General features: G+C 41.7%; 1 protein-coding gene across 1 annotated transcript; it reads left to right on the top strand.

Annotated features, from left to right (window-relative positions):
* Window positions 1-65,779: 65,779 nt before the first annotated feature.
* Window positions 65,780-238,288, top strand: ADAMTS2 (ADAM metallopeptidase with thrombospondin type 1 motif 2; the record flags this gene model as incomplete). Its single annotated transcript, XM_080627080.1, is given in 24 exon segments — window positions 65,780-65,807; window positions 65,810-65,866; window positions 65,869-65,997; window positions 66,927-67,288; window positions 130,801-130,960; window positions 183,761-183,963; window positions 194,752-194,835; window positions 205,126-205,282; window positions 206,143-206,248; window positions 207,873-208,016; window positions 209,937-210,069; window positions 211,480-211,593; window positions 218,438-218,583; window positions 219,963-220,138; window positions 223,347-223,480; window positions 224,293-224,416; window positions 225,049-225,129; window positions 226,560-226,723; window positions 227,888-228,047; window positions 229,473-229,605; window positions 231,921-232,128; window positions 232,492-232,621; window positions 233,421-233,510; window positions 237,825-238,288. Coding segments are annotated over 24 exon segments (3,687 nt in total).
* Between the last annotated feature and the right edge of the window lie 21,683 nt (window positions 238,289-259,971).

Below are 259,971 nucleotides of genomic sequence, written 5' to 3'. Positions count from 1 at the left end.
CGGAAGACCAAGAAAGTTTACTTTTAAACAAGTTATGAAAGTAACAAAATTAAACTTCACATCATTTTCTTGCTGTGTTCTCAAACATAATTTCCAGTTAGAAAACTTGTAGTATATCTTTTGACATCACAGATTTATGCAGTTTAATTGTGACAAATTAAAGAAATCTCTATTACTTTGCCTGCATTTCAAGTCTCTGTGTCTTGATTAGAATAGTGAGTTGGTGTGACAGGTTCACTGTTGTGAAAAGCGTTTGCTTGCATCACTGACATTACAAAATGGCTGTAGGCAGTAAGGACACATCATGAATGTATTTGGGCTGCATTTGGTAGAAAAGATCTGTCATGAAGGGGAACTGAAATTATCCTGGTATGAAAATTTGATCTTGCTGCATGTCTTAAATATTGATGGAGTCTACTGATGCATGACTTATTATCCATTTTTCCATCCAGCAACACTATGTGCTTGAGATACGTCTCTCCTTAGCTGTATTAGCTTTTTTGCTACATAAAGGAAAGGATTTTGTTTGTTTGGTTGTGTTTCTTTGCTTGTTTGTTTTATTAAGAAATGTGAAAAAGAGAGTTAAAGATCAGTTTCAGTAGTCTTGCAATTAAATCTTCAGGTCTGTATCTTATTTGTTCTCCAGCTGTAAGCTATTTTAAGAGTGATTCTGTGCTCCTGGCTTCTCAGACACTGAAAATTTAACAACTTTTGTTCCTCAAAGCACAGGGAAGTTCTTATATTTTTGTTGAGAATTCAGAGATCAGCAGCCTCTTACTCACCCATGATTCATAGGAGCTAACTATAGGCTTTAAGCTCCTTTTGTTCAAAGGTGATAAAGGTAAGTTTTACTCCATCTTGTGGACTCCAGCAGTATTTGGCTGTGTTTATAAGGAAGTAGAATCTTAACAGCTTTGTTAGATTGCAGCTATCTTGCAGCTGACTATGAATATACCTCTGTTTGACCTGGGTAAAACTTGACATTGATTTTCTGACTTTTGCTATCCACCATTAGAGTCAGGGCAATATTGACTAGAGAAGCAAAGCAGAATTCTAAGCATTGAAGTAACTTTTCTTTTTCAATACATCTGCAGAATAGGACATAAAAGTTTTGTGACTGAGAAAGTAAGAGCAAACCAAATCTCCTATTGACCTCTTAGTGTTGCTTCCATAAGGGAATGATGTGTCAGATGCCCCTTTACAGCCTTACAATTAGCTACTTTGTAAAAATATTAAGTGAAACCACCACATAGTGGACGATCATTGTTTCTTATGTTACTATGGAAGAAACACTTGATCATTTTATTTCAGGGGCCTGCAGAAATCAAATAGGAAACTTTATACTGTGCATAAGAAATTTCCTGTGTTTTTTTTGCTACACAGCCGTATGATTTGATTGTACTTCCTCATTACTTTGGTCAAAATGACTTGAATGTTATGAAATCAGCCACTGAATGTGTTAAATGCCCTCTTTCCACACTCTTCTTATTTTAAAGCAGGCAGAAAGTCTTGTAACCTTGTAAGTGAGCCCTAAGTTAAAGGTTTGTTTTGTTTACCAAGTGTCTTCTTAAACAGGGAAGAATCACATTTAAAATATTTAAATAACAATGAATTTGAAGTATATAGAAAGATTATTCTTGAAGGAGTCTCTTTTAATCAGGAAACTGTTTATTTAAGACAGAAGTCTGGCTTGCCGAAATGGAAGATAGTTCATTTTAGAGTAGGAGAAGCTCTACCATTTGCATTCAGTGGCATTGAAAGGAATATTAATTTTCATGCAATGATACTTAGCAATACAATTTATTTGATTAATTCTGCTTTATCTTTGATTTTTTTTTTTTTGGGGGGGGTTAATGTTTTAAGAAACTTTTTTGCCATTTACCATTTCAAGTGAATCACACACATTAAATATTTAAAATCAGAAAAATGCCACTGTGCGCTAAAGGGAGAACTTTCATGCTTAGCTGTCAGTTATACCTTGCATTCCTATAGCATTTTCAATCAGCAAAACATAGATTACATTACAAATAAGCTAGTCAAGTTTTTGACCTTTGAAAGGGTAGTAGCAGTAAATACCAAATGTAGCTGTAGCTAGAATAACATTTAAAAAACTCCCCAAAACCAAGTGTGTTGTGTGGTTAACAGCATATTATAGAACATTCACATGGTAATACAAGTCACAGTATTCAGTGAGAAGAATTCAATGGCTGGTGAGTAGAGCTGGATCCTCCAAGTTCTGAGCAGCCACTTTGTGCTAGGATGAGGGCAATGTGCTATATATTAGTATAGCTGATAGTGGTGCAACTGTCAAAGGTCATCTTCCAGTGATTACAATGGCATCAAATACCAATAAAAGTGTATGTATTGCTCTACTCTGAACTATTTCTGCTTTTATAGGATAAAACAAACAAAAAGAAAAGCTTTTAGTAGGAGTATATTGGAGTGAAATGTGGAATATCAGAAAGCAAGTGAAAGCCACACCGATTTTCCTTTTTGTTTAATGTTTGTTGGCGCTGTAGAAGAGAGGCAGTAAGCAGAACTACCCAGTAGGTGGCAGCACGGCACTGCTTTATTCACAGAGCAGCATCTGACATACAGCAAGGCCACAGTGAGAGCAAATGCCACGTTGTGAAGCTACCTGGGAAAAAACAAATAGCTCACAAGGTGTCACCTTCCCAGCTGCAGCTGTAAACATCAGGTCTTTATGCTAGCCTTAAGAGACCACGTGGGTTTAGACGTGGTCTTTAAGTGGTCCTCTGTTGAGAACAGAACTGGTGACAGTGCAACAACGTCTCTTTGAAAGCTTTACTTTCTTGGAACAGTTTGTAAAATAGGACAAGAAACGTTGTGGTGCTCTGTTATACAAGCTGTGCTAGCAGGGACCACCTGGGGAAAAGGAAGTAGTCACCCCGCCAGCTTTTATAGGAAGTTCAACTTGTGACTGTTGAATATGTGTCCAGGAATATTCTCTAATGTAATCCTTGCTGTTAATGAATTCAGGGTCATTTCCCGGTTCTAGAGTTTCAGGTGGGATTATGAAATGATCAGTGTTTTACAAAAGATTTTGATCTGTTAAGTTGTTATAGAATGTTCCAAGCACTTCACAAGAGTCCAAAAGTTTGGATAAATGGTATAATTTGGTTTAGTCTACACACCAAATCAGAAATCAGAGCACATCTGCTTGCATAGTATAATTTAGAGACGATGACTTGTGTGATTTTGGGTTACATTTTTCATGGCTTATGTGTTTTGGGTTTTTTTCTTGGCACTCACTAGCTTGGCTTTATTCTGCTATTGCATGCAGACAGTTGTGGATCAAGTATAAATTTGAAGGTTTTATAGAAGTGCTGTAAATTGACTCGATTGAGGGGCATAGGGTCAAAGGAATTATAAATGTTATTACAGGCTGAATCCTAATACGAGATGAATGCAGCATCTTTGAAATGTTTTGCTAAGTAGTTTGCTAATGCAGTTTTCAACTAGCACACATGAGAATACTTATACAGGACTTAATTGGATGAAGAAATGGGCTCATATCACTCAATTAATGTAACAGAAATGTTGCAAATTACAGAAGAAAATGTTGTTAGATATACATATATGTATGATAAGCCACTGAAATACATTATATAGTCCCTAGACGAGTCTAGAAAAAAAACGTTGTTAGTTTAGTCATATAGTAAAAAAAAAAAAATAATTGGAAGTTCATTAAAAATATATTATCAATGAAGGTCGAAAAAAATTCAGACTTCAACTTAAAAGACAATTTCTACTTTCTCCAGTAACATGACTTGATTTGCTTTATCATCCTGATAAAAATCCTGAGGCAATCACTTTATCTGTGGTAAGTGGTTCCCAGTATTTTCTTCCTGCCAAGTACCCTTTTGGCATCCAGCTACACTTCCAGGTTTTTGTTCTTCCGTTCCTGCCCAATCAGACACGAACTTGGTTCTAGGCTCCACAGTCACTTTCTGAAAAGCTTTGGAAAGTTGCAAGCTCACTGGATACAATAGAGATGTATGAAAAATGATTTGGAAGTTACTAAATAATGGTATTATAAGAATAGCAGAGTTCAAGAGGAGTTTAATTTTTTGCACATATCAGATAAAAGAGTGTTTTGCTGCTCCGGTAAAAAGGAGAAAAGAGGAATTAGGCAAAAGGATATTTAGTTTCCTACAATATATTGAAGTAGTAAGTTTGTTCTCCAACAGGAATACTGAAAGACTCTTTTCCATTTAAGATTCTAAAGAATATTTAGTTGCTTGCACACAATTCTGGTGGGAATGCACTTGTGCATCTGAGAGCAGAGTGTGGCACAAACTGGCTAACTCTCCTCCACAAGTAGTTGAGGTCTTACAGCTGAGTCACATCTGTAAGATGCAGTGAACAGGCACTTGGAAAAGATTGCAACAGGTAGTGTGAGAAGTGCAACTCCTGGCTTTCTTTTTACCTTCTCAGTGAATGAAACTGCATGCGAATTAGTAAGATATCTGAAGAACCTAAACTGAACTCAGTACATCTTTATCTAGATTTTTTCATTGTTTTAAATAGAAACAGTATCTTCTCTCCCTCATTTCTTTTCTCAGAGCTTTTGTCTTTGCAGAGCTGTAACTAATAGTTGATTTGCCACACTTCAGGGTAGACCCTTAGATTCAATAGGAATTTTTATGGAGGGAAAAAAGGGAAAAAATGAATGAGGTGTTTTACAGATGTGAAAAAGCACCTTAGTTATTGACAGAATGAAAGGGAAACCTAAGCTTTTGAATAATGCAAATGTGTAGCTCAGTTAGCTTTACTGTTTCTGTGTTACCAGTTCCCCTTACATTACAAGTTAAGCTAATTTCTCTTAAGGCCTTTCCATACATCAAGAGTAAGATGGAAACTTAAGTAGGCAGGTTAGATGTTAACAGTTGGATTGCTTAACAATCTCTCACCAAGAATCCTTTAGGAATATCTTCACTACTCCATTTGAGGGAATTAATCATATGTAAGCATCTCACCTTTGGAAACAGAACTGAAAAACGTAGGGCACTAGTGACTCAAGTGGTTTAAACTAATCTAAGCCAGGCCACTGGAGTGTTGCTGTTCTCCTTTTCCTCCAGCTGTGTGTTCCCATTTCTTTACAACAGTGCTGCTCCTCATCTGATCTCTTGATAAGCCAATCAAAGGTAAAAAATGTCAGGAAATAAAGGCTAGAGCTCTCTAGCAGCCTAAGACAATCTAACTGCTGGCTGCCTTCTTGCTGTCTCTTGCCTCTGGCCAAACCCTTTTGCCGACTCCCTTGGTCACTGGGTTGCTGAGCCATTTCAGTGCACTGACTTGGCAGAAAACTAATACAACAAAAGTGAATAGTTTTTGTGCTGATTTAATGTACTGAAATGGCTCATATTTTCCAAATTGAGTGTTGGAAGAATTGCTTGATATATGAATGTCCTGTACAACCCCCAGTTTTCTGCCTGCCCTGAGTTCTTCACAGAGACTCCACGTGGCAGATTAGCAAAACAGATGACAGACTTACTGCGGGAGTGTTTTTTCTTAAACGTCCTTCTTTCCATCTTTTGTCAATCATAGAAGCATCACACCAGCAGTAAATCTATAGGGAAAAAAGACCAGAAATAGAAAGCGAAATCATTACCTTGCAAAATCCCCAAAGCTTCTAGTAACCAATGGATTAGGGACTTTGTGATTAGGAATTGCGTCTGGAGTAGCTATCTTTCAATAAAGAGAAGAGGAAACATGATCTGAGTGTAGAGAGAAAATTTTTATGCCCAGAACCAAGCCCTCCTCAGAAGCCTTCAGATGATTATTCTTTCAAATCTGTTCTATTTCAATCCTCAATATGTACTCTTCCTGACTTATACTTTTAACCTTGAACACTGACATACGTAAGTTTTTTCCTTAAATCCTGGGAAATGGAGCAACCAAGGAAGCACTACAGACTTTTCAGCTAGAAAAAAAAGAAATAAAAAATAGAAGGGTCTAATAATGCCAGATAGTGTGCTACAGGTGTCATTAACTACAATTGCACACCATGGCCGATTTCTGTTGACATTTCACCTCCTGTAATACAGATCTCTCTGAACTATCTCATATGATCAGGAGAGTTCCTTTCTATACAGAAAGCCCTCTTCTTCGGGGTGAACTTTAAAAGCACACAAAGATGAAAGTTACAGAATTTGTCAAATGGTGAAAGAGCCATAATTTATAATAACAAGGGTGGCAATAAAGAAGCTTAATAATGGCTTGAATGAAATGGAGTGGAGAACATTAATCTTTTTGGGTGAAAGTTGTTTGAAATTTCTAGCTGTGTGAAAGGAAGAGACCTCTAATTGAATTGCCACTTTGTACAGGTGGGGAGACACAAACACCTCCGGTAGATGGCTGTGTGCTGTTAACAGAGAGCAGTAATTGGCACCCAGCTGTTCAGATACAGTGTGTTGCCATCTTTCCTTTTCCTCTTTGTTCTATTAATTCTAGAAGATACTGCACATTGCCCTGACTTCTGCTTGTAAATACGATGTTACTAACTGTAGCAACATTTTGTACTCATGTATTTAAATAACCTCTTTTAAACCAATCCCCCAAACCCTCATCTGAAAATGGCCTTATTGACTGGAGCAGGGAAGAAATATATGAGGCCATAAAAGAGTAACAAAGGCCGAAGTTAAGCGGGTTTGTTTTTTCAATGAACATAAACCAAACATATTTATTTTAAAAAAGTATGACAAAAGCAATAAAAAATCCTGTTGTTCTCTGCCGATTACCATTTCAGGCTGTGATCTTGTCAGATTGCATAAGCTCCAAACTCCAGTACTGCCAGGATATGCTGGTATAAATCTCCCTTGATTCAATGCTTTCTAATGGTTTAGGGCATAAGACCACCCAAGGCTCTAACTATCACATAATGCTGAGGCCCTACATTGGTCTTTAAGTGTTTCAGGGTTGCTATATGCAGCCTGTAAATAACGAAGGAAAAGATCTCTTTTGTTTCACAGTATTGTATTGGTGTGTTACCTCTGCTGTCTTGGACCTCTTAATAAAGAATGGTATTTCAGGTGCTTCTCCAATTGCTCTAAATATGATGGTTCTTGCCAGTCAGGAATCCACTTCCAGGATGAGGAAATCTCGGTTTTACTATTAGTGTTTTCTTTCTTTATGAAAAATACACAAGTAGTTTTAGGTAAAGGAGAAAATCTGGACATGCTGTTGGGGAACATGAGTAAGTGGGATATAAATGCAGTCACGGTTGGTTGCATTTTAGCTGTAAATTGAAAAGTCATTAAAGAGTTTCATGGAGTCAGAAAAGTAGTTGGGTTTGGTTTGGGGGAAAATATTCTGTTTATACGTAAGACAAATACTACTTGATTAATAAACTTCATGGTTCAATACTAACTTGTGCTGCATTTTACTCATTTGTTGAAGCCTTATGGCTAAGACATGGGAGAGGGACTTACAAGATCTTTGTTCTATTCCCAGATCTGTGGGAGTTTATTTATATCCTAATGCTCATATTGTTTATGATTCAGAACTTTGCCTTAGCTTGCTTTCTACAGAATAGTCACTATCTTCCTTCATTTTGTCTGCTCAAGACTGCAGGCTGTTTGGAATGGGGATTTCTTATTGTATTACTAAATGCGTATATCATGCCTGGCACAATCAGGGGTAATGTGGTTTGGGTAAGTAGATATATATTTAATGCTACTGTTTAAAAAAAAATGATTGTAGAGTGCTGCTGCTGAATTAGAGTGCTTCCAGTTAAGGTTACTCTTATGTCTGGTCATAGAGAAAATGTTTCACAGTGAAAGCTATAAATTTTCATTAATAAAACCAACTAAATTTGCCAGAGGCTTCTAACTTCAGCTCATGACACGTATTTGAAAGTAAAGCATCTTAGTTATTTGTTATTTGTAGAGGCTGAGCTGCATGACCCATGTGTGCTTGAGAAATGATGTAGGTATGCTGGATCCCAAAATAAGTAGGAGGAACGAAAGGAAAGACAGCAGCATTTTGTCCTGAACAGACTGGATGTGAAAGAGTAATTTGAGCATACTTCAACTTTTTGATAGTGCAGCTGTAGAGTTACTAGGGTTGTATGATAACAGAGGAAAGTTTTTCCTTATATGACTGATTTACTGTTCTCTCACCATTGTGCATGTATTTTATAAAACCCAGTTAAAGAAAATCCAGTTTGATTGCTAATACAGGCATTGCCACAATTTTAGCATAAAAGCTTTAGCTTTCTTTCAGGCTAGTCTTTGTTTGGTGCAGATGCAAAAAGTAATGGAACTGTGGATCTAGGTGGCAAGTTAACTATTTTAAAAGCTAATTTCTGATACAGATCTCTCTTCATTTGACTACACTCTGTAGCACTTTCTAATTTCCAACTTCTTTTTAAATGCTATTTTAGATCAGAATCAGAACAGTGAGCTGTTTGAATTCTGCTTTTGCTCATAACATAAATTTTAACTTCTAGAGCAGCTCTGAGATGCACTGAGCAGAGAGTCCAAAGGAAAATATCTGCTTTGTGGCTAAAACATCTCTGACACTTATTAAATCCAGTCTTGTGATAGACTGGAGGTAGATCTGAACTTTGGGCCTCAGAATACTGATCACAATTCTGCTTTTTGTGTTTATCTTACTCCTTTCTGTTCTCTAAGTGAGCAGTTGATGGTGTTATGGTCACATTGTTTTCTTAGCTAAAATTTATATTGCTTCCTGAAGATATGGCATTAACATTTGCTGGCATTAACTTTAGATATGATGCCTGCTATTAGAGGAGGAAACAAATAAACATAATGTGACCAAGGGATTTTAGATCTTGCTAGTCAAAATTTCAATCTCTTGCAGTGAATAATGGATAGGAGATCTCAATCTGTTTAAGTAACATTAGTTTATACTCATGAACAGGACAGAAGCTACAGAAGGCTGGTAAGAACTTGCTTTGGGAAGGTTCCTCAGGATAGGAACCTTCTTCATGATCATAACTGTGAGGCTTACTGTTACTTTTATTCAACATTCCAGAAAACCTTTATTGTCCAGGCTGGATGTGGAGCACTTCAGGTACTAGTAGCGGAAAAGTGGAACGTGATCGACTACAACATGCACTGCTATTAGGGACCATAGGAAGCAGAGATGAAATTAGGGCTGATAACGAATTGTAAGAAATGAAAAATCCTCAGATATTTTCCTGCATAGGTTTCTGTGGTTCATGTCTTGTATTAAATCCTATATTAAGCCTGAGCCAGTGTGCTCCTCCCTTCATTTTCCCTCTGTTGTCTGAGCTGCTCATCTGACACTACCATAAACTGATTCATCTGACTAAATGAGGAGAAAAGTAACCCCCTAAAAAAACCCTCAGTATTTTTCTTCTGGTTTTGAGAGCTGAATCAACTCACTGAGGGTCAAACGAGTGGCAAAGTCAGTGCAAGGCTGAGAACGTGTAATTGGAAGAACAGTGTTTTCTCTCCATGGGAAATTACAAAGCACTTAGTTACGGGGCAGGATTTTTTGTTATGAAATCAAAAATCTAAGTGCAATCCTTTTGATTTTTAAGTAAGTCTCTCCCTCTCACAAATTAGAAACCTTTCAAATTTTCCTATATGCATTATTTTTAAAACGTGTCAAATATTAATTAGTTGGGATTTTACATTTTTCTTCTCTGTTGTTAGGAGACCATCAATACATAAATCTAATCTTCATGAATCATGCAAGCTGGCAAGCACAGCTTCTGTATTTGCTTCAGTCTGAGCAAGCAGCGTTCCATAGGTGGCACTTAACAATATTCTGAACTGTAGCATATGCTTCGTTTTGTTGATTTGAGTGGTTTTGCTTAGGAATGAAATGGACAGAATTTGACCCTTGATAACACAAAAAATGAGGCATCTGCAGAAATGCCATGTTCTCATTTTTGTGATTACTTCTCATTCAGCTTAGCTGGTTAGGCCTGTTAATGAAGTGTCTGATTTTCATGTCACTGTCTACACAGACACACTTGTCTTTCTGCTTCAGTTGTGGTAGTTTCCTGCTATACTGCAGAGTTTGATGAGAATTCAGCTGCTGTGAGGAACATGTGGCACCAACACTGTGCTGTGACTCAGCAGCTGAAGGTAGCCTGACACATTTGCTGAGTAAGCTGTTATTCCTGAGTTTGCAGTTGAATGGCTTATATTTTGTTGGGAAAACTAATACAGCAATGTGATTGTGGCTTTTTGACACATTTCTCCTACCTCTCATTTACCCGCTGTTTTAGTGCCAGCCTAGTGTAAGGATTTAAAAAAAATGGTCTCCTTTTCACTACCTGAGAATCTCGCATAAACCTGTTTCCCTGAGGTATTTCTGACCGATATGCTGAATTATAAATGACAAAGAAATAACCTGATGTTATGGGGTTTGTTCTATTATGATAATAGGAAACAGGAACTATGCCTTTATAGAAGTAGCAGGTTTTGCTGGACTGAATTTTTGTCTCTCACTATTCCCAGACCTTTCAGTAGTAAATAGAGCGAAACTTATTTTGTACTACTTGCAGAAACACTATGTTATAATATAGGAAATAAAATACAGATGTTACAAGGTTCTATGTTTTCTGTTTACCCTGATGCATTCAATTTTAATTTGAATTTTGACATGTTTTAACAAGGCATGGGAATATCTTAAAGAAAGCTCAGTCTGCTGTGACCTCCACATTGGCAAAGAAACTTAGGAAATGCAACCTAGGAAACTTCATTTTAATATAGATCTGAGTATACAGTTCATTACTGTCACCAAGACACTCAGTTTTAGCTTGACTTAAATGTCAGGAAATATTATTCAGGTGTGGAATACACCAAAGATCACAGCTAACGGGTCTATTGAATCTTAATTAACAAGGAGACCATGTAAAACTCAGAACTAAGAAAACAAGCCTGACATTCTCTGCTCGGCTCTGGGCATTTGTTGCTGACTTTGATCTCCAGTGGTAATCTCCAAAGGGCTCTGATTCTGGCTTCCTTAAAACTTGGCTTTACTTTCAAACACTGCCTGGTCAGTCATTATTACCAAATAACTGGAGGGACTACAACCTTATAAAAGGCACTTTATTTCCCATTATGAGAGTTAGAGATTAGGTAACAACGTTACATAAACCAAAGCTCGTTTCTCCTCTGCAGCTCCGTTTACTCAGTGTTAAATATATTGTGTGCATTGAAACTGTAGCCTGTATTTTTAACAATCAGCAGGTTTATGTTTAGGAAATAGCACAATATTTTTAAAAGATACGATCAACAAATAGTTGTGAAATGGACTAATGCAGCATCCTTTGCTTGAGGTAAGACCACAGTCCACATCATAGTTAATGGACTCATCTGGCAGCTTTTTCTTCTAGCTCTTCTTCTTTGATATTCGTTCTTGGCAGGATTATTTCTAATTAGATTGTTCCTGTGCCTAATCTTAGAAGGGACACACACCGGGAGTGAACAGGCAGACTTTGTAGCTCATGCACCTGAACTGCAGCTAATAAAGTGCAGGCTCTTGCTGAAACCAGAGCTAATATTACCTTTTGAAGAAGTCCATTGTCACCACCAATTACACAATTTCCCTTTATTAAATGAGGACTCTATGGGAGAGATCTGTGAAAGACTCTGCCTCAAACTTCACATTATTGGGACATTCATTATGGTAAAGTTTACGAATTTATGGTATGACCTTGAAAAATATTTGAGGCACTCAGAACTCTGTGGTGAGTTCAGCTTTGAAATAGACACGTTCAGTGTTATCACATACTTACGTGAAGTTTTATGGGCACATATCACCTGTGTAATAAAAAATTATTGGGATACCAGAATCTGTTTCTTTCTTTTGACGCTTCCAGAATAAAGTATTATGAAAACCAAGGCTGAAATCTTATATCAGACAAGATGGAAAATACACTCATGTTGGTATTTAAACACAAAGCATCTCTAAGCCTATATTTTCATTTCTATCTTGAATAAGTAAAACCATTACTGGTGTCTTCTAGGCAGGTATCTACCTAAATCAATGAACTAGAATACAAGTTTGAATGAATTGCTGCAGAAAAACTGCCCCAGGGAATCTTCCTGAATATGTACATGATGACCTTGTTGATATGCATTCTGTTGAAGTGCTATGTTCTGCTAAGACAAACATGATAAACATTCGTGGGATGATGAAAGTGATGCTTGGGGAGGATGAGACCAAGTTATAAAGTTGGTTTGTTAACATTTTGGTTGGCTGTTGCATACAAACCTCGTTTTTGTTACTGAAGCTTATGTAGGAATAGGGGTGAGAGATTTGAGTCAGTACTGAATTGGTGTTTTTATGCAGAATGGAGCTGATACAAAGTTGTAATTTTCAGTCTGTAGGAAGTTCTGAATGCCGTGGTTTGTTTTCAGCTCAGGATAGGAAGCAATGCGCCTTCAGAAGCGAGTCCTGAATGCAATTTTGTGTAAACTGACACACTGCTGGCAAAAATTGCCTATGATAGCACAACATAATTTTTCCAGTGACTGCTTTGCTATGTAAGACTTCATTATGGTGTGTTCTGGACACCTTCAGGTATGTAACTATATGTCCTGTGTCCTTTGGGAAACAAAGTAATACCATTGTCACAAAATACACAGAACATTATGAATACTGTTAATCTTACTTCTAAGGGTTGGTAACATGGTTGCAAATAGTCCTTTTACCTTGGACTCACTTTCTGCATTTTGGAGTGTCAACTCCATTTCATGGTCAAATTGATTTATTTTCATTACAATTTTTTCAGTGTTTGCAGGAATAATATGTAGGAGTGTAACACCTGCATCATGATCCCACTCTGATAGGTCTGCTCTAAAGGGGAAAGAAAATAGATCTTGTCCCAGAACTCATCATCTCTTTGGGAAGTTGTGCTGGGGCATCACTGACAGAGAACAGTCAGTCACACTGTTCCTGTTACAGCTTCACTGGATTTATAGGTTATCAGTTTGTTTGGGCCCAGCTTTGTGCCTGCAAAACCTGCTGAAAACTGCTGTCCGGTGGTATTTCTCTGATCCATTGTCCTGTGCAGTTCTTCAGTAAAGTGGATGTCCTGAAGCCCTTGTGGTTTGAGTAACTGTGGAGGAGCAAGCACAAACAAGTACTAATGATTTGCATTTCATTCAGCTCAGAGCAAACACAGACTGGGTACTCTAAAGGCCTCTAGAGAAGTGTTAACATAGCTGTTAATGACTTACAGAAAGCTTTGTTAATTGTTTTCCCGTTAACTGATTCAGGAGATTCTGAAAGAAGATAAGAAATCACACTCCTTGTTTGTAAGCACAAATAGACATGGCAGGAGCAGACGACTTAAGAGGATGAGGGAAGGGTGAGCAACAGGAGGATACCATGTGTGTTTTCCAACTCTTTAGAGTTTGAATACATTTTCAGCCAAATAAACAGAGTCTGAAACTTATTTATACTAATCAGTGCGTGGATTCTTGTGATCAGATTCCAGCTAATGCCAGTCTATGTCACTGCACTGAAACTGATAGCATCTGCCTTAGGACAGATCTTCAGATCAACTTAACCAGTCCAATTGCACCAACTTTCCTAGAACCAGCAGTTGCATCAGCTGCAGAGTGGCCCATTTGCGTGGCTCTATGAACCAGCTGTTGTCTGTGCGCTTCCTTTTCACAATAACAACAAATTGGCTTAGTGCTTTGAAAAGAGCCACATGAGTCTGCAAGACTGCATCTCAGGAACCACAAGCAGTGAGTTGGCCAGCAGATCAGATACAATTATGTATGTAATATTGAGTTGGCTGTGCTATATATTAAAGAAATGTTTAGCATGGACTTTAATAGGTTTCATTTTGTTGGGTTTTTTTTCTTTTTGAGGCTTATATGGTTTGAATAACAGTTTTGACAGAAGAAATTTGATTATAAACCAGAGAGATGTAGTTATAGGCCAAAAATAGATGGTAAAAGACAACTCCTTGCTTAGATTATGGGCTCTACCAGTTAAAAAAAGATTTTTGATCTTGTAGTCTTTAAGTTCTGTTCATCTGGATCAGACTTCTTGTGCTTACGTAGAGTAAAATGATTGTATATGGTTTTGTTTTTAAAGAAAATAATTCCTTTCTTGACTGCTTCCCATATGATGGGATAATGTGAGTTATTATAATGGTTGGAAATAGAAACAATAAGAAAAAAGAAGATAGATGTGCTGATTTGTATAAAATTTTTGTTGCTAAGGCAATGATTCACATTATTTTCTATGACATTTTTATCAGTAAACATTATTTAAGATTCTTTAACAGCTCATTCTGTGGCACTATACAGTAACTACTGTATTTCCTCTGGCAGGCACTGTTAATTCAGCTGTGCATTAACCTACCTGTACTCAATAGGTTTGAATGAGAGCACAGTACTGCATGGATAGTCATTTTCCCCAACATGTTGGCACATTCATTCACTGATGAATATCTCAGCCTCTCACAGAGTGCTGTAAGAATAAATGTCTATGGAAAGTCGATGGACATTCACCAGTTGTCATGATGATCATAGAAATATAAAATTATCTACCTTGTGAACTTAAGGAAGAATTGATGCTCAGCACATGCACGTTAGGATGGAAGAGTCAGAGTATCTCTACCATCTGCTTGTGCTAGAACTCAAGCTTTGGAAATAAGATTAGTGAGAAGTTTCTCAATGACTATTTTTAATGGTAGGATGGGTTTTCAATCAATTTTTTTTTTTGGTGACTATTGGTTATCTTCTAATTCTCATTGATAAATTTCAGGAGAATGGAAATAGCGTTTGTTCAACTGGTGTGCAGGAAGTGTGATCTGGCATATCCAAGTGGCTCTTAGGTGGTAGATGCTTATAAATAATTACACAAGAGTTACCTTAACTTAATTTTACTTTATTTAAGCAACAGTGTAAGATGTAAATACTTTGTCAACTAGCTTCCAAGGAAGAGTAGATGTAGGGCATGTAATATGTTACATTTATAAACTTGTAGAAACATGGCTTTTCATTACAGACTTTGTTTTCCTGTTATTGCATATCTTAATCTTTTATCTTTTAATTTATTTTGTGTATTCTGTCTGTATTTATAGAAGAGGTCATTCACTTTAGTCTGTGACTGTCAACTCTTCCCTTTAAGAATAGATTATTGACCATTGTCTAGTGCCTTCACTATTGTAAAACATTTCTTTAAGTTTGCGCTTGTGGAATAAAAGAATTAAAAAATCATTTTAGTAGGGCTGGCTAAAGCCTGTAAGTCACATATTATTTTAGCTTTTTATCTTATTGAATTCAGGAGGTGAAAGTGACAGTAATGAAAAGTCAGAAAGTGGAGAAATGGATCAATATATTGCTAAATTCTTATTGAAATTCTCATGCTTAGACTGTTCTGGGTGGTTTTATTTCTGCATAACATTTGCTGAGTAAAAGTCATTGCCCCAGAGATGCAAGATTTATTGACACACAGAGATGAAAATGATTAGCTAAAAGGTTTCTGCACGAAGAGAATCAAAATCAGCTGAAACACTACAGGGTGGCTCATGTACAGGAGTCTGAGCTGTTTGGAATAAGTTATTAATGTTCAAAGCTATAAGCTGAGCTTGTCAGTATTATACCAGTTGTTCATTCTTCGCTTTCTTTGCTGGAGACCTAACATTCTGAAAAAAGCTTTCATTTATATATCTTTATATTTCTATATTCTATACACAAACAGTTGGCTTGTTAGAGTTCCTAAGGGCATTACTGTATTTTCAACAATTTCTTTTCTAGTTTAGTATGTGCTTGTTTATTTGCAGATTGCAGCTTTCCAAGGACTGACGTTATGGAATGTTACTTCAGTGCTGACACAGTTAAAGTGCTCTGGCTGTATATTCTGATTTGTTAGGAATCATCCTCATTCATTTTCCATTTTAGTTCATAATCCACAAACTAGGAGTATTGGTAAACCCTGTTTAGCTTTTCAAACATCTGGAAGGTGTTAGCATGATTTGGCTTACAGTGCTTCTGAGCCTGCAGGAAGTACTAGGCAGAACTTCGGCTTTTTGGGCTATTGAAGAGCAGGTTGCGTCTTCAGACTTGACTTTCTCTTGATTTTGGACAGGCAGAGCATAGCAATGCCTGCAAAGTTTAATTGACAGCTCAAGTGGAAATACCTGCAGATCAGTGCTCCCAGAAGTCAAATATAGGGAAAAATTTGTTTTCTAACTGGGTGGCATTCAAAAGAACTTTCTGATCTCACTAATGCTGCTTACAGTTCATGTCACCGCACTTTTAGTAGTAAACTCCAGTAGGCAACACCTTTGATTCCTTCATCCAGTGGCTGAATGGACAGTCATCCTTACGCGTGGTCCTGAAGAGAACCTGTGGTAGTCTGTAAGAATGCACTGTTCCCACCCTTAAGTGGCACAAAGGCTGCAAAGGGGCTTCTTGTTGCAGAGGCTGGGATAAGAACAGAAGGTGCTCAAACTGTGTTAGGGTTCTGGTGGTCCTCAGAATCTGAACTGGGTTTTGGGAAGGAGACAGTTTGCTGTTCAGCTTGTTGTGATCAAAGGATGGGGCTTTATGTGTCTCACTGTTTCTACTTATTGAATCTGGAATGTTCTAAGCAAAACTTGCTAAATGAAGATTGAATACAACTCACAATTCAGAGAAAATGAGAGAAGAGATTACTGAACACCAGACAAACATGGAAGTATTGAATAATTATGTAGATTGTTGCAGGAAATATTGTATGAAATGTAATTGCAGGTTTCATGCATGTTTTAAAGCTCTGAGCAGGTTTTATTTTCAAACAGAAATGATTAAATATAATTTTTCAATACTTTCAGGTGATTAATGTAACAGGCTGATTTTTCTTTGAGTACGCCATAAATGCCATCCACATTGGCGTGCTAATATATGGAGAATTTTATTGCTGCAGCGCTTTATGAAATTATTCTTTGGGAAATTATAGATAGTCAATGAATAATTCAAGGGAAAGAATAACCCAAAATCTAATAAATTCTGCGTATGACCGAACTTTGACATTATTCCGGTAACGTGTATATACAAACCCTGCTGTTATTCTGGAAACATAATTCAAGTAGAGCTTGATTTTTATGGGAAGAGATGTTTTCACACTTGTCTGAGAAGAAAAGTGACAATTATTAACTAATAGATAACCTGAACACCTGTCATGCTTTCTTGTTTCCAGAGAAGTAAAGAGCGAAAGATCTAAAAGATAAATTGTTGAGGAAATATTGTGGTTTTGCCAGGGATTCGAATTATTACAACAATTTCTGGGAGTTTGGAAACACCGCTGTAAATCAGAAAATGAAAACCCTTAAGGAGACCCGTGTCTTACAGGATTGTAACAGCATTGCTGTGCTAGGCACAAAGAAATCATAGAAACAGACACGGCAGCAAGTACGGAATGGCCCAGCTGGAATGGGAAAAAGGAGTAGTATGAATCCTAAAAACAGCCGTATGCTTTCCTCCCTTTGCTGCTGTGGAGAAAGTAAAGGGGTGAGACAGAGGTGGTTACCTCTGGCAATGGGAAGAATGGTGTGGTTTAGACTGAGCTGGGAAAGAACTGGGCCAAGTAATGAGAGAGACTGGGGAGGCCTCATACTTGTGTTTCTTTTGTGTACAGCTGCAACAGTTAGTTTCTTGTTTATACTTAATCACAGGGCTATGTAAAATAGTTCATAAACTCTAATGCATGGTGTAGATTGGTGTGAGAGTCCCTGTCACTAACATCTTGTACAACTCCTTACAGGAGAGTTGGGTAGCTAGAAGGGGCACAGAAGTGTACAGCCAAAATCTTAGGAGTAGCTTTCACACCTTTTTACAATCTTACAGTCATAAAGGAAAAGGGAGCAGGGCAAGACAGGGACACTTCCTCCTCCTGAGGGTTAAAGCCTGGTTAGCACCAGACTCCTGCTCTGAGCTGCCCTCAGGATTTTGTGCTTCCTTCCTCCCTCCTATCTGCACAGGTGCCCTCCTAGTTTAGTATGGAGGTGATATGAGTGCCTGTAGTATCTTCATGTTATGCAAGCTTTGACGACAGATATAGGGAAAAAGCCTCATCATTTCAATGGTCCTTCAGCCTGGAAAAAGGACAGTCAAAATCAAGCCCACCTTGTATCTCAAACAGCTACAACAGCTTCAGGCTCTCCATGTTAAAAAATAAAGTCCCAAGGCTCCCTTCCCAACAATTTCCTACAAACATATCCTGTTTTTCTGTTTTATTTGATATATAACATGGCACCACTTCTTCAGTGGTTGTAAATTGAGTAACATCATTGATTTTAGTAGGAGTAAATGAATTGATTCCAAGTGGTGGGCTCTTGATTAACTTCAGTGGTTCCAGGGAGGTTTATGTCAGCTGGAGCTCACTCCCACTGATTTCGGTGGAGCTGCTCAGCTTCCTCAATGTGAGAGCTGCCTTAGCTCCTGTTCTGATTTCTTTCTAATTTGTTTTTAAAAAAAAAAAAAATGGATCACAGGGCACAGAATTAAGAAAAACCAATTAATTATGAGTTTGATATGTTGATGACTGTCATGGAATTCCCTCAATATGAATGGATCTTTAGGTCTAAACCTGAGTGTCTTTCTGCTTCCTGTAGATTCCAACTCTTCAGTTTGTCTCTAGCTTTAAGTAAATGGACAACTTGACTGAAGCTGCCATAGTACTGCGATGCTGTTAGACAGTGACAGTACTGTAGAACTAATGTAACTGCGAATTGGATCAAGCCTTTTTCTGTTTGTGTTTCCTTTCATTAGAAAAGGAGAAAATAAGGGAATGGTGAAAAATCAGGTAAGTGTTCTCATTTGTCTGGAAAAGTCGTGAGCACTTTTTGGAATTGCCTGCTGGTTGGTTAGGAAACTGTAACATTTTTGTTCATAGTTTAAGCTCCTGATTGATCACAGTTTCACAGTATGGGAATTTGTAAGTCTGTGGGGATTGATGGGCACTGATTTCTGTTCTTCCCTCTGCTCAGTTTGGGAATCTGCACGTTGATGTATTTCTTTTGAATTAATGTTTATTTCAATATGCTGAGGGAATTGGTATGGTTATTATGAAAGGGCCTGGTATATATGTAAATGAAACGCAGTGGAGTAGAAGAAAGGAACTAATTTGCTGTTGGAATTCAAGGATAAGTTATCTTGGCTAAAGCTATTAGGTAAATATTATTTCATATATCAGGCCTGCTTCCTCTTGCTTTAATGAGTTCTTGTATTGTAAATTTGCGTAAGGGAAATTGATTTGGAACACCAACATCAGTTCAATCACGGTCACTTTATATGTTACTGGAATATTTTAGTTACAAGAAGTGTAACATGAATCCACCTTATTTTTAGGGAATCCAGGGAAACAGTTGTTCTCATTGTCAGAGTGTGATGGAGGGATGTTTTAAGACTCCTCTCTGCAACAAAATGTCCAGTGGCATTTGTCAGAGTAAAAGTGAATACTGAGAAAAAGACTTCAATATTTATTAGGTGTCTCTCTTAAAGTGTTTAAATGGGCTCTTGAAATGATGTTGGGCTGTGAGAAGTGTCTGATTACTGTTAACTCTAGTGAGCCCTGATGGGTCAGATAAAACAGAGTTACTGTTATCTGCTGAAGATCCAGGTTTTAAAGTGTAACTATTTTTTATTTCACTTTATTTTGCTTGCAAGGATTTTACTTTGATAAATTGCTTAGAAATGTGGTATTAGGAGACTTGGCTCTTCAGTTATTATATAGGGAATGTGCATCTTTTCCATTTGAGGAAGACTTGTTTTTATGTGAATTCCTTTGGTACTTGCAGTATATACAACACACAGTGGGATCAGTTATCAAAAAGGTGACTTTGTAATGCAAGTTAAAGACTGAAATGATGAATTCCACATCTGCTAAATAGACTTAATTTCTGGTGACATTATAAACTGAAAAGGGCAACAGGCTCCTTTTTCATCACATGCAGATCTCTCCAAAACAGATGACAATTTAGAATGTGTTTAGAATTGAAGGTAAAACATTCCTCAGTCACTGCTGAATGCTCTGAAGAATGCAAGTTACCCTATCAGGGGAATACTTGCTGACTTTTTAGGATACATTTTGGCTCTTGAAAGAGTTAGAAAGATGGGCTCTTGGAGCAGGTAACTGGTATCAGTAACTTTCTGTGGGAACATGAATTGTATTACCTGCCAGAAGTTAGTTTCATATTCTGATATGTTAACCCACTGCATGGTTGAAGGGTGCGAAGATGAAAACCAACTATTAATCATACTTTGGCATTGAAGGACGCGGTCAAATTCTGGTCTCATGGTGAGCTGTGGAATTATTGCTGGTGTAGAATTTGAAGGAAGCATTGACAAGGCATAACTGACTCCAATACTTTATATACATCTGGGTCCAAGGTGTAAGGAAAAAATTGCAGAATCAAGTTTGCAGTGCAGCCTTCTTTCAAGGATGCTGCACAATGGAATATGTGCAGGTTTGATACCTTCTGTAGTAATGATTTTGAAACAGGCTTTCCTAGTGCCGTATGATTTCTTTTCATGGAAATGTGCCCATCTGCTTCACAGATACTTGTTTTAGTCCATTTCCCTCCCAAACCCTTTTCTCTCTTCGGGGAAGGGATCTTAAAAGTTACTATTTCTACTTTTATGATGAGTCCGTTATAGAACACACCTAATATTTTCCTTCATTGCTTATATGAGATATAAAAGATATATCCTTTATATGAGATACATTCCATTAAATATGGCAGTTAAAATGAATTTGGAAGATAGTTTTTATAGCTGATGATTATTACATGAATTTCTAAACTATAATCCACATGCTACTAGTTAGAATACTTTGTCATGCACAGACTTCCAAGTCTTTGGCTTAGTGATATTTTCGAAGAGATTACGATTGTTCAAAAGCTTTCTAGCAAAAAATACAGTTTGGAATAGGCTTAGGCCATTTGTTTATCTTGTGGTTTAAATAATCTGCACCAACTCCATTCTATGTCTTCAGAGAAGGTTTTTCTCTTCCAAAAAGAAACTGTCTGTTTGACATAACAGCCAGCTCAGAATCTAAAACAATGAAAATGAACAAGGTGGCGTCTGTGAAACAAGCACACGTCCTCTTCAGTGCGTGCATCTCAAGTGTTACTGTTGCTCTGAACTTGGGGATGCACAGGTCAGGAAAACATGGTCATAAAGGCAGTAGGCAATTACCTTTCCAGAGCTGCGTAGCTGAGAAGCATAACAAGAATTTGCAGAATAAATGTGCTTTTTAATACATTCCTACTAAATAAAAGTACTCTACAAAGTCAGGGCTAAGAAAAGGATAGAAAGAAGAGCTCTGCTTAGGGTAGCTGATTTATTTCCAAACATGGTTATTTTGTTGTTCTCCCTCTTCATCTCAGCAATTTTCTTCTGAGTTATAACATAACCCCACATCCTCACAATTCCTTTGTAAATAGCATTCCTGGTTAGCATTCAATAAAGGGCAATTGTTCTTGACGTATGTAGGTAAGGGCTCAGTCATGGGCCTGGCATTGCTCTGATAGAAAAATGACTTCAAGTTGTTCTGTAGATTGCAGCAAAACCATCCCAACAGTTTAAAAACAAAGATTCAGCAAAACTCTAATATAACTTAGAGGAATGTGCTGAGATCTTTGTGCCTTTTGAGAGCGAGGATGTCATCGATGGGGGAAGCTGAGGGCTGTGGTATTACTGTGATCCTGGATTTTCCCTAGGAAATGATTTCTTCCTTCTATTTTTTATTCTCCTGAGGATATTAGTTCTGCCTTTCACCCTGTACTTGTGCCTTGTAGCTTTTAATTAAAACCCCTTTCCCAGAATGGAAGGGAAATTATAAAATTTTAATGAAATGCTTATTTTTATGAAATATTTATCCTACATTTTTCACTGTCATTTTGGGACAGCAGGTGCTTGAAGGGCTCCTGTTTGCTTTGTGTTTTCAGTGAAAGTTTGATGTTATTTGATGTAAATAGCTCTTGACAAGCTGAGGGTATGGCTGGGTCATGCCAAAGGTAGTCACCCAGAGGACAGTTTCTCTGAGAAGTGCTGTCAGGCTTGTTTCCCATGCACACAATCATTTAATGGACAAGATGGTATCACTCGTTTAATACAATGGATTTTGCCTTAAAGAAGCAACAAAGAATCTTGCGGTATTTGACATTTACTTTGAAAACTGAGAGAAGAGTAATGCAGTTGCCTCATGTCTGCATTATTACCACCAGGTGTCTAAGACCCAAACATTATAGCAACAGGTTTTTTGCTCAGTTCTAATAATTCTGTTTCAACAGCACAGTGCTGAGCAGAAGGTGATGTCCTTCTGTTCTGCTGCACTTTTTAGTGCTGAAGAGTTTATTTCTGAGAAAGTCTCTTTTCTGTTTCCTGAGCAGGCTGGTAGCATTGCAGGCAGTCAGGACTTTATGGCCTGGTTTAAGTGCACACTAAATTATGTGTCTAGGAGGAGCAAGAAGGGTTTATATGCACAACACAATGAGGCAGATGATTAAAGAGAGTCTCTTTCAGGCCAGCTGATGGGAAAACTCTTCTCTTGTAGCCAGTCCCACATCTTGACTCTGTCCTACGGGTTTGTGAGTAGAAGTACCTTTACGCTGTCCTGGATGTTGCCATAAAAGAAACCCCAAAACGTCAAACAGTAGTAGAGGAGATGGCTCAATAAAGAATGGAATGTTTTTATGATCAGTGAGAAGGAATCCTGTGGAACATTTAGCCAAAGTGACTTCAAAATGAGAAATTACAGTACTCATCTTTTAACCAGAAAAGGGCTTGGTGCTCTGATCGGGTGTGAATGAATGGGAGAGATGCTTGTGAGACCAAAGCAAAGGTGAGGCATGTGTTGTCTAAGACATTTTCTCCTTTGAGACCATCGGCTTTCCTATAATTCAGGACAAAGTAGAGCTCTGGGTTCTTATTTAGTTCTCACTTTGGAAAACACTCATCCAAGCCTGTGCCAGAACAGAAGTCTTCAGCCATGGGATTGCTCTTGAATCTCATACAATGCACTGCTTCTTTTTCTCATCAGATGAAGGCAGTGCAAACATCAATGCCATTTAATGAGCTGTGATGCCAGCTCATTGGTTCCAGGCAATAACATTTTACTTAGCTCTACTATACAAAGGTTAATATTAGCATGGTCACTTTGATTATTATTTTTAAACAACCTGATTATTATTTTTTAAGCTGTCCCAATTTTATGGACGTTGTATGAATAAATTGTATTTGTTCTTCTTCTTCCCCTTGTAAGCGCAGTTCCCTAATATTAAATCTTCCAACATCCTGCATCCTTTCTATCAGGGTGTGCTGTTGCTGAGCAACACCAGATTTGCTCTTTAAAATTATCCAGGTTTCTTTAGCCAGCTTTGTGAGTTGGTGCAGCAGGGAAGCAGTAATATACGTCTTAATGCTTTAAAAATATATGTATTTTTTTGTTTACATTATTTATTAACATTTCTTGTATTTGGGCCATCATACATGGGCATGTGGCTATACATTTTAAAATAATACAGTTTCACATCAGTTTTTAGTTCTGCTATGGGGATTTTTTGTCATTATATAACTGTACTTGTAGAACATACATTAAGTCCTTATACATAGGTGCAAGAAGAGAGAAAAATTAGAACATACATCTCCTTGGGAAAGTTCTTACTAGAAGGACTTTTAATTGAGGTTTTTTTTTCCCCTAAAGCATATGTATTTCTGCTTTCTGAACATGTGAGTTCTCCCTAGTTGGAATTTAAAGATGGTTCACCCTTCTCCTGAGCCCTGCTGACCTTCCACTGTCCAGGTATCATAAAAGTTGTCAAAATGTTTCTTTAGACCTCATAACTGAGTGCTGGAGGAATTATTGTAGATCAAGTGCTATTTCAACATAGAATCATAGAATAGTTAGGGTTGGAAAGGACCTTAAGATCATCCAGTTCCAACCCCCCTGCCATGGGCAGGGACACCCCACACTAAACCATGCCACCCAAGGCCTCATCCAACCTGGCCTTGAACACCGCCAAGGATGGAGCATTCACAGCCTCCCTGGGCAACCCATTCCAGTGCCTCACCACCTGCAATTTTAAACCTTGACCACAGAATTGTGTAATTCCCAAATGTTTTATTCATCAGTGTTCATTTTTAATGACAAGAGCAAAAATCTTCACTTGTAACACTCAATTTATTGAACTGATCCCATGAATGATGCAGCCATTACTAGCAGGTGATAAATGGTATGTGTGAGGTTTGCACATATGGTCAAGAGGACCCCTCTGAGCCTTCAATTCAGTAAAGATAGATCTGACCTTGGAGACTGAGCTCACAGTGTGGAGGCATTTGCAACTTCCCCAGACTTACCCATCTCTATAGAATGAAGCATATGCAAAAGGAAAGTCTAAATTGGACCAAAGCTGTTGTAGGATTTAGCCTTGCAGATCTGATGTTGCAGCACTGTGGCAGATATAGTCAGAGGAAGCATTTTCTTTGGTTGGAACTGGAGCAAGATCAGAGTAATTTTAATGGTGATAGTTGCTTATTTTGATAGAACCAATGACTGCTGACAATTTGAAAACAACTTTTAATATCTATGAGGTCATGGATTATGCTCTGTTATTGAATCCTTTGCTTTGATTCAGGATCCTGTTGATTTTTATGGGAGCAAACAAGGGCTCTTTCTGGCTGTTAAAAGGACTTTTCTGTTGTTCATCACTGTTTGCAGTAGATGAGATTTTGATGATGGGCTAAATCCAGCTGACCACTTGCATTTTCTCACTTACTTAATTGGGAAAGAGGTATAAGTGTGGCAAACAAAGTTAGTGGTTTCTGTGCTGCTCATTTCCTAAGACATGAAGATGACAAGGTTATGTCTTACAATGTCATTAGAATCAAATAACATCGTCAGTGTATTTTCTTAGGGATCAGCTTTTTGTCACTTGCTTCAGTCATGTGGTTTGCAATGTACTCCATTTTGTTGGGAAAGCAGCTGGGAATCCTGACACTGAAGAAAATGGGAAGTTAATTTAATGCAAACATCTCAACAAGCCATCTGCTGAGACTATGCCAAACCTGCCAAGCCTCCTGCACCAGGAGGCACATGGCTTGGCTCTCTCCTTGTGCCATGTTTCTTCTGGTTTTGTATCTCAACCAATACTGATGCCTCTTCATGGCTCTGTGAGACAGATAGGATCTGCTTGACCTGACTCAGGACTTGCTTCTGGCTGTGGAGATGCAAAGCAGGAGAGAGGCTGAAGTCTTGCTTACATGGTGGAAGCTCAGGCTCCCAAGAACCCTAGTGAAAATGACAAACCTCAGCTATAGCACAGGGCTCTGAGTGCCTTCCTTCTCCCATTGCATGCCTGAACACGGGGGAACACTTTGAAAAAGATGAGTCTTGAGCAGTCTGCAATGTTTGCACGTTGCTTGAGAGCTGTTTACCAGGAGCTGAGTCTGTTTGAAGCATGTTCTTCCCTGTGTTCAGCAGAAAATGGTGTTAGCATGAGTTCAGACTGTGAGTACAAGGAGGTGAGAGCACAAACCAGTGCCAATAAGCTTGGAAATGGAGCTGCACTTTTAGGCACAGAAAGGAAGCTTCATACTTGCTTTTAGTTGATTTTCAGCTCACTGCTGCTAAACAGAGCAATATCTGCAGCCTCAACACTTCACCCTCAGCAGCATATGTCCCCTGTTCTCCACTGCTGGTGCTTGTAGACCTACACAGTGAGTTGGATCAGGGAGCTAATTTGACCAGAAACGAATATATGGGGGGCTGTTGCTGGGTTAGTTTGCAGTTGCATCAGTTCCCTTGTCAGACTCAGTGTGCAACCTTGGGAGAGCTAAAGCCATCATTAGAAAGCCAATGAGAAGGACTAGTTTCATAGAGAGGGAATTGAGGAGTACCCCATTTCACTGGCAGACTGGGTTTATGCTGGATTAAAGCAGCTGTGTAACCATGGCCACAGATCTCATAGGATAGCTAAAGGGTTTTACAGGTGCTCTCTTTGCTTTTCTGCAAAGCTTGTAAATAGCTGCTTTACAGAGGAATAGTGCTGCAAGAACCTTGTGTGTGAACTTCTGGAGTTTTATGGGACTTTTTCATTCTGTGTATGATAAAAGAAGAGGGAGTTCTGGGAAGATATCTTTGCACAAACCAACCGTATAGCCACCGTGGAATGTGGAAGTGGGAGAATCTTGCCTGTTCTCCATCTCAGCTTCCTTCTTACCTTCTTGTGTGCTCAAGTCAATATACCGATTAGAGATCAGTTTTGAATTAAAAGGAGAAAATATTCAACCCCCAGAAGGTAGAATGAAGGAAGTGCTTGAATGCACATGCAGGACACAAAGAGCTAGAAGAAATGCTTTATCAGTCATTGCAGGGAGGGTGAAGAAGATGAGCACTGCCAATAATGATCCAAAAATGTTGAACACCACGTTTTTAAGGCTGTGAAGTCTTGTAAATGTTGACTACGATTCTGTGATTCTATGACCCAAACAATGATTCCGCCTAAGAGAAACAAAAGGCAATTACTTAGGAGCTAATAAATCCAAGAAGTAAGACAAAAACAGTATCAGGGGAAAGTGTTAAAATGATGTGCAAAGGATGAAAGAGTATTCTAAGTCCAGATGTTTCTTGATGAATTTGTGGGAAATGAACCTGCTTTTGAATAACACTTTGACAGCTCTCCAAGGAGCAAAACTGCATTCTTAAATTCTGTAATTCTAATATAGCTGGGAGAAGCCTTTTCACTAATCAGGTCTCAGAAGGATGTCCTCAAATGAAACTTTGTATTTCTCTTTAAGAAACTATTTCCAGCAATGCTTGTAAGAAGAGTTGACTGCACTTAGTTTGCTGCTGTACTGACACCACAGCTTATGGCACTGACAGGTAGTTATGTACTTGTTTCACTGTGGTCTGCTTGTGGTTACTTCCATTCACGTCTCCTCTCTCTTTGTGTGTATAAGATTAAGGTCTCTCTGTTTTGTTCCTGTTTTGTTTAAGAAGCATTGTTTCCATTCTGTGTTGCTACCCACATTGTGTGGCTGGGTTCTAACCCTTGGCTAAGAATCCTCTGTAGTGTCACAGCAAGGATAATGTCATTCAAATACCACTAAACTTTGCCGTACTTCAGAGCCATCTCACCTCTAACCTGTGCCCGTTACAGCGAATCTCTGTTGCCATTTCAAGGCTAAGTTGGGCTGCTTTGGGCTCCTGACCTTCACTGTCCCAATTTATCAAATGGAGTGACAGTAATTCCAGTAAGTGGAGCAGCTAGTTGGAGAAGTAGACTGAAAAGTGAAAAATAAAGACTCAAAAAGCATTAAAGGAAATGAAAATGCCTCAATGCTTATTACTGTAAAAATAATCTAAGATGTTTTTGAATTGATACCTTTGTAAGATATAAACCATAAGCAAATGCTTTGCTGAACCATAGCAGGAAAGGGAAAAAAAATAAAAGTATATATCCATGTGATGTATCCAAGAAGTGACACTGATCATGTTCCCCAGGGTGAAAGACAAAGTTTAGTATACTCTCTAGGTTCTAAAACAGTGTTTACAAGCCAACTTGTATTTACTTTCCTTCTTACTAGCATACAGAGTCCTCAAGAAAGACCATGGCCAGTTAATGACAATGTAGTAACTGGAAGGGTTAACTGGGCATGGAGGAAAAGGTGTTTTGTTAAACAAGGCTGCTGTTATTCACTCATTTGTTAGAGGGATTATGAAGCTTATTATTATTGTGATGATTATTTGTACGTATTGATGCACAGCCTTCAGCAGGTCAGACGAGTAGGTCACTAGTTTTGCCTGGTGTACTTCAAGTCTTATGAAATCAAATTGCATGCACTCACCTGGGTGATCTTATGCTTAACTTAGACTACAAAACATTCAAGAAAACATTTTTTTTCCCAATTACATGAAAATGAAGCTACCAGAAGTCATGAGCAATGAAGGATTTTTTAATGATGTGCTTGATATTTCAGAATCTCTAATTTCAGTTTCTGAAAGTCACAAGTAGCTGCGAATGCTGCACATCATTATCTAAAACAAACACTTCATGATTTCCCTGAACACGTCCTGGAAATAACGAGCAGTTGTTGCCTACAGAAGATAACAAACAACAAATACTGTACTGTAGAAAGAATGACATTTTGCACAGAACCACTTACCCTGTGCCTCTTCTAATCTGCACGTTACTCAGGTCCTATCTAAAAGAATATTTATTTATACACCAAAAGTTAAACTCATTATAAAGTGCCACCACACAGACAACTCAATGTATATTTACTTTCCAAAATCTCATTAAGCTCAGATACTTGTTGTACATTTCCTTTCTTAATAATGAAGCACATGCAGACTCTCTGCCAACACTGAACAAGGAAGTTCTTAAAGCAAGGTGTACTGTTCTTACAAGGGAAAACTGCTAGGACAATGTATTCTGCTTCCCCTTCTTTTTTTCCTCCAGTGATATGCAAGGGACTGCAACATCTTGCCTGGCCCCTTCTTCAGATATAAGTACAACTTGAACACGGTGTAAAAAGTATACATTGTTAGAAGTTGGAAGATTCCATGATTCTATGAGAAACAATAACAAAGGTTTCAAAGTATAGGGCTGCTCCTTCCATTAGTTTCATCTTAATGTGGAGTGTTTTGGGGGTTTCTATAGTTCAACATGGCACTGGATCACAGAAAGGCAGGCTGGAATTTGTCAGTCACATTCCTTCCTTAGCAACATCATCACTTCATGGCCCTGCCTGGGAGATGTGTGTATTTGTCCGCATGTGTCAGTAACTGCTTAGAAGTAAACCTGCGCTAACAGCTCCACACTGCGAGTTCGTGCAAGTGAGTCAGCTCGTAATGACTTTGTATTGCATTGAACGGTCAAATGCTCAGGGTTAAATTTCAGGGCTCCAGATGCTAACGCTCTGATTTAGGAAAAGAGTCCTCACTGATAGAGCAATTCAGCTGCAACTGGCAAAGAAAATGTCCTGGGGAAGGCTTCGAGATTATGTCCCTTATTTTCTGCTGCTTATCTTTAGAAACACTGAGTCCTTGGTTAGTTTTAGACCTTCTATTTGTCATTTAAAGTGTGCCTGTTAATCACACTCCCCTCATAAAATAAGAGGGAGTTTAAACTATATGAGAAGTGTAAAATTGTTTGGTTACTTCACATCCGTGGAGTTAAGTGGAAAATAAAGTTCCTAGCACACGAATGTGCACAACTTTTAACATGTGGAGATGAAAATCACATGGAAGAGATACTTTTCCTGGGCCTTACTTTTCACCCACTACTATCAAGGTGAAATTCCCTTAGCAGAACTGGGCTGCGGATTTCCTAGTCACTTTTTATCCTCAAATACTTTTAAAAATCATCCTATAAATCCATTAGTGATTGAAAAGATGTCTGATCTTTACGGACTTGACTTATCTAAATGCTCTGGCCTAGCCCCAGAAAGCTCTTATTTTTCAAAGTTGTTTTAAATTGGAATGACATTTTGAATTCCTCCTTGTATGAGTAACGTGCCTAAAGATGGCAAATATTTATTACATTGCAAAAGAGATAAATAAAGGGTGCAACTTCCAAAAGGTTTTTTCCTTTTTCTCTCTCTCCTGAAAGATTCTGTATTTTAATACAAAGAACAACATCAAAGAAGAAACAAGTTAAATCTATCCTTCCTCTCTTCTTACTTTCAGGGACTTGTTAATGTGATGGTAATATTGGGTTTTGGCCTCTTGAATTCTCTGTAGAATCACCTTAGTGTCTGTTTATGACAGTCTTTTGAGCAGCTGTTCAGAATAGAGATGTCTAATGGAAATGTGTGATTAATACAAGGTCCACCCAGAATGTCCTGGAAACAAAAAAACCTACTCTCTGTGACTGATTAAAGTATCTCTGTAAGGTCTGCACCAAGTTTGCCAACCTCTTTATAACTCGGTCTCCATCACAGGGGGAGAGCAGTGGATTAAGTAGTGGGAGTTACACTTTTTTATTTTCATTAGTGTAATAAAATATAAGTATTATCTAATAAGTATGTGAGGATGAATTCAGAAGTAGGGTTTGAAGACTAATGAAAACGTTAACTTTATAATCTCCCTCGCATTGCCGTTTCCCTGTTCCAAGAACACTTAATCAGGACCATTATGGCAGTTCCCAATTCTCTTTTCCCAAGGGAGGTACCACTAGCTGACATTAGTTTCTGGAATGTTATGGAAAAAGTTGTGTTGTTATGTACCAGAAATGTCTTTTACCATGACCAGCCCAGCACCTCTGCAGGATCGAAGTGTGCTTCAAGTAGTGAAGTATACAGAGCATGATGAGGCACTGGAATATTAACAGAGGAGTTGTTACATGCACAGGAGATGGCTCTTTCTCCTCTAGATTTTATTCCTTCTAGAATGAGAGTGACCTAGTTTTACCAAGATCATCATCCTGTAATAAGGATGTAGCGTGCAGGGCTCATGACCTTTGCTTTAAAAGATGTTATTGAGTTTCTTTTTAGTGATGAAGTATTTGATGCTGAGAAACAATGCTGAGCATGATGATAAAATACTGCAAATGCTGTGTTGGGGATGTACATCTGTAAAGGTGGTATTTTTTTATAGCTGAAATATGTTATGTTGAAATACTCCCAGTTGGCCTAATTAAAACTGAGAAGAAAATGAATGCTGTATTTGCCATCTTTATGTTCGTACTCTCTTAACTTCTATGACGTGCATTTATGCTTCTATAAAGTTCATAAAGGACCACATAAAGATAAATGGCAGAAGTGGCAATCATTGGATTATAAACTCATGACAGTGTTTTACAGGAGGTATAATGAATTTCAGAAAACTCTTTTCCATAACTTTGGGTTTAATCCAAAGAGCATCATAAAGCATTAAATGGTTCTTTATACTAACAAATCTGAGTTTTCTCCGTGTTATACATGTAAGTACTGCATACAAACTGCAGTCTTTTTGTCAGGCCATTAGAATGAACTAAAGAGAATTGGTGATCAGGCATCTGTGTGTTTTTCCTAATCCAATTGCACTCTGTTCCTAAAAGAAGTCACTTTAGAGATGTGAAAGTTACCATGTCCTGTGGTGCGTTTCCAATTTCTTATGACGTGACAGCCACATGATTTAGGTTTTTTTCTGTGACATTGCAAGAGCAGCATGGTGACACATATTCACCACGTAAAAGATGTAAAAGAAAGCAGTGGTTGGTAGTCATTCAAGAATTAAAACTGAAGGTTAAAAAGAGAAGTATTTTAAAGACAGTATCTCTTTGGCTAAGTAGTTTTCTTGATCATAATTGTAAAACCATACACTTAATACCTTATTGGACCTTTAAGAACAAAAAATTGTCATCGTCTAATAGATATTCTTTATTTTTCTTGACTATTTTTCAATTTTCTACAGGATTTGTATATCAACGAGATTTTTTTAAAATGTGGAATTAAAGAATGGCTTGTACCCTTCCTGTTTATTAGGCTCTAGAATGCTCACCTGTTTGTGTACCACATCTTCCTAAAGTGCAATGTAGCTAATGGTTATGTCACCAGCAGGACAGTGACCTCTAATGGTAAATAACCAGCTCACATGATGAATTGCTAAGGCTTTTCTCAATAGAATTGGAATTAAACTGCATTTTCTGTACCTCTCCTCAGGACTCACAGTGGCACAGCAGCAGTAGTCACCTAAGGCAGCAGGACAATTAGGGGCAGCAAGACCCAGCCCTGACCCACTGCCAGAGCACTGATAAACTGGCTTTTGCTGATGCCTAAGGAGAAGCCAGCGTATGTAACACTGCATATGTATATAACAGCATCACTTCAGGTGTGAACGCAGTAAACCCATCTGAAAAACCTGTCACCTCATGTTATATTATCTCATTCCTTTGTACAGTGCCAAGTTTTGCTTCCTTTCAAGACCTCTGTCCAGTTTTTCTCTCCTTTCTTCTCCATCCTAGGAAAGGTGTGACCTGCCACTCTTCCTTCCGATGCCAGTACTTCTTGCTTGTATGGCTGTGCTGAGAAGCCCTGGGTCAGTTTTGCCTTTACTGAAGAGGCAACCCTGCATTTGAAAAGAGCAGATACTGTGTAGAGTACAGCTGGGAGACAGATAGACATTGATTTCCTTGATGCCAGAGAGAACCAAGAAGGGAAGTAGAGCTCTGATAGCCTTTCCCTTGTTTCTGGTTAAACATGGAAGAACCTTCACGTTCCTTAATACAAAAATCTTTACTAATACAAAATCAACTCTGAAACTAATGTATAGAAATAACAGTCTTGTGACCATTTTTAACTTTATGTATAATATTTCCCTTTAGTCTTCATAATACTAGATAATATTACAAAATTATCTATTGCTGTTTGAATGGGGATAGTGCTGTTGTGGTAGATCATGTACAGATGTACTACATATGGAGCTTTCAGCACCGATTGCAACCTGGTGCAGACAGTACTTAGCAGTGCCAACACTAACATGGTGTCTGTTTTGCACTTGTGGGGTATCATCATCAGGTCAAGATGAGAAACATTTGTTCAAGTGGAAGCAGATCAAAGTAAAGGAGCACATTATGTCCCAGTGTAATCCTCAGCTTTCTGGGCAAGAGACTTTGAATTTTTCACTTTGAGCTGTGTGGGAATCTGGAAACAGTTTAGCCAGGAAATTTCCAAGAATACCATGCCCAGGCCTGCTCTGCTCTTCAGCTGCTTTGGTGAAACTTGCGCTGTCTCGCAGGAATTTGGTCTTTTATTTTTTGCTGCAATTCACATTTTGATTATTCTTACAGTTGTGACGAGAATATCGACGTTGAACCTGCTGATCTCATCAGTGAGATTTTCAAAGTCAATCAGAAAGTTGCAAATCTGTGCCTGAATAATTGTTTCTGTGTTGAAGTCAGAAGGGTTTCATTATTCCAAATGCTTTTGCAATACTTGATATTGAAGATTTCACACATCCTGGGTCAAAATCTTATGAAAAAAAAGTCTGTGATTTGAGCCTTAACTAAAAAAGGGATCTCAAAGAACAGACTGTTTCCTGCACATGTAGATACGCCATTGGGAACAAGTCAAATGCTTGCAGCAGTATTTAAGGCTGATATTTAAGTATAAATAAGGAATCTAGCTGCATTAGGAAATGATAGTCAGTAGACTGGAGAATCTTCACCAAAATAGCTGTATTTCCATAGACTTTTTTTTTTCCTGCAGTAACAGTAACTATTTTATAGGTTGATGGTGATGTACCAATAAAAGAGACTAAATGATGTGAACTAATCTATGGCATTCCAGATTAGGATTATTCTGTTTATCTTGATTAAAAAGGAATGCACAAGTGTGGGATGAGATTCTGAAGGATGGGACTAAAATGTGGTTAAATTCATACTTCAGGAGTACCTAACTGTTCTGATTTGGAGGAGTCTGGATGATCAGCCACCTCTCCTAAATGTCCTGACCATGGAGTTTAAGTATCTTCTTGCTGCTGATTTTGGACTAGTATTGTTTGATTTCTTTCTAAGCACTTTAAGTCCTTTTTGTCCTGAAGTTTTCTGTCTGAGATTACAGATACAAAGACACTTCTGCTCTCAAATAATTTCTTATGTTTGACCTGTTCAATGTGATTTTTCTCTCTGACATCCTCACTGATTATGATCCATTGTTTATAAAGCCACAGGCTTTACAAATGTTTGAATAGTTGTATCTTCAGGGTGTTCATATATGTAAAACTCACTGGTGCCATAATGGTCTGCAAAGGGCTGGTGATTTAAACTTCCTGCATTTATAGTCTGTCTTACAGATTAAGAGCTCTTACATTTAAAAACAATCTGAAAGCAATTATTTAAGTTATTTTGCATGTTTAGCAAAATTATTGACATTTTTCTGTGATAGGAGCATAACATAAAATAAAATTAGCTAATACATTAAATATTATGTAACTGGAAAAGGTAAAGGAAATGAACCATATGCAGATGAATTTTTGGTGGATGGTGGTTTTGGAAGCTAGGTTTGTTTAAGAATTAGTTTATACAGTTTTAAACTGATGCGTTCCACAGAACTATAGCGGATGTAGTAACAGCAGCCAAAGGAGAAGGTAGCAGAGTTTATGACTTCCTGAAACGCATTTCTTGGTGAAGCCAGAAGGTAAAATATTTTAAGATTCGTACAGTGGCAGAGAATAGATTCTAAGTGTGCTGAGTGTTGGACACTGGACCAGAAGGGATGGATAAACCCCCATTTTCAGTAGAGTTCAAAGCAGCTCCTGAATTACCTGTGACAGAGAGAATGAAAAATGAATGTTATTATTCTTTCCTGGTAGCTGGATCACTAAGAGCAAACAGGAGAGCATTATCGTAGATCTAGATAGGGATGCAGGAGTACATGTTGAAAGGCTATACAGGAATAGTTGGCTGTATGTGTTCTATCACTGTGGTCCTGCGGCCTTGTTCTGTGGAAGCTCAGAACCTGGGAAACAAACTTCACCCCATTAACAAATGCAATTAATGACAGTCTTAAAGGGCTATGAATCTTCACAAGGAATCTATACATTTCAAAAGCTGTTTTCAGGAGCTTCTAGGTTCCTGAATCTGAAAGTCTTCTCTATTGCAAGCATGGATATGTGCTACTTAATAGACAGAGACAATCCGTGGTAAAACTTTTGCATAGCTTATACCTTGAAACACAGAGTGCAGACGACATGTGAAAAGCAGCGGAGTCCAACTTCAGGACACAAACAATTTCAAAGCTTAAACAATGAAATTCTGCAATTAACCTTAAAATCTCCCTCTGTAGCACTGCAGATTAATCAGTCTTATATCTCAATCAACCATGAACAAGCGGTATAGTGCGTTGAAGAGGAGAACAGAAGGTTTCAGCACAGCAATGAGTTTTAGATTCGTGGTGTATCTGTAACAAGAATTTTAATCCTGTAATTCCTCTGTGTCACCAGCTTGAATCTCTAGGTCATAGGAAATGATGTCCAAGAAACTCTTAATCTGTTCAAAACCCGTATCAGGTAAGATCATAGAATCATAGAATAGTTAGGGTTGGAAAGGACCTTAAGATCCAGTTCCAACCCCCCTGCCATGGGCAGGGACACCTCACACTAAACCATGCCACCCAAGGCCTCATCCAACCTAGCCTTGAACACCGCCAAGGATGGAGCATTCACAACCTCCCTGGGCAACCCATTCCAGTGCCTCACTACCCTCACAGTAAAGAATTTCTTCCTTATATCCAACCTAAACTTCCCCTGTTTCAGTTTGAACCCGTTACCCCTTGTCCTGTCACTACAGTCCCTGATGAAGAGTCCCTCCCCAGCATCCTTGTAGGCCCCCTTCAGATACTGGAAGGCTGCTCTGAGGTCTCCACGCAGCCTTCTCTTCTCCAGGCTGAACAGCCCCAACTTTCTCAGCCTGTCTCCATATGGGAGGTGCTCCAGTCCCCTGATCATCCTCGTGGCCCTCCTCTGGACTTGTTCCAACAGTTCCATGTCCTTTTGATGTTGAGGACACCAGAACTGCACACAATGCTCCAAGTGAGGTCTCACGAGAGCAGAGTAGAGGGGCAGGATCACCTCCTTCGACCTGCTGGTCACACTCCTCTTGATGCACCCCAGGATACGGTTGGCTTTCTGGGCTGCGAGCGCACACTGCAGCCGGCTCATGTTCATTTTCTCATCGACCAACACCCCCAAGTCCTTCTCTGCAGGGCTGCTCTGAATCTCTTCTCTGCCCAACCTGTAGCTGTGCCTGGGATTGCTCCCACCCAGGTGTAGGACCTTGCACTTGGCATGGTTAAACTTCATAAGGTTGGCATCAGCCCACCTCACAAGTGTGTCGAGGCCCCTCTGGATGGCATCCCTTCCCTCCGGTGTATCAGCTGAACCACACAGCTTGGTGTCATCGGCAAACTTGCTGAGGGCGCACTCAATCCCACTGTCCAGGTCACCCACAAAGATGTTGAACAAGACCGGTCCCAACACCGATCCCTGAGGGACACCACTCGTTACCGGTCTCCAGCCGGACATCGAGCCATTGACCACAACTCTTTGCGTTCAGCCATCCAGCCAGTTCTTTATCCACCGAGTGGTCCACCCATCAAATTGATGTCTCTGCAATTTAGAGACCAGGATGTCATGTGGGACAGTGTCGAAGGCTTTGCACAAGTCCAGGTAGATGATACATAAGATGCACATAAATATCTTGTTTGACAAGTATATATTATTTAGAATCACTTTTTACTTAACAGTGAACACTGTATGGAACAGAAAAGAAATATTAGAATTGATTGTTCCAGGATTGCTGATGGGTTGGAGGAGCTGTTAAATGTGTCAAAAGCAACTCTGAGAGATGTTACACTGGTTTATTGGTACATGCTTTGGAATTTAAACTGGAACTGAAAAAGAAACTTCTTTGCTGGATCATGGAATAGCTACACATGCTGCATTGTCCCCATTCAGTCATCGCTCAGGAAAGTAGCATTGGTTCTCAAAGGAGCCAAGGATTGTTTTGTTCCTCATGGTAACAGAAATTCAGGAATGATGACTGAGGACATTTGGAAGGGTCTTTCTCATTGTTCCCATTCTGTGATTTAAAAGTTTATTTGATATAAATGTGCAGAGAATAATGAGACTAAGAGGACAAAGTTTACACTTTTTCATTAATGACATCTAAATGCCACCCAGCATGAAGGCAGTATAAACCACAAAGGACAATAGTAAAATAGAGACATTAATATGATTCTGCCTGAAATAAAGTGGTGATAGAGATGTCTCAAAGAGTCTTTCTGTGCAGCTCTGGAATCAAACTGTGTAGTTCAGATAAGGCAGTCTGAACCGTGAACAAATACCGTGGCATTCTGTGCATTGCAAAGCTTCTCTGCCAGCTCCCTCAATGGCCTAACTGGTGGAGTTATACCCATGGTTGGCAAATACAGGTGTACAGCAAACTCCAAATACACCGTTTTGCTTCTGATCTGCCCCAACTATTAGTGTGTCTCAAAGTCCCCTTGACAAACCAAAGGGAACAAAACATCTGGTGATCCAGATAGACTGAAAACTACAACTGACAAAACAGGGAAAAGGTTTTTTTTTTTCTTTAAATCATTTCCAGGAAACCATCACAGAAGCTGCACTTTAAAATAGATGAAGCCAATAACTGTGGGTTTATACACAATAACTTTAAAGTTTTACTGAATTTCGAGGTGATGCATTTGAGGGTTAACATTGTTTAGCACACCATGTCCACTGTGGCTCTGAAGTCAATCAAATATGAATTTGTTTGTCTCGCATGCTGAAGCAGAAGTGTGATGTGACGTGACTCTTTTTCTGCCTTTCTTCTGGACACAACCAGCTTTATTTGAAATGGGTGAGCTGTTGTGTTCAGTCTGTTCACAGTAGCTCTCCCCCTACTTCCATACTGAGCTGCCATTAATGTTAACGTGAGGTACGCACAGGGAGAGGAAATTAAATGCCTTAATTTGCTTGCATCTGGTATACAGCTGTACTTTAAAAGCAATGCCATACAGGAGAGTGAGTAAAGAGCAGCACTTCTTTTTTTATGCTGATTCCTACTATAGTAAATACAGGCTAGGGAATGAAGTATTACGAGATCCAACTACTGCAGAAAATGTTACAGATAAAGCCCTGGACAGCATGTTTGACACAAATTGGCTGTAATGTATTCCTAAACCACCCTTTTTTTTTGTTTCTGTATGCAAATTACTGTTCAAAACTCACTTTGGACAAATTCAAATAGTACGTCGCAGCTTGGGAACATCCCAACAATACAATCATGGAGAGTAGTCTGGGAAAAGATGTTCTTTTTCAGGTCTGTTTATAGTGAATCCATGGTGTTTGTGTTTGTTTCTGAAAGTGGTCAGCATCATTTTCCTAAACCAAACCTGTACCCAAGAATCTAATATGAGCTCAGTGTTATTAAGCACTGCCTGTGACAATGTCAGACTGACAGCACCAGAGATCAAGCTGGTTCATAGAGAAAACCAGGTTCAACAGTGAGCTGGGGATGTTCTAAACTGCAACTGATCTGCCCACAGGTGATTCAGAGGCTTTGCTGTACATGTATCCACACAAACACAAGTTAGCAGAGTGATCTGGGACCCAGTGAAGTTAGTGTTGGACCCATTTTGGTGACAATGCAGTTTTAGATTGGCTTAAACTGGTTATGAAGCCCCATCCTTACACATGAGTGACAGTATAATAGGTAGGTGGGAAGCAATTTATTGCATTGTTGTATGAATGAGCAAGTTATTTTATCCAGTGAAGATACCGAGCTTCAGTTTATCCTAGCACATGCCTTTTCATGTCCTGCAGGCTACCATTCACCATAGTACAGTTGCAGCAACATTCTTAACATTCCAGCCACTATGGATGTACAATAAAACTTGCCTTTTACCCCAACCCCCCCAATATCTGATTATGAAAAATAAGCTTCAACCTCAACTAATCCTTTTCTTTCAGCTCCTCACTAGGATTAATATGTGTAAATTCCTTCACAGGAGCCCTAATTTCTTCTAAATTTTTCCATCTGTGGATACAATTTTCTTTCCTTTTTTGCAGTGAAAAGCTCATTTTGGTGTCTGCATTTTCAGTAGACGCAAATAATCATAGAATCATAGAATAGTTAGGGTTGGAAAGGACCTTAAGATCATCTAGTTCCAACCCCCCCGCCATGGGCAGGGACACCTCACACTAAACCATGCCACCCAAGGCCTCATCCAACCTGGCCTTGAACACCGCCAAGGATGGAGCATTCACAACCTCCCTGGGCAACCCATTCCAGTGCCTCACCACCCTCTCAGTAAAGAATTTCTTCCTTAGATCCAATCTAAACTTCCCCTGTTTAAGTTTGAACCCGTTACCCCTTGTCCTGTCACTACAGTCCCTGATGAAGAGTCCATCCCCAGCATCCTTGTAGGCCCCCTTCAGATAGTGGAAGGCTGCTCTGAGGTCTCCACGCAGCCTTCTCTTCTCCAGGCTGAACAGCCCCAACTTTCTCAGCCTGTCTCCATACAGGAGGTGCTCCAGCCCCTGATCATCCTCGTGGCCTCCTCTGGACTTGTCCCAACAGTTCCATGTCCTTTTGATGTTGAGGACACCAGAACTGCACACAATGCTCCAAGTGAGGTCTCACGAGAGCAGAGTAGAGGGGCAGGATCACCTCCTTCGACCTGCTGGTCACACTCCTCTTGATGCACCCCAGGATACGGTTGCTTTCTGGGCTGCGAGCGCACACTGCAGCTGGCTCATGTTCATTTTCTCATCGACCAACACCCCCAAGTCCTTCTCTGCACCTCATTATTGTTCAGTTTCTATATGGCTTTGAAGAACTGACAGTTTACAAGTGGCCAGTTCGACTTTTACTTCAGACAGGAGTCAGCATGCGCTATTTCATCTTTATTTGCAAATTAGACTGTATGAAGATGAATCTAAAATGGAAAGTGGCCATTGACAAGTCCTCAGAGTGGTACGTGGCTATTTTTGCTTTGTACTCAAAGATGCTGGTCCTGAGCCACAGTGGCAGAGACATCACCTGAGTTACATAATATGTTTGTTATTCTTAATTCCACTCTAGGGAAGATTTATAGAGCTTAGGGCTTTGTGATTCAGGACTCAGCCCATACATGGTGTTCTTTTTGCACAGAGGGAGGAATAAAAGGTCTTGTTTTATGACCTGGCTGGCTCTGCTGCCTGCAATAGTTTTCTCCATTGCGTGTGTTTTTCTGTAGTAGAATCAGGGATGATAAAAGTGAAACACAAGTAGCGAATTGCCAAATGGCAACTTGATTTTAAAGACCAGAACTGGCCATGAATGAACTGCAAACCCTTCCTGTACATGGAGTTATTCTCTCCCATGGTGTTAGTCAGAATAACCCCAAGTAGTGATTCAGATGAAAAGAAAAAGGATGTAGCAATACCAGGTTTTCACTGTTTCCAATATGGTGCTGTGTTTGCTGGGATGTGGTGATGTCAGAATTAAAGAATTTCACTATAACAGCAGTGGATAATCTCTAGAACTGAATTTAAACAGAAGTACAGCCCAAAAATAGCTCGTTCCATTTGGAAGATGGAATTCTCAGTGCATTTAAGCTTGGCTGTGCAAAATCCAGTTACCCCTAAATAGATGTTTACCATAACAGTTCTGCTGAAGCTAGTTTGAGCCACTCTGCAGCAGTTCTCAGTTGACTTTTCTCACTTGCCCTTGTTTGCACCAGACATTTAATTGTCCTATCTTGTGTGCATAGGCTGAGAATCACAGTCAGCTGACAGAGATTCCTGCCATAAACATAACTTAGTTTCACTGAGTTTCCAGAGTGCAGCACTTCACTGCAGCAAGAGACCTTCCTAAAGAACAGGGCACTGCAGAGATCAACAGTATAATAACTTGGCTGCTGAGCACCTGAATGTTTCTACAGGGATTTGGAATGCCTTGACATAAGGTGGAGTAAAACATAGGTCATGTTTACAGGGTGTTATTATTCCTCTGTAATGATGCCAGTCTGCCTCTGCTCTCCTGTGGGAATGCTCTGTTCCAGAATAATCCTTTAAATCCTTTATTCTAAAATAGAATATCTGCAGAAAGGAGATACATGACAATACTTAGGGTCTGAAACTTGTTTGTTTGTAGTTATCCTGGTCAATATAACCATGTAGACAATCTTTTAAACAGGATGGAAAAGCCAGAAGGGTTTCTCTGTTCTGAACTTACAGATCTGAATCTTACAAAGGTTTTCTCCCCATGTCAGAGTATGTGATGTAGTAGGCAGTGCTCTTTTAACAAATACTCTTTTGCATTCTCCCACATGCCTAATTTAAAAAAGAAATCTTACAATAAAACCCAGAGCCACACCATTACATCTTCTCTCTCTTCAATCTCTCAGATTCTTTTCAGCCTTGATGTATCTTCTGGGCACCCAGAGCCCACTGGTGAGCTTTCACTGTTCTATTCACTCTTTGCTTCTTTTACTTGTACCTCATACAAGCACCTAATTCTCTATGCCAGCTATTTGTAATACATCCCCATTAAGGAAACAAAACCTAGCAGAACAAGAAGCATACTTCTTACAAATATACTTTAACTTTTCATGCTGTTCATGTGCCTGCGTGCTATCACCTTGTACCTGCTTCTCTGTTCACATCTCGCTTGACACCAAAACCTTCTGAGGCAAGACTGGGTTTTATTCTGCATTTGCATAGCACAGGGGTAATCTTTCCTTGCACTCCAGCTACTGCTCTCATATGTGTTTTCACAATAGTAATGAAGAAAGGTTCTACTACTCCAGAGAATAAAGAAAGAGGAAAATATGTAGTTAACTGGACTGACTGTAGTGATGGAGGATTCATACAGACTCAGAGTAGAGCGATAGTGTAATATGCTGGACTTCATAAAACTCCACTGTTAAATAACTTCATATAAATTTCAGAGGAGGGTGAATTTATGTCCATGTCATTATAAGATCATTCTCCTTTAGTGTTCACTTTTAATTAAAATAAAAAAAAACCCTCCAGAAGAGTCTGTTTATCCCTGCAGAGATCTTTCAATAAAGCTAAAAGAAAGGTAACAGCTAAATCAGTATTCTCTGTCTTTCAGGTCTGCGCGGGTCAGAGAGAGAAAAGGGAAAAAGTGGTAAAGTAAAACTCTGATCTCATTTTACACTCAGACCTCATTAAGGTTTTACATAAGATGATAAAAGTCACAGTCACTGTATGCAAACATAATAATGCTGAAGACTTTTTATGGGCCTAATAAAGAGACTTCTTAATTTATATTGCATTGAAATAGCCACTCTTGCTAAAACCATCCCCCTGGCTGAGATTCACTAATACCAGATTAAAATCTGAAGCAAAATGAGTAGAAACTAAAATAAAAATAGTGTTTATTGCAGTGGGAAGGGACAAACACAGTTCTTTCAAATGCAGCAAAGCTGCTGTATGGTTGTGACTTGCTCTGGCGAGGAATAAGTGAGAAGTAGTAACTTTCATTGGAGTTCACAAAACATATATGGGTAGATCATTTCAATCAGACGAACTCACCTGAATCAAGGTCTCCTTTTCATCCCTTGTGAAGTTAGTTAGAAAAGAATGAAAATAATGGTGTGAAATGAAACATTTTCAGTACATTTTCCAGTGCAATTTATGCCTTCTCTAGCAGAGGAAGTGCCACAAAAGTAAGAAAGCCTTTCTGCTGATCCCATCACACTTCTGATTCTGGAGGTAAAAGTCACTGGCCGTGCTCAGCAGGAACTTCGTTGACAAATTGATTGGGTTTGGGGATTAAAAATGAGGACAAGGCAAATTCCAAAGGAATTTTGTTACTGTTCACTAAACTGAGCAAATAATAGTCTTTCAGTTGACTTTCATTAAATTTTGGATCTTGCCTAATGAAAACATAGTTTGTTATCTGGGTAACACAAAACACTTAACTAGATCTGTCTTTGGGAGGATGTTTATACTGCTGAAAATACACTACTGACAGAAATACAGACTGAATTATAGCTGCCTTAAAATTTCCTGCATCTTAATTCTTTCCTCATGGCACCATTTTACAACCTTAGGTGAAAAGCTCATCTCTGTAAGACTTTTGAAACATCTTACAAAATTTAGTGAGGAATTCTGTTGCTGTCAAATTCCATAGGCAAGTTAAAAGGCCCACTATAAACATAGAATTCTCTCGCAAAATCAATAGTCATCCAAATACATTCTACAGAGCCCAGTAAAGTGCCCATGAAACCTTGCTGTTCCATCCTACTGGGAGATCTTTGGCAGCTCTATTAAGAGAGGAAACACTCTTGTGCAAAACGGTTCTGCAATGCTGGTTGTCTTTCTGGTACCTGGAACCTGTGACACAAACTGTTAAGCTCCAAGGCAGGAACACCACCATGGAATTTTAAAGGCTTTCTCTTATGGTGGGTGTCAGACTGAAGGCCTCAAACAGCTTTGAAAGCTACTATTCCAGTCTTTAAAGCTCTTCTATAGGAGCTAGAGCCTTTCCTGAAATAACTAATTTAGTATATCTACATGTTCTTTTGTAATGTTTCATTGCCCATTTCAGGTCAAATCTCTGGGATTACAGGTTCTGATCCAGCAACAGAAATTCTTAGAGTTTTCTTACAGGGAATTTATCTCTTATAGAATAGAATAGAATCTTTCCATCAGCACGGCTGGAGATGCCAGCATGGAAGTAGAATTTTGCAGCACTTCTCCAGGTTGGATAGGTGTTGATTTGCCCAGAACTGAAGCAATGAAATGCATCAGCATAACCAGATGTCGCATCTGAAAGGAGTATAATACAACATAAAATATTGTCCTGGCTGTGTTATACAGCACCCTTGAAAATTGGGCAGTGAACATAAATTCCAACAGGCATGTTGAAAAGGTGATTAAAGGTTATCTCATTTATTTAGCTTCCATCGCGGGGCAAAATAGAGTTATACCTGAGTGTGACTGTATCTCTGCTGTGATGCTTCTTGTAAAAATAGTCATGGATCAACTTGATCTCTGGTATAATCACATGGTATTAAACTCTGTCCAATACTCTTAGCACACACATACACACAAAAGGACAGGAGGTCATTTACGGTATCAAAGCTTTATAAAATGCCATCCCATGCAAGGGATGTTATTTCATTAAAGTGATAGTTGTCACTTCAGTGGCTCTGTCGTTTCCTAGACTTTTGGTTGAAGCATCTGAAGCAATTCCTTGCTGGGCTCAGTGCTGTTTATTGACTGGGGGATTGAGTGAACATGCTGTTGCTGGGAAACTGAGAGGCAGAAGTAAAGCATGGCAGGTGGAAGCAGCTTGTGGAAATGGTGGTGCTTCCTTTCCTCTTTAACACATCTCCCTGGTTTTTAATTCCTCTCTACCTGCTGTAGCAGCCTGTCAATAGAGGAAGGAGGTGCTTGGCTGTCATTAGGAAGTCAAAGTGTGGTCAAAGCACAATGAAGTGAGATATTAAATGAAATATTATATTATTGCCAGACTATTAGGGAAGAAGATGAACTATTATGAAACATTAGGGCAGAACCCAACATGAAATGGCAAATAATATTTTTGGATTGGAGCCAGCTGAATTTTCCTCCCATGTCCCCCACTAATGTAGGACCTATACAGAGCATGCTAAACCATTTGTTGCTGCATTTGGAATAAAACCAGCAGAAAACTGTAGGAAAGATGAACTTTAATTTTAGGTATCCATTCCAAAGATAAAAAGCTTTACTCTCTTCCAAGGGACAAACTGACCTAGGATGTTACAGAAACTTTCCTCCTGTTTTTTTTAGTACTTACATAATAGTGAATGAAAAGTTCCTTTTTCAGTGGTGGAGAATACAGCAAAAGAGCTGAGAACTCTCACAGGGGAAGAAATATGTTAGAGCAGTTTAAATGTACCATGACTTACTTCATGTGCTGTCAAAGAGGGAGCCTGTTGTTTTTTGTCTTGTGAGAATGAGGTAGTATGGGGTAAGCTGGCTGCTGCAGCTCATTGCTATGGTTAGATGATCTGAGATGGTATTTATGCCAACATGTAAAATATAGTAGTATGTAAGAAGTATACATTGAACTATATAATTAATACTGGAAATCAAGGATGTGACAGTGAAACCCGAATTAGTATGTGCCTCAGATGACAAAGATGAGTATACTTCTAGATATGGTATTAAGCCATATTGGAGGTACAACTGAATCTGTAATAGGGAGATCGCTTAAGCAAGGATCATAGCAGCAACAGATTTGGGATTAAAACCAAAATGGAAGTGAGGAGTGGCTGCCAAAAGTTGAACTTGGAGAAGAAGAAATGTGCCCTAGAAACATGCTGGGGTTTATACTGCAGAGCTTTATTAGAAGGAAATATTTTATTAATGAAGTCTGGGGCAGAGAAATGGTGAAATATGCCAAAGATGAATATAGCAGGCAATAATACCCAGAGAATAAGGGCAAAACACTGCCTCACGGAAGCCAGTGAACTTTTGCTATTGATTGAGTGGGATCAACATCTTCCAACAGAAGTCAGAGAGAAATAGCAAGGAAAAATGCCCAGACTGGGTGCACTGGGGAGATTTTAATTTGATTTGAGAGGAGACAGATCCTCCTTTAAAAAAAAATGTTTGTCAAACATGACCCGGTGAATATAAATTAAGAAAGGAATTGCTGTCCATCTGCAGTTGCTAAGTCTCCATTCTGCCAACCTTACTCTGAACTAAAATCAATAGGACTATTCAAAGGGCAAAGCACTGCTCACCACAACGCAGTAGCTTGCTAAAATACATTAGAAACTGTTCTTGGAGGCCTGTTTAACTTGTGCAAGAGCTGATGACAAATAGCTTAGTGAATAAAATGTTATTTTACATATATTTCTTGGAAGTCATTCTGGATTTCAAGCTTCATTTATATAGTTTCTATGATCCCTTTGGCATATTGCAAATATGACTATAGTTTAGTGTAGGTACTCTTATTCAAACCTTCCATTTTTGTACACTAAGAATAACTGCAGAACAAGTTAATATCCAAAATTCATGAAATCTTATGAGGTCATATATATTTGAAGTGATGCCCAGCATATGTATTTCAAGCTTTCAATATACTGGAAGTGCTAATACATGTAAAATATATTCCATCAGATGCAGCCAAGACATGCCTATGAGCACAGAATGATGCAAAAAAAGATGTGCCAATTGAAGCTAGTAGCAAGTTACTTCAGTATAGGCAGCATGCTGCTTTCTTCCAGGTGAAAACCCAGCTGAATGGCATATCCACAAGTCATCTGCTCATCAGAAAGGATGGCAAGAGGAAATCTGGCTTTTGTTGTGATGTATTGGCAAAACGTCTGCAGAAAGTAGCATAGGCAAACATCAACGGAAACCTTCTGAGTTTCCTTTGCTTTGGCTTCTGAAACAGTGAGGCCTTGAGCCATGTCAGGGGGTGCATATCAGAAATGTCATTGTACATGATGTGGGAGTGGATGTAATGCAGCGCTACAACCTTTCGGTGCCATCTAGCAAGACCATTTGAAGAAGTTAAGTTGTTCCAACAGAAGCTCAGTGCTGTGTTCCCTTCCATGTCCTGTGACCCTGGACACAGACATGCCTGGCAGATAAAGGATAAATGGGGTCAGAGAGTGGGAGAGAGGCTGCGCTGCCATCACTTGTTGTGACTCAAGTAGCTGACAGATCTTGGAAATGAAATTTTAAATTTAAATGGGCAGATGTTTGAATTGCAAATATTCGCATTCTATTTTGGGAATCGAAACAATAATATATAACTTTACCTGCCTGCTTTAGTGATGGCTGTTGTCCTTTTCAGATGGAGACAGCAAATACTTGTGAGGAAACTTTAATTATTCAGCTGTAAGGAATCAAAAGAATTGTCCCCAAAACTTCCAAACAAGGGGTTATAGAAAGTCATCATCTTTTTAGAGAATATTTTGAAGTAGTGGAATTTCTGACCATGGCGTGGGGTCTCTCAGCCTTACATTATTCTTTTAACAGAGAATTCCACCTAGAAGCTTTTGTTGGTAAAAGGTGAGCGGGGAAGTGCCACTGTCTACATTTTGCAAATGGAAAACTAAAGAGTAGAGCTCAATGGCTGGATTTGCAAAGTTGCTTAGTGAAAATCCCCTGGGGTCAGATGTCCAAATACCCATAAAAATCTTGCCCTGAGTGACTTGCATAAGGTCACAGGGGAAGTCTGTGGCAGAACAGGAATTTAAATCAGGTCTCTCAACTCTCTTAAACATCATCATATTGCCTCTGAATTAAGCCATGCTTTTTCAGCTACAGATTGCTGAGCATTTCTGCTTTGATGAAGACTTCAATTCTACAGTAAAATGCACATCTCTGTCAGCTTCCTGTACGTCAAGCCCAAAAGGTTAAGGTTAACCTATTCTTATAATCCAAATTTAGGTATTTAATTCAGTTGCCTGCAACAGGCCCTTTGAGTCTGTATATAATCAGGAAATTATACTGTGGGGAGAGTTAAGTAGTGAGCATGCTGTACATTACCCTCTCCATTCTCCATTGACTATACAGTGGGTGACCATAGTACTGAATTTGCCTGATGTGAAACAGTTGCCTAAAATGAAGGGTCATTGGAAATGTGGGAGTTGTGATCTGGGTTTGTGAAGGAGACTGAGGCAGAAAGGAAGAGAGATGGTTCTAAAGCTAAATAGGTTTTTACTCATCAAGTTTTGGAGGAGCTGCCCCATCTGCCACACTTGCTATTGAAAAAGAAAATAAAATCATAAATATTTTTGAAGAACTAAAAGAATTTTTTAAATGGCACTTTGTGAAGTCAGGATAAAAATCCAGTAAAAGTAAGGGCTGTGTTTATTAAGTAGTTATTCTTTTAGGTTAATACTGATCAGAGGACAATTAATTTCAAGGTAAACATAATTATTTTAGTAAATTATTGAATACAAATGATGGGAAAAAACCCTCAGGGAAACCCCTTTTAATGCTAAGAAGACATTTATTCTAATATATGATATATACATTTATTACAGATGGATCATACTAGATGTTGAGCTTTACTCCCCATGTGTCTGTATAGGTACACCATAGTGTGTACTGTATTTAAATTGGGGTGGGTGATTCCAGTAAGTGATCAGTAAGATAATTTGTTTATAAAAGCTGTTTTCCAAACTGTGAGAAAAAGACATGAACAAGAAGAGGGTTTTTTTTAGCTAATCCTAAATATTGTATTTTTGAATAAGGATGCTGCTGTTAAGGGAGTGGTAAAATTTCTTCCTCTCTTTTGTCAGTAAAGGGGACATTTTACACATAGTCCTCAGTTCTTTAATACTCTCATTCTAAGCTTGTTGTCAACGGATCAACATCTTTGACTAATTTACTCAGACCAGAACTGTAGCCAGGGTAAAGAATAAGGGCGAGGCCCTAACTGGTTATTGCGGGCTGAGGAAGGGCAGAGCACAGGCTCGTCCCTCCCAGTTACATGGTTCTGAAAAAAGGTCCTGACAGGCATTACTCCCAGCAAATTCCTCACTGAAGTTCGCTTTTTATACAGCTAAGGTGGTATTAAGAGAGAGATGGCACCTGAAATTACAATTGATTAGAACACAGATTCAGTAACTCCTATTCCTGTTTGGACTAGTAAGAGAAAAGTGGCATAAACCCCCCAACTGATCATTTTCTGAATCAAATAGATGAAGGTAAATTTTTGGGGAGACATTTTCCTCAAGGCAGTATCATGAATTCAGTGAAAAGCCACCCCTCTTCAGAGAGAGCTAATGTGCATGTTTTAAACTCTGACTTTCCTCAAAGGCAAGCAAAATCAGTGCCCTGCACCAGCAGTACCCAGCTAGTCACATGTATAGGAACTCAGTGCTCCCTGGAGGTAGCTCTCATTATTGTCATTTAATCATCCTAGGATCTGCCATGGGGAATAATAAGACACGGGGAGAACAGTTAATTCTATGTAAAATGTCATGGAAAATCTGAACATTCGGCTCCAGATAAAAGTTACAAATGCACAAAGTGAAAGGAATGCCTGTACTCAGTGTGAACAGGATGTCCCAAACTTATAATCCCTGTGCTTCCATTTCAAAGCTGAATATCAAAGGAATTCAGAACATCAATACCTGACTTACAGGCTGTTCCATTTTTCTTTTAAGTCTTAAGCATCCAAAAATGTTTTAACATCTGATGTACTTGAATCATAGCTGAGTGCTCCCCGAAGTGGAGGCAGTGGGAAGATGCAGAGGCACACCTATGTATGAGTATGTGTTTGTCAGTGTTCCCTGGCTAATGAAGAGGCTTCAGGTCTCTCATTCCCAGGTAAAATCATAGTCGGGCAACTTCAGTAAAATGATGACAACAGACAGCCTGTATCTCTCTGAAGCAACAGTGTCTGCCCTTTATCTGCACGCAGGTTACTTTAAGCGCTGGCTCAGCTCTGCCTGCTCCTGGTGCTTCCTCTCTGCCATGGGTGAAATTCCAGAAGTTGAAACCCCAGTATTGCATGGAGTTTCCCCAGGGCACTGTGGCATTGCCTGCACTGCTTCCTAATGGTGCAGTCATTCTCTAAACTGACAGGTGTTGCAGTTGTAAGCAAGCAAGGAGAAATAATAAAAAAGGATCTAAAGGGCTCAGAAATACGCTCAGGAAGCAAAATGAGATTCAAGCTGGAGAAGTGCAAGTTAATATGTCTGGAGGAAATAATAAATTCAGCTCTGACCAGCTCAATAGCAGAAATGTGAAAGGAATTTAGAGACAACCAACAGAAATTATTAAGAGGCAAGACAGAGCTTCTGCAGAGAGGTGGATAGCACCAAGTAGTCACTCCTGAAGGCCTTACTCAGCTACTGTTAGGTGATCATGGTATTCTAGAATCTATTCCTGTTCTCAGCCCAATAAAGGGTATATTTAGTGTTCAGATGAACAGGTAATGAGGATAAACTGAAGGGAAGGGAGGTTGAAAGATAGGAACTGCCCAAACTCAAGTGCAGTAAGCCACAGGTGACACAATATTTCCCATGGAACAAGTCTGCATCAGCGTCAGGACAGTCTAGAAAGAAAACCAGAACATTTTATCTCTAGTTTCTTATTCCACAGGTGTTTGGGCTGCTTATGTGTTTATTACCTAGAAGTGACTTTTTTTCTAGTGGCTGAAGGAGATAACGGATTGTAAGTAAGGTAAAAGAACGTGAGGATAGTGTGGGGTTGTGAAACAGAAGGTAGAAGGTGCACATGTGATGAGAACGGCATGCGTTTGTTTGACTGCAAGATATTGTTTGTATGTGAAATGGTCTAAGAGGTTGCTGCATTTACATTTGATATCAGATTAAAATGGACAAATTAATTCCAATTTCTCATATTAAAATTAGACTATATTAATAAAATGTTTAATAAAACTGAGCACAATAGGAATTTCTATAATCTTGTCTATTGAGTAATTTCCTGTATTTTAAAATTGCATAATGACAGTGGAGAAGTTTAGCTGCCATGGTCATTGTGTAGTCCAAGACAAAAACTTGGTGAATTGAAAGATAACATTTTCCAGCACACCTGAGCCTTATAAGGTATTTCATTTGAAAATTAATTTACAGCTGGTACTTTCAATGTATATTTCAGTATCAAGAGCATGTATTTCATAGCTACATATATTTTTTTCACTATGATTATATACAAAGTTCTTGACATCCTTTTTTCTATCTCTTGCCATTAAAACCATCAGCAATTCAATGTACTTTTTAACAATTTATTACTAAATGCATAGATGCAAAACTAACAATCGCCATTTCGTGTGTTGTGAACTATTTGAATCTGTTAATGATTGCGCTGTCCATACATGATGTTTAAAATACAGGCACCTAGATAAATCATGCGTTCCTGGAGGATGGTTTCAGGTGACTGGGAAGCTGAGCATCTGTTCTGTAGGTGAGCAGAATGGCAGCTAATCTCATATTGTCAGAAATCAACGTGTTTATTCCCAAACTTTTTGTTTGGTGCTTGGCTGTGTCTCTGTGTGGATGATGCCAGTGACATCTCCTGAGATGTAAGTGCACGCAAGCGTTTGAAACACGGGCATGTCTGATTTAAAGTCTTTTGCCACAAGCTGATCATGCCAGCTTTTGGGAAGTGCTCACCAGTAACCATATGTTGCAATCAAGATAAGCAATTACTGTATATCATATGTGCTTTAAATCGGACAAGAAAAGCTCACGTTTTTAAGGTAGAACTGAGGAAAAGTACTGTACCGCTATTCAGTGTCTGCACACCAGCTACTAGAGGGCATTGTTGCTAATGAGTATTAGCAGCACTACTTTGCAGTAATACTTCTTAGTTTGTGAGAGATCACTAAGCCAATTGTAACCCTTGGGTTACAGCTCCATATCTCTGCAGGAATAACTTACCCCAGCAAGCTCTGGATGGGTCTGCATTTGTCTTATTGTTATTTCTGCTTCACAACTGTTGTTTTAATTGTGACTGAGACCTCAGCCATTCGTTAGCAATTTCCTTTCTTGTCAGAGGTGTGGCAGTGTTCATGTGAGTTGTTTGGGAAGAAAACAGTTGGAACAAATTATGTTGATTGCTCTATAGAATTAATCAAGATGCCAACAAAAACAAGAGTCCAGATTCAGACTGTTCTTATAACAGTGGGAGGTAGGAGCAGAGTCTTGGTGGAATTTTTCTCCATGTTATGCTATGGAGCTGGTGAGAGCTGTGAGTCTCATGCTGTTGCTCCACCAGCTCCAGTAAAATGAAGCACAGGCTTGCTGAACCATTGCTTCCTGATGTTTGTGAGCCTCCCACATCCTTTACATGAATTTTATGTTCCCTCTCTTACTTTCCTGACAGTAGTGCACTTCTGATAAAGAAAATGAAATATCTTAGTGCAGAAAGAAGAAACTGTACACAAATGAAATGCAATAAAAAGGGAATCAGTCTTGAGGGGGTGTACACATTTTTAGCTAGTCCTCACCTGGATCTCCCTTTCTTCTAATGCAGAAATGTAAATCACCTTCATGAGAATGCTCTGAAAGCCTTGAGCAGCCGCTTGAGGTGAGAAAATACGGGGAAAGTAGTTTTCTGCTTGCTTTTAATTAGGAACTGAGGATTTGGGATTGTAATGTGGATGTTCTGTACTATAAAGGGTATCTAGCAATGTTCCCAGTAGCATAATTTTTACAACAATAGCTTCCAACAAACAATAGAGACTTTATGAACAAATTGTTTCTGTAAATATTGCAGTATGGACAATACATAGATTTAAGAATCACTACTTGGTTGAATGCCACTGCTAGCTACTGCTGGTGAAAGTGGCTGATATTATCCTTCAACCCTGTGTATATCTCCTTTGAGCTAAAGAACTTCCTGTGGTTAATACGCAAAAGCAGACATGGTGCTGAGTTGCCTCTAATCTATTTCATGCAAGGCCATAAGCCTTGCAGAGGATCACTGCAGTACATACATGCTGACTTCAAGAGCTGACTGACCACACGAGATAGTTCCAGCTACTAAATTCCATTCAGAAGATGTATAGGTGTTTTTATTTGTGTGTGTGTGTGTTGGAAGAGATGTACAAAATGACCTTAAACAGAATAGTAAACACTGATGAGCCCCTGTGGTCCATAAAGACGACTGTGAAACCTCATGTCTTTGTATTTTCTTAAATGGTGAATATTTCCCCCTGCAATAACTGTTCTTTGCATCTGGTGTGCAGTAAGTCTGGGACTTGTTTAATAAACAGCTCAGAGAGCTGATGAATTTTGTATTTTGCATTCACAGCATTTCTTCTTAATTTTTGGATAACCACCTCAGATATTCAAATGGATTAGGGAGGAAACAAAGGCTTTTCAGACGATCTAATCCTTCAAATGGGTATTTTCACTGGAAGGGATTGTTTGGGGGCTGCAATCAGTCAGCAATGCCTGCATTTGTTGTATTTTGATGTAAAGGAATTGGATTGCAAAGCAGTTTGCCATTGCCTTGCAGAAGGCTGAGTATGTCAGGGTGCTGAACTCTTCAGATAACATGGCTGTTTCATTGGGACTCTGAAACGGGAGCTGAGCTACGCTGAAAACTTAGCTCCCTATGTAGATGGCTATGAACTGCTAGAAACCAGTGCCAAAGCAGACCCCAGAATGGGGATACATTCTAATCACAACACCCTGAACCCCAGCCGTGATTAGATAAAACTCTTTTGAGCTGTTACTTGTGGTCCTGTGCTAATGCATCTAATTACATTTTATTCTGAGGCTTTAGGTAAGCAACTGCAGAACAGTTGAGAATGAGAAACTAAAAGTGCTTGTGTCAGGGATAGCTCAGAAAGCTTTTTTAGATAGTTACAGAAGAAATTCCTGTCCCACCCTCCCGAAATGTGATCATTACAACAACATATATTGCAAAAGAAAGCATCTGTATCAACACCTCCCAACGTAAATGGACGGAAATAGTGACTTTGCCTATTATTATTCTAAAGGTTGTTAGTACTGCTAATAAAATGTTTCTTAAGCTCTACAGCTAGATGGGTTTCCTGTGGAATTGTCTAAAGCCTTCCAATGCTAACTGTTTGCAATATTAAGAAAAGCATTTGCAGAACTGCTGTACCAGAACAAGGCCACCTTTCCCAGGAAATACAGCTCCAGTTACAGTTGTATTGACAAAAGGCCAAAAAGGCCAGAGCAGTGCACTTACAGACACATTTCCTTGTCATACGTGGAATGCTGGCTTATTGCTGATGTGCAGCACTTGTGTTTAGAACTGAATTTGCAATGGGAAGCTTGTGGCAGTAGGACTAAAAGGCACAAATGCAAACTCCTACACACTTTTGCCACTCAGAACCTTTCTGCCCCATGTATCCAGAGCACTATATTTGCTCTTGGGTTCTTGTCTCTTTTCCAAAGCCCACAGGCTGCCTCACCCTTCATCTTCCTGAATTCTTTACCATTTTCTGGCAGCCATCTGCTGTGTCTCAGTCGGAAATGTCTGCTCCTCTGTCTTCATTTAAAAACCCCAACATTTCTTCCAGTTCTTCTGGAAAGGAGTGTACATCATCAACTGGTGCTAGCAGTAAGCTGTGCCTTTGTCTCAGTAGCTGTCACAGTGTGCACAAGGAGAATACAGGCAGATGCAAGATCAGCTTGCAGAGTAAAAAGTGGATGAGCCACCAAACAATCTTGTATTGGAACCCAAATTGAGTGCTGAACTTTCAGCTCAATTTTAATTTCCCTTGATGCCATGTTATAAAATAAATACGCAGGCTTTTTTTCATTAGTATTATCCAGCCGTCTATTACCCCTGTTGCCATGATGTTCCAAGATGCCATGCGGTGTGTATGTGAGAGGTCTTAATATCTGCAGATTGGTTACAATAACAATCTCTCTGGTCCCTCAGTTTAAACAATTTAAAATGTCATGTTAGGAATGAAAACATATTAATCACTGCACACCTAAACAGAGGCCCTAGGAAGAAGACAGAAATTGTGGATTCAGAAGCCCATTGAATGAGATGGGAAAGGTGCTAAGGAGATAACCTTTACCTTGAAATCTCATGCCATGTTAGTGTGATGTGAGATCCTGTGGTTTCTGGGTGCAGGTCCGTGGAGCTCAACTTCTCCTTTGTTTTGAAAAGGAAACACCATGCAACACATGGGCACACTGGTATAGAAAGGGTAATATTTGGATATTTTGGGATAACTGAAATATAAACCTAAGCAAAATAGTTTCTTTTCATTATGACATAGGTGGCAATTTGTCTAAGAAGCATTTAATGATTATAACAGCAGGGACCAACTTTTCTCTTTTGTAATTAGCCCTGTTAGAGGGAAGACAAGCACATGGCTGACCTTGAAACCAGAATCAATAGTTCTGTTTGCTTTTCTCAGTGTAAAAGTATTTAGCAATGTATATGTTACCCCTTTTTCATTTATTGCATCATTTGAAATACTGTTTGATCAACATCTAACAGGAAGTAATATCCAAGAAAGAATTGAATGCAGATGTTTAATGTAAGTTGTTCTTTCACTGTTCTGATGTACCAAATTACCGAACCTTGTAACAGTGAACAAATGTTTATCCAAGTGTAATGCAGATTCATTATGGTGATGTTAGATTATGTTCTGAGATAATGATTACATGGTCCATTGAGACTTGTGTTCTATTCTTGATTTTTCAGCTGACCTGCTGAATGAATATGGGCATTATTCCCTGTCGGTGATTTTCTTACCATGTTTATCACATCTTGTTTATGTAAACAGTAAGATAATAACAAAAAAGTGAGTAATTTACTGTATTTAATAGGATTTAGCACAATATGATCAGGTCTTGTTTGAATCTGCTTGGCATTACAGTGATTCAAATAATTGCTTATAATCACGGCTCTTAATTCACTGCAGTTGCCAATGGCACGTTTTCTTTAGGGAATCTACATTAATCCTCTCTTGTCATTGTTGTAATGATATTACAGTTGTAAGAGGTTGAACTGCAAAATTCAAATCTAGGTAGTTAATGGCCTCAGAGAGCTTTGAGAACTATTTGATTTAGACTTCAGTAAGGAGCTAGCTTGGGTTGTATTCAGTCCTTCCTTCAGTCTGAGGGCAGAACTTTTAAGAACTCACCAGGTATTGCCCACCTTTTGGTTTCCATCAGATTTAAGTGTTATTTTTAAGCTTATTTCCCTTTTCCCCTCCTGCTTGAAAAGTCCAGTTAAAACCAGGAGAACATTGACTTCATGAGAAGCTTCAAGTTTGTACAATGTTGTAGTAATGCCTGTGCTAAAATGGCATTAAGGAATGAAGCCAGGTGGAACACCATCAGTAAGCAAGAGAGGTGTAACACTGCAATAGGGAAATGTCTAAAAAGCTTGGAAAAGAATGAAATAACTCTTTGTCTTAGTAACCTTGGGAAAGAGCATTTTAGAAATACTTAGTCTGGTCATAAGCAGCATTTGCTTTTCTCTCTTCTCCCATGGAACATGGCAGCTACAAGCTATGCTACACTGCCAGCTGGAGGAAGAAATACTGCAGGTTTCTTGAATACACTAAACTCAACTGTTTTTCCCTTGTCCCTCAAAGCCAAATTGCTCATATTTTTGATTCATACATATCCAGTAGCAAATAGTGTTTCAGTAGCAACTTACAGTGAAGGGATGAAGGAGTCATGGAGATGGTATTTGCAGCTCTCTAGGAAGAGATTCATTTTCCATGGGGACAAAGTCAGATTTGTGTATGGTTTGTGCTATAGCTGGATTTCCACTTTTGTTCTTGATGTGGTTCATAATCGGCATAATTTATAATCAGAGTTATTTCTTCTGGAGACAGTGGGTCAGGAACCTAAGAAACTATTCTCACTAACATAGTTTAGTGGTGGTCTTGGCAGTCCTGGGGTAATGGTTGGACTTGATGATCTTCAAGGTCGTTTGCAACCTAGTTGATTCTATGATTCTATGATTCAGATACTATCTGTAGTATGGCTCTGTGGTTAAGAAAAGAATTGCTACTAGTGGTAATGCCTGTATGGTCTCTGAGATCCCTGAACTACAATAACATAAGGAGAAGATTTTTGAAAGTCTATGGTTTTGATTAAAGGTTCTATTCTATTCTGTAAAATAGAACAGATGTTGGGCTTTACCATTATGAGGAAATGGCTGTAATACTGAAAACTATAAAGATGCCACATGTATTTTAACACTCTGTATGTGTATGAGAAGTCTCATGATTACCATCATATTAAATTATTAATTTAGCTGCTGCCAGTTGACATGATAAATATGCCATTTCTATTCTAAGAGAGGATACAGTTCAGAAGAATATTTGGCTCTTGTTAAAACATTTAACTGGGGTCACTTTTAGAACCAAAGTTGTTGATGTCTGTCCCTCAGTTGTGAATCTGTGTTTGTGCGTACTCAACAGCATTGAAGGCAGGTTTTACAGAAGGGAGGTAGGCAGATTAAAACTTGATTAGTTTTAAGAATCCTCCCCAGTATCACGCACATCAGTCCATGCATACTCTGCAGAGCATGTACTTCTTGCAAAACCTGTCAGGCACAGAATGAAATCCCTCTCCTGAGGACAGCTGGAGAGTTATGCAACTTCAGGAGGATTATGCAGATGTGTATATGCTGTGAAGTTGCCTGATGGATTATGAGCCTGTGTAGGTTTGATTTAAAAAGAAAGCTTAATTCTCTTCCGTAGTGAATGGCATGTTTCCAGAGACAGCCAGAAGCCTGGAGCCTACAGAACTGATAGGGTCTGACTCATGGACAGGTTTTTTTTTTGTGTCTTCAGTCTAAGCAGCAATGAGAGACTGACCATGTTTAGGCAGGAGGTGTGTTATTCTGTATTCTATTTGATGGAAGTTCTGTTCTCAGTCTCTACAGAACTTGCCAGAAGCTCAGGGTAGAGAGATTATTTGTAAGTTAGTCCTGTTTAAATCCTTTTGTAATATGCCATCTAATGATGATGAATATTTTACACAGTTTTATTAAACTGTGAAAAATAAAGTAGACATGTTCTATCAAAAATTACATCAGTTGTAATTAAAAGGCAGATGTCATTTTGCCTACTATTTCACTGGCAGAGTTTGATCATGTTCATACTCAGGCAGTGCCCTGGCAGAGCTGCATGCTACACCCTTTGCCATTTGTAAACGGGAATGCCAGAAGGAAATATGCAAAGTGAAAGGCACAGCTATTCCTGGTGGCTGATGGCTCTGTCCACTCAACCAAAACATGCCTTCAAGCTGGAGAAAGCTGCAGGTTGTCCTGCAGATCTGTCCTGATGCTTTGGAGACATGGAGGGGCCTCGCACTTGTGAATGCAGACAGATGAGAAATTAAAGACTTGTTCCTGCTTTTAAAGAATTCATCTTTGACATAGACAAGATCCCTGGACCGCTTTTGAAGTTCAGTAATTCGTGTATAGCACTGCCTAAAGCAGACAGAACCCAGAAGTTATAGGTAGAAAAGGTTGTCAGGGAATGCAAAGCATATGCACTTTGATCATTGATAGAGTATCCGTTATGTAGTACCACATCATTACTGTGAGCATGAAAACAGATCGATAAAGTACTCCACTGCAGGCAGTTAACTGTTTTGAAACTCAAGCAGCCCCCAAAGCCCCAAATTACCACATGATAGCTGAGGAAATAAACTGTAGGGTATCACATTGAGTAGACAGCTACTTCTGTATTTAGGGATTCTTTGCTGTCTGACTATGAAAGGCACTTAAAATAATTGTCAAAAACTACATGTTAGAGGCTGGGACGCTGCAAGCACAGCAGGCTGGAATAATTCAAACCCACGTTGTCAGTAGGTGATTCTGATTGCATTAACATCCATTTCACATGAGGGTCACAGCTCTGAGTTCAGTGAATTTACTCTTGATTTATATGTCTATAAAGGACAGGAACAATCATAAGATACTCCCTGTGATACTCTGAAATCAATACAAAGAGCCAAAGAACAAGGAAGGCTGCTAACAAGCTTTCAGGTCATGGACTGAGCGCTGCAGTCTACTTGTCAGCCATTGGTTGAAAGTGGAGCAAAAACCAGCTATAAATTTGCTAAACATTAGATATCTGTTTGAAACCGATTTTCTTACATTTATGAAATGAAGAAGGTCATTAGAAGCATCCAGATTTTCCACTCAGGGCACTGAAATGCCTAATGTGTGATTTGCATTTGCTGCCCCAAGCCGGCTTTTCACAGCTTTGAATTTTCAGGTGAAAATTGTTTCATATTTTTCTTTCTCAGTGTGTTCCCCTAAGTTTCCATTTCTGTGAACTTGCTTGTTTATTTCCCCTAAACCAGTCTTTCTTAACCTGCAACAACTTTTTGTATAACTCAGGTTTTATTTAGATTACAAGGCAAACATGCAGCATGTGTACCCAAGTTGGAGCTATTCATATTGTGGACTAGACCCTAACATGGCATAAGAATAAGCTGAAGAACAGCCAGAAACATTTGGTTATTTTACTGTATGTGTTTCAATAATAGCCCTGGGCTTACTAGAGTTTTTCCATGCTATTCTCCTTTGATGCCAGGGAGACACAATTTATAGTAGACTCTAGGAGTGCCAGCTCTCACTCAAGGAAGTTCTGTTCTGGGGTTAAAAGGAAGGCAGGGTTGGGATTCAGTTTCTGCATTATAAACGTGAATAGGAACTATTCTAGTCATAGTCCTTGTGCTGAGATTTTTAGTGACAAATGATGCAGAAAGCTTGCTTTCAAATATTCCTTAAGAATTCCTGCCCTCATTCCTTCATCTGAATGATTGAAGGATTAGGTAGAGCTTCCATGTGCAATGTCGCATAATTTGGCAGGTTTGGAGACTGGAGCTAAAGGAAATGCAAAATTCACAACTTCAATATAAATCTCCTTTTGTAAGGTAGAAAATGCACATTCCCAAAAGTTTTCCATCTCCTGACTGCCTGAGAAGTGTTTTCCTTTATCTCTTAGGCAGTGTGGCTGTGACCTTCCCCCTGAGTTGGCAGTTCTCACTGAGACAAATTCCATGAACCCTCCGAGCTTGTTTGACTTGAGGCTGCAGATATTCCATATTGGACAAGATCCCAGTAATCTGCTGTGCTTTTCCTTCTGTGTTACTTATATACTTAAACGGAAGCTACAGAAATTCTGTCATTTCTGTGGCTGATGCAAACCCTCTTAAAATACAGGATCCTGGACAGCAGTACTTTTCCCTTAACCTAATTTGTAAGGACTTCTCTGATCAAGCAGGGTGCCAGCACATGAACTCGATATTTCTGCCACTGCTTAAAGCTTAAACTCATCTCTGAAGATGCAATTATTTACGGTTTTCTCCCTTTCAGCTTTATGGCTCCCAGAAAGCATGATTAAGTTAAAAAAAAAAGGAAAGCTGAGTTGCAAATGCTTAGCATCTCTCGAGGTGGTGGGTGGGCGGTGAGAAGGGAGAAGGGAAATAGCTTGAGACTTGTGTTGTTAAAGGAAATAATTATTCAGATAAATTGTTTGTAAAGGTAAGGAATAAATATGTGTTGAAAACTGCTGTTGACAAGTCAGAGATCGGGGTTGCAGGGATAACTTTTGGAAACATTCTACCACCTGCCTGCGTTTTGGGATGGAAACCCTTATTTTTCTGCTTGTTTGCCGAACTGCTGCTTTGAACTTTGGACTTAGGCAGGTCACTTTCTTCAATGTCTCACTAACTCAATAGACCTCAGTCTCCACGGGGCCTTCTAGGCATAACTTCAATAAAAATATACAAATAATGATTCTGAGGCTGGAAAATCTCCCGGTCTATTTTAAATGGGTATTTGTTTTTAGTGGAGATATAAATTACTAAGATGTCCTATTATCAGAGTTGCAGCTGTGAAACAGGCAGCTGGAAAGTAGAATTTCTTTTACTTGAAGAGAGGATTGAATCTGAAGATCTTGATAAGGCTTCATTTAAAAACTTCTGTTTCTTAACTCCCTTATTTTGGGGAAAATGCTGGTTTTTGTCTACACTCAATTAGATTTATAAATAAATATTTCAGAGACATTTTCTAGTAGTTGTAAAGAATACTTTCGCTTTGTTTCTTAAGATATACTCTTTATGTGTATACACTTTTAAACGTATACTCTTTATGTGCATATACTTTCTATGTGTCCTTACTCGCTAAAACAATGCCTAGACTGAACAAGCGATGAATGCTGTCAGCAGTGGGTGAATCAGTGAAAATGAGTGGTGTGGTTTTTCTGGAGGGTGAAGAAATCTGCATGGCTGAAATGCTTTGGAGACCATTTCTTTCTAGCAGAACAATTTGCAAGCATGGCTGGTTGAAACTGCTCCATTTAAACTGTTTCTCAACAATAAATTAGGATGTTGACTAGAAACATGTTTTTTCCTCCAGAAATGTTTCTTCTGGAAGATGTTGAGTCTTCTCTTGTTAAAATGTCAGGGCGGACAGAGCCAAAATATTTCGGCCAAACTTGCTAAATGTTTTTCAGGGGAAATGATGTATGGCTACAACTGCACTGGGAAGAAACACCCAACCCCTTGACTGGGGCCGGGTTGCCGTAAGCCTGTGTTATATGTAAAGCTGACAGGGAAAGGGATGCCCCAGAGGGTGATAGATCTTAGGGCCCATCTAACTTTGGTTCTGTCTCCCAGATCTTGCACAAATCTGAACTTGGTGCCTTGCCCAATTTTGTGCCATTATAAGATGTTAAATGAGGTCTGTCTTTCCGTAATGACTGAAGCATGTTGATAGGGTAGGAATGCTTTATTGTCACTGTCTGTGTATGTGATGTTTCTGAGATTTCAGACCTAGGAGAGTTATTTTGGCACTATATTGACACGAACAATATGAAGAAGGGTAGAACAGTTTGCAAAAGTGTTCGGTTCGTTCAGGGGCTATTTTCTCCCCTCAAAATAGGTCTCTCATAAACTGGGAAGGAACTGGTTAGTAACAAATGAGAATTCTTCAAGAGGGAAATCAAATGTCCCAGTACTAATTAGTTGAAATTAAGATCATTCAAATATTTATATAGGGAAGAAAAGTATTCCGGGAACATGCTGGGATAAATCACATGGCTGGAATATTAATAGCGAGGCAATAAATCTGCACAGAAAGAATCAAGGTGAAAATGTAGGGGAGGGATTGTACTATTTATCAAAAGACAATTACAAACAGCAGTTAAATACAGATGGTTAGTGAAAGAAGTGGTAACAATGGCATTTTATGTGTTAATGCTGACAGAGAAAATGTAAAGGGGAATTAGGATGGAACATTTACAGTAGGCCACAGAATCAGGACAAAGTGGCTGAACCAAATACAGAAGAAGCTGAAGGAAACTTGCATCCACCCCCCTAGTTCTATTCCTTCCTTCCCTGCATCTGAGTACAAACTGGTGTGTGTGTACAGCTCAGCTGCAAGCCTCTGGTCAAGTGGGAGCTTCGGCCAGTGCAGAAGGAATTTCAACCTATGCTATCAACGACCTGAGAGGGTGTCCACAGCTGGTCTTTCTGTGGCCAATTAATCTTAAGGCTGTGTGATTTCAGGCAGCCTCCTCACCTTTGGTATACCTAACACATGGGTAGCACTGACACATGGAGCGAGGTTGGGAAGAATGCCTGCTGCTCCATTCCGCCTTGGAAGACTGTGCACTTGAATCTTAGATAGCTAAAGTGAGAGTTAAGTCCCGTAGTCCAACAGTACCAGGCTTCAAAACTACCATATAGCAGCTTAAGTTTTTGTCAATATAGTTCCTTAAGCCCCTGAAGCTGTGGGGCACATCCTGTGCTGCTCCTGTCTTAGCAGGATCAGCCATGTCTGGTGAGGACCTGCCTGCCTGGGAACTCTGAACAACTCTGGCAAGGGCTGGGGAGGGCTATTGGAAATCTCAGGCTGAGTCCACAGAGGAGATGCCTTTTCTATACAGTCAGTAGCTCTCCTGTTGTAGGCAGGATTTTATTAGTTACCAATTAAAGATGTACATATTGCTTGTAATAGTACCTCATTTCTTACTCCAGGAATCAAAGAGACTAGCCTAGATATTACTGCTTTAATTTAGTTTCTTGCCACTTTTTTTTTCTTAGAATATTTCTTTGGCACTTTTTTTTGCAAAAAGAAAATGAAGAAAATTTGGTAATTTATTAATTGCTACATTGGTCTGGTTTTTGTGTGATGGATCACTTCATTACTGTGCTCATGTAAAGGGGGGAAAGGCAGGACTGTTCCAGTTTTAGTTACTGCTCTTTAGCATACACTACTTCAAAGTCAGCATTAAATACATGCATTTTTTTCTAGGCAGCATGTAACATTGCCATGTAATGGCAAAGGGTTCAAAGAATACAGAGCTTGGACATGGCAAGTGTGGAGGGAATGAACTGGCATGCTATTTTAATTTCTCTTTTTTATTAATCCTTATAATGTTGCATAGCCACAAACACTGCATACCAGGTAAGGATGAAATCTCTGCATGAGAAATATACTGCACGGCCCTTGTGCAGAAAGGATTCATGTACCTCATAGGGAGGTCAGACATGAGAACTCTCCGTTCTGGGAAGCCTCTTGCTGAAGAGCTTGGAGTGCTTAGGCTCATGAGGACTGTGAGCAGCCTGCTACCTGCTCAGGTGATGGGATGCCCTTTCCAGAGGGCACAGCGCTGAGGTCCTGCATCTCCCCTCACAGCACCGTTGACATGGGGAAAAGACTGATCGACCCTTGAAAACAGAAATCTCAGAGACAAGGTTTCTCCTTGTCATGTGCAGTTCTATGTGTTTTGAACACTTTCCTAGCAGTAGCTGGTGATTTAAGCTTAGGATCTTTTCATTTTAGTATGCAAAATTAAATATCGAGAGAACATCTCCTCAGGGAAGGTCTGGCTGCTGTTTATACAGATTCTGCCCTTGCTAGAATAGGAACTGATAGCACAAACTCGGTGTGGACTAGAAGATCTGTAAATCCAAGTAAATACTTGGGCAATCTGTGCTGAGCAATGTACTGGTTCAGTTACAGAACTGTTTGTACCTCAGGTACCTTGTGTAAAGCTACTTCGGGTATTTTGAGCATACGCTGCTCGAGCACCTTTCCTTTAGCCTGGTGTTCGTCCAGGGGACACAGTATTATTTTCTCCTTTCTATAGGCCTGCCACCAGGAAAGGCACCCATCTGTGCATGTAATGGCAGCAGCACAGGACACCGTTAGATCAAATTATGGGAGCACAGTTGCAGTATCTAGCCCTCCTCCCTTTATTCCAAGAAACGAAACATGATGTGGCTCCATTCACACCAATTGATGTAGAGGTCTGTGGGCTCTGAGTAATGCCGCAGCACACACGTTCCATGTTGAGTTTTTCTAGTTTATTCTAAAACCATGTGAAGTGTCCTGCTGGAGGCAGCCATGGTGAGGCCCTGCCATGGAAACCAGGCAGCACCTCGGCTGCCTGTGCCAAGAATCCTGGGCAAATACTTTAGGAAATGGGGAAGAACTGGTCTCGCAGAGGGCATTCCTGTGAATGTCTCTGCTATAGCGGTGTAAGAGCAAGGAGGGAAGAACTGTTCTTGAATTTCACTCATTCAGGCTCTGTGGTGGTCTGCATGCTTTGGATCCCCTCCCCAGGATCGAAAAGGATCCAGTTTTGCTCTGGCAGCATAATGGGCCCATTGCTGTGCTGTGGGGCACGTCCTCAGTCAGTCTAAATTGGCATCATGAGTCCGTGGCAGGAAATCTTGGCTCTGTTGAAGTCAATGGCAAAACTCTTATCGACTTCAGCGTGGAATGAGGATTTATTCCAGTGAGTTCAGTAGAAGCACAGTTCTTACCAACTGCAGATCTGGCTCTGTTGTTTGACACTTGTTCTCAGTTTGGTTTTGTTTAAGATTTTAAAGAAGGTTGTAAAACAGCTCCAGGACCCCCCCGAGCTTGAGGAGCTTTGGGGTCCTGGCCACAAGTAGTAAGCTAACTTGTGTACATGGAACTTGGTTTCTGTATAGAAATGAACTTCTACATGAAGGCAGTTACTGATGCTTTTTGTTTATATCATTACTCTGCAGTGCAGCTGTTATCCATATTAAAGCATATTTGCTAATCTCCAATAGTTTCAAGAGTAAAAATCCATCTTAATTAGTAGAACCATTGTCTGGGCTGTTTTGTATTTCTATAATATACTCTGTCTCCTTATTTTTTCTGGATGTATCAGATACAAATAAAAAGTCTGATTTCAAACACAGGGCCAACCCCTCTCCCTTTCAAGTTTATGAGCAGAAGTTATTTCAATTTCAGCAGGATGGGATGGATGGAACATTAAAAAGCCACATCATCAGCTTAAAATACAAGTCCAATAAAAATAAAGTTGGAACTTTACCAGCTGTGTACTGATGAAAGTATATGAGATTTTAAGTAAGAGAAGCTGCTCAATATGGACTCACAAACAAAACAAAACAAAAAATGAGCCAACAGAAAAACAAAGCAAAAGGAAGAACTGGGAAAGCCTGGTGCGGAAGCAATCCCAACAGAAGTCATTTGAGAAGATAAGTAAAGGGATGTTTGAATGTAATGTGCAAATTGATCTACTCCATTATTCAGAATAATCTTTCCCTTTTTATCCTTAACCTAAAGAAATGGGAAAACCAAACCTGAATAACAAACTAATCAAGCAGAAAAATCACGTACTGCCCTAACTGATCAGGCCTGAGGTCCATAAAACCCAGTTACCAGTGTGGACAGTACTAACCAAATGTTATTTTTCTTCTATACCCTTCACTTATGTCCATAATATTGGGATGGAAGGTTATAACTGGGCCCTTTGTCATAAAGGAGCAAGAATAGTCAAGGATACCCAGGAAAATTCCTTGGCAGAGGACCAGCTTCCCGCAGGAAGCCATCACATGCTGGTTTCCAGCAGGGTTCAACCCGTGCGGATGCAGCTCTGCTCAACCTGTGGTGGGTGAGGCCTTGGAGCAGTGACTGCCCAGGATGGGCTGGAGAACTCTGCAAGGCTGAAGGGAGGAGAAACCTGCAAACCTGATAATGGAACAGCTCAGGAAATACATACATTATTTGAAAGGAAGAAGCAGGATGGCATTTATCCTGGCCATATGGAAACAAATATAACTTGGATTTTTTTTTTTTTTCCCATGAAGGCCGCTCTTGGTTATTGAATTATTTTAAAAAATCTTCTTCTATATCATATTTATAGTATTCCTTTCGTTTTCCCGGCCTTTCTCTCCATTTGCAGATATTTAGTCTCAGATGGCTTTGCAAGCAAGTAATTTCCCTCTTGTTGGTGAATAGTCCAAACAGTTATTCCTGTGAAATGGCTGTGTGGGGTCACTGATTTTGTAAGGTGAAGATCTCTGATCGTGGTTTACGTGTGTTGGTGGCACTTTTCCCATTTGGGTCCTTGCTTTCAATGGGAACCCGAGGCTCCAAGGGAACTCATCCCGGGGAGCCCAGAGTTTGTCCCGTCGGGCTCGGGTTTTCTAGGGAATTCCGTGTGAACTCCCGGGCTGGAGCCGAGCCCGCGCATCTTGATCCCAGGGCTCTGTCCCGGCTCAGGGGCCTCCCGACCGCGGAGGAGAGGAGGATACTCGCTTTTGTCCGCCGCCTCCCAGCCGCTCCCGGGTCCCGTCCCGAGCGGGGCAGAGGCGGGTCCCTGCAGGGGGTGCCTGGTGGCGGGGCCGGGCGGTCCCCGGAGCTGCCCGGCGGGGCGGGCGGTCCCCGCTCCCCTCGGCCCGGCTGCGCCGTGTGGCAGCGCCTCTGTCAATCAGCCTGACTTCACTCCCGCACGCCCTGTGTATCCAGTATTATACCCCCGCCGCCTCCTGGTGTCTCTGCTTCGCTGCGAGCCGGGAGCGCGGCCGCCACTGCCGCTGCGGCTGCGGCTGGGCGAATGCGCGGGCGGCGGGGCGCGGGGCAACGCTGAGCGGCGCGGAGAGGCGCGGAGAGGGGCTGCCGCCTGGCCCGCCCCGGCTGCGGGCAGCCCGGGCACCGGCCCCCCGCGTCGGGCCGGGGCCACCGCGATGGACCCTCCCGCGGGCATCGCCCTCGTCCTGCTCTGCTGCGCTCTCGCCCTGCCCGCCGGCGCCCTGCGGCGCCCCGGGGACAGAGGTAGGTCTCCGCCGAGACGCCTTTGGGCTGCTGGCTTTGCCCCGGTGCCTTGCAGCCCTCCCGTCTGAAGTGGCGGCTCGTCTCCCCGCGGCTTTCCGCTCCCCTTGAACTTCTTCTGCGGCTACTTTTGCCGGGTTTCCAGTTGTTTCCTGCAAGCGGCAGGCGGGGACGGGGACGTGGACGGAGGCGCCCGGCGCCGCCGGCGGGGAAGAGACGCGGGAGCCCCGCCGGCAGTGACAGCACTGCGACCGCAGCCTGCCCCGCGGAGGGGCGAGCAGCGGCGGGCAGGGCGCGGCGCCTGGAGTTCCCCATGCGGGATGAAGCACATGGCAGCTCGTCTGCCTCCTCCTCCTCCTCCTGCCCCGGCCATCGCCGCCGTCCCAAACTCTCGGGGCTCCTGCTGAGCCCGCTGCCGGTCGCTGCCCCTGGCGTTACTGTCGCCACCCGACACATCCCCGCCGCACCGGGGTAGTTTGAGGGACGCGCCTTTCCCTTGCACCCTTGCCACCTGCAAACCAATCCCCTACCCCAGCCCTTCCGAGCAGTCCCGAAGTGGATCAGCGTCCTCTCATCATCGCGGGCCGCCCGGGTAGTCCCAAAGTCCCCAGGGCGACCTGAGCACCCACTGGGTGGGCAGCGGTGCGGGGTCCCGGCGAGGTGGGCAAAGGGTAATGAGACCCCATTGCATGGGCAGGAGTGGGGGTCCCGGCGGGATGGGAAGGCTCACGCTGCCGTCTGGTGTTTTGGGGAGCAAAAAGCAAGTTTGAATGAACTCTGCACACTTTATGCTTGTGCCTGTGCAGAGTGCAGTGTCCATCTGCCTTATGTAAGTGTCTGCTGTGCTAATGAATAATGGAATAAAAATCCCGCGGCATCAGGATATGTTTAGTTCTAGTGTCTCTTTCCTCTCCTGCTTTCTTCCTGTAAAGATTCAGTTCTGAGGAATATAGAGGAGTACAGCTTTGTCATCCCCACCAGCACCGATTCAGAAGGCAGGTTCCTATCCCACTTAGTGTCTGGACCTCCAAAAGCGCGCTTCAGGAGAGCCACGGGGGACTTGCAACATGAAGCAGCAAATGAGCAAATATTTTACAATGTCACTGTTTTTGGAAGAGAGTTTCACTTCAGGCTGCGGCCAAACTCCAGGCTCGTGGCCCCTGGAGCAACAGTTGAGTGGCAGGAGGACTCTGACGAGACTCACATTGAACCTCTCTATGGGAATTGCCTCTATGTTGGGGATATCACTGATTTGCCAAATGCTTCAGTCGCTATCAGCAATTGCGATGGGCTGGTAAGTTACTTTTGTTATTCTATCAAAGATAATTAATTTCCTCCAGCCTTTAAATATAAAATGTGTGGACTGTCAGAAACTCACACCTCATATGGTAACTGTGAATGCAAATTAACTAATGTTCCCTTGTGTGGGAATAGCTGCGCTGCACCAGGCACTTCTCTACAGACAGTGGCACTAGAAGTTTGAGCACATGCTCTGTGGTAGCTACGCTGGAACAGAGCAGCTGCAGCCAGGATTTATGTTGATTTGTGGGGAAGTTACTTGAGGTGCCTGATGCTTTGAAACAGGGGATGAAATAGCAGGTTCTCAGCAGCTTCTTACACTTTCCACTTTCAGTTTGCAAAGGCAAATTTTAGAAGAATTAACCTCAAATAATGGGCTGGGCTCCCCTGGATGCAAATTTGAGAGGTAAAAATGGGTTTGCCCTGGAAAATTTTAATGTATTCAGAGTCTGTTTTCATGGATCTTCCACTCTGTGAGTTTCATTGCCTGATCAAGTGATTGATAGAAAGTCGCCAAAGAGTTTGAGTTTTACAAGCAAAGCAGCTCCCTGTGAGGCATTTTTGCAAGGCTCTGTGTTTAAAACTCGCTGCAGCTTTCTGCCCTGGAGTGCATGTTCAGCAGCCAAGTTACAACTGCTTGTCCCTGACATCCAAACTGTCATACCATCATTTGAACAGTGGTTAGTGCACAGCAGTTTCTTTAGTGAGAAAAGGGCTGTATGTCTGGCAATGTTTATCCAGCCAATGTTTTCTTACTATACCCTTTAGAATTCATGATTCTGAGATTACTTAATTTTAATGCATTCTGTTCTCTGCCTAAAAAGCCAGTGTGAGTTGTATTTCTGTTTATTGAATCACAGAAAGTTGTTCATTTGCTGTGCCAAGAAAGATAACATGTATGGAGATAGTGTGTTGGCTGCCTGAGAATAGAAGGGAATCAGATACTTTTCCCCTTACTCTTTCCTTTCCTGTGGTTTCTCCTAGCTGCATGCATTTCTGTTTTGAGGAGCAGGTTTTAGTGCTGCAGTTGTTTGATGTGGACAGCTGACTGAGGGCAAGAGGAACATTAGGACTGAGGAAGGAGAGCATTTCAGAAAGCAGAGTGTGAGCCTGCAGACCTGCCTCTAGGGAGGAAGCAAAAGTGCTTTGCTCTCCCCACACCTAGCACAGATCATTTTGTCTGATTTACCTGCTCTGGGCATTGCAGAACTGGGGTGGAGCCAAAGCTCTTCTTCCGTGTCCCTCTGTGCTGAAAGGTGGAGGAAAGACCCTGTTGATGGCTGTTGCTTGCCTTGTGCTCTCTCATCAGCACAGCTGTTGACTATAAGGGCAGTGGGGAAGCTTGTTCCTTCTTCTTCCCAGTGTTAGCTGGCTCCTTACATTTGGAGAAGAGCTTTATGATGAAATATAACAGGAGTTATGGCCAAAGTATGGATAAGACTCTAAACAGTCAATGCCTCATGTTGCATGTGTAAATGACTAAGTGTTCATGAAATGTTGCTGGTTTTGCATTTGTAAGCAACTTCTCAAATACAAGGGAATGAAGCCAGGGCTCAACTCAATAGCAGTCATAAGTGGCTAGAATCCAGAGAGCTACCAAAGGAGTTAAATTTTCAACCTGTATCTACAGCCTGTGTGTCTGCCTCTTTCCAGCACTCCTGTTACCATTAGAAGCAGGAGAGTTGGTCTAGTGTAGGAGCCGCTGTGTAATAACCTGGCTGTCACACTGGTTCTTGCATGGCACTACAACTTCTGTGGTTCTGCTAATACATTTGGAAATGGCTTACTGTTTCCTCCAGTGTGTATCTACATTGTAAATGCTGCAGGGCAGAGACATGTTTGTTTTTGCCCAGGTCGCTGAAGCTTTCCTGCAGGAAGCATTGCCTCAATACTTCTAAGCATCTCCCCATAATGATTTCCCTGAGATGGTGCAGTAAATCTATTGTGGAACAACAAATTGAACTCCAGTCCCTTGTGTACTATGTTCCATCTCTAGCCATTCCCTCCATCTCACCTTCCTTCTTTCTTGGGGCAGGAGAGTTTAGAACAGATATCAATAGAATGACACAGACTCCAGGAAATGATACCAGTGGTTCCCCAAAAGCCACTGGTCCATGGACAGCAATAATGAGCAACTGACCCACTCTGAAGTTAATACTGCACTTAACTGTCTCTTGGTTTTCCTTTTTATTTCTGGTGTTTGCAAAGAGTATTGAAGAGTTTCTAGAGCAATATATTGGCAGCAAGACCGTCTTAGAAACCAGTGAGCTGTGTGTTATTCTCAGAGTTACTGGTATTTTAGATGTGACTGAAGACATGGACTATGCTATTCTCAACTAGGTTTATGTGTCCTTTTTTTCTTCACACCTAGTTTATTTTGGTGGAGAAATGCCTTAGTATAATGGATTTTCTTTCAGTTGCCTACAATATGCACACCATGGCCAATGTTCCTAACATAGCCCAAGTACTTCTGCCTCCTTTACTAGGTTACTCTGGAGATAGGGATGACGGAGCTCTCTGATAACTGAGCTGTAAACTGATGAGTTGTTTGTTATAAACTTGCTTCATTTAATTCCTAGTATTTTCTCAAAGTGCTTGCTTTTGAAGGTGGTTTGACATCTGTCTGTGTTTCTGATGGGCTTCCAGCCTTTGCATCCAGTCATAAGGGCTGAAATAATATTTGAATTGAAGTTTCATAGTTTGATCTTTACATTGCAAACTTTTGTTGACTGAATCTGGTTCAAGTCAGTGAACGCATCTGCCGCGTTGCCAACTTGTGATGTTATTTCCTCTGAACATCCCCTTTGGTTTGCACTTTACTGCCAACTGTGTCTTATTTTCCAATTATTGTCTGAGAAGAGTCTGTCTGGTGGTGCTGGTATTGCCAAAAGGAGAAGTTGTTGGAAGCATTTACATGAAAATAGTAGGTCTGCAAACAGATTTTGAACTGTACTATAAATGGTGAAGGTTTTTAATATGCAATAATTCTGATTGAACTCTAATTTTAAATGAAAAAGTACAGTGAATGCATGTACAGAATTATCTGCTGCCCTGACTGAGGAGTTTGGGCGCTCCCAGTTTTCCGTAACAGAAGTCAATGACAAAATCAGTTTTATTGATCTAAAAATCAAACCAGAGACAGATGAAGAGAAATTCTGAAGTATGCAATCGAGGTGTGTTTTCAGAGCTGAAATGGGTCTTTACAGATCATTGGAAAGTTAAAGCTAATCAATATCTATTTTTAACAGCTCTCTTGAGTCATGGATGTGATTTTGACCATATTAAACCCAAAGTTTTGTAAAGCTTTCCCACTTAAGGTAAAACCACTCTGGACAACTTGGTATCACTGTGATTGGCATGATAGCATCAAACTCATTTTCCACAGAGTGGCAGAGCCCACATGATCAGCTGCCTGTGGCCTACTGGCTGTTGTGGAAGGTATTGCACTTTGAGTATGTTCTTGGTCCTTGGCCAGATCCTTACTTGTGGGCACAGTTGGAGGATGAGGGACCTGGCTGTCCTCTCTAAGGGTTAGCTATAAAGGAGGAGTGGTTGGAGGCTGTGAAAATGCCATGAACTAATAAAAAATAGGATTATGGGAGTCCTTCCAGATTATTGCCTGAACTATGGCAGCTCCCTTTCTTCACCCCAGCAGATGAACCTACTATTTTAGAATAACTCTTTATGTACCTCAATTTCTTATTGTGATAAATACCACTGCAGTGCTTGAGGCAGATATGCCAGAAATGTCTTCTTCAGGTTGACAGAATGGCAGTATTTGGTTGTGGAACTTCAAAGATAGAAACTCTCTCCCACTGTCCTCATAATATTCATTGTCTGTGGGCTAGAATGAATGTGTGATTAAACAGAAGCAGATATAGGAGAAACACAGTATCAGCACCACATCTGGTATGGATAATAAGCACATGATTAAACTAGGCTGCAGTGCAGAGTCAGGCTTACTGACAGGATCCTAGAGGACAGGGGATCACGGCTCCATGTAAGAATCTGTATGATCTAGCACCCAGAGAAGCAAATAGAGGAACAGTAGTTTCAGTAACAACACGATGTCTCAGCTCTGCTTCATTACTATAATCCTCTTCCTTTTTTAAAAGTCAAAATATCAGCTGTCAAAAAATGTCACTATATTGTCATTAAAATGGAAAGTTACTACAAGTAGACATCTATAAATTCTATGATTTTAATATCTTACTTTCTATTATTCAGGGCATCTGTGGCTGTATGTTTTCTCATGGCACTGTCTTACATGTCGGGGGGTACCAAGCCATAATCACCTCACCAGTACAATGTCCATAAGTGTTTCTTCTTATATGATGAAACAGGCAGGGTTTGCTGTGCATCATCTCAGTCTTTACTGTGTGCTGTAACAACCCTCACAAACCATTGGAGAGAAGCCTGGTGCCTGGCTGCTTGCCCAGATGCTATTTCTTCTAGAAATGCTTGGGCCGCCAGCAATGCTTTGTAGACTCATGCCCAATACTAACAGGAACCCAATCCTAACAGTAGTGGGCTGGCTTGGGTGGGTTTGTGGTGATCCATTTGCTTTACTGACCAGTCATGAACCTTGAGTTGACTGATGCTTTGGTGCTGCCAATGGAAGTGCATGTCTGTCAGTTGTCCCAAGACTGTGTCATCTGTTATTTGTATTATTCATATTTTAGTTACTGTTTTTAAAATCAAATAATGGAATAATTTGATTTTTTGCAGTCTTTAATTTACAGGGGTATATTCATAAGGCCTTTCAATTGTAAATGTGGCTTCCAGATTCAGTCAGTGGTGTTTCCTAAGAGCAATTCCAACTATCCAGGTGAAATGCCCACCCCTCTTTCCTGGGGGAGTATTCCTCCCTCCTTCCTGCCATGTTCCCTGCATTCCTGAAGGCATTTAAACACCTTATGAAATCTATCCTTGCTTAGTGTAATTTTGCTTCACTGTGAGCATGATCCTGAGCTCTTTGAAGTCAGTGAGTTTTAAGGTTGTATTCTTAAATACCTTTCTGACAGAGATGCTCCCTTGGAGCTGGCCACAGGGCTGAAGCTGAATTGAACTTACCTTAGGTGGGTCATGGAATTTACCTGGATAAGAGGGTGAAGGTTCTACTCACAATGAATATGCCAGAAGAAGACAAACATGCTTATATAACTGTATTATTTTTCCTTTTAGACATCCATCTCCTGCTTTCATATGGATTTACAATTTAGTTTTGTTTCAGTTTTATCTGGTTTTTGGATTAGACTGGTTTGTGATGTAGCAAAAAAGCAGAACTCAAGGTAGCACAATATTGTCTTCAAAGTCTGGTCAGGTCAAGTGCCTGACAGTTAAAACAGATGCTTGCTACAAATAATTCCAGTAATTCTTTTTTGTAGGCTAAATTCTTAGCCTTTACATTGTGATGGGCTTGCATCCATTTTTAGTGGATTAAAATTTGGCATATATAATCTCTTTATTTCAGGGAATTTTCTCTTTAAATTAGAACCAAATCAAACCAAAGTTTCCATCTGTTTTTTGTGCCATGGCAAAAACCACTGTGAGCTTTTTGCTTTTTGGACACATAGAACTATAACAGAGTGGCAGAAGAAATGCAGATAATTCCTGTGGCAGAATATAGAACACAATTTAAAAGCCATTCTCTTTAAGAAAAAGCAGCTCTTCCTCTGCAGATGATCAGAGTGGGGTCTCCATTAATCCATATAGTTGTTTGAATTCAGCTGGGGTCTCCATATGTTTAAACTAAGCATGTATGTGAATTTTAGCACAATCAGAGCTGGACTGCACATACATACCTAAGATGTAAAAGACCTGCATTGCGTGACAGAAAGCAATGGAGCTCTTTTGATGCCCAACACTCAAGCATATTAATATACCTTTGCAGGACAGAGACTTTGTTTCATAACCCATTCTCTGGGTTTCTGTTGTTCATGTCCCTGGGCAACACTAGCCTGGTTGGACAGCCACTTCTGCTGTGTAAACTGCAGGGACTTTCCCTTTTACAAGTTGTAGTATGAAACACAGAGAGTGTAAACACTATGATTCAGCCTCTAACTGGAGTAAATTATCCTCATTTTACTGTCCTTAAAAGAAACTCTGTCATCAGTGAGTACTGTTGTTCTTTCCTTTGCATCTTCTGTGCATGGATCATCTCACCTACATTTTTTCAGAGAGCAGAATAAGTAATTTCCTACATCATACAGGTGGACACCATCTGGACAGAATACCCTCTGGCAATCAGAACTGCTATCTTTATGGTATGTTGTAGGCCTTTGCATAAAAGATAGGCATTTCCTTATGTTCTACTTGACCTTGTGTTGCCTTGTCCTCGTTGTAGTAGTATCTCAACTGTACTATTCTCTTTGACCACACAAGAACTAATTTTCCAAGAAGAATATTAAACCATATTCGCCCAAGAAAATGTACCTAATGGCTCCTTCTACTTTCCATCTTGGAAGATCCAAATATAGCAACTAATTCTGATAAGGTCATAATTACTTTCTGGGGTAAGAAGCACATCTATTCTGAGAAGTCTGTCCCTTTTCCTCTTCTAGAGGTGTCCCTCAAAAGATGCTCTTATCTTACTGAGCTACCAGCTCACTGCTTCCTCCTAGTGCAGCAAGGTGTTCCAGCGTTCCCTGAGAATTTAACAGTGCAGATCCCTGCAAATGGTAAGGCATTCGCACATTGTGAGTTATTGACATTTTGCTACAGAAGGTGGGAAAATAGTTCTTTGGATCAGACCGAATTCCACCTGCTGCATGGAGCGGACAATGCTCCACAAATCGCACTAGGATTTTATCTGACCTACTTCTGAGCCCTTTTTATTAATGGTGACTGTTGTTTTGTAAGCAGGTCATACCATTACTTAACTGCACACTAGGACATTTCTCATTCTGGGTCTGATTAAAACGGAGAATCAGGGAGCGGGTCTTCACTCTCTTGTAGGGGCTTCATGATCTTGCATTTGCTTCCCATGAACAGCTCCAATGTGCACACCCTCTTTTTCAGATCATCTTCTCCCTCTATTGCTTTCCTTCTTCCAAAGTTCCAGGAAGTTCTTTATCACATCACATCTGGTTTCTTTAGCCCCTTTATCTGTGTGTGTTTTAAATTCATCTTTGTTTGCAGAGACTTGACACAGCGGGTTCCCAGTTTTAATAGTCTGCAGAATGAAAGACCCACATTTCACATGCTATTTTCAGCATTGTTCTATTAAACTGTAACATTGAAAAGAAGAGTGTCTTCTTCAAGTGCTGAAGAGCATGTTGCTTCCTTGTTTCTAAATCACAGTCTCAGCTATAGATCTTCTGAGTTATTCCCAGGTCTCAAAATGTTTGGTACTTTCCTCAGATCTGGAGGTCCTGGAGTCAGAAGTGTGAATCTCAGCATTTTTCTTTTCACTTTTTCTTCAATGTAACTATTTTCTTTTTCAAGTAAGTATTTTTAAGTAAGAGTTTCCCTCAAGGAAAAAGACAGAAGCAAGTTGTGTTTCTTGAAGTCTCAGGAATCACCAGGTCAGTGAAAATCATCCCAAGCATGTCCATTTGAAGGTGGTTTAGAGTACGGATGAGTCTCTCTTAACACCTCTTGGCTGCTGAGAGGAGTAATCCTGTTTCCTTGGCTGCTTCCTTTTGTGTGCTCCCATTCCTCCCTGCTCCAGCACCCTGCTTGTCTTATGTTAACTCAGTGGAGGAGTGGCCAGACCAGTGAATTTGTAGAACCATAGAATCTTGGAATGCTTTGGGTTGGAAAGGACTTCAAGATCATCCAGTTCCAACCCCTGCCACAGGCAGGGACACCTTCCACTTGAGCAGCTTGCTCCAAGCTCCATCCAACCTGGCCTTGAACACTGCCAGGGATGGGGCAGCCACAGCTTCCTTCACAGCAGCCTGAATTGCTGCCTGCCAGTTTAGCTGCTTGAGCTGGCTCTCTGTGGGGTGAGATGAACTTTTTATAGACAAAGGGATGAAAGTGGGAATACCCTCAGCTGGGCTGGAGGACAAAAGTGAGTTTGCTCCTTCGGAAACGTAGACTCAAGCCGTATTGTAAAACCACATCCTTATTCTCGTGGTTTTGAAATGGCTCTATTTAAGGGAGCTTGACTTGTGCCTTTGAGCATCAGAAGTTGGAACTGCAGCTTTGGACAACCTTTTTGTTCTGCCCAGTGGATGGTGGCTTTCCACTTTGTAGCTCTGCTTGATTCTTTCTTTTTGTACTTTACAATAAAATTTCATTTCCATTGGAGGGAAGTGTGGTGGGATCAGAGAAAGGAGTGGGGTTTGCTGCTGTGGGGAGGAGAAGAGACTTTCTGATAGTGGAAGAGAGGGTGAGAGACGCAGAGGGAGGGAAATGCAAGTTGCTGAATGGTAAAAGCAAAGCAAGAGACGGGATCTGTCCTGTGCTGTGTATGCTTCTGAGAGAGTTTGTCTGCTGGTGAGTTATGTGGGCTCATGTGCTGAACATGGTAACCTCAGTATCTTTTTAGCCTCTCTGATCCCACAGAGAACCTGCCCTGACTAATAACTTATATACTTGCTTTTCTTTTCCTTTCTTCATGTCACTTGTAGGACTGTATCTACTCATCTGCTTGCTTTCCAAAACTTTGCCTTGCTAAAATTGAAGTCCCATTTGTACAACTTTTGTTCCTCTTTGGTCTTGGTATCCTAAGTGTGTTATATTTCATCGGTGTTCTTTTCAGATTTATATTCTTTCTTATTCCCTTTATATTGCTTTATGTCAAACTTAATATTTTGCCTCTTTATTGCTGCACTCGTGACCTTTATCTTCAAAAAGAAATAAATAGAATTAATTCCTCACTTGTGCAGCTCTCCATGGGGAATTCAGAGGTTGAAATTACCCAGTGTCTGTGGTACTTTCTGACTCTTACACCTGCAAAGTACAATATTATCACTATTCTTTTGATGTTGTGAGCTGTAAATAAAGCTACTTGAAATACCTTCCTGCTGTCATTCCCTTTAACAATTCCTGTAGTTGCCATCTCTGTATTTGAATTTCATTATATGGTCAGACCACCTTTTCCCAGCATTTAACCTCTACCCCGGTGGACCTCAGGGGACAGATTACAATCTATTTGCTACTGAAATTAAGCATGAAACCTGCTAATCCTTTGATGGAAAAGAGTCAGTGGATATCATTGGTATCTTTGTGGATAAGAAGAGCTCCTTCTACCTGTAACTAGATGAAGCTAACTTAATGCATTTAAGTTATTCCTCTTCACTAAGTGTATTGACTATAGGTTGCTGCTGTTACTGCCCTTTAATGAAGATGAATTATTTCTACAACATCTTCGAAGCAAGAAATCTAGAAGTACCTGGCATATGGTCAACATTGAAACTGGTCTTTAGAAGACATAAGAGCAAAATATCTTTCTGAGGTTTTAGGACGGCACAGTACCATATCTCGATGTATGTCCTGAGTCTTTAAGCCTTTATTAAAGTGTTTTCTGATTTACCACCTCTGTAAGAATAATGAAGATGATGTGTGGAGAAGAACCTGCATGGCTGACCAGTTGGCTTGCCAGCAGCTCTTCCTCACCTCTTTGCTTTTACCCCATTAATTCCAGTTCGTACAGGAAGCAGTCCATGAAATGGCAGTGATTGGATTTGGTATCCAATACAGGATGCTCCTGCAGAAGCCTCTCAGGCTGGCGTTGTGCCTGCTTCCCTCTCTCTCTGGGTAGTTCTTTCGTGTCTCCTCCTACTGTGGAGCTGCTGGGTTGCAGGTGGTGGAGCTCTGGACACGGATTAGCCCCCTCAGGCAAACCCACCCAAAGGCCCCTTAGCACTGCACAGCCAGGACAGGGACTGCAGATTCACTGCTACTATTGCACAGTTTGCCCTACAGGAGAGGTTTTTTTTTCAAGCTGTGCTCCTGAACATGGGCTTTTTGCCATGATATCATGAATATTGTACAGCACAGGATGGAGAAAGTCAAAATAATATGTCAAGTCCAACAGGAAAGAAAAGGCTTATTTTCTTGGGAGTAAAAATATTTCAAGAGCTAAACATAGTAATAAACCATGTAAATTTTAATACAAATATAGTAAAATTATAGAATTTGGAAAGGAGAAAGGGAAAGCACAAGTTTTACTCCAAAGACTTGTTAATTTTGCTGATACTTCCCCTATGGGTAAAAGACAGAACTAACATCCAATAGCTGCCCTATGCAGATGCATCTTGCAAGTTCTCCCATGGTCAAGTGTGTGGCTCCCCAGGCTGGGACAAGGGCTGATGTCCATGGCTGTTACATCAGGTGAAGGGCAGACCTGCTTACAGGACAGAGATCATCATTCCGAGGTGGAAAAAGAGCATGCAGAAAGTGCAGAGATTAACTAAGGATAGGTGGCAGCACAGGCTGTGGTTACTGTTTTAATAGTGGCTTTATTTGTTTTAAATCATGGCTTTTGGGCAAATCATGTTTGTCCAGCTCATATACAGAAGAATATATACTTCTTGATTCTTCAGCGTGAGGCTTTTTTCTTTCCTCAAGCAGAGGGGCTGTGGAAGAGATGTGAGAGATGTTGTTTGGAAAGCATTCTGCAAACCAGAATGTATTTAAAAAACAGTCTTTGAGAAATAAATCACTACCTGATGATGAAGACAGCTGAGCTGGCCAAGAGGCTTTCACGTGCCAACACTCTCATGTGACAGGAGTTAGATTGGAAGCTGGCAGGCTTTGAAGCTAGCAAGGCTGAAAATGTCTACAAATTTTCATACGCTTGAACAAGGTAAGTAATGGATAAAAATATGGCTTTGAAACTTCTCAAAACGCCTCTCTGTAGAGCAGTGTGGGCCTGCCGAAGGTCACAATCTTTTATCTACTTGGAATAATAAACCCCAAACCCGAGAAGCACAAATTTTACATCACCTCAGTTCAATGCCAATGAAGAGCTTAGGGATGAAGATGTTTTAGGGATGAATTTGGATTGATTTCAGACTTATAACAAAGCTTGAAATCAGAGTTTCCTCATAGTTTTACGTTTCATTATGATAATGGCAGATCCACCATTCATCAGTAAACCAACATATTTATTCCCCAAAGGAATGACCTCTAGGCATCTGTCAATGTTGTATTTGTTTGCAAAGTTATGGCACATTAAGGCTGACTTAAGTGTAGGAATGTGATTAATCAAAGGCTGGTTTACCACTCTGTAAGAGGAATATGAAGCTCAGTCTCATAAGTAATAGCCAAGGAAAGAAATATTTTGAATTCATTTAAACTCCTCAGTAGGAAAGGGTAATGAATTTACTATGAAAAATAAAGCTGTCAGTTCACTGCAGTCAAAGCCAACAATAGCCATACATAACTTATAAAATAGAATAAAAATGCTGAATGCATGAAAATATAGTATAATACATTTATCTAAACAGAGAATCAGACAGAACAAATAGATCTATGTCAATGTTTGTGTCATGGTCCAGCATCATTTTGCATAAAAGTCAGGAAGGTCCATAGCAAGTAGCTGATCTTTGGGTTTGTTCCAAAGCTGTTGAAGAGGGTGTGTTTAGTTTCACTGGCTTCATTCGGCTTTGTATAGGCAGCTTGATTAGCAAAGAATTTAGGACAAAAAGCAGGCCATGGAGTATTCCACATCCTGACCTTGTCTTTCACCTTGTTCTCTGTCCCTGGTGTGTGGTGCTGGGGAGGGAGATGAGTACAAGAGGCTCAAGTGCAGCTTTTCCCATTGCTGTTTATATCCCGTATGCTGCATGGAACAGGACAGAACTGCATGCTCCTAAAACTGAAATAGCTCTGCTAAACCTTCTTCCCCTTCTGCCTCACACCACATCCCCACCACAGAAGAGGTGATGCATTAAGTAAGGGGGAGGGATCAGGAGAAACCCTCCTCTTGTCCATGCCAGGAGGATGAGGCAATTCCAGCTGCCTTGAATTTGCAGGCTCATTTTGACAGCTCTTCTCTCTCCTCATTCCTGTGAAGATGGGGCCAGGAAGGAGAAGAATTTTCCTGCTTTCTGAGACTGCCCCTCCTTGCTTCTGCTCCACTGGAAGTGTAGTGATGGGAAGAACTTTCTCTGCCTAAGATACTCATTCTGACCTCAGTAAAACTAGCATCACTTGCAAAAGCCCCCCCATGCCAAATACAACCCCCCCCAACAAAAAACCCCAAGTCATAAGAGAGAGCAACATAAGAAAAATTCTAATTGCACATCTGTTCCACAGACTTTTGTGATAACTCAGCAACAGCTAATTGAAACTCCTGGATTGTAAATATGCTTTTAGCCAAACTGGAGTTTATTTTCTCTGATGCAATCTCCTTTTGATTCCCCATTGCCCTCTGAGACGCTGGTGATCAGGATTCCAACAATCTGTCACTAGATGGGAAAATGAGAAGTTGGGTCTATTCAATTATTATGAGCCAAACCTCTGCTAATCTTCATCATCGTGTCTCCATGGATTTCTGGGAGCTCTGTCACTTAGCATTAGCTGAGGACCTGGCCTTATGTAATTAGATGTTTTCACACTCTTCTGGTGATATGCCCTCCTCTGACAGTCTGGAGTACAGGCTACCATGGTTTGCAGAGAGATACACTCGTTTTTGGAGGCAGGAGGACACATAAGATCTGGGAATGTGTATGTGCTGTTCACATGAGATTTTGTTAAGTAATGTATTCAGGATTTGTTTGGAAATAGCACAATGCATTGGAAGAGGGGACCAGGGATCCTGGAGCCTTTCTCAGAGTCACAAATGGGCAGATAGGTTAAAGCCACAGCTGTGGGAGCCACTTGTTCTCATGCAGAGTTTAGGCTCACTTAGGGCCTCATGGCATCCTGTCTCTGAATTACCATTCTGATGTTATTTCTGTGACATTTTCGTGTTATCATGCAAGCCTGAAGAAATCATGACACCATTGGCAAAACTATTGAATAAATACAATGTTAGCAGCGTGAAATTGGTCTGTGATGGATATACTCAGGTCTTCGAAGGGTTTAGTTGCTTCTGGCGATTTTGTGTTCCTTTGTAGTGATGGAAAGAGGCGTTTGCTTTGACTAAGAAATGTTTGTGCCTAGGTAACACTTTTATAGAGCACTTCCAGATGAACTCCATACAGTCTTTAACCCAAGAATATAATTTTGGAGTGTTGAATCACTGCCTGCAAGTCCTACAGTACATTCTAGCTATTGTACTGTGGGAAACTGTTGGTTGTTTCTCTTTTCAGTCTATATTTGTTTATATTAAGATCACTTTTCACTGACATCAGAGACCTGTCATGTCAAATTTAATCCTCTATATATCTCTTCTGTGTCACTGAGTCCATTGCTTTGACGTAACACAATGATGACATATGAAAGTAGTCTACTAAATCCTTAAGTTTATTCCTTATTTTGATGTTAGGACATGACATTCTTAATTAAAAGGGCAGAATCACAGGCAGAACCTCATCTAGAGAGGCCGCTTAGTGAGCTATGCTGTTGGGGACAGATCCTGAGGTGCTTTAATGATCATCTTTCTCCTTGTGATGATGTTCTCCCTGAAGCCTGGTCTAGGTGATAGTCAGCCTGTAGGTTCTCACTCCTCACCTTCACAGAGCCAGGGACCTTGTCAGCATCACTCCTTTGCTGAGGAATGTGGAGCAAATGGCCATCTTTGAAATTGCTGCCAAGAGGTGGTTAATGCATTCCACCACAGTTAACGGGTTTGAATTCCAAAGCCACACAGATGGTTTGGAAGTCTACCTCCCCGCAGGCTGCTCATGGGCTGGTGGGCAGTGCTGCTCTCCTTTTTGTCAGCTGGAAAGACCGCTTTCACTGGAGAAAAATGCACTGTGGTTGCTGCGGAAGAGCGCAGTGTTGAGAGCAGCGAGATGACTGTGTCTGTGTGCGACCTGGGGGAGAGGAAGGGATGCGTCAGAAAAGAGGCTAAAAGAAAGAGCGGTTAGAGACATCTGATCGGTGAGCCCTGGCACTGGAGTGCTGAGGTGATGAGAATAGCTTATGCGTAGCCCGTGCAATAGGAATGAGCAGGAAACACTGTATTTCTTGGCTATTCACGGCAAAATCTTTGTTCAGTGAATATTCTTCTTTAACGAGCACCTCCACAAGGGAGAATAAAGCAAGAAGTGATGTCCCCGTTTATCCTCAGTGCTAGTCTGCAGGGCAGGGCTGGAACACTGACTCCATCTGAGAGCACACTGAACTTCTTGCATCTCACCAACCAGTACATGTGTCGGTATGAGGTGCGTCAGGACTGCCCAGGGCACTGGGCAGATGGGAGCAGAGAGCTGGAGACACGTGTGCACATCACCAGCACGTCCGCTGTGCTGCAGGGCAGTCCCCTCCAGAGCTGCTGTGATTGATTCCATGGGAAGGGTTCATAGCTCCAGCCCAGGAGGGACTGAAGCACCTCTCATCCTCATCCTGAATTTTCATCCTTCTCTATAAATATTCTGCCAAAGCTGTTTTCAAGGAAAGCTGTTTCCCAGCCTATGGTGCTGCCAGGATGGATTAGTGTGAACTAAAAATCCACCATCCAAATGCCCAGTGCAGGTTTGGTTCTTTTGTTTGGGCTTTTGGGAATTTAAACTGTATTCTGTGGCTCTGCTGCTGAGGCAGCACTGGTGGAATGTGATTTCTGCGGTCAAACTTTGCAAAAAGCTATAATACTGAATGTGCCAGTCAAGTAATGCATGCTGCTATGCAAGAAATGATGCAGTGGCTTCGTGTGGCTTGCTTGGTGTTGCCAAAATGGGTCAGAAGTATCAGAGGAAGGTTTAATATCCTTATTTACATAGTATCATCTTGCTTGCTTTGTGGTTCATGAATTTCTGCAGCGTCTAGGGTATAGATCAAGAGCAGAAAGCCTCCTCACTACTCTCTACAATACAAACAGCTGGTGCTTTCTTCAGCTAATTTGATTAAAGTAGTTGGAAGTTCAGCTTCATGCATATGATCTGGTATGCTCCACTGAATGGAGCTTTCTTCATCTGGGCACTATCTTAATGTCACTCGGACAGGCTTTGGTGTTGTCTGGCCAAACAGCCTTAATGGGTTGATCATGGTGAAGCTTACTTCAGAGCAGCCCAGCTTATAGTTGTGTTGGCACAACTGAGGTGGTGCCAGAGAAATAGCAAGCGTCTTGGGGCAGGATCTTGTATTGCTACATCCCTCCTCCCATAGGGTGAACTCTCACGTACTTGCACAATGTAGGAGCCTCAGGAATAGCTTCAGGAAGATGTAACCTTTTGCTGTCCTAATCATGGGGAGATTTCTCATGCGCAGCGGTGCATACATTTAGATTCCTTCTGACACTTTAATCAGACTGGCAAAAAAGGGCTGTCCACTGCCTGTGTAAGATGTTCAATCTGCTTTAACATGAGCAAAACCTTAGGAGGGTTTTGTGGTTGTACTTTAAAATGTAAGCCTGGTGTATCTATTCTTTTCCTAAGGGTGTTTTATTTGATTCTGGTACTAATTCAGGAGTTGGTCCAAAGCCCATTAACATAAATGAAAAGAGTTTTATTGACTTTGATGGGGTTTGGATCATGGTGCAGTAATTAAATTGTAAAGTATCCATTAGCAGTGAAGAAAACAGAAGAGAGGAGAGCCAAATACTGTTGTGATGAACCCTGTGAGGTTGAGTGAACTGTAGCCAAAGTCTCAATATCTTTACAGATGAGCTTCACTCCTTTTGAAATAGATACTGTGGATTTTCAAGGGAACTGAACTTATAAAGATCCTTACTTTCGTCTTCCTTATTTACAATATAGACACATTTATTCAATGAAGCTAATAATAAGAAAAAAAAAGGGGAGTGAGGTGTGAAGAAGTTAAAACCAGGCTTTAAACAATATTGAACTCAAGTGCTAATGATTTGCACTTGGCTTAAATATTCTTGTAAGGTTTTTAAGGAACACAGAGTTTCTACATTCCAAAGAAAAGAGAAACATTTTTTCAGTGTTACTGATGTTATAAATAGAAGGTAAGGGGAAAAGTGCCTATACTACACATCTGGAAGGTCCACATAAAAAATGGGTTACATTTGTAACTAATAATAATATTTTTAAAATATGCTATTATGGAACTAGCCACAGAATCAATCACGTACAGACAGGTTAAACATACAGTAATAAATGAATTTATATGTGCTGCTGGATGGATGCAGAAATGGTCTGGCATTTAAACCTCAGAAACGCTGTTCGTCCTTCCTTTTGCTGTGATCTGCTTTGCCTGGGTGGCAGCAGTCGCCCTCGAATTCAATAGCTACAGCACTGGTGAGACACAGGTCAGCACTCACAAAGAGCAGTTATGGAGTTTCCTTATGGCAGTGGGATGGTTGGAACCTCCCCCATTTTAAACAAGTGGGATGTGTGGAAATCAACTGCAAGCATGTGAGTGCTGAGGACACCAGGTGCCCATCTGTGTTTTGATGTCAGTTCTCCTTCGGCATCTTTGAAAATACACCCCTTAAAGAGAAATTTGCTAAAAGCACCTTTCTGGCATCATTTGCCTGCTGATGCATTGACAGGGAGGGGTAGTGCTCCCATGCCAGTTCACAGGGTTATTTCCATTTCAGATGTTAGGCTTCAGGCTTGCTAGAGTCTACTAAACATCCTCTCTCTTAAATCTAGTTAGCAAAAAGGAGGTTATTCACGCCTTTGCTGCTCAAGTACTTATGAAGAAACGGCATCTGCGATTTGTTTTATAGTTTTATTAAAGTTATCAGTCAAAAGGTTGATATTGACACGGTGATACTGTAATTCCATCTGCTGTGTTTATAAGCATATCTTGGCCTTCTGCCTGCAAAAATCACGAAGGTCTCATCAGCTGCAGGTTGGAGATAAATTTAAGTTGAATTGTAGACCTGTGGGTTTGTCACTTTTGTGCCAAAAATCCAAACCAAATAAATGCCCAGTGAAATGGAATTTTCTCGAATACTCAGGAGAGGATGAAAGGATCAGTCTTGGGGCTGATCAATAACCCAGACTTTCTTCCTTGCTTCCAAATAGAAAGTGTCTAAAGTAGAACCCTACCTCTCCTTCTTTTAAATTCTTCCCCTTCAAATCCAGTGGATGCTTAACAGAAAGTGTCTAGAAAAAAACTTCTGTCCACTTGTTTTATGTGTGAAAGATGAATTGGAAAGAGTGGTCTTTTTTCTTTTGAGGAAATGGCTGTGTGGGAGTGGTGCCTTAGATCAGGCTTTTGATGGAGCCTGCAGAGAGAAACTGTTGTTTGGGGCATTTAACATTGTTCTTGTGCTTGTTGAAAGGGCAGGGGGTGAAGCAGAAGAGACGGTGATTGAGAAGTACCACTGTACAGCCATACCTCAGAAGGGCAGGTGTCACCTTGCAGCAGTGACAGGTTCTAAAAGGGGGTTTATAGAGTGACTAAGAGCTGCTCTACTGTCCAAGGGTGCACTAGTGATCAGTTCTGCTCTTATATTAGTTCTGTTGGCCAGTGTGGGCATACAGGTAAGTTAGGTTACAGAAGAGATATTGGATTAACTCATCAAAGAACTTGACTATCCATTAAAGTGATTTTTTCACTTATAATAGGAAAATTAAATGGAGACTGCAGCACTTGGGAATATAGGGATGGATTTGCTATGTATGGACTGCAGAAGAAAAGTCTTTCCATATACAATTGCTTTTTGTTCTGAGGTTCTGAGGCAAGGGAAACAATCCAAAACATAATGTAAATGCTGTCATCACATTTAGCTTCATTGTTTCTACATTAAAATATTTCTGCTGAGGGCAAATGACAAACTAATTTCCTCCTACCCAAAACTTGATTTGGCAATTGTTGGTCCAAGTTTTCTTTCCTGTTTCTAATGTAAAACGTTGCTGTATGTTCCAGGCAATATAGCGTGTGTTTCCATAGCAACTTCTTCTGTCTTGAACTTGTCAGCATCAACACATGACATTTTAAACTACAAAGCATTTATACAAACCTCTGCCTCTTCGGGCCTGAGGGAGGTTTGCCAAAAACCTGGATCCTTGCAGGTAGTTGAAGTTAGGGGAGGGTGATGAAGTCAGGTATTGTTCATACCTCCTGCTTGTTTACAAAGAATATGAGACCTTACGTGTATACAAGAACCTTACACTTTACACATGGAAGATGTGGTGCCCCATACATGGCAGGGATCCAAGGCCAGGTTGGATGGGGCTTGGAGCAAGCTGCTCTAGTGGAAGGTGTCCCTGCCCGTGGCAGGAGGTTGGAACTGGATGAGCTTTAAGGTCGCTTCAACCCAAACCGTTCTGTGATTCCCTGATTCTGTGAACCCCTGTTTCACTGAACGCTTGCAGAGGGACACAGATTCCTGCTCTCAGCTCAAAGGCTGCTTCACCCAACAGCTAACTCAAAGTCTGGTTTTTCCCTAGGGCTGTTTGTCTGTGGGTTTTGTGTCTGATTCTCTGCACTGTGTGGTTTTGGGCTGTCTCCGACTTTCCTTAGGTGCGCCTGCTTCTCAGTCTGTGCTACGGTCAGCAAAGTTGCTCCTGACTGTGGACACACAAGGCTTTGGACAGTAATGTACATCAGGTCTCTCTCTGTTCCTGTGTTGCTTCATGCTTTAAACCCAGTGAATGGAGAATGCTTTCCAGTTTAAGTGCAGTCTAATCCACCTGATAGTGTATTTACAAAACTATGAAATAAAAGAGGTGAGGAAGGGGAACAGAAAAGACCTCTTCAGGTAGGAAGGACTAGAAGGGATGGTATTCCAGTGAGCAGTAAAGAGCAATTAGTTTGAGTGGCCAGACATAATTGTAAAACGTTCTCTTATAGGTAGGAGAGAACACTACATGATTCTATGAGATGTGCTTTTACTATCTTCCTTTTTCTGTATGTAGCATGGTTTGGCTGCTGATTTGAGCTTCTCAAATATGTATTTGTAGATACAGGCAAGCTGCCAAAAATGTGACTAATAAAAAATGCCTATTGATCTCTTTTTAAAGCCTATCTTAACATCAGTTGTCATTTACTGTACTATTTATACAGACACCATCCTGAAGGATAGCTCTATTTGTTCCAAACAGAGGATACTTGTATTGGGTTTGCGTGGCAAGGATTTGGTAGCAGGGGGGCACTACAAGGGTGGCTTTTGTGAGAAGCTGCTGGAAGCTTCCCCTATGTCCAACATAGCCAGTGCCAGAGATGGAGCAGATATCCACCTATAGCCCATGGAGGACCTCACACGGCAACAGGGGGATGTCTGAAGGAAGCTGTGACCCCGCAGGGGACCCACACTGGGGCAGTTAATAAAGAACTGCAGCCCATGGGAAGGACTTATGTTGGAGAAGTCCATGGAGTCTCTCATGGGAGGGACCCCTTAACAGAGCAGGGAATGAATATGAGGATTCCTCCCCTGAGGAGGAAGGAGCGGCAGAGACAACATGTGATGAACTGACCACCATCCCCATGCACTGCTGGAGGGGAGGAGGTAGAGAAGATTGTGAGTGAAGTTGAGCCCAGGAAGACGGGAGGGGTGGGGGGAAAGTGTTTCTAAGATTTGTTTTTATTTCTTGTTATCCTGCTCTGATTTGACTGGTAATAAATTAAACTAATTTCCCCAAGTCAAATCTGTTTTGTGTGTGTTGGCAAAACACAGTGTCCTTATCTTGACCCTTGAGCCTTTTGTCATATTTTCTCTCCTCTGTCCAGATGAGGAGGAGTGTGAAGGAATAGCTTTGGTGGGCACTTGGCTTCCAGCTAGGGTCAACCCACCACAATACTGCTCTCCTTTTTTGGTTGTCAGCGTGTATTTGGATTTATCTTTCACATAATTATACAGGAGAGAGATGATTTACCCAGAAGTACTTGTCATGGCCTTAAATCTTTTCTTTAGTGGTATATCTCCACATTAAAACAGAAACAGGTTAATGGCTTGTTTTGCTTTGATTTGTGACTTTATGGCTTGAAGCAGAAGATTCCTTTCATGGATGACTGTGCATTCAGAAGATGTGGGTGTAGATTCTTTCCTCTGTATTTACTGAAAATAGATATCACAGTGATGTTGAGGAGTTTGCTCAAGCACCCTACCCATAAATCGCTCCTTACAGGCTGTCCCTGTGCCATTAGCGGCCCCATACAATCTCTGTGAGCTGTATCCCTCCAGCCCTTGTTGTTGTGGGAAGGGAAGTGATGGTGTAATGAACTGTTGTGATTTGTCCTCCAGGACTACTCCAAAGCAGGGCAGGTGCTGTTTGTGCTGAAGGAGTAACAGCGCAACAAGAAACAGGTATAAAACTACCCCAACAAGTATCTGGCCATGTATTACATATGCAGCCTATGTTTAAATTCCAGGGTTGATAACTTTATCAGGAGAGATGAGAAGTAGATGCTTGAATTTCTCCTGGACTTTCTCAATAGATAAACTGGTGCAGTATGTTCTTGGGCCAGTGCTTTGATCCAGCTGGGATATAGCCAGGGGGAAAATAATTTCGTACTTTTAGTTTGCTAATCAGGAAATGAGATAATTCATATAAGAAGTCGCTTTTTTTGAAAAAAGAAAAGCCTCTGGTCACTTTGCAGGCTTTAATTTTCAGATAAACGATTTCTTTCTTTTGCTTCTGAACCAACCAAACCCTTAGTACAAATCATATAAAGCTTTGTGTTTTCTGTGTTCCTTAAATCTAGTTTTAGACCAGAGAATGGCCTTTCCTGCCTTTCGAAATACAGCTGCTTCTCTTGAAATTCTAGGTGTGTAAACACACACATTGCTCTCCTCTGTTATTTTTCTGCATCTTTTGCTCACTGAAGTGTAATCCAATAAATGCAACCTTCCAGTCCCCTTTGAGGTCTGGGGAGGTTCTGTTCTGTTGTTGCGGAGGGAACCACGGAGTTTCAGAATTCCCTTTTTTTGCCCCTGGTTTGTAAAGAACATCGCCTATTCGCCCGAGTTGTCCTTACATGAACTCTCCTAAAATGTTTGTCCTTCTTTGATTCATCTTATTTCATTTATGCCTCTTCTGTGTCTTGTGTCCCAAACTGAATATAACATTACCTGCTGCATTCACTGCTTCCCAGTTAAGGAAATCAGAGTTCTTCCACAGGAGTTCCGTGTGTCAGTGCTGGTGTCTGTTACTGTGTGTCTGTTCCCCTTCTTGGTGGCACTGTAACCCTCTGAGCTCCCTTTCCCATTTCTGGAAGATCAGTTGAAATGGCAACACAGCACTGGCTTGAAAGGGGTGATCTCAGCTGAGTGTCTGTACCGTTATTTTACTTACATAAAACAGCAGCCACATCAATTCTGAAACTGAGAATTTCTCAATTATTTGGGCCAATTAAAACTAACAGATGAAAGTGAAGGTAACAATAGTTTTCTTTTCATCAAGTGTCAGGTTCATGTTTTTCTTCTTGTTCTTGTGGTTGCCTTGGGCCACTACTACTCAGCTGCTTTTCAGAGAATGCTGTCAGAGTAATTTGATGTTAAGAGAGACCAAGAAGACCTTAAGAGAGCATAAAAGCTCCAATTCAGCAATGTATTTGCATGCAGCCTTTATTTTAATCCTCTGCATAGTTACCTTACCAAGTATTTATTGCTCTTTTCTTTGGAAAAAAGTAATCTTTTTCGTTTATGGATGAAGTTTTATGGAAACTACTGGAGAAGAGAGGTTCCCTGGAGTGGTTTGTGGATATTGTTATATTTCGCTGTAACGCTATATTGTATTTTTAAGATAGTCCAAGTACCACCTTCTGCAAAAGATCTTTTCATGGAACTCACAGCAGCTGAACATAAAATATCGACTAAATGAAATTTGGGCTGAATAGTTTCAATTATTGTACATTCAAAATCCCTAAAATACTTTAAAAATAAAATAAATTGGCAAATGGTGCTAATGCACCTCTAGAGCATGCGGGAAAAATGGGTAAAATAAGCAAATTTTTCTTACTTTCAGTGCTTACAGGGAACATAATATCATTAAGAAAGGAAAATGTAAAACATGTGATAGCAGATGCCAGACTAACCACAGCACTCAGGCTCTCACGAGGAGCCCCCTTTTCAAGCTGTACGCAGCCTTGGCCAAAGCATTCTTTTTCGACTGAGAGATTTTCATTCCTGGTCTTAGGCCAAAGGTAAATTCTCCTTCTCTGTGTGGAAATTTTCAACAAAACCCATTCAATCAGTGTTTGAATTCTCCCTCTCAGCGGTGCTCCTGTCACTTTATCACCGCTGTGTGAATGGTACCACAGCAGAGAGAGATCCAGGGGGTTTTAGCTGCTTCTGTAGTGTTCATGCTGACCAGCTGAAGTGAGTTCAGTAGCTTAAATTGTCAACAATGAATGTTTTTGCACATGTTCAACAAAATATTGCTGTGGTCTTTTACTGATATCACCAAGAACGTTTATGACGCTGATGACTGATCTCTTGTATCACACAAACGGCACCATCTCCTGTGGTTGTGCCTGTAGCCAACCTAATCAAGTGTCTGAGACCCAAATCAACCTTCTCATAAAAATAAGGTTTTGAAACTTCTACTGATGCCAACGGCTATGGTGGATTTTCTGACCTACTGCATGTATACTGACCCTCTCCATAATCCAGTCCAAAGTGCAAATCTTAGTACAGTTATGTAGGGAACTAATAAAGATAAGTGGCATCTAGTGAAATTTCCACATGCATCTAAGCTATGGTCATAATTTGCTGGTTAAACTCCAGTGAGTTTTAAGTATCCAACTCACTGTGGCTGGGGGGCTTTGCATATCCTACTAACTGTCTCTTGGAGACGTAAATACCTTTGGATATATAACCCCAAACAACTGAGTTTCTGAATGTTGAGCTGTTGGCTTTTGTTGGATCTACTTTGTAGACAAGGAAGTGATTTTTCTAACCAGGCAAGAATGGTGATGCAGAATGGGTCAGTTTGGGAGCCTTGATAGGCTTAAGTGTGTATGAAGCTGAATCTGAGTAGTCAATTACTTGCTGTGGCTTATTTACTTCCACTCACTTTTTTCTCTCCTGATAGTTCATAAGGTATTCATACCACATTTTGCCTAATTGACTTAACTCTTCCTTTTCCAAAAGGAAATATAGCAAACTATGCAGTTTCAAATAAAGACTGTAGTCACGTTGACATTTTTGTCATCTTGATTACAACATTTAGTAGTGAAAAAACTGCTGATAAAACTACATGATAAAACTTTATCTGACTTTTAAGGAATCAGAAGCTAAATGGATCTGACAGGAAGCAAATCTGGCTACTAAAGAAGTGCATCTCATGGCAAGTCTCTGCTGTAATCTAAGTTTCCATTCATGGAATGGGTAATAGCAGATAAAAAATGATCTCTTCTTCAATGTAATAACATCTTTTTTTGAGAATTCAGTCTCAAGTTCTGAAGAAACAAAGGCTTTATTCCAATTTGGCTGCATATTTTTTAAATTTCAATTTAAGAAAGAGAGCCTTTTAATCTAAAGAAATAAACGCAGTTTTTCTCCTCAAATACAGAGATGAATTTACTCTTGCTTTTTCTTTGTTTGTTTAGGTGGGTTTTTTTGTCTGTTGAAGGCTGTAATTGGCTCTGAAGAAGGCCTTTTACTCGTGTTTCCCAGTCATGGATGTCTGCACTTATCTCATTCTTGGCATCCTCCCATTTCAAAGTAAGACGTGGCAGTAAAGTATTCTGTGGCTGTGCCAAAGAGCAGATTGTTGTAGGAAAAAAAGTGTTCCTTATACGTTATGCTGAACTCTTAAGCTTCTGCAGAACTGGACTAACCCATTTTCCCTATAACATGAACGGAGAAGGTAGTTACCACCCAAATAACAAATTACTTCCCGGTGCCTCTGAGTACAGCAGAGTACAGAGGGTGAAGAGTAACTTTGGTCTGTGCCTCTTTACTTTACCTTCCCATTTGCAGAACGTGGCTTGGTTGTGTTGGAAGGTCTCGCTGCAGGACGCATGGAGGCGTCTGACATCACCCAGGTGTGATGATCTGGTCTGCTTGGACTCCAAGACTGGTGTGAGAAAGGTGGTCACCCTGTAAGGTGCACCCTGTGCAAGTCAGATTTCCTTGTTTTAAAAAACCGTGATGTTGTTGGGTTTTGAAAGCTGTATTTGTGAGGTAGCAATGAAAATGAATGAGGGGTAAATGAGGAGGAAAAACTGCTGATTTCAGAGGTGTGGTAAGTGTAGATGAGCTTGCCTTACCAGCAGGGTTTTGCAGAAGAAGAATAACTCTAACATGGTTCCTGTAGCTGAAATTTTGGAGTGCAGTTACTGAAAGAAAGGGCAAAGGGAGGAACTTCTTAAGTTAAACCTCCTGTGTGTTGATTCATAAATCCACATGTATCAAATTGTGGGAATCTACTTTGGAGATGGGAAGGACTAGACCATATTTCATTGAAGTGTTAAATCTGTGTTGGAACAGGAGGAAGTGGTGGAAAGAAGCTGGCAAAAGGAGATTGCTTTGTTTTAACGTCGTGGACTATCTGCAGAGCTGGGTATAGTGCTGCAAGAGGGCAAAGTGGGACCATGTACTCAGAATTAAAGCAAGAGGTGAAGGGAGAACAGTATTTTTAATCATGTTTCATCTGAGGCAAGTGTTCATTGTCTCAAGACAGATTTTGAGATTTTGTCCATATTTGAACTGGAACAAGAAAACAGTTTTTCTCAGGCTTTGTATCTGACTTGCATCCAAAGCAGATTTGGATGGGTGCCCCACCTGAATTGTTAAGGACTTGGAAGAAACGTTTTGGTCTTGGCCTATTTCTGGTTAAAATACATTCTTCTGCAATGGAGCAAAAGTATTCTTTTAAAAAACCTTGAAACAGGAAGGAGGAGTTTATAATCTTGAGAGATGAGATTAAGATTTGGAACACCCTTTAGAATGACCTAGTTTTGGTAGGCAGATCACTAATTTTTGATTGTTGGGCAGGTTTATTTAAACTCACAGTGTTATCTGCTATTGAGAAAACTGTGCCATCAGTGCAGGGAAGGATGAGTGTGAGCACAGCCTCTGCCTGCTTTCCTTGAAAAACCTGGCAGTGCCCCCACTGCACAAAATGGTTCTCCTTGTGATTATGTGTTTCCTGTTCTGTTAATTAGGATGTCTTTGCTCTTCCATATTTCATTTCTTAAAGTAATTTCTTAATGAGTCAGTTGAAGATGTTTCAGGCATGGGAAGGGATGGGAAATTTGGTGAACTGGCTAACGCTTTCCTCCCATATCTGTTTTGATATCAATTATGATTCAGCTTCCAATTAAGCAGGTCAGAGTGTGTTAGCAGGTCTCCAGTTCACAGCTAAATACTGCATAGAGAGGTGGCATAAGGCTAAATTCAAGATTATCCAAAGTAATTAGGACAGAAAATTTAGTTTGCCTTGCTGGAAATAGCCTGACTTATTGCTGAAATGATGCCCGCCTCACTTCAGTTCTCTCTGTGGTTCCAGGCAGAAGAAAGCCTTTGACAGATTGTAATTGTTAAGGTTTCCTGATGCAAGTGTGTAAACTGAGGAAAGACTGGAGCAGAACTCCCTGAAATAGTCTGGATTTAAAATGCAGAAGACATGAGCTTGCAATTAAAAGGCCCAAATTACAAATGATCTGTTGGACAATAGGCTCTGATGTTAGAGAATGGTGGCTAAGAATGTGATTTGGGGGAAGAAAACCAAGCATGTCCTATACTATTGATGTTGTTGTTGTCCATGTTTTGTCCCTTTGTTTCTACATGTTCCTAATAGCATCATAGGCAACATTAATTCCTGTCATATTCACTTGCCAGGACAAGTGAAAATGGTGTCTGCTAAGCTTTATTAGAGATGTTAATTTGCCCAGGCTGTGTAGGATGTGCTTGGAATGCAGCAATTTGTACACTAAGGAAAAAGATCATTTTTTTTCAAATTAAGTTATGAAATTTGGCAGCATTTCTTCACACAAAATGTATGCTGAGTTGGATCTGGAACAAAACCATTCCTTTTAATTTGAAAAAATGGCTTTGCATTTATCAGAGGTGCTTCATACATCTGGTCATCATCTGAAGTGATCAGAACAAAAATAATCTGAAAAGAAAAAGTCATGCTGTAAAGTTCCAGAGTCTTCACTGTCTATATTTTTTGCCTTATTTTTGTGATGACTAGAATTCTGCAGGATCAACTGTATGCATTAGTGTTACTCTTAATAATAGTATTGATCTTTGGCTGAAGTTCTTCCAGAGTGGTAGAGCTCTTCCCCCTTCTCCCATAGAAAAAATGAGATTTAAATCTGTGTATCTGAAAGATTGCTCCATGCAGAGTTCCTGTTCTTCTCCCTCACTGTACTGGAGCTCTCCAGATCTTGATCACTGATGTCAAATGAGGCTTTCCACAGTTGTCTCCAGGCAATGGACCAGATCCAAAACCAAGACAGCGAATTTCTTAACTACTTATATAAAGGTTTTATATGTATGATACCTTTTTTTTGGTACATTTTTTGAAAGCTGCCTTTTAAAACCATGGCCAAACATGTTCATTTGTACTGCCTTAAAAGCAAAGGCCCTGTTATGCCCATAGTAAATTACTGGGTGCTGTTGTACCAGATGGCCACACACCAGTGTCTCCTCTTTTGGAGTCTGTCTTCCTGCACATCTGACTAAAATCTCTGGACCACAGCTGTCACTGAGCACTTTGGAATTGAACCGTTTTTCATTAGAGCTGGTATTTCTGACCTTTAAGGCTGAAATTCTGAATGTGCCCCCTCGTTGGCACTGTGGTTTATGCTGTGCAATAGTTTGCTGAACCACTCTAGTGCCTTCCAAAAGCCATTTTTGTTTTGTAATTAAAGAAGCCTTCAAAACAGAGAGCTGCAAGGGAAGTATGGTATGCAGTAGATTCCTAAAGCTTTTGGGTTTTCTCTGAATTAGGGAATGGTTTTGGATAAATCTTGATTTCTGAGGCTTAACAGCAATAAGAAGTGAGATAAAATTTTATGAAAAATCGATACACTGAACAAGATGTTATCTTTAATAAAGGAAACAGTTCCTGTAGGTAGCATAACTTGATGCTCTGTGTAAAGGACTTGTAACATTACATGCCTGTCACTGTGTTGCTTAATTTTCTTGTTCTTAAATGAACATGGGATAGAGCTTTCTGTGATATCCTGGTGGTCCTGCTTAGCAGATACACTCATGCACAGCATAACTATAACTGGTTTTGCTTGGTGTATGCTTTGCTGTGTGAGATAGGGTGGTGGTGTTTTACTCAGGGGTAAAGTATCTAAGGTATTCTTAAGCTCCTTTAATTGTCTTTGAAGTGCTGCGTCAGCTGTGACACCAAGGCTGTATTCTCTTTGGGCTGATGATACAGGTAGCTGCAGTCAGTGTAATGATTAATCCAGCTCCACAATTTTTAATGGAATGAAAGCAAGGTGGGTGTTCAAGTAGCTTTTAAAATTAGGTCATTTTTAAGTGCTCAGATAAGGATTTCAAAAGCCAGACTTCACACACACACAGACACACAGAGTGTTCCAGGTTTAGTTTAACTGGGGGTGATTGTGTTTTATTTTCCTCACAAGATGTGAAAGGGTTTTAAACCATTGCTGCTTTTGTGAGGAAGGGAGCAAGGGGTGCTCAGGACATCAATGTGCTGGCAGAAAAGAGAGGGGAGCAGGAATGTGTACAAGGAATGTAATGTTCAGGGTAAAAGTCGTCGTCCTTTCCCCTAAGAATGAGCCCTTCTGCACTTAAAAGGCTCCTTTTTGTTTCTTAAGGCAAACCTTTGCTCAGGTGGCAATGTTCTATTTCTTGTGCTAACCTGAATCTGTGTCTTCCTCTGTGTGGTCTCTTTGCCATAGAATTTTTATGCCCCCCTGAGTAAAAAGGGAAATTAAAAAGCATCTATTTGTTTACTCTAGTCTTGTCATCTGGAATAAGTGTCCCAGTTTATCCCAAACTCTGCTTACACTAAGAAAGTTCAGTTAGCTGATGGTAAACGAACCTGGGTTTGTTATTCTCTGCTGCTGGACAAGGCTTTCTGCTCTACCTTTTTTTCCTCTTACTTTGATATTTAAATGCTCTTACTTGGTCAGGATGGGTGTTTTGACTCTGTTCCCTTAAGCCCTTCATGAAAATGAGATGTTGCATTGGAGAATATCCTGTTAAGCAAAACTGCCTGAATAAAATACAGTTCCATGTTTTATGACAATAGCTGCCTGTGCAGTGGTGGGAAACGTGGGTCCCTCAGGACTTGTACACTCCTTTACCTTCTCCTTTGATCATGATGAAACAGATGAAAACTTCCTTTTATTTTTAATTGCCCTTCCCTTGCTCTGGTGTAGTTTGAAAGGAGATTGCAGAAAGGCTTTAAATAAACGATATTAAAAAGACCACATTGAGGCATTGCCAAATCCCTGTGTCCCTCCCATTGCCTGGGGCTGTGTGGAGCATCTGTACTATTAGCAGAGGGAGCAGGAGAACCCCAGCTCAGCAACCTATGCAGGAGGCACGGGTAATAGCATTGCTGAAGATCAGTGCTGAAATTTCTTCTCCTCTCTTCTCGTGGTCTATTTCCCTCTTTGGCTCCCAGAAGCAAGGTCTACCTCTTCTGTGATGATGATGCCTCCCGCTGTCAAAGCCAAAAGCAGATGAGAGCCATTTGTTCATTAAATGTATTTTCATACCCTGCGGATATGTATAAAAACAAATGGGACACCCAGCAGTGTGGGAGGAGCATGGGAACTGAAATCCTGTTACGTTGGGATTAATTTATGGCTAGGGCAGAGAGCTGTGGTAGGCTTAGGCAGTGGGCTTGCTGTCCCAGCTGATGTATTTGTGCCTAGAGCTGTTTTGATATGTTCTGCGGCTTCCATCATGATTTCAAATGCACCATCTCTTTCTTCACGGCTCCCAGCCTACAATTAATGTCTGCCTGAAACTTAGGAGAAGATGATGAGAGAGGGAGGGATTCTTCTCTCCAGTTATCCATTAGTTTCTTGGCTTTATGTGCGAGTTGTTTTTTTTCCTTTCCTGTTGCACTGACTTTTACAGACAGTTTCTCATCCCAGTTCCTCCTCCTCTGATCCTTTTCCAAACCCAAAGCAAAAAAGGAGCCATGCTTTTTAAAATGCACTTTTGTAATCCAATTGTAAGAATTTAATCTGTTCATAAGAATCACAAACTGAGATTTCACAACCTCCACCATTACCTATTTCATTGTACCCGTTAAGACTTTCATCTCAAGATATTTCCCTTCTCCTCTGAGTTTTGGAATAGGCGCTCTTATGGCCAAATGCTGCGTATCAGGATGCTTCCATCCAGGCCGTGAGGGTGACTCGCACTGCACAGAATGTTCTCTGGGGTTTGGTGCCTGTTGTCCTCCAGCATGACGCACGGATCTCGCCTTGCTCTGCACACAGGAAGTTTCCTTGTAAACTTCTGAAGCTGGATTAGCCCAAGCTGGCCCTGGCTTTTATAGGGAAGCAGCTGAAGGACTGTTTACAACTGTCTCTAAATTCTAACCTCTCTGCATAGCTCAGCTTACTGCGATGGAACATCACTGAAAACAACTGATGATAGGAAAGGCTTGGAAGTGGCGCCTGAAGTAATGATAGGCTGCGGATATATCCATCTTGGGTTTGGTTGGGTTTTGTTTTTAGAACGTAACTTTGTAGTTACAGTTTATTTTGTACGCCTAGACTTTTCCACTGCAATAGAATACATATTTTATTGGTCTGCTTTGAACAAGGTAAGTCTGGATAAAGTTAAAATAGTAAGTTCATTAGTCAGATTATATACTTATTAGTGATGTTTTTCAGAATTAGTTCCTTCCACTTTATATTTCATAGGCAACTGGTACAAAACGCCCTATAAAAAGAGCTTCAATCAAATAATGTTTTTTTAAGGGCCTCAAAGAACTTTACATAAATTACAGTTTTTCAAGAGCATGGAATGTAAGAAACCTCCTGAGCTGCTGTGTGTGTTCTGCATGCAGACATGGGCAGTCACAGTACATGAGCCTTCTCCTTGCACTACCCAAGGCAAGGCCATGACAAAGCTGGAAGTGTGTGTTGCAGTCATGCTGCTGCCCTCTAAACAGAATATTCACTCAGTGCAGAAGACCTTGAAGATTACAAATAGCGTTGGATAATGGCAATAATTTTTCTTACTTTAAGTTTCTGAAGCACATGGAATAATTCAAATGAAATTCACTTTGTGATACATGTATTTGTCTTAAACAATTTGAATATGAAAACAGTCTTCAGTACCTCAGGATGAAGTACTTCAGTACTGAAGGTACAATTCCCTGCCACACGCCAATGAAAATAAGCAGTAACTCTGCTGTGGTCAGTGAAATTGTTACATGAACATAAAGACCTTAAGGGCCCATTTTATGATCTCTGTTTAGGACGTGGCGAGCTGGAGGATGGAGTTCTGTCTTGTAGATGTGAAGCCACAAGTCATTATGAGTTTCCTGCTCATTCAGAAGCTGCAGTAACTGAAACCTGCTGCTTCCAGTGCTGGGTTGGTTTTGCAGACTCTGTGCATTGCAAGAATTTAACAGAAAGAGAAGATTAAATAGAAGTGGCATCCGTTCTCCTTACAGGTAACCCCTAGCTGAGAAATAGCAAAGAATAAATACACAAAGACACAGGAAATGTTGACAAACATCATGGAAGGCTGCAAAGAATGAAAATGAGCATGCAGTAATAATTACCGGCTGGTGTCCTTTCAAGCCAAGAGATTTACTTCTTCGTTAGTTGGCTGCCTTTTGGGCTATGGATAATTAGCCAATTCAAGAGCAAAAGAAGGGAGAGATAAGAATCTTTCGTAGTTCATTTGTTCATTACTGAAGCTTTTGGAAAACAGCTGGAAAAGATAATAAGTATTTGCAAAGCATTTAGAAAGTAATTTTGCTGAAGAACTTCTTTTTCACAGCTGGTTTACCAGTAGGTACATGCTCTTTTAACAGCAGTCAGAACTATTGGTAGAGCTCCCGGAAGGGTTATCACCCTGATTTGTGACTTTAGGTGGATTGCTAACCTCACAGTACAACACTTGAGTAGCATGGAGCAGGCCAGAGGAATTTCCTTACTCTCCAAAGGTATGAATGTTGACATCGGGCCTGATTTGAGGAAGTGAAGCATTCTGAAGTCCCATGGTTGTTAATGGAAAAAATATGGAACAAAATTTCTTCTCTTCCTGCAGATGGTCTCTCTATGCTAAAGTTGAGTGGAGCTGATTGGAAATGGGCCTGGGAGGCAGAGGGGAGTATGTCAGTTCTCCAGCATTCTCACATTAAAGTAACCTGCCTTTTCAGGTGGCACTCTCACATGGTCCTCTTGCTCGCCTGATATCGAGGTAAAGATGTGATGAAAACCATTGTTCTTAAAATCCACTTGGATGAGATTGAAGTGGTACTGAGGAATGAGAGTGTTTCATGTGGTCAGCAGGTAGGAGGTATGAGGAGAATTAAAAACTCCGGAGGGTATTTGCCCTTTGTGGAAGGCAGCTCATTCTACAGAGTGGTTTGAGACTGTTGTGGTTTCATTCATCAGTACTGGAGATGACATGGGAAGAATGAGATAAGGTTGCTGGCCCTTAGGAGAATGTGTCTTCTTTTCTCAGTATAAAGATGTTTATTGAATATAAAAGTTTTTGTGAAGTGCATGTGTCAGAATTATGATGTAAGAGTATAATATACCTGTTAATGTATACATACAGTATAGTAAATGAGTGGCATTGTAAATTCTAGGGCATATACAATGAGTTATCCCAGTGACCTGAATAATTTTCTGTCAGAATGCTTCTTGCCTCATACTTTTCCAAATAGTCTACAGTAAATCTTCCATGTGTTTCACATCCTCACACTATTTACCCCTTAAGGTTGAAAGCTTAAATTTAAGATAAGCTGCCATAGAAAAATGCATGTTTCAGCTCCAGACAAGCCAGCTGCACTTAACGCTTACCTAACTTCAGGGGGAAGGATGTGGGAGAAAGGATACTTTGGCATTTAGGCTCCATAAACATATAGTTAGTGCTATAAACAGGATGCTTAGGGTTGTTCTCGGTTTGTTGTGCCTTCGCAGGTGTATCTGATGGAGTTCTTTGTGCTGTAACCTTGTTACCAAGCGAGTGTGAAAAATAACTGATCAAAATTCCAACAGGAATTACTATTGTGGAGTAAGCTCATTGTGGTGTGCTGGTATTATTGTAATTAAATATTCTTTTAAGGTATGCGGTTTGCATGAGGTAAGAGAGGTCATAGGCAGGAGCCAATTTCATGTGCATAAGATATTCCAGTACTCAAGCAAAGCCTAAAGGAAAAAATACACTTAAACAGTCATCATTTGGTTGCAAAAGAAATGGAAAGATTAAGAGTTCTCTGCTTTGCTGGCACAGTGTGAAATCCACTAATCCCTTTGACGAACTGAAAAAACCACCGTTTCATTGCTTTATAAACACATTTTATAGGTATCATCACTGTAAACAGTTATTTTGCAGAGAATTTGGGCAGAACCTGGTATCAGAGAGGTCTCACATATCGAAGGACAAATGCTTATGTGGCCTTATAATGTCCTCTGTAACCTTTGATCCAGTCAGCTGTTGGGATGAACCCCAGGGCTTCTGCTCTCATTTGCTGTGTTAAAATCCTCCTGGTGATGTGTTGCATTAAAACAAATTTAAAGCATTCTGGCTCAGTCCTGCTCTCCCCCTGCCCAATTACAGGATCATGTTAAAACAAAGAGTAAAAAAATCATTTTTTATAAGTTATTCACCATCTCTTTGTGTTTCTTCACCCTGAACATGCTTTTTCTGTTGTATTTTCAAGTTGTTGTTTACATACTGTGATTACTGCTTTAATTAAATTCTTCTAAAAAGCCTGCTGTATGAATACCATCGTATGTGTTTGTAACAGGAACTGAAAGTTGATCCTGTGAGGCTTTTGGCAAAACCAGGAGAGTAAATGCACCATTGCCTACAATTAAAAAGACAATAGATTTCAAGGAATGAGAGATTGATTTTAGGTCTGGGAGTCTATTAGATTCCTTCTATACCATATTCCAGTCCCAGTGGGAACAGGAGGAACAAGCACTCTGGTTGATACTCAGTTCCTCAAAATACCCCTGTGATCTGAATAATCAGTAAGGGTTGTAGAGTTCCTGCAGTGTCATCTCCAGGGTGTGCTCCCATCACTGACTGCCGAACATGGCTCAGAGCTGCTCAGTGCTTGACCCTGCAGACAAGGTCCTTGCAGCGGGAGTTTCTCCCTGACACCGTGATCTGTCAGACCTCCCAGAGCTGTGCTTTGTAAGAGCCCATCACTGGAGAGTGGCACTTCTCAGCCTGTCAGCAAATATTTGGGATGTGGTGGGATTTTTCCCAAGTTCTCATTTGTTTGCTGTGGATGGACAACACGCAGAATGTCCTGCCGTAGTGTGTTGTTTAAAGATATAATAAGGTAGAGAAAACAATCTGCTCTTAAATATAAGTGTTTCAGTTCACTTTGTGAGCTCAAGAGGAGAATCCACTCTGCTTTAGGATTTTGATTGCTGTCAAGATCTGGAGTTTGGAGATCTGCCGTTCTGATCTGTCGTGTTTTAAGCCTAAGATTTCCTTGTAAATTTTGGACTGCTTAGAAATAGTGGTGTGTTAAACAGCAAAACCTGACTTAATGGTGGGAGAACGGAATGGCTTCATACTTGGATCTCTCCCATAAATGAGACATAGGAAGCATGTATTTTTTTAAAAGCACTAATAAGTGTTGCCAGTGTAAAAACCATTTAGTGTGGATGGAATGGAGCTGTACGGTAAGAGCTGGACTTTGTGTCTGAAACTGTGGGGGTTTGTGAATGCACTGGAAAAGTCGTCTTCTTTCTGCAGTCCATCACCCACTGGGGTCTGTGACCTGCTTTGAAGAGGTTCTCAAAGGTACTAAAACCATCAAGCCTATGAGCAGGAAGGTTATTTCTGTGTCACCTTGCCCCTGTTTCCCTGGAACTTTTTTAAATGCACACATTAGAAAATATATTGATAATAATGGTAAATGTGAATCAGTCACCATCTCAGCCTTCCCCAAACACTGAAATGAGTATTCTGTGCTCTTTGCAGTCCTTTGCTCGTTGGAATTGATTTTCTGCTGGAGTGTGCTTGCTGTGTAGCATTGGAATGAATTCCTGTAGGTTTACAAATTGGCTAGATTAGAAGGTCTGGCTTTACATGTCAGGAGTTGCTGTCAGGTTCTCCAGATAAATGGGGTACTGCCTGTCTCGGGGTTTTGGCTGGTGCTTAAGGCGTATGCAGGGGTGGATTTTTTCTGTCTTCTTTTTTACTTACATACTTTCACATAAATGAGTAAAAACTGTCAGGGATCATAAGTCATATCTGGCCACTCTGGATCTGGTTGCTTTGACTGCAGCTGACACTTAAACCAGAGCAGTAGCCCCCAGGAGTGTCAGCACTGACAATTGTGGAAGATGGATTGGAGAACTCTTCCTTTGGTATCTTCAGAAAGGCACACCAGAAGGTCCTCAGGAAAAGATGTTCCTTTCCTTATCCTCTCCTATCTAGCAGCTCCATGAACATGACATTCTCATTCAGAAGGACCAAACAGGCTTTTAAGTGGTAATGGTAGACTTCCTTTTCCAAATACCGATTTCCCCTTGACATCCCATAGAAACACATTCTGGCTCTGGGAGTGGATGCTGAGAGCAGCCACAAAATGCTGAATGCTCCCCTTGTCTGCTGGGAAATACTCAAATGAAATGTGTTTGAATACATGTTGTACAACAGCCTGGTATACTTCTCAGGAGTCTGTGTTGGTATGAATTCGGGCATGGTATGTAGGGCTGAGGATCTTTTCCTTAGGGGAAGGATGGCATTTTTTATATTCAGTTCAAAGGATTTGGTAGTCCTCTTTCCTTGAAGGTGCTTAGCTGAGGTCCTGTTCTCCTGTGTGTTTAGAAGCACACATGATTCTCCACCAATCCATCTACCTGATTAAGGTACTGTCTGTGGCCTTACTTTGTGAAGAACCAAATTTGAACAATTTGTGGAAATCCTATGTAATGCCATCTCTGACCTGTAGCATCCACTCATCAGCTCATTTGCTTTCATGATATTTAATTTGTTTGTTTTTTTCCTGGAGAAGTTATGGTCAGCTGCCAGTTCAGCTTTTATTTCAGCATCCTACCTGTATGTATGCCTAAAGACTTTCTTCAGGTTATATTACAAAAAACAAAGCAGTTTTCATCAAATAGTGGAAAGGCTTCATAAAGACTTTTTAATGCGGTCTTAACTGTTGTACATTTGGTGGCTTTTCCTGGTGAGCTGCAGGCAGGATGCAAATGCTCTGCACAGTTTAAACTGCGAGTTATAGCCTGTGGTTCCATCATGGCTTTCTCGAGTCTAGGCTGCCCGATCAGTGACAGGGCACTGATGTGTGTTCAAACGCACGATATTTCAAGTGAGGAAAAATAAAAAGCCTTTGTTTTGACTGGAACATACAGAATGTGAAAGTCTGGTGTGAGAATAGGAAAAGGAATCGCTGTGTCACGGCTGGAGTAGCTCAGAGAGCTACCTTGAAACATTGAAGGGAATTTCCCAGGAGCATTTGTGAATGTGTTCATACGTGGTTGGAAACCACTGAGGCCTGAACGTGGCGCTGGGGAAGCGTGTCAGTGCTTGAGAGAGTGAGCAACAGGCCAAGAGTTTGCCAAGTCAGAAGCCAAAAACAAATTAAAGGAGATGGGAGGGTCAGTTCCCAGAGCTGGGTGCGAAATGGAGCTGGTGAATGTGCCACTGACCGTGTCGAGAACGACTGCGGAGCGATTTTATAGTGCTGAATGTTTGAAGCTTTATATCTTCAAGCTCAGTGGGTTTTTTATTTGCTGTAAGTAAGTTTTATACGCACCCAGATTGTCAGATAAATGCCTGCTTCATTCAGGTAAACGTGTCTTTAGCTGACTTCTGAGCCATTTTGTTTAAATGAGTGCATATTGCATTTATATTCTCAAACTGAGAGGATGATTGTGAAATCTGACTTCCACTTAACTCAGTCCATGACAAACTTTTCAGGACAGAGAATGTTTTTCATGTGATTTGTAAAATGATCTGTATGTTTTCAGCATCCTATAAAAGCTGTTAATAATAATTCAAAGGAGCTTTGGAAGAGAGGTTCTGAATCAAATGTAAACAAACTGTAAGTGAATACCAATTTCCTAGAGCAGCTCTCACCATTTCTAGGTTCTCAACTTATGTAAAGCCTTAAAATATGCAACAATTTCATATAAATAGACAAGAATATGCAGAAGTTGGATCCAAACTACAACACAAATTTCGGAGTACATCTAAGTTTATTTTGTAACGTGGTTGGATGTACAGAATGAGTAAGATGCTTCAGTTGTACTCTCAACTGTGTAAAGCAGTGGAGGGAATCTCTGAGCTGCTGAGCCGTCCTGGAGTCCTGCTAAACTCAATTTAGGTGTATCACTTCCGAATCAAAGGTTTGATTGCAGCCTGTGTAGGCTACATGCTTTAAAATAACTGAATTTACTAGTGGTAACAGTATTGCTGAGGCAGCAAGAGACTGACGGAGAGGTTGCAACCTCCCCAAACCAACCTGTAACTGCAGCCTCTCTCCTCCCCAAAAAGTTGATAAGCCTGAACTGAGCTTCATAGTGAAATATATACCTAAGGAGCCCGTTTTAAACTTGCTCAGTCTTAGCCTGCATGAGCTGTCAGCACGATGTTAGGGAACAGTCCATAGAGTACAGAAGGAGGTTCACGCACTAAATCCAACTGCTCAGAAAATGAGATTTGGTTCAAAATCCTCAGATTTGTTGTCTAATTTCTTATCATGTTTGGATTTGTATCTGCTGCCTCCTCTGAGCTGCTAAGATTGCATTAAGGTTCAAACATTTCTTTGCAACCACAACAGCTAGAGCAGTTTTGTTCTAAATGCAAGGAGAGCATCACAGAGAGTTATGCTCCTGCCAGAGTAGGCTTTAAAAGAAACCTCTGCTGGTATCGTAACAACAGTGATAAAATTGTGAAATGAGTTCTTTCCTCTAAGCATGAATTGCTTGAAATTTATAGTGATAGAAAAAAGACTTCACTGGATAGAAGAGACTGTGGTTGTGTAAGATAAACCCCTGGTTTTGCTGTCTGTCACTTTTCATCAACTACAGTGTTTCTGTCACCTTGAATTATAACTTGGAAATGTTGTATTCAGATTGGAGCTCCATGTTGAACTGAGACTACACAAGTAGATGGCATCTTTGCAGCGAGTTTGCAGGAGGCATGATGTGTAATGACTAAATGATATGAAAAAAAGCTCTGAAATGCAGCACTATTACAGAATCCCAGACTGGGTTGGGTTGAAAGAGACCTTAAAGCTTATCCAGCTCCAACCCCTGCCACAGGCAGGGACACCTTCCACTAGAGCAGCTTGCCCCAAGCCCCTGTGTCCAACCTGGCCTTGAACACTGCCAGGGATGGGGCAGCCACAGCTTCTCTGGGCACCCTGTGCCAGTGCCTCAGCACCCTCACAGTGAAGAAGTTCTGCCCAATGCAGTTCTCAGTAGGTTCCTGTATTCTATTGTCCAAATATCCCATTGTTCTCCATGGATTAACCTTCCTTAGTTTCTTATCATACTACTTCTCCCATCTTCTGTTAGTTGACATTGAAGCTTTTCAGATACTGGAGAAAATGTTTTCTTTCTCTAACTCACCATTTGCTTTAGCAGTATGGGGTTTGCATTCCTTGGGATATTTTTAAGATATTTTCTTGGCATAATGACTGATTTGCAAGAAGTCGAGAAGACACAAAAAAACCCAAGATGGAAATTAAATTTGGTTCCATTTCTTGGCAATGTGCAAATTCATTTCCCTGGTCCCTCTAGTTAACAGTGCAAAAATTCAACCTGTCCCCAAGCTATTAACATCCTTGGGTCTCTTTGTGGCTGAAAACTTGTTTCTCACAATCCATGTCATTGGGACAGGGTGAGAAGCTGTCTATGTAGGCTGCTCCATCCTATGCTTTTATTGCTGCTCTGACTAATAGACGTTCAGAGACCCCTTGCTAATGGGATGTTTTGCTTATTCATAAAATCTCATCAGTGCCAATTTCTGAAGAAATTTCTTGGTCTACGTGCAGTGTTGTACCCAGAGGCATGAATTTGGCAGGCCTGATAATAAGTCTGAGTATTGAGGATTGTTATGTCTTCCTCACCAATATGTCTAAATAATGGTTCATAATTAACTCTGGCAATCTCTCTTGTCCAAGCAAAATTCATCATTCTGTAGTTCCCTGGGGCTTTTGCCAGCTTTCCCGCGTGGATTGTTTGGACTGTGTGTGAAGAGGTTGCAAGGCCAGCTAAAACAGAAGATTCTTCCAATTAGAGTTTAGCAAGTGTGGTGCCTGTCCTTGCTGGGAGCATGCCTTTTCCACTCTGGCAGTGGGGCAGTCATCAAAGAGGCCCTGTTCATAGTAAATAGCTCTTGGCCTCAGTGGAAAATGAAGCCACGAGGATTTTCTGATCTTCCTTGGGCTTTGTGGCATGCATGAGGCTTGAAAATTCAGTGGAGGTGAATGTGAATATTTTCCTCGAGGAATACAGACCCTAGATGCAATTCCCAACATGGCAGGATTTTGCTTACCATCTTTCTTACCATCTTATAACGGTAGAATATTTGCCATCTCTAAAGGAGTCCTTCCACTTTTATTCCCTACGTTGGTAATAGAGTGGATAAGGTCATTTACCATGCTGCAGGAGAAATACCAAGTGCTGAGCAGGGACATTGGCTTCAGACTGAGAAGACAATAAGTGTTTCTCAGGGTGGTTCATGATAGCTGTATATTTCCATCTGGTCCACATTTTTTCCCAGGCTTGCACCCATAAAACAAAGTTACCAGTCCCACATGTCTTTAGAAGGGTGGATTGAAAAATAGATTGCAGTGACTTAGTGTTTCTATCCCCCTTCCCGGAAATCACTGCTACAGGAAAATGCTGGACCCAAGTTCTGACCTGGGATGGAAAATCCTATGCACTTGGGTCATATGCAAAGGATTTGTGAGTCACATGGAATTTACACGTCACTTGCTGAACTGAAACCTTGGAAAAGACTAATCTTCTATTAATTTATGTAAACAGGAAACTGTGTTGAGCACTCAGATGTTCTCAAGCTGCACGCTCTACCCTCTTCTAATGTTATTTTTCCCTAGAGAATAGCAACGTCCTGTCAGCATGCCAGTCCTGCTTAGTGTTTCATACCTGTACATCGGCTTTGCCTGCATGCCTAATTCTTCTGCCTAGGTTTGCATTATTTTATCTTTCAATTTGAAAACTATTTACATCTGTAAAAACAAAGTGTAATATATAGTAGTGGTATGCTACTGTATTCATTTGAATTAATGTCCCTTAAAGTGCAAAGGCTGCAGAATTCATGTATCGTATGATGGTAGAGCTCTGTGCATATAAAGAAAACAAATCTTGGTTTTATAAAGGTTCAATTTATAACTGGCTCCAAGTTCATGTAATTTTGGTGGTGCAAGGAGAAGAAACGTGGTGGCAAAAGCTTAGGTTATCAGTCTGAATTCACAGACTGTACAATATTGTTTTTATTGCCTCTCTACCAACAGGAATTCTGCCTGTTCACATTCTTGATCCTTCTCCTCTTCCTTGAGGAAACACAGCTGTGGAGCAGGAGCTGGGATTGTACTGCAATGGGTTGCACTGTACGTAGATGAGATTGCGTCCTTTCTGCGTGTCAGGAATAAGTGCTTTATCACTTCAGTTGACATTAGTCTGTTTTTTGGCCAAAGCCAAGTGCCCCAGTTGCAGGTACACGGAGATTAGTAGCAGACATAAAGTCATCCCACTTTGAAGCTGTGAGTTGTTGCTTTTTGCCCAGAAAGATGACGATTTATTTACTTGGTGTAGTAGCCTTAAGGTTTCTTTAACAATGCTGGAGGACTGTTTGTTTGAAGAACCTCCAAAAATGATCAAACCTCACTAAAATTGTGAACTTGACGGGGATTAGTTAGAGTGTATCAAGCCTCTGCCAGAATGGTCTTCTATGTCAGTAAACGGAGTGTAGTTGCTGTATGTTCGTCTGCTGGGTAGGATTAAGTTATTATGAACAAATGCCTGTTCCAGATGAGTTTAATGAGCTTTTTAATTTATGTGCATCAACTTTGTGGCACCAGTTGATGCATTTACCTCTGCTTATTCTGTTCACCCTTCCAGCTTTGGATTGTGATGCCTCTTTATCTGGTAGGAAGCCTCCTAAGCCATGACATTTTTCCAAAGTACTCCAAGTGCCTGAAACATCTCATGCAGATTTTCCTCTTTAACATATTTTGAGATCTCCTTTCATGATTGGTGCCTGCAGCCCTGTTTTTAAATCAGTTGCAGCAACATCTACGTGGTGCAGTGAAGTTGTTCTCTAGTGGGGAGAAATAGACCTGAAGTAGTGAGTTACAGGACTGATACATACCATAACCTGGAGTATGTGGTGCATATAGGGGATCCCATATGTGGTTTCAATTTATATGGTGATTTTTTTTTATTTTTTATTTTTTTTATATATATATGTATTTTTCCTCTCCTTTTGTTTTCAATTGCTATCTTTTAAAGTTCCTGGAAGAAGGTAGATGAACCATTTTCTTTGGATCCAGCAGCAATACCATTGTTGTTTTTGCTTTTGGCAGTCTGCTAGTGCTTTGGATTTCCATTTCCTTTACCTCCTAGATATATTTATATATGTAGATATTAAAATAACACAAAATGTATTTTGTCTGCTTCTGTTCGTCTTTCAAACAATGTGCAGCTGTTGAACTGCACATGAGTGTTTGCTTGCCGTGGGTCATTCCTGCTGGATGTGTTGCACTGCTACAACCAGGCAATGATCTTGGAGAGCAGTGACATGGGCTTGGTTTGCTCTCCCTCTCCCTTAAAGATATAATAATAAGAAGAAATAATTACAGGTATATATATGGTGAGGAAGAAACTTTGCATGATGTTCTTGGCTCGTATTTCATCAGCTTGTATTTCTTGTCATACAAATTTCTTGTTTCTAAAATTTCACTGGTGGCAGCTGGATAGGAAACCACTTGTGACTGTTCAGTTGAAACCATGTTGTCCTCCTCGCTGCTCAATTCTTTGCTGTTGGACCTTTTTGCTCCTTACTGGAGGTTCTGCTTTCTCACCCATTCTGCCTTTCCCATCTTTTTTCTTTCATTGCTTGGTGTTTTGAGTCATGGGTCTTTCCATTCCATCTTCCTTCCTGCTCACAGCAAATAGAGGATTTATCTTAAGAGTTTTTCAGGTCTGCTGAGACTCCAAGGAAAATACTTTCTGGGCTGTTAGGCTGACATGGAGTGGACAGAGCAGCAGGGACCAGGTCAATAACTTGTGGGGCCTGTTTTCCTTTTGCTCCTCTGCCTGCCTCTGCTGCCTGTCCTTGCTCAAGAGGTGCATGAACTGGTGATAGGTCAGAGTGTGATGTGTTCAGGCTGCCTCAGAGGTCTCTGTCAGAGTTTTGAGTCATCACATTACTCTTTCAGCACGTTAGTCATGCTTCTTGGATGTAAACCAGAGGCTGGGGCTGTGTAGGGTCAGTGGTGACGTAGAAGAGGGAACACAGCTGTAGATGCATAAGGGTTAGCTGGAAGGTTTTGGTCCATTTTCCCTCTGAAAAAAACACTCCCTCCCTGCCCAAATCCTAAATTTGCTCGGAAGTGTCTATATAAAAATTAGATTATCCTTAAAAATTGAGAAACAGCAACTTGGTTTTGAGAGTTGTAGAGACTCAGACATTGAAAATGGTTTTATTTAACTGAGAACATTTCTCAGGAAGTGGCTGGGGAGCCCCTTTCCAGCCTTTCAAAGAGTTACCCTTTCTGCTCTCCCCTCCTCTGTTTCTCCATCACTTCTGCACATAAGCACTGAGCAGAGCAGTGTCACTTGTCAATCCTCTGCGAGCACAGGCTTCCCACTCTGTCATGGGGATCTGGAGAGACAGAAGTTCCTCTGAGGTCCATGACCATCTGTACTGTACCCTCTTGTTTAATCCTCAGGTAATGCAGAATCCTGTTTTTATACACTTCCATGGGTTTGCTCAAACTGCCAACTGACAATCTGGCTAAGATTCTGCGAATGAATGTACATACAAGGTTTGCACTGTGGGTCTCCTTTCAGTGCTGCTGACGTTTGGGATCCTAGTGTGCCCAGGGCAGCACGCATTCAGCTTCCCAGCAGAGCAGAAGCTTCCTTGCTGACGTACGGCCCTGTTCTCTGGTACAGTATTTTGTTCTCAGCTGGGACTACAGCAGTGCTCTGTAATGTGCTGATTTGCAATTCCCTGACATATGCTAGTTACAATGAGACATTAGGTTTTCGGGAAAACAGCCCTCCTAATGTACATGGGAGATAACACACCAGATGAGTGTTACGAGAGAGATCTGAGACATCTTATTTAACTTAATATCAAACCAAATAGAGAAACTTTGCAGCAATGACTGCCAGATTATCCTCTGAGGACCACAGCCTGGCTATTTGGCTGCCGATGAAACTACATATTTTCATATTTACTAATGGGGGAGAAGTGAACTCTCCATGGTGAGTAATACAGATAGTGGCAGCTCCAGTTCCTCTTCATTCATCACTGTACTGCTTTCCCCAAGCAAAGGTCAGTGGATATATTTGGTTTGTGTGACTCCATTGTAGGATTTACCGTCATGAATCACCAGAGGGTCTGTGATTGCCTCCTGGCAGCATGGATTCAGGGAGTTGCTATTTCAGGAACCTGTGCACCTCTTTCCTGCTCTTGTTGGAGGACAGACTCGGACGGCGATTTAGTGCAAGGGGAAGGTCAGGACGTGGACAGTTTACTCCCTTAGCCTGTGGTTCGCCTTACCTTAGGTATGTTCTTTCACATGGCAAGGGAAATGGTCTATGATGAGGGCTTCATCCTGATATTTACAACACCCAGGTACTGTCGGGAGAGAAGCCACGTCTTTTAAGTATGCCAGTGATTGTCTTGAAGTAGGTCAGTAGGTCATGTCCAGATACCTTTAGTTTCTTTTGAAGGATCACACTTATAATCCAGGTGTTGATACGTCTTTTAAACTGCAGCCAAGATAACACATCCTATGTTTGTGTAGAACAGGCATTTCAGATGCAGAATGGTTGGTTGTAATGACCAACCCCGTACGCTTTCCTTCAGGGTTCACTTACATTAAGTTTATTTTAATGAATATTATTGAACTTTTCACGGGAGGGTTTAGTGAGCAAATTGGAAATTCTGAAAAAGATATTAGAACTGGGTGAATAATTCATAGAGAGTGATTTCTTTTATGAATGTCACCTTTTCCTAGTTTGAACTGCCTGGGAATAAAGCGTGACTTGCTGGAATTTAGTTGTTAATTAAAATTGCACACCAAATAACTTCTGTCAGCAATCCTTACTTTGTAGCTCGTTCACAAGCAATTTATTGTGAGCAGTTGATGTTCAGAATCTCAGCAGTTACACTGGGCACAGAAATTCCAGGATTTATTTTTCCATTTTTTGATTACATTGTCCTGACTTGCTGGTCTTTGCTTCGTTGAAGCAGTTGTCTAAGATTCCAGAGTGTTCCGATTTTCAAGTGTATGAGGATATCGTAGTATTTGCCAGAACTTCCAGTTCTGGCCAGCTGTTCTGCCAAAACATTATTTCATTAGAAGGCAGATGAAACAATTTCATTAACAAAAATAAACTGCCAAATTTATTCCTGTCTTCTACCTACTCTGATCTTAACCTCTTAACTACCTTAACTTCTGATCTTCATAATAATCAATGTACAAAGGCTTTCCATCATGTCAATGTCACCAGACTCTAGTGTTGGCTTTTTCAGGCTTAAGTTTGCAGAGTGAATGGGGAGGAACTCTGCCTTTTTTGTCTGTTTCTCTGCTCCTAATAACGGGTGCGAAAAAGTCCATGTCAGGTCCGGAGATTACGAAGTTTTACATAAATAGGTTGTGGCTTTGTGTGTTGTTTGTGTGGGTTTTGTTTGTTTTGAACAACATTGACTCAGTCACACAGTAGCATGAATTAGTTACCTCCAAATATCTTTTCCATAACTCACAAACCTCGTCAGCTAATAAGAACCATGTATCTTTGCACTTTTTCAAAGCTTCAAGCTCATTTAATACTTCTCCTCCCAAGAACACTGATCTGTAGAAACTGCCTCCAGTCTTTCTTTTGCCCACTATAATAGGCTTTATTTATGCACCAGACTGCAATATACAATATTAAAGTCATTAGACACGTATACTGCTGCTTATGTGACAGGGTGATGTGCGCTGCAGGTTTGCTGGCTGCAGTCGCTCTGGCTGCATGCTGTTGGTTACACTGTGCTGAGCTCTGGGACTCCTGCAAACTGGGAAGTGATGCTGACCTTAGGAAACACCCTGGTTTGTTATCTCTCCTTCTAGTCTGCCTCAGTGATCAAGTTGTCATTTATTAATACAGTTAAATCCTATTAGGACTTCAAGAAATGTGTGTTATTCACCCCAGCTCTATTTTATGTTGTTGGATGAGCACTGAGGGTGCAACTTCAGGGCAGCACAGACAGACAGCCCATGTTTCTGTACTCGGCTGCTGCCCTGCCAGGTAGACACTTCTTGAAATAGCATTGCCCATGGGGATCATTTGTCACATTTGAATTGATACCTGGCAATCTGTTGTAACCCGTGTTGTTTTTCATCGTTTCTTGCATGGTTGTGCCTTCAGCTTGACAAGTGCCTCCCATATGGAGTCAGCCTCCAGGGCTTTGTGCCCTGATCATGCATATTACGGTTGGACTCGATGATCTTACCAACCTAAATGCTTCTGTGATGGATTCTCTATGCAGACTGCAGGAGGCAGGTCCCTGAGCTGCATAGCCCTGCATCACTGGGCAGTGCAGGCTCTGCCACGTGTACCTGGGTAACCACGCTTCACTTACACAAGCTCAAGTTCTCCAGCTGCTCTGTTTTGGCAGCTCAGAATTCTTTCTGATTACCTGATGTTTACCCCAGTCCTGGTTTGGTTGTTGTATCTAGTCCTAGTGTGCAGGGCTGTGGTTTGATCAAAAGCAGTTTGTGGGTTGTATATTCCTGCTATGCCCAAGTCTTTACTCCTGAGCTACTGCAGTAAAAATAAATAATAATACTGCATGGTCAATATTTATTCTCCCTTTTCCACTGCAACAGAGAGCAATATAACAGGCTCTATTTAGCATTTGCTCATTTGCTTTGCAAAGTTCTCCCTGTTTTTTGCTCTGTTTATGTAGGTGTCTGGTATTGCTCTTCACTGTAACTTGCAATGTGTAGTTTTTACAGAGTAAACAAATACTCAAATCTGTACAGAAAATGCTTGGTTAATAATAGATGAGAAGAACATGACCTGTTTTGATTTGACATTATGCATCCCTAAATGGGGCGTGTAAGGGAGGCACATTGGGCTGTCTGAAATGCACAAAAAGACAAAAATATGAATAGCTATATATTTTTTCAGTGCACAGTTCCTTACACTTGGGTCAAAGGAAAGAGGAAGAACAAATTCCATTGTTAATGTGTGTATTATCAATGAGCATTAGCTCTCTCCGAAAGACCTAACTCTTATCTGTATTGCTCAACTGAAAAGGTGCAAAACAGATTAGAGGAGAATTAATGGAAAAAACTCAGCAATTATGTCACATCTTTTTCTGTGTAGCAGTAGAATGTGAGAGGATACCCATAGGTGTGTACTGCCTGGAGGGACATGCTTTTCTACGCACAGCGTCCCCAGTCTTTGCTACAGCCATGTGTCTTGATAGTAAGAACATTGGCTATTCTGGTTTAGGCATTTCCAGCAGGAGTATGTTTAATCCCTTCCTTGCCAGGAAGAGTTGCAGGTTCAGCATGACTAGAGGGTGAGGCAGGAGTTACTGGAGGAAAAGGTGGCAGATGGGGGAGTCTCTTTCTGGGCTTCTCTATCCACATGTTTTCCATATGAATCAAATGCTTTAAAAAAGCATTGTAGGCACATTAGATAGTGTGATTGCATGGTCTGTGCTGATCTGTATATGTATTTACACTGCAAAGCTGCTCTGTGGTACTGATATTCTAATTTGATGGTATTCTTTTCCATTCAGTCCACAGAGGCCTCCTAAATTCATCCCCTGGCTGTTGTGTTAGAATTACATGCACGTGCCAGCAATGTGCATGAGTGCTTCACTGAGGAAAGATTAGGTCCTGTTTGAAAAGCAAGTTTACTTCCTTTTTTATGCATCTAAATATTTAGTTATATTTCAGCTCTTTTTGAACGAGTTGAGTCCCTGCGTGTTAATTTTAGCCCTCTATAAGATTTCTACAAGCACTGAACCAAAACGTACAAATGCCCAAGTTTGCCTTGGCAGAGAGCAAAAAGGAATTTGAAAGTAAATGGATCTTTCAGCAATTTTTCCCCTGTGAATCACTTGTAAGATGGGAAAACCCTCTGTCTGTGCACATCTTTCACCTATGCCAAGTATCTTCATCGCTGCACAGCCACAAGCAAGTCTTGGAGAATGGAGTCCCAAAGACCAGCTGCTGCTACCTGGATTTGTAGTTCTCAAGGCTTTGCATTTTATAAGCCTGTGACTGTTGGAGTACAGAGCTGAGCATCAACAGCTCTGGCCATAGCGAATGACTTTGCATTCTGAAAGGAAACATTAAGGAGAATTTTTAAGGTGTGATTTAATTTCCCCCATGAGACAGAAGCAATAAAAAAGGATGGTGCAGAAGCTGCAGAAATGTTTGTTTCTTAATTGATTCCTTTCCAAGGAAGTTTAAAAGGAAGGAAATTTGAATAGCTGCTGAAAGGAGAGTTCTGTTATCTGAGTCTGTAACCCCTATTTTCCAAGGTTTGGCCAGTATTTATACATCTCTCTGCTGAGCTGTATTTTTGGCACCAAAATAGTGGTTGTGCTTTGCATAATCATGTGATTCACTTCAGGAGCTGCCTGCAAGAAAGCTGAAGTTATTCTTATTTAAAAATGCAATTAAGTATCAAGCATCATGCTAATTTTTGAAAATCTCTGCAAGACATGAAAAAAAAAGTAGTGTTCAATTCCTGTGAGATTGAACTAAAATGGCTTTTTCTTTTCCTGCAATAAACTATTAAAATTCAGTGGAAACTCTGTAAGAAAATCCTTAAAAAGGTGGATATTAAATGGTGGCCTTCCCTACTCTGCTCTCTTCTCTTCCTCTTCTTCAGCCCAGGTAGGAAGTAGCTACCGAAGATTGCTGCTGTCAGAGCTGTCACTACCTGCCGTGACCAGTTGTACAAAGACAATACGCTTGTGAATGTAGAAGTTAGGGAGTGGATGAACAAGTTGGTTCATGCTAAAAGCGCTTGGTTCCCCTGAATATACTGATGTGTTTATAACTAAGGATGCATTAGCACATTTAAAATTGTGTCTGTATTAATGGTGGCTGATAAAGTGAAGACATCCCAAATGTAGCACATTGAGGATCACAAGCCCAGTGTAAAACCAGGAGGAGTCTGAGCTCTGGGAGCACACAGGTATTTTTAAAATCCCTTTCTTCATGTGCTATGTTTTTTCCCAAAGCTAATTTAGCTTCCTTGTATTTCCTCTCTTCTTTCCCGAGGATTATCCTCAAGGGTTGAAAAATTACATCTCCTTCTCATGGTGATTTACCATATTTCTAAATGGGTATTACCCCAAATGGAAAACAAAAATGGGTATCTGAAAATTCCTTAGTGAATCGGAGTGGACTGAAGTCCTTCCCAAAGCAGGGGTGACATGAAATGTTCTCATAGCTTAGACCTCTTTCAAACGCATTCCTGGTTGCTGATGTGATCATTTTGAAGTACGAATTCATCATCATCTTCTTGCTTATGAGGCACTTGTGCCCAGAAGAAATCTGGACCACTAAGTGAGGGACACCGCTGGAGATGCTGCTGTGGGCCCTGTATGTTTGTGCTTTGTGGGCCTATGAGAGCCCAGCTGAAGAATGAGTGGAGACCACTGTATAAGCATTTTTAAAGACTTTTCATCCATCACCAGTTAAAACCTTCAGGGATGACTTGCTCTGTGTGTGTGCCATCACAGGAGAGCACTTGGCAGGACAGGGGTTAATTCCCACTGCCCCGTGCTCTCTGCAGGAAGCTGGGTCTGATCACAGTCTGCTGTCATGAGACAAAGTGGCCTCTGGCCTTCCAAGACGGAACAGGTTCCTTCCACATACTGTAATTCTGACTGATGGAAGGCTGCTTCAGAAGTTGAAATATGGCTAAAAATGACAGTGCTTGTCCTCAGGCTCTTCTAAGGGAGTCAGTGTATCGTGTTCTTTTGTGCTCATCATTTTCCCTACCTTCCCTTGCACTTTCATGTTTCCAAAGGTTTGTTAGTCCTGCAGATCCTGGGGGAAGGTGACCGTCTGCATTTGGTTCTTGTGCTGCTGACTGGGAGATGCTGTGTCTGTACCCACCCATGCTGCCCAAGAGCTGATTCAGCTCCAGGAGATTCGGCAAGTGCCTGGTCCTGCCCCACTGCTATCTGATGGCTGCAGCATCACTGTCCTTGGCTGCCTGCTCACAGAGACAGACCTCCACAGAGCACAGATGCGAGGGGAGAAGAACAAAGCAATCACATTTGTCCGTTTACTAAAGCAAATCTAAGTGTTGTGCCATCTGTTCTGCAACTACAAGAAACCCTGTGAGCTCTTTGGAAAACGCAGAAAATATGTTCAGAATCTGGAGTGAAAATGGATGTGAAAATAAGATGCTGAGAATTGGTAGGAGCCTGGATAACACCAGAACAGACTGAAAGTAACAAAACAAAAACTTCAAGTAGAAAATACAAGAAAGAAAACCTGCCCTGAAATGGGGGGAAATCCAACATTTCATTAGATTTTTCTCCTGTATCTTCCCCATTGCCTGTCATGCACATATTCATTTTTCACATTGATCCTATTCAGGAGAGCAGATCCAGGTTGGTATTTAGTAGTTCAGAAGTGCTGTGGTACAGCAGGAGCCTGCAGCACTGCGGGTGAGGGGGACGAGTCCCTCCTCGATGACAAGAGACGCAAGGCGGCACGGGGTGATGCTGCCTGCCCCAGCCTCACATTGGGCCTCCTCTGCCTGCTGCCAAAAGTCACAGCCCTGATCCAAAGCACAGCTGTGTGCCGGTTTTCAAAAGCCAGGAAGGAGAACTGCAGACTGTGTGAAAAATGATAAAATCTGGAAAACTTTTTAAAGCGACCTTTATAGCTTTGTGAAATTCCTGCTTCCCCCGAGTTCAGATGAATCCCATGAAAGTCTAATTGTGTTAAGCTCCAAATTGTGCTGCAGCTACTGGCCCCAGGCTGCTGGCCCTGCTGGTGGTAAACAGCTAGAAGAGAGGGTTGTACGTTGACCAACTCTTTCAGGGGTAGCAAAGGTAGAGAGAATGTAATGACTGCTTTATAAACTGGATAGAAGTGACTCTGATGCTGACAGCCGTTTGGAGCATGAGGTTTTGCTGGTAGGAGAGCAGAGTATCTTGTGGTTCATGCTCTAACCTTGGCCTTCAGGACATCTGGTTTCCCATTTCTGCCACAGAGTTCCTGCAGGTCCTTGAGCAAGTCATCATTTTCCTGCATCCCGTTTCCCCAGTGAGGGATGGAGGATTGTTTTCCTCCGTCACGGTGCTGTGAGGCTCCGTAGGGTTGGCAGTTACCATAGAGATGAGGTACCTAAATAGAATCTGAAACCTGTTGAAGGAGAGCAATGAAACCTGATGGTGTTACCAAAAGAACAGCATGGCTTTGGCTGTTTTGCGTGGGGCAGCTACAACAGGTTGTAAAACTGTCACAGTAGGTGTAAGTACTGCGAAACCAGGGTCAGCTGGAACATAGACTTGCAAGAACAAAAAGCTACCAGTACAAACTCAACCTGTAAATATGAACTAATATCACTAGTTACACAAATAAGCTAAAAGGGATTTTCCTCTTTAGGATCCTCTGGGCATTTTCATTTAATAAAGTCTTCTGGTCTGGCAGGAGTCCAGGACCAAGAAGTCCAGACCTGCTTCTGTTCTTTCTGGGGCACCCTGGAGCTTCTGTGGCTCCTCACTGTTTGTGTTAAAGGTCTCTAATTTGCTGTAAGATGTTAGCTGGAGATTGAAAGCTGTGGAGTTACTTTGTGATTTGGTTTAGGCAGACGGAGGCAAGGGAAATCTTGTTTTAATCTAATTGTTGCTCTCTTTGTCTTTACTGTGAAATGATGACTTTCAGATATTCCTTACTGCACCATTGATTTCCTCTTTCACATTCATATTAAACCAAATATTTAATGTATTCAGTCTCTCTGCTAAAATGAGTGGTTTTGAGGTCCTGGTCATTCCTATTCAACTGCTTCGGAAGTGTTTCATTTTGGTTGTATTTGCATCCTGAACCCAGTGTTTTCAATGCAGCTTTGCCACTGACTTGTGTAACAAAATAATAATGCCATCTGTCTTGTCTTTTTTTATCCCATATTTAAGCATCTTTTTATTTATTTATTTATTTTGATGCTGGCTGACTTTGGCTGTGCAGTGAGAGGAAACCTTCACTGAACTGGTTGCAGTAGTCATCCATTCCTCACGCAGCTAATTAGGGACATTGTAAGATGTGTAGGTTGGTTTAATGCTTCTGCATTTTAGTTTTCTGTCAATGTTAGCTTCCATTTGACAGTTCCCTGTGCATTCATCCCCTGATCTTCCTGAATTGTGCTGTCTCCAGCAAATTTAAAATGGAAAAGAGAGGACTTTGTTGACTTCCTTTGTAATTTTTCAGAGATGTTGAAAGTTCATTGTGAAGCTCAGTGTCAGCGGTCACATGGCAATGTCCTGCCACCAGTGTGTTCATCTATACGGTCTGGGATGCACATGAGTTGGTTGGAAACTCTGTTTTCTGGATGAAGGAGGTTTCACTGTCAGGCCCTACCATGTCACCAATGGGTATCCTCATCTGCATTTGGGATGCCCTCAAGAGGCACAGAGCAGCCAAGTTTTGCCCTGTGCTGGATATTTGTTCCCCCTCCAGGCAGGATTTAGAGACATCATTGCAATACCTGACCTTGGTTTGGGTGGTAGAGTTCATACAGATTATCTGATAATTCCTTTTGAAAACTAACATTTTTTGTCCATTTGTAAGGGGAGATAACTGGTTTTCTTACAACAGTATTTCCTCTGGTCCAGATTCCTGGCTTGTAGTTCTGGTAACTATATTTGAACAGTTGACTTTAAGAAGTTTGTAAGCGTTGCTGCTGGCTCAAGTGCTACAAATGTTTTTGTTTCTTTTTTTTCTCTCTCTGCCTAGTAATATAAATTTATAATGTCTGTTTAGTTCTATCTCATGAGACTTACAAGCAACTTTAAATAGGAAAGCCCTGTTGTTTTATAGAAGACATGTAAAGTATGGAAACCGCCTCCTGAAGAACTTCCTTAATATCTTTTGTGGTAATAGTATTGTCCCAATAAACACATGCTACTTGTAAACTTACCAGAATGTGTGGTGGCACTAACCCAGCTCTACTGGTGTGAATATACTAGCCCACTGACATATGGTATGTAATTTGATTTCTAGTAGTTCTGAAGGATTTACAGGCTGATTTATGTTTCTTTCTCTGCATTTATTTCCCATGCTCTCTTATTTTCAGGGAGTGCATCCTTTATACAGGCTCCCTTTGACTCAGTGTATGTTGTGTTCAACTTCTCTCTAGTTGCTGCAAAAAGGTTGGAGCTTCATTTCTATTTCTGTGAGGAAACAGGGACTTTTATTTGAACTTTTGCCCAAGAGTAGAGGTGCTTTTTTTGTTTTTCAAAATGAAATGTTATCAACAGTCTACGCTTGCTAACTTTTTATGTTTCTACAGTTATTATCTAACTGTGGTTGTATTCTTCAGAATGCATGCAAGTATTGTAAGTTCTGTTGTGCTGCTTAGAGATTGGTGAAAAGTTTATGGTAGCTGGAGCTGCCGTTTAAGGAATAGGCAGAGAGAACATTCTTGCTCTTCAATTCAGACAATATTAAATTGTTTTATTGGTAGTTGCAGCCTCAGAGGGAACAGAGGGGAAAAATATCAGGAAAAGCACAAACAAAAAAAACCCCATAAAAAACTGGAGGTGATCAAGATGAGGGAAAGACAGTCACATGAGCCATACTGTGTTGGGCCAGATGTCCATGTAAGTCATTATCCTGTCTTCAAAACTGGCCAGTAGTGAGTGATTGTCTGGTGTCGTAGCATTAGTGGCCTCCTGTTTTCTTAGTAGACCCTTTCCTATGGCAAGGGGTTCCAAAACTGAAATGTGTATTGTATGAAGCTGTATCCTCATTGTCTGGCTGGCTTATTGGTCTTTGTACCCAAGGGTGCTTGGGGAGCTCCTTTTAGAACCTGGCTCTGCCTTTTCCTTTGCAATTAGTCCTTTGCTTCTGAAGCAGTTTTGAGCAAACCATGACACATGCAGTAGCTAGATGGTTTCATTTCTTAGTTTTGTCAGGGTGAAGTCCTGTAACCACTTTATTGTAGATTTTATGCTGTGACCTTCTCTTCTGATTTTTCAGTCTGATGCAGACCCTTCAGTTCAACCTTAGATGGGAAGAGCTCTTCTGCAGGGGCCTCCTCCAGGTTCTCTGAGGTGGGCATGGTTTGAAGAACCTCATTTGATTTTGCTGTTACAGTACTATGTCTGAGTTCCCCTTTAAACCTGCATAATCTGTTGGCCTTACAGATACCCTGATGAGTTTTCAGGTCATGATGTATTTCAGAAAGGTTTTATAATTAGTTTTTATGCTTTCTGCAAGTTATTCCTCAGGCTCTCTTTTGGCATGCCTTATTGTGATTTTATCTTTAATCTGCCAGTTTATGGCCCTTTCAGTTTTCCTTTGGTAGGATGCCTGTATGCTTCCAACAGCCCTCCCTTGCCTTGCTGTTCAGCAATGCTGACTTTCATTTGCTCTGTCTGAACTTGTTTGGTGGATGCTTGCTCTGGGACTTCAATGCACTGTCTTTAATGCTACCTGCAATGAGGTTCTTTTTTAGGTGTACATTTCATTCTTCTCTTGCAAATTCTTCATTCTTATGTAGTTGTCATTTCTGGAAGTGAACACTGCAGAAATATTACAAGTTTTGTTGCTCTTGTCAGGACATCAAACATGAGCATGATGTGGTCAGTGTTAATGGGTATTCTTCAATGGCAACAGTTAACTGCACTGCTCAGGCAGTTGAGGGCTGCACCCCCTTTGCGGGGCTGGGTCTCAAGAGCTTTGCGAAGCAATCACTAATGATACCTAAAAATCCATCCTCAGCCCCACTCCTCAGATTATGTTTGCTCTGTCTCCACAGAGGCTGTACACACCTTCCATTACTATGTGCTTTCTGCACTTCTGTTCTTCCCCCGTGTGTCTCAGCTGCTGTTGATGTCCTGGTCAAGCAGTTGACAGTATCACCCTATACTTGTCTTTTCCTATATACACCTAGAAATTTCATCTAAAGGGATTCTGGAATCTTCTTTGACATAATTAAATGGTTACTCTGAGTTAATTCTAGGCTCTCTTTTCTGCTGGCAGGCTGGTTTGTTCCTGCGTGCTTTCTATCCTGCTGTTAAATGTCCCCGGACTGTCTTCTTTCACTGCGTGTCTGATATGTTCTTATCAGTATACATCAAACTTGGCCTTCTGTACCCTCCTTCCTTTAATTTAAGGTACCCTTTACATCCTTTCCAGTATTCAATACAGTGATGATGTGGCAGAAACTGATCTCTATTGTACTGACTTTATCCACTCCATAGTTTTCCCTGATACCAAACTCCTGTTTCCATATCCACTGAATCCACATCTCATTTCCTCAGCACTGTCATAATGAAACCCCTGTTTTCAACTTGCAACTTGACAGCCGGTACCTCTGTCCTCATGCCCACGATAGCCACGAGCACCAGCTCATCCCCAGTGCTTCTTAAGAGACCTCTAGACCTCTAGGTGTGAGATCCACCACATTTGTTCAGCAGTCAGATTGCCTTACGGATGCACGTACATTGCCCTTAAGGAATGTTATTCATTTTTGTGAGAGTGCACTTTATTTCACCTGTAGCAGCGAGGAGGTTGCTTCAGGTGTCTCTGGGTGGTCTGTCTGGCTTCTGTTTCTGTGGCTGGCCTGTGAAGGTAGCAACAAAGAGCCTCCAACTTCTTTCCAGCTACAGCCAAGCTCCCACTGCCCTGAAACTCCCCTTTGCCATGCCGGCTGGGTGAGGGCGAAGCGGAGCCCTGGGACAGGCTGGGTTCCCTTTGCTCAAGCAAGGGGCTCATAGAAGAGGCCCAGCTTGTGTTTGATTTTGCTTTTCCAAGGACATGGTTCACCAGCTACAGCCGAGTTCCCTGACCTGGGTCTGGGCTCAGCTGATGTAATTTCTTCCTCTGCAGAAGTCTGCTAAAACGTGTTTGTTATTGTGCAATGCCTAAAGTTTTTTCCTTGACCTATATGTACTATTGCAATGTAATGAACAAGGGATGTTAATGTAAAGATTTTTAAGCTGCACAAGGCTGCCTATAACATCACAGGCTAACATTTCTATCAGAGTTTCTTTTTTGTTTGTTTCCTGATGTGTCCAAGCTTTTCTCATCAGCAATTCGCATTCTCTCTGTGCTTTCAAATCTTGGAGAGTTATCATATGCCTCCCTTCCTCTTTGTCATGCAGACAAATAGTGCACATTAATTCTTTGATTTAATCCTTCTTAATAAGCTTGTTCCTCCAGGGATTAATTATTTTAGTTTCTGTACTGAATCTTGCACTTTGTTGACATCTTGTACTGGGAGCCTGGATCGGAGTGCAGTATAAAATGGAAAGCTCATCTCTCATTAGTTTTTCATGCTCTCATCTGGATAACTGCTTTTCAGGTTCATTCCTCCAATTCAGGGCAAGAGAAGGAAGGTTAAAATAAGCCTGGCTATAGGACATGGAAATGAAAACAAGCCCCAGCTGTAGCAAGCTTGGTATTTTGGTTTCCCTTCACCCTTACAGGTGTCCAGTTGAAGTCAAACAGCTATATTTATGCTATATTTATATATTATATGCTATTTTTATTATTAATTATATATATTATTCTAATTATTATATTAATATAAAACATATTATATATTATATGCTATATTTATATATTAAATGCTATATTTAGCAGGGAAGGACCCTACTTCATTTCCACATCATGCATAAAAGTGTTGGTCACCCCTGGGCATGTGGCCGGATTTAGAGCTGTTGCATGGAACCGTGTGAAGTAGGTGTGAGATGCTCTATTCCAGGTGGGAATTTTTACCTGCTGGGGGTCTCGCTCTCACTGACGTCAGAAACTGCAGACCAGGAGAACCTGGTTCTGACAAGGTGCACATCTTTCTGGGATGGTGATTATAGGGTGAGCATCCTGAGCCTGCTCACTGTGTGGCTACATGGACACTGGGGCTGCTGTGTGAGAAGGGATGGTAGAGCACAGAGGGAGAGGTGGGAATGGCCCAGGTCAGAGCTGGCTCCTGATGCCCTGCAGCCTGTGCTCTGCAGCTCACACACCCCTTTGGAACATGAAATGTTGCTGCAGTGACATCTTCCAAAGGGAAGATTCAGGATTTCTATAACATAATTTTAAATGACTTTAAATGTTAAGTTTCAACTCAGATTAATGTAATATATAAAACTTTTTCTCCAGTTTGAGGTCTGGATCCTTTTATATTGTTTACCATAGCAGAGACCTAGACTCTGTTCCTACCCATTAATGAATCTGATCCTGCTCTGCTGAATTCAGGATGAAGACTGGGGAATCATTGCAGCAATGCTTTGGTGATAGTCTTTGGCCTGTGTTATGTAGAAGGTCAGACTAAACTGCTTTAATATTTATGATTCCATTTATGAATCCTGACCTTGAGATTTATGACTGTGACACCCTTTGACTTCAGTGGGTGGTGGTTTGTGCCTTAAGCAAATATATTTTTGCAAAGAAACTTGTGTAGCAACTCTCCCATTTTGTGAGTTTGAGCTGAAGAGCTTTCCAGTCAGACTGGTTTTGTTTTCTTGCAGAATGTCAATTCAATTTTATTGCTGAGGGTAGGACTCAACTATGCATTTTGTCAAAGGGACCTCAGAACTGCTTTACTTCAAATGGTTCCTTGTGTTAAAATTGGGAAAGTTAATGCTTTTGGATCTTGCTGTTAGCAAATTCAAGGACTTGATATTCATGCTTTTCCTCCCTGAAAGATTAAAATTGAGAAACTCTGTTGCAGGGAACAGCAATTGCTATTCCCTGCTTGCAACAACAGCAATCAAGTTTACAATCCCCTGAGTCTGCAAGATCTGCCGCATTTATCATTTTCATTCTTAACAGCTATTTAATAACTCACCTCTTTCCCACTTGGAATTATACATACCTGTGGACATCAAGCCCAGAGACTTTCCAAAATGTTCTTGCTTAAGCATTATTTTAGCTGAAAGAGCTGTTTAAAGAGCTGCAGAATTCTAATAGCTGCTGCAGCTGAACTCTTTGGAAGCGAGGTTCCTTCTGGTGGTGGTAGAGGCATCCGAAAGGTGGAAGCCAACCTGCATCACGCTCTCAATTTGCCTGCTTCAGAGTCTCCATTATACTTTTTGCAGGCTGTACTTACTCTGTATTTGCTGCAGATACTCATTTTGCAGAAAGCCATGCTTTTGTGTATTACCCAAACCTTTAAAATGAGATTTACCTCTTGTGATCTACTTGGATTCAGAGGTGAGTGGCTGCTGGGAAGGGACAGGTTATATGTGGCAGAGGCAGGAGATTGATCATGGTCCTGGTCTCCTGCACAGCTGCTGGCCCCAGGCAGGCACTGAGTGACAGAGGTGAGACTGGGAACTTCCTTTGAAGGCAGAGAAGTTGGAAGCAATGTTTTTAGCATTGTCCACTGGTAAAAGCCCAGGCGCTGTGGCCAGGACGCTTGTCTTGAAATCTGCTGGCATTGCTTTGTGAAAGCACTTTAATTGTGTCTGTTTTCTCGATGGTTCAGTGAGAACGAGACACAGTCTGTCTGACTATTGTGTCTTTAAAAACCACAGAAAAACCTTTTGAGTTTTTAAAGTGAGTTATACCCTACAAGATTTGGGTCCAAATTCACAGCTGCTATAAACTAAGGCAGTTCTTTTAGCTCCAGGTTATACTGGCTGCAGATTTGTCCCGCTGCTATTATTAATCACACCTGCAATTGTGTAGTGACTAAGCTGGGCTCCAGGGACTAAACTTTATTTTTGGTAGCAGAGGAAGCGTATAGATGCATGAATGGATGGATGGATACATACCCATCCTCCCTTGAGCTACAAGGACTGTGCAGAAGCAGCCCATCATGAAAGCACTCATGATACAAACAGCTCTCGGATGGTGCTTTTCATTAGTGGATCTCAAAGTACATTAAAAATGTGACCTTATCCCCATTCTGCAGAGGAGAAATAGGGGCCCTAAGTAGCACACAGCTTTCATAAGGCTACCCAGGAGGCTCTGCCCCTCTGTCAGTCTGTCTTATAGACAGACTGATTCCTGTCTTTCTGCATAATTATTTCCCTCTATATCTTTTTGAGGCTATGTGAAAATAAGTCAGCTTAATTGCAAACTGACTTGAAGGAAAGCTGAAAAATGCTCCTTTAGATTAATGGTAATTAGAATCTATATGCTCAGTTTAAAACTTTCTCTTTCTGCCCTTCCCCATCCAACGTGGGACTGAATAAATCAGTGTAGCTCTAGGGCAGCAGCGTACAGCACAGGAGGTGGCAGCATGTTTCAAACGTTTGCTACAATTCCTTCAATACCTCCATTCACTGTAAAGACAGGTGAATTTGCAGCACTGCACAATTCTCCCTCTGCAATCTCAAAGAATCAAATGCAAATTTGACATAAGAAGCTTTCTTTTCACATTGTTATCTATATGAATGAAGCTGAATGGAAATAAAACGCGTCTGTTCCTGAAGAAGTGTACTGTGTGATTTGGAATGAATTGTAGAACTGGAAATGTTGAGAGATCCTGTATGGGCAGGGATGAGTTTGGAAGGTCTTTGTTATGTCCGTAGTTCTGCTGCAGACTTCCTGGGTGATCTTACTCCAGCCATAAGAGCTCCTGGTGCATCAGACCCATTCTAATGTAATTGAACTTATAGCATTTCCATACTTGACTTTAGTGCTGGGCGGACACATCTGTTGTTGTTTGGGAAAAGCATGTTCCTGTACTTCTAGGACCTAGGGAAGGACCATAAATAAAAATAACGTGGAATTTGCTTTCAGCTTCTCTGCTATATTAGAGCCAGTTTTGGTCAAACATAATAGCAGTTGTGTATTTAGGGTAGAGGCACATTGATACAAAAATAGAATAGGACCTTGTCCAATAAGCGGTCCTGCAAATATAAATATTTTCTCTTTCAAGTCATCTACAGAGTATTCATTGGCATCTATACAGTGAAATGCAAATGTCCTCTCTGTGCTTCTCTGTGAATTGACTGTTGGGAGGATCCCATATTACAAATTCCCCTTTGGAGACTTCACTGACGTTGCAGAGAGTTCAGGCTCCTAACCCAGGCATTGAGGTTAAGAATCAGATAGTTTGAACTCCCCTTTGATTTCAAGAAAATCACCTGAAAATCAGGACTGTGTTTAGGATTTGTTTATGCCGTGTGGCTGGTTGCCTCTTTCAGAATCAAATACTCAGGAAAATAGAGCTCTCTCTATAGAAATACAGTTTCTGAGAGTTTCTGAAACCCTTTGCTTTTGTAGGTTACTAATTTTGTTTAAGCAGACACGTGGATTTTTTTTTATTTATTAATTTCAGGTTTGTTCATATTTAATTTTAGCTTCCTGTCTGTATCATGTGCTTGGAGCTTGAGAAGTAAATCTGCCTTTATGTGGCAATGAGAAACTTTGTAAAGCTGTACTAATGAGGAAGAAAATGAACATTAATTAAACTTGTGGTTACAGAATGGGCTGAGGCTCTGGAGTCCTGAAGCAGCAGCTAGATGGGTTACTTCATTACAGCCTAGAACAGCGAACTGTGATGTGAATGGGAATGAGGAGACAATTAAGTTGCTCACCAACTGCAGAGCCAGTGAGACATTTAATTAGCCACAGGAGCTAATGCTCTAAAACCTGGAGTTTTCTGTAGATCTAAATATGCCAGGCAGGATTCCTGTCAAATTAGACTTCTAAAGAATGTCTTTAGAAGTGCAGGAAGGGTTGAGGATGCTGAAAAGACTGAGAAGAGACCTGCTCTTCACTGGGCTCTGTGCTGGAGAGGAGCTCTCCATCCTGGTGGATAGGACTAGTGGAATTACCTTGGGCTGAAAGCCCATGTAGCCACTGCCATTGCCAGTATATGTAGATCCTGTGGTCTTCAGGAAGCCCCGCTATCCCTGAGAGAGACCAGTGGAGCTTTAAACCTCAGCCCTGTGTATTGCAATGGACTCGTTTGTGGCTTATCAATGTGATTCTTGTCTTAATTAGGACAGTCATTCCCTGCCTTCCTTGTGAGATTTTTCCAGTGTTGCTTTCACTTCTAAGGAACAGCCTTGCTAACCTTAGCAGTGGTTTTGATTCTCTGGAACTGCAGTTTCCTTTTGATTAAGTGTCTTCTGCTCGAGTCTTTAATGCATATTAATGAGTGCTAAGCAGTGCTTGACTTGAGTAATTTGCAGCTGGGATCTAAAAGCCCTTGGAAGCAACGCCTGGAGATGTCCCATTTAGGGAAATAGCAGGATATTACAGGGTCTTTGCTGCAGTTCGGTGCATTCCAAAGGCAAACAATTTTTCAATTAATTTATATTTTTATTAGTCACAAGACACAGTCGCTGCTGCCATCATTATTTAGCAATATTCCCATATTTGCTTTAGTTTCAGATTAAAAGTCCCAGAAGAGGGGAAGAGGTAACCGCTCAGCATTATTTCCAGAACTGGAAGTCCTTTCCATGGAGATGCCTCATCCCACACCCAGCTCTGCATCACACAGCCCATGTGTGGCTGGAGGGTGTAGTGCAGTGGGAGCACCGCTAATCCCAAACTCCTGCAAGTACAGCAGTCCCAGATGGGTAATGAGCAGTATAGGACAGAAAATTGCTGTTGATGGATGCTGCTTTTAAGCTTTTAGTTTATGAACGCAACTGCTGTTCTTCTGTTCAGAACTTGGGGAAACTGGTAATAGAAGGGCTTAATTCTGCTTTCACACCCCCTGGAGTGAATGGGCAGACAGTGGCCCAAGAGCTTTCTGAAGTCATAGAATCCCAGACTGGTTTGGGTTGAAGGGACCTTAAAGCTCATCTGATTCCAACCCACTGCCGTGGGCAGGAACACCTTCCACTAGAGCAGGTTGCTCCAAGCCCTGTCCAGTCTGGCCCTTAGCACTCCCACATTTCTCTGGGTGATCTGTACCAATTTGTCACCACCCTCATAATGAGCTTCTTGGTGGCTTTTTGAGGCTGTTCTGAATGGTATCAGGACAAATGCATTAGGAAATTCATCTTGAGCTTTTCATGTTACAAGCTCTTGGCAAAAAGATAACAAATCAGCCCTTGTAATTATCCTGCAAGACTGTTGTTATGCTGGTTCAGAGGTGGAGAAATGGAAGTAAAGAGGTTAAATGTCTTGCTGAAAGCAGCAAGGAAATGTGTGGTGGAGACATTGAGGAGCCCCACATATTTCTTAATGAATCATTTATAACTGTGTGTATATTATTAGGCAGATGGCTTGAACCATGGATTGCTGTAGGAACTGTGTTGCCATCGAAATAATTTTCTTCTTCAAGTCTTAAACAGCCATTTTTTCTTTTTTTTATTTCATAAGAATATTGTTGGCTAAATCAAGGACTATGTAGGATATACAATATATAAAAATATATAATTCTTTTACAGTTCAAACACAAATGAACTCTTTCTTAATAATTCTCTCCAAAAATAACTGATATGTTTCTCAGGACTAAGGGAAAAGAGAAATTCCAGCGTAGTCCAAGATTAGAAAGAGAAAAGAAATATTCAGTCATGTTTGAAGGTTAAATTCCTTCCTTTCTACACTCCAATGGAATTGGGAATGTGCAGCATGGTGTTGTGTCTATCCCAGAAGCAGCAGTGTGTGAAATAGGAGCACCTGATGGATGGCCTGCTATTTAGCAGTATTCAGTGCCACATGAATCCCCCTGCATGCAAAAGGGCCAGCACCAGGCACAATATCTTCAGGGAACATCAGTGTTTGATCACTGGTTTTGTGTCTTGGGAACCAGCATTCAAGCATCTCTATTGTTTAGTCTTACAGCCTGTCCCAGGCTGTCATCTTCATGATCTCAGCAAGGGGGTCTTCACTCTGACCCAGATGTTTGCTTTTCCAAAAGGCCACCATGCCCTCAAGCTAAAGTTCACCTGTAAAAGTTGCTCTTCTGTCTTATCAGTTCAAGTGCTGGTTGTAGAAGTTGCCTATCTGTAAACCTGAGGAGGAGATCTAGATTCCTCCAAACTCCCATCAGTGCTCCCTACTGCATACAATGTACAGCAGTGTCTTCTCCAGGATCCTGAAGTATGGTTTGCATTTTAAACTAAGATCTGGCAATACTAGGTTTATAAATCCAGGAATACATCCGAGCATGCGCACAACCCTGGAGCTCACTTGCAATGGGCAAAATCCCATTTTTTTTCTTCCTGACAGTCAAGCTGTCTGTGTATTTCTCCTGGGTCTATGCATGGTGTGTGGATTGCAGTCTGTGCAGCTGAGCATGCAAATGCTTGTTCCTTCTTGATCTTTAGTTGTACATTTCTTATAAAAAGGCTTTAAAATGTCTGGATATAATATTTAAGATGCAGAAGAAGTGTGTGTTCATGCAATTAAACTATGCATTTATAGGAGAATAACATCCACTCTGAATTTTTCATGTTTCATTTTTACAGTAAAAGATCAGTTGCTGTCTCTGGGTTCAGGACTTATTTTCTTGCTTGTCTTAGCTTCCTTGAGCTGCTGAGCCTGTCTCACCTTTTTTGTGTCTGATATGGAATCTAAATTAGATAAGAAGAAACAGGACAGGATTTCAAATTCAGTTTCCTTTATACAGGCAGAATGGCATCGGTTTAAATTGCTTCGATGTAATTTTGCTTCTTTAATCTTTCCCTTTCAATCTGTTTTTGTGTACATTATATATATGAAATCTGGGACTGGAAATCTTGCCTAATATAAGTTAAGACATGACAAATGAACCTGACATTTTTCCAAGGAGGGAACCAAAGAACATACTGTATTTATAGCAGTAGGAATCTAGTTTGCTGGTAGTAGAAGAAAAAATGTGTTGTATGAGAACTTTAGTGCTAGGATATGATAACAGTGTTTAGATGATGCTTGTTTCAAGTGAAGATGCTGGGTTCAAAGGAGTCAAACTGGTTCTCCTGGAAGCTTGAGGTAAGGCTTCACCCAACAGAGGATTTAGGCTCCCAGAAGCTCAGGTAGCAAGGTGACATGTGTCAGTGTCCAGACACTCTTCTGTGCCCAGTTTGAAAGTCTGGTGACTCCAGGATAACCAGTGGGCAGAATGGGAAAGAGCAGGATGAAGGAGCTTCTGAAGGTTGGTTCTGGGGCTTCACTCAATAGTAATCTGAGCTATTTCTCTCACATGAATAGTAAGACTTTCTGTTTACAAGCGAAGAGTTCATTAGTTTAAGTTCTCAAACACAGATGTACAAACATATGCAGAAAAATTGATTCAAGCCAAGCATCTCTGCAAGCCAGCTACTGGCTTCTGTGACCTTCTGCAGTGGGGCAGGACTGCAAGAGGAGGCAAATGCCTTGGACGATGTGCCTGAGATGTTCCACCTGCATGAAGATGCTGAAAAGATGTTTTCTTTTGAAAGTTTTCAGTCTTTATGAGGGCTTCCCCTGAACACAGTGAGAATTGCTGGGGTGCTTTGTGGAAATGCAGATTTCTCTTTTTTCCATGCCAGGGTACCTGGTCTGGTCTGAATAAGTCTTTATTTCATAGCAATGCACTACTGACACCTTTTCTGAACTAGTTGTGGCTAATTCTTGAAAGAGTGTTTTGTAAAGCTGAACCCTCTGTCTCAAGGGGGAAATAGTCACAAAGCTCAGTCGCCTGCATGGGAGACGTGGTACTTTTCTGTCTTGCTTCTGAACAGAAGGGCTGTGTTTTTTGGCTCTTGAACTGCACATCAGGACCAGCTTACGGTGCTGAACTGATCTTTTATTTAGAAGAGAGAGTAAACACTGGATCACCCTAGGCCTGATGGATAGCTAAGGTTGTAGTAACTTTCATTGTAGCTTTTTACTAATAGGGAGTGTATTTCCTAGGCACGTCCTTAGACCTGCACTTTGCTCCTGTGGTTTGAGGAGAAGTCTTTTTGGTTCAGGGTTGTACCTTTTGTCCTTTCTTGTCAACTTGGGGAAATGATGCTTGGTTTTGCTGTAATAAAGGATTCACCTGGTTTCCTCTCTCCATCCTAATTGCTCTCTAGAGAGCACTAAAGTGTGCTTAAGCATACTGCAACTGTTTACTCACAACGTCTGCTGTATGTGCAGTAATGCAAAATGGTCGATCTCTGCCCTGTCGCTGCAGGCTGGCATGATCCGCACAGACAAGGACGAGTTCTTCATTGAACCTCTGGAGAAGGGGGCCCAAGAGGAGGAGGAGGGAGGAGGCCGAACGCATGTGGTCTATCGCAGAGCAGCTGCCAAGAAGCAGCTTCCTATTGAGAATGTGGATACCCTGTATGAAGGTAAGGCAGAGATGTTAATGCCAGCTGATGTATAGTGTAGCTGAAGGCATGTGGCCAATGTGAGCTGCTGTCTCTGGCTTTTTATCCTTGAAAATGGATATGTGTTCTCCCACTGTGGATGAAAAGATAGGGAAGGAGTTGAGCACTTTGGCTGTGCTAAGCAAGTGCTGCAGCAGCCAAAACCATCTCCAGGATGGTGGAAGTGTCCTGTGTCCCACTGAGTCCCCGGGTCACAGCAGAACAAGGGGATGGTGGATGAGGTGCTTGTGCCTACTAGGGACCAGTTGGAAAGACTGTGTTGGAAGGCTGTGGCAAGTACACCAAAGCTGATGTGGTACACAGGCTTCTCATTGACAGTGTCTTCACTGGGCTGGATTTAATCCCAGCAGGAACATAATGGTATCTTCAGATACGGACACATTCTTGCTTTATTTATGTGTTTCCAAGTATGGAATTTAATGTTCTTGGCCTTTTGGCTAAGATCAAGTGTAGTGTAGCGTAGTACTAAGTATGTGATAGACAGTGATGGAGTAACTGGAGCTAAACATAAACACCTGTTCTATGTGGTATTTTCTATTCCTGTGGTAACTGCTCGGATGTTGCACCTTGTTTTCTGAATAAACAAGGGATGCAAATCTGCTAAGTGAATGTTTTGACAGCCAGTGTTAACACTGAGATTAACTGGGTCATTTGAGTGGAAACAGCAAAATAGCTCCATTTTTGTTCCAACTGTGTCTACCAAACTGCAGAGTTATTTGCCACTCATACCCTAGTATTATCTTCTTTCAGTATAATACATTTTCAAGTATAATGCAATGTGTTAGATTGTCCTTTGTAGAAATCTTCTCAGTGATCCCCATCCCTCTTTTATGCTACCTTAAGCATTTTCAAAAGACAATGAGTACAGTGCCTGTTGTAAAAATTCTACTCTTGCATATAGTAATCCCCAGAAACTGCTTGAAGGAACAGAGTCACAGGGATGAGGCACTGAAATTAGGGCCAAGTGAACCATATACATTTCTCAATGTGAAGCTGAAATGGGGAGAGAGAAGGCCGCAAGCAAGAGCATTCAACTATTTTTTCCCCATTTTGGCCATCAAAACGATCCATGAATTTTGTGGCTGTTGGGCTCTCCTGGTTGCCTTCTACTTGTTATGGAGCAGAGCTGAGGGATACAGGAGTCTGAGCACCAAAATCCCAGGTTCATAGGATGGAAGCTGCTCTGTCAGTAGATGTTTATAAAATTATTGCAGTGTTGGAAAATATCAGCCAGTCACTGTGTTTCCTCTTAAACAAAAGAGACTTGATTTTATTCACACCTTATGGCAGTATTTTTGTTTAGGATGGTAAATATTCCTCAGGAGTAGGAGTCTGGTACACAGAAAAAGCGTAAACTGTGCACCAGCTCCAGTTACTGGCATGTGGTACCTGCTGGGGGAAGGCTCTGACAGCAGGAGCTGAAAACACCTCTCTGAAATGCAGCACTGTGCTGCATGGCTTCTCGTGGAGCTGCTCATGGGCTGCCCACCGTGACTGGCAGCAAAGCTACACACTGTGTGTGATGCCACCAGGCTTCTGCATCTGTCACCTCACTGGAGGGCTGGACCTTGCAGGCTCTGGTACAAAGGCACAAGGTAATAATAGCTAACAGCCAGTACGGTGGGATTAAAGAGCAAAAGCCAGGCTGAGATGTAGCACTGACCATGTCTGGAACAGCAGGTGTTGGTGGTAGGGAGGAATTGTGATTTTTCATATTTCCGATTTAAAAATAAGGAAGAAATGCTGAGAGGAGCAATATTCCCCTCCACCCACCCTCTTGATTTGTGAAATTGATTAAAGATTAGTTCTTATTTTGGAAGAAACCGCACTGTACTATACAGGCTTTTCCCTCCATGAAATTCTCTTTGCCTTTAACCAAAAAGGTGAACATCCACTTCAAAACTGGTCTCTTCTCCTCTATCTTTTATTAAACCTGGCTTCCCACCTCTGCTCTGCTCGAGGCAACAGGCATGGAAAGGACACGCTTTCAAAAACTGTAGTTTTATTTCCCAGTTTGTCTTTTTCAGGAGTGCATCTAGTTTTGGTTAACAAACGTCAAAATATTTAGCGACTGGGCGTTAAGCACGTTGTGCTGCTGTTTCCATGGTGCTCTACATTAATCAATGGGCTCATGTGGGAAATACTTAGTAGGGCCCTTTCAACATGCTGTATCCATTTAAAAAAATGAGGTTAACCAAGAGCACTCCCCCTCTTCCACCATCCCTGGAGACATCTGCATTGTTGCCAAGTCCCATAAATTTACATGTGATGAATTGTAACACTTGCTCTATTTTTAAAGGTCCAGCCTCCAGGAATCTTATGAATATGTGATGATGATTTTTTTTTCCTAGGTGAGCTTCTGTCTCCTTTAACTGTTGATAAGAACTTTGCAGTTTCTGACTGTGTAAATATTTTAAAGTAGCGACACAATTATAGTTTCACACATTATACTGTTCCATAATTTTTAAGACGGCATCTTTCAAAGTCCCGTGATATGTTAATTTAATCCCATGATTTGGGAGGGGATTGTGAGTCATAATTTTTGAATGTTTGGGTTTGGATAGATAGATACAAATTCCTTATAACTATTCCTATCTCTGGCTCTCTTCTCATGAGGAACAGGACAAACTGTTCTCTCTCCAGCGAAGCAGGAGGTGAAGGAATTGAAAGCTCCATGAACTTGGAGTTGGGTGGGTCAGTCGTCATTTCAAGGACTTGGGGTTTGTACAGGGGTTGCACTGGACTTTGCATGGCACAAGAGCATTGGGATTTACTCCCACTATCAGCTGGTCTCTTAGGATTCTGCTGTTAGGGAAATCTCTCCAGGTTCTCCTGTGCTCCTTGTGGAGCTGGGTCTGTGGAGCAGTATATCTCAGCTGGGAGCACGAGGCCCTCCTTGTTCTAACTTTAATTACTCTCGTAAGGAATCTATATGGGGACATAGTCTCCTAAATGCTGTCCTTCTGGATAGTGGTTTGTTGGAGATCTCAGTGCCCTGAGTCAATGTGCATGCCCCCATGTCTGCTCAAGCAGAGAGCTGCAAGACAGTGGGAGAGAGGTCCCTACCGCTGATGGGCAGCTGATCTTCCCCAAAAGACAACTAGGAAGAACCATTGACCGGTTGTGAGGGTAGATTCATGCATAAAGGGAAGAAAAATGCATTTTCCCAACTGTGGAAGTAAATTCTAGGTTGTGCTGACAGGTACAGTGATGTAGATCTGACAGCAGGGTTTTTCTAGCATTTTCTATATGCTACAACCTGGTCTAGTGGAAGGTGTCCCTGCCCTTGGCAGGGGGTTGGAACTGGATGAGCTTTAAGGTCCTTTTCAACCCAAACCATTCCATGATTCAATGATTTTATTATCTATCATTTATATTATAGTACGGGAAATTGTGATTTTATGTCTTCTGTTTAAAAAATATGAACAAACAAACCCCATAACCTCCTAAACCCTGGGGAGCTCAAGGTATGCATCTTCTTTTATGAAGGCTCTGCTGACGTGCTGGGTTTTAAGAAGTGGAATGTGCTGGGAGAGGACGGATGTGAATCAGGTCTGATTTCAGACCCTGCCAGGTTTGCTTCTGCGTTTACATAAATGCTATCAGATCTTGGGAAAAGTAAGCACTTGTTTTGGCAGTGTGAATCATTGTGTTTTGACTGGTGTAGGATTATCTGGTGTTTGCGAGAATCACAGGGTAAAGGGTGTAATATTTCTACTTGTTTTTCCCCTCTCAAACAGTACTATTTGTTAATATACTGGAAAAACGTATGCATCATATTTTAGGCAACTAATAATCTGCAGCAGAGTAGTGCTATGAAAGTCTGTGCGAGCTCACTGCAGATTAGGCTTAATTGTGTTGGAAAGAGAAATATTTTCATGTAGTGGTTAATGTATTGCAGGTATGGTAGGAATAAACCCTATTTTTTCTGGCAACTGCTTTTACTACTTGCACGCATATTATAATTTATTTGCCTTTAGATAAAAATAAGCAGCATGTTGAAAATATTTGAATATTTCCAGTTGAATTCCTTCTTATGAAGATGAGAAATGTTGCTTGACAGCAGTAAAACTTCCTACATGAGAGAGCTAGAATTAAACAGGCAAGTTAGAGGAGGTTGTTCTTTCTTGAAACTGCTGGGTTTTTGCTTGAATGTTCTTTAGATGTTAAGTGAAAAGATGGCAAGTATTTAATTAATGGGTATGATGAGGTCTGGAAAACCAGCTTGATTTTTGTCTCTAAAGACAATCTGATTATCAGGCTTGTAAGCTTTAATATCACATTTCCCCAGCTCAATTACAGTGTCTGTTATATTGATCAACTGAAAGGAAATGATTATACTAAAACTTCCTTAAGGTTTGTCTTTTCCCTCAAAATCATTGTCTGAATACACTGCTCAGAGTTTTATTGTATTGCTTGAGTGATGAGAAACAGAAACTCAGCTTTAGTTGACAGTTTTATTTACTGCACAGATGAAAGATGACCTTAGCCCAGAACAGTTTATTACTGAGGAAGACAGCAAGGTAACTCCAAATGTGCTTAAACCAGGCAGACAGTTGTTTCTTTAACTGCTAATTAAACCCCTTGGAATGGCCAAACCCAGTTTGACGCAAGTCCCATCACGAATGTGCTCTGGGCAGATGGGATGGACAGACTCACAGGCTCCCAGCCTCTGCTCATGACCCTTTCCTACAGCAATACCTGGGTATGCTTTTGGTCAGACTTTCAGAGGGTGGTGGCTTGATGCTGGAAGATGTGATCATTTTGGGTGACTCTGTGATGTACTTCTTGGGGCAAACCCCACCATCTTTATGTTGTGTTTGGATTTGTTTTAGTTTTATTACTGTCTCCTTTCTTTATGTGGAGGGTGGGTAACATCCCCCCAGCCATAAACACTACCAAAAAGTCAGGTAGAAGGACAGAAACAAGTTGCTGTTTCTAGTCCATAGAGGCAAACAGCTCCTTTCTGACCCAAAACCTCATCAGAGCAGGACTGCTCCTCAGTCCTGTTACTGACACCTCCTGCCCCTCCATGATGCAGAAGGACAAAAGCCTTTCCTGCTCCTCACACTGATGGGATGTTTGGGAGCTCTGAGGTGTTGGGGGTCAATTCAGCAGGAGAGAAATCCATGTTAATTGAAGCTGAAACAACCAAACACCAGAAGCTGTTGGAAAAGATGGAAATACAATAAAGTTGTAACAACTCAGTCGCCAGAGCTTTGCAGGATTTAGAGATGATATTTCAAAGGAAGACTTCTCCATCATAGTCCATCAAGCTGTCAATGCCATTGATTTACTAATGTATTTAAATTACTTTTTAGAAACCAACATGCATCTGGTGTATATTTTTCTGGACTGCCTGAAATGACACTCAGGTTGGCTGAGGGCTGGCTGCTTGCCATCCTAATTTACAGAAACTTTCCTGGTTACCTTTGCAGGGGAACAGTTCCTTCAGGAAACTGAAGTTTCTCCCGAATTCAATCAATATTTCCTCTCAGCATGTACTCCTGCTGATTAATTAATGTTCCCTTATTTTGCAGTCAGTAAGGCACTGATGACAATATTTTTTGTCTCCTTCCTACATCATCTGTGCATGATAAATACATCTGTCTTTCTCTCCTGGCTCGGGTGTTCTCTGAATTCCACATTGCAGATTCATGGGGCTTTTCTGGGAAGAGAAAGACTGAGATTTCAGTTGCGAATCAACTTCTGAATAAGAAGCAAGGTTATACACTCCTGACAAAACAAGTCTCCAGGGGGTGGCATTAGGCCATGGGATGTCACCCTGCCCAACCAGAGGCACAGCTGATGAAGCAGTTCTGTGCTAGCACAGGCGAATAAGACCCTTGAAGCAATTTTAGTATGAAACTTTAAGATAAATCTAAAGGTTTCAATTTTATAACAGTGCAATAAATCATCTGGGATGATTAGGTGAAAGCCAACGAACAGTGCTCTTAGATATGCTTGGTGTAAAACACAAAGGAATAGTCTCTTTTTTCCAGAGTTTCTGGAATTTTCTACCATAAGACCTCCCCAGTGAGCGGCCTTAGCTGGGCCATGGGATGCTATCAGGTAAAAAGTCAACCTTTCCAGTGCTCCTGGGACACACAGTTTTCTTTTGCCTGGAAATAAAATTAAGAGATTAATTGAACTTTTTTTTTGTTAATATTAGTAGTTTTGCTGTGTTTTCTTCAGAGGGGAAGTGCTCATGTGACTGAAGACACATGATGATGCACTTGTGTGATCAAGACCGCAGTAAAGCTGTGTGGGCTACTTTTGCAGTGGGCTTTTTTGACTCTTGGAAAATATATTCCATCTTCAAAGGATTATTGCTTTTAATTAAACATTTCCTTTTCCAGAATCTAAAAATCGCTTTCAGAATGATTGAACATTCATTAAATACTTTCTCATTATTATTTCTTCATGATATCAAATCTGTAGCCCCTGCAGCCTTGTTTTGTTTCACCAGTAACATAAATCCTCTTATAGTAAGTAAAAATTGGTGGGGTGGAGTCATTCCTGTAATAAACTGTAACTGAACATGGAATATAGGAACGTAATAATAGTGTGTTGAGAAGCTCAGTTTCTGTATTTATCCCCTCATTTCTCATTAGGTAGTTTGAAACCTATATAGACTTCAAGGAAACACCTCAGTGCATGCTTTACTTTGAGCAGGTTCTTAAGGCAAATAGATTTCAGTGGGACTCAGCTGTGTACCTTAGGCTAAATGCTTTGTATTCTGAATGGAGGAACTAGGCTCTTGGGTTGGTGATGAGGAAGTTACTGGAGCAAGTTACTCTCAGTCAGCTATGCATGAATTAAAGAGAAACAACTTAATTATTGGTGCTTATTTAAATATCACTGATTTGCTTGTATCATTAGCTAATGTAAAATATAGAATTAATTTCATTCTTAATTGTTGAGTTCATTTCAGCTTCTCCACTGAATTCAAATGCTATGATGAGGCTCTGCTAAGTGAATGTTGTGAACAGTTTCCAGCTGGAGTTGAGTATTGCCAAACACTGCTAACTACAACAAAACGATAATAAATCTGATACTGGTCTATAAAGCAACAGTTTCCAGTTCTCATACACATAGTCCTGCAAAACTTACGTGAGAAGCTCTGATGAAAGCATAGGGGAAGTGCTCATTTTATCTTTCACATTCTTCTCTCAATTAATTCAGCGCTAGGGGTGTGTGAAACTAGGCTTGATGAATCACTTGTTTGTTTATGTTTGCGTTTAGTTAACACTTGTTTGTTTACAGATACATTTAGGGAGACAACAGATTTCACTGAGGTTAATTTTAATTCTTCTTTATAATATCCATTGATCTCACAATCCTGAATGAACTTAGTCACTCGGTCTCCTGGGAGGAAAGAGAGAACCAAATATTTGCCCTTTGGACCAGAGCAGCATAAAGCTTGTTTTTACTGAAAACTGATCCTGTTTCTTGCTGGTAATAGCCCAGTATCAGGGCAGAGTTCATCGGAGCACAGGTCGTGAGTCCAGCCTTGCCTTCAGAGCCCGTGCAAGTGTTTGCATGCAGGAGTGCGCGCAGCCACCCACAGGCATGTGAGGAGTTTCTGCTGATGAAAATGTATGTGCACACCCACATGGTTTCTGCAGCTCCACATTTGCTGGTGAGTTTTTCCACAAAGTGTCATCCGATTGGGGTTTGTTTATTTACAAGCTGTGTTCATGTTGTCCAACCTGCTGAGAAAGACAGAGGATGGCGAGGAGCCAGTGGGTTCTGATGTCTCTGCCAGGCACAAAGAGGGAGAAACTTGTTCACAGAAAGACCTTAATATTCTGTCCTGACAAACTGAAAGCGTTCTGCAACCTGTATCTCCATTTAGGAAATGGATTCTGAAACTGAGAACTCAGAAATACGGGTAGCATGTAGTGTTGCTGTTTTGTACCATGGGATTCAGGCTCTGTGTTTAATAACAATACGCAAAATAGCATCTGGTATGCGTCACCAAAGAAGCTCTAGTAGAAAATGTCGACGAAGCTTTTCTGTTTAAAATGTTTTCTGAGTAAAAGCAGAATAAATTTTGCCTGCTGTCCATGATAATGATGATACAGTGGTTTGATCAGGCTCAAAGCTCCAGGCATCATCAAATGAAAGCAATGGGCAAGCCCAGCATTGCAAGGGAGATGGATATCCTTCAAACATGTAAATTTTTGTCATTTCTTACAGCAGAAGAGCCACATGTGAGGCCTTGTGAAGTGGTCCAGGGCTTAAAAATGTATTCCAGTTGGTTCTGACTATTCTCAGCTGTGTGAAATCTGCTCCTTGGTGCCTGGCCAGTGAAGCAATGCTGTGTGCTGCTGGTATCTCGGTGCTTGCAGAAGGGGCACTGTAAGGATCACTGCATATATAGCATTGCAAGATCCAGCTGGATGGAGAATGGGAAACAATGGCTTGGTCTTTCTCTTCACTAATTGAATTCATGGTGGCTGCTGTACACCGCACATGTTCCTACCAGCAAATGCTGTGTTGCTTGTGAGCTCAATGCTGGTCAAAGGGAGAGTATTTAGTGTTTCAGAGCTGGTGCTACACAGACAGTAAAGCTAATGCCTGAGCTAAAGGGCTGTTTTTTTAATCTGACTGTGTATATGTAGGTGATGCATGATATAATGCATCTTATCTCTGCATTATGTACTGTTCCTTTTAAAAGTCCTTCCTACTGCTCTAAACCCACCTCCCAGTATAGCCACAGCTGCTTCTTCTGCCTCCATCCCTGTTGTAATCATAGGTCCCACATGGGTCTGTGAGATGCAGTAGTGCTGGCAACTCCTGCTTGCAACTACTACCTGCTGGGTGAGCTGGCCAGAGGAAGGGGATACAGAGCACTTCACTTGCCTTTTGTAGAAGAGGTAAGAGGGGCATGCAGCTCTTTGGGCCTGACATTTCCCCCAGGATGAGCAGAGAAGCACATGTTTCTTTGATGCTTACACTTTAGCAAAGCATGTGTTACACTCTGTGGGAGGCTGGAGTACACCTGTAGTAAGCCGGTGGTTGGTATGAATTAGGTGCCTGGTCTACAGAGCCTTGGTTTATAGCTACAGCCTGTGTTGGTTAATAACTTTCTGTAGCTGTTTTGTAGCTCTTACTTATTTATTTGTGTTCTCTGCATTTTGAATTCCCTAAGCAATGCTTGGGGGTGCCTGGACTTTTTAGGTAAAAATAACTTTCAATTGAGAAGCAGCAGTGTTAACTTTCATTTCAGTTGGTGCAAGTCTCCTTTCCCCTGTGCTTTCCTGCAATTATAAAGCAAGAGGCTCTTAGCCCAGGAAATAAACAATAAGATTTCTGATTTCAGTTTCTTTGAATCTGCACTTTGGTACCATAGTAGATTAATTTCCTCTTGAAAAATTGTGTTCTTCTACAGAGCAGAAACACTGCTTTGAAACAGTGGGATAAAGCAGTAGCAGAAGCTGTGTTACTGGGTACTAGGAGTTCAAACTCTGTTTTTTCTAAATGATCATGTTAGATATGATTTATAATTATTTTTCAAAATACTTTGTCCTAATACTTGTGTGGCACAAAGTTTCATGTGTGTGTTTGCTGGTAATAGTTTGAGTTTCATAGATTCACAGACTGATTTGGGTTGGAAGGGACCCTAAAGATGTCCCTATAGGCCCTTGTCAAAAGCCCCTCTCCGGCTTTCTTGAGGGCCCCTTTAGTCACTAGAAGCTGCTCTAAGTGCTCCCCAGAGGCTTCTCCAAGCTGAACAACCCCATCTATCTCAGGCTGTCTTCATAGGAGAGAACATCCATCCCTATGCAAATGGTGAGGTCTCTTGCAGACCAAGGTGTTCTTTTACTTCGTCACGTTGCCCGACTCTTGGAACCGCAGTGCTTGTTAATGGGTTAAATACCGTGTACTTTCTTTTCCAGAAGATTCTTTGATGAAATGCCTGGTATGCATCTTTGCTCTTCCTTTTATCTGGGAGTTTTTGTACAGTCGCTTACTTGTTCCAGCTCTCTGTGTGTGCTCGGACCATCTGGCACGGCTCGCCTGCCCGTCAATGTGTAGTGCTTTCAAGGGGAAAAATTATTAATCACAATCTGGATGGCGAGGGGGCTAGGGATTGGTTTGACTTCAACTCCAGAGCTGACAGCTCTGCAGGTAGGTAGCTTTTCAGCTGAGGTTTCTCAGCAGCGCTTTGCAGTACTGCCTGATGGGTGTGCGAGGAAAAGCGGCCACAAATCCCCAAGGACCAAGCGTCAGGGAGGAGCGGTCCTGGGTGGCTCAGCCTCTGCAGTCCCTTGCTGCTGTCATGCTGCAGGAGCCTGGTGGTGCTGAGGAGCGCTTGCTTTAGCACTGCTGAGCTTCAGACAGTTGTCCTTGGAACATCATTCATTTCCCTGGGCTTTGCTCCATTTTGCAGGCTTTGGCCAGTACAGACTGGCAATTTGAAGAGACTTGGATTATTTTTGTTTGCTGGTAACACTAATATTTGAAAACATTGCTTCAACAGTTGTAGCTTTTTGAAAGTTGGAGTGATTATTTACAGAACATTGGAGAAGGACTCTTTTACCCAAAGGAGATGCACGTAAGACATGCTCAGCCCTAAAAGTGACTTGAAAGGAAAAGCTTCGATGAACTGCCACCTGTGGGAATGTTTTAAACACATCTTGTCAGGTATCCGTGCACTTTGTGACCATCTCTGTTTGCCTGTCAAGATAATTTTCCTCTTTTACATATGGAGGCATATTACAGTTGCTGAAGGTGCTTGCTGGCTGTGAATGGGGAGAGGCGCTGACAAATGTTTTATGCTTGAAGCAGCTGCCTCCAAAACGCACATCCCTCCCAAAACCACCTCACGTGCTTAGCAGGGAAAGTTCACCTTGGTGGTATTAGGGAAGTTTTTTAACTTTTAAAGAAAGATGAACCATTGTTTTTTTTTCTCTGATCTCCTTTTTATGAAGTATCTTCAGGATAACTTGGCAGTGTGGTTAAAGTGGGGTTTGAATGGGTTTTTGGATGTGGGAAGTGGTGATGTTTTGGAAACGTCATTCTTCTACAGGTCAGGAAACCCAGGTCACTTCATGAGCAAGCATGTGGCGTGACTGGTAGCAACAGTAACTAATCAGCAACGTGAGAAATTGCCCTTGACCAATTATTACTATTTATGAAATCAACAGACAATGAGGGCTGCATCCTGTGAGCTGTGTTTTGTTGTTGCTGAGTGGGCAGCAATCCTGTTTGTCTGATTGAGCTTCACTATAGTGTAGTGTTCAGAGTTCATTCATCCTCCTGGGTTTCTTTCTTTCTAGGGTTTTCCTTTTTCAGAGAAGCATGGTTGTATATAGTAATGAGCACATCAGTCGTGTGTCTCTTTTTCTGTGGAGCAGGGCAGAAGTTTGGTTCCCGTTTTACAGAGATCTTTGTGTTTCAGTGCTCTTGCACATGTTTATTCATGTCAAAGCCAATTCCCAGATATTTGGGGCTTGAATATACATTAGGTGGTTTTAAAGCAGTTTTTGTTTTCAATACATCAAGACTTGGATTCTGTGGGGATTGGGGAATCTGTTCTTTCAGGGATCTGAGTTTAACATGATGTATACTCTGAAGCCACAGATTAAATCTCAGTTCAATTCCTTGTTCACAGGCTCACTGGACATCCTTCCTGCCAGTTCTACTTAGGCTGTTCCCAGTCCCTCTTAACAAAGTGCTGACTTAAGAGCAGGCTGAAAATCATACGCTTCAACTTCATATTCTACTTGCAAGCTGAAGTATTTCTTGCTTTGTTTTTCTTTAAGCAGAGCCACTGGAGACTTGTTAAACTATGAAATGGTTAGAAAAAGGCAGCTCATAGGCTGTAGCTTAAGGTATTACATGTCTGAGGCAGCCCTAAAATGTGGTTCAGTCTCCAGTGTGAAATATAACAAAGGGGAAAATCAGATTTTGAGTCACCGTAGGATGACTTGAATATAATTTCTGAATTTCCAGGTATTTTTCTTGGATATCCCAATTACATGTGTGCAGAGAAGTGGATGGTATTGACATTTCCATAGCAACCCATTGCATCGTTTCAGATATTAACCTGCAGGTCATAAATTACTGAAGCAGAATATGTTTGGAAGACTGGCAAAATCTATCAGTCTGCTGCAAAATGCATGGGCAACAGCACAGCAACAAAATGCAGATGAGAAAACACAGGCTTGGGAATAAAGGCCGGGGTGAAAGTTAAGTGGAAGTTTTGTGAAAGACTCCATTGTCAATGAGTAACATCAAATGGCAGCCCTGAGGGGTTGGTTTCTACCAGTTCTTGGCTATGGATCTGGTTTGTATTTGTGGCTGGATGTGTGATAGAGGTGGGATGATTGTAAAAATGTTGTAGAACTCCTATTGCACTTTTATTAGAGGCGCTAACAGACTTCTTAGAGAGCCCCAGGTGACTGCTTTCATGCTACTGTTGTAGGGGCTGTTGGGGATGATGGTAGGATGTGGGTGGGAAGGGGGCACACCCTGAATTAGTTAAACCTTAGATCCATGTGGAGGTGTTTACTGGTTCTTAATAACTAATTGGCTGCTGTTCCTTCTGGGACCTGTCTTATCAGACATCCTGAAGAGAATGAAATTGTATTCTGTGCTGCTGAAACCCTGGTGGAAAGCACAGGCAAAGGGCAGAGCGTTCCTTGCAAGGAAACTGGTAAGTCTGAGCTCTGAAGATTTGCAGCAGGTACGATTGATTTCACTAGTAGGATTTACAGTCCTTTTGAGTCTCAGGTCAGACAACTGGAAAGCCTGATTGTCTCTGAAGTGATGGCAGGGGCATTTCCAGCAATCTCTAGAAGAAAGAATCCCTTAGCTAAAAGGCCACATTTCTTCCTTAGGATTATTTCTTTTCCATTTTTTTGAAGTTTTAAAAGGAGAGCTCAGTCTTTGCAATGTGAGGTAGGGCTGTACTCCCACCAAATAAATTACAGCGTCTCTTTCAAAATCCCCATAGGCAATGCATGTTATGTGATAGCTAATTCTCACAGACCTGATATGAATGTGTTTTCTGGGAACTGCCTTTGTAATAATAAATTACTGGTTGGCAAGTGGATAGGGTTCAGCCAAGCCATGCACTTGATCCCGTTCACACTGATTGTAATGGAAAAGTTCCCAGTGAGTTTAGTGGGGGCAGCCCCTGTGCAAGGCTGTGGGAAACTGCGTGGCTGAATTTGCCTCAGTTGCAAAGTGTCTGTTTTGATTAATTTTGTACCTTCGGGGTTTCGTGATTTACTTTGAGATTTATTTGAACACATTGGAACTAATCTGTAACTTGAAGATACAGTAAGAATTGAGCATTAAGAATATGACCTGTGTGTTCCTAATGATGGAGTGTTTCTACGGATGTGTTGGGATGGATCCAGGTATTCCTAATGAAGCCATACCACACGGTTTCTCACTCTGACACCTCTTTCATGTCTGTCGAGAGACAGCAACATGTTTCATTGTTCATGAAAAATATCAGAGCCCCTTGGGAAATACTCTTTATTATTTTACTGTTTTTCCACTGTATTGCTTGCATGGATTGAATTCTTTTATATGCTCTTTTACAGTTGCAACAGATGTGCTTTCACCCCTTAGCAACTCATGGCAATATCATACACATTCACATAATTTGCTCAGAATTCAGGCAAAGTCATTTTCTGCCTTCGGCAGCTGGGCCACCACGGCATGATTTTTTTTCCTCCCCACTTATACTTTGTCAATGCCCTTCCTCATGTCAAGAAACACATCATTAGTTTCAACCAGTTCAACCAATTTGTCGTTAATGAATCTCATAAGGAGCCTCCAGATCATAAGTGACCGAGTTATGTGTCTTGGGATTTCAGTGCAAGCTGCTCTTTTTTAATGAGCACAGACCTAGTCAGGTACACCTTCCTCCAGTGTTTGTTCCAGATGCATTCAGATCTGGGATGTGATTTTGTTAAGCTCTGTCAGTAATAATGGGGCCTCCATTCCTTCTGGTGCTTTCTGATTAAATAATTTTTCGAGTTTTCTTTGAGCAGCTCTCTCTTGGGATATGTGCTTCACTGTGCTTAATCGTATTATTCCATTCAAACTTTGGTTTTAATCCAATTTGAAGGGCATACACAGTGCCTTCCTTTCCCATAGTACTTTCCCCAAATCACTGCTTTGTGCTTTTGTAGCAGTACCTTCTTCTCATCCCCCTGCTCCAATTTTCTGACTACTGCTCGACTGATATCAGTAATTTGGTTGAATTAGCATTGGGCTGATGGGTTCCTCCCTGTGCTGCTTCAGGTCACCAATACTGTTGAAATTTTATGGTGTAACTGTAAGAAGTCTGACATTTTTAGTCCTCAGTTCTGTTGTTACTGGCTTGCTCGTCCAGTTCCTCTCCTTTTGTCTCATCCAGATAAGCCACTTATTTTCTTTTTCACAGCAGTTAAATGGTCTAATTTAGGTCCCTAGGTGTGATGTCTTGGTGATTTCTATCATTCTCAGATATCCTAACATCCTTTAGGTTTCTCATCCACATTTTTCAAGGAAACAGTCATATCCCCTCAATATTTTGACCACCATATACCAAGGTGTCACTTTGAATGTGGCCTTTGCTGCTCTTATAGTATTTTCTTCCAATTTATAGTGAAATTCTTGGAATAATTTGGTATTGTGTTAGTAGTTAGGAGAAGTTCTCATTCATGGACAAATTTGGCTCAAAACGCAAAACCAAAAGGCAATCCTTGCTCCCCAAATCCTGAAATATCCATTAAACCTAAGCAAAGCACCTCTCAGTTCTGTTATGGCTGAAAAGGGTAGAAACACCCTTCCTTGTGCACTGACACCAAAATCAGTGTTGGTATCTCCCCATTCTTCCAGAAGTTACTGTTATGTGCAAATGCCTTCCTTTCTTCCTCTATGTAAACGTAAATAGTTCAAAACAGGTTTCAAGTTCTTTAGATACCCAGGAGAAATTACTGTCTTCAGCCTCTGTAGAAAAGAGCCTTGGTTTCAGGATCTGAAGGGAGAATCAATAAGGCACCTGCTCACTTCGAAGCTCCTGCTCTGACCTTTGAATACCTGTTAGCCACTCACTTGTTTCTCCCCCTCACAGCTGCCTTAATGACAAAGTCAGGGTAAGCCCTTGGACTTCATTTCTTTTCACTTTTTGCTCTTAAAACCGCAAAGTGATTAACAGGATGTTTCAGAAATGCTGCCAGGAGCTCGGGGTGAATTTCCTTCCCTTGGAAGTGATGAGCTTGGGCTGGAAGAGGGGACTGCTGTGCAAATCCACACTAAGATCTGCTCTCCATTTGCTCTGGGGTCTGAAGACACACACCACTGCTGCAGGTGCTCTCATCACTCAGTGATCTTGCCCTTTGCCAGGAGAAAACTTCTGTGTTTAGAGTATAGACCTGTAGTGCCCTGTCCCTTGGCACCTTGGCACTGGCTAAGGACAGCAGCACAACTGCCCACATTCCTGGAGAAGAGCAGCTCTGGTGCACCCTCAGTGCACTATAGTTTCCTGCCAGGATGGTTGGTAGGCAAGGTGGAATGGCACGTAGCAGAGTCAGGAAGGAGTGCCATTTACTGTCTAGTTGTAGAGAGAACTGTATGCTTGCAATATGTTTTGCCTTCTGCTGGCAGTCTTGGTGTGAAAAGCAGCATAGCTTAATTAAGCGGTGTCAAGATACTAGATTCTTCCAATCTGCCTTCCAGTCTGAAGTGTTGTTCTTTGCTGATTTAGCTGTATCTTGCATGAAGTCTATATCCTTGTAGCTAAATGATCGAGTTACATGAAGAACTTCAGCGTCACCTGATTTTTGACGTGTTTTAATAGGACTTGGACAAATAAGTTAAGCCTTGTGGGTCATCCTTCTGTCCAGGATTTTCCAGACAGATCTGTGTGTGCTTTGATCAGAGTGAATCTGCAGGTTGAAGTTGTGTGGGACTTAATATGTAAGATATGTGGGACTTGGTGTGCATGTCCTGCATCACTGGGCCACCTACACTCTGTAAACCCAGTACTTACCAGTTGTACCCTGCTTGCTGCGTGTGCTAAGGAGAATTTAGGGCATGCTCCGCACATGTAAGATGGCACTAAAGGACCTGTCAAATTTACTGGGTATTTGTGTGGCTCACTTGTTCCAGTACTTTGCAGCTGCACCGGATTTATTGCACTTATGGAGTTGGTTACCTCATGACCAGTGCTGCTCTTCTTTGAACCACTCTTCCAGGAGCGTTCAAAACACCAGTAGCTAGGCCAGACATCTGGACATCTAGAGATGTGAGACAAACAGGCAGTGTTCTCCAATTCCACCTGGGCAAAATTTCTGGGATGATAAAGAGCAGAAGTAGGAGGAAAACTGGATGAACCAACTAATGTCAAAACCTCAAGAATGAGCTGTTCTCAAGAGCTTTGTTAGGATTGTGTTTGATAAGAATCAAGTGTCAGTGGTTTTTGGACAGTGTTGGACAAGATGAAGCTTTTCTTGCTAAACTAAAAAATGAAAAATACAAAAAGAACTTGTTATTGGGTAAAGAATTTTTTCCTACTAGAGCCATCTTCCCCTGAAATATGAAAGATCCTTTCCAAATGCAAAAGTTATGCAAACATGTCTGAATATAGAAGTGAAACTGGAAAGCAGTGGGTTTCTTTTGCCAGTTTTGCAGGAGGCCACCCACAAAGGTATATCTTCTGGTTTTCTGTTTCTGGTTTGGTTTTTATTTTTCCCTCTGGAAAAATACAATAAAATTTGGCCAAAACCAGAGCCTATTTTGATTTTTATAATAATTTTTATCAAAGCAGGAGTGAAATAGAGTTTGAATTTTCTGGAAAATGTAAAATTAGCTGAAGGAAAAAAATGAATTAAAAATGAAGTTGAAAATTTGATGTCAATGATTTATCACCAAGGCTTAAAGTTTTTATCAGATTTGTACATACCAACCTTTTGCTACGTGAGCGTGGAGAATCATTCGCTCAGACCATTTGGTTGAAGGCATCTTCCTTGCCATTAGTTGGGTTTGACTGTATTTTTCTCCTATCTAAGAGTGTTTGATACTGGTTTGCTGGATTAAAATGAAAGCGCTGTTTTGACTTTTTGATATTTCCAATATGTTTCATGACTGGTATTCTCAAATTTTACTTGTCTTGAAAGGCTGTTACTTCCCATTCTGCATTTTCACTCCCTCTGACCAAATGGGCAGGAAACGTACTTAACTTCTGTGAAAGCCAGAGGAAGGCAGGATTCCCCACAGAGGGACGCTTTGCAATGATTACAAATGCTTCCTCTCCCCTTGCATCTGTCTCTGCCTCGCACTGCTCTGCGTGCCATCTGATGTATGATTTTTCAGTGTAAGCAAAACCTTGAAAATGTGGTTAGAATGTGATATGTTGATCGTTCTTTATGATTCAGAAGCCAAAACCTCCAGATCTTTGAGGTCATTTGTATTGGTATCCTCTGTCTACTATGGAAATAATCTCTATGGTTCATCACTGCACCCTGAGCCCGTGTTCCACCACTCCCTCCTGTGCGTTGTTCAGACTTATATAAAAGAAGTCCAGAGAAAGAAATCCAACATTTTGCACTTGGAGCTGACATTGTAGTTTAATGATCTCACTGCTTAAAAATGTTTTCTTGGGTCTAGGTTTAATAATTTTTCACAATCTCTCCTTTGTAGCTAGCCCTCCCCCACTTTCTTCTTAAAAATGTTCCTTCCCTTCCATGTGCCAGAGTTTTCTAGACACATAAGCTGTTATCAGGTTGTCTCAGCCATCTTTCAATCAAGATGTACTTTTTAGTTCCTGTAGATGATTATACTTTTTTCTTCATCTTTATGTAAATACAGAATTCGTACTAATGTAACCTCCTGTAGTCAAAATGATGCAACCTCGCTTGCGGCGTTGTGTAACTTAGTTCTGTGGGAAGACAAATTCTGCTTGGGATAAGGCACCTTTGTCCCAGTACCCATGCTGTTGCTTGTACTGATAATCATCGCCCAGAAGGTAAGTGATCTAGGACAATAAACCAGAAGGATGCCTTTAAGGGAACAAAGATTTCCACACCCTTATGAAAGAAAAATAAAGCAAATGGGTAAGCAGCTTGGCAAGATAGTCATCAGCTGAGTAAATGTGTGTCCTCGAGCAGAGTTCATGTTCTGCTGTGGTTTGATGGTGATTGGAAGGAGGAATGATGCTTATTCATATGGTTGTATTCCCAAATATGTCTCAGTGATTAAAACATCCTGACTGGTTTTTATAAATTCAGAATTGGAACAAAGCAATAATGAAATGTGGAGGATGCTGTTGTTCCTGCAGTGCTGACATTGGGATGTTGTTATGGATACTTTTCCACAAATGGTGTGGCTGTGTGGTGTTGGAATGGCATCTGGCATCTGATCTTGACTTTGAACTGAAAAAGGTTTCAGAGTTAATCAAATACAATCACAAACAAAAACCTTGGTAACGCAGGCGTTGAAGTCCTAGACCTGTGTCATACCAAGGCTTTTTAAGAGCTACTGAGTCGATAACTTCTCTCAATTACACTGGTGATGGTCCAGAACTCTCCAAAGCCATTGCATTCATTGAGATCACACTGAATACCTACCAGCACAATTGAGAGTTGACTCTAGCCCACCTCTTTCTTTTCCATGTGCTAGATTGTCTCAAAAAATGAGGCGAGTATTGTTCTCTGCAAAGAGAAGAATAGGTCATTCAATGTCTGTGCTGCCGTATATATTAACCAAAACATAGAACTGGTGCCAGAAAATTCCTAGCTAATATATCCAACCTGTTTCTTTAAATGGTTTGCTCAGCAGTTCCCTGCAGCCCTTGCCAGTTAAATCATAAATGTCAAGAACTGGTGGGAATTTAACATTATAAAAATGGAACTGCACTGCTCAAGGTAATGTAAACTCCAGAAGCAAGCGGCGCTTGCTGACATCCACACAGTTTCTCTCCTCCAGCCTTGCCATGTTGCAGCAGTTTGGCATTAGGGGTAAGAACGAATCTATGTGAAGCTCAAAGCATTAATGTTGTTCACCCAAGTGCTTTGGATACTACTTTTTTACTTAATAAAATAATTGGAAAGTCAGGCATCTCCAGAGGTCTCTGAGGGCTAAGGGAACAGGGACCATTCATAATGGGAGTTAAAGGTGCCTGGTACCTCACAGTGCCGAAGTTTCTCTCTTTTGTTTCTATCTCCTACTACTTTCTTTCATGATTGATCTTCATCAATGCCAGAAGTGTTCTTGAGGTCAGCATGGAATAGCCATACTCAAGAGATCAAGATCAGCATCTTAGCAATAGTTCTGCTGTCCTCAGACATTCCCAGAACATAGAGTAGATTCGTGGGGCCTCCAAGGAGAGGGAAAATAGCAATGGGCTTCTAAGGCCTGGGAATATCTGAAAAACAGTCCAAAGTTATAAATCCTATCTTGTTTCTAGAAAAGACACAGTGAAAATCTGTGTTCAGTACTAATCATGTTTTTAGGTGTTTTTATGTAAGTACCTTCTGGTTATCTTTGACTACCCTGTAAGTGGCTCTATTGTACTGACACTGAGAACAAGATGTTCGTTCATGTAGTGTCTGTAGCCTCAACTTTCCAGCATAAATACTCTTTATTATCAATAATGAAAAAAGTATATGCAATAATGCTGCTAGTGCTTCATCTGCATTTTCTCCCTATTAAAGGTTTGCACCAGGATGTTTTTACCCATGGGTGGGCTCGGTGGCGCTGACTTGGGCACCTGCCACCCATGTAATCCTGGAGAAATCTACCTAAATCCTCCAGATCAGAAGTCCGTGCTCCCTGCATGAGGCTGGGTGTGAAATTTTAATTTGTTCTTGTCAGTCTGAAGTCAGGGAAAAGGGAAAGCAATGAAAAATAAAAGGCATATGATAGATTTCACACTCTCCCCCGAACAAAGCACCACGGAACTTTCCTCCGGGCGTCTCAATGAATCTCTGTGTGGGCAGTTTGAAGCTGGTGGTTTATCTTGAGAGGTGGCAAAGTTTGTAAGCAGAGTGGGTAGTATCAGCTATCGCTGAGTTTACATGATGCTTCCTCTTATTGAACTTGGATTTAATTTAATTTTGTTAAAATTTTGCCAAACTTTACTGGTTTGGGCTGAAGTTTTTTTGTGTCAGGGCCAAGTTACACTGGAGACTTCAGCCAGCTTGGCTTTTGGCAAAGCTATTCAGGTCCTACTTGATGAACAAAGTAAACAAGCCTCTTCAGGGGAGCATCTGCTCAGGATTTTGTTTTCTTTTTGGTCTCCAGGGTATCCCTTCATGCCTTCGTTCCTGATTCCTTTTCAGACCCTGCTCTGATGACTGGACTTCCTTCTGACGCTAATCACTGCTCTGCCAGAATGTTTCACAGTCATTAATGCATCTGTTTTCCCAGCCCTCCGTGACAAGAGTGTTTTTTCACATCTTACAGAGGAGAGAACTGAGTAGCCAGCAGTTAGAGCTTAAACTTTCCTTATAGATGTCCATTTGAAACACCTTTGTTTAAGTGATTTAAACATTCAAAACACACTGAGGAACTGTAGTGCCCAGCTGCAGGTAGAAGAGCTTGAGGCTTTTGAAACTCAAATGCTGATGTTTCAAGCCATATGGCTAATAAATGAAGAGCACATACTTGTGGTACCCGCAAAGGAAAATACTTGTGGTGTGTGTGATAGAGTGGAGTTGTGTGGCCAGGGGTTCAGTGGAAAAAAAGGTATGTGAGCCCCTTGTTAAAATCTGCATCATAATACCCGAGCGCTGGGGGCCAGGGTTAAAGGTGCACAGCATTAATTAAGGCATTTCCAGTAAGCAACCTTTGCAGCTGAGGCAACCTTTGACACTGCTGCTGTTTAAATGTAGGTTTCCTATTTTTTGTGTTAGAGAGCTGAAGCACAATCTGTACTTACTGCTGTTTCCTACTGGACTTGCTAGGAGCCGAAGTGTTTTCTGATGGATACTTGGGCAGTGATTGATTCCTGAAATACCCCCAGTGGGAGTTAGTCCAAAGATCCGGAAAATCATTGGTATTCTCCAGCACCAGGCTGCTGGAGAAGTCTAAATCATCTCTAAGTACGCTACGGATAAGTAGTATTTAATAAATGCCAGTCTAGGCTCTTTTGACTGATTTTCCTTATTGCCAGAAATGTTATTCCTTAAAAGAAAGTATCAGGAGACTATGCAGTAAAATTTTGAGGTTTTTCTTTGCCCTTGAGGACAGGCACTGCTACAGTCCTGGGGTGGGGCAGATATTTGTCTTCTGAGATTTGAATTATACCGATTTACATGAAATTTCCATGATTTTAACAGAGTCTAGAATTTCCCATAAGACAGAGCTTACTTTTCACAGCCTGTATCTTGAGTGGTGTGAGGAAAATGTGCTGAAATATAAATCAGGGCTGCTGTGCTGGGCAGAGTGAGGCATGTCAGCGTACAGATGTTAGCTAAATGACACACTGCTAACTGACCAGCAGTTTCAATGAGTTGAAATGTGCTGCAGTTGAGGTTATGGAAACATTGCTGAGCAGAAATATGGATGCTGGTTAAAAAGAAGTGATAATTGAATCTTACTAAATATTCTTAGTTTTGAAAATATACTTGAAATGTCTTGGCATGTTTAAAAGAGCAAATATTGCTTTCATAACATAACGCTACAGTCAAACACACCATTGAAGGCTGCAAGTCACACTTGTGAATGAAAACAGATGTAAAGTACTAATGTCTATGTGGTGAAATCAAACATGGGCTGGATAGACATCGCCTGTTCAGCTTTTTTCCTTCTACCTCCCATTTTGTTGCTTGTAAAAACTGGGCAACCGTTGGGAGCTCTAGTGCTTGTGCAGAAGTGGGCTTAGTTTTTCACAGAGAAAATAATGCCATTAAGTGAACCTCGGAGGAACTTCTCTTGTGTGGGGAAGCTTTTGAGACTCTAGTAGGGAATGGTGGGAGTCTGTTTTGTCCATAGTGGTGCCTCCTGGAAGAAGCGCTAGCACGTGAGCAGAGTTATTACATACAGACTCTCTGAGTTTTGTTATATAGGAAAGCAGTTCTGTGCGTGTCCCCAGGAGTTTGCAACGGAGGTTCATACCAGTTTTGCAATCACTGTAATACGAAAGCACCCTGCGTAGCACCCAGCCCTGACACGCAGCCACCCACCCTGTGTCCCTTGGCTTCCATCTTGCGCAGTCAACAGACACAGAGAAATTCCCTTGGAAAAGGACTCGGAGCATCTACGTTGTTGTCTTTTTCTGACTCACCGTCTGGAGATGCCAACTATTTATAGGATCTAAGGTGAGCAGATTCCTAAACAGCGAGCTGCACCAGATGCTAAAGTTGGGCACGATGACTCACTCCATGGATAGTGGCCTAGTTCGAATTGTCTGCAGGGGAAGGTGTGTGAGAGATGTAGAGAGTGTTGTAAGGACAACAGGAGCTGCAGAGCTAGGCGCTTCAGGGAGATTCTACTATATCTGCATAGTATTTTCATAGGACAAACCTTTCATGCAATAGATTCCAGGATGGAAAGGAGCTCATGGAAGCTAAAGCTTCGTACATTGTACACAACCAACTTGGCCTTCCTACTGTACATACTGCTGCATAGTTCTTAAGGATGAGATGTGCAACAAATACAAAAACACAGAAACCTGCTTTCATGGTGTTTTTTTCTAAAGTTAATTTATTTTTTCCAGATAAAAAGTATTTTCTCCAAGTAAAGCAACGTGTCTAAGAAATGAAGACAGTAAAAATGCCTCTATTTCCTGTAATTTAATCAGTGCAAGCAGTGTGTGCTGTATGCAGGGAAAAGAGAGATGGTGATTTTCATGAGTGCTAGTAGCTACAAGATTTGACAGCTTGGATGTTGGTTGCAGAGTTTCAGTTCATAGTGATCAAGAAAGCAATTACAGTTTCTGGGAGTCAGGTGAAGTCTTCAGTGGCAGACTTTTAGGTTTTTGACATTTGTCACTCTGGATGGGTGACAGACTTTTCTGGATGCATAGATATATATAGAATAAAGAGAACATCTTCAGAGAGAGGTAAATGCACAAACTGACTACCAGGAGAAGAGATAAATGCCTGCTTTGGCTCCCTTCATTATGGTCACTTGTGACTGCTGATATTTTAGCAGCATAGTTGCCATTCAAGGGCTAAATCTGAATTCTAATCATTCCCCACTTTCCCCACTACGAGTATAACAGGTATAACAATTGAGATTTTTTTTTCCTGTTCTACATGAAAATATATTTGATGGGAATGAAACTGTCTTATGCCTCGATAGAGAGAGGTTTCTTTGTTGATCTTTCAGGCACCGATGAGCCACAGGTCTTTTTTGGCTGTGTACACTGCTCTTCAGCTTGACATCCTACATCTCTCCTATGCATAAAACATGAGGCAAGCTGCAAACACAGTTTTCCGGTAGGATAACTGGCATGCTGCTATTGGACAGCCCTAGAGGACAGGGCTCATAAGTTTTGTTCAGACTGCTGACACTGGAGCAGACAGCCATGATTCTGACTGGTCAGGATTTCATTACAGTATCTCAAAGCTTTGCCAGTGTGTACATTGATCCTGTGTTTTCTATTTCATCCGCTGCCACAAAACACCAAGCTGCATCACTTAAACTTCCCCCTCCACACACCTTCTTTCTCCCTTCAGCCCCTGAAATGCTGCTGAAATACGAATAGACCTCTTCAGATCTGAATTCAGGCATAGAAACTTCACAGTGCATTCTTTCTCATGGAGGACCGTGGCCTGGGATGTACTTATGGTTGAGTCCCCTTAAGCTGTTCTTAGCACATAGTCTTTCCTCACAGAAGCAACTTCAAAACCGAGCATCTCTTACACCAGACAGTTGACTTTGGCAGTCTGCGGAAGGGAAATCATATTCCACAGCCAGTTTGGCTTGCTTGGAGATTCGAGAACAAGCATCCTGATTGTTTTTCCACTGAATGCGGCAGGTGTCCTACATTTCTGAAGGTAGCTGCTAAAATACGATTTTTAATACTTTTTGCAAAGGCCTCGTGTTCAAAAACTGCTGAGCCATGCTTGCTGCAGAGTCAGGCTTATTGAAGACATGTCAGGAACCAAAAAGCATTTATTGCCCGAGAAGATCCTAGCTATTGAGCTTCTGTTTGGATTTTGACAGATAAAACTATTTCACCAGACATAGTGTAAGACACCAGCAAGGCTTAAATATAAATGGTTTAAGACTAAATTGTAACATAATGATGAATTTGACTGTCCTTTAGCATAAGAAAATGGATTTTCATTTCTGTTACTAATCACACTTAAATCCATCTTAGGTCAATGCTGGTCATTAGGTTTTCCATTTAGGTGCTTCCTAAATGAGTTTTAAAGTACCGTAACTTTGTATTGTTCTTAACTCTCTGAATTAAAAGGAGGCATAAATCAAATCTGAATGGGCCCTAACTACACACTAAAAATAGTCTGGGGTGTGTCTGACCTTCTCACAGTGAGTGGGAATCTGCCTGGTGCCAACTATTTATGCCAGCGATACTAGTTTTCTAGCAAAAGATACCAGACGTAGGTAGGGAGAGCTAGCAGGATTTCACCCATAAATGTATTGAGCTGGTATGTAGCAGGACATTGAAAAATAACCAGCAGCACCTTTGAATGGTGAAGTTTTTGATCCCTGAAGAAAATGACAACGTTTTCACTCGCTTTCAGTCTGGGTGCACACACCAAATCTGGGTGGCGTTACAGAAGGATCGGCACAATTCTTGCACTGGAGCTGGGTTATCTTGAACCAGAAAGGGGAGAGACCTCCTGTCCCACCCCATCCCGCCACCCAGTATTTGCAGGAGAGCTGGCATCTGATGGCTTTAGGCCCTTCAGCAGGATACCTATTTAACTTTTGTAGGAAACCTTACCTTTTTGGCCTGTATTTGAAGGCCTGACCTGTTTCCCAGCGGAATCAATGACATTTTCTCCCAGCTTTAGGAGGAACCAGATTGATTTTTAAAACTTACTATATAAATGAGCTGTTTTATTAAGTGAGTGTTCCATTTTTAAAAATAGCAGTGATTTTTTCCCTCCATGTGTAACAAACAAGTAGTGTTAAACAATGTTGATGAAATGATGATGATGATAAAAAGTTATGTGACAATGAGATGAACTGCATTTGACATTTTCCATAGAGCCTTGCAGTTCTGAAATTTTATTTGCTCATGAATAATGACATCTGAGCCTCTGACCGTATAAACCTTTATATATGAAAGCATCACAGCAAGTTCTCTGAAACTCCATATGTGCCTACAGATAAGGATGTTAGTGAGCACTGTGTAGTTTTAGATCATAATATGGCAAGAAATCCACTTTAGGATTAACTTTTTTCCTGTGGAGCAAGTTCTGTGCTCCACAGAGGCTTGTTTTAGCCTTTTTGAGGTCTTTGGTAGAGCTTAATGGAGGTAGTTCCCATCATAAATGAATACTGCATGTATTGTATATTGCATGTATGTGCATTAGAGAAAACATTGTGCAGGTACACAGGATATCAGCCCTATTACAACCAGCAGAATACTGTAAAACTATCTTGTGGAAAAACTTTGCAGCTGCAAAAAATGTTCTTATTTAATGGAATGGGCATTATTATAATAACTTTTAGGAGTGTTCAGATGTATATGAACAAATTGAAATTGCTGAAGTGAAGAAGTAAGAAGAAAGCTGAATTCAGTTTGCTGGAATGGGGCTGATCAGTGGCTGTTTGTGCTGAAGCTGGGTAAACACTTTGTGTCTTAGAATTGACTTCAAACTAAACAAAGCGTTTGTTCCTTCTGGAAAACTTTGCTGGCCTAAGGTATGGTTCACCTTATTTCAACTCAAGCTCAAAATAATCTTGCGGACTGTTGTTCTTGGAACCTAATAGGGAAGAGCATATGCTAAGCATTGGTAATGTCAGTTAAGTCCTTAATTAGTGATGAACGAACCTCAGTTTTTCCCTGTGGTTCAGTTCAGATGCTGCTCAAAAGCTCAGCAGTTCTCCAGGTTTTAGCCAGGATTTTTGAAGCATCTCAAGGTTTGCAAAATTGGGTTTGTTGCTCTGGTAAAGTTAAGATTTTTCTCAGATTTCTAGATTGGGACCAAGCTGTAAAATCCCCAACCATTCCCTGGCAGTGTTTTCATAGAATCACAGGCTGGTTTGGGTTGGAAGGGGCCTTAAAGATCATCTAGTCCCAACTGCCTGCCATGGCGGTCCACTAGACCAGGTTTTGGCACTTTGGAATGGGGATGAGGAAGGTGGAACCAGATGGTCAAATACAGAAACCTGCTTAGATCAGAGATTATATGCTGTGTCAGCTCCATACAGTCTTCTGAATTCAGGAAAATCTTAGCTTGCATTTGGAAAAGATCAGCATTTGCCTGCATACAGCAAAGCTGTGTTCCTTTGCTTTGAAGACAAGTAGATATGGGTTTGGCTGAGCTAGTGTGCACTCCAAAAAGGGACTTGGGCTGTAGGACCTGCACTGCTGGAACTTCTGTGCAAGTCTGTACCCACACCATTGCAAAGCAATAATGACCAGATTTCAAATGAAAAGATGATTTACTCATTGCTTGTCTTCTTAGTAAGCAAATAGTGGTGAGTCAGGGCAGTGTGCAGCTTCTCGGTAACAGTGGGTATCTGGTGTCTGATGTGTAACTGCTTTCTGAATGTCTTCAGAGGTGGAACAGGGTGCTGAGAGGAAGGGCAGGATTTGGTCGTTTGCCTGTCTGCTATGTCACCTAATTAAATGTGGTGCAATAAATAGCACTGCTAGCGACAGTGGAAAAGACTTGTCTCCATGTCTGGAAGAGGGGTGAAAAAGCATCTTCATAGATGTCTGAAGAGTTAGAAAACTGTGATTAAAGCCTGGGTTTACAAAAGTATTTCAGCTTTGTTTCAGAGCTTTTCTGTGCTCTGTTTTCAGCAGAGCACTTTTTAAAGCAGGACAAAAGCCTTTAGGTTTGGATTGAGAGAAGCAGAGCTCCTGGCGCATGGCTAGGCCACTTTCCATGTTACCTTGGCTGGCCTTCGCTGCAGCAGTTTTTCACGTCCTCTTATAGGCACAGAATTAAAGGTTATTTCCATTCCTGCTTCTTATCGCTTTGATCTTTTGCCAGTTCTTAACATCTCCAGCAGATTTGCTCTGGATCTGTTATTCTCATCCCTACCCTCTGCCTGCGACATTCTCTGACATTTCGGATTCTGCACCACCCCTTAAGTTTCTTTCTCTCCCCATTTATTCTTTAAGATCTTTTTCTGTTATTTATCTCTTTTATCCTCACAGGAAAAGCTATATGAAATTATTGCTATTTGCATACAATTGCTACCAAAGACACAAGTCTCACCCCATGGATCCCAAAGCCATCTGACTGCTCAGAATATTGTTGCGTTTTCTGGCTGCTTAGCAAAAAAAAGAAATACAAAACCTGCTGTTTAATTCTTCCTGCAGCACATCTTCCAGGTGGCTTTCCTCTGTGGCTTTGTTGTGTATTAGCTTCAGGATCTTTTCTGAAATTAGAGAGAATCAAACAAAGGACTGGCAAAGATTAAGGCTCAGTAATGATGGTGCAACAATGATGGTGCAACTTCTTTCTGTCTTTTATCTGGGCATGAAAAACCCAACAACAGGGAAAGGATGTGTTTGGGGAGGGAGAGGAGGAATAAGCAAAGGAATGAATGAAAGAGAAATTAAAAAGGAGGAAAAAGGAAAGGCTTTTCTGTTGTTTTTGAGTTACTACATGTCTGTTTCTCTGCTAAACCTATTTTTCACGGGTTAAACAAAAGAATGGAGTGTGTCTGAACCTGTTGTAGCATGAACCAATATCTTGTCTAATGGTCCACAGCCATGACCAGTAGGTAGGAGTCCCACACTATTCATTATCTCGCTGTTCCCTCCTGCATGTTCTCAGGCCAGTCATTAATGGCATTTATCACTCTTCTTCACCTGCATAATATTCCTCATGGTGAGCTGGGTCTGATAAATCACATTTGAAGAAGACAGCACCCGAAGTGATACAATTTACAGCTTTTACCCTCTGGTGTACAAAATGCAACACAATGTTGTACCTGAGGCTTTGAAGGAGGTTCAGAAAGCCAGTGGAAATTAGAAATTAGGAAAAGGAGTTTAATGTTCTCTTCTGTGGGGAAAAACAGACACTAAACTCTTGGTTGGATACCCCATCCCTGGCAGTGTTCAAGGCCAGGTTGGACAGGGCTTAGAGCAACCTGGTCTATGGAAGGTGTCCCTGCCCGTGGCAGGGGGTTGGAACTGCATGAGCTTGAAGGTGCGTTCCAGCTCAAACCATGCTATGATAAGTTCTCCTATGCCTGTGTTCAGAGTTACAAAAAATGAGTAAAAGCTGGTTATTAAAGGTGGAGGATAACTAGTGGGCACCTTCAGAGGACATGCAGTGGTGAAGCTGGGGATGTTGTGGTGGCATTGGACTGGGTTATCCACCCTACATTTGGTCACCTCCCCTCCCAGTGCTGCTTTTTCTCCTTCTTTACCGTGGTGTAACAAAACAAGTCATTTTGAGATCTGTAGTTTATACAGTTGGCTGCTGCTTGTGCTTTCACTGCTGCTGCAGATGTGTTTGTTAAATCCACCTGGAAGCTCAGGCACAGCATTACTGACTCCTCAAAAACCCACCGCAGCACGGTACCACCTACACTGCTGGGGTTGGATGGGCTGTCACCTGCCCCTAGTGCAGAGCCCCTGGCCCTCAGAGCTCATCTCTGCAGCAGTGTTTGGGGACTCCTGCTCACTGAGACTTGTCTCTCACCCAGCATGACGACATGGCAGGGCCAGCTGAGCTGCAGCTCACTTGATTTAGGAGTGAGATTTAAGACCCGCTGTCTAGACGTTCTCTGCGGTGGATTTTCAGCTTCAGACTTAACGTGTTCCTTTTTCCCAAAGTCATTCAAATCGACTGACCTTCGGGGCCTGTTTGGAAAAGAGTAATCTATCTTTTCTAGAAGTTGTAGTAATATTTCTTTTGTGTATTTGTAATAAATGGCTTTAGCCTTCTCTTCTGTCTTGTTTATTCTTATCTTAATTCTTAAATTTATATTACCTCCTACTGTAAAGTCAGTGTTAAGGATCTTGTTGACTACTATGATGAATATAAAAATCTGTTGTTTTAGGAGTGCTCTTTCTAACTGATACATGAGTATTCAGGTCCTAGAAGAATTTATCCCTGCTTCTATAGCAAAATAAAGTTTGCAGGCACAGAGGTTTGGATTCAGGCGTCTGGCTCAGGAAATGGTGCAGAATATGAATTGCTGTTGGTCTTTGGGTAAATGTAAGTTTTGTTGAAATGGCTGTTGAGCAGACTGAGGTCTTCCCCAGCTCTGCTTGCTGACGGTCTAGCTGCCTGGTTTTGGCAGGACAAACCTGTGGCTTTATGAAACATGTTTTAATGGAAATGTCTCAGAGCAGAGATTAACAAACTTTCACGCAGACAGCTTTGCTTTATGGCGATGGCTCCGTGTTTGTGCTCCCAGGGCTCGTTACCTTCTGTGCAGAAACAATCTCTGTTACTGCACTTAGCTGTAGGCCGTTGCTACACTAAACAAAACGAAACGCTTATGCTATTACTGAGCCAATTTTTAGTTAATAAATGGGGTTGGGATAGCACAGAATATATTCCTCATGATAGTGTCTCATTAGCCATGCAGACAGCATCTTTCTGCATTTCGGGTTAGAGAAGTTTTACCTTGGTTTTCCCTAGCACCAATTTAACTGTATTCAGTTACTCTCAACTCTGGTAGAAAAGAATCAGAGTAATTTTCAATTGGTAATTACGTATTGTCAAAAATTACTATGTATATTGAAATTAGGATTGGGATTAATGTAAAAACTTAATATATTTTAGGGGTGATGCAATTATCCCTATATTAGGAGTAACAAAAAATAAGCTATGTCTGATATTGAGATTATACTTTGAGAAATCCTAGCAAGGGAGGACACAGAGATGTAAAGGAAGCATAAAGCATATATTTTCTATTGGAACAGTACTTGGAAAAGCAGAGATTTTTGTTGTGAGGTGCCACCTGCCACTTTCCTTGGAACTGCTGCTCCAATTCTCATCTCAAGCAATGAGATGGGCACAGTTCTGCAAAGCAAACCTGGTGTCCTGCTGAGCATCCACTTGCTAGGCATCTGAAGGTGGCCCATTATACTGAGGACTTGGTCCTGGACAGTGGTGAAGTGCTGGGCTGGTGAGAGGATATAATTTGTCGCCCTTGATGACATGATGTACTGCCAGGGATACAACAGAAATTTCCATGCTGTATGGGAATGAAACCTTTCCTGAGGATGTGGGTTTGTCTTGAGATTACCTGCAGCAGCAGTGAGGATATCCATCGTGCTGCTGATCAGTCTGTGTCAGACTACTGTATAAAGGAGATTGGTGTGATGAAAAGTGTTTGCTTTAGTTCTAACAAGAGGAGAATTTTGTCTTTGAAGAGGAACAGAAGAAAATGTCCCATAAAAGTGGCGTAAGACGGGAGTTCTGTGTAAGTGGAAAGGCTGAAGAGAACAGCTTAGTTTTTTAGTGAGAAAGAACAAATATCTGGTCCTGTACATGGTGCCAAGGGTCTTGGAGGGCAGATTTTTTGTTACTTTAAAATTGCAAGTTAAAAAATAGATTTGTTTCTACATTCTCAGGGCAGGTTGCTATTCTTAGAGATTAAGTTGTGTAACTTGGGACGTGACATACTGTAGCCTTCATATGAAGATGGCTGGAGCTTTGCTCGCGCTTAATGTGTGGAAATGCAGCTGTGACTTCTGCAATGCCCTCCAGTGTGCAGGTACGCACTGAATGCACACAGCATGATTACCCAAACCCCATAATGATTAGGTCATTTGCGCTTTGCCAAGCCTGGGAAAGTCTCTTACTTGGTGCTTGTATTCCTTGGGCTGGGAATAAAGCATCCATACTGCCTGGGCTGCAGAATTCTGCTTAAAATTCCTTGTAACAGTTAAAGAGAGAAGCTTCACTTGTTTAATTTACGGACTTGCATTCCAGGATCCTGAATGTTCCTCCACCTTCTAGCAATTAAATAGCAGTGCTGGTGTCTGGACAGACCCAAGGGGCTTGGCTGTGCTTTTACGGGCACAAAGTTCTCTCCTAGAATGTGCTCTGATAAATAGCCATTGTGTTGCTTGCTCTGTTCCCATTACCAGGAGTTCCATAAGAGCATCACTCTGCAGTGAGCTGGGATCAAGCTTTGAAATAATCTGCTCAGAGATTTGAAATGGTATTTAAAAAATAGTGGGACATTGATTGTGAGCTGCCTGCTTCTTCCTAGCAAGTTAGAAGCAAAGATCGTGGTTGGAGTTTTGAGTTGACTTGTCTTTTGAGTATGAGACCAGTCAGTTGAGTTAATGATATCTCCAAACTAACAAAACACTCTTCTGGTGGTCTTGGAAAGCAAAAATATGAGATAAATACCTCACAGTCCTCTCAGCGACAGGATTATCTCTGGCACAGATGATGTCTGCTTAGTAATGCTTATGTTCTTAGTTGCATTGTGGTTATTTTGTGAATATTAGGATGCAACTGTGGCTCTCTAAGTTAGTGGGGAAATCTCTTATTAGTGTCAGGACTTGAAAATATGCTTGTGAATTTTGGAGCAGAGATTTTGTTTAAGGACTATCATGAAACTGGGCACAAGACAGGACCTGGACAATAGGAAGGAAGAGAAATATGAAATACCTTATGGGAACTGGAAAGGCTGAGCAACCCATGAACATCTCTGTGATGATGTTCCTATAGATTTTTCTACTCCATAAAATGTATTTAATCTATGGCAGTGTGTACATAATCAGCTGCTGCATCTTTTTTCCTTTCTTGTGCAATTTTATCCTGGATTGAAAGCATCTCTAAAGCATCTCTCCAGAATCTCAGTCTGTTTAATGTTCAGGATACTAGATGATGGTTTAGATCTCTACATGAAGAATACTCAGCTGTGTCTGCCTGCAGACAATTGAGTTATACCTTTATTAGCTATTAAAATAAAAGGACAGATCACAGAGTTGTGGATATTTTCCACTGATGCATAGTTTGAGTGTGACTGCAGCTCATGCCTTACGATGTTTGAAATGGCTTTGGTGTGTTTTTCTGTCTCTCTTGCTCTGCTGAGCACATACACACTTCTCAGAACTATTGACAACGTTACTTCAATTCACCCGCATATTTGGATTAGTTTTTTGCTGGTCTCCATGGTAAATAACAGAACTAAGGACCTTGGCCGCATGGAAGCTGGAAGAACAATGCGAGAACATCTGTGCTGCCTGCACACGTTATTTGAAAATCCCTTCTGTCTAGGTATCAAAAATGTGTGACAGCTGTGAAGGACCTACAATTCCTTCAGTGTGACTAAAAGATTAAAACCCCCAGAAGGCTGGAATTGCATTTAGAGCAATCGCATCCAAGAGACTTTCTGAGGCAGCTGCTGTGGAAAAAATGTAAATGCTTTTTTATGATATCTACTGGAACAGGACTGTAAAGAAGTTAGGCTGGGACTTTGAGAAATTAAATCTCTCTCTTGCTTGCCATGGGTTGTCATCCCAACACCTGCCTGCCCCTGGGAAGATGCTACTTTAAACACTGCTGTGCTGTGGGAAGAGGGCTGAAATCCGCGCTAGGGTATGGAAATCACTGCGGGATATGGCTAGCACCTTGAGCAGTTTGGAGGCTTTCGTCTTGATCCTGAAGAATCAGAAATACCATGGAGAACAGCTGCTGAACCCAGTGGTTGTTCCCAATCGTGCAGGTCTCTTCTCTGGTGTGCCAGGTCAGACCCTTGCGTGGTGGGTAGGTGCACACAGGGGTGCACAAAGCCCCATTCGCTGTATGCCACAGTGCTGTGACAGACCCTCAGGGGGATTACTGGGCTGGTTTCAGGAGGTGTCTGGTCCAATGGATACCACCTTACTAAAAATGATCACCTGAATTATGCCCTATGCAGTTTCTGTTCTTTGTTTCTAGCATGGAGACCAGGTGAGAAAAACATTTATTGAATATGACTGCTTCAGTGTGTCACTGCATCTTGCCCGCTTGCAATAGAGTGTGTGTGAATATGCTGTAGTTAAAAATATACAATAAAACCTGCCTGATTTATGTGGTGGTGGGTTTTTTTTTTTATATATGGGTAATAAACTCACTGGAAAATGTGGTTTAAATTACCTGTAATATCCACTAATGCATTGAGCAGGATGAGGAAGGTAACTCCCAGTGATGACTTGTTGGGGTAGTGAGGCTCGTGGGATGTGCAGGGAGGGTGCTTGGTGTCCTGCTTAATTTATTGCTGCCCTAAAGCTGGGTGAGGATAAGGCTGGGGACACATCCACAGGCACTGTGGCAGGTCTAGGAAGGCAGGTTTCTCTCTTTTCGGTGCCCAGTATTGCTGTGTCCAAGTAGAAGGCTCCTCTGACTGTCATTTGGTGGCACAGAGGCTCTAGGTGCGATTGTCTCCGGGCTGCTGTCAGCCTGTTCTTCTGAAAGGCCAGCTGATTAATGTGAAATTTGCTGTTATTTGATATACAGCATCTTCTAACAAAGTCTAAAGAAAGATGTGATGAAAGGTTTATATGTAAGTAATTATAATGCTGTAGTATTCTGTGCAGGCAGAAATTAATATATGAGGTGAAAATGTCAAAATAAAAGGTCAGGAAAGTGAATTACAAAGAAAGTTGTACATTAGCTAAGAGGCAGTGTTTGTTGGCAGAAGCTCCCTCCTGTACAAAAAAGGTTAGGAAGGGGCCTTATAAAGACTGCATATTTCACACAATTAAAATTCTCTATCGGCTCTCTTCAAGAGTCACGTTGCACAGTTGAACAAGGACATTTCATATAATGAAAAATCCATGTTTATAGCTTCTGGCTTTTGCCTGGGAACACTTCATAAGCCAAAAGTGACCCTTTCGCTTAGAGGTGATTCCAAGAGCTTGACATGACATAGGTGGGGCAAGGGAAATCTGTTCAAAGAAAACAGAGTTCTTCAGTAATAGCCACCGATTATAAACACAACTGAGAGATGTTTAATAATGCTGTTCTTCGTAATAAATCAAGCTATCCCTTTATGTAAGGAGAGCAGCCATGCAGCATTAAATAATGATTTAGTAGGGCAGAGAGTGGCGGAATCACCGCTTCTATTTTAGCAATAAGCAGTAATAATAAATTGTTTAGGAGGATGCTACAGAAAAAAGTGTTGGAGGAAATGCACAATGATTGATTTTTCAGAATTAAACTGTACAGGCATGCTGAATCAATGAGCTCTTTGTGCTTAAAGCTTCACCTACTCTGGCTGCTGGAACTGGAAATTTATGTTGTCAAAAAAACCCATAATAACTATAAATAGCTACATTGGTGTCTTGAAGTTAATCTACTTGATTCCAGTAGGATACTGATTGTTTTCTGGTTTTCATAAGTTGCCTTGTAAATTGAGTTGTTTGAATTGCTGGTTTTCTTTCCAGCAGAGATTTGCTATTAAAGCTGTTGTCCTACTGTATGTAGATTTCAAGGATTATTCATTCATTTACTTAATGTATTGTCCCAAATTACTTATGCAAAATAATGGCAATGTGATGGTGGAGTTATTGATGAGTTTTGCTCTTGTAAACGTACTTTGAGAAGGCAGATTAAGTGAATCTTAACAAAATCTCAAGTTAAGTACTAAAAGGATTCCTGTTTTGGCAAGTTTCTGTAGGAAGTGTGCTCTAGACCTTGCATAACCTGGCACAGATCAATGGCAGCTGGTGAAGCACTGACTTCTGGGGTGCTGCACTAGCAAAGGAACTGTGTGTGGTATTCTGCTTGGAAGACTGAAAGTGGCTCTTATCCTCAGGTGCACGGAAACCTCTTGAACATAGTATTCACTTTTGACCATCTTTATTGATAGCTGTACCTGAGCCTTCATGAATTTTTAACACAGCTGCACTGTATGCAATGTAAGAAAATGCTGTCTCCTCAGTAGAGGACCTCAATAGATCTGCTGGCTGCAGTGAGCCTGCGTCCTGCCCACGTAATGGAAGTGCTGCCCACAAACCACAGATGTCAATACCAAGGCTTGTCTGTGGTTTCACACCAGTTGCACGTACCAGGTCCAAATCCAAAATGGATGTACCCATGCATTTACTGTGGTGTAATTCATTTATCTCACATAGAGCTTCCTGTTCTCCAGACCGCCATGAATGACTGTAACTATCCTGTTATTAGATCCATTGCTCCATAAAATAATATCCCTTGATTTTTTAATCTATTTTAAGGAGGAAGAGTTTGGCCATGTATATAACTCTCCCTTTCCCATCTTTCCATCATTTACCTCCTGTCTCCTTCCCCAGCATCCAACTGACTCTGCCCCACTTTGGTATCCTCAGCCAACCAACCACCAGCAGCAGGTGTAAGAGGGGGTAGTTTCTTGAATTATTAAAACATTAGTATTAATTAAAATCGTATTTTATTTCCCTCTTCTGCTACTCCTGTGTTACATGAATGAAATAGCTCTGGTGTGACCAGCTGGGTTTTTATTTGCCTGACATTCCTGGGCTGGGTTGCAGTGGAGGAATTTTTGGATGGCATGGTTCAGCTGTGGGTGTACTTCTCTTCTGAAAAATGACTTTGCAGAGTTGACATTGTGGAGTTCCATACGCGTTGCTGTGGAAATGCTGCCAGATTTCACTGCACTATTAGAAATAGAGCATTTCTTGAGTACTGAGCTATGTAAAGTTGGGCTTGGATCACAAAATCAAGTTGGTTTCTCTCCTACTTGCTCATCAGCAACAACAGAGTCTTGGACTCAGAATTTAGGTGACAATCTTGTTGCATCAGTTGAAATACAACCCAGATATTTTTTTTCTGTATGGGTCTTGATCCTGGAGTAAAACAAACCACCAGTATTAATTATTAATAGAAATAGGTCAGCTACAAAATACAGCTAGAAAGAAAAGCATGACTTAATATATCTTTTTAAGTCAGGCAAGGGATAAGTGTAAATCTTAAATCTCCTTAAATTGTTTTTTGACAGGATTAATAACCTGTGCCTTATATTACCTTGTTCACCTTGTTTGGATGTTATACGCTCTGTGCCAGGCTCCTGAGACCAAGGATGCTGCTGCTGTTGTGTTACAGCCTCGCTAATGTGACTGTTAGCTGGAGGATTGGAGAGTGGTTCAGTCTCTGTCCTTTGGCTGTTCCCAGGGTTGCAAAATCAACGTTTGCAGAGCAGTTGACCTCTAAGAGAAGGTGTTTCCTTCGAGTGCCAAGGCAGTCTATGCTGAGCTCTGCTGGGTGCAGTTGGTGGCTGCAGGATGCTCCTGCACCCTCTCAACCTGGCAGTAGAGTTAACACTGATTTAAGAGGGGAGTCAGCTCACTGAGGGTTGGGTTTTTTTAGCTTTTTAAGGAATTTGGAACGTCTGCATCTAGAACTGCAATATAGAAAATAATTATCAAATGATAATGCCTTTGATATGATTCAGTTATGAAAGCTGGAAATTATTTTATATAGATACTTCTATTATTTAAATCATAAGCAGAGTCAGTATTTCTGATGCTTCTTCTCTTTTAGGAGCTTAGATTATCCTTATGATAAGACCTGTTCTGAATGCAACTTCTTTGGGTTGTACTCCATGTTCACCACCACGATGTCTGAAAATCTTTCGCTTCAGTAGCTTAGTGAAGTGCTCACATCCCCAGATCTCTGTCTGGGGAGAGGCACAGTGGCCACTGTTACTTATTCTTTGTGTGCTGTCTTTCTGCAGATACAAAACCATTCCTGTCTTCTTCACTTTGCTTATCATTATTGCTGTTTAATGATAGAGATTCCAAGGGAATACACAAAATGAGGAAATCTTGGAAACCTCTCCTCAGGGTGTTGTGGAGACTGAATATGAGAATGCACAGTTTAATTAAGACTACCTGGCAGACATTCAGGCAAGGGAGGTCATGTTTAAGTAATTTGCTAGAGTTGTTTGAGGATGAAACTGCCCCAAGAGATAAGGGAAATTCAGTGAATGTGGTATATCTAAATTTTGAAGGTGATTCCTGCATCCAGAATGAGTTTCCACGCTGTGGCCTGGCAGGAGAAGCTCAGGGCAGTGGCTTGGAGGGCACCAGGTCCATCGGGAAGTGGTATAGGAATAGTAATGATTCTGCTAATCTTACGTAGTAATTCCCATCTGGATTAGTGTTGGGGAAGATGCTGTATTGGAAGTAATGCATCATGTGGTGAGACAGCTGAGGAAGTGGAGAGCATCCATGGACATCAGTCGGAGAAGAAGAGGGCACCAGTAGAAGCCACGTTCAAGGAACCCTGGAGTCAAGGGGACTTTTTAACCATGGCACGCTGCCTGCTCCCCTTCTGGTGTCTGGTGATTAACTCACATGTGTGTAAGGCAGCCAGCCAGGGAAATCCCTTCTCCCTTGCAAAGGAATGAATCAAACAGACAGCGTAGACACACCATGGTAAATGTGAACTTTTTAACCAGGTATTTGTGGAGTGGGTTTAATCTCACATAGCAGGAAATTGTATAAGACCTGTGCAGGAGGATTAACCTTGATTTAAAGGGAACATTCCTTTTTTTATTGCTTTTAAATAAATTGACAGGTTAGTGCTGGGTCCTTAAACATGGCCGCACTCATGCTAAGTCTGAATGACAGAAGATTTGGGTGGTTTCAGCATTAAAACATCCAGAGATGCTTTTCACAGCCCTGGACCCAGCTGCCATGGTGCCAAGAAGCCTCCACTTTCCCAAATCTCACAAGAGCTGTGAAGTTAAGCATGGTATTCCCCAGCTTTGGGTTTAAACTTTTAATTCCCAACCTGCCAGTCAGTCAGGGTGGGCCTATTCTGAAGCTGAATTACATTTAGCATAGGGTTTTATTAGATGAGACTTTTCTCAGCCATGTCAGGCATGAAAGACTAAGTACGAATAATGTGTTTAAAAGACGCATAGAACTGCTGTGTGTAAAACAATGCATTGCTCTGAAATTGCCAATTAGATCTCCTGTTTGTTTGGTTGTGTCAGACATGGGCTCTGACATCTTATCCTTTTTTATTTACAGATTAGGAAATAGAAAATCCTGGTTGTTTCTCACTTTTCTAATTGACATTCTAAAGAGGCACATTCAGTGCAGAGATGTGCATGAGCTACTGAGTCTTATTGGGTTTTAGTTATGGCTAATAAAACCCATTTTCTGCACAGTTATTTAATTTGCATCTGTAATTGCTGCAGTTGTACATAAATTAGACATGCAATCGGAAGCCTAATTCAGCTTGTCTGCTCCTTATGCTACAGCCATAATTATGGAGCTGTGGTAACTTCATGTTAGGAGGCAGAGATTTACAGGAATTTGAGGAAGCAGTTGGCTCCAGGGAAGAACAGGCTTGTTGCTATCAGCTGCTTACACGATCATAGAATCATGGAATTCCAGACTGGCTTGGGTTGGAAGGGACCTTAAAGCTCATCCAGTTCCAACCCCTGCCAACACCTTCCACTAGACCAGATTGCCCCAAGCCCTGTCCAGCACTGCCAGGGATAGGGCAGCCACAGGTTCTCTGGTTCAGTGTATATGATGGTTGCACCTAGTGCCTGGGCTGGGAATCCCTTTTGCTAACAGTGCCAGCACAGGGTGGGCAACACTCCCTGCCCTGCAGGACTTACAGTCCAAGCAGATCTGGCATGAACTTTGGCAACAGCCATATGTCATAGTCTGGACAGGGGGCAGGATATTGCTCACAGGCCACTAGGCATGATTTTGGCCTTGATGAGATCAATAGCTGTAGGTAATATCTGTGCTGAGCTAGATCCCAGCCTAGAAAACTGGGAAACAAAGACAGAAGAGCTGCATTAGCAGCTGGATGTGAAAGTACATCTTTCTACCCTCTCTTTGCCTTGACTATTGGCAACTGAGAGTTTCTGCAACAGGCATCACTCTCCGTGGGTGAATTCAGGACATGTCTGCGAGACCACATGTGGTACTCTATAGGATTTCTTTTTAAATCTTTTCACAAGGAAGTTCAATCAATTGCCTTAGTTTCTCTGTTGTGAGACTTCAAATGGGCCTGAAATTTGTGACGTTAAGGAATGATCCTGGCGGGTTAATGCTTCAGACATTTTGTTCTTTGCTAACTTTCATTGTACTTTAGGTGATCCAAATACTGATGTTCTCTTTTTGTCTCCCAGAGCCATGACTTGGTTTTCCAGATGAGTTTAAAAACATCATTCTAGTGGAATTGCATGACACTATTTGGCCTCCTGAACACGTTGCAACGTTTGCAACTTCCTAAGCTAGAGGTGGCTTTTATCAGTAGAAGATAAACACCCCCAGGAGCTTGCATGGTTGCATGCCCTCCTCTCCTCCTCGCTGTTGTAGCCTGCCCTGGTTGGGCATTTTCATATTGTGGAATATATTTTTTTTTACCCCTCAAAAAGCCTGTGCTTCAATTTGGAAATCATTTCAAAACAATCACAACTTGGTTTTGGTGGACCAGTTATTCAGCAAAATGTAAAAGCTGCCCAGCTGCACTGCAGTATTTCAGACTAAGGCACCTTGAACTAACACCAGAATGTAAGAAACCTTTCTGAATGCTTCAGAAATTTTTGAGATTAGCCAGAAATAGACTGGAAAGAGTGAAAAAGTATTAAATTAAAGTTCTCTGATCCTAAGAGGATAGAGGAAAGGTCAAATGGAAGACTTTGCACTCAAGGCAGCCTGGAGCTCAGATGAAGATAAGCTGGAGATCCAGGCAATGGGAGCACCTAGATACCATCAACCCTTTGCTTTCTTCGGAAGCTCTGTGGGACAATAGTAGCTGTTGATACGACTTTTCTAATACAGTTGAAACCAGTAAGAAAGTGATGGGTATTGATTAGTGTCAGCTTCAATAAATACATATCCAGCTCTCACACTGCAGAATATCATCAAGAGTCCTGCAGGTCCAAAATCATGGTTGGTGACTCTTGGGGGCTTCCAGGCCACCAAAGCCAAGTGGAGTCTTTATGGACTGTGGTACTTCCATGTCTTTTTGTTATTCCATAATTGAATAACACCATTGTTGGACAAGTGAATGCAGTCCTGTCTGACCTCCAAAACCATTACTTTTCAGCACTGATTTGTGGTTTCAGATCTGCATGAACGGATACTATATGTGGACTGAAAGAGACAGTATTTGTGGTACTTGTGTTGCTGCGGAGACAGGGTACAGTGCTCTTAGGGTATAATATTCTTTGGAAGAGACCCTGACACCTGGCCTATGCACTCTTCAGCTACCAAAAGATATTACTTTTCCCTCCAGCCTTGCTTCCCTGATGCTATAAGATGTCACTTTATTTCCTTAAAGTGACTTCAGCTTTGATGTTTGGCTTTATAGACTTCTCTTCTTCTGGGGTAATGGGAAAATGTAAAGCATTTATCTGTTGAACGGCTGACAGAGTAATATTCTCTTGCTCAGCAAGAACTGAAAAAGAGAGTCTGTTCTGACTTCAGATGAGGGGACCATGGTACTACTTCTGTTAGCACAGTTGTTGATAATTATTATTTTCAGTGTTTGATCAGTATTTTTATCTAAACATTAATTTTTGTTGAAGATTAAGAAGATGGATAGAAACATAGACTAGTTAGGGTTGGAAAGGACCTTAAGATCATCTAGGGATATACTCATGAACAGCTTTTTACCTTTTGGTTTCTAAAATGGAACTTCAAGCACGATGTTACCATTTTTGTATTTGTTCCCAGTCTTTCTATGGTCATCGTTTAACTGATCACATGCATTTTCTAGACTCAAGTAAACTAGGAACAGGTTGGTTAGTTGGTTCTTAACTAGGTAGAAACATATGATAGAATTCATGTTATCCAAGTTAAGTGTTTGGATAAAACCTGTAGCTCATTGCAGAAACTCAGATCTTGAGTGGCTGTTGTTACTGAAAGGTGTTAATTACTGGTTGCCTTTACCACTTATGTCAGCAGAGCTCTACGTTAACTTCTTGATTACTCCAGCAACTGCTTTGTAAGGCAATTTGAAAGGTTTTTTGGTGTTGACTTTTGACGTTTCCCATTTAGTCTGCAAAAATAACAGGTTAGAGGCTAAATGGTGTCTATAAACTGTTCCTGTGCAAGAGGCAGAAACTTACTTGAAGCTTTGTCTAGTTTTACCCTTAACATCTTTTTGTTTCTCTAACAGCCATTGACCTGTCTAACCTTTTTAGCATCAGGTTGGGTTAACACCATTCAAAGTGAATTGAATTGAATTTTTAAAAGCTGAATATCTCAATTTGCAGTTGTATCTGATAGTTTTCCAATATGTTTGACTTCTTTTCAAAAAGATTTCTAATAAAAATGTTAGCTAACAAGTGAGTTGTCCACCAACCCTCCAACCACTTTCATTTTAGCCATTATCGTGTGTGTGTATAGATATATATATATCTGTAAAAGGTTTCCCAGCCCTTCTTACTGGACATCATTGTGCATTTGCTTTCCAAAGTCTGATTTCATTCTCTATAGTAAGAGCAGAGGAGTCATTAATACTAATGCAATTTGATAATGCTCTGCAAAGTGAATACAAATGCAATTTCTGATCACTTTAAACCTTATTTACAAAAATATTTACAAAGTGATTTTACAAAAATCACTTTAAACCTTATTTACAAAAATATGAGACTGTCTTTAATTCAGGAGATAAATTCCTTGCTCCATAATTCTTGAAAGGCTTTTATTTTGATGTGCAGTGATTTGTCTCTATAGGAGAGTTCTCTATCCCTTGCCAAAAGATCATTACACCCTACCAGCTACACCTTCTCTAGCAGGCAAATTACCTCAGTTTGGTTAGGCTGCAAGCCAATCTGAAGGACAAGTCAGACAGGGAAGGGTAGACCTTGCTTATCAATAACCTGTGAATAACCAACAGACATACAGAGATCCTGGAGCATCCCTCCCTTGGAGAAAAGGACCTTAAAATTCTTCTGGTTCCAACACCCTACCATGGGGGTTCCAACACCTTCCACTAGAGCAGGTTGCTCCAAGTCCTGTCCAACCTGGCCTTGAGCACTGCCAGGGATGGGGCAGCCACAGCTCTGGGCAACCGGTGCCAGCGCCTCAGCCCCTTCCCAGGGAAGAATTTCTTCCTGATGTCTAATCTAAATCGACCCTCTTTCATAGAATCATAGAATAGTTAAGGTTGGAAAGGACCTTGAGATCATCCAGTTCCAACCCCCCTGCCATGGGCAGGGACACCTCACACTAAACCATGCCACCCAAGGCCTCATCCAACCTGGCCTTGAACACCGCCAAGGATGGAGCATTCACAACCTCCCTGGGCAACCCATTCCAGTGCCTCACCACCCTCACAGTAAAGAATTTCTTCCTTATATCCAATCTAAACTTCCCCTGTTTAAGTTTGAACCCCTTACCCCTTGTAATTGAAAATTACCCCTTTCAATTGAAAATTAGTTTTTCATTCACAAAATGTTGAAGGATTTCATGGCAGCGGGTTTGAAACAAACCATTTCTCTTCTTTCCCTTGAAACATATTCTTAAATGATTCTCTGAATTGAGACTTGAAGTGCTTGATTTTATATCAAATGAGTAAAAGGAGATTTTGGATGAACTGATTTATTCATTTCTTTACTTTAAAAAAAACTTTATTTCATTTCTTTACTTACTAAAAACTTTACTATTCAAGTCCATTTGACCCAAAAGGAATTAAAAATATCCTGGACCTGGCAGGAAACTAAACAGCTGCATTTTGACTTGTCTCTAATCCCTTTAAAGCCCACAATTATTAACGCTAAATTTATCTTGAAAAAGAAACCTGGAAGCCCAGCCCATGTGCACTGCTGAGATGGAGCCTTCCAAAGCCACCCTCTCATCCCTGTGCTCCCTGAAGCTTAGGGGCTGCTCACAGCCTGCAGCTCTTGGGGCTGGGCAGCGGGAGGTGGGAGCCAGCCCCGGCTTCACCTTCCTTGGGGCAGTGGAGATGGGTAGTGTGAAGACCAACCGTGATTTCTTTTCACTTTGCTCTTTTGCATTTGTGCTGTTCCAGTTTCTGCCTATTCATTTGCCATCTCCCCATAGGGTTTTGGGATCCTTGCATCCATCCAGCTTCTTTCCCTCCTCCCGTCTTCCCCCTCTCTCCATCCCTGGTATACATTCATGAAAAGTGCTACATTTTGTAAGCATCTCAGGTACCGGTGTCAGGACCTCGTTTCTTACCCACCACAATAGGAAGGGCAGCATTTAGCAGTTTGCCTTTTGTAGGGCCTGACAGATTCAGAGCCCTTATACAAGTAATAAAAGAAGCCTTTGCCCTTGATTTGGACACGCCTTGGGAATAAACTTTGTGAGCTTTCCCTGGAGCAGAGACTGATTCTCTCTTTCAGGGTTTTTTACTGTCATTTTGAAATTCAAGAAATTCCTGCATCCTCCAAGTTTGCTTTGTCTTTCTTACAGTCTCTAACCAACTGCAGCTGGTTTTGTTATTGCAGAAGGTCCAAGCAGATTTAGCAACAAGGATATTTTCAAAACACAGGTGAAATTATAACTCCTTCTTGCTCTGAATCAAATCCTGCCAGTGTAAGTAGCCAAGGCATCGTACATCACGCTGCCTTTGCTCAGCCTGCCCAGATTATGGTTTCTTCTTGTGAAGCTCAAATTAACCTTCCTTTTTTTCCTGGCTGACTGCTGATTTCTGCCATAACAGTCTGAGCTGAACAAGAGGTTGGTTGAAGTTCAAATTGCAGGCGTTTTACACCCTAGAATTTGGAAAACTTTCTTCCTGTGTTATTCTTCACAAGGTGAAACGACCAGATCGTTTACTTTGTCTAATTAAAAGATCATTATGATTATGTAGAGGACAGGAGCTCTTTGCATTGTCATTCGTGTGAGACGTTATTTACACTGATAAGATTTATACTATGGTTGTTATACTTGGCATTGAAAACATTTAATTGTATAATTTACAGCTTTGTGAGACTTCATACCTGACAAAAGAGCTCCACTTTTAAAGGGATGGAATAATTTCATTTTGAAATGCTACCAAAAGGCAAGATTTATTGTTCTGTAGTTATGGCTAAAAAGCATTGGAAAGATGCATATTTGCTTCAGACATTATATTTCAGTAGTACTTCCCATGATGCATGGTGATTTTATGTATTTCTTTGTCTTTTCTCCCTCTTCTCAACCCCTGCCCTGGCTAGGGATTTGACTCTTTTTTTTTACATGTGTGTTTTTTAATATTTATTTGTTAAAGTCTATTACAACCTGATTTCCCCTTCTTGCAGCATAATTAGCTTATGGAAAGACAACTGCCATCCCCTTTAACCTGTTGTTATTCAGTTCCTGTACCATGGTTTGGCATTTTATTCTGTTCAAAATGCAAGTGGGATTGTTAGACATGTCACCTACAAAGCCAGGGGTCAGCTATGCAGCTTATTTAATGTGCTAATTTGCTGTAATGTAATCATGCTTGGAATTTGGATTGGACATTGGTGTATCTTGGTGGCAGACTTGGACTCAAATAGGCCATAAGCACTTCATTAAAGCCAGGGAAAGTAAGTTGTGGGTCCGATCCGATTCTTTTTGCTCAAAGGGAAGGGTTTGGGTCTTCAGGTGGGATCTCTGGGGCTCGTACACCTTCATCAAGCTGTAGCCCGCATGGAGACATAGCTGAACTCTGCAGCTTAATTAGTCATGCATTAGCTGCAAATGCGATTAAGAGTACTGAGCTCCATTTGTAGCGCTACACGAGTCCTGTACAGCAAAACCAGCTTTGCATGGGTGCACAACTGTGCTTGAGAGTTCGCAAGGGATAGAGCCCTTTTCCTGAGGTAGCCATAGGCTCTCTGAACGGGTGTGATGTAGGAAATCGTAGAATCCCAGACTGGTTTGGGTTGGAAGGGACCTTAAAGATCATCCACTTCCAACCCCCTGCCATGGGCAAGGAAGCCTTCCACTAGACCAGGTTGCTCAAAGGCAGCATGTTCTGCAAGTCACACGCTCTGCACGAAAGGCCAGTTTACAATGACTTGCCCAAATATTTGCAAGATAAGCATTTCCCAGATACAATCGTTTACATCAGTGAAACTTAGACACTGGCCCACAGATTAAGTTGCTTTCTTTTGCCCCTTCTTGACCTTACTTTTAAGCACTGAATTAGAAACATCTTGCTTGTTCATTAGTTGTGAAACCCATGTTTGCATTACTAAGGTTGGTAGCTGAAAAGTTTCGAAAGGATAAGTTTTGCTGCTGGAAAAAAGTATGTTCTGTTCTCAAAGACCATTTCAACCAGGTCACCCAGATTGGTTTGCCTGGCTGGTTTGCCATTCCTTTCACTTCCCCTTTCTGACTACTGTGTTGTAATATGAAAGTTAAAATGGTAACAATATGTTTCACCATTTGGAAAAAAAGAAATAGTGTTTTAGCTCAGGGTATTCTCTTACCTTGCTCTCACTTAATCTTTTAACAGTGCAATTATCTCTCATCTTTGTTATTCATTGTGTGACTGTGGCCCCGATGAGATCAATTTAGTTTTCAAGTTTTCTTTCTAGTATTGTGATACCTTTTCTCTTTGTTGTGACATGCCAGAAGAGATCTCCCTGGCAACATCTACCTGTGGTTATTCCCAGTGCCTCTCACTGGGCCATTTGCCATGGTGTCCGCTGCACCATTGTCACAGTGCTAATTGGTTTAGCCTTCCAAAACCACAATTCCTTTCCTTTCAGTTTTGAAAGTTTTCCCCTGGTTTTGCCACTTCGGTAGGTTTCAGCTTTGTTTGTTGTTATAGCTCTGATTCAGGCAAGAACCTGGGTATGTCTTGAGATTTAAAGTCATTGTGCTGTTGTATAGGTGACAAAGAAAGGGAGCAGTGATTGTGCCTGTGTGTTTGCAAGAATGTGCATTCATTCTGCAAATATGGGACAATTCTTTTGCCTCAAGAGTTTTACAAGAATTGCTCTATAAAGGCCCAAATACACAGTATTTGAAACACTGTTAAATAGTTTGAACTTCTGATTTCTCACGCCATGAGCAGATCATTCCAGAAGGAGTTCAGCTGCCATACCTACTGCCCTTCTTGCAGCTGGAATCTGAGACCTGTTTTTGAGAGCCCAACCCAGCTTACCCTGAAACCCATGGCAAACTTCCCCGGACAGATGAAAGGTGGAGTAGGCTCCGTGTTGAAATGTGATTTGACTAGAAATGGCATTGCTCTAAACTAAGAGGCAGGGAGCTCATAATGAGATCATACGGTGAGCAAGGCATGCAGCCCAAAAGTTTCCTTTTAAATTCCTTCTTTGCAGATAAGTGCAGGACGAGGATTCGCAACCTGGGTGAGGATGCCTGGTGCATGCCTGGTCTTTATGACTACTAGGTGTGGTCTTGCTTTTGGTTTACGTAAAAGAGTGGAAGAGATGGAATTTGAACACACACCCAAAGAGGGTTCTGCTGTAATAATTGCTCTTTGTTAAGGGTTTGCCAAGTAGCAGCCACTGCGTTAACCTGTGATTCCAGAAATCACAAGAATCCTCTGAAAATTGAGCTCCAAGTGAAAACCGTGTTGAGGCAGTGCCCTCCTGGGGGTGCCTTTTGAACAGGGCTAACTTGGTATCATGTACCCAGTGTGCTGTGTGTGATTTACTTCTCTTGTTTAGACCATTTTCAATTTGCTTTCACCTCACAGGAGCTCTCTTCCATTTTAATTCACCTTCCTGGATTTACTCGGATTTCTTATGGATGATCTATAGCAGAAGTGTCCAAATGCAGACTGTGGAATGGGAAGGGGAATTATAAATTATGAAAGACCAATGTAGCAGAGCAGGATGGTGACGGGGGAGAAGAAGACAAACAGAGGGCATCTGGAAAACAAAAAAGAAAACAAAGAGGAAGGTGAGCAGGGCTTTAAAACGAGCAGAAATCAGAGAAACTATTGATGAGCAAGTGACCAAAACATGTCCTGATTGCGTGCAACTGTAATGAAAAACAAACCCCAGATAGAGGAGCTTAAAAATGGGAGAAAAGGTTTTCAGGGAATAAAAAGCAAGAATTGTTGACTGTTTCTTGTTTCCTTCACCCTCCATGAGCTGAGCTTCAATTTACCATGGAAGACAAATGAGGATTTTAGAATACATGAACAGGCTAATTGGGGGCTAACTGAGGAGTTGGTTGATCTCAGAGGACAGACACAACAGAAGCCTACAGCATACGAGTGGCAGGGAGCATTACAGAAGGATGACTTGTGATTTAAGGTGCAATTCCCAAAAGAGCAGTTCTTTGTCAAGCTGTCGAGGGCGTCTGGTACTTTTCCAGAGGTGCAGATGTACTTGAGCAGTGGGAAGCTGAGACTTAAAGCAAGTCCACCCTGGCTCCTTCTGCTTCCCTGCCACACAGACTGTTCCTCCTGTGTTTGCCTGCTGCCTGTGCTGTGATGCTCCAGGCTCTGGGTGGCATCACTACCAGCTTCAGTGCAGCTGAGCAGGGGTGGGTGCCCTGTGCTTCTGTGTTGTCACAGCGCTGAGTGCACAGGTATGGTGCCACCACAACACAACAGGCTCCAGTTGTGCTTTGCTGGTGCTCAGTCTCAGTCACTGGGGTTAAAAAGGCAAAAATTAGCTGGTGTTTTGCAGCGAGCCACATGAAGGAATGGGAAGCTGGGTGTTCCTTCAGGAGCGTGTCCCAGGGATAGAGATCAGCAGGAAAACAGGACATCAGAAGTGCTGGTCCTTGTGAGCCTGCAGAGAAGGTGCTCAGGTGTTTGTCTGTTCCCGCAGTGACAGATGAAGTGCATGCACAAGCAAACAATCTGCATTTGCAATGGTGGCTGGCTGGTCTGAATGCTGCACGCTCAAATTGGAAGAGGAATTCCAGTATGATGTTGCACTGACAAGCTGCAGATGATAGCTGTGAACACGACATGCAGTTCAGTCTGCCTGTCCTGGTCTCTCTGGTCTGGGTTTGCCAGAAAGTCACCTTCCCTCTGTTAGAAAGAGGAGGTAAAACATTAAAACCGGCTTTATTAGGACCATATCACTGCTGAGAGATTGAGGAACCCTAAAGCTGGTCCTATTGAAGCTTCATAAGGGACTCTTTAAGAACTGTGTGTGCAGCTGTATTTCCCTGACCCCATTTGAATCGGATCATGAAAAAAACAAAACAAGATCACAATCCAGCAACTATGCATTTGGTGGATGTCCTAAAGGGAGTGACAGAAAACACAGGGAGAGGCGGGTTTCATGGCAGGCAGTGTTTTTATGCTTCAGTAACTCACAGCATCTGTTTGAGCTTTGCCTGCCACGATGGGTAAAACAGAATCAGAAGATGTCATGTAATTAGGTTTCTATAAAGCACATGATAGCAAAGATTAATGAGCAAGGCAAAAATTCCCAGAAATTAAGGTGTTGTCAGACATCCCGAACTGCCACAGATGGAGAAGTCTTCTGGAGACCTGCAAAGGCAAAACTGATGTTTGTGTCAGTGTGAATTTTCCTTGTCCTAGAGGTGGGAATTGGAGCATGGCTGCATGATGCTGCCGTGGTACTGGGTGTTGGGATCTCTAGTCCCAGTGAATGTGGAAGCTCAGGTAGAGCTAACATAAGAAGTAAAATACCAGATTGAAAAGTGGAACAGTGTTTGTTAAAGGTTGGCATATTGCGCATTGCTGAGAAGGGGGCAGAGCAGAGGGATCATGTGTGACGTGCAGTCCTGTAAGCAGTTTGCACCTGCACTGTATAAAGAGCTGTCCTCTTCAGGTCTCGATGTACTCTCCATGTATTAATGCATCATTGGGGCTGTCACAGATGGTGACCTTTGAGTCAGCAAACAACTCGGACTTTGCTGCCTAGGAGTAGTAAGGATCACTTGCCTGTGTTAACTGAAAGCAAAAATGGAGGGCACTTAAAACCCCCAGGCTGCAGCACCCAGCAGGATTGTGCACATGCTTTTCCCTTTGGTAGTTTTGCTGCCTGGCTCACAGCTGCCTTCTGCATCTCCCAGCACCACAGGGATTATCTGTGTCAGGGGCAGGAGCCCAAGCCAGGCTGCCTGGCTCCAGATTTTACGCCAAAGCCAGAAGCACAAGTTTCCCTTCCATGGACAACTTGGGCACTTTTTATTCCTCCTCTGGGAGAGGTCTGCAGGGTTAGGAGAAAATCACTAAAATATCAATGATGTTTTAGCTGGCTTTAGAAAAAAGAGTGATTTTGAGGGATTTTTGGGTGAACTGTTACAGTGCTGCTGTCTTTTTGAATCATTCTGCATGAGCAGCACAAGAGAAGAGCACAGCCTTGCCTCTCAGTGGTTAATTTTCACAAATGTGAATTTTTCCTAGCGGGAACAAGAAGAAGGTTTCAATGCAGGCTATTGTTAGCCCCTGCAAATGCCAAGTGTCTGCTCTGGGGAGATGGAGAACAAAGTTGGCACCAATAATTAGTGGCTGATGCACCGATTTGGCAAAAGTTGCTGAAAATGAACATCTGATGGAGAGGTCTTGGGATGATTTAGTTAAACACAGTGCAGTTTGAGATGACTTTTGGGTTGTTATTGTGCAAAGTGCAGGCCTGATCAGAAGGAAAATGTAAAGGAGTTTGGTGTCTTACTTAGTTCTTCGAGTTTTTCTCTTGAGCTTTCCTAGTGCATTGTTAGCAGTACAATGATACAACCGAGTTACTGATGTTAACTAAGGAAAGCTGAGATGCCAAAACATGAAAAACGTCTCCTTTACTAGAGGTACAACTTTGTTCACTTCCTTTTTGGTAAGACACAGGTATTAATTTGATATGGATGTAACTGTCACTTAGGAGCAAATCCAACATGGGAATAGCACAGCATGGGCCAGTTCATCATCCAAGAGACCAAGAGCAGTGCTGGAGGAGGAGTCCAGTGGTGTGTGGTCAGGCTGTGTGTGGAGGCATCCCTGCCTGTCTCTCAGAAGAGTCTTCTGGGAAAGGACACTGGTGGGATATGAATAAAAGTCTTGTAGCCACAGCTGTAAACGTATTGAGCTGTGCTACTGGTCTTGGGATGATTCCAGCACCAGCTGGAGCTGATGCAGCTTGCTCTCTGCTGAAAAGGACATTGGGTTGGTGCCTCAGAAGTACTAGTGCCCACTGGGCATGCTGTCTTGAGGGGCAGCACTCGAGGGGTGAAGGTAACTGTGGATTTGGGGAATTTTTATGCTCCAAGCAAAACTTAAAGTGCTTGGTTGGCACCTGCTGGCAGCAAGATGACTCCCAGGGAAACTCCTGATAACTTTCCACAGGGAGTCAGCAGGGCTGTAAGGATTAGCATGACAGTGATGAAGTGAGGAACAGAGAGGGAGCACAAGCAGTTTTCATTGCAGGATGATAGGATCACGTTTCGCCTCTGGCTGATTTACTCACAGCAGGAATAAAGACACTGCACTAGGAGTTAGTTTGACTTTGACACATAAGAGAAAGAAATGAAAGCACAGAAGCTCTTGATACCTTGACAGCCAACCATCCACCAGAATAACACCCCCCAGCAGCAGAGCTGCCCATCTGCAGCCGCAGTGCGGGCTCAGCTCTCCTGCTTGCCCAGCACTGCAGCTCTGCAACAGCAGGGCTGATGGCTTTGGCCTTGCTGCTGATTGCTGTAGCTCTTGGTGAGCAGCACAGAGAGGACATGACCTGCAGCCCCTGACAGCCCCATCTTACTTTTCTAGAGAACTTGTAAGATTTATGGTCAAATTTTACAGAAACTGTGATTTGTCTTATAGAATGTCAATGTATGATTGACCCCCAATCCCATAGTGAATCCCCTGGGACTGCTGTGATAGCTTGGTAATTGCTGCTGGGTGCTAGCAAGGATTAACTCTGAGGTTTCCCTGGTGGAGTAAAACATGAGGTAGGGCTGGAGCTCGCTGCTTGGCTGGTTTTGAGTCCTGATAAAGAGCTGTCCCCATTGCTGCAAGGCCAGACCCCTTCCCTCTCCACAGTAAACCTGAGAGTGACAGCTGGGCTCTGCATGAAAAGAGAATTTTTCTGCTGAATCATAGATTCTGACCAATTTGCAGCTGCAGGAGCAGAAGCTGCTGGAGCCTCAAGGCTGCTAATGAGAACACGGTGGTTGTGCTTATTAGCTGCCTTGAATGCTGTTCTCCCGGGAGAAGGATGCTGCGGCTCCATGGGGATGTAGGACCACTGCATGTGGCTTTCTGTCTGTCCAGTGTGTGAGCTGAGCTCTGCTAGTGCAATGCAGTAGCCTGCAGCTTTGGGTCTCATGACATGCATGCCTTGAAGCTTGATGAAGAAATGGTAAGGACATTCTGGACGTATTGCCCAGGCAAATGTGTCTTTTGAAGACTGTCCTTTGACTGGAGGCCTCTTCTATGAGGCACAGAGGCAATCATCTCACCACACAAGGCACAGCCTGAAGCACCATGGAGAATGGGTGTGCATCCTTCCTGGCAGCCAGGGGCTGTACAGGTTGGTAGGCTGTGCTTACCGCAGTAGGAATCTATGGGGTCTCTGCTCAGGCTGCACATTGCTTGGCACATGCTGAAGCAGAAGCCTTTGGCAGTGACCTTAAGGCAAGAGCACAGTCATTGTAATAATGAGCCCAGTGATCTGGTGACTCACTCATCCCTTCCCAAGCAGCCAGTTTTGATGTGAAAACTTCAATAAATGAAGATGGAGAATCCACTTCTGTAACATTTCCAAGAGTTGTTTCTTGTTTCTGCTTTGAAGATGATGGCTTCAACTTCCTCCCTTTCCTTCCTATTATGTTTCTGTGAACTAAGCACTGGGAACCTTTAATCAATCTGGAGTGCTCTCACGCCTTTCTTCGCCTCTCTGAGCAAGTCTTCCTGAAATTGTCTGAAATCAAGAGGTTCTCCACGGGGCTTCTCTTGTAATGCAAATGATAATAATGATATTAATGGCAATCATTGTTATTCTGTAGGGTGAAATGTCAAGATTCTATATTTTCATGTTAATTTTTAGTGAGTAAGTGTCTCATTAACTGTATCCCATCCTGTAAGAGAATGTGCCTTTCATATCACAGGGACTGTTACAAATCGTTAGTAATAAAGTTGGCTGCTATTGTGCCTGATGGATTGGTCTTTGACATACAATAATGCAAAGCGACATGGCAAATTGGGACTGAAGTATGAAAAGCTGTTAAAAACATTGTGAACCTAGTTATAAATTAATTACTTTAATATCTAAATTGTGTTCCTGAGTTGTAACGATAAAGAAGATCCATGTCACTACTGTTGAATTGAATGTATGCATCTAGGAAAGTAGCTCATGTTTTGAAGCAGGGGGGATTGGTTTGTTACCACCTGCCTGGATAGAAAAAGGATATGTTGGCAACTGCACTTGCCTTCTGTGCGCAATAAGATCAGGATTTGAAGTATGGTGTCTATCTTCAGTTGTTCTGAAATGGAAGATATCCATGGTAGCACAAAACTCCTGAATGGTATATTTTTTTACAAGTACTTTTAAGCGCTAAGTAATTTACTACAAACAGCTGCATTCTTCTCATCAGGACATCGGTATGATTTGTTTTCCTTTTGACCTTGTATTTATTACACAGTATGGCTTTGTAGAAAGTCTTGCTTTTACTTTGCAAAGTAAAAATCTTTTGGGTCAGATTTCTCTCTCAGTTAGGTTATTTTTAATTGACATCAAGTGAAACTAATGCTGTTATATAATACACAGAACATAACAAACTCTGCTACTTCACATACATATCAGCTTAGCTGAGGCCTGAGCTGAGACCTGAGCCTGAACCTCTCTTGGTTGACAACCCGTTTGTCTGTTTGGTTTCAGCTGCTAACCTCACTAATCTGGGCGGTCTTGACAGCGCATTGAGCTTTATTGAAGACCGGGTGCATAGATCGAGGCAGCGCTACCGAAGGCACGCGACGGAGGATGATTACAACATTGAAGTCCTTTTGGGGGTTGATGACTCAGTTGTTCAATTCCATGGGAAAGAACATGTCCAGAAGTACCTGCTGACCCTGATGAATATTGTGAGTATAACCCCACTAACTGCACTGTGGGAAGGAAGGTGAATGTAGGTTGGTTTAGCCATTTGAATAAGACATAATGAGTTTTTCGTATGGCAGGAGATAAATCTAGCAGGAAAATTCAGAAAATGCCACTTTCAGAAAAAAAACAAAAGGAGAGAAAGAAAAGAAGAAAAAGGGGCCAAGAAAGAAGCTGACTATGGGACTCTTAAAATATTTGAAGTCCTGCTTATGTACTTTGGTGGATGGGGCACAGGGTCAGGGGCTCAGGTTCTTGGAAGTCATTACATTTTAGTTGCATATTCCCTTAACCTAAGCTCCCTGCTGAAAAACATGGTTTGGAGAACTTTCTTCAAATGAGGTTCTATTAGAAACTTTGATTGGTTTATACATTTTTAAAACTACTCAGTTAAATCCTTTTGATTCCTCAACAACCACCTTAAGTCCCAGGCCACCAACCTACTCCTTGTTGTTCACCCTGCAGTAAAATGTTACACAGTTTAACACTGAACTTTCTGAAATTGATTTAATATTTACTCCATGACTGACATCTTTAGGTTTCCTTAGTTAAATATTTACCCTTCAGAACCATAGTCTGTACAGCAGAGTATATAGCGTAGAAGCGATGAAAGGAGACACTAGAGAATATTAGATTTGAAAGAACTACTTTTCCTTTCTAAATACCAGTGCAGCAGGCACAGCAGCCCTCTAGTACCTTGGTCAATAAGCAAGGAGTCTATTTTCTGAGAAAAGAATCAAGTTTTGAAAAATCATTTCTATTACAGATCAAAACCAAAGCATGTTTTATTCTGGCCAAAAAAATGGAAGTGAGTGGTAGCCCCCTTCACAGACAACTCATCTGGAATGACTTTCTTCCTTCTCATTCCCATCTGCAACAGGAGTCTTTTCGCAATGAAACACACTTCTCTAAAAACTTTACGTTCAGTGAATGGGTGCTCTTAGTGAAATACTGTTGAGTAAAAAATCATAGGTCTGCTCTGTTTTTGCCAAACAGAGTATGACTGCTGAAGTGATGTCAAGAGGATGAGTGCCTGTAGGTGACTAACTTGGCATTACAAACCATAGAGGCAGATATATGGACAGAAATCCAGGCTGGGAGGTATATTTGTCTGGGATGTATTTTTTCCAAGATATATTTTTTTAATTATGGAGCTTGTTTCCTTCTTTCTTTCTTTATTGCATTCTGTTAAAAATATGTAGAATGTCACCATTTTTCACTGTAAATAAGAGGTGGAATACAATTTAAGACAAACCCTTGTGTGATGTAAATTCAGTTGCACTGACTTTTTATAACAGTAATGTCAATAGTTAAAAACCTGCACTAATGTTAGAGTTATAAGGTACTTAGTGTCTGCTCTGACAGCTGTAAATACATATATTCTAACAGAAATGACATAGTGAATTTCATTTATGTGTGTGGTTTGTTTCCTCTGAGGCTTAAAACAAAGTCTACAGTGAAACAGATGGTTTTATGCATCTCTAAATTAACAAGCCAAACAGGCCAAACTAGGAATGTGACTGAAATGGATTATACAGGAGTCTTTACTTATCATGTCACTTAAATCTATTTTTAGGAATTAAAATATACAGTAATGGTTAAAGAAGCCCTAAATGTTCCAGTTCTGGAATATACTTTTCCCTAATTTTAGCAAACCATCCAACACACAAATTGTAAGGAATAACAGCTCTTCAGCATGCTGTCTGTGCAAGTGGTTTAGAAAGTGCAGCCTGTGTAACCATCCCCATAGGGCTGTAGCAGCTCTTGGCATAGGCAGTAGTTGTTCTGTTGGGAGAAACATGTCTTTTGGGGACTGAGGATGTGTCACTTGCCCTGTGTTCAAATATGAGGAGCAGTTTGAAATCTACAAGCCTCTTGAGGAGGCTCTGTATAGACTTTGGCAGTTGTCAATGTTGTCTTGTTCCTTCCTTCTTCAAAACTCAGCTGGTTTCTAGAGTCTATATTTAGCAGAGTGATGGGTGATGGTAACCAGTTCTGTTTCCATCTGTCCAAGTGTTGCTCCAGAATAGAGAGGCAAGAAGAGTTTGTTATTGCAGATCCCAGGTGATGCTGGAGACCTGCATCATGTTGAGGGACATCACAATGCAGAGCTTGTCCTTCACCTTGGCAGTGTAATTCCAGCTGGCAGCTCCTCTAGCTCTTGCCCTCATTGCTAGCTGAATGCAAGGCATGCTTCTGTTTGGACCATTCCTGTGGTCTCCTTCTCTGAAGCTTACACAGTGACTCTCCCTTTGTTCTCTCTTTTATCTCCTTGAGTAGTTGGTTTTGTTTTTTCTCTCTGTAGAAAATGGGCCAAATATAAAAAGCCTGGGGATTCTCTGGCTGTTAGGAGTCACATGTATTCAGTATGTTTCTAATGAGATGCATAACTCCAAGGGTACCTGAAAAAGAAGAGACAGGTACAAAAAGTTCCAGCTGGCTTTTTAAATCTGGTGCAAGATCCTACCATAACCATCAGATTGTGTGTTACCCGGCTGGGTTTCTGGATGTAATCAATTAGCTGCGTGTGGTAACAAGGTAGTAAGCATAAAATCAAAGAATGCATTGAAAGTAAATAAAATATTAGTGGAAGCATTTACTGGAGATAAAGGGGTGATCAAAGAGTTGAATTTCTGTCGTTTCAAAAGTGAAATAAATCCCCGGTGAATCCTCCCTTATGCCCAAGCACCTGGATACATGACATCACTTTCCCAGAAGCAACTCCCAGCATGGCTTCTTCTCCCCAGTTTGCTTGATTTCATTGCATGTGATGGCGTGAGCATTTGTCCTTGATTAACTTTTCCCAGGGATCTTGGGTGGAACCCTACCACCAACCCAATCAAAACAGTATTTTTTTGTCAAGCCCAGTGCAATGACTTACTCAGTAAATCTGTTTTGTGCTGCTCAAGTGATGTGTTACAGTCCACACCTAAAAGCCATAAAGTGAGGAAACACAGGGGCCGGGTGTCCTGGCTATCTCAGATAGCTGTGCTAATATTTATCCCAAAGTTTGGAAATGAAGTCACTCCCAAACGAATGGTGATTGACTCCAGAGGAGTTTTAACACTTTGGGCTGCAGCCACGTATTGCCTGACTGTTCGTCAGCCGCTTCACCACAGTGAGCTCGGCCTCTTGCCACCCCCTTTTCATCCTCCAGTCATTTCCTCATACAAAACCTTTGGTTTCTCTTGACATCCTCTTTTTTCTCTGCTCAGCACCATCAGGACATTCAGTCCATCTTTGGAAAATACGCCATTGTTTTCACATTAGAGACCCTCGGCTGCCTCTTTCTTGCACCAGTTTCTTTCGTACGTCATGCTGTGTTTTTTCCTGGAAAGGATATTAGCTTGCACAGTCCTCTGCATTTCCAAGCGTGAGCCCACACATTGCACAAATTAACTTTGTATTTATAGCATGCAGGAGCATTGCAACAGAGGAGAGAGATTTGAGCGGTATCTTGCAGCTCTGTAGTTCACTCAGGAACATGGAAGGTGATCCAGTTTCAGCAAGAAGACAGCTAAAAACCCCAGGGAATTTGTTTGCTCGTGCAGGTGTTTGGGAAATACTAGAAAAGGCTGGAAATGGTGTTGGAGAATTATCTTGTTGCTTAGGAAATGAAAGTATTTCACTGCAGGATGTTTTGAGAGGAGGAGCAGGGTGCTGAATGGATGTTACTGAGCTAAATGGCTTGGATGGGTGTACTGTTCTCTGCGTGGATGGCTGAGCCCAAAGAGTGGTGATGAATGGAGTTAAATCCAGTTAGTGGCTGGTCATAAGTGTTGCTCCCCATGGCTCAGTACTGGGGCCAGCTCTGTTCAGTATCTTCATCAGTGACCTGGATGAGGGGATCAAGCACACCTCCAGTAACTTTAGGTGACACCAAGCAGGGTAGGAGTGTTGACCTGCTTGAGGGCAGGAAGGCTCTACAGAGGGATCTGGAAAGGCTGCATCGATAGGCTGAGGCCAATTGTATGAGGTTCAGCAGTTTTCAGGGCAAAAGTCTTGAAATTTCCTTTCCATTCCTTTACTGTTAAAGATGTGATACTGCAATATTTAGAGGTTAACGTCTGTTACATCAGATATATATGGCCAGACTACTTGGAATGTTAAAACTCATCTCTTCAAAGTAATTAGGTGCCTAACTGCTATTATTTCAAAGGAACATAGACCCTAAATAGGATTTATGCCTCAATCTGGGCTAGATTTATCTGAGTATTTAGTCATTTACCTGCCTTTGAAATCAGTAAGAATCAGTTTAAAAAACTAGCCCATGGGATTATGTCTCTCCCAGACTTTAAGTGAAACTTCATCTGCAGAACAAATACATTAACCAACTTTTCATTTGAATAACTGAAATCAATGGGAGTTATGCAGCTGAGGGCTTTGGAAAGTCCCCAGAGTCTTTCACCTGCATATTTCAGTGCTACATGTCTTTGAAATTGCAGTCCTGAGGCACTGTTGAATATGTTATCTGTCCTCTTTAATAGGATGTACATGATACTACTATTATAGATGAGATTTCTGCTTTCCTATCTCTGGCTGATGAAGGATAAAGATTTGCAGGTACAGAACAGCAAGTCCCTATTGAGAAGAAAGGGCAGAAATGCCATCAGTTTCTAACTGGCAGTTGGATGGAAACCTGAAAGCATGTCTAATTCAAGCTGTTAAGAAGAATGATTGAATACTTTGAAATAATGATGCACCCTATATTCAGAATCATGTTTTTTAAACTAAAAAAGGATTTTTTTAGATGGGAAGGATATTTCAGTAATGGAAAGTTGACTGGAATTCTAGAAATTAAATAATTCATAAACACCAGTACTCATTAGCTCAAATCAGTTTATTTCAATATGTACTTTTTGTATCTGAACTAACTCTAAGAGGTTCCGCAGATAACAAATGCAAGTCCAGCTCTATTTGTCTGAGGAACTTCAGTTGTCAACAGTTAAATTACAGCTTGTTTGAAAAATTAAATATATGCTTGTGAGTTATCTCCACATTTAGACTGCTCATTATAAACCAGTGGCTGTGACTAGTGAAGATGGTTTCTGAAGATGCCTCAGATGATTTTTGTTCATTATCTTGATTATCACATGAGAGTGGAATTCTGCTTGCAAAGGGGCACTCAGGAGGTCCTGCAGGAAATACCCTCTCTGATCTCTTACAGCTTTTGCTCATTTTTACAGGGGTAATATTTCCAGTGCTAATTGGGTGAGCATTGCTCATTATTATTAACTGGAATGTACCTTGCTGCCCTGTTGGACGTGACCCAAAGCATCACACAGGGTTTGATACCATCCTTGAGGTAGAGGATAGATACTGTTAAGAGACAGATTTTTCCTTTACTCCAAATGCTGACATGAACTTTAGCCATAAAGGTTGCACTGACTGACTTCTGAGTTGTGACAGTGCGGTTTGTGTGATGGAGTGTGGATAATTAGTATCAGCTTTCACATTTTGGGTGCTTTTCTTCACCAAACCACTTTAGATTTGAAGAGGTCACCATATTTATTGCATTGACCACACGCCTATCCCTTGTAGTAATGTAATAAAAGAATCTGTTTAATTAATTTATGATACTATTGTTGATTTTATTAATGTGTTCTTGAGATTGTAATTTAGAAAAGTCCTGAGCCTTTTGGTGCAAAGGTAATTTACAGTGAAAAACTGTGAACTTCTCAGAGCAGCGGTTTGTAGGCAAGAATGAGGAGTTCCAAGAACCTGAGGGAGGAACTAAGAAAACTAAATTAGTCATGAAGTCAGAAAACAGACTATGACCTTTCTAAAGCCAATGTTACAGTTAGAGATGAGATAGAGACCTGTAACATGAAGCTACCTAATGCCTTGCCAACACATCTGCTCTGGGGAATGTTTTTCATTCTGATCAGAAGCAGCTAACTTGGACTTGGTAACATCTACTGACTCTCACACTAGGGAAGGTAAATCAGGACTCAGACTCGGGTTTGCATTCAAAATGCTAGATACTTATCTCTGTTTTGCAATGTACATTGCCAATCTCTTCTAAAACTGCCTGTTGCCTGTGGTTTTGAGCAGAATGATAGATGTTTTCCAAATCTGAGATCACAGTTTGACCTTTAAGTTTCATGTGTGTTGTGTGCTTTCATTATTCTTTTCTCCTTGTGATGCTCAACAAAGATTTCAGGGAAAAAAAGGAGTTCCCCTCTAAGGAAATGGGGAAATGTCTTGTAAGGACTAGAGAGGAAGATTGGGAGCCATGAGTTTTGCATGGTAACCTTCTATGTGACTATAGTGTACCCACTATAGTGAGGAATCAATGTAACGTTATTCCTGTGGGATTAAGATGAAGCTTTGGGAGTGTTAGAAATGTTAGTTTGGGATCTTCAAAAGCATAAAGGAGGTGATGAAAATGGAAGAGGGTAGTGGTGTTTGAAGTGGGAACAGAGGAACATAAAGTAAGAAGGAAACACTCTTTGGAGGGTCAGATTACAAAAATTTGTGCTCAGTATCCACCATGACGTTTCTGGTTCCTATTCTGTAATTCAAACCAGCCGTTTCTTACAGAAATAGACAGTCACTGGATGCCCACCAGGCACCCAGGCTTTGCTGCAGATAATTGTGATCTGCAGAATGAGCCGCATCCTGGGCTGGGTGCAAGCAGTGGCTTGCCAGGAGCACTGCCATCTCGTAGGGAAGGTGTTGATGCTCTCCAGTTCCTCTGCTATTGTTCTGGCAGTGATCCACATATGGTCCCTGCTCTGCCCAGGAGCACGTAGCTATTGGTTGCTTCTGCAACAGTAGTTTAATCAAGGAGGTTAGTGATCAAAGAGCTGTCTAATTGGGTTGGATGGATCAGAGACTTGTGGTGGCTGAAGAGCAAGATGCAGAAAGTGCATCTTGTATCATGCCCTCTGCAGATGGTTAGGTATGCCCTCTGAGGGCCACTGGAACTGGGTGAGATGCATTTGAGGTTGACGGTAGCCAGAAGTTGAAAGTCTTCAATGTCCATCAGGGGTGTGCTCAGGGTGCTTGAGGAAGTAGTGCCTGCCCAACCATGCAGTACAGTGCATCGAGCCGTAGAGGGTCCTGAGGGATAAGCTCAGCCACAATGATTTATGGTTCAGTGGGATGGAGCTGTCCTGTGATGAATTGGGCTGGCTTTTGCATAGCAGATACTGACAGACTTTGCAAGGCTGGGAACTCCTTCAAGCTGCATGAATGAGTTTGTTGATGACTTGCCAAAATATGCAGATTATTCTCCAATTGTGCATTGGTTTAATTAGAGATTCAGGGAACCACCTGACTTTACCCCCAAATCCTGCCATCTCTGTCAGCAGGTAACTTGCTCTGCACCAGGATGGCAAACCTGCAGGCTGTTTATTACTATTTGTGTTACAGCAGTTCTGAAAATTCCCTGTTATGATTGAGCCCCACTTTGCTCAATAATAGAAACTTTGCACTGCTTCTTTTACAGTGCACGATGTGTCTCACAGATGCTTAGCTTGTCTTTAGTTGGGGTGTTTTGATGCATGTTGCATGCTTACTGTGCTGACTTCAAACTCACTCAGGGCAGAAGAATTATAAAATAACAGAAGAAAAAATAGTCTTTGTTTTTCTTATGTAGCACCAATCTGTGCCTGATTTCTAAACAGGAACTTTAAATAGAAATGCATGTTTTGCTTTGATTGAAATGTCCCAGGAAAATAAAACAAAGTTATCCCAAAATAGTTTGTGAGCTACAATAGCTGGATGAAAGTCTCTAGAGTATTCCACCATGCTTTGAATTCCTTGAGATTTACCCAAGCCTTTTTCATCACCCTCTATAAATGCCGAATCACTGCAGGACATCTAACAAGATGTAATGCATTCATTGCCTTCAGTTTAAGAGCTGGGATTTTGGGATGGTCTCTGTGTACTTCCTTTTCCCATGCAGCAACATAATGTTATACTTATTGATCAGCAACAGCAGGAGATGTTGATATGAACCAGGGTGTCCTATTGAAGTACATGGAGGCACTGTGCTGTAAAAGTACTATGCAATCATTTTCACACGTTTGTGTAATTACTACACAGATATCTGCACATATATATCCTTTGTCTGATTATTTCTGCTTTGAAACAAGCAAGCAGTTGACTTGAATGAGAACCTGGATCTTTCCAATTCCACAGGTTGGCTGGGCATTTTGTGCCCTATACAATGAACTGCATTAGCTGAACTTTACTTGCCTGTGGAAATTTGGAGAACGTGAGCTAGGGATTGTGGAGGCCCTTTTGGTGTGTGCACTTTTCACACCAAATGTGTGCAACATTCAGTCACTTGGATCTCGTATCTTTAATAACTTCCTGAAACAAATAGGTGCAATTTAGGCCATGCTGAAAAAAAGAAAGCATCTCTTTCGGTGTATTATCTGCGTGCAGTGAGACACTAGCAATAAAGCAATAGTTTAGCTTAGAGAAGGGTGTGGAGGGTTCAATTCAGCTGCTGTGTGAAGAGGGCTTGGACTCATCCGTATTAATGAAACCAAGACCCAGAGCTTTGAATTGCCCCACTGTCTTGTGGAAAATCCAGTATCCCAAGAGAACCAAGCAGCTCTTTACAGTGCTTGTGCTCTCGTGTTCATTCACAGTTTGTTTGTTAGATGTCATTTGCATGAACAGTCAAACAGTGTTTTAGTTTTGTTCCATCAACGTTCTCAAGCCAAGTTTCAGTTTGGCACGCAGCAGCGATACAGTTGTTCTGTTACTCAACTATTGTTAAAAGAGGCTTAGGTTAAACTCTGGAAGTTAATGAGAAAACAGTGTGCAGCAATTTGGATTATGCTTTATGAACTAATTAAATACTTATTTACATGCTATGTTTACTGTCCTCTATACACAGAGGGTTTTGTTTAGTACTTACATCATGTATAGGTAATTTACATCTTATTTCAGCCTCATATCCTTGATGCATGTGCTCTCTGCCCACTACACAAAGAGTGAGGCAAATTAATATCCTCGCCTCCCTTGACAACACGCAAGGGTCTTTTTCCAGGGTGAAAGAATTTCTGTCAGGTAGAACACATGTTAATGTCTTACCTCTTTGTGATCTGCGTTCAGTAATGGTCCTCAAAGTAAAAGTAGAACATTTTTATGAATAGAGGAATTACAGTCTTCTAAAGTCTTATTTAGACATGTAAATAAATGATCTGATTTCCAGAGGTGGTGTTTACAAAGCACATCCAAGCAGATTAGCTGCTTCTAAACCACAATGAAAATAGCGGCCCCTGAAGCTACCCATGGCCATGGGCTCCTCGCACACCATCTTCCAGCCAAAGAGCTGCTCATCAACCCGTAAGGAGCCTGGATCCCGGGCATCCCACAGCATGTTCCTCAGGCGCCCAGGCAGATGCCCTGCAGGATGGGAGGCTGCTCCTGGAGCCATGGTTCAACCAAGCTGTCTCCTCACCATCAGCTCAGAACTTCTGAAATCTTGTGACTTTCAGAAGGAATAAAATGAAGCTCTTCTACCCAAATGTACTAATAAAAGGAATTAAAATTCACTTTAAAATGTCAACGAGGATTGCTTAGCAAAATCCTACAGTAATGTATTTAGTTGTAATGATTTTTGCAGAGATAAAAGATGGGCCATTAAAACTAGGGCTGATTGAAGAAAGGACATTATTTACTGGGTTTCTAATGAAAGGTTTTCTGAAAGTTACTTATTAGCTTGTAGCAATGAATCTAGTTTGTAGGAATAAATGAAATTGAGGTCCAGCCAGCAAAACAGTCCAGTTTGGTGCCACCTCTACCAAGGGAAGGAAGTTTTAGGAAAGACACTTGCCTTACAGGGATTCTCATCTCCTTCTTCTAATTCGTAAAGCTAAACCTCTGCCATTTGGCTGAGTTTCATGCAGCCTTTCATCACCGAATACCTAAATCAGCCTCTGTAACAGTTAATATTTGCCTAGCTTGCTTGTAGCAGTGTTTCCCAAGTAATCTTGATACATCCACATTTCACTCTCTACTCTAAATATTTACAGTTTTCTTTTCAGTGTTCCTAGGGTGATTTCCCTGTGTGCATGTTCAGTTATGCAGCTGGGGTATAAGAAAATGAGAGAGTTTCTAATGTGCTGGCATTTGGTAGCTTTTCTGCTTGCAGAGTTTAACATTGATTAGTTTTGACACACAATAAATCCAGCCCATGTGGCTGACCATGGTTTTTTGAAGGAGGTATATCCTCTTGTCAGAGTGCGATGTGATGGGTCCCAGATGGAAGAGTTATGGGCTGCAGCTGAACTGAGCCAGCAAGTGGCCCTCAGGAGACGGGTCCTGTCCCTCTGCTCACTCATCCCATTCCCCATGCATGGTCCTGCCAAGCAGAGCACCATTCAGGATTTGGCTTGGGTTACTGCACTTGGGGCTCTAGCAGGCACACACTACTAGGATAAGGTAGTGAGGAGTCAGGAATCTTTCTTCTTATCAACCGTAGCTGTTAGATCAGCTCAGCTGCATTGTGTCAGTGCACCATGACATGTGTAAGTCCATTTAGGCTGGCACTTAAATATCTGTTTATATGATGTCTCTGATCAAATGTTGATTTTAAGTGATTTCCAGAATTATGGCCTGTTGGGAGGCTACAACAGAGTTCAGAAAAGAAAACATTCCCTCTCATACTGGTAGGATTTTGCCTCTTTTATAAGTGATCACACAGTGGTCTTTGGCTTAATGACTGTGCATAAAGGGTACTGCTGTGTCATTGCTGTCATAGTTACTTGTTGCCAGTCCTGCGGTTAAAGCACTGAACTCTTTTGCAGGTTAATGAAATTTATCATGATGAGTCCCTGGGTGCTCACATTAACGTTGTCTTGGTGAGGATAATCCTGCTGAGCTATGGCAAGGTAAGTAAAGGTTAATTTGAATGGAGGATATCAATACCTCTGAGCTTCATTCTTTTATGAACAATGTAGTTATCGGGGACATGTATTGGGTTTGTACTTTAAGTCATAGATTGTCCTTACCAGTCTATGAATACAAAGAAGTTCTATGTTTATATGTATTTGTTCATCAGGTGAACTTCATATTTCAAATAACTTCAATTTCTTCTAGGTTTTCCCTGTGTCATTATAAGCTGCTGCTTAGCCCTCACAGTCTGTCTTTTCAGATTTGTTTGGAATAATCCATGAAACACAGTGAACATTTTGGTTCCTAAAAAAACCTATGAGGGTGTAGAGGAAGAACTGTATGTAACAGTAAACACAAGACCAGTTCTGTAAGATTCTGAGGGCTATAGCCTCATTCCAAGACATCATTTAAACTTAATGCTTAACATTAGTAGAGCTACACATATGCTTAAAGTTAAGTGTGAGTTCTGTGGACTAGGGGCCAGAAGGCAAGAGCTCTGCAGATCAAATCTGTAATTAAGAATAACCAAACGTTCTTTCTCTTGGTGTTTCTATGGAAGGGAATACTCTACAGGCAAATCTCAGGTAAAGAGAAATGAAATGCCAAATGGCTTTCAGATGTATCACAGTGTTCCGTATCTGTGTCCTACTTTTACCAAATCAAGATCAAATTCCATGGAAACAGGAACAGGGCGTTTCAAGTATGTTGATAAATGCTTTGGTTAAGGACATGTGATTTTAGTGCTCCTTATACAACATAATGCCCAGCTGCTCAAAACAGAGTGTTAAATAACATACCTTTCGGTGACTGGAGTTGCTGGCATTGGCATGTTCATGTAATAAACCTGGCTCTGGAAGACTCTGTGTGCATTCATGCAAGTTGCTGAAATGCTGTCAGTAAAGAGCCATTGTGAATGGTGCCAGTGGTGAAGCTTCACTGACACTCACCGGTTTGCCCTGCTCAACTAAGCTAAGAATTTTTCTCCCTGGTGCAAATGATGGAGCTCTGGCTTTTAGCCTGGACTCTGCTGGAGTCCAATCTCCTGGATTTGGGATAAACTGTTCTGTCAGAGCTTCCCCATCTGAGAACTAAACACACTGATCCATCTTTGCTCTTCCTTGCAGTGATGTAGATGATGATGTACTTACGTGTTTTGGATAAGTTGAATCAAGTGTGTATCCTAAACTGAAGGTAAAAAAGGTCACATTTGCCATTTTGTGAGGGAAAGCTCATGGTGTGTGTGGTTAACATTGAATTACAAAATAATTGAAATGCCCTGTGATTGCTGTAATGACTGCAATCTGAGGGTTTGCACAGTGACTAATGATTCTTGTAAAAATCTGATATTCCAGTAGTGGTAGAAGCCCGCAGAATCAGCACATGGGCTACTCACTTCTCTGCTGTTCTTATTTCATAAGTATTTCATAATTGTTATGTGTGTCTGTCTTTAGCTCTATAGATTTGCATCAGTCCGAACGCCAATAACTCCTGCCATTTTTCTGATGGCAGACAATAGTTATGGTAGAGCTCATTTCACATAAAGAATCTTTATTTTCTGTTGAAGAATAAAGGTTTGTCCACTCGTTATATGTAAGTTATTGATTTCATATTAATCTTTAGAGAGAAGGACGGGGGAAATGTAGAAACTTTCACTTCTTGATGAGTCTTTGGCCACATCACAGCAGGTAGCGCTATGTAGTCTGCTTATGGATAGCCTATTTCTGGATTCTAGATCTGTAATCTGCAGTGGATGATGGTGTAATTCCTGAGTTATCCTGCTGGTTTCAGCAGGGCATAAAATGGAATAATTCTGGATCACAAGCTTGCCCTAAATAACTGTGAAGATAATTTTTCTTGCATTTCTGTATCTGATTCTTACTTATATGAAAGGCAATTTATGGCTTTCTGAAAAAAGGCAAAGGAATGGAAAAGGTATCATTTCATTGCTTCTCTACCTGGTGGTGTGGGCACCTACATACCCTGGCTGCGTAAGAATATGTTTTTTACTGTTTGTGGTTTTTAAGGTACTGAGCAGAGGACTAGTACCAAAGGGTGGAAGGTGAGGAGATTTCTCTTTGAAGGGTTGGGATTATTTAGCAGCAGAAAGGCAGAAAGAAAAGGCATATAGTTCTTACTTTCTGAACCTGTTCTGAGAATTACAGCAAAGCCCTCAATATTTTACTATCCCACACAGCTGCACTAATGATTTTTAGGAGTATATATTCAAAGTACCTAATAAAAGGAAATGAGTGTGTACAAGTTAAGGCAGTGCATGAATGAGGCAGCCTGGTTGGCTTCACAATATGAAAATACTATCCCAGTCTTGTTTGAGTAAGCATTTCTTTTGAAAGCGTGTAGCTGGTATCTTCAGATTCATTTGCTTCATTGTAGGTAATTTATATATATTAGCAAGGGTGCCATTTAAATCAACATAATTACATGATGGTTCTGTAATTGATGAATTATGTACCATCAGCTCCAGGTTTATGACAGCAGTCTGAGCTATTGCCAATTCTCCACCACTGAAAAGCCTTCTACTCTGTTGTATTGGTTTGGTTTTTTTTAAAGAGGATTATATTATCTTATACAGTATGATATCTGTTGATAAGAATAATATGGACAATACTTGAGTTGCATAGCAACCAGCTTTTCAGTGGTTCTTGCTTGAAGGTACTCCACTTCTTGAAATGTACTTATTTTTTAATATTTTCAAACACAGGCAAATGTACATTCAAAAGTAATTTCAATAATTGCATAATTGCCTAGGTAAAATGAAAAATTGGAAGATGTTCTGCGGTGACCACGTGTTGAAATTACACCGGGGCAAATTCAAAAGAGCTGACACAGTCTTACTGAGATAATATGTTGTGTAGGTAATAACATCTGGACTTAGACTGAGGGTAGAGGTGGAGACCTGCCAAGGAGCACCAGGCTTGCACGCTGGCTGGGTGTTGTGTTTAAGAAGAGGGCAGCGTGTGGCTATGCTGTGTCTAGGGTAGGTGTGCTGAAGCTAGCAGCCCTTTCCTGACTCCTCACTTTTCTTAGTACTTCAAACAAATGAACAATTCTTCATGAAGGCTTTGACCAGGTCTCACTGAAGCCCACTCACTTATCAATTCCATCAATAGGATAGAAAAACGTGTTCCTCATCTATGGTGGCTTTGGAAGATAGCATGCATTTCTTTGTGTTTTCTTTACATTGACTCCCAAAGTCACAGGCTGTTTTGATGTGATGGAATACTGCAAATACGTAAACAGCGTACGTGCAGTGCATTTTTCTTCAAATGGGAAAAAGATGAGCTGGCTCGCTTCTGCCTGTTTGACTTCAGTAGTAGGAAGATTGGTTCCAAATTTTGGCAACTGTCGATACATTTGAGATGAATATAATTCAATGTTTGGGCAAATGATTCCATTTAGACCTATTTTGGTTGTAACTGCTCTGTAATCCAGCTAGCTCTAGAATACTCAGGAGAATAAGCAAAGCAACCACTATCACCAAGTGCAGAGGAGGTGGCAAAAGATGAGCTGAGAATGGGTTTAAAAACCTTGACTGGTTATTATAAAATTTGTTTGGAAACATTTAAGTCCTAAGCACTGCATAAAATCCTCTCATCGCCTCTTTGAGGTGGATGAATAAAGATTATTATTTCCATTTTACAGCTAAAAAAACAAAGATGCTAAGTGTTATTTTCCAAGGCCACACGGAAGGCCACTGGCAGGCTGGGATAAGACCTCAGAAGTTCCTGGCTCCAGCTCCACACTCTGTCCACCAACAATGGTGACTTTGTGTGCAGATGAGCTGCCCTTGCACAGCGGCAGAGAAGAGCACACATTTAGCTGGGATGGGTGTAATTAAAACCGTTATGAATGAAGAGAAGTCAGAAAGACTTTTACAGGACCTGCAGGACTTCAAATAAATGCAGCCACCCAAGAATTTAGGAGGGTTATTTCTCAGAAAATGTGAACGTGGCAGTGCAGGACACCTCTGAACTGTCCTTTGGAGCAACATGCATAGCTTGATTTACCCATATTCAGACTGGAACAAGATGGGATGCTGTGTCTGCTCTGTACACATCTGTCAACCAATAGGGAGAGAAAACCCATGTTAACTATAAACCAACCCAAGAAGTGGTCATACTTTGGCCACGTGTTAACTCGGTGAAACTGAAAGAGGAACCTGGCCACCAAGGCCGACAGCCTTTCAAAAAGTTTAGTGAAGAGAAGAAAACCCAAATAGCTTCAAGATGGCAGTTCAGGAAGAAGGTAATAAGGGGTGGATGTCTACAGTCTCATAGGACCAGGCTATTCAACTGAGAAGGATTTATCAATAGTGCACATCCAGGGTATCAGCAGAGCTCCTACTGTCTTCATTTGGGCAAGATTTTACCTTCGATCTTTTCATAAAATGGTGCTTTCTTTACCTCTGCCATCTGACCTTTTCAGTTGAAGCACAATGAGCAGGGGAGACGCTCAGCCTCAGCCAGGTTCTCCTCTCTGTTCCCCAGGGGGTGGCAAAGGTGACACAGCTGAGGTGGAAGGACAAACCAGGTTTATCCCTTAAATCTGCTGTTCATCCTTACCATTTTGCTGTTGACTCTGGTTGGAGGGAAACGGATGAGGGTTCTTCTTGCCCTGGGAAAATGCAAAGACTCTGGCTAAGAGAATTTTTGCCTGGCAATGCAAAGAGGTTGTTACCTGTACATTAGAGTTACAGAATAGCTGTGCTTGGACAGGACCTCTGGGCCTCATCTAATCCAAACCCCTTGCTCAAAGCAAAGTCACCTAGAGCAGATTGCTTGCGACCTCGTCCAGCTGGGTTTTGAATATGTCCAAAGACAGAGACTCCACAACCTGTTTGTGCAACCTTTCCCAATGTTTGGCCATTCTTATGGTAAAACTACAGTAGCATTCTTACCATTTTTTCCTTGCATTTTAAATGCCATTTCTTATATTTCAGTTTTTGCCCATTGCCTCTTGTCCTTTCTCTGGATACCACTGAGAAGACTGGCTCAGTTGACTTTACTTCCTTCCCAATAGGTATTTATGTACATTGATGACATGTCCCTGAGCCCTCTCTTCTCCAGTCTCTCCTTGTCAGGTCACTAATGTGAGGTGAGTATCTTAGTTTCCCACTCCCATTGGTAGATGCAGAAGACCTGATTGGCAGGAATTGAGCCCTGATCTTGCAGTATGGTATATAAATGTGTCTGAAGATGAAGTTCTTGACCCCAGTTTTTGGCCATATCCAGCAACCAGTTTGGCACAGGCTGAGTTGCAAGGCTAGAACCTATATATTATATATCATTTTGGCTGCTGTTCATATTTTTGCACTTTTTCATATGTTTAGGGTGGAGATGGATATGACAGGAGATATTGTGCCTTATTTATATATTAGACTCATAGCTCATAATTTCCTACTGTGTTTCTTTGGGACCTTGAAGATTGTAGAGCTGGCTGATAGCATGAACAGTACTTTGTATTCCTGGTCTGCTTATATTTATACAGAATTAGAGACTGAAAAATGTTTACAAACTGCTGCCATAAGAAAGCTTTACAAATCCTTTGAATGCAAAATGACAGTTTGCTGAATGAGTTATTTCTGTTAGTTCAGTTACCATGGACACTCAATAATTGTGTTTGTTTATTTTTTGCTTGTCTTGTTAAGAATGAGAGAACAATATAGAAGATCTAATCCAATATGCAATGAACAATAGAAGTGCAATGTAAGCAGTGTGTTTCGCAGAGACTTTGAATATTCAAGAGCGGAAAGTTGTATGTTAAATTCTTTCCCCAGTGTGCGCACTGCTGTGGTCCAACTTCTGCTGCCATAGTTTGAAGCCTATCAAGTTAAGCATATTTCTGCTCCTTCTGGAGCTACTGAAGAGCAGCAAAGCCTTCTCCATTGGTACTCTTGGAGCACCACCTAATGGATGAGTTAGGAAAGGTCCTTTTCTGTCAGGCTTCTGACCAGCCTGAATATCTTAAGTTCCTATCATCAAGTACCTGCTCATCAACACCGTTCCAAAGTTGTACCCAGTTATGCCAAATGGCAGATAAATAAAGCAGTTGGTTAAGGAAAAGTGCCATTCTGTTTGTGATATGAGTGTGTCTTTCACATGGACTGGCAATATGGACATTCTTGACAAGTTTGGGTAGAATGTAGACTAAATCTGCGGGTTTTCTCTAAGATAACTTTGTATTTCATAGAATCACAGAATGTTTTGGGTTGCCCTGCTGTGCCTCTTTATGTGAGTGGTAGTTGCAACTCAGTTGTTTATTTTTGTCTGTTTTTTCTGCTGCTTCCATCTAAGAAAGAAGGGAAGAGAGAATAAATAAAGGCAGAATCAAAAAAGAAGGAAAATGCAAGGCATTAGTACATCTGGAGTTTCTCAGAGCAAAGATTTCAGCAGGTTCTCTAGGGCAGACTGTCCTCATAACCCTCTGTGGTGTCTCCTTGCATGGAGGATGTTCTCCCAGCTGAGACCTTTCCACTTCTTGGCTAACGTCTCCATCTGTTTCCATCAGCAGTTCTCTGAAATGCCCACAGATTTTTTTGCTTTTCTCGCTGTGAGAAGGAAAGTTTCTCTTTCCATTGGCTGATTTCCTGCTGATCAGCTGAGTAATGCTCTCCACAGGCCTGCTGTCCTGTTTGGAAAGAGGTCCTTCCAGGCCAGGTCTGAGCTCCCAGCCAGCGGCAGCACCTGCATGTTGCTGGCAGTATGTGCCCTTTGCTGGCCAACGGTAACACCTACACCTCTTCACATGCAGCCTGCTAGCCCCTAAACTTTGTCTGTTTGCAGTCTGAGAAAGAGGGATTTTAGCTTTACTTTCTGTACTTATTACTGTACATCTCTCTCTTCTTTTTTACAGTACTATCTCTTTTTCTCTTTCTCTTTTTGCTTTGTCCATTTAATGAGGGGCTGGGCTTTTCTGAGTCTGATGAAAGCTCCCCATTGAGTTCCAACAGAAAATATTATCAACTGTTATCTAATTTCTCTGCAAGAGTAAATTCCAACACATATTACATCTGCCCTGTCTAGTAGCAAGCTGTGCCTAGTCCCATGATTTTGTAAGCTTTCTTGCAGGACAGCAGTATTTATCTGTAAAGGTGAGGCAGCTGGAAAAGTGAATAAACATGCAACATAAAGGCATGTTTGGCTCAAGAAATCTCTAATCCAAAGACTACCTGAGCCTTAGAGGTTATGTGGAGGGAAATACTACATTATATTTGTATTCCTCTGTTTCCCTTCTCTGGGCAATTGCATAGCATAGTGAGGTTGACTCGGAGCCCATATCACAGAATCCCGAGGGTTGGAAGGGACCTCAAAAGATCATCTAGTCTCTGGCCATGCAGTATTCATTGTTAGTACTGCTAGAGCCTTTCTGATTTGGAAGTCCTTGGCAAGCTGCAGAAATTGGGAATTTGAGTGAAAATTTGCTAGGAATCAAGAGGATTTCTCTTTTTAGGCTGCTTACAGTGAAGGAAGACAAGGCATTTGTGGCCAGATGATTTGAATGCTCAGTGGACTCTGAGTACTCAGCAGGTAGGCTGAGTATTTCCTCTTTGGAAGTCCTCTTCACTGGCACAGAACCTCAACTTGCTATTTGTATCTGTAACACATGGGCACTTAAAATAACTCACTTCCTACAGGATACCTCATTTACCAAATTAAAGAGCAGTAAGGCTCAATTTTATGTGTTCCACTCCTGATGTTAAAATTCTGTCACTGGCAAAGAAGTCAGGTTGTCAGCTGAAACATGATTTACAGACTTGCGTGTTCTCAGTTCCCCTCTAGTGCCAAAGGGATTTTCTTGATTTTCCCCATTGTGTTGGATGCAAAAGACCCTACAATACTCCATATTAACCAGTTGGTCCTCCTTTCAAACTCAGAAATAACTATTTTAGTAAATAAGCATTGAGATGCTCTTGGACTGAACCAGTGGTTTTGCTGTCAGAATGAACATAAGTATACGGTGAAGATATTTGTTGACTTATGCCAGATGCCCAAACCAGGGGAGCTGCTGGGCATTCCACGGCAGCAGACTTGATGTTCATCAGAAAAGTGCTGCAAGCTACTGCAGTTTAAGGTTAGTTCATTCAAAGAGTAATCTTCTGCTTTTGCGCTGGAGTCCACTCTCAAGGTTTCAGTTTAGTGGGCAGAGAAGAGGTCACATATGACAGAAGAAAGCTATAATAAAGTGGTTACTTGGAAATTGTTGACCTTTTGATATTCTATGCTTGTTTGCTGATCATGCAGAGATTTTGTATATATTCATATACCCTTAAACCAAGGCACATGTTGATAGCATGTGCTTTGTCCATTTTTCAATCAGTGCAGCTTCTAAAATGTGATGATTTTCATTTGGTAGAATGTACAGAAGGAGGTCATCAGGAGACAAAGAACTATTCGTGATACGCATGCCTTGAGATTTCTCAACTTCATTTTACAGCATTCTTTGCTTTTTGAATCTTGCAATAAGATTTCTCACTGAACTCCTTGAAGGCATCGATTTCTTTTGTGTGGCTTTGGAGAAATGAGAAAAAGGTGGAGATGATGGAGATAGGGTTTTTGTTTGTTTGCTTGTTTGTTTTTGGTTTACTGCTGATGGATGTTATTAAACACTTCAGCAATGGTCAAATCTTGTTAAACTGAATAGGATTTTTGCTTGAAAAGCCAGGATTTTACCCTGTAATAGTGACTCAAAGTTTGTTTAAGTCTGTTCTTATAAATATACAAAGATGCAATAAAGGCACCACAACTGTCCCACCATTTAAATACAGTTATTAGTTCAGTTTCAAGGGAATTATGGCTGGAAGCAGTATGATCCAGTGTGGGATTATATTACAACTTTTTCATTCCATAGTGGTATCAGAATCCAAACTGTGCCTCTATTTGGTTTATTAATTTGTTTTTCTGAACATTTGCAGAATTGTAATACTCTGGGTTTGCCAGAATCAGACCTCAGTTTGGCAGCCTTTCCTTTTATCAATTCCAGTTGTTCCTCCACAACCCTTTGAGGATTTTCTTTTTCATGTAGTCAATACTCTGTGTACTCCATCATGCACTCAATTAGAGGACATGTCAAATACATCTGTAATTGAAAATGAACTATAGTACTTCTCTCTTATTTTTGGCCTAGGCAAGGTTTTGCTCTACGTTAAGTATTTTGGAATGACGAATGCTTACAGTATAGTATAGCATCTAAATTGTAGTGGTTTGTGTTATGGTTGCAGTGTTGTCATGGCAATATAATTTTTGCAAAGGAAAAGCCAGGGTTCACATGTGTAGTTCTTACAAATCCTGGATGGCCTGGGATGGGTCAATTAGTCATGCATTTTATAGCATCCCACATACAATAAGCTTTCTTATGTCTTAGCAACACACAGAACTAAGTAGAATTAGCTGGGAATTCTTAAGAAAGTACAAATGTAGTAGTTGGATTTTAAAGTTTCTTTCTCTTTCTTGTTGAAGAGAATTGCCCTTTGCATCCCAGCTAACACTCATCTGAGTTGGCTAAGCCGTGTCGGCACACCACCACATAACAGGTGGTTTATAGGGAGAATGGTGTGGCACAGTTACCTTCTGAATGACCTTCAGATACAGATGGAATAACGCAAATGCACTTTAAAAGACAGTCATTGGGAAAGTCCATTTCTGAAATCAATGATTCAAGTACAGCTGAAAAAAGTGCTCTCAGGTTTTACACTCACAGACGATCCTGTAGCATTCCAAGGTCTGACAAAACAGCCTAACCTCTCAGTTTCACAGCAAAACTGGCTGATGAACTAGGGCAGGGTGCTGTCTGTCTGCTGCTGTTGTGATTTGCTTCCTTGACCGTTACACATTACTCTTTCCCATGCCAGGTTAGTCTCTGCCGGCCAAGAGCCACTGCAGTTCTGGTAAAGGCACGGCCTCAATCGCAAACTGTATAACCAGACTGGAAGCGATGGTGCAAGCTGGTGGCATATAAATAATAATGCACAGTATCAATTTTGTCTTTAAAATACCCATCTTTTTGGTTTTATTCTATCTATCTTTTTTTCTTTTGTTGTATCTTACATCTCATTAAATGAGGAAATCACATTTAATCTAACCATGAACTTCAGCTATTCTCTTACTTTCTTGATCCAATAAAATTTGTTTCTGAAGTGTAATTGCCTCTTTATTAAGAACAAACTTGTAATGGAAATGGGATGTTTAGTCCCAACTGAACAAGATGGGAAAACAATTGCCCAAGCTTTTAATAAGTAACTGTTGGTGTCCTTTTCCTATCTGCATGCACAGTCTATGAGTCTGATAGAGATTGGGAACCCTTCACAAAGCCTGGAGAATGTGTGTCGCTGGGCCTACTTGCAGCAGAAACCTGACACTGGGCATGCAGAATACCACGACCATGCGATCTTTCTCACAAGGCAGGATTTTGGTCCATCTGGCATGCAAGGTAAGATGTGTATCAGGTTTTGTTCTGGATTTGTGTTCACCCCTTAGCGAGGCTAGTCATGCAAAGTTTAATTGTGCATCTTTTGCTTAGTTTTGGCTAGCGTTTTCTTTCCCCAAGAGCTCTGCATAGGGCCATTTTTGGTTGTAATTGTGTCACTATTTTATCCTTTCTTACTGGTGGAATTATTTATTGGATCACTTCTTTGCTCTCGCTGAAGCCAAGAAAATGGGATCTATATGTAAACAGTCCTAAAAATGCTGAAAGATTAAAGAGTAGATTTTGTGTTTAAACTCTCCAAAGTTGTCGCCATGTCCCAGCAGGATTGCCAAGAAATATTGTTCCGGTGAGGTCTGGAACAGCAAGGCCACATGCTGTCCACTTTTTCCTTTCTTCAGGGCTTTGCTCCCGTGAGCTCAGGTTTGTTCACCGGAGGGGATAAATCTCAGAGCTTTCCCATTTCTTTTGGGCTGGCCAGGTCTGCTGCCAGCACAGGGCTGGGGCTTTGCTCATATGTTTCCTGAGGGCTGGAAGTGCACTGAGCTCCTCGTGGGCTGTAACCCAGCAGCATGCAGTGTCCTTTTCCCCTGTTGCATCATGCACTTAGGGAAGGCAGTTGCAGGATGGTCCAGAGGTAATGGCATTTTCCTCTTTGAGCTGGGAATTTAGTTTTAATTTATTCAACAGGCTGGTTTGATCTGTTTCGTAGATGAGGGAGCGCATTATTAAATGTTCAGGGACAAAGGCTTCTTGAGAGGACCACATCAACTCAATTTGTGTCACAACAAAAGACAGATGTTTGTCCTAGAGCTGCTCACCACATTGCCTTCCCATACTTCTGGAACACTTGTTATTTCTCACAGGCTATGCTCCGGTCACTGGAATGTGTCATCCTGTTCGAAGCTGCACTCTGAACCATGAAGATGGTTTTTCATCTGCATTTGTGGTGGCTCATGAAACTGGACATGTGTGAGTAGAACTGTGGGCATCCTGTGTCCTACCTTAAAATGTCTTTGGTGCTGACAAATACCAATGACATTGGAAAGAGTCAATTTATGTTAAGAAACAATATTCAGGATTGGCTCTGGCTTCAGGTCTCAGCTCTATCAATGCTTTCTTTATGATCTTAAGTAAGCTTTATATTTGGGTATTTTCAAATGAAAGAGGAGCTAATACCAAAATTTCTTCCTGGGCTGCTGTAAGAGTAGATTAAACGATGTATTGTAATCTCCTGGTGGAAATGTAAAGTACTCATAATGTATGAATTCGTTGAGTCAGTGGAATACATGAGTCTTGAAAACAATCCATATTAAATAAGCACATCATCTGTATATGTTGCTTCTGGGAAAGGATACAATACTGTATAGAAATGAGGTGCCAAGCACTGAGGTTACAACTGTTCGGTGTATTTCATATAAAAAATGCAATCATTTTACTTACTGATGCAATTAGAACCAATTACTGGGCAGCATTTATCATGACTCGTTTCTCCTAGAGAATTTTAGTTTCCCTGTTTGCAGAGAACACCCACTGATCTCCCATTTTCTCTTTGGTAGAACAACAGTTCCCAGAAGGCTTTTTCTGAACAGTTTCAATCTGATCTGTTTTCCCTAAGAAAGCCTGCAGGCCCCTTTCTCTTTGTTGTATCGGAGTTATTAAGGGCTTTAAAAAAAAAGTTGAAATCACTGTAAATGTATCTTAATTAGAGAGGGACATAGAACTGATACCCAGATGGTATTTGATTCCAGAATTTTTGAATTAGGATTAAAAAGAAGACAGAGTGAGCTTTAAAAGGGATTCCACTGGAGAACGTTTGTAATCCTTCAAAGCACATTCAGCCCCAGTCTGTTAATTTGGTTTAAATTGCAGACAGATATTTCACGTTAGTCAAACAGTGCTTATAAAAAAATGCAATAGAAAATCCTAACAAAGGGAATGGGGAAACATATAATAAAACTGAAAGGAAATTTTTAAATATCTGTACTTTGGGATAATTTCTGGAAAGCACCCAATACTTTCCAGGCTGTTTCACATGTAACAATGTGGGAATGCTACTGGGCAATTCCAGCAGCTAGTCTAAACTAGCTTTCAGTGTGGTGTCTTTTTTTTTTGCCATGGAAAGGACTTGTCTACAATTGCAGATTACTTCAAATTAAGCTAAGGTGTGATGTTTTAAAAGTTAGATAAACTCCTGAATAGCCCCAGATTGGAGTATGAATTAATTTGTGTTAATACTCCAGGGGGGTGGTCTAGCTCTTTAATCCAGAAATGGATTCATTGAGCTGTAGTAATTCACAAATGTGAATGTGCAGCAAAGTCCAAAGAACGTTATTTTTAGTTTAGAGGATTCAGCTAATCACATGAAAGTACTCTCAAGGGTCAACACTTCATTGTGGGAGCTACTACATATGAGCTGTTTAGCTTCAGGCTCACTCTGTTTTATTTCTTATGACTTTGCTCATGTGGACAAGAGTCACGGGGCTTATGAACCTTGTTGCAGTCAACCACTGGTGACATTTGGGGTGTGGAAGCACTTGGGCACTCAGAGTTCACCTGCAATATAACTGTGCTGGCTCTCTCCTGTGCGGGGCAGTTTAGGCATGGAGCACGATGGCCAAGGGAACAGATGTGGGGACGAAGTCCGCCTGGGGAGCATCATGGCCCCTCTTGTGCAAGCTGCGTTTCATCGCTTCCACTGGTCTCGTTGCAGCCAGCAAGAACTGAATCGATATCTCCAGTGAGTAGCTGTTAAGCAGTCTCTCTTCTTTGATTAGGAAGCATGTAAAAACAATTCTGCATCTAGCATTTGTGCTTTAGCCTTTTGTTAGTTACTCAAATGGGGTTGACTAAAACAAAGGATCCTCCTATTGGGAACAAGATACTTTCCCATCAGTTGCAAAAAATAACGCAAGTTCTCTGCCCATATTAAGTTGTTCTCATTTCATTTGCATCTATTCATTTTCTGGACATTGATAACATATATGCTGTCCTCTCAGGGGGTATGAGAAGGTGCTATTACAAATCTCATTGCTAACTTTCCTCCCTCTCTAATGCAGTGTCTGGCTGGAGGAGTGCTTATGCTGCTCAGCAGTGTGGTGTCTATCTTACAGATACCAAATTTGTCTTCAAAAGCCATTTGCTGCTTATGATACCTGTCAATGATAAGATGGTGCTACCTAAAGAGGAAATTGTGCCCTTCAAGTGCTCAGGGCTTTTCTTGACTTTAAGATATCCAGAGAAAGGGCATGGTTCTAGAAATAATTCTAAGTTAATAATTCTAATAAGTTGTTACTTTTCCTTCAAGTACCCTAAATGTAAAAGCTGTTTAAACAGCTTCATCTGTGTCCTTTGCCTTCCCTTTGAACCTGACACTTTGGGCACTAGACCTGCTCTGGATTTCCTTGACAAACTGTGATGTTTATGACCATGGTTTTGCTCCATATAGAAAAAATCTTCCCCCTGTTGTTATATGCAAGTTGTATGGCAAAAATGTGGGGAAACTAAAAGGATGCTTAGCAAAACCTGCAAATGAGTAGGAAAAAATACAGCAAAATACATGAAATAAACATGAGTCAGTCTTTTTTTCAATATTTGTATTATCTTGAGTATCTTAGGTATGGCAATGGAATAGAAATGTCGTGAGGGAAGTGTGATTGTTTCAATTAGCAAGATCCTTCAAAGCATTAGACATTAAATAAAAGTCATCTGGCCTAGATCTGCTTTACATTCTTTTAAATATAGCTATTTGAAAATATCTGGTAACAAAGCAGAATGGTGGCGTGCTTTGAAGTAAATCTAACCTCAAAATTCTGCTTTGAGCCATTGATATCTTCAAGGCAACCCGAACAGTTGCCAGAACAAACTTGTTTGTGCTGTCCTCATGTCTGTTAAATAACTCGGAGACATTTCAGAGATACTGTTGACCATGTTGGTCTTGTGAATTAACCAATGATTATACTGTGTTAACCATTCATTGATATTAGCATCAGTTCTCTGTCCTCCAAACAACTTAGGTGTGATTTTAGTACATTACAGGCTGTCTGCCCTATATAGGAGGAGAGGAGGTACTCACATATTCATCACACAGAAAGAAAATTTTGTATGAAGTATGGATGGAGCTGAGAGCTATCAGGAGAAACAGAAAGGGAGCAAATGAGCATTTAATGCAGGCAGGAAAGCACGCGTTTGTAAATGAGTTGCTGCTTTCAGCAAGGACACAGGAAAAACAGCAAAGCTTAGTGGTAATCTCGGATGCTTACCCTGGTGTCTGCTTCTAAAAGTTCACTTGAAAGACAGTTACAAGCAGCAAGAAATTCAACAAATGGAAAATTAATTAAACTTTCTTTTCTTCTTGGTCTCATGCGGATTCTTCCTTTGATTCCTTTCACATAAGGAGCCTGGAGACTGATAGAAATTTACCTGCAAGCTAAATGGAAATTACAATGGAAGGGCTTCAGAAAAGTTGTATAGAGCATCCATTAAAGGTGGATGCAATATGCTAAAGTTAACGTGAATGTAATTGCAATATTAGCCGCTCTTCATGACCAGCATCTGAGAAATCATAGGTTCTGTTTAGCTTGGAACAAAAAGGCAATGAAACCACGAACACTGCAAGTCTCACAGCCCCATCTGTTACTCTAATTTTTGCCTGTTGCAGTTCCTACGATTGTCTGCGTGATGATCCCTTCGAACATGACTGGCCTTCCCTTCCACAGCTGCCAGGAATTCACTACTCCATGAATGAGCAGTGCCGGTTTGATTTTGGTTTGGGCTACATGATGTGCACAGCTGTGAGTACTTAAGTTTGGCTTCTGCTGTTTCTCATCCAGAAGTGTTGTGTCTGTGAAATGCCCTCAGTAGAGACAGTGTAGTGAAGCCCACAAGGAAAGATGTCGTGCCCACTTAGCTGTAAGCAAGGAATGACAATTGAATGTTGACAAATACGTTATTTTAAGTATCTCTTTTCTGTTTCAAACTGGAGTTACAGAAATAATTATTCTGTTGTCTCAAATAGCTTTTGACTTCAAGCAAACAAGTTGGCTGCATTATTGAGCCTCCTATTTTGCTACAAAACTCCCACCCGGGTGTGAAGGAGATGGATTTGGTGGCATATCTTGTAGCGCAAACATGGGATGCTATGCTTTTATGATCCAGTTTTATGAAAAGTATGATACATTTTGATGCCTAGCATGAGAAGATAAATTTGACAGCGAGTAGAGCAGCTTGGAAGGACTCTTGATAACATGGTTGGCTCTCTTGCACCAGGAGAACATGAGACAAAGTCTAAATTTAAAGCAAGGCAAGATTAGTGCAACTCTCCCTGGATGGGCTTCAGAAAGTAGAGTCTTTTGCAGCAGGGCTGTGCCTCCCACCTCCAGCTCCTCAAGTAGGACAAAATATTAAATGGAAAGAGATGTTTTCAGCTGGTGTGGCAGCTGCTAACACGTAACATCTCTGCTTTCATTCCCATCTGCAGCAATATGTGTGCCGAGCTATGTCTCTAGAGGATAGATGAGAACCTTTAAAGCATCAGCTGTAGCGCTGTGTCTTGACACAATTCCCACTGATGCTGCCTTGGAAGAATGTCCCAGCCAAAGAGGGTCTTTTCTTACCTCCATTCTTCAGAGCCTGGGGGACAGAGGCTTTCTGTTCTTCTTTGCTCAGAATAGCCAAAAGCATGTCCAGACATCATGTTTTAGTGTACTGTGTGGTGGGTGGTGCTCAGCCTCTCCTATACAACCTATAGATAAAATGCTGATTTATTCACTGGGTCAAATTTCCATCCTCCTGAGAAGGTGACTGCAGCAGCTGAGCTGCAGTCTGAGCAGTTTCCTTCTCCCATGAGTGCACAAGGATTTTTTGGATTGTTTGCCCAAATGAAGCAGCACCCTTTGGGGAAGCTGTAAGGAAAGACAGTGTGTGTCTGACTGTTGCTTTTCCCCTTGTCCCTTTGGTCACTACTGTAAAACTATTTTTGCCCGACTTTGAATGCAGGTGGGACCTCACTGCAGAGTCAGTGATGATTTTGTGTGAAAGCTCAGATAATGCACAAACACTGGAGTGTTCCTCAGGAATCAGTGATGAGAGCTGGCATTTTACAGCTAGAAAAGGAAAAGCCCCACCGTGCTGCAGCTCCTATTGCAGTTTCCAGTGGGAGCTCTCTCGAAGCATCGTCCCCTCTGATTTTTCTTGTGTTTCAGTTCCGTACGTTCGATCCCTGCAAGCAGCTGTGGTGTAGCCACCCCGAGAACCCCTACTTCTGCAAAACAAAGAAAGGGCCTCCGCTGGACGGGACCATGTGTGCACCAGGAAAGGTGAGAGCGGGTGTTGCTCATGTGTGTTCATGTGTGATTGTGTGCAGTTGGGGATGTTCCCCTTAAAATCAAGGGGCATGAGAGAAGAACCTAACTTGAGGATCTGAACTCATGAGTGCGAGTAAGGTTGTTGAGCAGTGTGAGAGGAGGAGGTAGGGGCCAGGGCTGGTGTGTCCTTCATGACAGCTCTGTGAACATCAAACCTCATCCTCAGGCAAGTCATGGAAGTATCTGCAGATTGCCCTGTGCTTCTTGGCAAGTCTTTGTGGTAGAGCAAAATCTGGGGATATTTCCACTCATTCGTGAGTTTTGTGAGGCTGGAGGGGTTATGTTTGTGTCAGTGATGTTATGGTGATGCTGACTGGCCTCCCCAGTGCGGGGGGTGCAGAGAGCAGTGAGGTCCTGGAGATGACAGCCCAACTGCTGTGGCTGCCATGAGGAAAAGGATAGATGTGAGAGCTGAATATTAGCTAGAGACACCCAACCTGATGGCAAAGATGAAGTGAGAAGGGCTGATCTGCAGAGGTGGATTTGCTGCCTTGATGAAAGTCAAGGGAGGCATGAGGAAGTGTGGAGGGAAGGTCAAGGTGGCAAGGGCTCAGACAGCTCAGACCCACAGCCACCATGCTGGGCCTGCTCCAGGTCTCTGTTATCCTTCTGTGGAGGTCATGCTGTGCTCATAGTGGATCTGAACTCCAAGTCCTTTGAAGTCTGCTGTAAAAGTCTGGCTTCCCTGGGCTTTGGATGCAGAGACTGAGGGGGAGAGGAAGATGTTGCTACTTGGAAAGATTTTTTGGTAAAACCGAAGGGATGACATCATTTATGTGATAAATGAACTGTATTAGCAGCTGCTCTTATGGGTTGAAATGTGTTTTTTTGTGAAAACATAATGTAATGCTAAATTAATTCCCTAGCAAGTCATGTTCTATATAAACCATGCCTTTCTGCTTTTCTCTTCTATAGATTATTCCTTTTGTAACAGCTTTGTTTCTTGTTTAAATATATATCTATTTAAAAATTGTAGTCCAAAATCTTAGTTTATTTCAATTCGCTTTTCTACATCTTGATTTTTGCCCTAAAAATACTAATGAAACCCCCCAAAAAATACAGTTATATTCCATTTTGTTGCATCACCCTCTTTCCCAAGCCATTCATTCATATTAGTATTTAAACAGAGATGAGAAGATGAAAAGGACTTGTAACCATACAGTTAAAGATCTGTCAGTGCTTCCATTATAAACAGTTTGTCAGGATATTATGCAACTCAGCTGTAAAAATTTTCTCTGGACTGGAATTTGGGATCCAAGGCTCCAGCAAACTGCGCAGACAGCCAGGCTTTTTAGCTCAGTGGAGATGCAAGAGAGCATGTGCACATTCTGAAGCTTCAGTAGATGATGGGACTATGACTGTTTTATTCCCAAAGGAGCTGTGCCAGGTTTTTTTGATAAATAAATCTCTTGCAACCTTCAAGAAGAACCTGGGAGAGTGACAGAAAATGAAAACCAGTTTGTTAGATAAGGCTGAGCAGTCTGAGCTAAACACATTTTAGAAAATAGCAGCGTTAGGAAGGTTATACAGCTGACTTCGTATACTGGCGCTCAGCGTTTGACCAGTATGTTTATTAGTTGTTGTTGTTTTCAATACAGGCACATCAGATCAGTACTTTTCCATCTGTTCCTTTTGTTTTCATCCCTGCCTTTGCTTTGGCCTTCCCCTGTTCACTGTCTTTACCAATTTGGAAAATACCAGAGACTCTTGCCTGAAAGGACAGGAAATGTAAAATGCATGTATTGCCCAAAGCTGGGGCTCAGTTGACGTGTTGCAGCCTCCCTTAAGATACATCTCTCATGATACCTCATCAGCACATGAGGAAGAGGAAAATAACTTCAAACTTGATCCACTATTTTCTTTGGAATAACACCAGAAGAGAAAGGAACAGAAACATAAGCAATTAAAGATGTTGATTCAGGAAGATCCATTTTTTCCCCCACTTTAGAGACTTGCAGTTTTCATGATTTCATACCACTAATTCCCAGGGCCTATTTTAAGCTAAAACCAATCACAACACTGCTGAAGTGTCAAAGAAACATCCTGGCTTTGCAGCAGCTGAGGGGACCGGATGCCAGAAACGAAAGCGATGCTCCCAAGACTAACGCGACGTATGGTGCGTAGATGTTTGCACCTTAGCCTGGTGTTCACATAGCTGAGAACTGGTCTCTTCGCTTTCCCAAGCTTAGCCAGATGCTATTGAGGAGAATCCAGTCCAGCTGCCTCCTTCCTAACTGGGGCAAGAACAGTGGTGGGAGATGTGAGATCCATAGCACATTATCAACAAACATGCAGATAAGAGTCATGTCTGCACACCCACACTGTCATGAACTTAAGCACTGGCCCTTAAAAATCGAAGGAAGATTAGACTTTCTAATGCTGTTTATATATGTGTATGTATGCACACATATAGATGTATATTTAAGTAAATATATGTAAATGTATGTAAGCTCCTCTGTGCATGTGGTTATCTGAAAGAAGTTGCCAGAAGAGTGAGGTTCTGCTGTTTCAAAAACTTTTTAATGGGTCTCCTTGTGCAAATGGAGACACTGAACAGCCATTAGGGCAATTGGCAGCAAACTTATAATTTGCTGGGTCTAGGGATAGAAAAATAAAATATTCTCTTGGAGCCTCCCAGCCAGGGAAGAAAACTGCTATTTTGGTAGAATCCTAAAGGAAATGGAATATTTCATATTGCTCCCAGCCTGATTTTTTAAACTAGATTGAGTTTTCAACAGCAAGAGGGAAGATTCTGTCAATTTGGTGAAGCTTTGATGACGCAGCAACTTGCAATTACTTCTGTGTCTGAATATTCACATTAAATTCCATGAAATTACTCCAGTGTGTAAAGTTAAGCACATGGAGGGTCAGAGTCTTAATGTGAAGTCAAAGACACTCCATAAATGGCTGTAGTAAACCATGCAGATGAGGCATAGCTGTGCAGAGATTAACTCTGCATAGCATTCTGTGGATTAAAAGAAAACATATGCTTTCAGCTGATAATTTATTTACTGTGTACAGTTCTGTCAGCTCCACCGTGAGCTTCAGGCTTCTGAAGCCAAGCAACCTTCTGAAATGTATCATCAGCTTTTGTTCCATTTTTTTAAGCTATTACTCTTCTGGGGAGACGTTTGTATCAGCTGAAGCAGGTAACTGCTCTCCACAGGACAGAAATAAAACCCAAAGTCATTCATGCAAGGAGATCGCATGCTCGGGTCCATCTGCTTGCTGCAGTGACTAGCACAAAGGTTTGCACCACCTGAGCCCCTTTTGTTTCTTCTCTGGAAGAGAGGCAAGAGCCTGGTACCTGCTCCTGCCAGCCAACCTGATGTTGCTTTTGGATTTGGCTTACATGTCAAGGATCCAGCACAAACCTTGCAGGTCTTGTCTTTCCTTGCACTGTACTAATGAGAGGATCTGAGTCAAACTTGGAATGATTTTTCAGTCTGTCCGGAAAGGAAGGGAATGATTAAATATTGAAATAAATAGATATTATTGAGAAGGAAAATGGACCGAGAAAAAAGGTTTCGAAAACACTAATGCGTTCTCAAAGCAATCCAGATAATTTCCCACTGAGAAAGCTGACCTCAGCTTCTCTCGGAGACAGGAGACAGATGGGTAAGTGTATGCTGTGTTAGTCACCACAGAAACAGTGAGGATACTTGATTCTCCGCTGAAGAAACTTTTACTGGCTCAGGGTAGACTTCAGTGTTAGAGCTTTCAGTTTATCCCTTGCAACTAATTATTCCAAAACAGATGGAGCAGCCTGCGTGTGATGGGAAATGCAAATAAATAAGTAACTTTCTCCTGATATGATCTCAGGACACTGAAGAGAGAGCTGAGGGACACCTGCCGTGATGCAGTACGAGGGGTTACCTATGGATAACTGGGGTGTCAAGGAAGGAGATAAGAAAGTCATGAGTTGCTGCCCAATATAAAATAGGTAGAGTTATCCATGGAAGATCTACAAGTCTTCTTGAAATATTAACTTGCAGATGTGTTAAGCCCACAGGAACACACTGGCTCTTTTTTTGGCATCCACAACAGCTGTTTCAAAGAACTGCTGAAAACAGCAGTGGAATGTTTTACTGCAAGAGATTTAAGCTTCCTCTCCTGGAAATTGCACTTGTTTTGGACTATCCCCTTTGCCAGAAAAATAGGCGAGACTGTAAGAAGTCATCTTCTCTTCCACTAGGAAAACAATTTGCATTCACCCAGGGGTTTTTTCTCGTTAAAGAAAAAATTGCTTTAATGTACTTCACTCTTTAAATGAAACCCCCTGTTTATGAAGGGAGTAGTGGTTGAAATCGGCTCTTTTCCGCCTCATTATGTAGTTAATGTAGTATCAATAGGAAGAGTTGGCTCTAGCTTCCTTTAGTACACTGGAGATTGCTCCATCTCTGGTTTTACCTTCTCATGCCTTTTCTTGCATGGGTCTGCACAGAGTAAGACTTGGTTGTGAATCATTTTGTTTTATGTAGGCTCCTTTCTTTTAATCCACAAACAAAAAGGCAGAGCTGGGGATGACTCATTTTACACAAATGCTTGTCTCCTAATAGCTTCCTGACAATCAGCATATGACCAGCTTCTCCAGTAAAAATCAGTGCTGCTCTTTCCTTTACGCACCAAAGTCAGTGAGACTTTTCCATATTTGCCTTCCAGTTCAGGGACCAGTCATGGTGTCAAATAGGTGGTTTATTAGTGGTTGTTGCAAACCCACATCCCCCTGTTCCTGGCTAAAACAGGGAAAAGAGGTTGGAAAACACAACATCACATGTCTCTCCTCCTCCTCCAAGTGTTGGATCCTGGATCATCACATCACAAACATACGCTACGTGGCTCTTGAATCAGATTTGGTGATTGCTGTGGAACTTAACACCTGAAGGATGCAGAACCCTACAAAAGGATGTGTAAGCAAGCACAGATCAGGAGCTGTCGCATCTCATCTGCTTCCAAGCCCAACTGAAATTTGTATTGACAAGCTGAGGCACTGCCAACTTCCTCTGCATCTCTGAATGCTACGCAAGGCCTGACAACACAAACTGTTCCTTCAAACAAACCTCTCTAAAGCCATAAGTAAACAGTTCCTGAAGGGTACAACACTGAGCTTCAAAACAGAGGAAAGCGAAGGACATATTAGCATTTTGCATTTCTTTCATGCTTTGCTGAATAATCTCTTGTTCTGTCGAACAGCTAAGAAAAATCTGCCTATTACAGCTCTGGAGCAGGATTGGTGTAATTGGCTTTGTGGTAACTCATCTATTTCATAGGTTTTGACTTCAAATATTTGAAGTAATGAGAAAGAATGAATAGCTGAAACCTAATTTCTCCTCTTTTTTCTACTGCTTGTCCAATCAAATCAGCACCAAAATAAATGACATGAATAAAGAGCTGGTCACAGAGCAGGGTAGCAAATCAGTAAGCTGTGTCTTGTCACTATTTTACTAATGATTCTCTCTTTAATTCAGCTTTATTAATGATTATCCATCACTTTTAAATTTGTCTTCCAGATCAGTAATCTCTCTATGCTTAAGAACGCTCTCCTGTTCTATATCTTCTGATTTTGTTTTCGCTGGCAGCATGCATTTAGCCATATGCTTGGCTTGTGCTGCCTGCCAAATTCCTGCATTCCAGGGCTTGTTAAGCTGTGTAAAATGTTGTTGTTGACTTGAATGTTAAGGAAAGTAAGTGACTGATTGCACTTGTTGTTATAGCCATCTGTGTGCCTGAGCCAGAGCTCTCATCCCAGCAGTAACCGTTAGCGCAGACAAACTGCGACAGTCTAATGCAAAGTCATTTGTTGGGCTGGAAGTATTTTCCAACATCCTCACTTCACCAGTTAGGTTTTATGAAAGCAGAAATAGTGCTAGAAAGGCCCTAGAGTATGTGATCCTTGAGAAGAATCCACCCTGACTTCAGTTAAGTAAAAATTCCTTGATTAGGGACTGCAGGAATTGGTGGGAAGGCATTTTTCAGGTTTCTTTTATGAAAGGAGACAGTAGAGAGTATCAGTACTGAAGCTATGATGGCTCTTGAAGAAAAGTGCAAATACCTCACAGGTTTGGGGAATGTAAAATTATGTGTTTCAACCTCTGTAGAATGACTGTATTAAAAATCAGGCAAAGGGAAAGCCTATTAGGGCATGATTAACTGCCCAGAAGTGAGACTTTACAAGGCTACTCCTTAATGAATACTTCCTGGTATTTTGGTCAATTTTAATATAAGATCTCCACAGAGACCGTGAGAGTTCTTTATTTAATAGCACTAATACCTAAAATGTGAGCTGTCTTTAATTTCATGCCACTTGCCTGGTCACATTTAGGGTAGGAATCCGTATGCTGAGTTAGGAGCTGCTGGGAAGGATGGCGCTGCAGCAGGAGCATGTGCTGCCGCTGCCTGAAATAGCTGCATGTGATGGTGGAGGCAGAATTTTACCTTTAGCCTCCCAAGATTTGGAATTCTGTTTTTTCTCTTAAATAAATCTGTATCAGTTATCTTGAAATCACCGCTGCAGACAAGTGATGAATAAATGTAATGCTGAGAGCAGTTGAACAAACTTGGTAGGCTTGAGTGTAAGTGCACAAGATATGTATGTGCACACTTACTGTGTGTAAGTTTATAAAATCTGAGTGAGTTTGGGATCATGGGCACAGTCTGACAGTGAGTCTCACTATTGCTGCTGGAGAGGTGAATAAAACTTCCAGAACTTGTGCCTAAAATTAAATCTGTTGCACTACAGCTTCTCACATCGTAATTTCACCATCTAATCATTTTGACATATGATTTTATCTTTTAGCATTGCTTTAAAGGCCACTGCATCTGGCTAACCCCAGACATCCTGAAGCAGGATGGACACTGGGGGGCATGGAGCAAGTTTGGCTCTTGTTCTCGCACATGTGGCACTGGAGTAAAGTACAGGACACGTCAATGTGACAATCCACAGTAAGTATGGATGGATCCATATGTTCTTCTGATGTGGAGTGAATGAATCGTGAGAATCCTTGCTAAATTACTAGCTGTGCTTGTTAAATCTGACCTGTAGTATATGTGGTTAGAAATTCTACTTTGGGCCCTTAGCAAGTCATGAATCATCTTTATTTCTCAGTTTATCCATCCATTAAGCTGCTTATAGAGTTACCAGTATCTTGGAAGTGCTATTATGCTATGTCACAAAACATTAGTAAAAGTTTAGGGCCCTATAATGTCTTGTTTTAATACGTGAGTAGGAAATAATGACAATGAATTGCTGGAGGGTTTTTTTAAATGCATATACTTTTAAAAGATTTTTGTTAATCCACTTTTTGGATATTTCAACAAGAAGTTCTTAAAATATTTTCAAAGTGTTTTCATTCCAAGTTGGAGCAAAGCTCCAGAGATCAGGACCTTCCCCAAAGTTAATTTTAGTGATATTGAATTGGTTTGCTTTGATAACTTTGATATGGCTCACCTAGATAATGTAGAATGACTTAATTCCAGTAACACTGGAAGTATATTTAATAAAGATTGGTACAAGTGATACGAAATGTATCATCATTGCTATTTATTGCCATATCATAAAATGTGAAGCTCCTGAGAGCATGACCTGAAGCAATTGTCAGAATTAAATGCTTTTGCTAGGCAGAGTATTTTTGACATTGACTTTCTCAGTTTGTGCTGATAAAGTGATTGAACTCGACTGGTGTTACAAATCATGTTATCACTGATTAAAACAAAATAAATCAAGTTTTATGAAGCAGCATTTTCTGACTGAAATCGTTCTTTCCAAAAATGGACCCATTCTCTTTGCAGCCTTTATTACACTGGCAACATGAAAGTGACCTTTATAGTTATGGGCACAGTTTTAGTTGTAAAATTCTATTTTCATGTTGGAAAAGCCTAATGGACTATTGAAAATGGTTTTTGTGTTTCCTGGAAGAGGGTGCCAACCCAGCTACGACTCCTGAGCTGTGTTGCCAGATCCAATAGTGATGCTCATCTGCCTGAGGGATGCAGCACTGAGCTGGGCTGTGTCTGGATTTGCTGCTGGTTTAGGGGTGAATGTGAATGAGTTTTGCTTCATCTGCTCGTGCTTTCCTTTCCTGGGCTGCACCAAGAAAATGGTTTTTCATACCTTTATCAAGTGGTTTAAGGCTGTAGTTGCAGAAGGTTGTGACAGCAGGTTTTTAAAGGAAATAAATATTTTCCATATCAGAAATACATAGCTGGCTTCATTAAGTGCCTACTGTTATTACTAGAAATTAGATTGCTCCTCAGATGGTTTTATAGACGTTTGATTCATGCATTAATGGTAAAACTAACCATGGGTTTCTCTCCCTTCACAGTCCCGCCAATGGAGGCCGTACATGTGTGGGGCCAAGCTATGAGTTCCAGCTGTGCAACACTCAGGACTGTCCTAAGGACTTGGAAGATTTCAGAGAGGAGCAGTGCCGGCAGTGGGATCCTTACTTCGAGTACCAGAACACAAAACACCACTGGCTGCCCTATGAACATATCGATGGTGAGCGGTCGCTTTTCCGATGGAAAGTAAAATCAGCTGCAAACACTAATAAAAGTTATATAAGGAGAGGTAAAACTTATACAAATTATACAAGGAGAGGTAAGCACCCCTCCTGTGAAGACAAGCTGAGAGAGTTGGACTTGTTCAGCCTGGAGAAGAGAAGGCTTGTTCCAAAGAGGGGCTTTCTATGAGGGAGTGTAGTGACAAGACAAGGTGGAATGGATTTAAACTGATAGATGGGAGATTCAGCTGCAGTTTGCAATAAGCTTTAAGAATATTCTGAGAAAAGTATGAGGTTTGTTCTTACATCTTCCTGCAAGCACTTCTGGCACTGCTGGAGGGAGGTGCTGGGTTAGGCAGGTGCTGAGTGTAAAGCAGCATGGTCAGGGTGATGTTCTGGTATCTCAGCAGAGGTTGCCTCTAAGAACAAAAAAGTTCTTTTTCCTATTAATGCCTCTGCTTACCTGTCAATGAAGGTGCACCTGGTTGATTTGGGCCATGGAGGCACCATGTTGTGTCGAAAACACGCTGAGAAGATGGTTCTCAACTCATTCGATGATCAGTATGGGTGCTCGCTAGTTTGAAACCTGGTCAATTTGTTTGAATGATGAGTACTTCAGGGCAGGGCTGGCCTGGCAAATAGCACGTACTGGGCACCCGATCTGTCCTCAGCCAAGCACCTATCCTGGGAGGGGAAGGGTCACTTTGGGTGAATCACTTTGCATTCCAGTGAGAGGATATTCAGCCAGAAGTTAATAGCAAATTCCTTGTAATTAATTCGCTTGACTTTGTTCGCAAGCAGTTCTCAGGGTCCCCTCATTCTTTTCATGCCATCTTGTGCAATCTGGGATTTTCAGAGGCACAGACACAGCCTCACAGCTTAATTTAATGAAATGGCTTTGCTGGCACAGGGAGAGGGGATGAATACTGTGTGGACTGTGGGACCTTTGCTTCTGCTTTAGCCTTTGGAGCAGTCTGCTGCAAAGACCACTGAAAGGAATCAGATGTTTTTCTGTTAAATTCAATGGCTTCTGGGTCAGAAACTCACTGATGTCTGAGCAGTGATCACTGGGCACTGCTGGTTTCCGATATAACTTTGGTATAACTTTGGTGCAGCCACCTTTAGAGTAACATTTACCTATGCAGGGTTATTAGAAGGAACAGCTTTTGTGTGAAACCATGGCCAGAGGGTGGCTTATGCTTGAACTCTAGTGTATTTTAAACTCCCTTTTGTAAAGATAAGGCTTATCAGCAACATACTTTGTGCAGATAATGCAGTCATGGCTCAAAAGTGGCATAAATCCATACACTTCACACGCAACTCAGCTGGATGTGTCTGGCACATTGTGTATGTGATGGCAGAGGGGGGCATCTTATCTAGTGGCTGGAGAAAAGCTGCTGAGCTGGAAACACCCCAGCGTGTGCTTAAGCCAGGCTGTGCATGGCCTGTCTCCCACTCCAAGCCCCCCTATGCACCCTATCTACCAGTCCCTGCTGGGCTCACATACCCTGTGCCATGCATCTGCCAGTGCAGTGTACAGTGACATTGGCTGTTAGCTCCCAGCCTCAACTAAATGAGATGGAAACACATGGAGAGCAGAGAACAGACAGTCACACGGTCACATGCATGTCCTTGCACCTCTACTGTGCCCGACACCATGAATAGAAAGAAGATAATTCTTTGCAATTAACAGCAATTGAACAGCACTTGCACATTTACTGTTCCCATAGAACAATGGAAAGAGAACCTTCACTAAAATAAAGCCCTTGTGCAGTTGCTGGCACCCAGTCAGGCCTCTGATAATTTAACCATGCACAGTGAATGTATGACATGCCTGGGGTGGGTGTGGGTACAGGTACATACCCAGGGGTGGGTGTGTGCACATCTGTGTCTTGTGCAGAGTTTAATGTTTCGAATATATTCAAATACATCAGATCTGGGGTTATTATTGTCTTAATAGGCCCCTATTAATAATCTGCACCAAAAAGAGTAAAGTACCTGTTTTAATAGTCTAGACCCTACATTTTTAACATGACATTTCTGCATTGTTTGGGAGCCATAACAAAGGTCTCTGATGTACCAATATCCAGTGGCCACGAGGACATCAGCAGCAATAACAAGAACTTTATGAAACAAGGGCAGGGACCATGGGACTGTCCAGGGCAATGGGCCTGTGAAGATTTATTTTAATTGAACTGCTATAATGCGAAGGTTGTTATTGTTTTAAATCATAGAATCATAGAATAGTTTGGGTTGGAAAGGGCCTTAAGATCGTCCAGTTCCAACCCCCCCGCCATGGGCAGGGACACCCCACACTAAACCATGCCACCCAAGGCTTTGTCCAACCTGGCCTTGAATGCCACCAGGGACAAATGTTGGGGAAAGTGTCCCAACCAGCAGAACCTTTATGTATTTTATCTAACAGAAAAATTTTATCTGCTCTTCACTGCAAAGGAAAGCATAGTGAGTCCTATTATGAGGCTCAGGACAGCAAAAGAGATGAGTAAAATGAAAGACACTGGTGGAATACAACTTTATTGAGCCACTGACTATTCATTTCAGCTTTATTTTTTGTAAGGAGAAAGAGGTACACTTGTCTGGCTGTTTGTGCATGTGTTAGCAGTAAAAAAATGTGTTTTTTTTCTGAATCTCTTTGACATCTCATCATGTTTAATGATTTAAACTATCATAAATACAAGTCCAGCAATGAGGGAGAATTAACTTCATGTTTAGGCAGAAACAGTAGAGCACAGCTGTCTCTGAAGACATTTTGGATGGCAGATTTGCTCTGTGTCAAACAGCTGCTTTTAATAATAAAATGATTTGTGCTTTCTTCAGACTTCAGTGCTGTGCAGGCAAAACTGATGCAGAAACTTGCATCTCTCGCAGGTAGTCATGTAGCAGGCTGCAGAAACCTGTGCCAGATTGCATCTTTCCGCAGAGGATTGAATAGAGGTCCCACCCATCAATGTAAATGATTTGTTATTTTTGAGATAGTCTCATAATTATGAAATATGGATTCTTAATGATTCAGCAGCTTCCAAATGATCAACAGCCTTTGAAAGGGGATAAGCATCGATGATTTATGGGGTACCATGTTATGTTCTATGATGCATGCAAAGAAGAGGAGAGACACTATTGAAAGTGCTGTTCACAAAGTCAGCAACTAAACTGAACACACGCAATTTGGGTCATTTTATTTTTCAGCTAAGGAAAGGTGCCACCTGTATTGTGAATCAAAGGAAACAGGGGATGTGGTGTATATGAAAAGGATGGTGCACGATGGGACCCGCTGCTCCTACAAGGACGCTTACAGCATCTGCGTGCGGGGAGACTGCTTGGTAAGCTTCTGGTGGCTTCTTTCAGAGCTTATGTACTATGAAAACAATTAAAATGGTAGCTTGAGTGTTTCTCTCCAAGAATGACTATTCAATTAAGTATAAAAACACTTTGGGCAATAAGGACATTTCATTAGGATTATTGTCACAATATTATGCGTGATATTCACAGTTGCCATCACATTGCATGTGACTCAATTCCAACAGCACCTACCTACACAAGTAATATTTGATGCAGTGTTTGAAGATGAGCTCTTAGAATTAGCATTCAACGAAAGCTTTTCCTGCTGAGGTTTAGTGGGGGCGGAATGTACAATGAAACAGGAACATGCAGCAGCTTTCAAGGAAAGCGGTGTTAAGACGCAGCTGATGTGCATTCTCTCTGTACTTGATCATGCTATTTTTAAAAAATCAATGACCATTCCTCTAAGCTGGGATCTGCTGCAGGTCATCTTTCAATGGAATTAGAGGCTCAGACTTAGCAATGCACTGGTGGAGGTGCTTATCCTCATATCGACGCCTTGATTCTCCTGGCATCTGCTTTAAGATAAGCTGAGGCTTAAGAGCTTTTCCTTAACTGTGCTGCTTTCCCTCAGTAAGGGGCCCACTGTGAAGCCTAATATAAAAATAATCACCTGATTGACAGCTATTATAAGAACTGGAAGCATTAAAATCTGTTTAGATGTTGATCTTCCAGGAAAATACTACAATTTGTACGTCCTTGCTGAAGCAGAAGTCTGGGCTTGATATCTGAAGTCTCATCTGAATCGTAGCGTGGATAAGTGAGAATGACTGGTTTTCTTTTTTGTGCTCAGAAAGTTGGGTGTGACAGGGTCATAGGCTCCACGAAGCAGGAAGATAAGTGTGGTGTTTGTGGAGGAGATAATTCCCACTGCAAAGTGGTGAAAGGAACATTTTCAAGAATACCAAAGAAACAAGGTCAGTGCATTCAGTGTGTTTTGTCCTGGGGAATTCAGGGTATTAGTGTTTGAACTATTCTGTTTCATGGAAAGTACCAGAGCAATCACAATTGTTTACAGCATCACTAATTCCAATCAGTTCTCTGGACTTGCCTTTGAGATGCCTCTAGAATTTGAGAACAAGACTTGTCCCGTAGTCAGTTAAATCTGCTGATATCAAGGCCTGTGCATGCATAGAGGAGGGCTTCATTGCTGCTTGTTGGAGAACTGTGGACTTATTTGTGCTGCTGCTGTCACTCAGCTGATCTGTCTGAGTCACTGGAGTGCTGCGATAATATATCATCATCACTCACTGTCAGACAGGAGCTGGCATAGTTTCTCTGTGAGTGCATATGGCACTCGAAGCCCATTCTAGTCTGAAGCAAAGTCTGTTGACACTTAAGATGTTTTTCTGCTGACCCAAAGCCCTTTGTCCCTGTTATATTCCATCACTTGGCACAGAAATAGGGATGAGAATGATGCTGGATTAGGTTCAACGTGCTGTAATACACCCTGCATTTGAAAAATATGATTTACTTCAAAACCTAGGACAGGTTCCTACTGTTTGAGGCAAACTAACCGGTTTCTGTCTTTTCGAATACTACAATAAAGGGCACATTAAGATGTTTGAAATTCCTGTTGGTGCAAGACATTTACTTATACAGGAAACAGACGCCACCAGTCACAATCTCGGTAAGTATGCAACAAGTAGGAAAACTTTCAGTCAGAATATCTTTTTCCTGCTGTTTATTTTTGTCTCTGGAGCCTGACAACGTGTTTATGCATTTGTTTACCCCTTGTCTTCCCACACCACATACCTCCTTCAAGTATGTTAAATTAGGAAACTTGTTTGGCAATTTGATTTCCCTGTGCTGGATTCCCCAGTGTCCTAGCATGAAGATCACTGCTTTGGCATGTGCATGTGTGAAAGCTGCTGGAGGAGTAGCTGAATTACATTATGAGGTGCAATGCATTATCTTCATGTGCATTTTGTAATGTGCTTCCCATCCTTGGTCATTTCGCAGCTACATCCAAATCTGTTTCAGATCTGCCCCATTGCTAACAGTATTGACATGAGGCTGCCCGATCAATCCGGCAACTTAGAAAGTAATTGAGACCCGTTCCTTGCCATGCCCTGTAATCAATGGGAAGCAGTGGCTGTTATTAATTGGAAGTAGATTCACAGTGAATGGCTTAATTGTGTCTTGAGTCATTCCAACTTGCTTCCCTTGCTGCTCAGTGCAGCCTGGCCTGTGGATCAGGAGAGTGATTGAACACTGATTCAGACAAGGTTCTTCTTTAGGTGTGGGGCAAATGATGCACAGGGGACACAAACAACTTGTTCTCTGTCTAGGCCAGTTCTGAGGCTGCAGGATGCTCAGGTAGCTGCTAGAGACAGAGGCGAGTTAAAATCTGGTGTTAAATAACAATCAGTCCCTGCTGCTTCTAACAAGGAGAGCAAATTGTCCATCTCAGAAAACCAAGAGTCTTAATACAAAGGTGGCTGAAGTCTCCCCAGGTGAAGGATGGGGCATTGATGGCAGCTGAACCAGAGGAATTAGGTGCTGTGTGCAATAGGCAAGAGCCTGCAAAGCAACACAAGTTTAAGCAGGGCCGTGTTGGTGTCAGAGTTGGTTCTGAGCAAGAGAATTAGTGCAATTTCTAGTGTCTCTCTCTTGCTGTGGGGACCTGCTGGGGGTTACCCCAGTAGCCTTTCTGTCATGGAGCAGTAACAGCCCCCCGAGCTGCCTTACAACATGGGGAGAGCTGAGTAGACATGGGACCCCCACCAGCTCTCAAATTGGCTCAGATTTAGCTGGTGGATTTAGAAGTTGTTAGTTGGGAGCAGGCAGAGGGATGCACGCGGTGCAATTGTGCTGGCCTCATTTCGCTGGCAAGGCAGGCTATGAGAAAGATAAAAAGGGACGATTGATGTTCCTGGAGCTGAGCAGGAAAGCATTGGCAGTTGAGTGAAACACCTGAAAAAGCCTTTCCGAACTGGTGAGGGAACAGAGGGAAAGGACACACTGGCTTTGTCTGCTTCTTCCCCTGGGACAAGAGCACAACAGAACTTGAGATGAGAAGCGAATCTCTTGTGTTCACTTTTCTCATGTTGTTCCTAGCCATTAAAAATCGTGAAACAGGGAAGTTCATTCTCAGCGAAGACAACTACGTGCCAGACTCTAAAGTATTTATTGACATGGGTGTGGAGTGGGAATATCGGAATGATGATGATAGAGAAACCGTGCAGACCATGGGGCCGCTGCGTAATGGAATAGTCATTCTGGTAAGTCAAATGGAAACCATCTTCCGTGGAACAGAGTGTCAGGGTTACAGAGCCATAATGTGCTATAATGTATTTTAGATTCCTCTTGTGAGCTACAAGAACACATCTGCTTCAATTCTAAGACAATAATAAGACGTATTTTAATTCCTTTCTCCTAATTCATTGCTCTATACAAGAGTTTTTCTGACTAGAGGTTATGTGTTGAGCAGCCAGCTCTCATGATTATTTCCTGTGGATGGCTGAGCAAATGGGCAGTGTGTGAAGGCTCTCTCTGTTACTTACCATATCTGACTTGTGAGCAGTAAATAAAAAAAGGTCAAAATGGTTCATATCAGGTGGTTCCACAAGCTCCTCCTCTTGTCTGTGTTCTGAAAAGGTAACCTGCAAAGGCAGACGCAGGATTCTTGTGCTCCCAGGCTCACTTTGTCAGGACACAGCCAGTTCTGCTGTTCCCAAACCCACCCAACTATATCCTTTTTTCATTGCAAACCGGCTAAAGATAGGCTACAATGAATAGGGGTAGTTTGGTTCAAGAAGCAGCTGTAAGGTGTTGGTCTACAGCAGCCGAATGTCAAAGGAGGAATAAATATTATGTTTTTAAATGTTTTGCACTTCATTCATATTGACTCCTGTTTTCTTGCATTTGTCTTAGCGCAGTGTGATAGCAAAAACTCCAAGTAGTTTGTATTTCTGTCAGGATTAAGTAACATGCTTCACAGAATTCCCAGGATTATCGTAAGAACATGCATGTTTTATCAGAAATATAAGCAATTTTCTTCATTACTTTCAGTTATCTGTGCACTTGAATTTGCCTTGTCTTTCAGTGGAACTGCCCGTTATCATTTTAGTACAACATTTCCTTCCTTTATGAAGGGATATGGAAAAAATTTAGTATCATGAAGTCAGTCCAATGCTGGCAAGAGAAATCAGTCTAAATCAACAACAGTATTTCTTAATATGCACTTTAGAAACTCTGTGTCATAAGGATAGAGATACTTTATCATGAGGAGAAAAAAAAATGTGTTGAGTGCAGCTAAAAGGTTTAAATCCCTCTGGGGATGTTTTTCTATCTGAGCCATGATGATTGCTATTTCACGTCATCTCACATAGCTCCTCATATGAGTCTTTCATATCATTTTTCCCTACGTTTGTTTTGCTTACTAGGTGATTCCTCATGGTAGTGCCAAGATATCTTTGACTTACAAGTACATGATCCATGAAGATTCCTTGAATGTAGATAATAATAATGTTTTGGAAGAGGATTCAGTGTCATATGAATGGGCTTTGAAGAAATGGTCCCAGTGTTCAAAACCTTGTGGAGGAGGTAAAAACAAAACCTCAGAGTGCTCAAAACTGATTAAGAGAAAAAGAATTGATGACACTTAAGACATTTTTCTTCTGATCCATTTTAATTCTGATTAAGAGAAAGAATGAACACTACTTGTGGAATTCATTGCCACAAGACATTAGGGGAGACCTGGACTATGGGTTTTAGTTAAGCTAAGAAATAGAGAAATAAATAATGAGTGGAGTTAAAAATCTGACTGAAATGGGTTTGTGAGCAGATGTGGGGTGGCTCATTCCTGATTTATGTTTGTGAAACTGAAATACTGTACAAATGTGCAAGATTCGGATGAGGGTCTCCAAGCTGCCAGGGTGCCAAAGCTCAAGGTGCCACGGGGCAGAACAATTCTGGGTGCTAAATCTGCATGCATAAGTGTTCATTCATTGCAATGTACAGTTCCTTTGTAGCGTGTTCACCTGTAGTTCCAGCTGCAACCTTTGATGGTGCTGATGACACTAAGCTGGGAGGAGTGGCTGACACGCCAGAAGGCTGTGCTGCCATCCAGCAAGACCTGGACAGGCTGGAGAGTTGGGCAGGGAGAAACTTGATGAAATATAACAAGGGAAAGTGTAGAGTCCTGCATCTGGGCAGGAACAACCCCAGGTTCCAATATAGGTTGGGGAACGACCTGTTAGAGAGTAGTGTAGGGGAGAGGGACCTGGGGGTCCTAGTGGACAGCAGGATGACCATGAGCCAACACTGTGCCCTTGTGGCCAAGAAGGCCAATGGCATCCTGGGGTGTATTAGAAGGGGCATGGTCAGTAGGTCGAGAGAGGTCCTCCTTCCCCTCTACTCTGCCCTGGTGAGACCGCCTCTGGAATATTGTGTCCAGTTCTGGGCCCCTCAGTTCAAGAAGGACAGGGACCTGCTGGAGAGAGTCCAGTGCAGGGCAACCAAGATGATTAAAGGAGTGGAGCATCTCCCTTATGAGGAAAGGCTGAGGGAGCTGGGTCTCTATAGTTTGGAGAAGAGGAGACTGAGGGGGGACCTTATTAGTGTATATAAATATATAAAGGGGGAGTGTCATGAGGATGGAGCCAGGCTCTTCTCAGTGGCAAACAATGATAGGACAAGGGGTAATGGGTACAAAGTGGAACACAAGAGGTTCCACTTAAACTTGAGAAGAAACTTCTCAGTGAGGGTGACAGAACACTGGAACAGGCTGCCCAGGGGGGTTGTGGAGCCTCCTCTGGAGACATTCAAAACCCGCCTGGACACATTCCTGTGTAACCTTATCTAGGTGTTCCTGCTCTGGCAGGGGGATTGGACTAGATGATCTTTTGAGGTCTCTTCCAATCTCTAGCATACTGTGATACTGATACTGTGTGATGTGCAGTTTGTTTGAAACCTGAGTCCTGTGTAAGGTCTGCCAGTACTGAAAATAAGAGGAGTGTCTTTCCTCAGGCTACCAGTTCACAAAGTATGGCTGCCGGAGAAAGACAGACCACAAGATGGTTCATCGGAGTTACTGCGAGCTGATCCAGAAGCCGAAGCCCATTCGCAGGGTGTGCAACCTCCAGGAGTGCTCCCAGCCCATGTAAGCATCACTGCCCACCAGCGCTGCTTGGTGGCAGCTGCAGCAGGCTCTGTACCCACACGGCACTTGTCACCTGAAAGAAGGTGACTTCAGCTTCCCCTCTGTGCATCATTGCAGAGACATAGAACTGCGAGCATGTGATGCTGTGTTCTGCTTGTAGAAATACTATTTCTGGGACTGCTGGTTCCTATTACTGCTGAAATAAGTTGGATTAGAAAATAAGTGCTGTCTTGATCCAGACTTTTGTGTTCAGGCCATCTTGAGGTAATAAAAAATAGACATAAACTCAATTTATACCAGTTGATTTTACACAGTGTGAATTAACCATGTAAGAACAAATTTACGGAGTGCTACATGAGAAAACAATTGTCCTACAGGCTCTCAGATCCAAATCTTCCTAAGGTTCACAGCATATTTTTTGACATTTGAACACAGGAGAAAATATTTGACCTGATAGATTTCTCCAGCTGCTGTTGTACAGCATGGAAAGCCTGGTGCACCTTCACCTTTGCTAGACATAGTCAAGTGTTACAAATACTTTATTTCACAGTTTGACTGGCAGCAGGTTACTTCTGCCACATGTAGGACTCACATATTCCTTGTGTTGCTACTGCAACAAGAAAGGAGTATGTTGATCCCAGCATTTACCTCTGGGGACCAACTCTGGATTCCAGGAAGCACAGCAAATAAGTAGAACATACCACACAATATTTCCTAACTTCCTTTCAAAAAAAGATAGAAAAAAGAGAGAAAAGTCCAGAAACTGTGCCCCATAAACTCAGCATGGGTCATGGTTTAACGTTTATTTATTGGAAAACTGAAGTAATGACCTAACTGTATCTCAGGCTCTCTGGAAAGGACTGTATTCTTCTTTCAGCTGCAATATAATTGGACCCAGGTACCACAAAGACTCAATAGGATCCTAAATTGTACTTGGATTCTTGAATGTTTTAGTCACTTCTGTTTCCATAGAACGGTTTTGGAGCACTTCACATGTGCACATAGGAGAGGCCATTATTTAAGAGATTTTATGATGCTCTGTGACACCCACTACACTAATATGCTGCTTCTTCACTTCTGGGAAAAAGCCATCTTTGTCTCTGAAATCACCTTAGGATTCATGGCATTGTGCTCTGCTGTGCTTGCCTTCCTCCACAGCTGTGTACTTTCAATAGGCTACAAACAGAAAGTCTGGTGAAATTGCCGCTTCTTGTTTAACTCGAGCATTTAGGGCATTGCCTGGTGTCCATGCTCTTTCTTGACTATTTCTAAACCCAGGGTTTTATGAGTACTTTAGGACAATTGCTTCAAACTTGGGATATTTCTTCCGACTTTATATTTTTCTGTTAAGTTTATCCCATGAATACTCTTTTTATTGGACAATATTTCCTTCTTGGATATCTCTGCATTCTGTAAATGTTTATAGACTGCTGTGTATCTCCGTTACTTGATTATAACCAACCTTTCAGTAGTGTACATAGGTTTCTTCTGACCCTGTCTGTCCTTGTTGCTCCTCTCTAAATTGCTTGCTGTTGTAGCTGTACTAATTGAGCCAGTTTGAATGATCAGTTTTCAACTATGCCACCTCACAAACCATAGGTTGCATTTTTCAGTGGCCAAACTGATTTCCACATTATGAACTCAGACCTTCTAATTTTCAGTGGAGTGCTGCCTTCCCCTAAACCAAACATTTATGATGCTGATGACCCTTGGTCACCCTGAGCTCAGCACGCAGAGCACTGATGGTGCAGCTGGGTTTGTCAGTGCTTCAGCAGATGGTGTCTGGCATGGCCAGGAATGTGCTTCATGGAGTATCCAGATATTGGCCAGGCTGGAGCTGCATTTCTAACCCAGCTGGTTTGGATTCACTCCTGTGGGAACCAGCTGTAGGGATGACTGATGCTTGCTTGAGACAAGGCACAGCTCTTGTGCCAAGATCTGGAAAGCTCAGCAGCACCCTTAGGTGGCTGCTTTTGACATAAAAACTACTGTACTTTCATGTGCAGTCTTGGAAGGGCGAGCTTAAAATCAAAGCAAATGAAGCAAAGTAAGAATAATGTTTATCTCGGAGATAACCGGAAGGAGTCATGTTAAAGATCTGGGTCTTACTACTGATTTTTCAGGGACATGATAAAATGACCCTCACCATGACTGCTTATGGTTTTTCATATATCTTCTTCTTTTTCCGTATCAGAACTAGTATTAACATCCTGTTAAACCTGTGTTTAAGAGTTACTGTTCAACAGACAGTTTGAACTCACCTGATTTAGAAGAGAGATGATTTTACTCAACTTATTTTCTTTTCACCAACCCAGATGGGTTACAGGAGAATGGGAGCCTTGCAGCAAAAGCTGTGGGAAAACAGGGTATCAAGTACGATCTGTCCGATGTATCCAACCCCTACATGATAATACAAATCGATCCGTTCATACCAAGTACTGCAACAACAACCGTCCAGAGGGCAGGAGGCCTTGCAACCGGGAGCTTTGCCCAGCGCAGTGGAGAACTGGACCCTGGTCACAGGTCAGTCCCTTTCTGGAGGTCTCAAGCAACCGATTTCTTATAATGCAGGGGATAAATTCTTGGCATTTGTTCTGGGCTTTCTATTCAAATGCATTGACACAATAAACTACACAGAAGGGTGTATTGCTTCCACTGCTACTAATGCCACAGAAAGAGAGTTAGATGGAGAGATGGTAGCAGTGAAACAGCTGGTGATGCTGGATAATCCAGACTCTGTGAGCCATCCACACAAGATGTCAGCATCAGGAAAGCTGACTTCTACCTGCTCTTTATTCTGCTCGCAATCATTAACCTGTTGGCACTAATTTCTAATCCATTGTTTCCCAAGGGTGGCTGGGGTCTAACTGGTGCTTGTCCTTCCAGTGCTCTGTCAGCTGTGGCAATGGCACGCAGGATCGCCCGGTCCTGTGCCGGACCAGAGACAATGCCATTGGCCTTTGCAAAGAAAATAAACCAGAGACTGTAAGGATTTGCAGACTACCTCCATGTTCAAGTAAGTGCTTGTCTTCTCTGGCATAGCTGGAAAAAGTTACGTTATTTGAAATGCCTTCATTGAATTTACACTTGTGAGCTGCATCTGCCTGGGGTGCCAATTCTCCATTGCTCTGGTTTTGAGCAGACTTCCCAAATGTGGAACGTGCTGGGCTTGGCAAGAGGCTGCTGGGTTGTGGCTAATCGAGGGCATCGTGTACAAAGATGCCTCTTTGCTTTCCCCATTTCCAGCAACAGTTCCAGGCTTCTTTTCCATTCTGTCAAACACAAGTTGTCTTTAGGGGTTATCTAACTCCATTTTTTTAAGCTATAATAAATTTATTCTTACTTAATCCAGGACACTAATGCCTTTACCCTTATTAGCTTTTCAGCTGTTTGCAAATGATCCTGTGAGATCATTTAATATATTCCTATCGTTAAGTAATTACTATTTTTCTTTTATTCTTGACATATTTCTCAGGGTAGCTTTTGATTCCTAATTAATTAGAACCAAGCTGTCAATTATGGTCTCCAATACAAAGATTTTAAGGAAACAGTGTAATTAAACCAGACCGGGTGTATCTCAGGAGATATTTAATGCTGCCATGAGAAGTTCTGCTGGAGAACTGGCCTTCAGACTGCCTTCAGTGTTGGCTTTTGCAGTAGCAAACTGGCAAAATAACACTGTCTGCCCAAAACTACACAGCCCAGGCTCCTTCACTGCTGGAGCCTACTGATGGTCATACCTTATCTGCTTCTAACAGGTCAACTACTTAATGCTAATATATGTTGCATTACATCTTTTTTTCCCTCTATTCAAGGAAACGTTTCTGATCCTTCAAAGAAAACCTACATGATACAATGGCTGTCAAGACCTGATCCAGACTACCCCATCCAGAAAATATCTTCAAGTAAAAGACCCATTTATAACTCTGCCTTTGCCCTTAAATGCATGCCACATCGAATGTGGACTTTGCCTTTTGCTCTCTTCTTCTCTCTATGCGGAAAGTTCCCTTGACTTTGCCAAGTTTAAATCTTGGGCTGAATCTTTTTTTCACACCAGGCACTTGGTGCTCGGTGTCTTTCTTCTCTGGAGCTTGCGTAGCACTGGTGATGGAGGTCTTGAAGTGTTGGATGTGTGAAGTTGGATCTCCACAGTATGTTGCGGTCCTCTGAAAGGGAGCTGGGATCGGTTTGCTTGTTGCTTGATGATGGTGAAAAAAGGCTCTTACTGGTTCACGATGTTCAGTTTGATAGCAAAACTGAGAACTTATTGTGAATGTGATCACATCACAATAATGACACCTTGTAGTGCTAAAGTTCTCCTTTATCTAGAAACCCTGAATCTCATAACTCTCTAGTTTCAGTTCTCTGACAGGGTAGTCTGATGAGTGAAAGACTTTTCATTCCATTTTCCTTTGCGGTGTCATCTCTTTACTCACCCTTGCTGCTCAATTTTTCTTCCTGACCCTCACATTTATGTTTGTAACCCGTGGAGGGCTCAGTGTGAGGCAGAAGCTCAGTTTCTGTCGGTACTTTCTGTGCTGCTATGACACCATCCGCTCTCACCAAACTCCTGGTGGTGACATGGGATATTTTTCCTTGAAGAAAGCTGCATTGCTTTTTCCCTTGCACAATTTTTGCCAGTTTTGCGTACTTTCACTTTAGAAACAGAACGGGAGCAGAACAGGCATGGTCCATGTGGAAGGTTGTGTGGTGGTGTTTTTCTTAACCTGGCAGAGGCAATATGGTGTTTTCATTGCCTACGATGTCTCCAGCTGCTCAGCACGGAGCTGTTTATACTCATTACATCCTTGGTCTTTTTTCACCATGTGCATGTCTGACTTGACTGGTATGGTTGTATGTGTGTGTGTGTGTATGCTCTATAGATGTGTCAACTGGCAAACATAACAGTGTGAACTACTACAGAATTACCTCAATTTTTATTGCTTTTTTTTTTTGCTTAGAAGAAGAATTTTAGAAAAATGCCTTAATGTTGAAATGTAAATGGCATTAATTTACCAGATCCAGCTTTAAATATAAACAGTACACTGGTACCTTGAGTTAATCTTCATATGGAGTGTTTTTACTTGAATGATAACTATTAGAAGGCAGTAAATTTAATCCGAGGTTAATTTGCACAGTGCATATCCATATCTTCATCAGGACAGGATTGTGACCTGGCTTACTGAAATTTAACTGGCATTCTTGCTTCACCTTCCGTGTTTGTGTTGAAGATTTGGAATTCACAAGTCATAAACCTGTTTGTGACAGTCAGTACCAATAGTAGATGCGTATCCACTTTAAATCCGCAGCCTTGAAGCAGATTGCTACCTTATTGCTTTGATCATATCTTTTGGAAAAGTGGCATTTTGGAATCTTTGGGTCGTCAACAGTGTAGCACTTCAAACTTGTCATTATCATGTGATCACATACTGAAATTTTTGCTGTTAATATGATAATTTCCTGAAACATGTTAACAATTTACATGACAAGGTGAAAAAGCAAAGACACGTATCTGGCACTGAATACTGTTATGTAAAATAATTGGTGTTTAACTGTATAAATATATTCATGACTGTTACCTTTAAATAGACAATGTTTAGTGATGTTTCAAGAGATGGGTGGCTATAGAGAATGGTGCAATAAGGTATCTGGGCATTGTGCACTATGTCTATATGCACTTTGGTTTATCAGGGATATTTTATTAGTGTTTTGTATGTATTTAACATAATATTAAAGATGTGCCAATTCAGTTTGCTTTTCAATATTTTTTTATGAGACTAATGTGTACCAAAGTGACTGTGAAACTGATTTATTTTTTTCTTACTGATGTTTTGGAGATATACTTCCAGTCTGTCATGCATACTGCAAGTCAAAAATAAATAAAAGTTCAGCAAATCTGGAGATTTTGGTTTGGATAGAGGATAAAAACTTCATTCTAGCATTCATAAGCTGCAGAGTTTATTTATATAACTTATCAGATGTCACTAAACAGATTACATAATGCAGTTTTATTTTCATGTAATTTTAAGCTTGTCATTGCATATTTTTTGGCAGGGGAAAAAAAAAGGCTTTTTTCTAAAGGTGCATTTAGTGATTCTTACAAAGCTAAGAACAAGTCTGCCTTGTCGAAAACTACATTTGAACATGGTTGGCTTTCTTTTGCAAGCTATTTGGAGAAGCTTGCTTCTTGGAGAGGTCATGCAACACAAGGCAAAATGTACAAAGAACGCTATATCATTTGTAAATATATATATAGCTGTATAGGCACATGCGGTCCTTTGTATAGAGTTGTGCATGCAGGTAGGAACAGTTCCATCTCTTAAAGAGTGGTTTGAAAATGTCTCCAAAGCCAAGGTACTATTCTTAGGTTTCTAAGGAAGAAGTTGTTCTTTATTTCCAGCACCATCTCATTTTAGCATTTGACAGATACGAAAAAGAATTGATGCATTTGAAAACAGAAGCCAGGATTTTGCTTTTCTGCAACAAATGCAACAATCGGGGCATAAATACAATGCAGGGAGGGTGTTTTCACCTTCCTCAGCCAGCACTAGCATTTTAAAGCAGCAGCAAGAGTTACTAGTTTATTTTAGACTGATTATGTTTGCCAATTAAACACTTATAATGCCCTATATTGTTAACTGAGGGTGAGTGAGGAGGCGACACCTACACTTTCTGAGCTCACTTGATATCTCTGGGTCTTCTCTGGTTTTCTGCTTTGCTCTAAGGTTGTTGACAGGGTAAGTTAGTATTCATAGCAGGCTGGTGAAATACGAGCTCCAGTACCACGCTGACTTGAGCACACTGTCTGCCATTGGGTATGCTCTAAATAAAGGCGAGTAATTTGAGTTACTCATCCTTTACTGTAAGAGTAGGTGGAAATGTAGTAAGAGCAGGGAGAGAGGCAGAAGTGATTTCATCTCTGTCTCAGCATTCTGGTCACAGAGATGTTTTGTTACTCATTATGCCAAGTGTTGGTCAGTCTGCCTTTCTCCTCAGCACTCTCCTCTCCTACAAGCCCTCTGACTCCTCTTTTCTCTCAGCATGGGTTGTGTGTTGGGACTTTTCCTTCCCTGCGGTTCCCAATAGTTCCTCACTCCTTCACTTCGGCCTGGAGACACAGGAGCTGTAGAGCATTTGTGTAGGACACATAGCTTTCTCTCCAAGGAGCCTGCTAACCCTTCACTGTCCATCCACCACCAATTCACATGGTCCTCTGCCTCCTCTGAGCAGAAATCACAAGGGCTTGAGTGATCTCTGAGTAGGCTTCTGTTTATGTTCCTCAGACAGTAGTACAACTTGGCCAGTTCACCTTTAATGCCTTAGCCTACGTTCTGCCACCTCTGTTTCAGCAAGCTCAAGATCTGCCATAACACCTCTATTACATTGCAGATTGTCCAAACAGCTGCTGACCAATTATCCTTCTTTCTCTTTTATTACAGTTTTAGTCAGTGACACAAAAATCACGACTCGTTACTGAGTCTCCCGGGCATTAATGGACTGGGTTGGCCCCTTTGCGCTGGAGTTTGTTCTGAAAGTATCAGCTCCCGTTTTCTCTCGAGCAAGGGACACGCTCAGGCAACGCTGCTGATTTCAGAATAGAGATACCTGGCAAAAATATCACTCCAATAGCAGAAATATCACTCCAATGGGAGATGGATTCATTCTGACAGTTACATGGGTACACATCGAAAATAGGACTTGACTTTCTTGAGACAGTCCAGATAGATATAAATTACCTCTGACTGTGGTTACTCACTGCTAGAATGCAGAAGAGCATTAAAGAGAGTGAAGCAGTGAAAGAAAGATTTCTCCATATAAACCATGATGACTTTCTGGGGGTTTAATGTAGTTTTCCCAACAACACAGTAATAGGGGTGTGCTTTGAACTCTAAGCCAAAGCAGCAATGGAATTCATCGTGGCTGCATGGTCTTCAGGGTAGCACTTCCAGAACCTGAACCCAAAAATTAGAGTGTTACAGTCTATAGTGTGGGTGAGGCTGGTACTAACAGTTCAGATCAGCTTTGCTTCCCTTGTAGTGAACTGAGTTTTAGGTTTAATATTAAGCCTGCTTCTGCTTACAGGAGGCTCATTTGCCAGTTTCCCATCCCACTTTAAATATCAAACCCTTTGCCCACTGCCAAAGCTTCAGCTGTGTTTCTTTTTTTTCTGGTTAATGTGAAGATGCTCTTTATTTATCTGTTCCCTTTTTCTCTTTCAGAAGAACATTGTCAAGGAGACAAGTCAATGTTTTGTCGCATGGAAGTTCTCTCTCGTTACTGTTCGCTTCCTAGTTACAATAAGCTGTGTTGCAAGTCCTGTAACACGTACAGCAACGTAACAGAGGTGGACGATGTAACTGATTCTAACATAAATAAGAATAACATCATTGAGGAGGAGCTCCTGACCACCCTCAGCCCTCCCATGGGCCTGTCCACTACACAGTTTTCCACCAGCCCTCCTCTTGTTCCCAAAACACATGCACCTCCTTCCAATGCAACTGAGGAGCACCCAGAAATCAATGCAGTGGATGTTCCCTATAAAATCGATGGGCTGGATAACGAAGTATCGCAGCACAACATCATTACACGGAGGAGGATACCTTATGAAAAGACAAGGAATAAAAGAATTCAGGAACTGATTGCTGAGAAGAGGAAAAAAGAGACTCTTGGGAAAATAAACTAAAATGGGAATGGGGCACAAACAACATTTTTCTCTTATAGAGATGTTACCAACGTCATGGTATTGCCCGTGTCATAAAGACTAAAAATGAGGAAAAATCAAAGTGGTGCTATGGCAAAGATGCCAAATTCTGAAGCCTACTTTAAATGGAAATAACAGATTGTTTCATAACTGCTAATCTGAACACTTTGACATCTAGGTTTACAGGGTACGGTAGAGTATTAGTGCAATATCAGTACAGCATTTCACTGAATCCAAACAAACTGTAATACCTAGGCCAGGTGAGCAGGTTTCTAGTTCATGGGCTCTTTTTAAGTCTTCTATGCCTGTGTAACACTGCTTGGGAATAGTAATGGGAGTTACATTTAGGATGGAGGAAAACAGTCCCAAGACATGATAAACCCTCTTCACAATGACAAGCAGGTGGCCAGCACCCTGTGATGCTTCTGTGCATTACATAAACCGGGCACTGGTTCAGACCCCAGTTCAGGGGGGTACATAAGAACATGCCAGGCTAAGCTTAGGTGACTTTGGTAGAGCTGCCTCGGTGGTCACAGCCAGGAATGTCTTACGTAGCTTTCTGAACTGGGCCTGCGTAAGAAAATACATAGAACATGCTGTAGCCATAAATTTATGTGTAGATTAAGAACTGGCAAACAGTGCTTTACGTATTTCCATAAATGACTTCACAGAATTCTCCTAAACTTTCGAATACATGCAAGACATTAGGGTAGATCCGGCCAACTTGGACTGACAACATTCGAGTCTTTCTGTTTACAATTATCCATATATTTGAGTCTTTAAGTTCCTGTAATGCAACAGCCTCAGTGATCTTTGTTGGTTGGTGCTTTTTTTATTGGTATGATTTTTTTCTACCCACATACTGTTTAACTTAAAGATGACTGGATTGTTGTTGCCTTTTCTTTGGTGCTTTGTTAAGAAAACATCCTTTTTCTTCCATAGGATGAGATTATTTTGGAGGAAACATTTTTGCATTATCTTCCTTATGACAGCTTTAGTGGTGCAGAAGTGAACAATTGTTTGCTGTACCCTTACATATACACAGACACACACATGTACTCACAGTACCAGGTCTGCTAGAAACGTTAAGATGTGTAACCTGACAACCCTTTGAGTACTTCCTTCCCCCTCAGGGTCATCATGGTTTTCATAGGTCATTTTGAATTCCTGATTGGTGATCAGAAGATTAATTCAGCTTGGCTCTAACACTGCAGAGATGGGAGCATGGACTCGTTCCTGCTGTGGGTGACATCTGCGCAGTTTTTCTCCTGTCTCCTGGCTTGGACTCTTCCATTTGTTTCCTCTTTGCTGGTAAACCTCCTGCAGAGCCCAAGGCTTCCCTGAAATCCTCCTTTACCACTAGTACGTCTGATGGCTCCTAGTTCAGATTTTCCAGTAAGACCTCATCCTCCAGCCTGAGCTGGTCTCACTTTGCTGCAGTGCCAGTTACAAGCCTCTATATACAGTCACATAGTTATTGGAAATGTGCTGAGTTTCCAGCTCTTCTGTGGCCTGGCTGCTGGCAAAGAGCTTCAGAAGTATCTCAAGGTGAACCACATGTGGCTTCCTGTATCATTGCCTTCTGCCCTCGGCCACCATGGCTGAATGAGCTGCCCAGTCTTTTCTTCAAAGCAAGCCAGTCCTGCTGGAAAGAAGGCGAGAACCTGCAGGAACAGCAGACTTTGCAGTAGTGAGATGTGGAACTGTTCTGGCCTGAACCATGGCCAGAAGTCTGAAGGACAAGACCTGGTTTAAGAGATACTTATGGAGATACTGGCCAAAGCAGAGAAGGAATGCATTCAGCTGGTGTGATGGCATCAAGCATCCTTTCTTACAAAGGACTGGGGTGATACATTTGGGTGAGTATTCAGGAGCAGCTCAGGCAGTACAGGGATGGGAGTTAGACCAAAGGCCATGAAGACTGGGAAGTCTGATGGGCCTGGTAGAAGTCCAGAGTGCTAGGAAACATCCCCTGGGCCAAGCAGACGTGGCTGCAGATGTGAAAGCAAACAACAAAGTCATCTGTTCTTGTTTTGAAAAGTAAAGCTAAAGCACCACAGTTTGGCAGCATTGAGCAGCAGTTGGCTGGGCAGTGACAGGAGTCTCAACTCACACTTTAACTCATGAGACACTAAACACTTTCCTGCAGTTGAAGACTGCTTATCTTTAGTGGCCTTCACTCATGCCAGCCTTGGTCCATTCCCTGCCCATCATTACAGAGCCATCACATACTTGCAAGCCCAGCGCTGACCCAGAAGCCTTGTGGCAAGGGGTTTGTGGTTGCCTACAGACAGGATAAGTTTCAGTATGAGCATACAGTCAGGTCACATCTGTGCAGAACAGAGCAGTGAAGTAATGAGCACTGAAGGGAAAAAAAACCCACCATGCTATTTATAAGCAAGGAAGATGTATCTAAATCAACATCACTCCAGCTGGTGTGCCATGGGAGACACAAGCTGTAGCTGGGCTCCCAGCCTGAGGGCTTAATACTTCTTGCCTTCCACATTTCCTTTACACAGATGTGGTTAGTGTAAAACTCCTCTTTTCCCCTTCAAGTTATTATCCTGCCTTTAGCTCTGTGGACAATAAAAATAAACCACAACCCCCAGTTTTTTCATAACCTAGAAGCAAATCAAGCACATAATAAACTTAGGAAAAACGCTCACAAACCCAAAGGTAGAGAGGGGTTGGGGCTTGAAGTTATATAAGTGTGGAGGTAGAAATTTGCTACCTTGTTCTCTGGGGCTTTATGAAGACACATTTCTCTGACCTCCAGAAGCCTGAAATAACCCAACTTAGAGCTTCTGTTCTTCCTTAGCATCTGGAACAGGCTTAGTCAACCAGGCAATGTGAAGAAATGCCACAGGACAAGTGCCCACAGCTCAAATGCTTCCCTAGAAATAGCTTCTTCTCTCCAAATGACTTCCAAGTTGTGTCCCAATAGAAAATGGGGCAGGAATTTATTTGGTGCAACTTCAAGCGACCTTTCTGCAAAGAGCACAAGGAAAGGGCTCTTCCACAAGTGACCCAGTGTTTGAAAAGGACTGATCTGTTCTGTGCTGAGCATTTCCAGTGTCTCCCAGGGCCAGGACTGCTGGGCAAGGCCAATCCGCATGCATGGCATGGACACCCGAGCTGAACTTGCAAAGCTGGTTCAAAGTTCAGTATCCTGCCCGCTTTGTTCTTTCTCTAGAGTGAGTCAGTTCTCAACCAAACAAACCAAAAGCATCTTTCTAGATGAAGTGGAAACTTCTGCTGCATCTTGGATCAGGAGCAGCCTCCCAAATGACTGGTGTGGTGCTACCCTAGGTCTGGTGTTCATTAGGGAGCCAGTGTAATGCCTACTGATGTCTGCATTTAGGAAAGCCTTGCTCCTTTCTCAGTGTCAGCTTTAGGAGATTTAATTTGTTTTATTTCTCTCTGGTTTTAATTCTACTGAACATTTCTCTAGCTGTTATTTGAGGAACACTGAAATAATATTTGAAGGAGCAGCTTCAGTCTAGATTGCTCAAGACAGATGCTGATGGACACCCACTGGTTCATCTCCTTAATGGAGCAGAGCCACCCGCTGCCTTCTCTTTACAGTCTTGCTGTATGAAGGAGGGAAGAATTCTCTTCAGACCAGGAAAGATGCCTTCTTGTCAAGCTGGCATCAGTTTTTCGGAAGGTGTTTTCAGCAGTTCCTCACGATGGTCGTTTCCTAAGAGCACATACCTCACTTCTGGAAAACACAGAGCAGAGCTCTATTGATAAAGAAAAAGCATCCCAAGGGATTTCGTGGGGATTTGCATTAAGCTGATATTTATTCCATGTCATGCAGTGAAATTTTGGTCATGTTTTGGTTGGTTGAACTTCGACAACCATTTCTTCTTTTCTACAATGCTGTGATTGGCCAAGAGCATCATCACAGTGTGTCTTCTGTACCCTTTTGCAGTTGCCTGGGTACTGCATTTTAAGCCATAATGAGCAGAGAGTGGTACTTTAATGTAACCTAATCCCCCAAAACAAAAGCAGATTTATAAGTAATACATTCCTGCAGAGGCCATCTCAGAGATCCCAGAGCTAAAGCAATCTGCTCCCATTAGACGACACATTTTGTGATCTAACCACGCAAGTACACAGCTTCCTAAATTGCCATTTTTCTGTTGGTCTAAACTTAAAATCCAAGTGACAGCCCCTCATGAAAAATCCCAAACGATTCCTGATGCCTTTGGCTCCAGTTTACTGCCATTTTTTTCACTAACATTCCTTTAGAAATTCCTGTAATCTGTTATGAATGCATCACTTTTTATATCCATGTATCCATTCAGTATTTAGAGTCTCACAACATCTCCATAGAATGCTTTCAGATATTTGGAGAACTCTAGAAATGGTGCTTTACCAGTACTCAAAGGGGTTTATGTTTTATTTTATTACGTAATGCATTTAATGCCTTATTTACTCACCTACAAAGCACAGTATTAGCTATGTTCATCTGAATATCTATATGCAACTTCCATTCACTTACATATACCTTAACAGAAATTGCAATAAATAGCCATTTCTTGTATATTAAAAATGTATATACAAATTAGAATCTTTAATTTTATAATTTATTAAATTCAAATGTCTGTGTTCTTTTGCAAAGTGTTTGGTTTTTCCCTGTGCTTTTTTTAACTGAAGTAACATTTTGCAGAGGGGGAGGAAGAATCAGCATCTTCAGGCTCAAAACCAATTCAGTTTCCAAAACATCATCTCAATGAAATAGGATTGGGATACACTTACTGCCAAAGTCCTATATCCTTGTTACAACACATTAATATTATCCAAGGCCAAATATCATGAAGACTAAAACCTCATCTGATAACCACACAGAAATTAATCAAATGCACTTAAACCTGCTCGAGGCTCTCAGCCTTTACACTGGGCTGAAATCCATCCTGGTCCATGCATCCTCTCCTTAAAAGGCTTAGTAAATCTAGTCTTCTATTCAGGACTGATGAGCAAATTTCACTTTGCATTTCCTATTGATAAAATAATTGCTCCTTTCCATTAAATTCTTTTGCATGCATTTTCCTGCTACATCCTGCACGCTCAGAGCCAGGTTTAAAGCATAATTGAATAGCTCCCATCTAATTGAAGTTTGTTGCTTGAGGATTTGAAAGATCCCCGCTTACCTTGATTATTCACTTAGCACCATGCAGTGCATTGAAATCCAACATGTTCTTTAATCAGGTAATGAACAACCTCAGCATTTTCAATATGGAAAACCATTTACTTAAATGTCCTGGTAAAACAGTGACCCAGCCAAAACCTGGGTTTCATTTACTGCAGCAATTTGTGTAGTATCTAATTTACATTTATGACAAGGGTTATATTTAATTGGCTTTTGCTTTCCCAACCCAAAGATTTTGAGAGTTTAGAGTGGCCATGGGGAAGGGTTTCACATCCAAAGCCCAGACATGATAAACATGGGTCAAACACATGGGGTCAAACATTTCCAACACCCTTCCTCCCCCCAGTCTTCCTCTCTCTGTCTGAAATGCCTAAAGATGACAATTACAGGAGCCCATCTCTTACTTTCCCGTCCTACATCAGTTTTTTAGCCCATTTCTATCCATTCTTCAGACTTCAGCTATAACTGGTGCTCATGTGGGAGCCCGGACAGGTGCACATACATGTATACACATGGCCCCACGGGGACAGCTCTGGCCCCTCTAGGTATTAAAGCTCCTGAGCAGCATTTCCCTAGCATGGGGGTGATGCCAAATGCCAAACGAAGAAACAGAAGTGCCCGAAGCTCAGCTTTTTGGTACACGGCACAGAACCACATCAAGTGCAAGAGGACCCCTAAACACTCATTACAGTGAGAAGCAGAGCAGGATGATACACGCAGAGCAACCTCATCGTAGTCGATCTGCTGGGTTTTATGCTTCATCAGCAGATTGCTCCCACCAGCCCTGGGTAATGAAATTGCACTTTGCATCCATGCTACCCCCAGCAGCACCGGGATCCAGGCAGGCCAGTGATGGAGGATCAGCTCAGGCTGCTTTGCATCTCTGGATGCAGAGTTGCTAGTTGAGTTACCACTAGATGGTGGCACGGCACAAGAAGTACAATTATGAAACAGCCGCTGGACTTTGGGACCAGGGTGAGAAATCCCTGGATCTGGTGAGAAGGGCTCTCTGCATCCCAGGGCTGCAGGAAGGACCAGATGGAGTAAACCCCGATCAGTTCAGTCCCCAGCACAGCGTGGAGGTATTTGAAGATGCTGTCTTACTGCTGGCTGTGCCTTGCTGAAGAACAAGCTTGCAGCCTGTGGGGAAGAAACAGGTACAACAGCAGGAGTGAAGAAAGAGCCATGATCAGCCCCAGCACCCAAATGACAAAAAGCAGTTCAATAATTAAGCTAATTTATGGGAGTGTTAGTTCTTCAGTCACCTGAACACAGCCCAGCTGATACCTAAACTTCAGCTGAAAACAGAAAGTTTAGAGGATAACACCATTACAGGGTTTTCCACTGACAGTTATCATTAACTTGTCTTGCAATTGTTTTAATCAGGCAAAGCTCTATTATCAAAGAAACACATCAGCTATGGGAAGACCAACCTGTCTCGGGTGAGCTGCCAGCTTGGATTAGCAGCCAAATGCTGAGCAATTTGTAATAAATCATTTATTCAGCAAAACAGGATCCGTTTTCTGGTTTTAAGTGACTGGATGTTCTTGATGCTATTTGTGATTAAAGAATCTCTCACTGCAACAAGTCACTTATGGCAGGTTTACTGGAATTGTTTGGGTCCTTTCCAAGCTGTGCTGGGGCCTCCACGGGAATGATGGGCACAGCTTCTAAAACAAAACTGATCTCTGCATTTAAAGGGCCTGAGAAAAATGGAAGCTGGACTTCTGAGCAGTGGAGGTCTGCAGAGCAAAGGGAAGCAAATGGGGTTTCCTGGGAGCTGAGCACTCACGCATTCTTCTGCACAGCAGGTTTGTACTGCAAACGGAGTCCATCTGGATTTGTTTTCAGCATGAGGGGAGGTGGATCAGCAGCACAGCAGGTTTAGACCCCCCATGCCTCTTTAACAAGTGCATGTAGTGACAGGGCAAAGGAGAACGGCTTTAAACTGAAAGTGAGTAGATTTAGATTAGAGGCGCTGGCACAGGGTGCCCAGAGAAGCTGTGGCTGCCCCATCCCTGGCAGTGTTCAAGGCCAGGTTGGACACAGGGGCTTAGAGCAAGCTGCTCTAGTGGAAGGTGTCCCTGCCCGTGGCAGGGGTTGGAGCTGGATGGGCTTTAAGGTCCCTTCCAACCCAAAGCAGTCTGGGATTCAATGATTCAGTGAAAAGGCAAGTGCACAAATGCACGATGTAACCTTTGCAGGCCAGTAATAATATAAATGAACAATATTTGTGTTGTTTCAAGTAAATACCCTGGATTCCCCGGGGAGCTTCAGCCCGCAGCCACCGCGGTTTGCACTTTATGAGACCTCCAATTACTTTAAAACCAGCCTGTTACCAGCACTGAGCTGTGGGCAGCCAGCACCAGTGGGAGCCAAGCAGATGAACCCATTGCACCAGCATCACTTAGGAACCAGCAAAGACTCCCTGGAGTCATTTTCCAAGCTTAATTGAAATCCCAAGGAAAATGAGTGCCGAACCCACTGCAAGCCTTCTTAAAGCCTCCTGAAAGGGCTCCACCTGTGCTCCCAGCTGGATGGAGAGCTCAGCAAACAACCGTTGTGATGGGCTGCAGCAGCTCAGCCCTCGCAGCAACCGGTGCCTCATTGCAAGAGACAAGAAATCCCTGGTAATTTCCAGAAAATCTGTGTGCAGCAGTGGCAGTGTTTGTACAAGGAGCTGCCACCGGTTACCGTGTGAGCTGCAGGCAAGGCAACAGCTGTGGGTGCCATGTTTCTAACCCAGCTCTGTCTGGTTAATACAAAACCAGCTCATTAATGTTTCACGGGAATATCTTTGCCATGTACCGTAGCAGCTGCTCGCTGTAATGCACAGGAGGTTAATGGGATGAGGGATACAATTAGGGAACACAAATCATGTGGAATCTGACACAAATCAGGTCAAACTCTTTTCCTTTCCTGGACTTTTAACAACAAACATGCAAGAGAGAAGCAGCTGGCTGCACCAAGGCTTGGCGATGCCCTGGGTCATCCTGATCCCATGCCCTGGCACTAACTCTGCTCCCTTCTTCACACTCTGACATGTTTTTAGATACCAGCTCCAGTACAGGAACCAGAGTGGCAGGATCGCCCAACCATGAACCGGTCACAATATTTGCTGGTTTACCAAAAAGCCTCCTTTTAAAGGAAGGAGTGTGTCAGGATGGTGTGAGCTGGCCGATGGCCGTCCCTTTGTGATGCTAGTCCTTTTGGGTGCTGCAGCTGCTCCAGGAGGAAGAGAGGGCAGGAGCGGAGCGAGTGGAAGCAAAGAGATGCCCATCAGGGTGAAAACTGCTTTAATAAGAAGAAACAAAGTGAATTTACAGCTCTAGTGCTTACAGAGAAAGCTTGAATCTGGCACCCTGAATGTCCCTTGGAGACCTTGTGATCAGAAAGTAAAGGCAATGCACCTTCAATTTGGTGTCTCTTGGACCCGGCACAGCCTCCCAGTGAGCAGCTGGAAAAGTGGGATTTCTTTCAAACTGGGGTTACTGCAGCCCAGGGCAGTGCTGCCAGTGCCAAAGCCCAGGCTCAGCTGTGGCATCACAGGCAGGAGCAGAGCAGCCATGTGGCATCATTGAGCTATCACATTGGTGCCACCGGGTCTGGCCTGAATCCAGCCAGTGAGCTCAACACACTGCCCAGCTCCTCGCATCCATATGGATATCCATGAGCCAATCCAGGCTGGAGAAGCTTTTCCTCTTCTATCTTTTCTGTGCAGATTTTTCACTTTGGAAAGCATAAGGTGATATTTTTCCCCCTAAAAGTAATATTCCTTGCAATATTCCAAAGCAGAAGTTAGTCATGGAGCAGCCTTGGCACTGCTGGTGCCCCACTGGCGGACATTGGCTTTAGCCAGTAGCGCTGGCGCCTGCCCAGAGTCCCTGCTTGGCATTAAGAGCATTTTTCCTGAGAAAACCCAAAATGGGAATTGACCATGGTATCCATTTAATGTTCCCAAAGATTAATGGGTTTGTTTGTCCAAACGTCAACAAGCTTCATAAATGCCCAAAGGAGAGCAGCCTGTTACACTTGTGCAACTCTGCTAAACCGCTGGAATACAAGACCTTCCCCAAAGCTGGAAGCATTCAAAAAATAGAGCTAATGGATAAACAACCAGACAAAAAAGTCACTCTGTAGCATGAAGATGTCAGTCACTCAGCTGAGCCTTGCAGAACTAATACCTCCTGTTTGCCTCGGTGCTGCTGTTGCTGTTTTCTTTCCCATTTGGTTTTTAATCCCATTTGGTTACTGTTTTCATGCACTCAGGAATGCTGATTCACCATTCTCTCCCAGGGGAGTATAAATACAGGAGACTGGGATGGTTTAACCAGAGCTGGCCTCAGAAGTGCTTGGGAAAAACCTTGCAAAGCAACAAACAAGCGTTCAAAGGTGCTTCTTTTGGTTTTCCTAATTCCCATTTTTTGAGCAACCACTTGATAAAGGAGGAAACCGAACGGCTGGGGTTGAGGTAAAGAAAACAGAGCTATTGCTGTAAATGGTATTCAGTAAATGATAGTTACTGATTACACTGTATCTGGTGTATGTAACTTTATAGTTTAATCTTCACATCATCAAGAATGTAAAAACAATGATAGAGAACAAATCATTTATATGGGGTTAATTCCAATCACAGTGATTCCAATAAATGTGATTTTCCTAAAGTGATGCCAAACACCGGGAAGAAACTGATTTCAATAGATAGAAGGGGCTTGTACTGCAAATCCATACTTTTAGTGTAGTTTCCTAAAGAAACACCTTACCCAACCACATTTAGTGAGGACCTTGCTCACTTTAGAGGCTTTTGAGCAGCTTCTCATTGCAGGGTGTGTGTGAGTCTCTGCTGCCCCATCCTCCTAGGGGAGGCTGCCACGTCCTGCTAGACACCACCAAAGCCATGATATGGCCACCACCAAAGAGATATAGCAAAGCATCAGGAGGGGCCTCGACCCTGCAAACACCTGATAACCCAACACTGAGCCTAATTCGGCTGCTCTCAGGGCAGGGTGAGGGATGGCCATGGCCAACCTGGCACCTTGCACGGCCCCGTTTCTACTTGCTCCATCAGACCATGTGGCCTTTGAGAAGGAGACATCTCCAGCTGGGAGGAGGGATTTTCCAGGGAAAGGGAATGATCTTGAAGAGTGTTACGAAGAGAATGTATCTGTGCACATCTGCAGATGGGGATGGGTTTTTTTCCAGATCAGTGATTTTCCTCATGAAATGGCTTTCCCAAGCTTTATTCTGCAGCTGCTCAGAGTAGCTGGGGTCTGAAGTTTTGTTTTTTGATTTGATAGTAATTATAGTGCCTGCAAGCAAAGAGAAATAGAAGCTCTAAGTTGTTACTACAGCATGATCCCAGCTGGTCATTGCAAATTCAATGCATGAAGTTTCAGGGTCATTTCAGCTAACTTCAGCTGTTTAGCATCAGAAATCCAAACAAACAGCGTAAGTTTGCACACCTTTTATACTTAAGTACCAAACAATGGCTATTTCTAGAGAGCAAATAATCTCTGCTTTGAACCATACCCTGGAGGGATGCACAAGTCTTTTGAGCTGCTTATTTTTTGCCACTGGAGATAAAGACAGACCCTGGATGATGAGCATGGGCTTGGGCGATGAAACCAACAAAGCCAATTCCAGCCTAAATGCTGAGAATATTTGCATTGAAACTAAAGCGCTGGTCTTTAATCTAGGGGTTTACTTTACTCTCCTCTCCTCCCAGCAGCTCAGGGCAGGTTGTTTGGGGAGCAGCAAGGTTCAGAAACACAGTCACACGCTGCTTGCTCCCACAGGGGTGTTGTGCAGCGTGGCTATTCCCCAGTAGTGAACAGCGTCTATTAAGGCTCCCTCTGAGGACAGTATTGGGAAATAAAAGCAGAAGGAAGATTCTGCTGCAGAGTAACTATTCACCTCCTCACCCAATGTGGTGCTGCAAGAGAGGCTATGCGAGGGACACTGGAATTGCACTAGAATTGCAATCGGGTTGCAGCATGTCAGTAAGCCATGAAACAAAGACAAATCCCTGCTGCCCACGGACCTGGATGCTGCCAGTCCTCCTGGCAAAACAATTTGCCATAATGCAAGTGTGTGGTTGGTCTTTGCCAGCTCAGCAGAGCACAGAAGGGTGATGCTGTGTGGCCTGGGGAAGGATAAAGCTGTCAGTGCAGTGGCAGGGCTGGCTGTACCCCCACAGTGAGTATATAGCTAAGCACAGAGCTGAGAGGGAGGAGAGCAGTGACAAGGATGCTGCAGGTGCCCCGCCTTAGGTAAACCTGGCACAGTGGCACGAATTTGCTCATGGAATAAAGCAGAGAAGGTGCAAAAGCAGCCTGAAATCTTGGGAGTCCCCCTTTCAGCAATGGAATACAACGGTACTGTGGTTCCTCTTTTCACCCCCCCCCAGAGCAGCCCCTCCTGCGGCACCACGCTCGCATTTCACACGGGGAATAGAACAAGGCAGTCGGTCGGCAGGGATTTGTCGTGGAGCATCCTGCTGGGTCGGGCTGGCTGTGCCTCCCTGGTGCCCGTTTGCTGTCCCAATGGCACGTGGCGTTTGTGAGATGCAGGCTCTTGTCAGGGCAGGCAGGCAGCCAGAGGGCTATATTTAGCTACAGCAACAAAACAGGCAGCAGAATCAGCTGACTGGAGGCAGGGAGCCTGATGCATGGTTTAGTTGTAGACAGCACATACTCTGTACTGAAAACAGGGAGGGACACAGCAGGGGACAGACGTGGGAGCCAGGGGAGACGAAAGCCGCCCACCCCTCCGCACCAACAGCAGTGCAGGTAAGGGCTGGGTGCTGCAGAAGCTGGCTCTGGATCTGGGCTGTGTCCTGGGTGTTGCTGGGGAGGACCCAGGGGGGCTGCAGCTGGGGATGCTGTGGTGTGGATGAAGGGAAGCTGCAGGGCAGGGGCTGTGTTCTCTGGGGACTGCTGGGTGCTGATGGAAGGGGACCTTGGCTTGGATGCTGGTGCAGTGCCCAGGGTGAAGGGACAGCATCCGGGCTGGAACTGATCCATCCCATTGGAACAGTTTTGCTGTAAATAGGTAATTTAATTTCCTTCCGGAGAAAGGGCACGTTAACAGGACTCTGTTAATGATTAGTGCTATCGTAAGTTAATGTGACACACATGTGTCCATTAGCTGGGGCATCCGGCTGCCCTCCTCAATGCTGGGGTCAGAGCAGGCCCAGATGCTGATGCTGCTGAGCTCCGACAAGGGGTGAGATGAAAGGCAGAGGAGCAAGTCACTTTCTTAATGCTTAAAGAAATGAGAAGGAAGGAGCAGACATAATAAAGAAAGGGAATAAACAGGCCATAATGTTTACAGGTAGCATCTCCTACCCTCAGTCAGTCCCAGCTTGGCTGACTTTATCAGGAGCACCTGAGATGAAAACCAGTAAAAGCCAGCAATAGCTCAGGGTGGGGATGGACAGCCCATTAGCTGCACCCTGGGCTCAGCAGCAGCTGAGCTCTGTATGTGATCCACAGCTCACAAGGAGGTTCAACAAAGCCTAATTTATTTCCAGCAATGACAAGCAGTGTTAAAATAGCTAGCAAAGCACTTTTGTGGTCAATCACACAACAAAGCTATATTGTGTTGGCAGATTATTCACATACAAATGCCATTGGGGGGGATAGTAAAAAAATCAAATCAAATAAAAAGGATCCAGGCTATGTGGTCATTTCTGCCAGAAAGGGAGATAAAGCAAAGCACAGGGGAGAGTGTTTTGAGAGAGAAAAAGCTCACCAGTACAGTTAACAAATGCTGCAACATGAAATACTTGGAAAGGAAAGGTTTACCTGGTTAGTGGGAGCAGCTGGATGGGAATCCATCCTGAAAAGGGTTGAGGATAACCATTTGAATAGAAAAGACATGAATTAAATACCTGTTGAGATCAGCCCTTGCCTGTTCGGACACAACTTGATCACAGAGCCCTTTTAGAGTGAGCAGACCAGTGGAGTATTAAATAAGGAGAAGAGTGTGTCCCTTACTGCTACAACACGGACAGTGAGATGAGCTGGTGCACCTGCACCATGCTGCTTCTGCTGCTGAGCCCTTGTGTTGCTTCAGAAGGGAGCATCATTTCTGATTTCATTTAATGAATCTTCCATTTTCTACTGCTCGTAATCACTTGGCTTCTTTCGTACCCATGGGCTCTTTATGAAGCCAGGGATATAAAAATACTTTCCCATCAGACTTTTCAAGCGCAGTTTCTGTAAACACCACCATTTGCCACAAGCAAACATCAGGTGTCTCAGGGAGCATGGACTTTAAAGCAGCAAGCCCAGATTTTCTTTAGGGCAGCTGCCTTTGACGCTGACCGTGTCTGGTTTGTTCTTTGCAGCCATGGCACCCCGGGTAAGATTAAGCCTTTCAAAGCCTCTCCCAACCATACGTGAATCCCACGAGGAGGCGATGGAAGACTCAAGCACCAATCTGAAGCATTCCGGAAGCACTGCAGCCAGCCCAGACTTGTACTCCAGTGATGATTACATCCAGTCCATTTGCCACCTCGCCAGACCCACCTTCCCGGGCCTTCCTCAAAGCAGCCATAGGGGCCAGGACAGGAGGACCCTGAAGACCATTGAAGACATTTCATGGTTTCCATCCCCTGGGGGGATACAGCAGGAAATGTCAAAATGTAAATTAACCAATTTCATCTCAAACATGGTGCCGCTGGGAAAGGTTGGTCCTGCAGAAACCGAGCTCTGGTCCAGAGAGGACCCCCTGGCTCAGATCTACACCCATGCAGGAAAGCTCTCCTCCTCCAAGGCTTCTTTGTACAGTAAAAGCTCCAGCACTGGGTACTCACAGTGCAACTCTTCCTCCCCAGACAGTGAACTTCATCCTCCAGCCATGAAAGGAAAAGCCACAGGGAAACCCACTTTTCCACGAGTGTTCAGTTTTCCAAGGCTTCCCTCCCCAAGACCAGTGCAAAAAGAAGCAGTCTGCTCAGAGATGAAGTATCTCAGAAGAGATGAGGGAACAGTTTTAGGGAGTAACCACAGTCAGAAGGAAAATGGCCCCATGCTCATCAGTGGTGAAGAGCTATCGCCATCCTCAGCCAGAGGGAAGCTGGTTGGAAACCCAGCCTTGCGCTGCTCAGTCAGAAGCTGCTTGTTCAATACAACAGGCACTGATGAACAAGAAGCGAGAGAAACTTCTCACTGTGACAACAAAAATGTAATGGGTGATATTCCCAGCAAGCAGAGATACTCCGAGTATTTCCAGGTACCTAAAAAAGCCATGATTCACAACTGGATTTCAGAGCACAGATGCATCTGGAAAGAAACAAAGATAAAAGCTTGTTTGCTCCCAGCCATTGCTGAAGTGTGAAGAAGTAGCTGCTAGGAGTAATTTTATTCACAAGATATAACCACCCTGTGCTCTAGAAGCAATCCCTGGACTCCTTACACAGAAAACATGGCTTGAACGTGCATGCAAGTCAGGTAGACCTTTGTGACCCATTGTATCCCTCAGTAGTGGGCAAAGGGATGATTCAGAGTCTCATCCACTAAGGAAACAAGCAAGTATTTCTCATTTTGGAAGGGCAACAGTCCATAAAGCATCTTCCTCCACCTATTGCTTAGAACTGCCCTGAGCATGAAGAAAAGCTGGAGAGAGTACAAAGCCCATCTGTTCTGGAGGAAAAGTGACTTTCAGGACCATCAAACTCCTGATGTTTTCCAGCAAATGCCAGACAGCCAGATGTAGCTCACACTTGGGTGCTGTTATTCTGAAAGGAACATTTTGACCAATGCTTGGACAGTACTAAATATGCTCTCTCTGACATACACATTTACTAGGAGACCCATCAGAGATCACTGTGTCAACAACCGGAATACCACTGGATAGGTCACCTCTTAGTGCAGTAGCATAAAGAAATAGTTTTTAAAAGTCATAAGAAGTCTTTGGTGAGGATTTGCTAAAAGGCAGCATGGAGAGTATCAGCTCCTCCGGGTGGGCGTTTTCCTGTTGCTTTCCCTGGCACATCCCTGTTACCTTTACTCCTTGATGTAGCTCTAGGTGGGCATTGCCGTGCCAGTGCTGCGGCTCTCCTGGAGCTGTACCAACCTGTGATGCCAGCTGTAAAACAGGTATCCCGCTGGTCCCTGCACTGTCACATCTGCACCAGGCGTGCTGTGGTGAGCATCAGGTCATCCCTCGCTGCTGGGCTTCACTGTTCAAACTGTCTCTCATTGGTGCTTTCTCCTGCAGTCAGAGCATCCTCATGTACCTGTGTTTAGTACCACAGTCTCTGTAGTCAGCCAAGAGCAGTAGGTGAGAAATCTGCAAAGCAATACTAGATTAATTATTACTACTACTCCTACTAGGAATAACTCTTTTGGCACAGAGAAGAGCACAGGGACCAGGCTGTTTGTTCAGCAGCAGCCAAGATGGGAAACACCATTGGAAAGCTGCAATTATAAAAATGCTCACAAACGATTCCTAAACCACCCTCGAGCAGATTAAATCAGAAGGCAACTTCTGCTCAGTACCAACAGGAGGGTAAATATGCCCGAGGATCAAAAGGTGAGCATATTTGAGCTTTCATTTTCACATCCCTTTCCTCAAATAGGTTTTCTCCTGTTGAAACTCATTAGCACGAACTGCTTCTCATCTTGGTTTTTGAACTAACCACACAGCAAAAACAAAAGTGAAGGTGGCTCCAGCATTTATTATAGCTGATGGAGAGATTTGGATTGGGGAGGTGCCAGCCTGCTCTGCCTCCTCCTCCTCTTTCGCTTCCTTCCGAAGTGATGCTTGTCCTCATTGCCCTGCTGACATTTTGATTTCTCTCCACGTGAATACCTATGACACCAATGCCTTGTCTTGTGCCTTGAGCTGCATGTGCCCTGCTTTCGACAGAGAAAACAAATAAAATCATGGCATCCAGTTGCTGTTTCCATTACTGTAGAACACGGGTGATTGTTTTCAGTGCAGGGCTGGTCCACAGCACATGAGCTTGTGACTCGCCACACCAACACCTTCTCACCCCCCCAGGTCACCAACACAACCAGCTCCCAGGCTCTTCCCCCCTCCACATTCAAAGCCTTCCAGAGCTCCATGGAGCACTAGGTGTTTGGTGTTAGGTGCAGAAAGGCTTTCAGGAATGAAGCTTTGGGGTGAATTGGCTGCTTCTGGAGTGTACTATTCCTTTAGTGGAAACTGAGGTTCTACTCAAGCAAATGGGTTTTGCAAGAGGAGCAAACAAAGCTGCTGGGATGCAGCAAAGACGGGGACAAACAGAAGCACAGGGAAATGGGGGTCAAGAGGGTGACAAAGCAGCAGGAGTGGGATGCCAGTGGGCTGGGGGCCCCGGGATGGGGGGATTCAAGCTGTGCAGTAAAGGCTGTGGGTAAGGTGAAAAAGAGAAACCTGGTTTACATGGTACAGAGACAGCAGACAGGGAGGGTTTCTACCAGCGTCAGCCACCGGTCAGGTTCAGATAAATCCTGGTTTGGAAAGCACAGTCCCCATTTTCTTCACCATCTCCTCTGCTGGAAATGAGCACATTGGCCCCCATGAAATCACAACAGGTCCCTGGATAAGTTTTGGGCTGGTCTGGTGAGGAGCTGGGGTGTGGAGCAGCCCCTTCACCCCACAGCATTGGGTACATTATAGCAGCCAACATCGGCTGCTGTAACACTGAGGACTCCCCGGGCTACTGAGAGCAAGCATGCAGTGTTACCAGAAGAAGATAAATCAGATGCTGCCTGATGAGGTGATGTGGCACGTAGTTATCTAGCACTTTTCTCCCTGTTCTTCCCTTTGGTGACCATACTGTCCATGGACACACATCTGGGGATACTGGGAATGCTCTCCCTTTTGTCCTCTACACAAAACAGCAGATGAGGAACTGCCAGTCATGATAAACCTGCAGAAGCTGCAGCATGCTCATAAGTGCTCCAAGAAAAGAAAGAAAACCTTATCTAGGAATTTAGGTCACAGAGTGAGATAGAAGCCGCGCTGCCGCCATGGCCAATTCCATGGCTCGCTCTGCATTTGAAGTCACTGGCAGCAAAATCTCATTTATGGAGATATCACAACTGCCAAAGGGATTTGGATTAATTTGAATGGGGAATTGGTATCCAAATCCCACCGGCAGCTTTCAGTTTCAGCTGTCACAACCAGCTCACAAGCAATCCTTGGGCTAACGTGTGATTTTGCTTCCATGATCATGCAGCCTCTTCCTGCTGCAAACGTTAAATGCGTTTGGAGACAGAAAACCATGACCAGAATTTACAAACCAGGGCTGGTGAGGCAGAAACAAAACTGCCCTGCCCTTTCCTCCAACGCTTGTCTTTTAAATGACAAAGATACTGATCAGCTCAAACCAAAGGCGAGAAAGTAGCAGCTCCATGAGCCTCGCTAATGGGATTTGGTGATTAGACCTGTGCAATGCAGAATCAGCTCAGAAACTCCTACAGAGACCCCTATCCACCCGGGAAGAGCTTTTCTGTACCAACACAGACACCCAGGAAGACCCAGGTTGATCAGAAGCTAAAATATGAATCAGTGCAACGTGATTACAGACAGAAATAAGGCACTGACCCGGCTCCCAGCAAGGGATTATAATGACCTGAGACGAGCTGGAGCAGACTTAAGGGCTGCACACGAACAGGTAGATGCAGGAGGTGTGTGACTGGGGTTAGCAAAAGTGGTTTCTAAACAGGTCTTTAACTCTGAAGTGAGGATAAAAGCAGCTATTTCTGTTTTAAAAAATCTTAAAGCTACAAGAGAATACATGGGGCTTAATTTCAGGGGATCAGACCCAAGCCCGAGGCAGAACACAGCATCCCACTGCTTAAAGCTGGGGCTTTGTGAGTAGTGCATCAGGCTTTCCCCATGCCCTGAAGTGTCTGCAATTGGGCTTAATTGCTTGTTGAGGGCATATTTTAATTAACTTTGAGCTTTCCTAAGTGGAGAATAATGATAAATGGTGTACATGAAGCTAAACTGCATTTAGTGACTAAGCAGGAATCCCTTCGCTTTGAACGAAATCCTCGTCTGTGCCATCAGCAGCTTGATTAATGGCAAAGCGTTCTGCATTTGCAGCTGTTACCATGGGCAGAAGAGAGACCTGCAATGACGGCTGAAAGCTTTTCTGCTTGTGTTTGAAGAGTCAGATCATATGCCCTGCTCGCCAGAGCCCACGTGTGGTTTTGTGGCTGGCATCACTTAAGTAGGCCACAGTTGACAGAAGTGATGACCTCTGAAGCGCCACATCTTGGGCTCGTGGCCTTTTCCCATGTTCTGGGATTCTCAAGTATAATTTAATTTGCCTGGCATGAGCTTGGGCTGATGCGAAATGCATGTTGTGTAAATACAGATACAATGTTCCTGGCAATTGCAGCCTTCCTGGAACTAATGCTCCTGGAGGCAACACTTCCAAGGACTGTTGTGAGGAGCTGAAGACAAACTGGGCATTTTTGGAATGCCATCTAGTTGCTACATAATGTTTGACCAAATGCCATTTGAAATCAAAATCATTTGAAAAGCCTGTAAGGGCTTCAGAATGGCCTTGTAGTGGGAATAATGTTCTGCTGCATTTAAAGCATAGATTTCTAATAGCAGCTGATGAGGGAAATCAAATTATGAGTGTATTTATCTGTGTGTATTTGCATTTTGTCAACCATTGCTTGTCTTTGCTTTTAAATTAATCCAGCGAAAGCTCATCAGCCTGCTGTGTGCTTAGCAAACTGTGCTGACCACAAGGTTTGATCCGCCTGCTCTTCACCCAGATCACAGTCGCTTTTCCCCCCTGCCATCAGCAAGTCTCTGTTCTGCAAAGCAGGGTGGCCACGCAAGGTGGAAGCAGAATCAGCCAGCAGGGACACTGCCACGTGGAATAAGATCAATCACAAACACGCACAAGTCTGCTGAGCTTAGCAGAATGTTTTGTTATTGTTCCCTTGGTCACAAGTGATTGAAAATGGCCTCTGGTTTATATCAGAGGTGCTGGGCTGCAGTTTTTTGTCTCTCCAAGTCACTCAGTGGAGCACTGGGGGGAGCTAAACTGGCTCTTGGCTCAGCTGCAGAAAAGGGAGATGCCACAGCTCGAGTGTCCAGGCTGCAAAGCAATTACACAAGAAACACCAGCTTTGCTCGAGATGCTTTCCACGTTCCCCCTTAGCTCATGCTATAGAAGCACTGAACTAGAAAACATGGTGATGTTTGCTCACAGCTGCCCTTCGTGGGTCAGCGATGCCAGCTACCCAGAAGGTCCTGTTCAGCTGGGTGCTGTATGAATGCATGGAGAGCTCCATCCCTGATTTGTGAGCCTATGAACCATTCCAACCTCATTAGTGAGATGAGGTGGATGTGTCAGATCAAGGTTAATTTGCATGAAGAGCAGAGGAACCTGTGCATGGTTCCAGCAGAGCCAACGCTATTAGTGAACAGTATTGCTTTAGGGGAAGCAAATGGAAGCATAGGCTAGATGATGTCCAGTTTTGAATCCAGAAACATCCAGGTCCTGAGCAGCACCTGGGATTTAAGGACACCTGGCTGAGTGGCTTTGTAGTCAGCAGCAAGTTGGTAGTACAGCTATTGTTGCAGATATTATTGGTCCTGACCAGGAAGAGCAGGTAAGGATGAGCTGGACACACTGCAGCTGGAGCTCTGCTGCTGCTGTTACCAGGCCTGGTTCAGCCCTAGCACTCCCTGGAACATCCACAGCATCACTTCTACGAGGTGACACGTGTGCTGCCTCTGCTCAGACCTGGTTGCTGGAACAAGGGTACAAGGGTGGAAAATGAAAAGTAGATGATTCAGAGAGAAGGCGTGAGGCCTTCTTGCTGTGCAGGGTCATCTCCTGCAATTAATTGCTGCAGGATGTCAACGGGATAAAATTCAGCAGGATTCGAGAGAGGATTAAACAGTCCTGTGATCAGGAACGCTTGTGCAATGCTAACTGGGTCAAAGAAAGACAAGAGAAATTAAGTGCTGTGCTTCCCTGAAGGGCTGAGCTGGTACCAGCTGGATTTGAAGCAGATTCCTCCCCACCTCCCCTTCCCAACCTTTTTTTAGCAACAAGCAAATAGCAGGACCTATTGCAGTGTCTTCTCTTTCCTTAGAATAACAAAGCATCGCCTGCTGTGGGAAGTCCTGGAGAGCCACATTGATGACTGCTCCATGCTATGGTGTGTGGGGAAACCATCCCCTCATCATTTTAAAGACAGGAAACAGAAGTTTTACCTTCCATTTAATAAATCAGTTATTTAACTGTGTGATAGCATCAATCAGTAAAACACGCAGGGAGAATAGCTGAATCCAAAAGCCAGCGCTAGTGGTAACTGTCATGGGGCTAATGGGAGCGATGGTTTCTGCCACGAGAGAGGAGGAGAAATCATGTCTTGCTGCATGTAAACAAAGCAGCAAAATCCTGTGTGAAGCACAGACTTCGCTCTCCATGCAGGCAGATGCACACTGGCTGCTCCATGGAGGTCACTACCACGGGGTAGTAGCTGGTAGCTGGGGCAGCAAGTATCATTTTTTCCCAAAGTTGTCTTTTCCATTAGGAAGATGCTGACAAAACCCGACGGACTCTGCACATCTTTCTGACACCGTAAAAACGCTCCTGGCACAACTGGCCAGAAGGCACAATGCACTGTGTGTGACAGCAAGGGAAGCACAACCCGCTCTGAGCTCAGCAGTTCACTTCATCGGGTTTCACTGCCTTTGACAAAGGGATTCTGCAATGTCTCACTAGGGCTAATGCTGGCAACAGAAAATCACATGGCAACATCAGAAGCCTTCTGATTCTGTGCCCAAAGACAAAAGCTTCTTCCTAGGATCCACTGTAAACCATAAGGGACAGAAAGGAAATCACATCAACATTTAAATGTCATCCCATTAGGCCTGGCAGAGGCATGCCCATTGCCTTGGAAATTCTGGTGTTTGAAAATCAGGATGAAAACAACCACTGCCAAAATTGCCAAGGAAACAAACCCTCCCCAGACCTCCCCACCACATCCAGTGCCCTTTGGTCAATTCTCACAATTCCATTTCAAAATGAAGTTCAAAATGTTCTGCAAAGTTGTATCGTGCTTCCCAGTTTCCTGCCTCTCCAGGAACAGCAACGCTTGATGTGGTCTGCCACCACTTTGTCAGGCTCTGAGACACGACAGGGCCACAAGGACTCAGCTATCAGACAGAACGCCCTATTGGAATACTTTCTTTTCATTACCAGTATCAAGGGCTGCATTTACAGGGCAGTTTGTCACATTATATATGCTTTTTTCCTGAAGAGGTGTTTCTGGTTTGGATCATAATAAACCAGTTGAACTACAAGATTTTACTGCTCCTGGTACAAGCACTCCCATCCTGGATGCACATCAGCTCCCAGGCTATTTCAGCTCTGTTGTCCAACAGACAACATGTATCTTTAAGGACCAGGGCCTTTGCAGACATAATTAAGGAGCCATTGCTTTCAGAACCTTGTACAACATGTTCCATAGCAGCAGCGTCTTTAAACACTATGAAAACAAAGCACTGCACT

Source organism: Psittacula echo (assembly GCF_963264785.1).
Source record: "Psittacula echo genome assembly, chromosome: 11".
NCBI lineage: Eukaryota > Metazoa > Chordata > Aves > Psittaciformes > Psittacidae > Psittacula > Psittacula echo.
Note: the sequence above shows the minus strand (reverse complement) of the source record. Positions and strands in the feature narration are given on the sequence as shown.